At 44.3% G+C, this 286,199-nt stretch overlaps 2 protein-coding genes across 7 annotated transcripts; one reads left to right on the top strand and one right to left on the bottom strand.

Annotated features, from left to right (window-relative positions):
* Positions 1-90,979: 90,979 nt before the first annotated feature.
* LOC141086218 (cilia- and flagella-associated protein 337-like) lies at positions 90,980-173,459 on the top strand. 4 transcript variants are annotated; one of them, XM_073572051.1, is made up of 27 exons: positions 90,981-91,087; positions 91,182-91,283; positions 122,354-122,581; positions 123,208-123,296; positions 124,140-124,232; positions 136,084-136,129; positions 136,301-136,347; positions 136,721-136,838; positions 141,861-141,930; positions 143,791-144,031; positions 145,485-145,590; positions 145,730-145,881; positions 151,330-151,432; positions 151,859-151,965; positions 156,368-156,462; positions 156,560-156,611; positions 156,696-156,741; positions 159,642-159,695; positions 163,417-163,576; positions 163,753-163,842; positions 163,953-164,011; positions 168,705-168,846; positions 168,926-168,965; positions 169,068-169,156; positions 170,000-170,148; positions 171,400-171,482; positions 172,812-173,459. In XM_073572051.1, exons 3-27 carry the CDS (start codon positions 122,363-122,365, stop codon positions 172,972-172,974), a joined length of 2,613 nt encoding a protein of 870 aa, XP_073428152.1. In that variant the 5' UTR covers positions 90,981-91,087; positions 91,182-91,283; positions 122,354-122,362; the 3' UTR covers positions 172,975-173,459. The 4 variants fall into 4 exon arrangements, with proteins under 4 accessions (XP_073428154.1, XP_073428152.1, XP_073428156.1 ...); XM_073572055.1 differs by having other exon boundaries at positions 90,982-91,087; positions 122,354-122,450; XM_073572053.1 differs by lacking the exon at positions 171,400-171,482 and having other exon boundaries at positions 90,980-91,087.
* Positions 173,460-180,249: 6,790 nt separating this feature from the next.
* Positions 180,250-268,390, bottom strand: INTU (inturned planar cell polarity protein). 3 transcript variants are annotated; one of them, XM_073572049.1, is made up of 16 exons: positions 268,198-268,390; positions 227,725-228,284; positions 226,285-226,370; positions 225,071-225,274; positions 213,690-213,808; positions 212,175-212,264; positions 211,743-211,820; positions 211,318-211,507; positions 196,703-196,756; positions 192,884-192,946; positions 188,737-188,955; positions 186,317-186,811; positions 185,316-185,416; positions 182,943-183,132; positions 180,962-181,107; positions 180,250-180,665 (listed from the first exon to the last, which is right to left on the bottom strand). In XM_073572049.1, the coding sequence occupies exons 1-16, from the start codon at positions 268,284-268,286 to the stop codon at positions 180,554-180,556; spliced, it is 2,796 nt and encodes a 931-aa protein (XP_073428150.1). In that variant the 5' UTR covers positions 268,287-268,390; the 3' UTR covers positions 180,250-180,553. The 3 variants fall into 3 exon arrangements, with proteins under 3 accessions (XP_073428150.1, XP_073428149.1, XP_073428151.1); XM_073572048.1 differs by lacking the exon at positions 268,198-268,390 and adding an exon at positions 258,329-258,556; XM_073572050.1 differs by lacking the exons at positions 180,250-180,665; positions 268,198-268,390 and adding exons at positions 182,692-182,806; positions 258,329-258,558 and having other exon boundaries at positions 180,969-181,107.
* Positions 268,391-286,199: the final 17,809 nt, after the last annotated feature.

The following is a 286,199-nucleotide window of genomic DNA, read 5'->3' as shown; positions in this document are numbered from 1 at the left end:
CTGCTGCGGAATCAAATCTGCAAGGAATGAATAAGCAACGAGCATGAGATTTAAGAGGTCTCATTCATTTTGCTGCTACAGTAAAATATTGCTTTTTTTGTGGGTAAAAAAAAAACGTGATGTATGAACATGTGCTTAGTGCAGCCTTGCTAATACACTGAACAGGTCTGGTCCATACAATGGCTGCTGGCGGAGGAGAAAGTGACAGATCTGTCCATCAGCCTCCTCCAGTAGAAAAGCAGGTTTCCAGTGTGAGGAGTTTTATAATTGGAGGACACCGCTGGACAGGTCTGGTCACATGCTGCTCCGCCAGCATCCATTGTATGGACAGTAATAGGGTGTGTGCTGCGGATTTTGCTGCGGTTCTGGCTGCTGCGGACCCGCAGCAGTTTTTGCTGCGGTGTGCAGTACCATGATTCCCTATGGGAATCAAAAACCACAATGCAGACAGTGCAGAATTTTCCGCGCGGATTATCTGCGGTTTTCAATCCGCAGAAAGAATTGACATGTCAATTCTTTCTGCGGATTCCGCTGCGGTTTGCCATCTCCTCCATTGAGGAGATGAAAAACCGCAGAGCAATCCGCAGGTAAAACCGCAGGTCTTTTGACCTGCGGTTTCACCTGCGGATTTTACAAAATCTGTGCGGATGAATCCGCAACTAAATCCGCAGCGTGTGCACACAGCCATACTGGTCAGTCTGCAAGGAAAGCCGCACTAACGAGAGCATGGCCGACCCTTCTCAGGCTTGGCCATCACTACCCTGGGTACCCACATAGGTGAGTGTAGCCCAAGTCATGTAACATGAAGGAATGTGAAAAATAATGCAGACAATGTAATGACAGTTATTTTATCTGTTGTTCCTGGAGAGGTGATACTGGCAATTTCAGAGGTGTCTGTGGGCCCGATTATTGGTACTAAAAAAGGGCAAGTCCAACTATACGAAATTTATCCTGATGTTTGAAAGAATTGGTCTTTGTCAACCCCTTCACTACCCAACCTGTTTTCATTCTATTTTGCTGAGCCGTGAAAATAAAAAAATCACATTATTCCTGCAAAAATGTTGATTCAACCCCAAATTTTTCATTTCACAAGGGTAACGAGAGAAATTGTACCTTATAATTTGTTGTGCAATTTTTCCTGAGTACACCGATGCCCCATATGTGGGGGGGAAAAGTACTTTTGGTGCTCGGAAGGGAAGGAGCTCTATCTGAGTGTAAAATTGGCTGGAATAGATAGCCGATGCCATGTTGTGTTTGCAGAGGCCTTGATGTGCCTAAAACAGTGGAACTCCACATAAGTGACCCCATTTTGGAAATTACACCCCCAAACAAACTTATTTAGGCTAGGTTCAAATCTGTATTTGAGTTTGCAGCATATCCGCTTGCGCAAACGCATGCATATCAGGGCTGTGGAGTCGGTAAGCCAAACCTGCGACTCCGACTCCTCAATTTCCCTTACACCGACTCCTCAATTTCCCTTACACCGACTCCGACTCCCACATATATTGCTTATATTTAAGTGAAAAATGTAGTACAATGTGAACATCAGACATTTAATCATTTTTATGATACAATAATCAAGATATTTAGATAGCACATAAGTTGTATTCCAATAAATATATATTTAGAACACAAAAAACTGTAATAAACTGTAAATATGTAATACACTATGTAATATCGATTACATATATATATATCACTATGTAATAAGCTATGTAAGTGGCAAATACAGTTTTCAACAAAAACATTCTAAATAACATTTGTGCAGTCTATGAATTTGTTCTAAGAAATAGTATCGCCTGCATCAGATCCTCCTCCATAGATTGACCTCAAATCTGACCTAATAATTTTAAGGCCAGAGAACAACCTCTCTACAGTAACTTGGGTTGGAGGCAAAGCCGTAACCACATGGGCAACATCTCTAGCAATTTCCGGGTATAAAGGAATTGCCTCATGCACTGTCAGTTTTGATGAACGGTTGAGTTTTTCTATTTCTTTGAGAGCAAGTGAAACATTTTGCTGAAATATGGTCAATCTGCTTGCTATAGGAGACAGAGTGAAATCTTTTTCCTTGCGGCAACGCTTTGCCTGCTCCATGTCATCCAAATACTTGTCAAAGTCAAACGCCTCATCTGATGAGGATGAAGATATAGCAGCAGGACCCAAGTCCTCTTGTGCCTGGCAGTCCTCCTATAGGCCACTCATCCAAACTGCTAACTCAGTCAGAGCTTCTTTTCCATTAGTAAGCTGTTGATCATCAGGCAGTATACGATGACTTGGGTCCACATAATCAGCTGCCAGAAAAAAAATTTTATTTTCCAATAGCTGTGTCTCTCTCCATTTCATTGTTAATTATGCAAATTGTCTCTTCAGAGAGGAAGAGAACTAGAACTCTAGTGCCACCTATTGGAAGTAGCAATCCTAAAAGTCAGTGTCGATCCTTTAACAAGCCTTGTTACATGTCTCTTCCTGCTCTTCCTTCTCAGAGGAGCATTCGGCTTTAAGTCTCATCTCGACATGCTTAGCATGTCATTCTCCGCAAGGAGAAATTATACTTCTCCATTTCATTGAAGCAGAAATGCCATCTGCAATTAAACCTCCTCTTTTGGACAGGCAAAACAGCAAGTTCTTCCACTCCCTTACGAAAATGCAAGGAGTTAAATCCTCAGCTTGTAATTTTTTAGTCACTGTAAATGGGTGAGTAAGCAATTCCTTCAATTCAGCCACCTGTGTCCATTGACCTTCATTTAGGGTTACCTGAGGGTTCGTCATCTCTATAAGAAATGGTTTTAGTTCAAGCAATCGCTCAATCATTAAATAAGTGCTGCCCCACCGAGTAGCTTGATTGAAAATTGCCCCTTTCCCAGCACGTCTCTTCAAGATGGAATCAATTTCAGGGGTTCTGGCGGCAATAACCAATTTCCTCACTTTTCCAATCAGATTTCCAACATGTCCCTCTTGCAGACTATCTCTTATTGCCAGTTGCAGCATGTGCACAACACAGCGCATGTGATGAATATGAAAGTGTTTTGAAGCACCTTCAACAAGATCATCTTTTTTAAAGTATAATTTTGCTGTTCTTCTGTTGTAATATCTGTTTGTTCCTGTTACATGAACAGCACTGTGGCCTTTCATCTCCAACACACTGACTCCTAAACTTTCTTCTAGCTGTTGTTCATTACTCTCATCCATCAGTTTAATTGTACTTACCATGTTTGAAGCATTGTCCGTTACAATAGAGAGAACCTGTTCTTGTGGGAATGTAGCCTTAGATCAGGAATAGAACAGCCATTTATAGGATGTTTCATAACTTTCCCAAATTCCTATGAAAAAAATATTCAGCACATTCTGCATTGAACTACTGTACCCAATTTATTATATATTCTAGGAGTCGGAGTCAGTCCATTTTTTACCGACTCCACCAAAATGAGCTTCGACTCCACGACTCCGACTGCACAGCCCTGATGCCTATGCAGCGTTTTTTATCCGCATCATCTTACGCATGACAGCAAAAAACGCTGCGTCTGCATGCGTTTGCATTGTTTATGCGCATGCGTTCGATATTTCCAATGTTTTCCAGTAGATGGGATATATATATATATATATATATATATATATATATATATATATATATATATACACACTGCACTGAGGAAATCCTTGCCTTTGGCTGCTGTATCCAGCTGCAAGATGGATCTTGACATGGAGAGCTTCTATAATAATCTGGATTTACAATTGAATTTGGTTGTTGCCTTTGCTTGTCAAGAAGACAGAAGAGGACAAAGACTGAGAAGACGTCGTCGCTACTGACAACACCCCATCCTTGAACTCCGAGAGAGCCACAGAGCCTAGCACTCTTTGTACACCGAGCTGCGTGCAAACCCTCTGAAGTTTTTTGACTACATGAGGATGTCTGAACTGAGTTTCGATGACTTGCTGCAATGTGTCCGAGTATCCATCACCAGGCAGGACACAACTCTGCCGAGCAATTCCTGCTGAGGAACGTCTGTTAGTGACCCTGAGGTACGTAATTGTGAAAAACAAATGCATGTTTATATTATTATTGTTAGAAAACCCATGTATTAATTTTTTTTTTTTTTTTTTCCCATTTTTTGTTCGGCAGATTCCTGGCTACCGGAGAGAACTTGTCTCTCCATTTCCAGTTCCGGATTGGAGTGTCCACCCTTTCTGGGATTGTTGGAGACACCTACAGGGCTTTATGTGATGTTCTGCGTCAAGAATTCCTCCCCCAACCCACAACTGAATTCTGGCTGGAAAATGCTGAAAAATTCCAGATACAGGAAAGATATATATATTTGTACCGTGTTAGCCAGTAGATAGAAGAATATTTAGAATTGAGAGTCAACCACTGAGGACTCTCAATTCGAAAAATTCCAGGACATTCGTGATTTTCCTAAGTGTGTAGGGGCTGTGGATGGCAAACACATTCAGATTATGAAACCTGCTGGAAGTGGAACCGAGTATTTTAATTACAAAAAATACTTTTCGGGGCGTGGCCTGGATCGCTTGTGGGGAGGACGTGTGTCGCTGTTGCTCCTGCTGCCAGCCACGGAGGGAGCCCTATTTTGACCCTAACGGGGGCTTTGGTGTGCCCCCCAGAGAGAATTGGACCAGGAGAGAGCGGAGGAGGTTTCAGTGGAGGAAACCGCGGCTCTCGGGGAGGAGAGTGGCCGCGGGGAACAGATCCTGGCGCCGAAGGTGGACGGGCGCCATCTTGGTCGCGTCTTCCTGCTTCTTCCTGAGCAGCGTGGGCCAGAAGACTGCGGAGAGCCGTTGGAGGAGGTGGAGGGCCACAGCCTATGTTAGAGGAGAGACCGCTGACCGCTACAGAAAGAAAGGAGAAGGTCTGCTTACCGGAGGAGAGGGAGGTGAGCTGGACATAGAAGCCTGGCTGGTGATCAGAGGGTGACCGCAGTGCTGAGTGCTCCTGGTGGCTGGGTCGGGCGCTCCTTGCTGTGTATAGTGACTGGTGATTTGGAGGTGCTGCTCCCCCTTTCCGGAGACGCTGGGACCTGCCTGACCCCACACTACAGCAGTAAGAAACAATATATATAGGGCACCATATCAAGGCCTTATTTACTGATGCCAGCGCTCCACCCTTTAAGAAGCATGAGGTCTTTTTCATCCATGAACATGTATTAATAGACTTTCCCTAAATGCACGAGTGGTGACTTTAAATGCACGCTTCAATTTAACATTATGGTCAAATCTAATAAAGAGCGTGCAAAATCGCTGGATACTGGGGCACATCGAGGCAGGCAAGGCGAAATGGAGAAATTTTTGAAAAATAAATCCGGGTCGGCTAGGCCCACACCAAAAAAGCTACACACTAATGCTGAGGTAGAGGAATGGGTCGAGGACTCTGACTCAAGTGAAGATGTCTCAGGCAGTGACATTACCCACTCAGACTCTGGGAAGTTCTCTAGATCAGTATTTAAAAAACTTCTGACCCAAGCATTAAAACCTTTGGTTACAGAGATATCCGGTATGAGAGCTGATTTGTCACATATTGGTAACAGAGTGGAGTCCCTTGAAGCATCTCAGTCCTCTCTTATTAGCCACTCTAATGCCATGAGGGACCATTTGGAATACCACAGAGAACAGCTTAATAACTCTCTTCTGGCCTTGGAAGATCAAGAGGATAGAAGCCGCAGAAAAAATATAAGGATTAAGGGATTGTCTGAAAGTGTTTCTGCAGAAATATTGGAAAAATCCACGAAAGATATCTTTGCCCTTCTAATTCCACAAGAAAAATGCGACCAAATTGTGATTGAGAGGGTCCATAGATCGCTCAGACCCAGGCCTAAGTCCTCTGAACCCCCGATGGATGTGATCTGCGGCTTGTTGAGTTATGTGGACACCAATGTTATTCTGTCTGCTGCAAGGGATGCTAAAAACCTCGCTTACGAAGGATCTGCCATACAACTCTACCAGGACATTGCGCCGTCGACCCTTGCAAAGAGAAGAATCCTGAGACCCTTATTGGAAATACTACGCTCGCGTAAAATTCTCTATAAATGGCTGTTTCCGTTTGGAATATCGGTAAATGGAGACGGCAAGCAAGTAACAGTGAGAAGTCCTGTCGACTTAAGCAAAATATGGGACACTTTTGGCATTGCTTCTATTGATATCCCCTCTTGGCTACCTTTGGATATGGATCTTCGCACGTCTCCTCCTATCAACGCTTATACAGGAGGTCAGGGGGAGTGGGCCTCAGTGAAGAGACGCATCCCCCCTAAGCGAGGGAAATCTGAGGCAAGAAGAGAGATGCCCCCCTGAATATTGTATAACTGGGTCTAGTCGCATTTTCTTACATTTGGACTCAGTAGTTTCTTGGTTTCATTTTACAATGGCTTGGTTCACTTGTGTTTGCCTTGATTGACGCCTGCCTAGGTGTTGACACTTTCATTTGATTGCTATACAAGCTAATTTGTGCTACTCGTGTGTTGGAGATGGGATTCCCTGATCTGTCATGGGGGGTACGTTGGTCCCCCTGCTCCTGCCACTGGCAGGTAGATGGTTATTGTTATTTATCGGTTACTGTTATTTCACCTTGTATTTTGTATCTTTTGTGGTCTGTCGGCATGTGACACTTTATTAATTATTTTTTCTTTTGTTACATCTAACTTACTATGGGTGACACGGAAAAATTTGCCTCTATAATAGTGGCTTCGTATAATGTAAAGGGGTTACGCTCCCCGTGTAAGAGAAATCAGATACTGAACCTTTTGCATACAAAAAAGGCTAGTGTGATCTTTCTACAGGAGACACATTTTAAAGCGGGGAGAGTACCAGACATGTCCAGATCTCGTTACCCGACCTGGTATCATAGTACAGGGGGGTCGGCAGCTAGAGGAGTGAGTATTGCTATTAAAAAAGGTGTTCCTTTTGTCTTACATGACTGCCTTTCAGATTCTGAAGGAAGGTATATTATACTGAAGGGCCTTATTGCTAATACCAAAGTTACCTTATGTAACCTCCAGGCCCCAAACAAGGGTCAGGTTGGTTGGTTGTGCAGGACGATGGATACTTTAAAACTATTTACTGAAGGTTTACTGCTGATGGGGGGAGACTTTAATGTCCCACTCAATCCATCTTTGGATACTTCCACGGGTAAGTCTGCCCTTTCCCAAAAGGCACTGAGAAAATTACACCTTTCTTTCCAGAAGTTGCATTTGATAGACCCCTGGAGGACACTCTCTCCTTCGGACAGAGACTACACTTTTTATTCCCATCCGTGTGGTAGCTACCATAGAATTGATTATATATTGACACAGACAACCAACCTCTCATTAGTCAAAAACGCGACCATAGACGTCATCACACTATCGGACCATGCTCCTATTTTCCTCGATATGGGCATAAAAACCCTTCCGCGACCAGCCGGGTCTTGGTCGCTTAATGAGACATTATTAGATTCAGATTCCCATATTACGAGACTGACTGACACTCTGGACTTCTTCTTTCAGACAAATTTGCACTCTGGCCCACCTACTCCTGTGGTGTGGGAATCACATAAAGCGGTTATGAGAGGAGAGTTTATAGCTTTGAGTTCCTATCTCAAAAAAGAAAGGACAAAACAGGTTGTGTCTATTTTACATCAAATTAGTTCTTTGGAAAGATTACATAAGAGATCTCAAGTAACTAAGACACTAGCTGAACTAACGGATCTAAGAAATTCGCTAAAAAATCTTTTGAATATCCAATCGGCCAAAACCTACATGAGATGTAAACAGAGGTTCTATCTTCATGGCAATAAAAGTAGCAAGCTTATGTCTTCATTGCTTAAAAAGCAGCAAGAAAGGACGTTTGTTAGACAACTCAGGTCTCTGGATGGCTCCTCAATTTTCGAGACTGCTGATATTGCCGAGGAGTTTAGATCCTTTTATGATAACTTATATAATCTAAATGTACCAGATAGCATGCGAGACCCAATAATAGCTATAGAAAAAATTAGAGAATTCCTGACTCCACTAGTTTTACCTAAAATAACCCCGGAGGGCCAGGCTTTGTTGACCGCTCCAGTTACCCCTAAGGAAATTTTGGATACTCTTTCCACCATTCCAAATGGAAAGGCTCCGGGCCCAGATGGTCTCCCCATTATATATTACAAAAAGTTTATAAAATCACTCTTACCTCAATTGGTTACCTTGTTTAACTCCTATTTGAAAGGCCAGCTTCCCCCTAAGCAATCATTAGAGGCATATATTACGGTTCTCCCGAAGGAGGGTAAGGACCCAAACCTGTGCGCCAGCTATAGACCAATTTCATTACTTAATGTGGACATAAAACTGTGGGCTAAAATACTAGCGGGCAGAATAGGTAATTTTTTACCCAAATTAATTAATGCGGATCAGGCGGGCTTTGTGAGGGGGAGGGAAGGTAAAGATAACTCCACCAGGGTCATACAGTCCATAATGTTTGCTAAAACCCGACAGGTCCCCTTGGTACTCTTGTCAACTGATGCCGAGAAGGCCTTTGACAGAGTGTGCTGGAGATTTATGGAGCAAGTGTTGATTAAGTTTGGCTTTCCTCCTCAGTATATAGCAGCAGTCCTTTCTCTCTACTCCCAACCGACGGCCAGGGTCAGGATAAACGGCACCTTATCTAAAAGTTTGGAGATTCACAACGGGACTAGGCAGGGATGCCCTTTGTCCCCTTCTCTGTTCATTTTGGTTATAGAAACTTTGATACAATGTATCCGACAAGAACAACATATAGAGGGGTTGACGGCGCGGGGACGTTTAAAACGCTAGCTTTCGCAGATGATTTGCTTTTCCTCATATCTAATCCACCTCAGGCATTCCCGATCATCCTTCAAATTTTTCAACAATTTGGCTCCCTCTCCAATTTTAAAATTAATCTAGCTAAATCTGAAGCGTTAAATATCACTCTTCCGTATCCCCAACTTTCCACTCTTCGTACTCAGACTCCCTTCTCTTGGGCTAAGGATTCTATCAAATACTTAGGAATATTTATAACTAGGGATCCTACTAACTTATTTCAAAGTAATTTCGTTCCCTTATTGAAGAAAGTTACTAACCTGATGCATAAATATAACCTACCTACTTTATCTTGGTTGGGTTGCATAAATGTATTTAAGGCATATATTATGCCCATCATTTTGTATACCATAAATATGGTGCCGATTCAGATACCCCTGACCTTTTTTGGGTCATTAAAGTCACTGATAGGAAAATTCATCTGGAAATCTAAACCGGCTAGGTTGCCTTATAGGCTTCTTACTTACCCAGTCTCTTCTGGTGGATTGGGAGTTCCAGACCCCTTGGTATATTATAAAGCAATTCACCTTGGCAGATGGTTAAAGGTAGCGTCTTGCTCTGAAGGAGGGGAGGGAGCGTGTGTCGATCTGACTTTGTTGGGTCCGAGGGGCTTGCCTTATTTATGGACTAGGGCTAAACCACCGGCTACCCTTAGACTGGATGAGATAACATCTACTACATTACGTACCAGGAGATTGATGTTGGGGGAGTTACCGGAGAGCACTTTCCCTTCGACATTTACGCCGATTAGCTCGATACCGTTTTTATTGGATTCTGATTTTCAGGATCCTTATAATCTGTGGTTTACCCTCCCTAGAGATACATTGAATAGCTTTTACGGTAATAAAATATTACAGGGAGGATCTTGGCCATCAAATGCAACGAGTCAACCAACTAACTTTCTCCAGTGCCAGCATATTCGACGCACGCTCATGCAGTTTAGGAAGAAATTCCCGATCAAATCGAACTGGTCCTGGTTAGATATTATGATTAAACTCCCGCTTCCACGGCTAAAAATCTTGTCTCGTATTTACTCACATCTGATCTCCAGGGGTACATTTTAAGCCCTCATTTATTTACTCCTGGGAGATGGAACTTAATGTTGCGTTTACAGGGGAACAAGTATCTAGGATGCTATCTAGTGCACGGGGATTCTCCAGGTGTGTTCTTTTGCAAGAAAACTCTTATAAAATTTTGACCAGGTGGCATTGGACTCCCGCGAAGCTCTATCAGAGGGGTCTTGCTGATAATGATGCTTGTTGGAGATGCCTTAATCCTGGAGGGCATCATACACACATATTTTGGGATTGTCCCAAATTGAGACATTTTTGGGACGGTGTCGAGCTGGTTCTCAAGAATTTACAGCTAATTGAGACCAGTCTCGGGGCGACGGAGGTTCTTCTTTCATGCCCATCAAAGGATTTTTTACCAAAAAAACATGGCCTACTCCCCTTGATGTTAAGCGCTGCAAAACAACTGATAGCTGTTCATTGGAAAGATGTCGCTCCCCCCACATTGGAGGAGTGGCGTGACAAAATAAATCAGATTTCTCGTCTGGAGGAGCTGTCTAGCTGGGAGGTCTTTAGTCACAAATCTTATGTGTTGACTTGGGCCCCGTGGACTAGATATTTGAGGGACAACCCTCGAGGAGAGGGATCAGATACTATTTGAACCTCGCTTAGATTTGGTGGCCTTGATTTTTGGGGTGGCTGGTTCCAGGGTTACGTATAAAACTGTTCACCTGATCTAATTTTATATTTCATGCACTTATTGCTAGTGTCGATGCCGACGACTACTTTGTTTTAATGTTATTGTTTGTTATTATATATCCCTCCTTTCCCTTCCCCTCTTCTTTTTCCCTTCCACTTTCCCCTCCCCCTCTTGCTCTTTCCCCATTTATTATTTTTTACACCTTGGATGGACGCCTAAACAATCTTTAACCATACGCATTTGTAAAGTGTTGATCTGTCTTATGGTGTAATTGAAACTTGAAAATAAAGAATTAAAAAAAAAAAAATACTTTTCGACTGTTCTCCTGGTGATTGCAGATGCTGAATTGTCGATTTGTCGCTGTGGACGTTGGCTCATTTGGACAAGGAAATTACTCAGACTTGACATGGCTAACGTTTGTATCATAATAATTATCAAGCCTTTGGCTGTTTGGTGTCAAGTTTCCCCTACTGCACAGGGGGAATCTCAAGCCATGTCCTCTGCGGTCTCCCATTCCTCTGCGGTTGCAGATTCCTGCTCAGCAGAGGTGTCGGTCCAGACATCTTGCCCAGGCTAATGCTAGGCGTCTGATTGCTCCTTCAGGCTCTGCTGTAACACCATGCTTGAATCAGCAGCAAGCAGACGCTCCAGGGACTAAGTCCTGTATTTTGCCTACTGAGCATGCCCGTGGGACGACCTCTCATTGGAGGTCGGAGGTCACATGTGCAGGTCCCGCTCCTGCTCAGTTGGTCCACCACTGGGAATGTCCCGGAAGGACGCCACTATAAAAGTCGCATGGCCGCTCGGCCATGCGCTAGTATAGACTCTTATGCTAAAGGTGTGTATGATGATGGATGCATGTATCTGGTGACTGACTCATTTGAAACCCCTACCCTTGGTTGTGCCTGTTGTTAGGGTCTAGTGGCTAGACTTTAGGCCACAGTGCTCAAGGTCAGCACCTCGCGTAGCCTCATATTGTGCCATCCAGCGCAAGGCACATAAGTGCTGCATCAACGACGGCGGCGCCGAGTGCTGGAGAGTCTAGAGGGACTCCGACCCTGTGCCTTGGGGCAGAGTCCTGTGACTTTACACTCTGTGAGCTTAACAGTCTTCGGCGATTATATTCTGCGCTAGTGCGGCTCTGTGAGGCAACAGAGTCCGCCTCGTACACACCGGGTGACGTTAACCCGTGTGTGTTTGCTTATTACACCACGATATAGTATCTGCCATTACTTAGCTGCAGTATTCCATCTCTGCACGGTGGACCCCAGGCTGCGAACACACCTCATTTTATTTGGTGAGTTCCGCCAGCCTCACAGTATACTAGCGCCAGGATCTGGCTAGTAATGGCAGATGAGCAGCGACTCCACAGGTACATCCAGCAGCTGGAGGGCAGGTTGGCGACTCTCAAGCACTCAACCTCAGCTGTGGATCTTACCGCGTTCGCTGTTCAGGCAGCTACGGAGGCTGTCTCCCGTGTGCCAACTGCCATTCCTGCCCCGACTATCCCGCCTCCCACTGCCCGAGAAGTTCTCGGGCAATAGTGCCTCTTGTAGGGGTTTCATGAGCCACTGCACTATACAGCTCGAGCTGCTGGCTGCACGATTCCCCTCTGAGCGAGCTAAGGTGGGATTTGATATTTCCCTCTTGTCGGGCAGGGCTATGGACTGGGCCACACCGCTGTGGGAGCGTGGTGATCATGTGATACAGAGTGCCTCGCAGTTCTTGGGCACTCTGAAGCAGGTCTTCCTGGGACCGCGAGTCACCAATGACACCGCGCTCCGGCTGCTGGCATTGTCACAGAGCTCGTCCATGGTCAGCCACTTTGCCATCCAGTTCCGGAGGCTGGCCTCTGAGTTGGAGTGGCCAGATAAGGTCCTCATTCCGGCATTCTGGAGAGGTTTGGTTGACCATGTGAAGGACGCCCTGGCCACCAGGGAGATTCCCGCCACACTGGAGGAGCTTATCACCGTCTCCACTCGTATTGACCTTCACTTTGCTGAGCGAAGGTTGGAGCGGTCCCAGTGTAGGCAGAGGTTTAGGTTGGCACCCAGTTTTGCTAAACATCTGGAATCTCCGGATCGGGCGTCCAAGCGTCAGGGGGCTTCCCATGAGGGATCCAGGCCCCCATCCGCTCGAGCTCCTGTAACCTGTCATCCTTGCCAAACAGTGCCCACAGCGACTGGGAAAACGCTTGCACCTAGTGGCTGTAGGAGGCGGCGCACTAGAATCAGCGGCGTTTTCCTCCAAGCTGTCCTTTAAGGGGACACTTGAGTTTGATTCATCCACTCTGGCAGTGGAGGTTTGTGTGCATTCCGGAGCGGAGGGCAATTGTATGTCGTCTGCCTTCGCTCAACAGCATGCAATACCCCTGGTTATGATATCTAAACCAGTCACCGTCAGGGTGGTGAACGGCGCAACTCTACCCTCACAGATTACCCACCAGACCGCCCCCTTGTTACTCTTGGTATCTCCATCTCATCAGGAGACTATATCCCTCCTCGTCATGCCCGAGGGTATCTACCAGGTTCATCTAGGGGTCCCCTGGTTGCGGTATCACTCTCCCCATATAGAGTGGTCCTTAGGGAGGATTCTTGGGTGGAGTAAATCATGTGAGGGTAGATGTATGAGGGAGTGCATTCAGGTTGCCTCCACCGAGGTCCCTGCAGATCTCTCCTCGCTCCCCAAACACTATCGTCAGTATGCAGACGTGTTCTCCAAAAAGGCAGCGGAGACCCTTCCACCGCATCGCCCCTATGACTGTCCTATTGACCTCTTGCCAGGTGCTGAGCCTCCCCGGGGTCGAGTCTACCCCTTGTCTCTCCCGGAGACAGAGGCCATGTCTCAATACATCAGGGAGAATCTGGCAAGAGGATTCATTAGGAAGTCAGTATCACCAGCAGGGACGGGATTCTTCTTCATCCAGAAGAAGAATGGAGAACTGCGTCCCTGCATCGATTACAGGGTCTTAACGACATCACCGTTAAGAACAAATATCCTCTGCCCCTGATATCGGAACTGTTTGATAGATTACGGAGAGCGAGAGTTTTCACCAAATTAGATCTGCGGGGGGCCTATAACCTGATACGCATCCGTGAAGGGGACGAATGGAAGATTGCATTTAACACCAGGGATGGGCACTACGAATACCTGATGATGCCCTTCGGGCACTGTAATGCCCCGGCCGTCTTCCACGACTTTGTGAACGATATCTTCCGGGAAATGCTTACCACCTCGGTAGTAGTCTATCTGGATGATATACTCATCTACTCTCCAGATATTGACTCCCACCGGAGAGATGTTTGCAAAGTCTTCGACCTCCTGCGGGCAAACTCCCTCTATACAAAGTTAGAGAAGTGTGTGTTTGAGCAGGAGTCCTTGCCTTTCCTGGGCTATATCATCTCTGCCCAGGGATTGGCCATGGATCCTGCCAAACTACAGGCGGTGATGGATTGGCAGGAGCCCCATTCTCTTAAAGCGGTGCAGCACTTTATGGGGTTCATAAATTACTACCGACAATTTATCCACTACTTCTCGACTTTGCTAGTTCCCTTGGTGGCCCTCACCAAGAAGGGAGCGAATCTCAAGTTATGGTCAGAACCTGTCTCCAAGGCCTTCTCCATTAAGACACATTTCGCTAGCGCTCCCATTCTACATCGCCCCGATGTAGATAAACCATTCTGGAAGTGGATGCCTCTTCCGTCGGTGCTGGAGCGGTCCTGTTCCAGAAGGATACGCAAGGTCGGAAGCACCCATGCTTCTTTTCCTCCAAGACTTTTACACCGGCGGAGAGGAATTATTCCATCGGGGACAGGGAGTTGCTAGCGATGAAGTTCGCCTTTTCGGAGTGGAGACCCCTCCTGGAGGGAGCTCACCACCCTTTCCAGGTGTTCCTTGACCATAAGAATTTGGTATATTTGCAGACAGCCCAGCGGCTGAACTCCCGCCAGGCCAGATAGTGCCTGTTCTCCCGGTTCCACTTTACCCTGCATTTTCTCTCCAGGGAGAAGAACGTCCGAGCCGATGCTCTCTTCCGCTCCGTGGTGTCATCGGAGGAGGAGCCTCGGCTGATTGTCCCATCCGAGAGCCTGAAGACCGTGGCTCTGGTTGCTCTTGAGTTTGTACCTCCGGGCAAGACATTTGTCCCTGCCCGTCTGCGACCGTAGGTCCTCCCTTGGGCTCACTCGTCCATAGAATCGTAGAGTTGGAAGGGACCTCCTGGGCCATCTGGTCCAACCCCCTGCTCAAAGCAGGATTCGCTAAATCATCCCAGTCAGGTGTCTGTCCAGCCTCTGTTTGAAGACTTCCATTGAAGGAGAACTCACCACTTCTCGTGGCAGCTTGTTCCACTCATTGATCACTCTGTCAAAAAGTTTTTTCTAATATATAATCTGTGTCTCTCCCATTCAGTTTCATCCCATTGCTTCTAGTCTTTCCTTGTGCAAATGAGAATAAAGTTGATCCTTCTACAATGTGACAGCCCTTTAGATATTTGTAGAGAGCTATTAAGTCTCCTCTCAGTCTTCTCTTTTGCAAACTAAACATTCCCAAATCCTGCAACCTTTCCTCATAAGACAGGGTTTGCAGACCGGTCACCATTCTGGTCGCTCTTTTCTGAACTTGCGCCAGTTTGTTGATGTCTTTTTTAAAATGTGGTGCCCAAAACTGGACACAATATTCCAGATGAGGTCTGACCAAAGAGGAGTAGAGGGAAATAATGACTTCACGTGATCTAGACTGTATGCTTCTGTTAATACATCCTAGAATTGCATTTGCCTTTTTTGCTGCTGCATCACACTGTTGACTCATATTCAGTTTGTGATCTATTAGTATACCCAAGTCTTTTTCACATGTGCTGTCACTCAGCCCTATTCCTCCCATTCTGTATATGCTTTTTTCATTTTTATTGCCCAGATGTAGTACTTTGCATTTCTCCCTGTTAAAAACCATTCTGTTAGTTGCTGCCCACTTCTCCAGTTTATTTAAATCTTTTTGAATCCTCTCTCTTCTCTAGTATTAGCTATCCCTCCTAGCTTTGTGTCATCAGCAAATTTAATCAGTTTACCCTAAATTCCTTCATCTAAATCGTTGATAAAGATGTTGAACAATACAGGGCCCAGGGCAGAGCCCTGTGGTACCCCACTTGAGACATTCTTCCAACTGGATGTGCAGCCATTTACGACCACTCTTTGGGTCCGATCACTAAGCCAGTTATGAATCCACCTAGCAGTTGCCTTGTCCATTCCATACTTAGTCATTTTTTCAATAAGGATTGTATGAGAGACTTTGTCAAATGCTTTGCTGAAGTCAAGATATACTATATCTACAGCATTTCCTTGATCCACCCAATCAGTGATACCGTCATAGAAGGAAATTAAGTTAGTCTGACATGACTTATTAGTTACAAACCCATGCTGACTCTGTTTAATCACTTCATTCTTATCCAGGTATTGACATACATGTTGTTTAATAATTTGTTCAAAGATCTTTCCGGGTATAGAAGTCAGACTCACCGGCCTATAGTTACCTGGGTCCACCTTCTTCCCCTTTTTGAAGATAGGAACAACATTTGCTCTTCTCCAGTCTTCTGGGACTTCTGTTCTCCAAGAATTTTCAAAGATTATGGAGAGGGGTGGGTGGACATTTTGGGACAAAACGGACCTGAGCTGGCGAGGACGTACTGGTGGCCGCATATTGCCCGTGACGTCAGGAACTACATTCAGGCGTGTTTCCTGCACCCAGAATACGTTCCCTTGGCAATGGCCCGCTGGGCTACTTCACCCCCTGCCGGTGGTGGACAGGCCCTGGGAGATGGTCAGCATGGACTTTGTGGTGGGTCTGCCCAAGTCCAGGGGCAGCATGGTTATTGGGTTGTCACCGACCATTTCTCTAAAATGGTCCATCTGGTGCCTCTCGCGAGGTTACCTTCTGCACGGGGTCTGGCAGCGCTGTTTATTAAGCATATCTTTCGCCTTCATGGTATGCTGGATAAGGTAGTCAGTGACCGGGGCCCCCAGTTTGCGTCTCAGCTCTGGAGAGAACTCTGTAGTCTCCTCAGCATTGAGCTGAATCCTCAGCCTATCATCCCGAGACGAATGGGTTGGTAGAGAGGGCCAACCAGACCCTGGTTACATATCTACGACACTGGGCAAAGCAGGATGACTGGGCATCCCTCCTACCATGGGTGGAGTTTGCGTTGAACAACGCTGTGGCCGATTTCACCGGTCAGACCCCATTCCTCCTCAATTACGGCCAGCATCCTCGCGTCCCTGTTCCCATGCCCGTGTATTCCACTGATTCTAGGGTGTCAGACTGGGCGGTGGAGGCACGTGACGGTTGGGACTGCACTCAGGATGCCATCCGGGCCTCCAAGGAGAGAATGAGGGTTTTCCGCTGCTGCACACTAGCGCCCCGCTCCTAGCTTCTCTGGCGTCTTAGTGTGGCTCTCCGCCCGTAACATCAGGCTGCGGGTCGAGTCCACTAAGTTCGCACCTCGCTACATTGGTCCTTTCAAGGTCCTCGAACAGGTCAACCCTGTAGTCTACCGGCTGGCCCTTACCCCACAACTGGGTATCACTGATACCTTCCACGTTTCTCTCCTCAAGCCCGTTCACATGTCCCGGTTCTCCGGGACATCAAGCTTGTCCTCGGATGAGTTTGAGGTAACGTTATTGTGGACTGTAAGGTGGTACGTGGAAAAAACTATTATCTGGTGGATTGGAGGGGTCATGGCCCAGAGGATCGGACCTGGGAGCCAGTGGAGAACATCCATGCTCCACTACTCATTGTGGCCTTTGAGCGTAGGGAGGCCTGGGGGGGTAATGTTAGGTGTCGAGTTTCCCCTACTGCACAGGGGGCATCTCAAGCCATATCCTCTGCGGTCTCCCATTCCTCTGCAGCCACAGAGATTCCTGCTCAGCAGAGGTGTCAGTCCAGACGTCTTGCCCAGGCTAATGCTAGGCATCTGATTGCTCCGTCAGGCTCTGCTGTAACACCATGCTTAAATCAGCAGCAAGCAGACGCTCCAGGGACTAAGTCCTGAGGTTGGAGGTCACATGTGCAGGTCCCGCTCCTGCTCGGATTGGTCCACCACTGGGAAGGTCCCGGATGGACGCCACTATAAAAGAGTCGCATGGCCTCTTGGCCATGCGCTAGTATAGTTTCTTATGCTAAAGGTGTGTATGATGATGGATGCATGTATCTGGTGACTGACTCATTTGAAACCCCTACCCTTGGTTGTGCCTGTGGTTAGAGTCAGTGACTAGGCTTTAGGCCACAGTGCTCCAGGTCAGCACCTCACATAGCGTCATATTGTGCCATCCAGCGTAAGGCACATAAGTGTCGCATCTATGGTGGCGCCGAGTGCTGGTGCGTCTAGAGGGACTCCGACCCTGTGTCTTGGGGCAGAGTCCTGTGACTTTACACCATAGAATCGTAGAGTTGGAAGGGACCTCCTGGGCCATCTGGTCCAACCCCCTGCTCAGGATTCGCTAAATCATCCCAGTCAGATGTCTGTCCAGCCTCTGTTTGAAGACTTCCATTGAAGGAGAACTCACCACTTCTTGTGGCAGCTTGTTCCACTCATTGATCACTCTAACTGTCAAAAAGTTTTTTTCTAATATCTAATCTGTGTCTCCTCCCATTCAGTTTCATCCCATTGCTTCTAGTCTTTCCTTGTGCAAATGAGAATAAAGATGATCCTTCTACAATGTGACAGCCCTTTAGATATTTGTAGACAGCTATTAAGTCTCCTCTCAGTCTCCTCTTTTGCAAACAAAACAATCCCAAATCCTGCAACCTTTCCTCATAAGACAGGGTTTGCAGACCGGTCACCATTCTGGTTGCTCTTTTCTGAATTTGCTCCAGTTTGTTGATGTCTTTTTTAAAATGTGGTGCCCAAAACTGGACACAATATTCCAGATAAGGTCTGACCAAAGAGGAGTAGAGGGAAATAATGCCTTCACGTGATCTAGACTGTATGCTTCTGTTAATACATCCTAGAATTGCATTTGCCTTTTTTGCTGCTGCATCACACTGTTGACTCATATTCAGTCTGTGATCTATTAGTATACCCAAGTCTTTTTCACATGTGCTGTTACTTAGCCCTATTCCTCCCATTCTGTATATGCTTTTTTCATTTTTATTGCCCAGATATAGTACTTTGCATTTTTCCCTGTTAAAAACCATTCTGTTAGTTGCTGCCCACTTCTCCAGTTTATTTATATCTTTTTGAATCCTCTCTCTCTCTTCTCTAGTATTAGCTATCCCTCCTAGATTTGTGTCATCAGCAAATTTAATCAGTTTACCCTAAATTCCTTCATCTAAATCGTTGATAAAGATGTTGAACAATACAGGGCCCAGGACAGTGGTACCCCACTTGAGACATTCTTCCAACTGGATGTGCAGCCATTTACAACCACTCTTTGGGTCCGATCACTAAGCCAGTTATGAATCCACCTAACAATTGCCTTGTCCATTCCATACTTAGTCATTTTTTCAATAAGGATTGTATGAGATACTTTGTCAAATGCTTTGAAGTCAAGAAATACTATACAGCATTTCCTTGATCCACCCAATCAGTGATTCCGTCATAGAAGGAAATTAAGTTAGTCTGACATGACTTATTAGTTACAAACCCATGCTGACTCTGTTTAATCACTTCATTCTTATCTAGGTACTGACATACATGTTGTTTAATAATTTGTTCGAAGATCTTTCCTGGTATAGAAGTCAGACTCACCGGCCTATAGTTGCCTGGATCCACCTTCTTCCCCTTTTTGAAGATAGGAACAACATTTGCTCTTCTCCAGTCTTCTGGGACTCTCTGTTCTCCAAGAATTTTCAAAGATTATGGAGAGGGGTTCAAAAATTTCTTCTGCTATCTCCTTCAATTCTCTGGGATGTAATTCATCTGGACCTGGAGACTTGAATTCATTTAGGTTAGCTAAGTGTTTCCTCACTATCTTTCTGTTTATAGATATCCTGGATTCTTCTATTCCCTTAAAAGGACAGTGAAGAACAGTTGATGTTACATTTCCTTTCGGAGAGAAAACAGATGCAAAATAGGAATTTAAAAGTTTCGCCTTCTCAACATCCTGTCTTACCATTTCATCATTTTCATCCTGTAAAAATCCTATAGCATCTTTGACTTTTCTTTTACTTTTGACATATCCCCAAAATCCTTTATTATTGCTTTTGACATGCAAGCCTCAATTCATTGTCAGCTTTAGATAATCTGATTTGTGCCCTGCAGGTTCTGCAGACAGCATTATATTCTTCTTTAGATATGCCTCCCTCTTTCCATTTTATAAACATTGTTTTCTTCCTTTTTAGCATGTGCTTAAGTTCTGTGTTCATCCATCCTGGCTTCCTTAAATGCTTCCTATTCTTCCCTCTTTTCAGAATTGTTAACAATTGTGCTTTGAGAATTTCATTTTTCAAGATTTCCCATCCTTCCTGGACATTTTTGTCTTTAAGGATATCCAGCCATTGGATCCCTCCAATTCTCTTTCTGAATCCCTTAAAATCTGCCATTCTGAAATCTAACCTTGACGTCTGAGTAGAGTTGAGCGAAACGGGTCGAAAAAATTCAAAAGTCGCCGACTTTTGGCAAAGTCGGGTTTCATGAAACGAAACCCGACCCTAGGATGAGGTCGGCCACGAGGTCGGCGACTTACGCGCCAAAGTCGCGTTTCAAAAGTTTGTTTTGCGCTCTTTTTCAGCCAATCAGGATCCACGGACACTGTGGGCAACGTGATGACCTAGGCACGGGTCACCACCATCTTTCAGAAGGGCATGCAAGTGATTGGCTTGCTTTGGTGGGCGTCACAGGGGGTATAAAAGGGCGTGCACGCCGACCGCCATCTTACTTCTGCCGATCTTAGTATAGGGAGAGGTTGCTGCTGATTCTGTAGGGAGAGCGTTAGGCAGGGAAGAAGACAAAAAAACTGCTTCTGCTGCTAGCGATTTGGCCTGCACAACACACAAGTCACTGTGTGTGCAGTGCAAGGGGAGGCTATATTGTGGTGTATCAGTGGTGTTGGTTGTTGGGCTGCCTTTTAAGGCTTCCAGACACGCTGGCATTGCTGTTTACCCACTGCTCCGCAAACTGCTTTTTTAAAAGCAATCCAATCTCCCTTATCCTCTAGTCACTTTTGTCACAGCTGTGCCATCGAGCCTGTCACATAGCGCTCAGATATCAGTGGGCCTCACACAATCCACAAGTGTCCAGTGTCCAAAAGTGTGCGCAGAGATTCAAAATCTCCATTATCCTCTCGTCACTTTGGTCACAGGCAGCTGTGCCATCGAGCGTGTCACATAGCGCTCAGATATCAGTGGGCCTCACACAATCCACAAGTGTCCAGTGTCCAAAAGTGTGCACAGAGATTCAAAATCTCCATTATCCTCTAGTCACTTTGGTCACAGGCAGCTGTGCCATCGAGCGTGTCACATAGCGCTCAGATATCAGTGGGCCTCACACAATCCACAAGTGTCCAGTGTCCAAAAGTGTGCGCAGAGATTCAAAATCTCCATTATCCTCTCGTCACTTTGGTCACAGGCAGCTGTGCCATCGAGCGTGTCACATAGCGCTCAGATATCAGTGGGCCTCACACAATCCACAAGTGTCCAGTGTCCAAAAGTGTGCGCAGAGATTCAAAATCTCCATTATCCTCTCGTCACTTTGGTCACAGGCAGCTGTGCCATCGAGCGTGTCACATAGCGCTCAGATATCAGTGGGCCTCACACAATCCACAAGTGTCCAGTGTCCAAAAGTGTGCGCAGAGATTCAAAATCTCCATTATCCTCTCGTCACTTTGGTCACAGGCAGCTGTGCCATCGAGCCTGTCACATAGCGCTCAGATATCAGTGGGCCTCACACAATCCAAAAGTGTCCACTGTCCACAAGTGTGTGCAGAAATTCTAAATCTCCCCTGTCCTATAGACACCTTGTACCTTGTTTTACATTACTATATAGTTTGTTGGATTTTGTCTACATTTCTACCAAAAATGAGGAAGGCTGGTGGAAGAGGCCGTGGAATTGGGCGGGGGTTGGCAGCTGGTAATGATGGTGTTGGTGGTGGATCTGATGGTAGTGGCAAGAGCAAAATAGGACCGAATGCAGGAGGTGCTGACCCTGCGTCATCGTCTGGCTACATAAGGCCTCGAACGCTTAGTTTTCTAGGAGTTGGCAAACCGCTTTTAAAGGCAGAGCATCAGGAAAAAGTTTTGTCTTACATTGCTGACTCAGCCTCCAGCTCTATCGCCTCCTCTTCTTCAGTTGTAAAAAGTAAAAGCACTGAGTCGTCATTGGAGGCTCATGTTCATGAACCACACCTTTCCTTGTGTCCTTCACCCCAACCAAGATTGAAGGATGACGCAGGCCATACTACTGATTACTCCATGGATCTGTTTTCACATACCATGCCTGGATTATCAAGTGAAATGGTGAATTACCCAGGCCAAGATGAATCTGACATGGAGTGCACTGATGCACAGCCGCTGATGGATGATTCTGCTGGTACATTCACTCAGAGCACTACATTGTCCTCACAGTGTACAGAGCCAGATTTTGACCCTGATGAGACTCAGGTGCCCCTTCCCGCACACTATACCACCATACACGGTGACACAGAGAAAGGTGCACATGACATAGAAGAGGAGGTGATGGATGACCCAGTTGTTGACCCAGATTGGCATCCATTGGGGGAAGGGGGTGCTGCTTCCAATAGCTCAGATGAGGAGCATCCACAGCAGACATCGACATCGCAACAGCTGTTATCTGGCAGGCCCGGAGCACTCCAAAGACAGGTTCCAAACATCAAAAGAGTTGCTGGACAGCTTGTCCAGAGGGTCAAAAGATCACAGCGTGCTAGGCCGCAAAATGTCTGCCAAAGTAGGAAGAGTGCAGTGTGGCACTTTTTTGAACAAAATCCTCATGATCAGGCCAAGGTTATCTGTAAGAAGTGCGCAAAGACCTTTAGCCGAGGGAAAAATCTGAAAAATTTGAATACCAGTTGCATGCTTAGACATTTAACCAGCATGCACTTGCAAGCGTGGACACAACACCAAACCTCAAGTGCCACATGTGCAACTGATCACAACGAAGGTAGTCAGCAACGCTACATTGTTTCCCCCACTGTAAGCCCACCGGTTAGCACAGCAGCAAATGTTGAGGTGTCGTTGCAAGACCACAGCAGTCAGGGAATCCCACTGTTATATCAACGAAAGACTGATTCTAGGCCATCAGAAAGAACACCAACTCCATCACCATCATCAACCCTCTCTCAGTCCGCCCTGTCCACCGCTACTTCCACCATATGCAGCTCTCAAGTCCAGCTCACCCTCCCAGACACTATTAGTAGGTCAAGAAAGTACTCGGTCTCTCATCCGCGTACACTGGGTTTGAACGCCCACATTGCCAAACTAATCTCGTTTGAGATGATGCCCTTTCGGTTGGTGGAAAGCACAGCTTTCCGCGAACTCATGGCCTATGCAGTACCACGCTATGACCTACCCAGTCGCCACTTCTTCTCTCGCAAAGCCATCCCAGCCCTCCACCATCATGTGAAAGACCGCATTGTCCATGCACTCAAGCAGTCAGTGAGCGGAAAGGTGCACCTCACAACTGATGCATGGTCCAGTCGGCATGGCCAGGGCCGTTACGTGTCCATCACTGCGCACTGGGTTAATGTGGTGGATGCAGGGTCCACAGGGGACAGCGGTGGTGGGACAGTGCTGCCTAGCCCACGGTATAGGAAACAGTTGGCTGTAGGCGTTCGACCCTCCTCCTCCTCCTCCTCCAGAAGCGAAAGCTCGTCCACAGAGCGCAGTCGTACGAGCACTCCATCTGCAGCTGCCACTGTTGCACACGATGTGTCCCCCTATCGAGCAGCTAGTGGAAAGCGTCAGCAGGCTGTGTTGCAGATGATGTGTTTGGGCGACAGACACACCGCCGAGGTGCTGGTCGAGTACTTGAAGCGACAAACTGAGTCATGGCTGGGCAGTGTACATCTTGAGGCAGGCAAGGTAGTTAGTGATAACGGCCGTAATTTTGTGGCAGCCATAGCCCTTTCAAAACTCAGCCACATACCTTGCTTGGCTCACACCTTGAACCAGTGCTTCCTCAAAAATTATCCGGAGTTAACAGCCCTGCTCCAGAAGGTGCGAAGACTGTGCGCGCACATCCGCCGGTCGCCTGTACACTCCGTTCGTATGCAGAAGCTGCAGCGATTGCTCCACCTTCCCAACCACCGCCTCATTATCGACATTGCAACAAGGTGGAACTCCACCCTGCACATGGTGGAGCGGCTGTGCGAGCAGAGGCAGGCCATAATGCATTTGTGGGAGGATACACGGCCAGGCACTTTGAGAGCAGACATGGAGTTGACAGGCGTGCAGTGGTCGAAGCTGAAAGACCTTTGTAAAGTCCTTCAGTGTTTTGAGGAATGCACACGGCTGGTAAGCGCAGACGACGCCATCCTAAGCATGAGCATCCCACTTATGCGTCTGCTCATGCAAACTTTGACGCACCTTAAGGAGCAGGCGTCTGCAGCCAATGTTGATGAGGAGGAAGAGGAGGAGGGAATCCTTGATGACATTCAGCCATTGTCTGCTCAGGGACCTCTCCTGGACGAGGAGGAGGATGATGGGGATGATTACTTAGGGGAGGAGGATGCATCTCGTGGGGCAAGTGAAAATGTTGGCGTGGCAAGGTCTGGTACAGGGTTTGTGCGTGACTGGAGGGATGTGGATTTGCCAGAAAGTGCTCCTCCACCCAGCACTCGCAGTGCATCATTGACACCGGGAACATTGGCCCACATGTCAGATTATGCCTTGCGGATCCTAAAAAGGGACCCCCGCATTGCCAAAATGATGAACGATGACGACTACTGGTTGGCCAGCATCCTGGATCCACGCTATAAAGGCAAATTACAAAACATCATGCCACAGGAGAACCTTGACCTAATATTGGCTAATAAGCAAGCAACTCTGGTAAATCGGTTGCTTGAGGCATTCCCAGCACACAGCAGCGGTGATGGTTCTCACATGAGCCATACGGGCCGGGGGCAGCTTGGCAGAGGTGTTCGTGGTGCACACAGCAGAAGTGGGGTTGGAGACGGGTTTCATGACAATGTTGTGGACTGATTTTTCAAATACCGCTCACACAACTGGTAATACTGCATCGATGGAAAGTGACAGGAGACAGCAGTTGTCAACTATGGTTACAAACTACTTTTCCTCCCATATCGATGTTCTCCCACACAGGTCATTCCCCTTTGACTATTGGGCCACTAAACTGGACACCTGGCCTGAATTGGCCCAATATGCCTTACAGGAGCTCGCTTGCCCAGCTGCAAGTGTGCTATCGGAAAGAGTCTTCAGTGCAGCTGGATCAATCCTGACAGAAAAAAGGACCAGTCTGTCAACCCAAAATGTGGATGATCTAACCTTCATTAAAATGAACCACGCATGGGTTTCCAAGGATTTTGTCCCACCTTCCCCTGATGACACATAGGGTGACAGAAAAATGGCTTGCTTTGGTCCACCTATTCCTGGTACTTCACCTATTTTGCCTTTTGCATCAGCTGAATGTCCAACATCAACATATGCCACTTTCTAAAACTCCCTAACTGTGCTGCCTCCCCCCCATGGCCGGGGTCACCACCTACCGCACGACACCGTGCGAGTGCCGTTGCCCTGGACAGGTGGGTAGGCCGACTCTTGGGCGCGGGCACTGGCACAGGGTCCCTCATAGTGCAATCAAGTGTCTCTGACGGTGGTGGTGCACACCCGCCGTCAGACACACCGCTGTACTATGAGGGGCCCAGTGCCAGTACCGACGCCCACGAGTGGGCCCCCCTTGCTTGGGCAGGGCCCCAGCATTTGCAATCTTTACCTCTCCCTGCTCCTCCGCTGTGTCATCTGGGCCGTCAAATCCATACTGTGCCTGACACCGTCTGAGCCTGCCTCCTGAGACATATATTTTGAATGTGTACGCTATCCATACATGTTATCCGGGGATACGGTACCCTTTCTAACCTTTGTGCAATCACGTGCAATCCATACTGTGCCTGACACCGTCTGAGCCTGCCTCCTGAGACATATATTTTGAATGTGTACGCTATCCATACATGTTATCCAGGGATACGGTACCCTTTCTAACCTTTGTGCAATCACGTGCAATCCATACTGGGCCTGACACCGTCTGAGCCTGCCTCCTGAGACATATATTTTGAATGTGTACGCTATCCATACATGTTATCCAGGGATACGGTACCCTTTCTAACCTTTGTGCAATCACGTGCAATCCATACTGGGCCTAACACCGTCTGAGCCTGCCTCCTGAGACATATATTTTGAATGTGTACGCTATCCATACATGTTATCCGGGGATACGGTACCCTTTCTAACCTTTGTGCAATCACGTGCAATCCATACTGTGCCTGACACCGTCTGAGCCTGCCTCCTGAGACATATATTTTGAATGTGTACGCTATCCATACATGTTATCCAGGGATACGGTACCCTTTCTAACCTTTGTGCAATCACGTGCAATCCATACTGGGCCTGACACCGTCTGAGCCTGCCTCCTGAGACATATATTTTGAATGTGTACGCTCTCCATACATGTTATCCAGGGATACGGTACCCTTTCTAACCTTTGTGCAATCACGTGCAATCCATACTGGGCCTAACACTGTCTGAGCCTGCCTCCTGAGACATATATTTTGAATGTGTACGCTATCCATACATGTTATCCGGGGATACGGTACCCTTTCTAACCTTTGTGCAATCACGTGCAATCCATACTGTGCCTGACACCGTCTGAGCCTGCCTCCTGAGACATATATTTTGAATGTGTACGCTATCCATACATGTTATCCAGGGATACGGTACCCTTTCTAACCTTTGTGCAATCACGTGCAATCCATACTGGGCCTAACACCGTCTGAGCCTGCCTCCTGAGACATATATTTTGAATGTGTACGCTATCCATACATGTTATCCGGGGATACGGTACCCTTTCTAACCTTTGTGCAATCACGTGCAATCCATACTGGGCCTAACACCGTCTGAGCCTGCCTCCTGAGACATATATTTTGAATGTGTACGCTATCCATACATGTTATCCAGGGATACGGTACCCTTTCTAACCTTTGTGCAATCACGTGCAATCCATACTGGGCCTAACACCGTCTGAGCCTGCCTCCTGAGACATATATTTTGAATGTGTACGCTATCCATACATGTTATCCGGGGATACGGTACCCTTTCTAACCTTTGTGCAATCACGTGCAATCCATACTGTGCCTGACACCGTCTGAGCCTGCCTCCTGAGACATATATTTTGAATGTGTACGCTATCCATACATGTTATCCAGGGATACGGTACCCTTTCTAACCTTTGTGCAATCACGTGCAATCCATACTGGGAGTGAGAATGGCTGGCGAGCTGTTAAGCAAGCTACAGCACCTGTCCAGACAAGTACAGGGATTCCCTAGCGAGGAGACTTATTTGATTGTTTTCAATGTTGGGACAGCAATTTTTGGGGAGCACTATACTCTGGAGAATGATAGATGGGGCCCACCATACACTGGAACATTCCAAAGGTGGACATCAGACACTGGAGCAACATTTACAGGGCCCATTATACACTAGAGCATTAGAAATGGGGCCCATTATGTTTGGAGCATTATTTGGGCCCATAAGACAGTGGAGCTTCATCCATGGGGACCAACATATACTGTAGCATTATGTGGAGCTCATCATATACTGTTTCAAACATTATATGGGACCAATGATTCTGTATGGAGAAATAGATGGGCCTCGTCATGAGATGTAAAAAGTGAGGTATTTTTCATTGTACTATACCGCTATTTATCTGCCGTATCGGAGCATGATGAGTTGTGGTATGTGTTAAAGGGGCGCTCTTTCGCCCAGGGCACATGAAAACCTGCAGCCAGCCCTCCCCCCCCACAATTTTAGCCAAATAACCCCCATTTTTCAGTGCGTAACTTGTATTATGAAGTTAATTAAGGTTGACAAGCTTAAGTAAGAAGAATTGATGCTTTTGGCATTCAAATGGGCACTGTAGGTGTATTTCCTGTCCTCCTCTCACTGCCGACTTTTATTCCCCATTGACTTACATTGGGTTTCGTGTTTCGGGACGACCCCGACTTTTCCCTATAATCGGACGATCTTGCTCGACCCGACTTTTGGAAAAGTCGGGTTTCACGAAACGAAACGCGACCCTAAAAAACCAAAAGTCGCTCAACTCTACGTCTGAGTCTTCACTGGTCTTCCTCCTCTAGTTATCCAAAATTCTAAAATAGCATGGTCGCTACCTCCTAGGGTCCCAGCCACTTTTACCTCCTCAACCATTTCCTCCCTGTTTATAAGGATTAGATCCAAGGTAGCAGTTCCCCTTGTTTTCTCCCTTACCTTTTGGAAGATGAAGTTGTCAGCAAGAGAGGATAAGAATTTCCTTGACCTGTTAGTTTTGCCTGAGAGAGATTCCCAACAAATGTCTGGATAGTTGAAATCTCCCATGACAACTATGTCATATTTTTTGGAGAACTTGGCCATTTGATGCATAAAGAGTTCATCCATATCTTCAGCTTGCACAGGCGGCCTGTAGTAAATGCCTACAATGGTGTCCTTTCCATTGTTCTGTCCTTGTATTCTTACCCAAACAGTTTCCACAGAACTCCCAGTCTCTGAAGCTTCAATCTCTGTGCAGTTATACGTGTTTCTAACATACAATGCGACACCTCCTCCTCGTTTATCAAGTCTGTTTCTTGCAAATAAGTTGTATCCTTCTAGCCTTGTATTCCAATCATGTGTATTGTCCCACCAAGTTTCAGTGATTCCAGTGACATCATATTTCTTTTCCTGTGTTAGTAGTTCCAATTCTCCTTGTTTGTTGCCCATGCTTTGTGCATTAGTATAGAAACATTTTAGTTTGTGATTGGTTTCTCTTTCTCCAATATTTGTATTAATTAGATTCTTTTGTCTTTGTTCTTCCTTTCCACTTCTAATAGCAGAGTTCTCAATAGCATTTGTCAGGTGTATGGCTTTTTCTGGTCTTTTGCTTCCCTTCCCATGTTGTTCTAGTTTAAAGCTCTCCTTACAAGTGTAGCAAGGCGACTTCCAAATACATGTTTTCCAGTCTTCGTAAGGTGCACCCCATCTCTAGCAAGTAGTCCATCGTAAAGGTAATTCACTCCGTGATCCATAAATCCAAATCGTTGCTGACGGCACCATCGACGTAGCCAGTTGTTCACCTGCAGAATCTTATTCCACTTCCTTGTTCCATGGCCATCCACTGGGAGGATGAAAGAGAGAGCTTAACAGGCTTCGGTGATTATATTCGGCGGTAGTGCGGCTCTGTGAGGCAACAGAGTCCGCCTCGTACACATCGGGTGACGTTAACCCGTGTATTCCATCTCTGCACGGTGGACCCCAGGCTTCAAATGCACCTCATTATCATTTTATTATTTGGTGCATTCCGCCAGCCTAACAGTGGCTTGCTGGTATCTAAATGGCACATTTTGGTAACAGCCATAAATCTAAAAATTGAGACAATTGATGAGGTTGTGAAAGTGTGTTATGCACAATTTCATCCTGGCAAAAGAGTGACTCAACTTAGAACCTGAGGAACCTGTTACATTGCATGATTACTAAGATCACCCTCTGTGAACTACAGTGGAAGTTGCCCAGATGAGGGGTAAGTTTGCAACTTATTTTGCTTTTGATAATGGATATGTGGCATGATAAGACGGAATAGTTTAAGCCACTAAGTAAAATGTACCTGTAATGTTAATATATATCTGTAATGTTTGCAGAATTAAATAATAAAATGCCTGTTGTAAAACACCTATTACAAGTTCCCTCAACAATACACGTGTGTGTTTGCGGCTGCGCTTAAAGAGACAAAAATCACAGATATTGTGCAAATAAAATACAAATTTTATTTAGCAAAAAAATATTTGGGTTTAGGATCGGGGTCTATCTGAAGGTGAGATGGGGTGGACCTTGGGGGGTGTGGAGCTGTGAGGATTGGGTGGTAGTTGATGAGGAAGGGGTTACAGGGGAAGGGGCAACAAATTGAAGGATTGGATCATGGATGCAATCATGGGAATGGATAGACAAACTGGAAGGGACAGACAAAAGGGAATGTAGTGACACATTTGACAACAGATACACATTGATAGGTGAGGGTGGAGGTGGTGGGTCCAATTTTGGCAGGGTTTTTTGCCTTCGGGTCTTTGTCCTGGTGGGAATCTGTTTTTTTTTTGTCCTTTGTTTTCTTGGCCGAGAGGGAGTGGTGGCCTCTGTAGCAGTCTTCTGGCGTGGTGCTGGACTGGACAGCATGGTGGATGCTGCTGGCTGCAGGGATGATGAACTTGGGAGCGTGGTGGATGCTGCTGGCTGCAGGGATGAGAGGTCGGCACTGTGGTGGATCTGTGAACTGGTGGCGGAGGATAGTTCGGTGCTGTGGGAGTTGTAAGGTGTACAGTTGTGGCCAAAAGTATAACACCCCTGCAATTCTGTCAGATAATACTCAGTTTCTTCCTGAAAATGATTGCAATCACAAATTCTTTGGTATTATTATCTTCATTTAATTTGTCTTAAATGAAAAAACACAAAAGAGAATGAAGCAAAAAGCAAAACATTGATCATTTCACACAAAACTCCAAAAATGGGCCAGACAAAAGTATTGGCACCCTCAGCCTAATACTTGGTTGCACAACCTTTAGCCAAAATAACGGCGACCAACTGCTTCCGGTAACCATCAATGAGTTTCTTACAATGCTCTGCTGGAATTTTAGACCATTCTGGAGCAAACTGCTCCAGGTCCCTGATATTTGAAGGGTGCCTTCTCCAAACTGCCATTTTTAGATCTCTCCACAGGTGTTCTGTGGGATTCAGGTCTGGACTCATTGCTGGCCACCTTAGAAGTCTCCAGTGCTTTCTCTCAAACCATTTTCTAGTGCGTTTTGAAGTGTGTTTTCGGTCATAGTCCTGCTGGAAGACCCATGACCTCTGAGGGAGACCCAGCTTTCTCACACTGGGCCCTGCATTATGCTGCAAAATTTGTTAGTAGTCTTCAGACTTCATAATGCCATGCACACGGTCAAGCAGTCCAGTGCCAGAGGCAGCAAAGCAACCCCAAAACATCAGGGAACCTCCGCCATGTTTGACTGTGTTCTTTTCTTTGAATGCCTCTTTTTTTTTTCTCCTGTAAACTCTATGTTGATGCCTTTGCCCAAAACGCTCTACTTTTGTCTCATCTGACCAGAGAACATTCTTCCAAAACGTTTTAGGCTTTTTCAGGTAAGTATTGGCAAACTCCTGGCTGGCATTTTTATCTTAAATGAAGATAATAATAACAGAGAATTTGTGTTTGCAATAATTTTCAGGAAGAAACTGAGTATTATCTGACGGAATTGCAGGGGTGTTAATACTTTTGGCCACAACTGTATGTTTGGCTGCTGATAATATCCTGCGGCCTGTGAATTGTAGCTTTGGGGCTGCTGCTACAATGCACCAGGAGACAACTAGTCGAAAAGGAACAGGAAAAAAAATATTCAGAGAGACAGACATTTTCAAAGCTTCTATACTTACATAGACAGTGTTGTTGTCAGATCCACAGTCTTGAAGTAATGGCCTTGCAGTTTCCACACTTCCTTTTATATACAGCTTTGTTTTTTTGGGAGTGGATGAAACCATTTCCTGGACCTGCTCATTCTGAAGTACGCATGCGTGCGCATGTTATTCCGTACCAATGCGTTCCCATATACAGTAATGCGTTTTTTATATACTCCTCCACATGCGCATTACTGCGCATCTTTGACTGATTTTTGAAGCCTAAAAAAATGCAACATGTTGCGTTAGCCACACACCAAGAAACACCCATGCGTACGGAAAAGCATGCGATCACATGCAAACGCATGTCCCTGCGTACACCATGTTAAATACATGTATGCATGACGCATGCAGATAAAACGCAGCGCATACAGCCGCAAATGTGAAACCAGCCTTAGAGGTGTGGTGAGCACCAAGAACCACCAGGTGTGTCACAGAATTTTATACCATTGGTATTTTTTATACCAATTTAGTTTTGGCCTCAGATTTTACTTTTTTCACATGGTGTTATGAATAAAGCTGGCAACAAAATTTGTCAGAGAAATTCTGTTGAACATGGCAATGCACCATATGTGGATGTACAGTACCGCTTAGCCACATGGTGAGACTAGGGAGGGACGGAGTGCTATTTGACTCTTGGAGAACAAATTATCGTAGAATAATTTGTGGACTCCATATACAGAGCCCCTAGATGCTAGAAGAGCAGAGTGCTCCCTCAAGTGACCCCATTTTGGAAATTATACCCCTTTGAGAATTTATCTACAGGTGTTGGGATGATTTGACTTTCATGGGTGTTTTCCAGAAACAAGCAGCAGTGGATGTTGCTGAGTGAAAATTTCAAACCTGCAGTGGTCATGCCCAGTCCATTGTAGTGGCCATCCATTGTTCTGAGCTCGCGCTTCTGGAAACATGGACCCTGTAAATTAGGCGCGCTCTCATTGTTACAGAAATGCAAAATGTGCATGCTAGATGTGTTTTCAGCCTCCTTCACACATCCTGGTGTTTCCAGTACTGGTGAGATCCATGTCTGTGTGACCTGTGATAACCTTACTGACATCAACGCTCGCAGCAAGAGAACTTTCTCATAGGGGTTTCAATCCATTCACTATAATTAGGCAGTAGAGTTACTCTGAACGCCATCTGGCCTCTGTTCAGCATTTTCCTTTTCAGAAGTGCATAAAACTGTGGTGGACCGCACTTATACACGCCTAAAAAGACAGACATTGCTGGATTGGCATGACGATGTCCACAGTGCCTCCATCTGCCCCATTATATTGAATCTTCCATCGGGTGTTCCGTCTGAATCGCGTATTTCAGAGATTTACATGGAAACCCCGGTGTAAGCGCTCAGTGCAGGATTAATGTGCGCCAAGCCTTACTGCGATCTCTGGGAGGCAGAATGAACAAATCAACAGCAGGTGAAGAACAGGTTTTATTTTTTATGCCGTTCCTCGTGCGATATACTGTAAGTGATTAGTCGACTTTATTCTTTGGGTCTGTGCGATAACCAAATTTATATCTGGTTTTTATGTTTGATCTGCTGTCGCTCAGTAAAAGACGCTTTTTATTGCAAAATCAAGTTTTCGCATCACCATATTTTGATAGCTATAATTTTTCCAGATTTCTGCCTAGAGTCATGTGCAGGCTTGTTTTTTGCAGGACAAGATGTCGTTTTTAGTCAGTGTTTCTGGTAGTGTGGTGACAGTTTGCTCACATACCAGAGACACACAAGTAAGCGAATGAGTCTGTGCACATGTCAGTGTTTCCACGGACTGCGTGTCTATGGGAAAACATGCTAACGTCCATTTTTAACAGCAGCATGGGCTGCAAAATGTCTCGCACACGTTCACACGGATTATATCAGTATGACACATACCGGCTCCTGGGAAGTAGCTGTACAATTAGCGCTGTTCCCCTGCACCGGATGCTGAAGACCGCTCTCACCTTTATCCCCTGCTCTCGCTGCGATCAGTGCTAGCAGGGGAGAATGTTGAGTCGTATTCAACTGATAACAGTGAAAGCAGGTGGAAGCTGATGGGAGTATTCATCAGCTGCCGCCTGCGCTATAAATAAATAAAATGGCGTGGGGTTCCCTTGTATTTTTGATAACAAGCCAGGCAAAACTGACAGCTGCGGGTTGCAACCCTCAGCTGCCAGCTTTGGCAAACGCAAGCAGGGGACAATACATTAATGTGAGCTGTCTTCAGCACTTGCCCACAGGGAACAGTGTTAACAGTACTGCTGATTTCCAGGCGACGGTATGTGTGATATTGATGCGGCACATGGTTACCACATGTATTATTGAACACACGGACATCACCGGTACTGTTTTTTTCCAGTACCAGAAATATCAGGACGTGTGAAAGAGGCCTTATACCGTTCACCTTGTGAATAGATAAGGCAGCTTAATTCTTCGGGTCAGTACTATTACAGCGATACCACAATACATATCTATATAATATATATACTAGATGGTGGCCCAGTTCTAACGCATCGGGTATTCTAGAATCTCTCCCCCCACGCCGCAGATCTCCCGACAGAGGCGTGCGTCGTTCAAATGCGCTGATTGGTCACGCCCGGCCGGCCGCGACCAATCAGCGCCTTGGGATTTCCGTGACAGACAGAATTGAATGAATATATATATATATATTACTAGCTGAAGAGCCCGGCGCTGCCCGGGCATAGTAACTAACTACGGTTAGTTATAACAAATGATAATGATTATATATAATATAAAGCTGAGTGTAGAGCCCCGCCCACTCTGCATAGCCACATTCACTATAATATCCCACATCATCCCGTCAGCCAGACCTACCGGACTACTACCCCTAATATCCCACATCGTCCCGTCAGCCAGAGCCACCGGACTACTACCTCTAATATCCCACATCGTCCCGTCAGCCAAAGCCACCGGAAAACTAATATCCCACATCATCCCGTCACAGCCACCAGACTACTACCCCTAATATCCCACATCATTCCGTCAGAGTTACCGGACTACTACCCCTAATATCCCACATCAGCCAGAGCCACCGGACTACTACCCCTAATATCCCACATCATCCCGACAGCCAGAGCCACCGGACTAGTACCCCTAATATCCCACATCATCCCGTCAGCCTGGCGTCAGAACCAGAGCGCTGAGTGGATTTTCCCTGACTTCCATACCAATGATCCCTTTTATAGAAGCCTGGGGTGAAAATCAGAGCACTGAGGGATTTACCCTAACTTCCATACCGGAGATCCCTTTAGAAAGCCTGGGATCAGAACCAGAGCGCTGAGTGAATTTGCCCTGAGTTGCATACCAATGATCCCTTTAATAGAATCCTGGGGTCAGAATCAGCGCTGAGGGATTTGCCCTAACTTCCATACAGGAGATCCCTTTAAGAGAGCCTGGGGTCAGTACCAGAGCATTTGAAGGCAATTGCCCTGACTTCCATACCGGGGATCCCTTTAAGAGAGGACTGGGGTCAGTACCAAAGTGCAGATTGGATTTGCCCTCACTTCCATACCGGGGATCCCTTTAAGAAAGCCTGGGATCAGAACCAGGGCACTGAGGGACTTGCCCTAACTTCTGTACAGGACATCCCTTTAAGAGAGCCTGGGGTCAGTACCAGAGCATTTGAAGGCAATTGCCCTGACTTCCATACCGAGGATCCCTTTAAGAGAGGCATGGGGTCAGAACTAAAGCACTGCATGGATTTGCCCTGCCTTCCATACCGGAGATCTCTTTAAGAAAGGCCTGGGGTCAGTATCAAAACGCTGAGTGGATTTGCCCTAACTTGCATACCAATGATCCATGGGAGGGGGGATTCATTTCTGTCATGTGCTCCTGTCTGGGGGGCAGACAATTTCTGGGAGCTTATGTTCCCAGGGATGCTAGATTTCTCCCACCATGTCAGTGTCTGCAGTGTCTGCTGAGGTGTTGTCAAGTGGGAAATCTTGCTCATAGCAACCAATCACAGCTCAGCTTCTTTTAACCAGCTCTGGTGAAATGAGAGACTCTTAGTAATTGGTTGCAAGGAAAACTGTTGCTCATAGCAACCAATCACAGCTCAGCTTCTTTTGAACAGCTCTGGTGAAATGAAAGATGCTTCGTGATTGGTTGGTGATACAAATACATACATACATTCAGTTTTTTATAAATATATATATATATATATATATAATTTTGTTTTGCTTTTACACAATAAAACCTATTTTATAGAAAATAGAATTCTCTTTGCATCGCTGTATTCTGAGAGCTATAACTTTAATTTCTGTGCTGACGGAGCTGGATGGTGGCTTGTTTTTTTGCGGACAAGATGACGTTTTCAGCTATACTATTTTTATTTTCTTTCGACTTTTTAATGACATTTTATTGAAGTTTTTTGTTCGGCGGAATGATGAAAAATTGTTTTTTGCCACATTTTTTATTAATTTTTTAATGTGTTCACTGAATGGGTTAATTAGTGTGACAGTTTTATAGGTCGTGTCGTTATGAAATTTTTTCATTTTTTTGTGATTTTTTTTTTTTTTTTTTCAAATATTTCAACAAAAAAAAGTTTTAATTTTTTTTTTTTTTTTAACTAGTCCCTCTATGGGGCTTTAACTATTTTAGTCTGTGGTCGCTGGTATAATGTATTGCAATAGACCAACACACTGCAAACCATTATACCTATCAGTACTGTACTGACAGAAACTTTTTAGACCATGCTCCTGGCATGGACCTCTGGTTGCCATGGCAACGGTTTGGCCCTGGCAATGATGTCGGGAACCCCTATTTGATTATGATGTATGAGTATTTCGAAGGTCATGGATGGGCTAAAGGAGTGTACTGTTTTATGAGTGATCCATGGGATAAAGAAAAACCTGTTTTTAAATGAAAAGTACTGCAGGGGCACTATAAAAGGTATATAACTGAAATAACACAAAAGAACAGAGAGGACCTCCCATCTCTCGACCTCTGCACTCGGATGTTCTAAACTGCTGCTTTGTATGAAGAAATACAATCACTGGATACTGAAACATTTACCATTTTCACTATCAGGGACGGACTGGCCATCTGGCAATTCTGACAAATGCCAGAAGGGCCTGTCTGGTCGTGGGCCGCCTTGTCTGCTACATTGTTATCAGAATCTGCATCCTCAAGACGACAACTCTGTTAACTTGTGATGGAGCACAAAGTTGCTTGGTCCGTCACTTGCCCCAGCAGGCCACGGGCGTACGTTCTGGCTGCAACCTGCCAGAGGCGAGCACCAACTGATGATGTCCCTGCATCGCACCGCCAACATCCACTGCGAGAATGGATAGAAGAAGAGACAGATTCTGTGGAGGATGAAGTGTCTGGATTAGCTGAGTATAGGGATTTTTTTTATTTTTAGAGGGTTGTGGGGGACCATCACACTACAAAGCGCTGGTAGTTGGACCATCATAGTATATAAGGGGCTGTGGTGTGGATCATCATACTATATGGGGGGCTATTGGGGGTGCCATCATACTATATAGGGGCTGTGAGGTGTACCATCTTAACATATAATGAACTGTACCATCATACTATATGGGGGTTGTTGGGGGACCATCATACTATATAGGGTGATGTGATGTCGACCATGATACTATACAGGGGGCTTTCAAGGGACCGTCATACAGTATTGGGGCTATGGGGGATCTTCATAGTACGTGGGTGATCTATTGTACTGTGTGGGGTAGCTGTGGGGGGTACCAGCTTATTGTGTAGGGTGGTTTTGGTGGACATCATACTGTTTGGGGTGACTGTAGTGGAGATAATACTGTCTGGAGGTCTATAGGGTACATTAGATCTTCATACTGTATGGGGGCTTTTGGTGTACATCAGAATCTATGTAGGGACCTGTGGTAGACATCTGTGTGGGGGTCTATGGTGCCTCTCATACTGTATATTGGGGCTGTGGTGGATACTGTGATGTACAATGTCTGCAAGATATGTTTTCTGTTGCAATGTGCTAAAAATCCTCCATTTTGTAAGAAGCTGCCTGCCAGTGTCTCAGTTAGATTGCACACTGCAGCAGCTTCCCTTCCCCCCAGGTGTTATAAATCAACTTTCTGCCACACCATTTGGCTTCTCTCAGCCTCAGCTGAAAGAGAAAAAAGTGCGGGAAAAAAACTCTTTGTTTGAAATCAGGAGTTAGAAGTAAACCTTTAAGAGCCTGCCCTGCGAAAACCGTACCAAGTAGAGATATGAAAATCATATTTTTGTAACCTGAGCGGTCCCAGCTTCGATACCGCGTATCTTTTGAAGTTCTACCCTGTCCAGAACCTGAGATATGATTTGCGCCCAAATGGACGGTCATATCGCATAGATGTTTGATGTTTTCTTGATGGGCTCATTACGCTGGGAAACATGATACCACTGATGAGTCCATACCAGCTTCTCCCATAAAGTTATAGCTAATCTAAGTTTTGTAGCCAAAACATAACTTGGATGAGAGAGGTGGGACCAACCCAGAATGCATCTCTCCGTGATGTCACAAAGCAAAGCCTATAAGGCCTTCCCTTGGCAAAACCAGTTCAGAAGAGCTCCAATCCTTGTGCTGAGCAAAACCCAGATGAGTGGAGACGTGCAGCTCCGCCTCCACCCCCCTTAAAGCCACATGGGATGCCTAACAACAACTGACTAAATGTGAGTGTACCTTCTTCTTTCATCCACTTTGTTTTATACTTGTCTAATGTACATATTTTATGTCTCAATTTTATAGCAACTTTTATCTGTAATCACTGTCCTCTTTCGGAAAATAAATGATTTAATATTTAGCCTGTCTCCATGCTCTAAGAATCGAACTATACGCCTTTGATAGATAATTGCTACTAATTCAAGGGGTTTGCCACGGACCCTCTTAATTTAACACTGTGAATTAAGTAACCGTGACTGGTGGCAGCGCGTTGTGTACGGCTATTGCGGCTTCCTGGCAGTACAGAAGGGTCTTATATTGCTGAATAAGGGGCTGCGGCCACAGCATTGATAATTCCCTTACTGCAGAAGCCTAATTGCCGGTTCACAACAGGCAGCCCGTCCGGCGACTAATTATCCTAGGTGCAGTTCCCTGACTGACCTGAGGGTAAGGGGGGCGCCGGAGAGCTGCGAGTTCCAAAGTGGAACTGAGAAAGTGGGATATACATAAATCCCCGCAGTACTTGGAAGATTGATAGCAGTGGTGGGGCATCCAAATTAAACTCCCCCTGCGGCAAATTGTAGAGCGAGATTAGCTTGCTGGATATTTTTGGTCACATGGTGCCAGTGGTGGGATAACTAAGATAAGCCCCAACTGTGCCTCTGATAGCCGTGTGCCGGCATTGTGTCTCGTCCCTCCGTCTGCTGATACACCCGTGTCAGTGGTGGGACTGTGACATAGTGGTGACACAGGGTCCGCTGTCCGTTGCGTTTTGGTGGCAGCGGGACGCCCGTTAGTCGCCTCCATATTTGGACGAACGGCGGTGGGTCGTTTGTCACAGATACCATATTGTATGGGAGGCTGTGGTAACAATATTAATGTGTGGGGCGTCATAATTTGTTTAAAGTTTGTGGGGTAATCATACCACTTAGGGGCTTTAGTAGGGGCAAAATAACTGCTGCAATACATTTCCTTCTATGTTTCTTATAATGTTGGGAGGTATGCTCTTCGTTAACTGTGACGTTATAGGACTTTATCTGGCACTTGTTATTTGTATATACACCCCTGCTCAGGAGCATTATTACAATAAAAAGGCACTGAGGGTCATTATTATAAGGAAGCACAATGGGGGGATTGTTATCATTATGAGGAATCAATCCAAAATATGCCAATGTATCAAAAATTCACTATGCTCCTCTTAACAGCAATCGAAAACCAGATCTCAATGCTACCTTATAGCCAAGATCAAAAAAGAGCAATGATAACTTGATAATAAAATCACATTTATAGAATCAGAAATATTAAAATCTAATGAATCATGTTACAAAGAAGGAACAAGAAAAAGGAAGAACAACAGACTCCCGTTAATGTAAATAATGCTGCATGGCAAAGAACCGCATGGCTACAAACCATAGATATGACAAAAAGGTATAAATGACTTACAAACAGATACAGGCTACCCACCTACCAATAATGAATAATGGCCCCAATAGCCAAAAAAGGTTATATGTAAGGCATCAGACACAACTAAGATTCTAGCTGAGCGCAACCTGTATATCCTGGCATCCACGGTTAGATAACTATTATAATAACCCACATGTATGAGGGCTATTTTCTACCATTATTTGCAAAATAAATCTTGCCAAGTCAGACAAGGTGATTTTCTGGATTTGTTTTCTCATTTTGACTCTCATAGCTGTGGTCTACCTATGATGTCAATTACAGGCCTCTCTCATCTTTATAAGTGGGAAAACTTGCACAATTGGTGGCTGACTATATACTTTTTTTCCCCCACTGTGTTTGGCTATGTTTTGTTGGTATTTGTCTGTAATATTGCAAAATTATTACTTCAATACTATAATTTAATTTTATACTGCAGTATTATTGGTATTATTAGAAATATTGGTCTTGCAGTAAATCTTGATTTCCCCTAGGTATTAGTAACATATCTCCATGTGGTGCTCGGGGGTGGACAACATGGGCCTGTGTGATTTCAAATGCCAGGGCTGAATTTCAGTCCCAGTCCGTACACTATATACCCTCAAAAGAGCAATACTGTACAAAACTGATCTACGTACAAGCCTCAGCGTGTCAATCAAGTATCCTCCATGTACAAACAGCAAAAATGGCAGCACTCTGGACATGGGCTACTGAAAACACTTGCCTTGATTTTTTTTTTTATGTGTGACATTTTGGCTTGGATACTGTGAGCTTTTTGTCTAAGCATGGGGAAGGTTGAAGAGCTAAAACATCACACAGGTGAATGAAGCCACAGCTTTTTCAATATCTCACCTGTGGAGTGCTGCTATTTTTGCTATCCCATATACACTATGTAATGTTCCTCCTTTTTATTGAGCTCAAGGTCAGTCCCATACTAAACAGAGCCGTACAATATCCATTTACAAATATTGATAGTAGTTTGGGTCATACCAAACAAAAAATGAAGCAACTCTGGTATAGGTTGCCAATTTGTCACCAGTTTGTGAAATTTCTCTTTTCCTACATCTGCTTTGTCAACTGTAGATGCAAATACTGTGACGTGGTAGAGTTTCAAAGTAGCAAATAGAGCTGGGTTGCCAATTTTCTAAGCCCTATGGCTATCAAAAAAATAACTATAGGGAGAGGATTGTCAAGTGATGCTCCCTACAGAGTTATGTTCCTCATTATCTGCCTCTGGTTGTGACAAGTTCCGTGCATTGTCAGCATGAAAGGTTTGGGGTTTTTCATAGTCGAGCAGCATAGTAAGCCTACTATGCTCAATGCCAAGAGTCAGCTCCAGTAGCCCATGAGATGCCATGACTTCAATAGCTCAAATTTGGAAGCACTACCTGTTAGAATCTGTCTACTGTAATTTTCGGAGTGGGGATAACGGTTTGGGGTTATCTGATTTGCACCCATTATTTACTGTGATGGGTAAAGTTACTGCCACAAAGACATTTTAGACAGTTGCATGCTTCCACAGTAAGGGTATGTGCACACGTTGCGGATTTGTGTGCGGATCCGCTGCAGATCTGCAAGTGATGTACAGTACAATGTTAGGCAATGGAAAATAAAAACCGCTGTGCACATGCTGCAGAAAAGCAGCGGTTTATTTTCCACAGTGTGTCACTTCTTTGTGCGGATTCCGCAGCGATTTACACCCAGGCTTGGTCTGGCCTGGCGGGGTACCGGGCTCTCCCCTTGGCTGTGGGAAGGAGCCAGCCAGAGGAGAAGGGGGGGTGAAAAAAAAAGTGCGGTATTAAGGGGCGGGGGCCCTTTAAAAGCACAGGGGCGCACGAACGCAGCGTTCATTACCTGAACCGCTGTGGCGCGATTCCCGATTGATAGTGGCATGTGTGCGCCCGGCATATGACGTCAGTGTCATGCGACGGGCGCACACATCCACTGCTGGCCTCTGCTATGTTGGCAGCCATTTTGCAATGAGCGCACTGGACGACGCCGCCGGGAGCCCAGGCAGGTAAGAGTTAAAGATTTTTTTCTTCTCTCGCTCTCTCTCGGGAGGGGGGCCATGGAAGGATGCACATAATGGGGGGCCCTGGATGGATGCACATAACGGGGGGTGCCCTGGATGGATGCACATAACGGGGGGGGCCCTGGATGGATGCACATAACGGGGGGGGCCCTGGATGGATGCACGTAACGGGGGTGGCTGGATGGATGCACATAACGGGGGGGCCCTGGATGGATGCACATAACAGGGGGCCTGGATGGATGCACATAATGGGGGGCCTGGATGGATGCACATAACGGGGGGCTGGATGGATGCACATAACGGAGGGGCCTGGATGGAGGCAAATAATGGGGGGGCTGGATGGATGCACATAACGGGGGATGCCCATACAGGGGATGGGGGGGCTGGATGGATGCCCATACAGGGGATGGGGGGGCTGGATGGATGCCCATACGGGGGGTGCCTGGATGGATGCCCATACAGGGGATGGGGGGGCTGGATGGATGCACATACGGGGGGGCCTGGATGGATGCTCATACGGGGGGGCTGGATGGATGCCCATAACAGGGGGGATGCACAATCGGGATGGGGGGGCTGGATGGATGCCCATACAGGGGATGGGGGGGCTGGATGGATGCCCATACGGGGGGTGCCTGAATGGATGCCAATACAGTGGATGGGGGGTTGGATGGATGCCCATACGGGGGGTGCCTGAATGGATGCCAATACAGTGGATGGGGGGTTGGACGGATGCACATACTGGGGGGGGCCTGGATGGATGCCCATACAGGGGATGGGGGGGCTGGATGGATGCACATATAGGGGGGCCTGGATGGATACACATTTGGGGGGCAGGATGGATACATGTGGGGGGCCCCAGATGGATACATATGGGGGGCCAGGATAGATATATGGGGGGGCAGGATAAGAGACAAGGATGGATATATGAGGGGGCCAGGATAGATTTATGGGGGACAGGACAAGGGACCAGGATGCATATATATGGTGAGTCAGATGCATATAAGGAGCGGCTAGGATGGATATATGGGGGAGGGGCAGGATAAGGGACCAGGATGCATATATATGGGGGGGCCTGGGTGGATATATTGGGGTGGCCATGATGGATATATGGAGGGGGAGCAGGATGGATATATATGAGAGGGCAAGAATGCATATATGGGGGGAAGGGCAGGACAAGGGACCAGTATGCATATATATAGGGGGGCCTGGATGCATATAAATGGCAGGCCAGGATGCATTTATGGGGCAGCCAGGATGGATATATGGGGGGAGGTGGTGGCCAGGATGAATATATGGAGGGGCGCAGGATGGATATATATGAGTGGGCAAGAATGCATATATGGGGGTCCAGGATGGATATAAGGGGGGAAAGGCAGGACAAGGGACCATGATGCAGATATATGGGGGAAGGGCAGGACAAGGGACCAGTATGCATATATATAGGGAGGCCTGGATGCATTTATGGGGCAACCAGGATGGATATATGGGGGGAGGTGGTGACCAGGATGAATATAGGGAGGGGAGGCAGGATGGATATATATGAGTGGGCAAGAATGCATATATGGGGGTCCAGGATGGATATATGGGGGGAAAAGCAGGACAAGGGACCAGGATGCAGATATATGGGGAGGGGCCAGGGTGGATATATATGTGGGGGGGCAGGTTGCATATATGTGAGGCCAGGATGACTATATGGGGGGCAGGACAAGGGACCAGGAAGGATATATGCGGGTCCAGGAGAGATATATGGTAAGGCAGGACAAGGGACGTATGAGGCCCAGTATGAATACCTGGGGAAGCGGGATGGATATCTGGGGGCCATTCTGGACAAGGGACATAGGGGGGCCAGGCTGGGGCATATTATAAAATATAGGGGGTCAGGCTGGGCAAGATTATTAAATAAAGGGGGCCAGGATGAGGGACTTTATTACTGTTTGGGGGCCAGAATGAGGAACATGCTATATTAGTTTATGGTGGCAAGTGGAGAACATAATTTCTTTAGGGTCCAATTTGGGACATTATTACTACTGTAATATAATTTACATTTTAGGAAACGGTTTTCAATGGAGGGAACAAAAGGGCATCCTGTTACTGTGCAGGGCGGTACTACGTTGCTTTTCTTCTTCATCTGACATAGTGTAGAAGTCAGGGAAAAAGTAAGGAAAATGCTCTGGAATCAATCAGTTATTGATGACTGTGTGCTATTTTTTGCAGAGATGAGTCCTGGTTGGAAGAAGTGACGGCGGTCTGTGCTGGTTGAAGAAAAGCAAAGATGAAGGACTTCAACTACAGACGTCACTGGTGAGTCAGTGTATTACATGCACACACACTATACACTATATACTGTGTACAGAGCTCCTGTGTATAATGTTACTGGTGATCACTGTATTACCTGTACACTATACACTATACACAGAGCTCCTGTGTATAATGTTACTGGTGATCACTGTATTACCTGCACACTATATGCTATATACAGAGGTCCTGTGTATAATGTTGTATAATGTTGTATAATGTTGTCCTTGCCGTGGTGGGACAGCTTTATACTTTTTTGATCAAAATAGTGTTTACCAAGTACCCTATGTTATTTAATGCACTTGCTTTTTTACTTATTGATTTTCATTAGGGTATATACATACATTGTTTTTCCTTTGGTTTTGCTTGCTCTTATGGCCAGTGTGAACATGCTTTTACATCATGCATGTCATTCAAGTCTACTCCAGTTCAGTTTTTTTGTTTTTTCTTCAGCATTTTTGTATTCAGTACAAATAGGGTGTGGCCTCCTTTCTACTGAGCTGTGTAGTTCACTTATAGTCCCTCTGAAGCTGGGTGTCCGTTTGGGACCCAGAGACTCTGCCACTATTCACACTAGGTAGGTTTTAACCGTTAGTGTAGTTACTGTCTCAAATGGGTACACCTTGCCGTGGTGGGACAGCTTTATACTTTTTTGATCAAAATAGTGTTTACCAAGTACCCTATGTTATTTAATGCACTTGCTTTTTTACTTATTGATTTTCATTACGGTATATACATACATTGTTTTTCCTTTGGTTTTGCTTGCTCTTATGGCCAGTGTGAACATGCTTTTACATCATGCATGTCATTCAAGTCTACTCCAGTTCAGTTTTTTTGTTTTTTCTTCAGCATTTTTGTATTCAGTACAAATAGGGTGTGGCCTCCTTTCTACTGAGCTGTGTAGTTCACTTATAGTCCCTCTGAAGCTGGGTGTCCGTTTGGGACCCAGAGACTCTGCCACTATTCACACTAGGTAGGTTTTAACCGTTAGTGTAGTTACTGTCTCAAATGGGTACACCTTGCCGTGGTGGGACAGCTTTATACTTTTTTGATCAAAATAGTGTTTACCAAGTACCCTATGTTATTTAATGCACTTGCTTTTTTACTTATTGATTTTCATTAGGGTATATACATACATTGTTTTTCCTTTGGTTTTGCTTGCTCTTATGGCCAGTGTGAACATGCTTTTACATCATGCATGTCATTCAAGTCTACTCCAGTTCAGTTTTTTTGTTTTTTCTTCAGCATTTTTGTATTCAGTACAAATAGGGTGTGGCCTCCTTTCTACTGAGCTGTGTAGTTCACTTATAGTCCCTCTGAAGCTGGGTGTCCGTTTGGGACCCAGAGACTCTGCCACTATTCACACTAGGTAGGTTTTAACCGTTAGTGTAGTTACTGTCTCAAATGGGTACACCTTGCCGTGGTGGGACAGCTTTATACTTTTTTGATCAAAATAGTGTTTACCAAGTACCCTATGTTATTTAATGCACTTGCTTTTTTACTTATTGATTTTCATTAGGGTATATACATACATTGTTTTTCCTTTGGTTTTGCTTGCTCTTATGGCCAGTGTGAACATGCTTTTACATCATGCATGTCATTCAAGTCTACTCCAGTTCAGTTTTTTTGTTTTCTCTTCAGCATTTTTGTATTCAGTACAAATAGGGTGTGGCCTCCTTTCTACTGAGCTGTGTAGTTCACTTATAGTCCCTCTGAAGCTGGGTGTCCGTTTGGGACCCAGAGACTCTGCCACTATTCACACTAGGTAGGTTTTAACCGTTAGTGTAGTTACTGTCTCAAATGGGTACACCTTGCCGTGGTGGGACAGCTTTATACTTTTTTGATCAAAATAGTGTTTACCAAGTACCCTATGTTATTTAATGCACTTGCTTTTTTACTTATTGATTTTCATTAGGGTATATACATACATTGTTTTTCCTTTGGTTTTGCTTGCTCTTATGGCCAGTGTGAACATGCTTTTACATCATGCATGTCATTCAAGTCTACTCCAGTTCAGTTTTTTTGTTTTTTCTTCAGCATTTTTGTATTCAGTACAAATAGGGTGTGGCCTCCTTTCTACTGAGCTGTGTAGTTCACTTATAGTCCCTCTGAAGCTGGGTGTCCGTTTGGGACCCAGAGACTCTGCCACTATTCACACTAGGTAGGTTTTAACCGTTAGTGTAGTTACTGTCTCAAATGGGTACACCTTGCCGTGGTGGGACAGCTTTATACTTTTTTGATCAAAATAGTGTTTACCAAGTACCCTATGTTATTTAATGCACTTGCTTTTTTACTTATTGATTTTCATTAGGGTATATACATACATTGTTTTTCCTTTGGTTTTGCTTGCTCTTATGGCCAGTGTGAACATGCTTTTACATCATGCATGTCATTCAAGTCTACTCCAGTTCTTTTTTTTTTTTGTTTTTTCTTCAGCATTTTTGTATTCAGTACAAATAGGGTGTGGCCTCCTTTCTACTGAGCTGTGTAGTTCACTTATAGTCCCTCTGAAGCTGGGTGTCCGTTTGGGACCCAGAGACTCTGCCACTATTCACACTAGGTAGGTTTTAACCGTTAGTGTAGTTACTGTCTCAAATGGGTACACCTTGCCGTGGTGGGACAGCTTTATACTTTTTTGATCAAAATAGTGTTTACCAAGTACCCTATGTTATTTAATGCACTTGCTTTTTTACTTATTGATTTTCATTAGGGTATATACATACATTGTTTTTCCTTTGGTTTTGCTTGCTCTTATGGCCAGTGTGAACATGCTTTTACATCATGCATGTCATTCAAGTCTACTCCAGTTCAGTGTTTTTTTTTTGTTTTGTTTTTTTTCTACACTATATACTGTGTACAGAGCTCCTGTGTATAATGTTACTGGTAATCACTGTATTACCTGTACACTATACACTATACACAGAGCTCCTGTGTATAATGTTACTGGTGATCACTGTATTACCTGCACACTATATGCTATATACAGAGGTCCTGTGTATAATGTTACTGGTGATCACTGTATTACCTGCACACTATATGCTATATACAGAGGTCCTGTGTATAATGTTACTGGTGATCACTGTATTACCTGCACACTATATGCTATATACAGAGGTCCTGTGTATAATGTTACTGGTGATCACTGTATTACCTGCACACTATATGCTATATATAGAGTTCCTGTGTATACTGTCACCAGTGATTACTGCATTACCTGTACACTGACACTATATACAGAGTACAGAGCTCCTGTGTATAATGTCACTGGTGATCACTGTATTACCTGTACACTGACACTATATACAGAGCTCCTGTGTATAATGTTACTGGTGATCACTGTATAGCCTGTACACTGACATTATATACAGAGCTCCTGTGTATGTCACTGGTGATCACTGTATTACCTGTACACTGACACTTGATACAGAGGTACTGTGTATAATGTCACTGGTGGTAATAACAGTGTTGTTAGTATTGTGGTTTGTATTCATAATCAGTATTGTAGTATTCGGTCACTATGTGGTGGTAATTTGTGGTCTTGTCACGGTGTGGCAGTATTTCTCCTTGTATGTGGTATTATTTGGTCCCTATATTCTGGTAATATGTCATATTATTCGGTCACTATGTGGTGGTAATATGTGGTCGGGTGATGGTGGGGCGGTTTTTGTCCATTGTAGGTAGTATTATTCAGTCACTATGTGGTCTGGTCATGGTGTGGCGGTAATTCTTCCTGTATGTGGTGGTATAGTGGATTGTGATGTGTATGGCAGTCATTTGTTCTCTCTGATATTATTTAGGAGAAGATTCTTTATTTCAACTAGAGATTAAATACATTGTACACAGCAGCAGAGATGCACTTACAGGGGGTTTCCTGTGGAAAAATGTAATCATCTCTCCACAGGATAAGTGATAACGTATTGATTGGTGGGGGTCTGACTACTTGGACCCATTCAGCAAAATGTGGAACGTTTTATCCCCATTAGACTGGAGTAGCATGTCCGACTGACCACTAATCCATTCTTTCCCTCAGTGGCTGCACTTGTTTTTTTCTAGAAGCTCCAAAGAGAATGAATGGCGCTGTGGTCAGATATCCCACCTGCCACTCCATTTTAGAATGGCGATAAGTGTTCTTTCAACGATAAACGATAATTCCTCATTCTTATGATCAGTGCAGTTTCTAATGGTTGGACCTAAGCGATCACCTATCCTGTGGAGCCCGTGGATCGGTGATAACTTGTTCTAACCAAAGAACCCCATTAATGTAAACTACTGTAATTATACATCACATTTGTGGTGGCACACAATAGAGTAGATGTACAGGAGTATTTTACCACCGATGCTCCACTATAATGGGGATAACGACTGACAGATATTTGCATATAGCTGTAGGGTGGGCCCCTAGAGTCCATTCCCCTGGTGGGCCCCAGACACCCTAGTCTGACCCTGTTTACACCTATTCCATTCTAGGAATCTGCAGGTGTAAAAACGCAGGCAAAATCTGCTAGAAATCCGCAGTAAAAAAAAAAGGCATTTTGACCTGTGGATTCTGCAGATTCCGCGTGGAAAAATCCACACACGCAGGGGCTGGCTGGCACTTTTCAGCCTGGGGGGCAATCACAAGATAGTGGTCCTCCAGTTGCGATAGCTTACTACAGAGCTATGGGAGCAGAACCGAGCTTACTACAGAGATATGGGAGCAGAACAGAGCTTACTGCAAAGATATGGGAACAGAACCAAGCTTACTACAGAAGTACAGGAGCAGAACGGAGCTTGCTACAGAGATATGGGAACAGAACGGAGCTTACTATAGAGCTATGGGAGCAGAACTGAGCTTACTACAGAGATATAGATCAGAATGGAGAATACTCCAGAGATATGAGAGCAGAATGGAGCATACTACAGATATATGGGCGCAAGGCTGAGCTTACTACTGAGATATGAGAGCAGAACCAAGCTTACTACAGCGGTATGGGAGCAGAACCGAGCTTACTACAAAGATAAGGGAGCAGAACCGAGCTTTCTACAGAGATTTGCAGCAGAACCAAGCTTACTACAGAGATATGGGAGCAGAACCAAGCTTACCACAGAGATATGGGAGCAAAACCAAGCTTACCACAGAGATATGGGAGCAGAACCGAGCTTACTACAGAGATATGGGAGCAGAGCAGAGCTTACTGCAGAGATATGGGAGCAGAACCAAGCTTACCACAGAGATATTGGGAGCAGAACCGAGCTTACTACAGAGATATGGGAGCAGAAGCGAGCTTACTGCAGAGATATGGGAGCAGAACCGAGCGCTAAGAAAAATAATAATGGAACCTGAGTGCCCCTATCAAAACTAACAATGTCCCCATTTATAACAAATAATGTCCTCTGAGTGCCCACAAAGCTCTGAATATACAGAATACCACAAAACAAAAAACAATGGTCCCCAAAGCCCTTTATTATACATTGAGTAACCCAGATCTCCCTATATATAGTAGAATGGCTACATAGCCCCTATATAAAATAAGATGTTCAGATTGCCCCTAAATATAGTATGATGGTCCCCAATGACCCTATATACAGCATGACGGTCCCCTTGCTCCCTATATATAGTATGAAGGTCCCCACTGCTCCCTGTATATAGTATGAAATCCCCACTGCCCCCTATGTATAAACAGTTGAAACCAGAAGTTTATATCCACTATATAAAAATACAAATCTGCATGTTTTTCTCTATCTGACATGAAATCAGAATAAACCTTTCCCATTTTAGGTCATATGTGCCTTCTTATATAGTGTATGGAAACTTCTGGTTTCAACTGTATAGCATGATGGCCCCACTGCCCTGTATATATAGGATAAAGGTCCCCACTGCACCAAATAAATAGTTTGCTGGCCCCAGTTGCCCCCATATATATAGTATGATGACCCCAGTTCCCTCATATATAAAGTATGATGGTCCCACAGCCCCATACATATACAGTGGGGAAAAAAAGTATTTAGTCAGTCAGCAATAGTGCAAGTTCCACCACTTAAAAAGATGAGAGGCGTCTGTAATTTACATCATAGGTAGACCTCAATTATGGGAGACAAACTGAGAAAAAAAAATCCAGAAAATCACATTGTCTGTTTTTTTTTTCATTTTATTTGCATATTATGGTGGAAAATAAGTATTTGGTCAGAAACAAAATTTCATCTCAGTACTTTGTGATATATCCTTTGTTGGCAATGACAGAGGTCAAACGTTTTCTGTATGTCTTCACAAGGTTGCCACACACTGTTGTTGGTATGTTGGCCCATTCCTCCATGCAGATCTCCTCTAGAGCAGTGATGTTTTTGGCTTTTCGCTTGGCAACACGGACTTTCAACTCCCTCCAAAGGTTTTCTATAGGGTTGAGATCTGGAGACTGGCTAGGCCACTCCAGGACCTTGAAATGCTTCTTACGAAGCCACTCCTTCGTTGCCCTGGCGGTGTGCTTTGGATCATTGTCATGTTGAAAGACCCAGCCACGTTTCATCTTCAATGCCCTTGCTGATGGAAGGAGGTTTGCACTCAAAATCTCACGATACATGGCCCCATTCATTCTTTCATGTACCCGGATCAGTCGTCCTGGCCCCTTTGCAGAGAAACAGCCCCAAAGCATGATGTTTCCACCACCATGCTTTACAGTAGGTATGGTGTTTGATGGATGCAACTCAGTATTCTTTTTCCTCCAAACACGACAAGTTATGTTTCTACCAAACAGTTCCAGTTTGGTTTCATCAGACCATAGGACATTCTCCCAAAACTCCTCTGGATCATCCAAATGCTCTCTAGCAAACTTCAGACGGGCCCGGACATATACAGGCTTAAGCAGTGGGACACGTCTGGCACTGCAGGATCTGAGTCCATGGTGGCGTAGTGTGTTACTTATGGTAGGCCTTGTTACATTGGTCCCAGCTCTCTGCAGTTCATTCACTAGGTCCCCCCGCGTGGTTCTGGGATTTTTGCTCACCGTTCTTGTGATCATTCTGACCCCACGGGGTGGGATTTTGCGTGGAGCACCAGATCGAGGGAGATTATCAGTGGTCTTGTATGTCTTCCATTTTCTAATTATTGCTCCCACAGTTGATTTCTTCACTCCAAGCTGGTTGGCTATTGCAGATTCAGTCTTCCCAGCCTGGTGCAGGGCTACAATTTTGTTTCTGGTGTCCTTTGACAGCTCTTTGGTCTTCACCATAGTGGAGTTTGGAGTCAGACTGTTTGAGGGTGTGCACAGGTGTCTTTTTATACTGATAACAAGTTTAAACAGGTGCCATTACTACAGGTAATGAGTGGAGGAAAGAGGAGACTCTTAAAGAAGAAGTTACAGGTCTGTGAGAGCCAGAAATCTTGATTGCTTGTTTCTAACCAAATACTTATTTTCCACCATAATATGCAAATAAAATGAAAAAAAAACAGACAATGTGATTTTCTGGATTTTTTTTTTCTCAGTTTGTCTCCCATAGTTGAGGTCTACCTATGATGTAAATTACAGACACCTCTCATCTTTTTAAGTGGTGGAACTTGCACTATTGCTGACTGACTAAATACTTTTTTTCCCCACTGTATGTATGTATATATATATATATATATATATATATATATATTGTGAAGGCACCAGTTCTCCCCATATATATAGTAAGATATCCCCAGCTCACCCCATATATATGATGACCCCAGTTCCATATATATATATTTAGTAGAATGGCAACAGTTCCCCCATGTATATAATAAGGTGGCCCGAGTTCACTCATATATACAGTATGATGGCCCCTCAGCCCGTTCATATACAGTATACAGTATGATGGCCGCAGTTTCCCCCCATATATACAGTAGGATGGCCGCAGTTTCCCTCCCCTATATACAGTATAATGGCTGCAGTTTTCCCCCATATATATAGTAGGATGGCTGCAGTTCCCCCCCCATATACAGTTGTGGCCAAAAGTATTGACACCCCTGCAATTTTGTCAGATAATACTCAGTTTCTTCCTGAAAATGATTGCAAACACAAATTCTTTAAAAAAGAGGGTGGACAAAAGTATTGGCACTGTTTGAAAAATCATGTGATGCTTCCCTAATTTGTGTAATTAACAGCACCTGTAACTTACCTGTGGCATCTAACAGGTGTTGGCAATAACTAAATCACACTTGCAGCCAGTTGACATGGATTAAAGTTGACTCAACCTCTGTACTGTGTCCTTGTGTGTACCACATTGAGCATGGAGAAAAGAAAGAAGACCAAAGAACTGTCTGAGGACTTGAGAAACCAAATTGTGAGGAAGCATGAGCAATCTCAAGGCTACAAGTCCATCTCCAAAGACCTGAATGTTCCTGTGTCTACCATGCGCAGTGTCATCAAGAAGTTTAAAGCCCATGGCACTGTGGCTAACCTCCCTAGATGTGGACAGAAAAGAAAAATTGACAAGAGATTTCAACGCAAGATTGTGCGGATATTGGATAAAGAACCTCGACTAACATCCAAACAAATTCAAGCTGCCCTGCAGTCCGAGGGTACAATAGTGTCAACCCGTACTATCCGTCGGCATCTGAATGAAAAGGGACTGTATGGTAGGAGACCCAGGAAGACCCCACTTCTTACCCCGAGACATAAAAAAGCCAGGCTGGAGTTTGCCAAAACTTACCTGAAAAAACCTAAAACGTTTTGGAAGAATGTTCTCTGGTCAGATGAGACAAAAGTAGAGCTTTTTGGGCAAAGGCATCAACATAGAGTTTACAGAAGAAAAAAAGAGGCATTCAAAGAAAAAAACACGGTCCCTACAGTCAAACATGGCGGAGGTTCCCTGTTGTTTTGGGGTTGCTTTGCTGCCTCTGGCACTGGACTGCTTGACCGTGTGCATGGCATTATGAAGTCTGAAGACTACTAACAAATTTTGCAGCATAATGCAGGGCCCAGTGTGAGAAAGCTGGGTCTCCCTCAGAGGTCATGGGTCTTCCAACAGGACAATGACCCAAAACACACTTCAAAAAGCACTAGAAAATGGTTTGAGAGAAAGCACTGGAGACTTCTAAGGTGGCCAGCAATGAGTCCAGACCTGAATCCCATAGAACACCTGTGGAGAGATAGAAAAATGGCAGTTTGGAGAAGGCACCCTTCTAATATCAGGGACCTGGAGCAGTTTGCCAAAGAAGAATGGTCTAAAATTCCAGCAGAGCATTGTAAGAAACTCATTGATGGTTACTGGAAGCGGTTGGTCGCAGTTATTTTGGCTAAAGGTTGTGCAACCAAGTATTAGGCTGAGGGTGCCAATACTTTTGTCTGGCCCATTTTTGGCGTTTTGTTTGAAATGATCAATGTTTTGCTTTTTGCTTCTTTCTCTTTTGTGTTTTTTCATTTAAGACAAATTAAATGAAGATAAGAATTTGTGTTTGCAATCATTTTCAGGAAGAAACTGAGTATTATCTGACAAAATTGTAGGGGTGTCAATACTTTTGGCCACAACTGTATACAGTAGGATGGCTGCAGTTTCCCCCCCCATATATACAGTAGGATGGTGGCAGTTCCCCCCCCATATATTTGAATATAGAAAATCATGCCTAAATTTAATCACAAATGGACTTAAGTCCAAGGGAAGTGGGCAACTCGATATAAAGGCATACAACAGAGACAAAATTGAGTTCAGAAAATGCCCAATAAGTAAGAACTACATCATGAAATACACACAGAGTAATATCTTGTGCAAAAATATCAAAATTTTGATTAGACTATTAAAGCATTAAAATGTCAGTAATTACAAAATATGAGTCGGTACATTGGTGAAAGACAACATGGCCAGAACACCCGGTAAGATATAGTAATCAGGTGAATGGGGGCTAGCAAAAGGGGTTTACAGGAGAAATAGGTGACCCCAAGTCCTAAAATGGGCATATAATCAAAAACTATGTGTCAAAGTAAATACAAATAATGCCCTGACTGGGGTAATTGCCTTTATATGCCATTTGCACTGCTCAGTAACCAACCTTATAAATCCCACAGTATATTACGAAGCTCCCCAAAATTCAACCGTCAGTACATATCAAAAAAGAACTATTTCTTACCCATAGTGGTTAGTCCCGGGGTCCCGCCACCACCCCTACGCGTTTTGCACACAAGGGCTTCCTCGGGGGGCCGTATGGCTAATTAACAGGCTGAGGGGTCTTTTATAATGGACCTAATGTAAGTGCCGGTATGCATTCAGTGCGCGCGGCCATTTTGGACGCCGGCGCATGCGCAGTGGATCCTCCAGTCCCGTCGCGTCACTTCCGGCCATCCCGGAAGTCGGCGGACGTCAGAGCCCACATGGTAACCATGGGGACCCGACGTAACGCCGCCCCCGTTAGGATGCCTTTCATAACGCGACAGGCACGTCCACCACGCAGGCGCAAAGCAAGGCCCGCCATTAAATGGTATACATATCTAAAATGTCACAGTCATTCTCTCAGATGCCATTACAGATAGCCGTGAGCAATAATTGGCAGCAAAATACAATAGATTATATGCAGTTAGAGGGTAAAGGTTATATTAACCTAAAATTCCATAAAAATACCTGCACAATGCGGCAGAAAAGGACCACCACGCAGCCGCAAATCAGTACCTGCCATTCATTGCTCACAGCACTGAGCATGTACAAACTGCACAGCAATTCATAAAAATAAAATACAAACAACCATAAATAAAGTTAGCAACAACATACAGTAATTTATATGTAGTTAGACATCAAAAGTTCATTTATACATGCACATATATAAAGAAGATGCGCACGGAATTATAGCAGCAGCAGACAAAAGATCAATGACGTCAGAAACAATGATCTTCTTTTTCCAACGAGATGGATATCGAACTTCAGCACTTAGTAGCATAAGTATGATTGCAGACATCAAGGTAATGGATTCATATTTATCAAAAACTGATAAAATAAAAGAAAAAAACAATTAAAAACCCGAACCAATTAAAATAGAAAAACCAAGGATTTGTGAACTTGATTAGAGAAATGGTGAGAAAGTTAACTTTTCATTGAGGCCATGTGGAGTCATTGTATCGAGCAGAACGATCCATCGACATTCCAACTGCGCAAGTTTTTTCTTCATATCTCCACCCCTAATGCCACAATGGATTTTATCTATCCCCCGTACTTTTAGACCTGATGGATTTGAATCATGATGTAATTTAAAATGCTTCGGTATAGTTTTGAGAATAGAGAGGTCAGTAATATCTCTAGAAGCCAGGATGTCCCTGACATGCTCTCGGGTCCTGACGCGCAATTCTCGCGACGTCAGACCCACATAGGCCAAATTACAAGGGCATGTCGCAAAATATACAACATACCACGTATTACAAGAGATATAAGTTAAAATACGATATTCCCTCTTACCATCAGAGGATGAAAAGGACGTGGCCCGTATTATATTACTGCAAGCACGGCATGAGCCACAGGGATAGCATCCCAAACGCTGTCCCTGTGTACCGAAAATTTTGGAGACAGGTGCCACGTAGTGGCTTTTGACCAAGAGATCACGCAAATTTTTCCCCCTCCTTGCTGTCATCAACGGATGATCAGGTAAAATCTGACTCAGAACTGCATCAGTCTTAAGTACCGGCCAATGTTTTTGGAGGATCAGACGCATCTGAGACCATTGATTATTAAAGGTTGTAATGTATCGCAACGGCTGTTCCCCACTAATGTTACGTTTAGTACCACATAACAGCTGGCTAAGTGGAGTACCTCGGGCACGGCGATATCCCCTCTTTATGCACCTATTGCTATATCCACGCTCACGGAACCTGGAGCTTAAGTCCCGAGACTGACCCTCGAAGGCCCCATCCGAAGAGCAAACCCGTCTCATACGTAAAAACTGTCCTGTTGGTATAGCTCGTATGGTCGATGGGGTATGGGCAGATGTAGCATGCAGTAGAGAGTTAACTGCAGTTTCCTTACGGAAAATGTCAGTTTGAATTTTCCCTTCCCCATCGACCATAATCTTCACATCCAAAAAATCAATAACTCTTGCATCAATCTTATATGTCAGTTTAATATTGTATGGATTCTGATTAAGCTCTCGGATGAAGCCCCGAAAGTCAGCCTCGGTACCCTGCCAAATTAAAAAAACGTCATCAATAAATCGATACCAGCACTGCGCCTGGGATGCGGCCCGAGCGCCGCCGCCGAAAATCTCTCGCTCCCAATACCCCAAAAAGAGATTAGCGTACGACGGCGCACAGGCCGCACCCATCGCAGTGCCGCGTTGCTGTAAATAAAATCTATCTTTAAAAGTAAAAAAGTTATGTGTCAAAATGAAATCTAGAAGCTCCAGGATCAGTGAGCGGAGGGCAGGATCATAATTGCTCATGCCCAAGAAATACTCCACTGCCAGCAAACCATCTACATGGCGGATGCTCGTGTAGAGTGATTCAACATCGATAGTAGCCAGATGCATATCTGAGTCAATACATAATCCGTCTATTTTCCTCAGGACGTCCGTAGTGTCTCTGACATGGGAGGGCAGGGACTCAACCAGAGACTGCAAGTAATGATCTATAAACTTGCACACGGGGTCACACAGCCCTCCAATGCCAGAGACAATCGGACGTCCCGGGGGAACCAACGGATCCTTGTGCACTTTTGGCAGCAAATAGAAGGTAGGAACTGCCGGATCCTTCACCATCAAGCCATCGAACACCTTTTGTGGAATCGTGCCCAAAGTTAAGGCGCTATCCAAGATCTTAAATAGATCACCCCAATATTTCCCCATAGGGTTGCTATGTAACTGAAGGTATGCCTCTCGGTCCCTCAATTGTCGTAGAGCCTCCTTCTCATACATCCCCACCGGCCAAACCACCACGTTCCCCCCCCTTATCCGCTGGCTTAGTAACCACATCAACAAGGCTGCTCAATTCCCTAATGGCATCATTCTGTGCCCTAGTGAGATTGCAATTACTCTTACTCCTTGGGATGTTTTTGAAATCCTCCAAAACTAGTTTGTTAAAGATTTCAATTTGTGGATAAATGGAGAAGGAGGGGAACGTGGCTGACCTAGGCAAAATGGATGCAGGAAAGGTACCTGTACTGGAGGGAGTTGTTCCTCCAAAGCGACCAAGGCCTCCTGCTCCTGAGTGGTAGACAAATCCATGGGCCCCTCAGGTTTATAATGAAGTTTGCGCAGGACCACCTTCCTCAAAAACAGTTGCAAGTCCTTCATCGCTGAGAAGAAATCGAAAGAGTTAGTCGGAACAAAAGTCAAACCCATACTCAGAACCTCTGCCTGAGCATGGGTGAGAACATGATTAGACAAATTAATTACCTCCAGTGTATTTTTGGATTTCTTTTCTAGTGACTGAGGTGGAGTCAGTTTACGTTTATTATATATCTTGCCTTTTCTTGTATTGGTCTTAGCATATCCCAATCTTTCACCCAAATGAAATGGGAGAGAAGGACCTGCATTCACATCTTCATCCATAGATGACGCTGATGAAAATGAGTTGCGATAGTTTTTAGTGGGCATACGTACGGGTGGCTGTTTTTTCCTCCATCTATATACTCTGTCAGTTGAATAATCGGACATATCCCTCTGGTATTTTTTGGTTTTAGAAGCAACAATATCCTTTTCCCACTTAGTAAAATCCTCTTCCAATTCTTTATTCATTTTTAACAGGGCTTCATTTGTTAATTTTACCCGAAGGTCTGCCTGAACAAGGCCAATTTCCACTTCTAGTTGATTCAAAATCGTCTCATTATTTTTAATCAGTAGGCCCATATATCCCTTCGAGCAATTAGAGGACAGCTCCTCCCACTGTTTTCTGAAATTTTCATCGTCAACGGAAAAGGAGGGGAAAACCTGTACCCGCAATCCCCGGGGTATCAGGCCCTTGTCCACATACCGTTCCAGAAATGACTTATTCCACCAAAGCCTCGTTTTTTTGTTTAATAGATTTTTCAACTTAAAAATCAAGTCCTCAGTTTCTCTAAAATTAGCAGCCACACTCTGGTCTCCACCAAATACCTCATTCAATTTTGTCAACCACGCTTGTTCGCGGGTCTTATGATCCATATGATCAGGCAGATGAGCTGTGAATACACACAGAAAAACATAGAATTGAATATAGAAAATCATGCCTAAATTTAATCACAAATGGACTTAAGTCCAAGGGAAGTGGGCAACTCGATATAAAGGCATACAACAGAGATACAATTGAGTTCAGAAAATGCCCAATAAGTAAGAACTACATCATGAAATACACACAGAGTAATATCTTGTGCAAAAATATCAAAATTTTGATTAGACTATTAAAGCATTAAAATATCAGTAATTACAAAATATGAGTCGGTACATTGGTGAAAGACAACATGGCCAGAACACCCGGTAAGATATAGTAATCAGGTGAATGGGGGCTAGCAAAAGGGGTTTACAGGAGAAATAGGTGACCCCAAGTCCTAAAATGGGCATATAATCAAAAACTATGTGTCAAAGTAAATACAAATAATGCCCTGACTGGGGTAATTGCCTTTATATGCCATTTGCACTGCTCAGTAACCAACCTTTTAAATCCCACAGTATATTGCGAAGCTCCCCAAAATTCAACCGTCAGTACATATCAAAAAAGAACTATTTCTTACCCATAGTGGTTAGTCCCGGGGTCCTGCCACCGCCCCTACGCGTTTCGCACACAAGGGCTTCCTCGGGGGGCCGTATGGCTAATTAACAGGCTGAGGGGTCTTTTATATATACAGTAGGATGGCCGCAGTTTCTCCCCCATATAAACAGTAGGATGGCCGCAGTTTCTCCCCCATATATACAGTAGGATGGCCGCAGTTTCTCCCCATATATACAGTAGGATGGCCACAGTTTCCCCCCATATATATATATAGTAAGATGGCCACAGTCCCCCCCCGTATATACAGTAGGATGGCCGCAGTTTCCCCCCCATATATACAGGATGGCCGCAGTTTCCCCCCATATATACAGTAGTAGAATGGCAGCAGTTTCTCCCCATATATACAGTAGAAGGATGGCCGCAGTTTCTCCCCATATATGCAGTAGTAGAATGGCCGCAGTTTCTCCCCATATATACAGTAGTAGGATGGCCGCAGTTTCTCCCCATATATACAGTAGTAGGATGGCCGCAGTTTCTCCCCATATATACAGCAGTAGGATGGCCTCAGTTTCTCCCCACATACACAGCAGTAGGATGGCCGCAGTTTCTCCCCATATATACAGGACGGCCGCAGTTTCTCCCCATATACACAGTAGTAGGATGGCTGCAATTTCTTCCCATATATACAGTAGTAGGATGGCCGCAGTTTCCCCCCATATATACAGGATGGCCGCAGTTCCCCCCCACCCCCATATTTATAGTATGATGGCCGCTCATCCCATTCATTCATATAAAAATAATAAAGTTTATACTCACCTTCTTCCTGATTCCCGGCACCGCGGCCTCTGTGTCCTCTTCTGGCCTGTTGAGACTAGAGCGGCGTGAGACAATGACGTCATCGCGCCGCCTGCGTGCCCGTCTCTAAGCCGCAGACCGCAGCTGTGTGCAGGAGCTGGATGAGCTCTCCTGCTGAGCGCCGCCGCTGGCGCTGACATTATATCCTTACTGCACGAGTGCACGGCCGACGGCCGTGTCTGCTGCTGGCCGCATCACATCACAGAACAGCAGACACGGCTGCATGCAGTACACTGTGCAGGGCCATCAGGCGGCCGGCCCTGCACAGCTGCTGGGGGAGCGGCCCGGGGGGCATTTGCCTCCCTGCCATCCGGCCCAGCCCGCCCCTGCACACACACCCTATGGACAAGTCTCCAATCCAGCTGTTCCTTAAAGCAAATCTCTCACCAGTTTTCACATTGCAAACTGGATACATTATTAACCCCTTAATGACCCAGCCAAATTTCTCTTTCGTCTCATTGGGGGACACAGAAACTGTGGGTGTGTGCTGCTGTCACTAGGAGGTTGACACTATGCATGAAAAAAATGTTAATTCCGCCTCCGCAGTATACACCCCTCCGACCGGCTGTAGGACAATCAGTTTTGCTTAGTGTCAGCAGGAGGTGGACAGGGGTCTCTCGCAGACCCATGCCTACCTCAATGTGCGTCATTCCTGTTCAGGTAACTATGGAGGGATACAGAGTAGATTTGCTACATCTGTATTCCCACACAGGGATCATGAGTACGGCGTGTATTGCCACCCTGTATCTTCATGAATCTCACGGGCAGGACCCTATCCCCTAACATAGGACTCGTGTTCAGGTGGCAGCTCCTGGTCCTGACCTTCGTCTCCCATCACTCGCCCACGAGAGCCTGATGATCGAGAGAGACGCCCTGCAGAAAAGGTTTGGGACAGCAATCTTTTCATGCAGATAACCGACCCCTGTTACAGGGTGAACTGGAGGTAAAAGGCTGCAGCGTTGTATGATCTGGCTGAATATGACCGCTGTAATCAGCTCGAGCTTGCAGCCCAGGGCTCTATACTTATGTTAAGAGCTAACACTTACGTTCAAGCATGCGGTGCAGCTCTGTTTCAGCCTCCTCCCGTAGCAGCGTTATGGCCCTGGGCTCCAGCAGGAGCCCAGCACGGCCGACGCTAGATTCCGGCTCCCAGCAGGCTCCGCCCCCCTGCTTCCTCTTCCTATACCAGCGCCATCTTGGTGCTCCAGGAGGCCTGAGCAGGGCCCCGCCCACCACTTCCGGGCGGGGATTTCATAAGGCTTCTAGGCAGTGGCAGGGCTGTTCACCTCGCTCTCTCTCATCAGCCTTCGGGCGGCAGCGACACAGGTCGTGGGTATGTGAGTACTGCACTACAGGTTGCTCCCTCACTCTGCTTTCTACCCCCGATGATTGGCACCAGGTAAAACCTGTCAGTATGCCCAAGGGAGAGCAGTCCCTCTCCTCCTCCTCATCCGCTTCAGTGACCTTGGTCCAATATTTTGTATGTACCAAATGCAATGTCAGGCTTACTTCAGGTCAGTCCTCGCCACTCTGCTCAGATTGCAGCAGACCTACGGTGTCACCTACGCTCGAGAGCAGGTGCAGCCCCCCGTTTTGCCTATCAGAGCTCCCACATTACCCCTGGAGCAGGAACAGGCACTTATGCTCAGGGCCCGCAGAGGTCGCAAGCACCGAGAGATAGGAGGAAGGCATCATTTCGGGTCACCCTGTCATGGCATTCCCGCAGTTCCAACAGCAGAGTTACCAGGTCAGGGCCAGGCAGAGCCACTTCAGCCTGATGCCAGCAAGGAGTCCAACTCCCTTCCCAGTACCTCTCCCAGACTAGGAGGCCGCCTTCTCCTCTTCAGAGATGTCTGGCAGAATTCAGTAGAGCAGGGGTCCCCAACTGCCGGTCTGCGGCCCAGCACTGGGCTGCTGCAGTGTCCTTGCCGGTCCGCGGACACAAGGGGAGCCAGGGGCGGTGCAGCAGCTGATTCTCCTGGCCGCGGTCAGTGGCGTAGCATGGGGGGGCGGCGCGCAGCAATTCCTAGATTTCCCTCATGTGTAGCGGTGGCCAGGGAGCGATCCAAGCAGCTCTGCTGCCTGCAAGAGGGAATAGCAGGAGCGGAGCTGCAAGGTCCTGTCCAGCTTCCTGCCCGCCGCCTGCGCTTCCTGTCTCTGACTGACACAGAGAGGAGCGTGCCGTTGAATGACGTCATCATTCAGCGGCCGCTGCTGTGTCAGAGCGAGGAAGCGCGAGCAATGCTGTGGACAGGTGAGAGGAGAGAGGTGGTGTCTGTGTGTGTGTATATATAATGTGTGTATGTCTGTCTGTGTGTGTGTATGCATGTCTGTCTGTGTGTTTGTCTGTGTTTGTGTAGGTTAGCCTGGCCCTGGAGGAGATGGGGACATGAGGAGAAGACTGTGATGGGGAAAGAAAGCCATGATGCCTGGGGTGATGGGAGAAGGTCATGAGGGGGTAATGGGAGAAGGCCATGATGGGGGTGATGGAGAGAAGGCATTGATGGGATCATGGGAGTGATGGGGGAAGGCAGTGATGGGGTGATGGTGAAGGCAATGATGGAGTGATGGGGAGAAGGCAATGATGGGAGTGATGGGGTGATGGAGCAGACAATGATGGGAGTGATGGGGAGAAGGCAGTGATGGGGTGATGGAGCAGGCAATGATGGGTGCTCTTCGGATGCTTCCAGATTATCAACGATCAAAGGGGCAGCAAATTTTTCGACCGCCCCGGGCACCACAAACAGTTGCTACGCCACTGGCCGCGGTCCCTGTCGGCGGCGGTGGCTTCATTCAGCGCTGAGCGGTCACGTGCTACCGCTCATTTAAGGTCATGAATATTGACGCCACTCATCTCCCATAGGCGTGGCATCCATATTCATGGATCTTAATGAGCGGTAGCACGTGTCCGCTCCGCACAGGAAGAAGCTGAAGCGCCGCGAGATGCAGGGACGTGCAGCGACGGGAAGGAAGTTCAGCGACAGCAACGTGAGGGGTAAGTATGATGGGGGGGAGGATGGGGGAGCCGAGCGGAGCCATAAATACATGGGATTGAGAGTGGGAGTTTAGCCATAAATGAGGGATGGAGAGTGGGAGCGGAGCCATAAATACATGGGATGGAGAGTGGGAGCGGAGCCATAAATAAGGGAGTGGGAGAGGAGCCATATATACAAGGGAAGGAGAGTGGGAGCGGAGCCATATATACAAGGGAAGGAGAGTGGGAGCGGAGCCATATATACAAGGGATGGAGAGTGGGAGCGGAGCCATAAATACCTGGGAGGGAGAGTGGGAGCGGAGCCATAAATACCTGGGAGGGAGAGTGGGAGCGGAGCCATAAATACCTGGGAGGGAGAGTGGGAGCGGAGCCATAAATACCTGGGAGGGAGAGTGGGAGCGGAGCCATATATACAAGGGAGGGAGAGTGGGAGCGGAGCCATATATACAAGGGAGGGAGAGTGGGAGCGGAGCCATAAATACATGGGATGGAGAGTGGGAGCGGAGCCATGTATACAGGATGGGAGAGTGGAGGCATGTATACAGGATGGGAGAGTGGGAGCGGAGCCATGTATACAGGATGGCAGGGTGGGAACGGAGCCATGTATACAAGGATGGGAGCATGTGAGCAGAGCCATGTATACAAGGGTGGGACAGGGGAGCCATGCATAAAACAGGAGGAGCCACACAGAGCTGGACAGGACGGGGGGGAACCACACATACATTTTCTGATGATTAGAAAATAATCAGCATGTACAGTACTCCAGTACAATTTTTGTGCTCAATGCTCCATTTCCTTGTAGGTTCCAATCATCTTTAGCAGTGACGGTCATCAGTAGAAGTAGCTCAGTGCTCCCACTGAAACAGAGAAACAAGCCAGGTGCTCCCACTCATTCAAAACCGATGGTGAGTTGAGTCACATTATAAATGTTATAATTAAGTGATAAGTATGCACTGTTAAACTACAACCGCATCCATAGCCCCGCCCCCTTATGACCAAAGCCCCGTCCCTGCCACACCTCCATCCCCGCCCTGCCGGGCCATGGAAGAATGGTCTTGCTTGATACCGGTCCCTGGTGCTAAAAAGGTTGGGGACCACTGCAGTAGAGGATATCTGGGTAAAGGAGGTAGTATCTCAGGATGCAAGAAAGACTTCAACGCGCTTCCGCAAGATCGCTTCTTTCTATTGCAGCCACCAAAAGACGCTGCTATGGCTCTAGGTATTTTTGCAGCAATCGACTCTCTCCTCAACGCAGTAGTAATCGTCCCCATTCCCGAGCAGGAATGTTTCACCGGCTTTTACTCAAACCTGTTTGTGATACCGAAAAAGGATGTCTCAGTTCGTCCCATACTAGACCTCAAAAGGCTAAACAGATGGGTCCGCTTACGCCATTTCAGGATGGAATCAATTCGGTCGGTAATTATATCTATGGAGGATCAGGAATTCCTTTGTTCCATAGATATCCGGGACACCTACCTACACGTCCCCATTTTTCAGGGGCATCAGAGGTTTCTGCGTTTTGCTGTCCAAAAGCAGCATTTCCAGTTTGTGGTCCTGCCATTTTGGCTGGCAACAACCCCCAGAATTTTTACAAAGATTATGGCAGCGATGGTTGCTATATTAAGGGTCAGAGGCATAATATTGGTACCATATCTCGACGATATTCTGGTCAAGGCGCCCTCCTTCGCTCAGGACCAGGAAAACCTAGAGGTGGTTTTAAACACGCTGTCCCGGTTTGGTTGGATCATAAACAGGGAGAAATCCCACCTAATGCCAACACAACGCCTAGAATTCTTAGGGCTGATATTCGACACCTGCCGCTCGAGGGTCTTTCTCCCAGAAAGAAAGAGGATTACCCTCCAGCAGGGAATTCGCTCTCTGTTGAAATTCCGGCTTCTATCCTTTCGCGCTGCCATGAGTGTCCTGGGAAGGATGGTGGCAGCTTCAGAGGCAATACCCTTTGTCCTGTTCCGTTCCAGGATACTGCAGAGGGACATCCTCCTTCAGTGAGACAGGTCCATCTCTTCGCTGAATCGCCCCTTCCTCCCTTCCATTCAGACCAGGGAGTCCCTCAAGTGGTGGCTGACCTCCCCCTTGTTCATCTGGGTCGACCTTTTGCCCCTGTCCACTGGCAGGTAGTAACTACAGATGCCAGTCTCCTGGGCTGGGGTGCGGTATTTCGCCACCTGACGGTCCAGGGACGATGGTCGAGGCAAGAATCCTCACTATCAATCAACATTCTAGAACTGAGGGTGGTCTTTCTAGCACTTCTACATTGGGAAGGATACCTCAACAACCAGCCAGTCCGGATTCAAATGGACAATGCCACGGCGGTGGTATACATCAATCACCAAGGGGGAACCAGAAGTCCCCGGGCACTGGCCGAGGTATCCAGAATCTTCAACTGGGCAGAAACCGCAATTCCGGCAATTTTGGCAGTTTACATTCCCAGCACAGACAACACGGCCTCTGACTTCCTCAGTAAGGAGGGGCTCGCGGCAGGAGAATGGTCCTTACACCAGGACGTATTCCGTCAGATATGCCAGCTATGGGGGACTGCAGATGTGGACTTCTTGGCATCGCAACAGAACAGGAGGGTCCAACAGTTTGTCTCAAGATACCGCGATCCTCTAGCAATAGGGGTCGACGCGCTGGTCATTCCCCGGACACAGTTCAGACTCCCTTACCTGTTCTCTCCCCTTCCTCTCCTGCCCAGACTGCTAAAGAAGATCAAGGCTGAAGGGATGCCGGTCATATTGATCGCCCCGTACTGGCCTAGGAGGGCCAGGTTCACAGAAATTATCAATCTTCTCACAGGCACCCCCTGGAGACTCCCCGACAGACCAGATCTTCTGATTCAGGGGCCATTTTACCACCTGAATTCTCGGTTGCTCAATTTTACGGCATGGCCGTTGAAACCACAATACTGAGAGCAGCGGGTTTTTCAGACCGAGTCATTAATACAATGATTCAGGCTAGGAAGCCTTCCTCTTCCAGGGTCTATTATCGAGCCTGGAAGGCTTATTTTGGCTGGTGTGAGTCTAATCTCATCACATCTATGACCTGTTTCCTGCTATCAGTCCTAGCCTTTCTCCAGGCAGGGTTAGATGGCGGTTTGGCCCTAAGTTCCTTGAAAGGCCAGGTATCTGCTCTCTCTATTCATTTTCAAAGAAATTTGGCCTCCCGCTTACAGGTTAAGACCTTTCTGCAAGGAGTGGCACATGCGGCCCCTCCTTACAGATCCCCTGTGGCTCCACGGGATCTTAACTTGGTCTTGGAAGCCTTGACAGGTTCACCCTTCGAACCCCTCCAAGAAGCTCCCATGTCTTTGTTGTCCTGGAAGGTGGTATTTCTCGTAGCCATCACCTCTATTAGACTGGTTTCAGAATTGGCAGAATTGTCCTGTCGCCCTCCATTCCTAATTATGCACCAGGACAAGGTTGTTTTGCGGCCTCCTCCTAACTTTCTTCCCAAGGTGGTATCGGCCTTCCACCTGAACGAGGATATAATCCTTCCGTCATTTTGTCCCACTCCAACCCATCCTCTGGAGCGTTCTTTGAATAAGCTAGACCTGGTCAGGGCGATAAGGATCTATCTGGCCAGGACCGTTCCCTTCAGGAAGACGGACTCGCTCTTTGTTATCCCCAATGGGGTGAGAGGAGGCCTGCCGGCCTCTATGGCAACAATTGCCCGCTGGATCAGAATGGCAATTCTGGAAGCCTACCGGGTGAAGGACAGGGTGTCCCCTGCTGGGGTCAAGGCCCATTCAACCCGGGCGGTGGGCGCCTCCTGGGCGTTACACAACAGGGCATCAGCCATGCAGTTGTGCAAGGCTGCCACATGGTCGTCCGTGCATACCTTTTCAAGGTTCTATAAGGTCCATACCTATGCTTCAGTGGACGCCAGTTTAGGCAGGAGAATCTTGCAGGCGGCAGTGGTGAGTTCTCCGGCCTGAAGGAAGTTTCTGTCTTTTCCCACCCCAGGGACTGCTTTTGGACGTCCCACAGTTTCTGTGTCCCCCAATGAGACGAAAGAGAAAACAGAATTTTGGTTGCTTACCGTAAAATCTATTTCTCAGAGTCTTCATTGGGGGACACAGAGCCCTCCCATGATTTTATTACATGTAATGAATACATGATGACTTACATGATAATGTCTCCTCCTACTGCTTTTTCACTAACTGATTGTCCTACAGCCGGTCGGAGGGGCGTATACTGCGGAGGCGGAGTTAACATTTTTTCATGCATAGTGTCAACCTCCTAGTGACAGCAGCACACACCCATGGTTTCTGTGTCCCCCAATGAAGACTCTGAGAAACAGATTTTACGGTAAGCAATCAAAATCCTGTTTTTTTAATCTGGTATGTCACTTTACATGACAATAGATCTGGAATGGTTCAACACATTCCAGTAACTTTGAGATTGTATTTTTTTTCCTCATGACAAATTATACTTTACAATGGTGGTAAATTTAAGTTGATGTCTTGCGTCTAAGAAAATATCAGAAGTTTGATAACATTTCTTTTTAATTAGCAATTTTCAAACTTTGAAGTTTTTAATCTAGATAGTCATACCACATAAAATAGTTGATAAATAACATCTATTACATCAGCCCCATTCGCCACATGTCCTTTTATTCTATTAGGATGGTAGAAGGTTTAACCTCTTTGTGCCAGCTGACGTACTATCCCATCCATGTGCCCTTGCACAATTAGACCATGGATGGGATAGTATGTCATGGCGATCGGCCGTGCTCACGGGGGGATCGCGGCCAGGTATCAGCTGATTTTCACAGCTGACACCCGGCACTAAGTGCCAGGAGCGGTCACAGACCACTCCCGGTACTTTAACCCCCGGAAACACTGTGATCAAACAAGATCGCAGCGTTCCAGTGCCATCAGAGGAGCTGACAGCCCCTCTGCCTTTGGATCGAAGACCCTGCAGCGTGATGCCGGGTCCCGATCGCTGCTATTGTAACCCAATGTCCTCATGACGACATCCTAGCTACCAGAGCTGAGAAACTTCCTGTCATGTGCAGTGCATGTCAGGAAGTCTCTCAGGTCAGTGTGTACAGAGTGCAGTGCTGACAGCTTATATGGCATGCAGATGCTGCTTCATCTGCATGCCATATAAGCGATCAGTTTGCAAAAAATGAGTGTCCCATAGTGGGACTAAGTGTAAAAGTAAGAATAAGGCTAAGTGCACACGTTGCAGAAAATTTCTGCACAAAAACCTGAATCCCTTCCCAGAAACCGCACCTATTTTTCCTCGGCGGTTTTTGCGCGGTTTTGATGCGTTTTTGATGCGTTTTTTACCGCAGCGGTTTCTAAACGCATGGGAGAAGCCAAAACCGCGGAAAAATCCGCAAAATTAATGAGCATGCTGCGTTTTTTACCACAATGCGTTTTTTTCGCGGTAAAAAACGCATCAATGTGCACAAAAAGTGCAAAATGCATAGAAATGACTGTGCAGCTTATTTTTAGCGGTTTTATAGCGGTTTTATAGTGAAAACCGCGGTAAAAACCGCTAAAAAAACGCTGTGTGTGAACACAGCCTAAAGTAAAAAAAAAAAAATTAAATAATTGTAAAAATATTGTTTAAAAATAATTTTAAAAAATCTATTTATTCTATCAATAAATAAATATTTGAATGAAAAAAAATCTAAACAATAAAAGTACACATATTTGGTATCTCTGCGTCTGTAACGACCCGACCTATAAAACTGTCCCACTAGTTAACCCCTTTAGTGAACACCATAAAAATAAACAAGGCAAAAAAAAATGCTTTATCATCATACTGTCGAATAAAAAGTGGTAGAAAACATGCAATCAAAAAGACGGATATAAATAAACGTGGTACCGCTGAAAACATCATCTTGGCCCGCAAAAAATCAAGCCCCCATACAGCTCCATCACCAAAAATAAAAAAAGTGATAGCTCTCAGAATAAAGCGATGCAAAAATAATTTTTTATATAAAATAGTTTTTATTGTATAAAAGCACCAAAACATAAAAAAATAATAAATGACGTATCACTGTAATCACACTAACCCGAAGAATAAAACTGCTTTATCAATTTTACCACACATGGAACAGTATAAACGCCCCTCCCCCCAAAAAGATATTCATGAATTGCTGGCTTTTGTTCATTCTGCCTCCCAAAAATAGGAATAAAAAAAATGTCCTGTGCCCGAAAATGGTGCCAATAAGTACGTCAACTCGTCCTGCAAAAAACAAGACCTCACATGACTCTGTGGGCCAAAATATGGAAAAATTATAGCTTGCAAAATGTGGTGATGCAAAAACGATTTTTTGTAATAAAAAGCGTCTGCCATGCACCCAAACAAGTGGTTTACCCCCCACATATGGGGTATCAGAGTACTCAGGACAAACTGCACAATAACTTTTGGGGTCCAATTTCTCCTGTTACTCTTGGGAAAATAAAAAATTGGGGATGAAAAGATAATTTTTGTGGAAAAAATATGATTTTTTTATTACGGATCTACGTTATAAACTTCTGGGAAGCACTTGGGGGTTCAAAGTGCTCACCACACATCTAGATAAGTTCCTTAGGGGGTCTACTTTCAAAAATGGTGTCACTTGATGGAGGTTTCCACTGTTTAGGCACATCAGGGGCTCTCCAAACGCAACATGGCGTCCGATCTCAATTCCACCCATTTTTGCATTGAAAAGTCAAATGGCGCTCCTCCCCTTCCGAGCTCTGCCATACGCCCTGCACATATGGGGTATCGGCGTACTCAGGAGAAATTGCACAACAACTTTTGGGGTCCAATTTCTCTTGTTACCCTTGGTAAAATAAAATAAATAGATCTGAAGTAAATTTTTTGTAGAAAAAGTTAAATGTTCATTTAAAAAAAAAAAATATTTTGAAAATTCTTATGAAGCACCTGAAGGGTTAATAAACTTCTTGAATGTGGTTTTGAGCACCTTGAGGGGTGCAGTTTTTAGAATTGGTTTCACTTTTGGGTATTTTTCTATCATATAGACCCCTCAAAGTGACTTCAAATGTGATGTGGTCCCTAAAAAAGAATGGTGTTGTAAAAATGACAAATTCTAAGTTGGAAAATTGCGAAATTTTCAAAATTTTTGCCAAATTTCAATTTTTTTCACAAATAAACACAAGTCATATCAAAGAAATTTTACCACTAACATGAAGTACAATATGTCTCAAGAAAACAATGTCAGAATCACCGGGATCCATGGAAGCGTTCCAGAGTTATTACTTCATAAAGGGACAGTGGTCAGAATTGTAAAAGTTGTCCCGTTCATTAACATGCAAACCACCCTTGTGGGTAAAGGGGTTAAAAATTTACCAGACATATCATTTTTTTTTTAAGGAAATTTACAAAACTTAATTTTTTTAGGGATCTGTTTTGAAGTGATTGTAGGGGAACTGCAGACTTGCAGTTTTAGAACAGACAACCCCTTTATGTCAGCAAGTTCTTGCAGCCCAGGAAGAATTAAGTCACACACATTAATCTCTGCGCACCATGGACATATGGATTAGAAAGATGATCAAACGATGTGTTATATTACTGTTAAGATTTATATTATTATTGTTACTCCTACTTGTTTATTGAGATGTAACACACTACTGTTAAATTGTTTCCCTATCCTTTTCCCCTTTTCCTCTTGTATTATCATTTGTATTGTACCCTAATAAAGCAATAACTACCACTTTCTTCCCTGATGGCTACCCTCCCCTCCCCCCTTCTTCCTTTGTTCTTGTAATGTAAAATTTTTAATAAAGCTATTTTGAAAAAGGAAGATGATCAAAGTTCAAGTTGTATTTCCTTCTGTGTATACATTATTACATGTCTTTATATATTCTAATTTGTCTAAAAAATAAAATAAAGTTTACTTTAAAAAAAATGAATAAGGGCACTGCACAAAAATAAGACAAGGCAGGAAGAGAAGCACCATGGAATCTGCTCTACTTTCTCTGTCTTGTATATTGGCTGTCACACTCAGTGTCTGAATTATTCTGTATACGCAGTATTGAGCCGAAACTTTAGGCAAGAGTGAAAAAAAATACTGAAAAGTAAGACTGGTTTAAAAAAACAAATAGAAGTGTTAATTTATTTTTACCGACTAACAAAATGCAAATTTGGTGTGATCACCCTTTGTCTTCAACACAGCATCATTTCTTCTAGTTACACTTGCACAAAGTCAGAGATTTTGTGGGATTATAGTCAGGTGTATGAGTAATTATAACAAACAGGTGTTAATGATCATCATGTTCATATACTGTATATAGGTTGAAACAAAGTCATTAGCAGTAATAGCTGTGTTGAATAGTGATGAGCGAGCAATAAAATGCTCGGGTGCTCGTTACTCAAGTTGAGAAAATCATAATGCTTGGGTTAATGAACAGCAGGTGGTCCTCACTAAGCGTTTTTGGAAGACCAGCAGATGGCAGTGCTTTGCATGGTTGTACTACTACAATATAATTTATCCATCTGAGGTGGGCAAATTTTCTTTTTCGTATTAATACTGTAAAGTTTGAAACTTGCAGGGCCAGCAGTCTGCCCTCACAATTTATAGAGCGCCAGTAGGCAGCCCCCACTATTTTTAGACCAGCAAGCGTCTTGTGGACAGATGAGACCAAGATAGTGTTTTTTTTTTTTTTTTTTTTGGTAAAGCACATCATTCTACTGTTTACAGTAAATGGAATGAGGCATACACAACAAATAACACAATGGTTACACTCAAATATGGTGGAGGGTCAAAGATATTTTGGGGTTGTTTTGCTGAAGGTGGCCCTGGGTGCCTTGACTGTCTGCAAGGTATCATGAAATGTGAAGATTCCCAAAGGACTTTTTTCTCACAATGTTGTGCCTGAAAGCTGGGTTTTCATCCTAGGTCATTGGTCTTACATCAGGACATTGATACCAAACATACTTCAAGAAGAACCCACAAATAGATGAAAACAAAGCACTGGACAGTTCAGAAGTCGTAATTCCAGCTCCAGTAGCGTAAAGTCTCCCACCACTACCTCTTACATACAGATGCTACAGAGAAACTGTTAATGGACACATTCAATCAGTTAATGTTACCTGCTTGAAGAATTTCAGAGTACAGATCACTGTAAAAAAAAAATCAGTCAATCAGTGGATGGAAAAAAGCAGCAGCAAGGTTTAGGATTTGTGAGGCAATAATCCCTGACTAGATGCATGTCATGCGCTATACCTATTGCCACACCTTTTTATACTCAAATTGTAGTTAAGAGTGGTATTATTGTAGAATATAGAAAGGGATCTGAGCCAGCTCTGCTTAGACTTTTTCTTGCCAGCTTTGATGAATTTCAGAGTACAGATCACCTTAAAAAAATTAATCTGCCAGTGAGTGAAAAAGATAAGTAGCAAGGATTATATTTTTATAAGGCAATAATCCCTGACTAGATGGCCATAATACGCTATCCCTACTGCCACACCTCACAGTAGAGGAAGTGCAGATATAAGCAGTATTATTATAACAGAATACAATCTATTTGAAATAGCCCTGAAAAAAAGTGCTTAGTTTAACATGGCAGCATCAAAGACTGTCATTTTATCAACCCTGCTGGGGAATATAATGGAGCATTTTGCATCTACTCAGCCTGATATGGAGGAGACCAGGATCTTCTGTACTTACTGTCCAAACTGTCCTGCATGTGAAATCTTGTATGCAATGTGAGAACTCCCTATGTGATGACCACTTGACAGCCCACGACAAGGCACTGAATCATATACAGTGGGTACGGAAAGTATTCAGACCCCTTTAAATTGTTCACTCTTTGTTTCATTGCAGCCATTTGGCAAATTCAAAAAAGTTCATTTTTTTCCTCATTAATGTACACTCTGCACCCCATCTTGATGGAAAAAAAACAAGAAGAAATTTTTGCAAATTTATTAAAAAAGAAAAACCAAAATATTACATGGTCATAAGTATTCAGACCCTTTGCTCAGACACTTATATTTAAGTCACATGCTGTCCATTTCCTTGTGATCCTCCTTGAGATGGTTCTACTCCTTCATTGGAGTCCAGCTGTGTTTAATTAAACTGATAGGACTTGATTTGTAAAGGCACATGCTTGTCTATACAAGGCCTCACAGCTCACAGTGCATGTCAGACCAAATGAGAATCATGAGGTCAAAGGAACTGGCCACGGGGCTCAGAGACAGAATTATGGCAAGGCACAGATCTGGCCAATGTTACAAAAAAATTTCTGCAGTACTCAAGGTTCCTAAAAGCACAGTGGCCTCCATAATCCTTAAAAGGAAGAAGTTAGAGACCACCAGAAGTCTTCCTAGACCTGGCCGTCCAACAAACTGAGCAATTGTGAGAGAACAGCCTTGGTGAGAGAGGTAAAGAAGAACCCCAAGATCACTGTGGCTGAGCTCCACAGATGCAGTAGGGAGATGGGAGAAAGTTCCACAAAGTCAACTATCACTGCAGCCCTCCACCAGTTAGGTCTTTATGGCAGAGTGGCCTAACGGAACCCTCAGTATATGAAAGCCCACTGAAAAACACATGAAGGACTCCCAGACTATGACAAACAAGATTCTCTGTTCTGATGAGACGAAGATAGACCTTTTTGGTGATAATTCTAAGCGGTATGTGTGGAGAAAACCAGGCACTGCTCATCACCTGCCCAATACAATCCCAACATACAATCCCAACAGTGAAACATGGTGGTGGCAGCATCATGCTATGGGGGTGTTTTTCAACTGCAGGGACAGGTCGACTGGTTGCCATTCAAAGAAACATGAATGCGGCCAAGTACAGCGATATCCTGGATAAAAACCTCTTCCAGAGTGCTCTGGATCTGACTTGGCCGAAGGTTCACCTTCCAACAAGACAATGACCCTAAGCACACAGCTAAAATAACAAAGGAGTGGCTTCAGAACAACTCTATGACCAATTCTAGACTGGTCCAGCCAGAGCCCTGACCTAAACCCAATTGAGCATCTCTGGAGAGATCTTAAAATGGCTGTCCACCAACGTACACCATCCCACCTGACGGAACTGGAAAGGATCTGCAAGGAAGAATGGCAGAGGATACCCAAATCCAGGTGTGAAAAACTTGTTGTATCATTCCCAAGAAGAATCATGGCTGTACTAGCTCAAAAGGGTGCTTCTACTCAATACTGAGCACAGGGTCTGAATACTTATGACCATGTGATATTCCAGTTTTTCTTTTTTAATAAATTTGCAAAAATGTCTACATTTCTGGGTTTTTTCAATCAAGATGGGGTGCAGAGTGGTACATTAATGAGAAAAAAATGAACTTTTTTTGAATTTACCAAATGGCTACAATGAAACAAAGAGTGAAAAATTTAAAGGGGTCTGAATACTTTCCGAACCCACTGTATTACTAATAGAACCCATCGGCTCTTTTGGTTTCCAAAAATGTTCCCTCAACTAGAAGATGGAGCCTCAGCAAAGCATTTCTTCCTATTATTAAGGATTGGGTATCGTACACTGATTATTCCCACTAAGTGCATGGGCTGAAAGACTTTTATCCCTTGGGGATATACATATACTGTACATCAAAGAATATTCAAGGTAGGCCTCTAAGAATTGTTAATACGGGCATCATAAACACCCTTAAAAAATGTATCATCATCATATTGGTATGGTTGAGGAGAAGGATGACACAAAAAAGACGAAATCCAGAAGCATATACCCATGTTTGAGTGGTAAGGAATGCTTGGGAATAGACCAGAAAAAAAACAAACACTGGAGTTGAATTTATGTTCTGCTGCTGTCATCCGGTGGTGTAGAGAAGTCTGGCCCAATCCAGCCCTTTTTCATTTTGATAAGAGTCACCTTGTCAGCATTTTAGTTGACAGGCTTAGGTGCCTGCTATAATACCCCTGACGGCACTAAAAATCCGCCCTGACAAAATGCCAGCAGCAGGGCAGGCAAGGACCTCCAAGCAGTGGCGTAGCGGGGGGGGGGCGGTCCACCCCAGGCGGCACATGTGTGGGGGCGGCGCGGCAGCAGCAGCGATTCCTCTCTGTGGGAGAAGCGCGGAGGCAGTGAGGCACAGTGCAGTGCAGCGGCGGGCAGGGAGCAATCACAGCAGCTCCGCTGCCTGCAAGCGGGAATAGCAGGAGCGGAGCTGCAAGGACCCGTCCTGCTTCCTGCCCGGAGGCTGCGCTTCCTGTTTGACACAGAGACGCACCGCTGAATGACGTCATCATTCAGCGGCCACTGCTGTGTGAGCAAGGAAGCGCGGGCGATGCTGCGGACAGGTGAGAGGAGAGATGTGGTGTCTGTGTGTATGTATGTCTGTGTGTGTATATGTCTGTCTGTGTGTGTGTGTGTATGTCTGTCTGTATGTATGTCTGTGTGTATGTCTTTGTGTGTGTCTGTGTGTGTGTCTGTGTGTGTGTAGGTTAGCCTGGCTCTGGAGGAGATGGGGACATGAGAAGACCGTGATGGGGAGAGAAGGCCATAATGCCTGGGGTGATGGGAGAAGGCCATGAGGGGGTAATGGAAGAAGGCCATGATGAGGGTGATGCAGAGAAGGCAATGATGGGAGTGATGGAGTGATGGAGCAGGCAATGATGGGGGTGATGGAGCAGACAATGATGGGAGTGATGGGGTGATGGAGCAGGCAATGATGGGAGTGATGGGGAGAAGGCAGTGATGGGGTGATGGAGAAGACAATGATGGGGTGATGGAGCAAGCAATGATGGGAGTGATGGGGTGAAGGAGAAGGCAATGATGAGAGTGATGGAGCAGGCAATGATGGGGGTGATGGAGCAGACAATGATGGGAGTGATGGGGTGATGGAGCAGGCAATGATGGGAGTGATGGGGAGAAGGTAGTGATGGGGTGATGGAGAAGGCAATGATGGGAGTGATGGGGAGAAGACAATGATGGGGTGATGGAGCAGGCAATGATGGGAGTGATGGGGAGAAGGCAGTGATGGGGTGAAGGAGAAGGCAATGATGGGAGTGATGGAGCAGGCAATGATGGGAGTGATGGGGTGATGGAGCAGGCAATGATGGGAGTGATGGGGAGAAGGCAGTGATGGGGTGAAGGAGAAGGCAATGATGGGAGTGATGGGGAGAAGACAATGATGGGGTGATGGAGCAGGCAATGATGAGAGTGATGGGGAGAAGGCAGTGATGGGGTGAAAGAGAAGGCAATGATGGGGAGAAGGCAATGATGGGGGTGATGGAGAGGGCAATGATGGGGTGGTGGGGGAAAAATAAATGATGATGGGGTGGTGGGGGGAGAATGCAATGATGGTGGCGGTGGAAAGGGCAATAAATGGGGGTGGTGGAGGAGGAGGAAATGATGGAGGTGGTGGAATGGGCAATGATGGGAGTGGTGGGGAGAAAGCAAAGATGGAGGTGGTGAAGAGGGCAATGATGGGGTGGGGGAGAGGACAATAATGGGATGTGAGGGGAGGACAATGAGGAGTGTGGGGGATTGGGATGGGAGGAAGGGGGACTTATAATGGCCTTAGGAACAGGGGGAGGTGGAGGAAGACATTATTGTTTATTATGTCTAACACAGTCCCTTAGTATATAGCGTACTCACTATGTCTAACAAAGTCCCTTAGTATATAGTGTACTCACTATGTCTAACACAGTCCCTTAGTATATAGTGTACTCACTAATTCTGTATAACACCATCCTTAGTTACATAGTTTCCTCTTTTATTATGTATAACACCATCCCTTATTACATACCATCCTCTCTAGTTATATATGATGCCGTCCCTTATTATATAGCTTCCTCTGCTGTTATGTATAGTGCTGTCTCTTACATAGTGTATTCTTGTTAATTTTGTTATTTACAGTGCCCTCTTTTATTACATAGTCCCCTCTCTTTTTAGATATAAAATGACTGCTGATAGAGGAGCCGGTGACCAAACTACCAGTCCATCAGCTCCTCCATTAGAAAGGAAGCTTTCCCATGCTTCATCAGCCATCATTGCATTATACAGCTTAACAAGACAGGACGGTATGTAATAAAAAACAGGGCTCTATATAATCCAATATGTAAGGTCTGTCACATTATTAAAAATTCAAATGAAAAAATAAACCTTTAAACTCCAGCGGACAAAATCCAGGATGCAAAATTTAAAAAGTTTTTTCTTGCATTAGCAAAGATTTTTATTATTAAAGTCCATCATAAAATAAGTCCACACTTCTGGACAATAGATAAATGGATTAGGGGAAGGGGGGGGGTTAACCTCTCAGACTACGCGTTTCGGCGAATTAACGCCTTCTACATGGTCTGTCCAACTGAAGATTAAGCTACCAATATATAAGGAAGGAGGGGGAAGGGATGAAAAAAGGAATTAAAATCAAGAGTAAGTCCTCCCATACTTTAACCCTATGATGACAAAACCCCAATCAATAGTAATACATGGAAAAAGCATATGAAAAATCAGTTAACAAGTATACAAATATACATATGGGAAAAGATGTTCTAGCATTCTACATCATAATAATGTCACTAAATAGATATCTTGACACAAAAATACAACAAACAAAGGAGATATATATATATATATATATATATACATAAACATACATTCACCAGATGGATAGATCATCAATTTTAATTTTAAATTTATTATTTCTTGTCTATTTCTTTTTCGATTCCCTTTAATCCTTCTTTCTTATTTATAAAAAAAAATAAAATAAAAATAAAAAATTTAAAAAAACAAAACACAAAAAAAAAAATAAAGAACACGGAGACACATTTAATAACAAGATATGAGGTCCTGTCTAAGAATGGGTAAATATTTCAAAAGAATTTTCTTGATATTATAAAAATCTGTACTATATTGTGTTGAAAAAATTATTGTAGATTTTCTAGTATCAGAATCTTTTTTCTTTTCGCCAAAAAGGTCACTACATTTTACCTCATTAACAATTTTATCCGCTCTATCAAGACACCATCGGGAGTATCCTCTTTTCTTTAGTCTCTTACAAGTTTTAATTTTTCACTCTCAAAGGTAGCAGGGTCTGTACTATTCCTTTTAATCCTTATTAATTCACCAATGGGAAGATTTTTTATAACATGAGGTGGATGGCAAGAATCCGCCGCTAAAATGTTATTAGAAGTTGTAGGTTTTCTAAAAGGTGAAATCTCAACCTTCCCATCTATATTAGTCCTCAAAGTAACATCCAAAAAATTAATCGAATTTTTGTTAGAACAAAAGGTAAATTTCAAATTGAAGTCATTAATATTAATATAATATATAAAATTCTGTAATTCCAATTGTGTACCTCTCCAAATAAACAGCAAATCATCAATGAATCTACCCATCCATACCACATTCCTTTTTAAGGGATTACTATCATTATATAAAAAAAATTCTTCCCACCTCCCCATTACAATATTAGCAAGGGAGGGGGAGAATTTAGATCCCATTGAAACACCAGATCTTTGTAAAAAATACCGATCATTAAAGGAAAAATAGTTATGTGACAACAAAAAATCAACTGCTGCTACTAAAAAATCTTTAATGACAATATCATAGCTACTGAAATGATCCAAATAATAAACAAGAGATTTTAGGGCTATAGAATGTGGTATGGATGGATAGAGAGCAGTAACATCACATGAAAGCCAAATATAATCCTCCTGCCACTGAAACCCCTCTAGCATGGATATAATTGCCTTAGTATCACGAATAAAACTTGGAATTTTACAGGCAAGAGGTTGTAGATAGAAATCCACCCACTCACTCAACCTCTCCCCTAAAGATCCAATACCTGCTACTATAGGTCTTAAAGGTGGAGGAAATATATTTTTATGGATCTTGGGGAGGGAATGATAGACCGGGACAACAGGATCACAAACATAAATATATTCCATGAGATTTTTATCTATGGCACCTGTATAACATCCTTCCTCAAGTAATGATTTCAATGCAATATTAAATTCTTTAGTAGGATTCCTATTCAACTCCATAAACATCTCCTTGTCCTCCAATACCAGAAGGTTCAGTTTAGCATACAATCCCGCATTAAGGATCACCACTCCCGCATTAAGGATAATTATTATTTATTTTTTCATTTGAATTTTTCGTGGCTGACTCCTGCTCTGGTCTCCGTGCAGACTTTCTCCTGGATTGATATTGGATCTCACACACCGGGGTGTACGGGTAAGCTGGCTTTGAAAATCTAGAGTTTTTTTGTATTATTAAAAATTATTATTAAAAAAGCCATTAGGTCTTCATCCAGCATCATCAAGCTAATACATACATATATATATAGAGAACTGCAAGAAGATGAAAGTCTAGAAATAATAACAGCAGAGTTAGTAGCAGACTAAAAATTAGATCTTTGAGTGTAGTGTGGGCTCTTCGGATGCTTCCGGATTATCAACGACCAAAGGGGCGGCAAATTTTTCGACCACCCCGGGCGCCACAAACAGTTGCTATGCCACTGCCTCCAAGGCATAGAGAGACAGTTCATGCCATGTAAGGCACGGAGGAATCACAGAGGACACTGGTACAGTCGGCAAGGTACTCCTTCAGCATCTTCCCAAACTTTTCCCTCCTTGTCAGAGTGCCCCATGCATCAGGAGCTAGGTGATGGGAGGGTCTAAGAAAATTGTCCACGACCTTTGATAGAGTTCTCCTGCCTCTGATAAATCTGGTGTGCCGCCAGCGTTGTCAGATGGGATTTTTTTTGTAATTATTCCTCCACTAGGGCCTTTTGGTATTGCAACATTTTATTCGACCTCTCCGCCATGGGAAGGAGAAATGTAAAGTTCTTGTAGCATGGGTCTAAAAGGGTGACCAACCAGTAATTAATGTTGGTCAAAATGCATACAACAACCAAGACTTCCCTGTCCCCACCAAGAGAACGACTGTTCATGTTGTCGTCTTTTTCAGGCCACCCACGTTGAACAGACAGGATGAATGTGGTGTCGATAGTAACATCTGTAGCGCAGGCAACCAACTTCTGTTCCTCATTATCACCCAATCCGTTTTGATAAGATGAGATGGGGCTGAGCTGTGTTGCATCACCCAGTAGAATTACTTGCTCCACCTCAACTTGCTCCGCCTGCAAAGCCTCCTCTTGAATTGTGAGCAGCGAGCATTTCAGTAGACAGAGAAGCGGGATGGGTGATGCTAATTATGGCATCATCGCCACTCTCCATCTTGGCTGAGTCCTCAAAATTTTAGAGAACTACACAGATGTCAGACATCCATGGTGATATCGCACACCAGTCGGTGAGCTGGAAGTTATCAATGCTGCAGCAGCACCGTCAGGGCAGCGGCAGCTGTAGGTGACTTGTGGAAATGGGCACACATGTCGTACTTTCACAAGTAGCTCAGGTAGATCTGGGTAGGTTTTGAGAAACCACTGAACCACTAAGTTGAGCATGTGGGCCAGGCATTCTACATATGCAAAGTTGCCAAGCTTCAGAGCTCCCATCAGGCTATGATCATTGTAACACATGACCACGCCTGATTGTAGGTTCAGATCAGTCTGGTCTGTTACACCCTTCAACAACTCCGCGGTGGTGTGTGGTTTGTCGCCTAAGCAGATTAGCTTGAGCAGAGCTTGTTGCTGCTTGTCTGAGACAGTGCTGCAGTGCTTCCAGTTTGCGACTGATATTGATGTTTCTTAAAAGGAGGAGGTGCAGGAACTTCTAAAGAAGGTGGGGGCAACCCTGACTGAACCAGGGTCTGCAATCCCGGTGTCGGCAGCAGGTGTTCTGTCAAAGGGTCCGACTGGGTTCTGGCTTCCACAGTCCCATGTTTGAGACTCTTAAATGAGGCTCCATGGACTTTATTTGCATATCAGTGAAATGTAGCGTACCTGGCCACAAACACTTGTCAATGTGTCCATAGTTAAGTAGACCTTCTGGGTAACAGCGTTGGTCAGTGCACGGCTGATGTTATGGGACACTTGCTTGTGTTAGGCAGGACACCTGGAGAAATATATTATTATTATATTTACACTTGCATTCCAAGGAATGGGGTAGGGACAACTGAACGCTCCTCTGGGACAAGAATGTAGTTGCTGATGGTGGTTGCAAGTGTGCAATGCCTACATCAGGGACAGGGGATTGGCATTCACATAGAACAGGGGAAGAGACAATGGTGTCCCCCGCAGAGAAGATTTCTGGACCCTGGTGTTCAGCCTAAGTAGTCGGGTGCTTTGCTTGCATGTGTCAGAGCATGTTGATGGTGGTCAAGCTGATAATTCTGCTGCCCCTACTGACACTGGCATGACAGATGTTGCAAATAGCATTTTGGGGTTAACTGGACCGTCTTTAAAACAAAGCGCCAGACTTGGGAACACCTAACCCTTGACTTGGCAACTTCAACCATGTTGGTGCTCTGGGCAACAGTTGCCCATCTTGTGTCTGGCCACACCACTGCCTCTTCCTGTGCTGCAGATCCCTCCCCATGTGCGCTGCTGTCCTTGCTCTGCATGTCACCTTCCCAGGTTGGGTCAGTGACTTCATGATCCACCACCTCGTCTTCAACGTCCGTGCCATGGTCCTCCACCTGACTTGCTGATGTTACAACACCATTTTTTGGCAATTGTGTCTCATCATCATCCACCTCTTGCGACAGTGATTGCATTTTCCCTCAATTGCCTTCTTGTGAGCATGGCTGCTCAAATATTGGTCATCGCTACATGCAGTCTCCTCATGTTCTGCTTGAAACGGGAAGGGCAAGAGGCCAGAATCTGTAAATGGAAATGCGAACACCTCTTTGGAGTGTCCAAATGTGGCATCACTTGTCTCCACGCATTCAACATGGTTGGAGGAATGAGGATCAAGGTAAGGATTATGTGGTCCAGAATCATGGCTACTGAGACTACACTGTGTGAAAGACAGGGTGGTGCTGGCAAAGTTACTGGAAGCATTATCTGCTATCCATACAACAACCTTTTCACAATGGTCTGACTTCAAGAGTGGTGTTCTAACCCCCTTACAAAGTGGGACAGGAAGCTAGATCGACATGACGTGTGTATTTGTGGCATTTCCGCAGCAGGCACAGTTTCACCTTGCCCATGGCCTCGGCCTCTGCGCTGACATTCAACATCATGTCCAATTTCCCCTGTTGTGAACTATCTCGATTTGACTTCTGAGTCGGGGCTTCCTCTGGTGGTTACTGTGGGTAGTGGAGCTGGCCAAAGTCTGCCACCTGACGATGAGGATTGGAAATCAGGGATCACTGATTGGAGTATCATAGAATCATAGAATCGTAGAGTTGGAAGGGACCTCCTGGGCCATCTGGTCCAACCCCCTGCTCAAAGCAGGATTCGCTAAATCATCCCAGTCAGATGTCTGTCCAGCCTCTGTTTGAAGTCTTCCATTGAAGGAGAACTCACCACTTCTCGTGGCAGCATGTTCCACTCATTGATCACTCTAACTGTCAAAAAGTTTTTTCTAATATCTAATCTGTGTCTCCTCCCATTCAGTTTCATCCCGTTGCTTCTAGTCTTTCCTTGTTCAAATGAGAATAAAGTTGATCCTTCTACAATGTGACAGCCCTTTAGATATTTGTAGACAGCTATTAAGTCTCCTCTCAGTCTTCTCTTTTGCAAACTAAACAATCCCAAATCCTGCAACCTTTCCTCATAAGACAGGGTTTGCAGTCCGGTCACCATTCTGGTTGCTCTTTTCTGAACTTGCTCCAGTTTGTTGATGTCTTTTTTAAAATGTGGTGCCCAAAACTGGACACAATATTCCAGATGAGGTCTGACCAAAGAGGAATAGAGGGAAATAATGACTTCATGTGATCTAGACTGTATGCTTCTGTTAATACATCCTAGAATTGCATTTGCCTTTTTTGCTGCTGCATCACACTGTTGACTCATATTCAGTCTGTGATCTATTAGTATACCCAAGTCTTTTTCACATGTGCTGTTGCTTAGGCCTATGCCTCCCATTCTGTATATGCTTTTTTCATTTTTATTGCCCAGATGTAGTACTTTGCATTTTTCCCTGTTAAAAACCATTCTGTTAGTTGCTGCCCACTTCTCCAGTTTATTTAAATCTTTTTGTATCCTCTCTCTCTCTTCTCTAGTATTAGCTATCCCTCCTAGCTTTGTGTCATCAGCAAATTTAATCAGTTTACCCTAAATTCCTTCATCTAAATCGCTGATAAAGATGTTGAACAATACAGGGCCCAGGACAGAGCCCTGTGGTACCCCACTTGAGACATTCTTCCAACTGGATGTGCAGCCATTTATGACCACTCTTTGGGTCCGATCACTAAGCCAGTTATGAATCCACCTAACAGTTGCCTTGTCCATTCCATACTTAGTCATTTTTTCAATAAGGATTGTATGAGATACTTTGTCAAATGCTTTGCTGAAGTCAAGATATACTATATCTACAGCATTTCCTTGATCCACCCAATCAGTGATTCCGTCATAGAAGGAAATTAAGTATTTAAGTGAGCAGGCTTCCTCTTGTTCCCTGCTGGTGATTAGTTTTCTTCCTGTGCATTCTGAGGTCTGATGTCTCCTGCCTGATCCTGCATTTTTCAGTTAAGTTGTTCATTTGCTAATCCTTTGCATCTTATCTGGTTTTTCCTTTTTCTGCTTGTTGTGAGGGTTCAGCGTGCTCCCTGCTGGGGGCAGTGCTGGACCCCGCTCCATATGTTACAGCTTGTGTCAGTTTGTTCAGTCCCCTGTTATATTAGTCTATTTTGCTTTGCTGCCAGTTCATAACAGAATGCAGATATAGTGAGGGAGAGGTCGAGAGACCGCAGTGTTTTTTGTATATCAGACGTGTTGGATTTTTAGGGTTTTTGTGTGACTGCAGACAGTGTCTTTCCTATCCTACCTAGTCAGTTCAGGCTCCATCATCTGCTCAGTCTATTTTCTGCCTGCGTTTGTGTCTCATCTTGTCTCACCGACAATATATGTTTGGGGCTATCTATTCCTTTAGGTGTCTACTCCAGGGAAGTTTAGATTTCACCTTTCTTGCTTTAGGCTTAGTTAGCTCTCCAGCTGTGCCGAGGCGTCTAGGGCATCGTAGGTATGCCCCACGGCTACTGCTAGTTGTGTTGTTAGGATTAGGGGTCTGCAATCCGCTAAGTTACCAACCTTTTTGGTTTCCTGTTAGCCTAGCTTATTCCTGCCATCATCCGCTGTGACCAGTTCATAGCAGAATCACCAGCCATACTGTAGACTCTAGGGTACTCTAAGGAAGGAAAGAATTGTAAAAGAAAAAGAAAAAAAAAAGTGTCAGAATTTTTTTACATATTTTTTCCTCTTTTTCTCTGGGGCCGTAGGAGGGTTTTTTCTTTAATGGAAACTAAGAAATTGTGCGATCGTGTTGAGCAGCTCGCTGCTGAAGTGCGGGGAATTTCTGCCTATCTTGCGCAATCATCTGCTGTAGAACTAAAGATCCCTACTCCTGATGTGTTTTCTGGGGATCGGTCAAAATTTTTGAATTTTAAGAATAATTGTAAATTATTTCTTGCTTTGAAACCTAACTCATCGGGGAGCTCGGTGCAACAGGTTAAAATTGTCATCTCCCTGCTGCGCGGCGATCCCCAGGACAGGGCTTTCAATCTGACACTTGGAGATCCTATTCTGGCTAATGTGGATGCATTTTTTTCAAGCCCTGGGCTTGTTTTATGATGAACCTAATGATATTGATCAAGCTGAGAAAACCTTATTGGCTTTGAATCAGGGTCAGGATGCTGCAGAGTTATATTGTCAAAAATTCCGAAAGTGGGCAGTCCTTACTAAATGGAATGATGATGCCCTGGCAGCTCTCTTTCGGAAAGGTCTGGCAGAAACCGTAAAAGATGTTTTGGTGGGATTTAATGTCCCCTCTGGTCTTAACAACTCTATGTCATTAGCCATTCAAATTGATCAACGTTTACGTGAACTTAAAACTATGTGAGAGGCGGTGCTGCCTTTCGAACAAACTTCTGAACCCATGCAATGTGATAGGGTTTTGTCTAGGGCGCAACGTCAAGCGTTCATAAGGCGTAATAAGTTGTGCTTCTTTTGTGGGGACGCCTCTCATACTATTTCTGTCTGCCCTAGGTGAGAGCAGCTTTGAATCTGATAGATTTTGACTTTGCCAAATGTTGTGGTTTACCCATGGTGCCCCTGCGGACCCCTATTCCTTTGAGGGGTATTGATGCTACCCCTTTGGTGGAAAATAAAACCCAGTTTTGGACCCAGGTGATAATGCCGGTCGCCCCGGACCACCAAGAGAATTTAACATTTTTGGTGTTGCACAATTTACATGATATTATTGTACTGGGTTTTCCTTGGTTGCAAACCCATAATCCTGTTTTGGATTGGAAATCTGTGTCTGTGGTGAGTTGGGGTTGTCAATGTGTTCTTAGTGACACTCCTGTTTTCTCCACCTCTCCCCAGTCTCAAGATATTCCTGACTATTTGGCTGATCTTTCTGATGTCTTTGCCTCCTCATTGGAGTTATGACTGCGCAATTGAGTTAATGCCCAGTTGTATATTTCCCAAGGGTCGACTTTTCAACTTATCTGTACCTGAACATGATGCTATGCAATCTTATATCAAGGAATCATTGGAGAAGGGTTATATCAGACCATCCTCTTCGCCTTCGGGTGCTGGTTTTTTCTTTGTGGCCAAAAAATATGGCTCATTAAGGCCATGGGCCATGTATTGACTATCGTTCCCTTAACAAAATCACTGTTAAATATCAGTACCCGTTACCCCTGATTTCTGATTTATTTTCCAGAGTTAAAAGTGCTTGTTGGTTTACCATACTTGACCTCAGGGGGGCGTATAATCTTATTCGCATCAAGCATGGGGATGAATGGAAGACGGCGTTTAATACTCCGGAGGGACATTTTGAGTACCTGGTGATGCCTTTTGGGCTCACTAATGCCCCTTCCGTCTTCCAATCTTTTATGAACGATATTTTCCGGGGCCTTGTGGATAAGTTTTTGATCATGTATCTGGATGATATTTTGATTTTTTCCAGTGATTGGGATTCTCATGTGGAACATGTCCGGACTGTGCTCCGGATTTTGAGGGGAAATACTCTGTATGTTAAGGGATTGAAATGTCTTTTTGGTGTACAGAGGATTTTGTTTTTGGGATTCATTTTGTCCCCGTCTGCTATTGAAATGGACCCGGCCAAGGTACAGGCCATTTATGGTTGGGTTCAGCCCACTTCTCTGAAGGCTCTTCAGAAGTTTTTGGGTTTTGCTAATTTCTACCGTAAATTTATAAGTAATTTTTCTGGTATTGTTAAACCTCTGACAGATTCGTTCCCTTAACAAAATCACTGTTAAATATCAGTACCCGTTACCCCTGATTTCTGATTTATTTTCCAGAGTTAAAAGTGCTTGTTGGCTTACCATACTTGACCTCAGGGGGGCGTATAATCTTATTCGCATCAAGCACGGGGATGAATGGAAGACGGCGTTTAATACTCCGGAGGGACATTTTGAGTACCTGGTGATGCCTTTTGGGCTCACTAATGCCCCTTCCGTCTTCCAATCTTTTATGAACAATATTTTCTGGGGCCTTGTGGATAAGTTTTTGATCATGTATCTGGATGATATTTTGATTTTTTCCAGTGATTGGGATTCTCATGTGGAACATGTCCTGACTGTGTTCCGGATTTTGAGGGGAAATACTCTGTATGTTAAGGGATTGAAATGTCTTTTTGGTGTACAGAGGATTTTGTTTTTGGGATTCATTTTGTCCCCGTCTGCTATTGAAATGGACCCGGCCAAGGTACAGGCCATTTATAATTGGGTTCAGCCCACTTCTCTGAAGGCTCTTCAGAAGTTTTTGGGTTTTGCTAATTTCAACCGTAAATTTATAAGTAATTTTTCTGGTATTGTTAAACCTCTGACAGATTTGACCAAAAAGGGCGCTGATGTGGTAAATTGGTCACCAGAGGCAGTCTCGGCATTTCAGGAGCTTAAGCAGAGATTCACTTCTGCTCCAGTTCTATGGCAACCTGATGTTTCACTCTCATTTCAGGTGGCGATAGATGCTTCTGAAATTGGTGCAGAAGCCGTTTTGTCTCAAAGAGATCCGGTAACCTCTAAGATGGATCCCTGTGCCTTCTTTTCTCGAAAATTTTCTCCATCAGAATGTAACTATGACGTTGGTAATCGGGAACTATTGGCCATTAAGTGGGCATTTGAAGAGTGGAGATATTGGTTGGAGGGAGCTAGACATCAAGTTGTGGTCCTCACCGATCGCAAGAATTTGATTTATCTTGAATCAGCCAAGCGCTTGAATCCTAGACAGGCTAGGTGGGCCTTGTTTTTCACGCGTTTTCATTTTGTGGACTGCTTTCTTCTGGGCACTAAGAATGTTAAGGCGGACGCCGTTCCTAGGAGTTTCCTTGCAGATTCTCTTGACGTGACCGAACCTACGACCATTCTAAATGAGGGTGTAGTTCTTTCCGCCATCTCTCCTGATTTGAGACGTGCCATGGAGGAATTTCAGGAGGATAAACCTGAGCGATGCCCTATGGGAAAATCGTATGTCCCTGACCAGTGGAGGAAAAGAGTAATGTCTGAAATTCATTGCTCCGTGTTGGCTGGTCATCCAGGTATCTTTGGTACCAGAGATTTGGTGAGTCAGTCTTTTTGGTGGCCTGCCTTATCTCGTGATGTCAGGAATTTTGTGCAGTCCTGTGGGACTTGTTTTCGGTCTAAGCCCTGTTCTCGTACTAGTGGTTTGTTGATGCCTCTGCCGGTGCCCAGGAGGCCATGGACCCATATCTCAATGGATTTTATCTCTGATCTCCCTGTCTCTCAGAGAATGACTGTTATTTGGGTGATCTGTGATAGATTTTCTAAGATGGTCCATCTTGTACCACTCCCAAAGTTGCCATCTTCTTCTGAGTTGGTGCCCTTGTTTTTACAACAAGTGGTTCGTTTGCATGGAATTCCTGAGAACATTGTGTCGGACAGAGGGGTCCAGCTTGTTTCTAGATTTTGGAGGGCTTTTTGTTCCAAACTGGGAATTCAGTTGTCTTTCTCCTCTGCATTTCATCCTCAGACCAATGGGCAGACTGAGAGAACAAACCAGACGTTGGAGTCCTATTTGAGATGTTTCATATCTGCTGATCAGGATGATTGGGTCTCATTTTTGCCCTTGGCCAAATTTGCGCTAAACAATACGGCTAGCTCTGCCACTTTGATGTCTCCTTTCTTTTGTAACTTTGGGTTTCATCCTCGATTTTCTTCAGGGCAGGTAGAAGCTTCTGCCTGCCCAGGTGTGGATTCTGTGGTAGAGAGAATGCAGCAGATTTGGGACCAAGCAGTGGATAAGTTGTCCCACTCTCAGGAAAAGGCCCAACGGTTTTCCAACCGGCATAGGACCATTGGTCCCCGGTTTAAAGTGGGTGATATGGTTTGGTTGTCCTCAAAAAATATTCCCATGAAGGTTGCATCTCCAAAATTCAAGCCAAGGTTTATTGGACCTTATAAGATTTTGGAAATCCTTAACCCCATTTCTTTTTGTTTGGCTCTTCCAGTTACGTTTAAGATTCATAACGTCTTTCATAAATCTTTGCTGAAAGGGTTTGTGGAGCAAGACTTTCCCATGGCAGCGTCCCCTGACTCTATACTGGCAAAGGGTAATTTGGAGTATGAGGTAGAGAAGATATTGGATTCTTGTCTCACTAGACGGAGACTTCAGTACTTGGCCAAATGGAAGGGTTATGGCCAGGAGGATAATTCTTGGGTCTTTGCTTCTGACATCCATGCCAAGAGATTGATTCGTGCCTTTAACCGGGCCCATCCTGATCGGCCTGGTGGCGTGGATGAGAGTTCGGTGACCCCTCCTCAAGGGGGGGTACTGTTGTGAATTCTCTTGCTCGGAGTTCTGAGCCGAAGCTCCCTCTGGTGGTTGCTGAGAGTAGTGGAGCTGGCCAGGTGGATGGAAGTTCCCCACCTGAAGACGATAATTGGAAACCTGGGATTACTGGCTGGGAGCATATAATTGAACTGGCTGCTCTTGGAGGTTGCTGGTGATTTCTTCAGTGTGCATTTGGAGTTCTTTTGTCCCCTGCCTGATCTGCATGGTTCAGCTAAGTGATTCTTTTGCTAATCCTTTGCATCTAATCTGGTTGTGTCTTTTTTTTGCTTTCTGTTTTGCTGCTAGGGTTCAGCGTGCTCCCTACTGGGGGCAGCGCTGGGCCCTGCTTAATATGTTGCAGCTTGTTCAGTCCCTTATTATGTTAGTATCTTTTTGCTTTGATGCCAGTTTATACTAGAGTGCTGATCTAGCGGGGGTGAGATCGTGTGATCTCAGGTTTTTTGTATATCAGTAGTGTTGGACTTTTTCAGGGTTTTGTGCGTGATTGCAGACAGTATCTTTTCTATCTTGTCCTGTCTAGACAGCTTGGGCCCCACCCTCAGTCTGTTCTCTGCCTGTGTTTGTGTCTCATCTTGTCTCACCGACAATATATGTTTGGGGGCTGTCTATTCCTTTGGGAATCTTCTCCGGGGCAGTTTAGATTTCATCTTTCTGTCTTTAGGCTTAGTTAGTCCTTCAGCTGTGACAAGGCATCTAGGGCATCATAGGAACGCTCCATGGCTACTGCTAGTTGTGCAGATAGGATCAGGGGTCTGCAATCCGCTTAGTTACCAACCTCTCTGGTCTTCTGGTGGCTTAGCCTGTTCCTGCCATCCACCTCGGTGACCCAAGCATAACAGGTGGTACCATCTATAGTGCATGAAACTAGCTCATGTTCTGCCTCCTCTTCCTCATTGTCACCCAATCCACATTGGGATGAGATGAAGCTGGGCTGTGTGTAATCATCCTGTATGGTTCCTTGCTCCATCTCATCGTGCTCCGCCTGCAATGCATCCTCTTTTTTTGTGAGCATAGAGTGCTTCAGAACACAGAGAACGTTACTGCCGCTCACCATCTTGGTGGAGTCCTCAAAGTTTTGGAGGATGGTACATATGTCTGACATCCATGTCTACTCCTGTGGTCTTATGTGTGGAGTCTGAATTGAATACCGATAGCCTTGTTAATGCTGGTAGTCAACAACTGCCTTCTTCTGCTCACAAATCCTTCTCAACATCTGCAGTGTAGAGTTCCAACACATGGGGACATCACACACCAGTCAGTGAGCCAGAAGCTGCAAACGCTGCTGAAGAACGGCAAGGGCTGCAGAAGCTGCAGCTGACTTTCTAAAACGGGCACTCAGGTGGCGTATTTTGACAAGCAGATCCAGCAGCTCCGGGTAGGTTTTGATAAACCACTGAACCACAAGTTTAAGCACATGGTCCAGGCATGGTACATGTATGAGCTCTTTCAGAGCTGTCCACAACTCTTCAGCATTGTGCGGTTTGTCACCTAAGCATATTGGCTTCAGCAAAGTCTGTTTCCGCTTGGCTGAGGCAGTGCTGCAGTGCAGCTGGAGGCACTACCAGGAGAAAGGTCAGTACACCATGAAACGTGGAGGGGGCCGTAGGAGGGCAACAACCCAGCAGCAGGACCACTACCTCTGCCTTTTTGCAAGGAGGAACTGGAGGAGCACTGCCAGAGCCCTGCAAAATGACCTCCAGCAGGCCACAAATGTGCATGTGTCTGCACAAACGGTTACAGTAGAAACCGACTCCATGAGGATGGTACAGTATGAGAGCCCGACGTCCACAGATGGGGGTTGTGCTCACAGCCCAATACTGTGCAGGAAGCTTGGCATTTGCCACTGAACACTAGGATTGGCACTGTGCTCTTCACAGATGAAAGCAGGTTCACACTGAGCACATGTGACAGATGTGACAGAGTCTGGAGATGCCATGCAGAGCGATCTGCTGCCTGCAACATCCTTCAGCATGACCGGTTTGGCAGTGTGTCAGTAATGGTGTGGGGTGGCATTTCTTTGGAGGGCCGCACAGCCCTCCATGTGCTTGCCAGTGGTAGCCTGACTGCCATTAGGTACCGAGATGAGATCCTCAGACCCCTTGTGAAACCATATGCTGGTGCGGTTGGCCCTGAGTTCCTCCTAATGCAGGACAATACCAGACCTCATGTGGCTGGAGTGTGTCAGCAGTTCCTGCAAGATGAAGGCATTGAAGCTGTGGACTGGCCCGCTCGTTCCCCAGACCTGAATCCGATTGAGCACATCTGGGACATCATGTCTCGTTCCATCCACCAATGTCACGTTGCACCATAGACTGTCCAGGAGTTGGCGGATGCTTTAGTCCAGGTCTGGGAGGAGATCCCTCAGGAGACCATCCGCAACCTCATAAGGAGCTTGCCCAGGCATTGTAGGGAGGTCATACAGGCACGTGGAGGCCACACACAATACTGAGCCTCATTTTGACTTGTTTTAAGGACATTACATTCCACTGTAATTTTGTGGGTGACTCCAAATCCAGGCCTCCATTGATTAATAAATTTGATTTTCATTGATGATTTTTGTGTGATTTTGTTGTCAGCACATTCAACTTTGCACAGAACAAAGGATTCAATGAGAATATTTCACTCATTCAGATCTAAGATGAGTTTCATTTTTTGTATTGAAAAACTGAAATAAATTAACTTTTTGATGATATTCTATTTTAGTGAGAAACACTTGTATCTTGATTTGTAAAGTATCGAGTATTAGTGGGATGCGTAGAAATTCCCTCACTTACACACCTTGGCTGCTAACAATGAGGTAATGATCCCCCACACTGAATGCACTTGGAAAAACTTCTGTAGGTCCCCATGATGTCCTAGTTGTGCTCGAAGGGAGGCAAGTGCGGAGACACTACAGACCATGGTAGCACGTTTAGACCACACAGGCTGCTCACAGTAGCGGGAGGAACATGTTGAGAAGCTGCTCCTGAAACACTTTTGAAGAAATGGATGTTTATGAACCATTCTGTGAATTTTGGTCCAGTTGTTTAAAGATTGAAAACAGTTTGATAACTGATTAATAGCGCACTAGAAATTTCTTCAAGAACTTTTGTGAACCCTTTTTGGTTTGGAAGCTGTTGTAAATCCCTGATCACTCACTATCACTCGCTATTCTGATCATGTTTTAGTTTCCTCACACTTTGATAGACATCGAGCTGGACGTGCAAAGGAGCAATGATGTCTTATGCCTTCTGTTTAAAGAGACTGCCTTAAGACCTATCTGGCAATTAAAAGGTCAGCGATCTGTGCAGAGAGGTATTTGCATTCACCATTGTTCTACTTCTTCTTACCCAATGTCATAGAATGTTTCTAAATTTTGTCACCATAGTAACCTCTACATGGCTAACTACACCAGCTTTTCAGCGCAGACCTGCTGCTGGCACCATACTGCACACTTGTCCACGGCAGCTCTCTGCTATAACCTCCGATAGTAAGTACTGCTATTATATCAAGTCTCTTTCAAAAATAAGATTTTGTGACCATTGAGTATTTACATTTTTTATGCCTTATGATATGTACACTGAGATGTGTATATTATTACCAATTCTATTGATCATTGTAAATTGCACTAGTTCAGTTGTATTATTTAACAAAGGCAATAAGTTTAGGCTCAAACAAATGGACATCTTTTGTGGCATTTCATTTTCTAAAATATATTCATTTTGAGGTAAAAAAAAAATTTTGCAATTGGGTTCCTTCAAATATATTGAGCAATTTGGCTTCTACATCCTTTATGTGTTCCTGTACTTAGCTGGCTGTAGAATGTGTAAACTGTGAATCAGTCAGTTAACTCTGATTGCTCTTTTTCTGAACTCTTCAAAGCTGATTTATCTATCTATCTATCTATCTATCTATCTATCTATCTATCTATCTATCTATCTATCTAGGGTTTTGCTGTTTGATACAGGTGTGGTAAGCTGCAATAATTTATTTGGCCTTTGTTACACTGTTGCGCACACTCCAACTACCTACCTAGCCATCCCCCTTGCCATTAGTACCTACTGTTTTAATTCAAGTATCCCATCTGGGTAGGCATTGCTGAGTACCATGCATTTTTATTCATTTTTTGACGCTATGATTTCTTTTATGAAACATTATGTCCCTCTTGTGGACACCAACTTCTTAATTTTGTGTATGTGGATTAAAAAGACAAAAAAAAATTGGTCTTGGGTGGTGTTTGAATGTGCTGTCTATCTTCTATCTGAGTATCCTAATGGTTTGTAGCAGCCAGGTGCACTGCCTGCAGTAGATGGAATGGGGGTCAATGGAACACTGCACGTGTTGCAATGGGCCTTTGGCCTTTGTCCAGCCATGCAGCAGCAGCTTTCTTTAGTCTGCTGGAGAAGCTGCAGCAGGTACTGTAGCTACTCAGCAGCAAGAGAGGTAAGTGAAGACAGCTGTTTGTTTACTAGTTAATTGGTCTTCCTCCTCTTGTTGTTGAGGTGCATGGGACCAAAAAACAAAGAAAACCTTAAAAATTCCAATTTTTATTAAATATATTCCTTAAAAACAAACTAGCAAATATCAAATTTGATAAAGGTAACTAAACTCTAATGAAACACCCTGTGGTGACCTTTGTCCTCTTGCTTTGCCTGACAGCGGAGTTTGGCACCCTAGTTAACATGAGATGACGCCCCTGCTCCATGATGACTGTCACTTAAGCCCCTGTTACACATAGCGATATCGTTAGCAATATCGCTGTAAAGTCATCGATTTTGTGATGTAGCAGCGATATTGCTAGCAATATCGCTATGTCTAATACTTACCTCCCAACGGCTCCCCCGCTGCTCATCGCTGGTCGTGCGAGATTGTCCTGGATCATTTCTCGTCGGGCGCTCCCTGCTGGGCTTCCTGTGGCGCCGACGAGCGATGCGTGGACGCAGGCAGGAGGACGTAAGGATCGCCTCGTCTGACAGGTAAGTAACGACCCCCGACCCCTGCTATGTCGCTGGTGAGGTCTGCCTGTGTGGCAGCTCACTAGCGACCACTTAGCGATGCACCAGCGATCCATATCGTTGTCGGGATCGCTGGTGCATCGCTAAGTGTAACGGTACCCTTACATCCCTGGATATCCTTAACTAACAAAATTAAAAGGAGAGTCTCATTCATACCTAAGATAACCTAATAGCTAGGCAGGAAAAGAGCAAGAGGAAATTAAAGTTAAATAGCAAACTGTGTCTAAATCATTTGGCACCTGATACTGTGCCTTAATCCAGGATCATTACACCCTAATAGAAGAGTTAATAAATAGAAAAAAGAATGCCTTAGGCTGAGTTCACACGTGGCTTTTTTTCGCGTTTCCGCGGCGGTTTTAACCGCGCGATTTTGCCGTGAAAACGGGAAAAATAAGCATCCCATGCATTCCTATGGGATTCCGCAATGCTGTGCTAATGCTGCGGTTTTTACCGTGGCGGAATCGCTTCGCGGTAAAAACCGCAGCATGCTCATTAATTTGCGGAATTGCGGCGATCCCGCACCCATAGGAATGCATTGTTCCGCTTACTTCCCGCATGTGGCTGTGCACACCATGCGGAAAGTAAGCAGAACATTTGCGGATGGTACCCACGGTCCGGAGGAGAGGAGACTGTCCTCCGGGCTTTGGGTACCATATCCCTGTAAAAAATAGAATTTAAAATAAAAAATATTGTTATTCTTACCTTCCGGCGTCCCGCGCAGCCTTCCCGCTTCTCTCCACGCTCTCGTTCCCAGTAATCCTTTGCGAAAATGCCCGCGATGGCGTCCGTTCTCGCGGGATCGCGAAGTCTCGCGGTCATTCGCGCGACGTCATCGCGAATGACCGCGAGACATCGCGATCCCGCGAGAACGGACGTCATCGCGGGCATTTTCGCAAAGGATTACTGGGAACGGATGCGTGGGATGCCGGAAGGTGAGAATAACACTATTTTTAATTTTTTTTTACATTCTATCTTTTACTACTGAAGCCGCATAGGCAGCCTCAGTAGTAAAAAGTTGGTCACACTCGTCAAACACTATGTTTGACAAGTGTGACCAACCTGTCAATCAGTTCTCCAAGCGATGCTACAGATCGCTTGGAAAACGCTAGCATTTTGCAAGCTAATTACGCTTGCAAAATGCTAGTTTTCCGCGGGAAAATCGCGGGAATTTAAAATGCGATTTTCCCGCGGAATGGAATTCCGGAATTCTCGCGGTAATTTCCGCGAGAGTTCCGGTACGTGTGCACTTAGCCTTACAGCTAAGTATAAATGCCTGGTTTATTTGCTGTAACTAGTGATGGGCGAGCACTAAAATGCTCGGGTGCTCATTGCTCAGGTTGAGCAAATTGGAATGCTCGGGTGCTCGACCCGAGCAACGAGCCCAATGTAAGTCTATGGAAAACCGAGCATTTTTGCCGCGATCCCCCAGGGGTCCTTTTAGGGTCTAAAAACATCTGAGATCGATGGGAACCGTGAACAATGTTATCTGAGTATTACGCCACTTTTACAGGCGCACACTAAAACATACAAAATCGAAACCAAAATGAATTTTCCTGGGAAATATGTTAAGGAACATCCTTTCAAGGGTAATGATTTGTATGTAAGGGTGGTTTCACATTAGCGTTTAAGCCGCAGCGTCGGCCTGCGCACGGCCACCACTAAGCCCCGCCCCCTGCCGCGCCTCCGCCGGTAGCGCTGCATGCGTCCTGCGTCCCCTATCTTTAGCACTGGGGATGCAGGCCGTGCGCAGGTATGCGTTTGGCGGCGCATGTGTCCTTTTGAACGCAACCTGTTGCAATTTGGTGTGCTTGGCACACCGTCAAAAGGACGCATACGCTGCCAAACGCATACCTGCGCATGGCCTGCGTCCCCAGTGCTAAAGATAGGGGACGCATGCAGCGTCATGCGCCCGTAGGCGGAGCTACCGGAGGAGGCGTGGCAGGGGCGGGGCTTAGCGGCAGCCGTGCGCAGGCTGACGCTGCGGCCTTAAACGCTGATGTGTGATGTCCCCACGCGTTGGAACTCTACACTGCATATGCTGGAAAGGATTTGTAAGCCGAAGAGGGCAGTTGTTGACTACCAGCATCAACAAGACCGTCGGTATTCAGTTCAGACTCCACACATAAGACCTCAGGAGTGGACATGAATGTCAGACATTCAAGTTGAGAGCATGTCGCGGAAGACGTCGTTGACAAAATCCTGGAAGACAGTTGGTGCATTACAAAGGCCAAAGGGCATAACCAGATATTCATAATGGCCATCCCTGGTATTAAAAGCTGTCTTCCATTCGTCTCCTTCGCGAATGCGGATCAGGTTTTATGCCCCCGCAGATCCAACTTTGTAAAGATCTGGGCCCCTCGCAACCTTACAAACAACTCAGAGATCAACGGTAGAGGGTATTTGTTTTTAACCGTGATAGCATTGAGACCTCTGTAGTCAATGCAGGGACGTAACTCTCCATTCTTCTTCTGTACGAAGAAGAACCCTGCACCAGCCGGTGACACCGATTTTCTGATAAAACCCCTAGCCAGGTTCTCCCGGATATATTGAGACATAGTCTCTGTCTCCGGGAGTGATAATGGGTACACACAGCCTCTAGGAGGTTCTGTGCCTGGCAGGAGATCAATCGGGCAATCATAGGGACGGTATGGCGGGAGCGTCTCCGCAGACTTCTTAGAGAAGACGTCCGCGTACTGGTGGTAGGGCTTGGGGAGCACGGAGAGATCCGCAGGCATTTCAGTGGAAGTCACCTGAACACTGCCCCTCAGGCACCTTCCCTCACAGTCCTTGCTCCAACCCAGTATATTCCCCGAAGCCCAATCAATATGAGGGGAATGGCAACGGAGTCAGGGAACCCCGAGAAGCACTTGGTCGATGCCATCTGGTAAAATGAGCAGGGACAGAGTCTCACGATGAGAGGGTGAGATAGAGAGCCCGAATGGAGCTGTCTGATGGGTCACTTGAGAGGGTAGCGGGGCACTGTTAACCACCCTGATGGTCAGAGGCTGTGGTAATAGTACCAGGGGGATAGCGTGTTTCTGGGCGTAGGTAGAGGACATAAAGTTCCCCTCGGCCCCGGAATCCACGGTAACATCTGCCTCCCAGGTGGAAGACCCACTGTCTAAGATGCCCCGGAATACCGGTTTGGGTGAGAAGGGTTTCATATTGGACTGCCCACCACCTACGGTCACTGGTCGTGGACGTTTTTTCACCCGCAGAGGACACATGCTAGCCGGGTGACCAAACTGTCGGCACTGATAGCAACGTGTAGAGCTTTGAGCTGGTGCGAGACACCTCCATAGGTTCAGAGAGTGAAAGCTCCAGTGTGGGGTATGTTAGCGGCTCGGTGAATGTGGGAGCCAAATTAACCCTACGTCTGGATTGTGCACGTTCCAGCCCGCACTCCATAAACCGGAGGTCAATACGGGTGGCGACGGCAATCAACTCCTCCAGACCCGTGGGAACCTCTCTAGTAGCTAGAGCGTCTTTGACGTGCTCAGCTAACCCTCTCCAAAACACCGGGACTAATGCTTTGTCCGGCCACTCTAATTCGGAAGCCAAAGTCCGGAACCGGACGGCATAATGGCTGACCGAGAGTGACCCCTCTGTTAGGGATAGTAATTGGAGAGGTATTGTGCGTGATCCGTGGTCCCAAAAAGACCTGCTTCAGGGCCACGAGGAACTGAGCAGCACCCTGAACCACGGGATCATCACGCTCCCACAATGGCGTAGCCCACTGTAATGCCCGGCCAGATAAGAGTGACACGATAAACCCCACCTTAACCCGCTCTGTAGGAAACCATGCAGCCAGTAACTCGAGCTGAATAGAGCACTGGCTCACGAATCCCCTACAGGTGGCGCTGTCACCCGAAAACTTGTCGGAAAGCGGGAGGCGAGAAAGTGTCGGCGTGGGCAAAAGAGTGGGCACACGTGAGACAGCCTCAGCGACTGTCTGAGCAGCTAGCGCGGCATTTGCAGCTGAGTTGGTGCTCTCAATAGCCGCCAACCTGCTCTCCCGCAGCCGAATATAGCGCTGCAACTGCTGCACGTCTGCCATTACCAGCCAGACCCTGGCGCTAGTGTAATGTTAGGGTCGGCGGAACACACCAGATATAAATAATAGGAGGTGCGTTCGCCGCCCAGGGTCCACCGTGCAGTAGATGATAAGACCGCTGCTGGACAATGGCAGATACGCTAGAAGATGAAGGATAGCGCTCGGGTTAACGTCACCCGAGAGCCTAAGACCGGCTCTGTTCAGACACAGAGACGTCTCCAGGTAAATAGGATAAAGACGCTGGCCCTGTTAACCTCACAGGGTAACCAGCGGGTGGCGTCGCAGTCGCGAACACCAAAGGCTGCTGCTACTGCAGCGCGGCCGTAACTGTAGCTGCTAAGCGCCGGTGCCGGAGAGCCGGACACCGACGGACGCTAGTGTAGGTGCGGTAAGCATAGTGGCGTGTAGCTTGCCACAACCTGGCGCTGACTAAATCAACACTCTGTCACCATTCGTACTATCAGAGGGAAGGGGTTTCTTAATAAGTCAGTCACCAGTCCATGCATCCATCACCATACACACATAGCATTCTTAGTCTACACTAGCGCATGGCTGAGCCGCCATGCAGGCTTTTTATAGCCATGCGCTTCCGGGACCTTCCAGTACTTTGGGAAGAACCAATCAGATCTGACACAGGACCTGAGCATGTGACCCCTGCTGTCCACTGAGAGGTCAACTTGCGGGCATGCCCACTAGTATGGCACGAGGACTTAGCCTCTGGAGCGGTTCCCTGCAGAGCAGGTTGCGCTACCATTGCTGCACCAGAGGTGGCAGCAACATCCAGACTGTCAGAGCGAGTCTGAGCAGCAAGCCTGGCTCGCTGTGATTGCTGAGCAGCACCTTGAGTGGTTGGAGGAGAATGGGAGACTGCTGTATGTCTGGCTCTGGATTCCTGCTGTGCAGTGTCAGGAATCCGATGCTTAACAGTTACTATATCATCCACCACCTCATCTTCCACACCCTGTTCCTCCTCCTGACTTTCTGGCAATTGTGTCTCATCTTCGTCCACCTCTTGTGACACGTTCCTACCATCGCCTTTGTGTGACTGTGGCTGCTCAAACATTTGGGCATCGTTACATGCCATCTCATCTTGCCCTGCTTCAAGTGGACCAGGCGAGGGGCCCAAATCTATAAATTGAAAAAGTGAACAGCTCTTTGGAGTATCCAAGTGTGGGATCAATTGTCTCTGGGCACTTGGCATGGTGGGAAGAAGGAGGGTCAGGGGAGGACTATGTGGTCCAGACTCACGGCTACTCAGACTTGACAGGGTGGTGGTGGTAAAGTGACTGGAAGCATTATCCGCTATCCAATCAACAATCTTTTGATACTGCTCTGGGTTCAATAGTAGTGTTCTGTAGTCCCCTAGTAATTTGGACAGGAAGGCCGGGCGAGAACATGTGGGTGTTTGTTGTGGCACAATTTCAACATGCCCACGGATTCGGCCTCTGCATGCACCATCACGTCCACTTCCCCGTCCCTTGTCATGCGCCTTGCCCTTTTTAAATGGACTACAATATTTTCCACATTCACTACAAATGGCTGAATTGGGAGCGAACTTACAGTATATGTGAATCATGTGCGGGAAAACCACAGTTTAAAATATCTGGACTGTAGGTAAAAAAGTTTTTTTTCAGGTGTCAATAACTAGGGTAAAACACAGTTTTTACCGCAAAATAGTGTATAGAACTAGGGTCACAGACAGTAAAAACAGTTGAATGGAGGCCTAAAATGCCACAATTTGTAGCCCACAGATAGATGAGAAGTCAGACAGAGATACCACACTGTTCAATATGTGGCGTGTATTTTTTGTTTGTACCACAAAATAGTGTATAGAACTAGTGTCACAGACAGCAAAAACAGTTGAATGTCGGCCTCAAATGGCACAATTTTTAGCCCATAGACAGATGAGGTATCTTACGGAGATACCATACTGTTTAATATGTGGCCTGTATTTTTTTGGGTTTTTTAACGCAAAATAGTGTGTATAGAACTAGGGTAACAGACATCCAAAACAGTTGAATGGATGTCTTAAATGCCACAATTTGTAGCCCACAGGTAGATGAGGAGTCAGACAGAGATACCACACTGGTCAATATGAGCCCTGTATTTTTTGTTTTTACCGCAAAATATTGTATAGAACTAGGGTCACAGACAGCAAAAACAGTTGAATGGATGCCTCAAATGCCACAATTTGTAGCCCACAAATAGATGAGGAGTTTGATGGAGATACCGCTGTGACGTCTAGGGAATGACATGCTGCAAAAGTGGACCCTCTGGGTTGCGGCACTCAAGCTCCTAGGATCGAGCGGACCAGGTGGTGCCGACCCCTATACAGGGATTGTTAGGGGCAGACCCGAGGGAGTCAAATACCGTGACAGCTGGTACCAAGAGGGGCACCTCAAGAGGGAATGAGAGAGCCAGACCGGGGCTGGAGAGACGAGGCCACCAAGACGGGTGACCTGGGCGGAGGCAAGGACTCAGGAAACGGAATGGGACTGAGGTCAGCACCAGGGCAGGTAGTCAGGATGTAGCAGGTAGTCAGGATGGAATAGGTAGTCAGGAGCAGGTAGTCAGGACGGAGCAGGTAGTCAGGACAGAGCAGGTAGTCAGGAGCAGGTAGTTAGGAGCAGGTAGTCAGGAAGGGCCAGAGTAGCGTACAATATGCACATGGTAATCAGGCGCCTCCATGATGGCCATGATGGAGGAGCCGCCTGATATACCCTTTGCTGGTGCCTGATTGAAGCGCTCACTCCTCTGGAAGGTGCAGAGAGGGTTAAGAGGAGAGAGGAGCACGTGCCCGCAACCTAAGGCGCAGGCACGGGGCTGGAGCAGGACGGAAACAAGAGGGAGAGGAGACACCAAGCTGGATCCCCCAGGTGGCGGGATAACAGGCTGGGAGAGCAGCGCGGCACATAGAGCAGTGAGCGGGGGGCAGAGGAGAGCACCTGGGAGCGGCAGCAGCGGCGAGCGCCAGCATGATAGCGAGTGCCGGCACCGGCATGACAGTACCCCCTCCTTTACATCTCCTCCTCCTGAGATTGGCCAAGTATTTGTCCAGAATGCGAGGAGCAGTAATGTTCTCTCGAGGCTCCCAAGACCTCTCCTCAGGACCGAACCCTTTCCAATTGATAAGAAAGAAGGTCTTTCCCCTAACCCTCTTCATGGCCAGAATATCTCTTACTTCAAAAACATCATCGGCCCCTATTGATTGAGGAGCAACAGGAGGTGCGGGGCAATACCGATTGAGGATACCAGTTTCAGGAGCGAGACATGGAAGACGTTAGTGACCCGGATTGAATTAGGCAGCCTCAATTTATAGGCTACGTTGTTTATGCGTCCAAGAATCTCAAAGGGACCGATGTACCTGGGACCCAGCTTGTAGGAAGGGATTTTCAAGAGAATATGTTTGGTCAAAAGCCAGACTTTGTCTCCAGGATGGTATGGTGGGAGATCCCTCCGCCTCTTGTCTGCATGTCTTTTCATTCAGACTGCGGTATACGTCAGAGGGTGAAGACATGGGAAGAGGTACACCCGGGTTCTGACCAGAGACCACAAAGTACGGGGACTTGGTGGTAGATTCACTAGAATGATTGTTATGGGCGAACTCTGCCCAAGGAAGAAGAGCTACCCAATTATCTTGATGGGCGTTAGAAAAGTTGCATAGGTAAGAGGTCAAGACTTGGTTAATTCGCTCCACTTGCCCGTTGGTCTGCGGATAATAGGCGGAGGAAAAATCCAGAGATATGCCCAAGAGTTTACAGAGCGCTCTCCAGAATCAGGAGGTAAACTGTACCCCTCGATCAGACACGATCCGCTGAGGAAACCCATGTAATCTGAAAATCTGATGAATGAAGATCTTGGCCAATTCAGGGGCCGTGGGCAAACCAGGCAACGGAACGAAAAGGGCCATTTTGGAAAAACGATCTACCACCACCAAGATAATTGTGCATCTGGAGGAGCGGGGCAAGTCAGTAACAACATCCATATGTTGCCAAGGAGCCTCGGGAACAGGCAAAGGATGCAGGAGGCCGGAAAGGCAACCTTCTTGGTACCTTGTTTCTTGCGCAGGTCGAGCAGGAGGCTACAAAATCCAACACATCTTGATGGAGGGAAGGCCACTAGTAATTATGGGAGAGAAGAGCGAGAGTCTTCTTGGTACCAACATGTCCTGCAATCTTGGAGTGACCCTTGCGTAGCACTTCTCCTCTTCTGTCTTGCGGGATGAGGGTCTTGCCAGGTGGGATGGGAAGAAGATTCATGGGAGCTACCTTGATGAATCTGGCAGGATCGATATGCGACGGACCCTCTTCCGCCTCTGGTGACTGCAGGGACCAGGAAAGCACATCTGCCTTGGCATTTTTGTCACCGGGTCAAAAATGGGGCCTGAAGTCGAAACGAGAGAAAAACAATGACCACCTGGCTTGTCTGGAATTGAGTCTCTGAGCTGACAGAATGTAGGCTAGGTTCTTGTGGTCAGTGAATATTATAAAGGGATGGACAGCCCCTTCCAGAAGATAACGCCACTCCTCCAGAGCCACCTTTATGGCCAGCAATTCTTGATCCCCAATTGTGTAATTGTATTGAGTATCGCCCCGGCCCCCGCGGAGGAGGCATCTCCTCTAGGACAAAGGGCCTGCTGACCTCTGCCCGATACAAAACAGGGGCTGTGGCAAAGGCCCGCTTCAGAGCGAAAAAGGTGTCTTCAGCTTCCGAAGGCCAGATGTTAGGTCTCGCTCCCTTCCGGGTAAGTGCAGTGAGAGGCTTGGCTAACGAGGAGAAGTAAGGGACGAATTGCCTATAATAATTCGCAAAGCCCAAGAATTGTTGGATGGCTTTTACTCCGACTGGACGCGGCCATTTGAGGACGGCGGACAATTTCTCTGGATCCATCCTCAACCCAGAGTCCATGATAATATACCCCAAGAAGGGTAAGGAGGTCTAGTCAAACAGGCATTTCTCTATTTTGGCGTAGAGTCGATTCTCCCATAGGCGTTGCAGGACCAGTCGAACACTCTTCCTGTGGGAAGACAGATCGGGTGAAAAGATGAGGATATCATCTAGCTATACCATGACACACGATTACAGAAGATCTCTGAAGACTTCATTAACAAATTCTTGGAAGACTGCCGGAGAGTTACAAAGTCCAAAGGGCATGACCAAATATTCATAATGGCCATCCCGCGTGTTAAAGGCGGTCTTCCACTCGTCTCTGGCACGTATTCGGACCAAATTATAGGCCCCCTGTAGATCTAGCTTGGTAAAGATCAGGGCCCCTCGCAGGCGGTCGAAAACCTCGGGGATAAGCAGAAAAGGATACCTATTCTTGACCATGATATAGTTCAATCCTCGGTAGTCGATGCAAGATCGAACGGATCCATCCTTCTTCCGAACAAAGAAAAACCCAGGACCCCGCTGGGGAAGATGATTTCCAGATGAAGTCCTCGGCTAAGTTCTCCCGGATGTACTCGGTCATGGCCGAGATTTCTGCCGGGGACAGCAGATAGGTTGTCCCCCTGGGAGGGGTGGCTCCAGGAACTTGCTCGATTGGGCAGTCGTAGGTCCGATGCAGAGGAAGGATCTCTGCCTCCTTCTTATCGAAGACATCCGCAAAAGAATGATAGGCCAATGGAAGCCCTGGAAGGTCAACGGGTACTTGGTGAAGACTAGAACGGCTAACAGGCAGCAGGCAGCGTTCGTTGCAACAGTGACCCCCGCGAAGGACCTCCCCAGACACCAATCCAGGACTGGCTCATGTGACCTGAGCCAGGGCAGGCCAAGGAGCAGGGCGTGAGACAAATTGGGCAAAACATAAAAGGCTATTTTTTCCCGGTGCAGGGCTCCAATTTGCATCTCCAGCTCGAGTGTAACCGTGGTGATGCGCACAGGTAACGGTTTGGCATCCACAGAAGTAATCACACGCGGCTCTTCAAGGGTGACAACTGAAATCCAGAACTTGTCCACTTCTTCAAGCCAAATGAAGTTGCCAGCCGCACCCGAGTCCACATACGCCTCCACAGTTCTACGCCTCTGACCTAGGACAATTAGAGCTGAAATAGTAAGGGGTAGAGAGGAAACAGAGTCACCTAGGGAGGCCTCTCTTACCTGGCCTAGGCGGAGGAGTTTCCCGGTCTCTCCGGACAGGAACGTAGAAAGTGGTTAGCTCCATCGCAATAGAGACACAAACCTTGCGCTAGTCTCTCCCTGCGCCGCAGCTCAGAAAACTTTACGTGGTCCACCTGCATGGGCTCCAGAGCATAACTACTGGAAGGCTTGGTCGGACGAGGACTGGGGACCCGGTTAAACCTAGAGGACCCTCTTTCCTTAACCGACTCGCGAGAGCGTTCCTGGAACCGTAAATCAACACGCGTGGCCAGGGATATAAGGTCCTCTAAAGTGGTGGGGGTGTCCTGACCGGAGAGCTCATCCTTTATCTTACCCGAAAGCCCCCTCCGAAAGGCCCGTACCAATGACTCATTATTCCACCCCAGCTCCGAGCACAGTGTTCGAAAGCGGATAACGTATTGTCCCACCGTAAGAGTTCCCTGTCGGAGATTGAAAAGGGACTCAGTGGTGGAAGCCAAGCACCCTGGCTCATGAAAGACCAGACGGATGGTGTCCAAGAAGTTTTGTATACTAGATACAACCGGGTCATCCTGCTCCCACAGGGGGTTCACCCAAGCTATAGCCTACCCCTTGAGATGGGACACGATAAATGCCACTTTGGCTCGATCAGATGGATAGTGCTTTGGCAAAAGCTCGAAGTGTAGGCGGCATGAGTTGAGAAACCCCAGACACAATTTGGGATCCCCACTATACCTAGGAGGCTTTCCCAAACACGGCAGCGGGTGAGGTGCAGGATCACGGAGCGGAGCAGAGGCCACAGCAGAGGACTGGAGTTAAAGTAAACTGTTATTTACGGAAGCCATGTAGCTCAGGATATGGGACTGAGTATCACGCTGCTGCGTGAGCTCCTGCTGGAGCCCTACCAGCTGGGGAGCGTTCCCCGGATCGGAGGACTGCAGGGCGCACAACCAAGTGTCCATAGACTTCATGAAAGACATGATCCGGGTTTGGTTCTCCCGCAAAAAGAGCAATTCTTTTTGGGTTGCAGCCGAGGCACCAGCGAGGTCCATGGCCTGATTACGCTGTGATGTCTAGGGAATGACGTGCTGCAAGTGTGGACCCTCTGGGTCGTGGCACTGAAGCTCACAGGATCGAGTGGACCAGGTGGTGCCCACCCCTATACAGGGATCGTTAGGGGCAGACCCAAAGGAGTCAAATACCGTGACAGCTGGTACCAAGACAGGCGGCTAAAGAGGGAATGATAGAGCCCGACTGGGGCAGGGGAGACGAGGCCACCAAGACGGGTGTATAGAACTAGGCTTACAGACAGCAAAAACAGTTGAATGGAGGTCTCAAATGGCACAATTTGTAGCCCACAGATAGATGAGGCGTCTTACAGAGATACCACACTGTTCAATATGTGGCTTGTATTTTTTGTTTTTACTGCAAAATAGTGTATAGAACTAGGGTAACAAACAGCAAAAACAGTTGAATGGAGGTCTCAAATGCCACAATTTGCAGCCCACAGATAGATGAGGAGTCTGATGAAGATACCACACTGTTCAATATGTGGCCTGTATTTTTTGCTTTTTACCGCAAAATAGTGTATAGAACTAGGGTCACAGACAGCAAAAAACAGTTGAATGGAGGTCTCAAATGGCACAATTTGCAGCCCACAGATAGATGAGGAGTCTGATGAAGATACCACACTGTTCAATATGTGGCCTGTATTTTTTGCTTTTTACCGCAAAATAGTGTATAGAACTAGGGTCACAGACAGCAAAAAACAGTTGAATGGAGGTCTCAAATGGCACAATTTGAAGCCCACAAACAGATGAAGTATCTTACGGAGATACCACACTGTTCAATATGTGGCCTGTATTTTTTGCTTTTTAATGCAAAATAGTGTATTGAACTAGGGTAACAGACAGCCAAAACAATTGAATGGAGGTCTCAAATGCCACAATTTGTAGCCCACAGATAGATGAGGAGTCAGACGGAAATACCACACTTGTCAATATGTGGCCTGTATTTTTTTATTTTACCGCAAAATAGAGTTTAGAACTAGGGTCACAGACAGCAAAAACAGTTGAATGGAGACCTGAAATGGCAGTACCACAAAAATGGCAGGCTGAGATGGGAAAACCCGTTTAAAATAGCTGGATTTTCACCCTGTACTGTGAAAAGGATTTGGCTGTATTCTGCAGTGTCAACAAGCAAATGGAGAATAAATAGAGGGCTCTGGATTGCTTTGGAATAAAGTAATCAGAATTAAGATGCAAAAAAAATATTCCTGTCCACTGATACCGTGGGCTATGTATATACATTCAATACCTGTAATAGGCAGCAGCAGCAGACAGTAATAGAAAGGACACTCTTGATGTATACAGTGAATTATGCCACATACAATGCCTGCCTGCTACTGATATCTATATACCCACATACACTCCCTGCCTACCTAGCACTTGCAATCTATATACCCCGTAATTAGTCCTCAGAAGGACTGTTGATTAAGCTGGATTTGTGGATTCTATTATGGTATACCCACACTAACTTATAATCCCCCAAAGCTGTCCCTATCTTGGCAGCAACACTTCCTACACTATCTGACTCCAGAGGTGACTGTGACGAGCAGGGTGGCTTCAGGACTCATATAGACCTGATGATGCTGTGCGGCCAGCCAATAACTGTAATACCACAACAAAGATGGCTGCGGCATTACAGTGCGTGGCAGAAAATCCCTGCATGTTGATTGGCACTCTAAAGAGAGCCAAACATGCAGGGCGAGGACCCGATTTCCCGCCGAGCAAACCCGGAAATGCTCAGCACTCGCTGAATACCGTGAGTACAGCGACACTCGGGCAAGAACCAGGCATTACCGAGTATGGTTGCTCGTCACTAGCTGTAACAGTTAAACCTCATCACTGTATGCAGAACAACACAAGGAAAGCCAGGCTCCTATTACCATGCATCGTTTTTAAATGGAAGGCTTTTTTGGCGTTTCACTATCAGTAATTGAAAATATAAGAAAATCAAACATAAACAACCCCCAAACAGAAAATTTGAAAGGGGTGATGCAAAAAAACTCGTGGTCTATACTATTCCCACCTTGCACCTACCAAACATTCACACCTCTTTTTATTGCAAGGAAATGAGTGCACTGTGACCCTGTTTGCCCATGATACCTTGCACACAGTTTCATTCAAATAATCTGGAGTTTCACAAAATTGTGTATATACTAAAGTGCCAGTGTTTTGTGCTAAAAGATATCATTTATTGTGATAACTTTAATGAGGATTTTTAATATTTTGTATATTCCCAACTCAAAAGCATGTAGTACCATAAAACCACTGTTGATTTGGTCAAGGGCATGGTTTTCGGTCTTATGCGCCTCAACAACAGGAGGAGGGAGAAAGACCAATTAATCAACAAATGAGTAGCTGACTTCACTTACCTCTCCTGCTGCTGAGTACCTACCTGTTGCAGCTTCTCCAGCAGACTAAAGATGGCTGCTGCTGCATGGCTGTACCAAGGCCAAGGGCCCATTGTGACACATGCAGTGTTTCATTGACCCATTCCACCTACTGTAGGCAGTGCACCTGGCTGCCACCCACCATTAGGGTATGTTCACACAGTGCGGATTCTCCCGCGGATCCCCAGCGGATTTGCGGCTGCGGGTCCACTGCAGATCCGCAAGTCATGTACATTACAATGTTAGGCAATGGAAATTAAAAACTGCTGTTCACATGGTGCAGAAAAATCCACGTGGATTACAATTCTTTGGGCGGATCTGCAGCGTTTCTGCACCCATTAACTTGAATTGATCCGCAGCAAAACCGCAGGTCTCAAAAAGATCTGCGGCATTGCTGCGGATAAAACGGTGCAGATAGGGAGGGGGTGGAGTGTGGGCGGTGACTGTGTGCGTGTATGTGTGTGGGCGATGACTGGGTGTGTATGTGTGTGTGGGCTATGTGTGTGTGCGGGGGTCTGCGGGGCTCATTGGGCTGTCGGGCGGTGTGTGCGGGGGTTACCGGGGCTGTGTGGGGCTCATCGGGCTTTCAGGGGTCTGCGCAGGGCTCATTGAGCTGTCCGGGGATCTGTGCGGGGGTCATCGGGCTGTCCGGGGGTCTGTGCGGGGTCATCGGGCTGTCGGGGGGTCTTGCGGGGGCCTGCGAGGCTGTCCGTGGGTCATCGGTCTGTCCGGCGCGTGCAGAGGGGCTGCGGGAGGGGGGGGTCTGCTGTGCTGTATGTGTGTGTGTATGCAGGCATCGTCCGATGGGACTACAATTCCCATCGGGCTATGCCTGCTACCCTGACAGTGAGTGACACATTAACCAATGATGGGACAGTAGTAGTCCCATCATCCGGTTAATGTGTTGAATGTAAAAAAAAAAGAAAGAGAAAAGAACATACAACATATAGCATACAGATCATACAATATATAACATACAGACCATATAGCATATAACATACAGAACATACATATAAGGTACAGAACATACAACATATAACATACATATAACATACAGAGCATACATACAATATATAACATACATATAACGTACAGAACATACATAGAACATACAGAATATACATATAAGATACAGAACATACAACATATAACATACATATAGCATACAGAGCATACATATAACATACAGAACATACAACATATAACATACAAATAACATACAGAACATACATATAAGATACAGAACATACATCATATAACATACATATAACATACAGAACATACATATAACATCCAGAACATATAACATACAGAACATACATATAACATCCAGAAGATACAACATTAAACATACAGAACATACATATAACATCCAGAACATACAACATATAACATACAGAACATACATATAACATACAACACATAACATAGAGTACGTACTCACCACACACACGCCTAATTTCCCGAAGCCATCGATCTCCTGTAATAAAGATAAAATAATAAACCAACCTATACACACCTCTCCGCCTTAGTCCATTTAATATCGAGGGTCCCATGATGATCTCCTGTGGAGAGCTGCCACATCAACTGATGCGACCGCTCTCCAGGGGCTCCAGCACTGAAATGACAGGAGGAGGTAATCCTCTGTTATGTATCCCTCCGCCGGGAAAGAGGTCCCATAACCCTAACCCTAGCCCTAACCCTAGTGAGACTCTGAACTCAGGTAACCTCAGTGATGGACTGTAGGAGGCATTGTCTCCTGTCAGTTCATCACTGGGAGGCCCCATAGAGCAGTGACATAGGGGAGACCGTCGTGGGACTCTCGTTATTAATTGGACTGCGTCGGACAGAGAGTATACGGTTGGTTTATTATTTTTCATTTTTTTCTAGGAGACGAGGGCGTTGCTTGGATCTGGGAGTTAAATAAAATGATGAAAACCGTGTTGTGTTTTATTTCATTAAAAAACTTTATTCTTATGTGTCTGGTCTCTTTTAACCCTTTATTAATATAAGATTAATAATGGATCGCTGTCTTATTGACGCCTCTCCATTATTAACCGAGCTTAATGTCACCTTCCAATAGCAAGGTGAAATTAACCCCTTATATTACCCCATATTCCACCACTATACGGGATTGGGAAGAGAGGGGCTAAGTGTCAGAATTGGCGCATCTAATAGATGCGCCATTTCTAGGGCGGCTGCGGGCTGGTATTTGTAGCCGGGGGGGCAATACCCATGGCCCCTTCCTAGGCTATGAATATGAGCCCGCAGCTGTCTGCGTGGCCTTTCTGGTTATAAAATATCGGGGGACCCCACGTCATTTATTTTTGGGGTCCCCCTATTTTAATAGCCAGTAAAGGCTATGCAGACAGCTGCGGGCTGATATTCATAGCCTGGGAAAGGGCCATGGGTATTACCCCCTTCCCAGGCTACAAATATTGGCCCCCGTTCGTCGGCTTTCCCACTCTGGCGCAGAAAATTGTGTGGGAGCCCATGCCCTTTTTTCTATATATATGGCTATATAGCTATAGATAGATCTATGTATATGTCTATAGATATATCTATGGAAATATCTATAGATATATCTATGGAAATATCTATAGATATATCTATGGATATACGGTGGCTCAGTGGTTAGCGCTGCAGCCTTGCAGCGCTGGGGTCCTGGGTTCGGATCCCACCAAGGACAACATCTGCAAGGAGTTTGTATGTTCTCCCCGTGTTTGCGTGGGTTTCCTCCGGGCACTCTGGTTTCCTCCCACATTCCAAAGACATACTGATAGGGAATTTAGATTGTGAGCCCCATCGGGGACAGTGATGATGATGTGTGCAAACTGTAAAGCGCTGCGGAATATGTTAGCGCTATATAAAGATTATTAAAATAAAGATTATTATAGATAGATATGGGATAGATAGATCCATATATCTATCTACAGTATATTTATATATCTATCCAATATTTATATATCTCTATCTCTATCCCATATTTATCTATATTTCCCATATTTATCTATCTATCTATCTATCTATCTATACATCTATATATCTGTCTATCTGTCTATCTGTGTGTGTAATGGAGTGTGGGTTGGACAAATGTAAATGAGGAGATTGGACAGAAATGACATCACAAATCTTTTTTTTTTGTTAAATAACATATCTTTATTTAGCTTACAAAAACGCATACAAATCTGCAGGCAAAACCGCAATGAAAAACCACATCAAATCCGCATCAAAACCGCGGCAAAAATGTATCAAAAACGCACCTGCTTTTTCTGCCAAAAGCTGCGGTTTTTGTGTGGAAAAATCCGTGGGAGAATCCGAATTGTGTGAACATACCCTAAGGCTATGTGCCCACATAGCGTTTAAAACCTTATACCTGAAACCGGACTCCTTCCCAGAAAACGCGCATTTTTTTCTGCGCATTTTCGCAAACTTTTTTCGCGGTTATTATTGCGTTTTTCCCGCGTTTTTCGCGTGCGGAATTCAAGCACTTTCCAAGCGATTTGAAGCATTGCTTGGAATGTGATTGACAGGTTTGTCACACTCGTCAAACATAGTGTTTGACAAGTGTGACCAACTTTTTACTATTGAGGCCGCCTATGCAGCCTCAATAGTAAAAGATAGAATGTTAAAAATACTAAAAAAATAAAAAATCGTAATATTCTCACCTTCTGACGTCCCTCGCAGCCTTCCCGGGCCTCAGCGATGCTCCCGTTCCCTGTAATGCCTTGCGAGACCATTGATGATATGAGGTCTCGCGTTACTGTAACGGTCTTACGAGGAATAGGGACCGCTACAATATCGCGGGACCGTGACATCATCAAAGGACTCGCAAGATATTACTGGGAACGTGAGCATCGCTGAGGCCCGGATAGGCTGCGCGGGGCACCAGAAGGTGAATATAACACCATTTTTTATTTTTAATTCTTTTTTTTACAGGGATATGGTACCCAGGGCCTGGAGGACAGTTTCCTCTCCTCCAGGCTGTGGGTACCATCCGCACATGAGCCACTCACTTTGCGCACGGTGGGCATATCCACATGCGGGAAGTAAGCGGATCTCATGCATTCCTATGGGTGTGGAATTGCGGTAATTCTTTGCAGAATCGCGGTGATTCCGCAAAAAGAATGAGCATGCTGCGTTTTTTTTCGAGATGCGATTCTGCCGCGGAAAAAAAACGCATCATTAGCACAGCATGTGCGAAATGCCATAGGAATGCATGGGGCGCATTCAGTATGAGTTTTTTAAGCATTTTTGCAGCATTTTTGCACTGAAAAAAAACGCTTAAAAAACGCAACGTGGGCACACAGCCTTAGGGTGTGTGCAGACGCTGTGGAATCCGCTGCGGATTAATCGGATTAATCCGCACGGATTTTGCAAAAAACGCAGATAAACCGCAGGTCAAAAGACCTGCGGATTATCTGTGGTTTAGCCTGCGGTTTGGTCCTGCGGATTCACCATCTCCACAATGGTGGAGATAGGAGCCCGCTGCGGATTCCGCAGAAAGAATTGACATGTCACTTCTTTCTGCGGATTCAAAACCGCAGCAAATCCGCGCGGATTTTTCCGCAGCGTCTACACAGCGTTTTTCTTTTACCATTCATTTGAATGGTACTGTACACCGCAGCTAAAACTGCTGTGGGTCCGCAGCGGCCAAAACCGCTGCGGAAACGCAGCAGAATCCGCAGCGTGTGCACATACCCTTAGGGTATGTGCACACGCTGTGGATTTAATTGCGGATCCGCAGCGTTCTTTTCCGCGCAGAATTGCATCAAATCCGCATTGTAGTGCACAACCAATGTTAATCTATGGGAACCGCAGACTTGATGTGCACATGCTGCGGAAAAATCCGCACAGAAACGCAGCGTTTTATTTTCTGCAGCATGTCACTCCTTTTCTGTGGATCTGCAGCTTTTCTGTCATAGACGCCAGTACAGTTCAAAGCAATGATGGAGGAGAGAGCGTCAGCTGACGCTCCCTCTCCCATCATTCCCCGCTCTGCCTCTGACACGGCGGGTGCGCGATGTCATCGTGCACTCACTGTGTGCCAGGCTGAACAGGCAGGGAGCAGCGCAGGCACGAGGAGAGGTGAGGATTGAGGGTTTTTTTTAATGTAACAGTGAGTACTGGACTGTGGGGCCATGCTCGGGGGGGAGTGCTATATACCATGTGGGGCTTTGCTATATACCATGTGGGGCTGTGCTATATACCATGTGGTACTGTGCTATATACCATGTGGTCTGTGCTATATACCTTGTGGGGCTGTGCTATATACCATGTGGGGCTGTAGTATATACCATGGGGGGCTGTTCTGTATACCATGTGGGGCTGTGCTATACACCATGTGGGGCTGTGCTGTATACCATGTGGGGCTGTGCTATATACCATGTGGGGCTGTGCTGTATACCATGTGGGGCTGTGCTATATACCGTGTGGGGCTGTGCTATATACCATGTGGGGCTGTGGTATATACCATGGGGGGCCGTGCTGTATACCATATGGGGCTGTGCTGTATACCATGTGGGGCTATACTGTATACCATGTGGGGCTGTTATATAATATGAGGGGGCTACATTATATTCTATGGGGAGTTGCGCTGTATTATATTCTGTTATGATTGAGTCACCGTAGGAGGCAAAAATAGAAATGCTACCTAAGTCCAGAAAACCAGAGAAGTTGGCAGCTATCGGATTGCAGACCCCTGAACCTATCAACACAACTAGCAGTAGCCGTGGGGGGCTCCTACGATGCCCTAGGCCCCTCGATCACAGCCGGAGGACTACATAGCCTAAAGACAGAAAGGGAAATCTAAACTGCCCCAGAGCAGACCCCAAAGCAAAAGGCAGCCCCCCACATATAATGACGGTGAAGCAAGAAGAAAGAACAAAACACAGACAGAAAGATAGACTGAGCAAAGATGGGGCCCACGCTAGCTTAAATAGGAAAGGACAGGAAGGCTGCTGTCTGCAATCCGTGAAAAAACCTATGAAAATAAGAGCCAACAAACTGACAGTAAAAAAGGCCCTGAAGGCGCTAGTCTTCAAAAAAGGCTATGTCAGTACTCAGGAATATTCTGAAGACAGAGCAACAGGCAAAAGGAGATTCAGCTCACCCCAGCAGGGAATGGCAGAATCAAGAAAAGCAAGGAAAACAAAACACTAATGCAAAAAGGCAAAGCAGAAATCTTAGCTTTAGATGAGCAGGAATCAGACTGGTTTCCTAGAAGTCCACAGAGAAATCACTCGCAGGCCAGAAGGGCATCGGCAGCCTTATATCCAGTCATTAACTCCACTCAGCCAGTCATCATCATCAGCCCCAGGTGTCTGACAATCAGGCTCACTACCTTTCACCAGAAGTGGGAGTTCCTCGGGCCTCAGTAGTGAAGGGGAAAATGAACTCACAACAGTACCTCCCCCTTGAGGAGGGGTCACCGAACCCTCAACCACGCCACCAGGGCGATCAGGGTGAGCCCGATGAAAGGCACGCACCAATCTTTTGGCATGAATATCAGAGGCAGAGACCCAGGAATTATCCTCCTGACCATAACCCTTCCACTTAACCAAATACTGGAGTCTCCGTCTAGCCAGACGGGAATCCAGTACTTTCTCTACCTCATATTCCATGTTACCTTCAACCAATACAGGGTCTGGAGGTGCAACCCCCGGAACAACAGGTTCAACAAACCTCTTCAACAAAGATTTATGGAACACATTATGGATTTTAAATGTGACAGGAAGAGCCAAACGAAAAGAGACCGGATTAATAATCTCCAAAATCTTGTAAGGTCCAATAAATCTAGGCTTAAACTTAGGAGAAGCCACCTTCATAGCAATATTTTTTGATGATAACCACACCATATCACCAACCTTAAACTGGGGACCAATGGTTCTATGTCGGTTGGAAAACCGCTGGGCCTTTTCCTGGGAGAGAGATAACTTATCCACCACTTGGTCCCAGATCTGGTGCATTCTCTCCACCACAGTGTCAACACCTGGGCAGGCAGAGGGCTCCACCTGCCCTGAAGAAAATCGAGGATGAAACCCAAAGTTACAAAAAAAAGGTGACGTCAAAGTGGCAGAACTAGCTTTATTATTTAAAGCAAATTCGGCCAAGGGCAAAAATGAAACCCAATCATCCTGATCAGCAGAAATAAAACATCTCAAATATGATTCCAAGGTCTGGTTTGTTCTCTCTGTCTGCCCATTGGTCTGAGGGTGAAAAGCAGAGGAGAAGGACAACTGAATTCCCAGCTTGGAACAGAAAGTTCTCCAAAATCTAGACACAAACTGGACTCCTCTGTCAGATACAATGTACTCAGGAATCCCGTGCAAGCAAACTACCTGTTGTAAAAACAGGGGCACCAATTCAGAGGAAGACGGCAACTTAGGGAGTGGTACAAGATGAACCATCTTAGAGAAACTATCACAAATCACCCAAATGACAGTCATCCTTTGAGAGACAGGCATATCAGAGATGAAATCCATTGAAATATGGGTCCATGGCCTCTTGGGGACAGGCAAAGGCATCAACAACCCACTAGAGCGAGAACACGATTTAGACCGGGAGCACGTCCCACAGGACTGCACAAAATTCCTGACATCACGAGACAAGGAGGGCCACCAAAAAGACCGACTCACCAGATCTCTAGTACCAAAAATACCTGGATGACCAGCCAAAGCAGAGCAATGAACTTCAGACATCACTCTCTTCTTCCACTGGTCAGGAACATACAACTTTCCACTGGGACAACGCTCAGGTTTGTCCTCCTGGAACTCTTCCAGAGCACGTCTCAAATCGGGCGAGATGGCAGAAAGAACTACCCCTTCGCCTAAGATGGTAGCAGGCTTGGTCACCACAGGAGAATCAGCAAAGAAGCTCCTAGAGAGGGCGTCAGCCTTGACATTCTTAGTTCCAGGAAGAAAAGAAACCACAAAATCAAAACGTGTAAAAAACAAGGCCAACCTAGCCTGTCTAGGGTTCAAGCGCTTAGCCGACTCTAGGTAAATCAAATTCTTGTGGTCAGTGAGGACCACGACTTGATGCTTAGCTCCCTCCAACCAATGTCTCCACTCCTCAAATGCCCATTTCATGGCTAACAGTTCCCAATTCCCCACATCATAGTTACGTTCAGATGGAGAGAACTTTCGGGAAAAGAAAGCACAGGGATTCATTTTAGATGTTACAGGATCCTTTTGGGACAAAACAGCTCCTGCACCAATCTCAGAAGCATCCACCTCTACCTGGAACGGAAGTGAGACATCAGGTTGCCGCAAAACCGGGGCGGAGGTGAATCTTCGCTTCAGCTCCTGAAAGGAAGAAACAGCCTCCGGAGACCAATTTAACACATCAGCACCCTTCTTAGTCAAATCAGTCAATGGCTTGGCAATACTAGAAAATTTTGCTATAAATTTCCGATAAAAATTAGCAAAACCCAAAAACTTCTGGAGGGCCTTCAAAGAAGTGGGCTGAACCCAATCGTAAATGGCCTGTATCTTGGCCGTGTCCATTTCAATAGTTGACGGGGACAAAATAAATCCCAAAAAAGAAATCCTCTGTACTCCAAAAAGGCATTTAGATCCTTTGACATACAGGGAATTCTCCCTCAAGATCCGGAACACAGTCCAAATATGTTCCACATGAGAATCCCAATCCTTGGAGAAGATCAAAATATCATCCAGATAGATAATCAAAAATTTATCGACAAAATCTCGGAAAATATCGTTCATGAAGCACTGGAAGACAGAAGGGGCATTAGTGAGCCCAAAAGGCATCACCAGGTACTCAAAATGTCCCTCCGGAGTATTAAACGCCGTCTTCCATTCATCCCCATGCTTAATGCGAATAAGATTATACGCCCCCCTGAGGTCAAGCTTGGTAAACCAGCAAGCACCTATAACTCTGGAGAATAGATCAGAAATCAGGGGTAACGGATACTGATATTTAACAGTAATTTTGTTGAGAGCACGATAATCAATGCAAGGTCTTAATGATCCATCCTTTTTGGCTACAAAAAAAAAAAACGGCACCTAAGGGTGACGAGGATGGTCTAATATGACCCTTCTCCAACGCCTCCTTAATATAGGATCGCATAGCCGCGTGCTCGGGTACAGATAAATTGAAGAGCCGACCCTTGGGAAATTTACACCCCGGGCTCAGTTCAATTGCACAGTCATAACTCCTATGAGGAGGCAGAGACGCAGACTCATTCTCACTAAATACATCATAAAAGTTCGCCAAATAAACCTGCAATTTTCTTGATGGTCTGGGGCGACCCGCATTACCACCTGGGTCCAAAACTGAGGCCAGAAGGGCGTCGGCAGCCTTATATCCAGTCATTAACTCCACTCAGCCAGTCATCATCATCAGCCCCAGGTGTCTGACAATCAGGCTCACTACCTTTCTTCACCAGAAGAGGGAGTTCCTCGGGCCTCAGTAGTGAAGGGGAAAATGAACTCACAACAATATTCTATTTGGGGCTACATTATATTCTATGGGGGGCTGTATTATATTTATTATATTCTATGGGGGTGATTTCATCATACTCTATGAGTGGGCTACATTATGCTATATGAGGAGGCTACATTGTATTCTATGGGGGGCTAGATTATATTGTATGTGGGCTTCATTATACTTTATGAGGGGGCTACATTATATTCTAAGGGGGTTGCATTATACTGTATGAGGAGGGCTACATTGTATTCTGTGGAGGGGCTACTTTATACTATATAAGGGGACTGCATTATATTCTATGGGGGGCTACATTATATTCTGTGGGGTGGCTGCATTATGCTCTAAGGGGTGGCTGCATTACACTATAAGAGAGGGGCTGCATTATATTCTATGGGGCGGCTGCATTATACTATATGTGGGCTATTGTCACGATCCATTTTTGGATCCGTGGCAGTCTGGATTCTTATGGAAACCTTTTTCCTTTTGCCCCCGGTGACCACTGGGGTTACTACAACTGTAGTTGCTTTGGTGCTGGTTTTGCCCCCAGTGGCTGCTGGTGTTATTACAGTTTAATTAGCCACCAGGTGGAGACCAACCCCCTCCTTCCTATAAAAGGAGGTCAGGTGCTTAGCTCCTTGTTGGTAATATTGCTCATTTGGAAATCAACCGTGGTGAAGACTGGACCTACCTGGTGCAGAGGTGGTTCAGCTTATCTAGAGCAGTGGTGTTACTGCTGGAAGCTGAGTTCAGGATCCTTACTCTGTTGCTTGGAGCATTTGCAGCAGAGCAAAGATGTCTTGGGTTTTAGTTGCTTTAACCCCATGGTGTCTGTTTTATTTTTCCCTTCCCCATGACAGCACCATACATGAGAGATGGTATCCACCCCAGGAAACAGGAAAACTGTAGCAGAGATAAAAGAAGGGGGCGGCACCTCTCTCTCCAGTTTGGTTTCCTGTTTCCTGCAGGTGGATGCCTGTAGCAGCGTACCTTCAGAGGGATCCTCCTCTGACGATGGCCGGTCTGGAGACCGAGGTCCACGGGGAGGAAGGAAGCAGCTGGGCGATGTAGTGCGCGCATGGCATTCAGGGAGCTGCAGCGCGCGTGCCATCCCTGTTGGACTCCCCGGCGGCCGCTCCTGTCAGGAGGCTGGGCCGGGGAGGTGTGTCCACCACGATGCTGGCGCCGACTGAGTAGAGGCAACTTCCGGGCGCGCCGGAAGTGACGTCACATGCCAGGGGAGACGGTGTGCTGGACACTTCCCGGAGGGAGCGGTTCCAGAAGCACACACCGCTCCTCCATATAAATAAGATGAGGCGCAGGGTGCCATCGGTCCTTGCAGGCTGTGTATGACTGCTCCTGCCAGAGCAATCGCTAAAGCAGCAGAACCAGGACCAGCAGTAGAGAGGCGGCAAACTTCTCCAGATGGCAGACCCAGAAGCCAAGATGCTGCCATTGTTAGTACCTCCAAAGGAATAGCACTGCGATTTGAGGACATGGGCGCCTTAAAAGATCCCCTCGACAAGAAAGCTGATGCATTTAAACCGGGGATAGCCGCCACTTGCACAGCACGTGCTATGGTCAAGTGGTTGGAGGAATTAAGTGAGCAAATTAAAAATAAATGCCCAAGAGAGAGACTGCTGGAAGCAATACCTTTCCTACAGAAGGCAGTGGGATTCCTGGCTGACACCGCAGTAGTTTCCGTCCCAGGTGCCGCCCGTGCATGCGCCCTTTCAAATTCAGGTCGCAGAGCACTTTGGTTAAAAAATTGGAGAGCAGATTTTCAATCAAAAGTCAAACTCTGTGCCATCCCTTGTGAGGGTCAATACCTATTTGGTAAAGCATTGGACGAAATTTTGGAGAAGGCGTCAGATAGGAAAAAACGATTCCCACCCCCCTTCCCTAGGCGCCGTTGGACTGACGCTCACTCATCCTTTCGTGGATCAGGGAATAGAGGGAGCCAAGGCCGCCCGTACGATAGGGCCATATGGGGCAGACCCTGGAGGGAAAGGAAGGAAAAAGGATTCCTTTTCAGTAAAGCCACCCCGAAATCTGATACCAAACAATGACACCAGAATACTGGTGGGGGGAAGGCTCAGGGGGTTTGTTCATCAGTGGGTAGCATTACCCGCCTCAAAGTGGGTAACCAATCTGTTATCCGAAGGTCTGCGACTAAACTTTCTGAGCCTCCCGCCGCAGCGAATAAAAATGACCCGGGTGGCCAAAAAAAATCAGGCCAATAGGTTGGGGGGCACACATAGGGAAACGAATCCTACAGAACCAATGGGAGCCCTCAATGAGCGCAGCATCCTCAAATCTAAAAGAATTGGGAGCGGTAAGGCGAGCCCTTCTTCAAGCAAAAGAAGAATTTCAAGGAAAGCATGTCGCAATATTATCCGACAACAACATGGCTATAGCCTACATAAACCGGCAAGGGGGTATAAGGTCAACAACCCTGATGGCAGAGGCCAGGGAACTATTCACATGGGCAGAAAACAACCTCTTGTCGGATACACCTTTGAGGGGGGCAGACAATCATCTAGCCGATTTTTTTTAAGCTGTCATGTGTTGCACCAGGGAGAATGGTCCCTAAATCAAAAAATATTTGGGGAAATCTGTGCCGCCTGGGGCACGCCGTAGGTAGACCTGTTTGCTACAAGAGAAAATCAGAAAGTAAACGGGTTCTACTCTCTAAATCCTATAACAAACACAAAGAGGAAGATAGGCCATAGAAGGGGGATCACCACAAGCCAGGAAATAGCGTTTAGAAGCAAATTTTATTGGACATGAATAAAACAACACAAACATTTAAAAACATTTAAAAGTCATTCATGTGACATAACTATAGCAACCCTAGGCTCATAATACAGCCTGCAACCTATAGCAATACTCCAAAAGAGATTGTGCAAGTGTCAACCAAATTATCATAAAAACAGCATACCAGCATAGTCTTTACATATAGGCCTGGGTTGGATCCTGCTTATTGTATTCAACCGTGGTGCCCCCGCCTCCGGTTTCTACTCTCTAAATCCGAGAGAACGTCCAGAAGTGGTGGATGTGCTACTACACCGGTGGGGGTTTCATTTAGCCTATGCGTTTCCCCAGATCCCATTGATTCCATTAGTCTTAAAAAAGATTTGGGAAGACAAAACTCGAATAATCCTTGTCGCGCCCTTCTGGCCAAAAAAGGCATGGTTCACCTGGCTCAGATGCATGTCTATCTCGGACCCACATGGGTCGCCCCCGTCCAAGGGCTGTGGGATGAAACAGGAATGAAACACCATGCAGATAAAAGGTGCCTGGACTCTCTTCCTTATCTCCCTGGCGACAAGGTGTGGCTTTTCTCCAAATATATTCGCCTTAAGATACCATCATGTAATCTAGGTGTTAGGCGTCAGGTTTCTGCGCCTGCTCTGCAGGAATCCAGAGTCTCACATTCTGCGGTCTCCTGCTGTCTTTCTACTGCAGAGGAGATTACTTTGCAGCAGACCGCTCCAGAGACTAAGTCCCTCTGTGCTCCTATTGGGCATGCTCACGAGACGATCTCCCATTGGAGATCGGGAGTCATGTGTTCAGGTCCTGTTCCAGATCTCATTGGTCCATCTCGGAGATCTGGAAGGTCCCGCACGGCTATAAAAAGTGCGCATGACCGTTCCGCCATGCGCTAGTATAGACTATACTGCTATGTGTGAATGGTGACGGATGTATGATTCTGGTGACTGACTTATTATGAAACCCCTTCCCTCTGATATTACGCATTTGGTAAGGGAATTAGTTCAGTAGTCTGCGCTAGTCTGTGGCAAGCCTTAGGCCACTGTGCACACTGCACCTCTGCGCTAGCGTCCGACATAGCGCCTGCTTTGTAGCTGTGTCGTCCAGCGGCAGTGTCCTGCGCCGCGCTGCAGTTGCATCCCTTTCTTGGCCTTCACAGTTGCGACGCCGCACACACGGTAGGTCTAGACGGACGCAGCCCCTCTGTCTTAGTTCCTGCTCCTGTGACCTTATACAGTGTGTGCATTTACCTGAGTCCTGTGACTCTAACAGGCTCAGCCTTTTGTATGTTTTTGTTGCGGCGCCTCTGTGTGTGAAGTTGAACCCGTGCCCATTATATATCGCCATATTGCTCGTCTGCCATTACTCAGCAGCGGTTGTAGCACCTACTGCATGGTGGACCCCGAGCGGCGAACGCACTTTATTATTATTTGTATTTAGTGCGTTCCGCCGTTCCGAACACTAGGTCCCCGATGCATTGGTCCTTTTGAGGTCCTCAGGCATATTAATGACGTGGCGTACAAATTGAAGTTACCCGCTTTGCTCCGCATTCCCAATTCCTTCCATGTGTCCCTCCTCAAACCCGTGGTGCTCAACCGGTTTCATCCTTCTCCGGGTCACACACCCCAGCCTTTTGACATGGGGGATGAATTTGAGGTGAATGATATCCTGGCCATGAAGAAGGTAAGAGGGAAAACGCTCTTCCTAATTGATTGGAAGGCCTTTGGGCCTGAAGAAAGGTCTTGGGAACCCTGGGAGAATATCCAAGCACCCCAGATTTTGCATAAGTTTCTTTTCAGCCTTAGAAAGAAGGGGTGTAAAGAGGGGGGTACTGTCATGCCGCTCTCACTGCACTCCCCTGGGGTCGGGACTCAGCGCCCAGTGTCGTCACTTCCAGTATTGCGGTCGGTCCAGGGGTCCTGTCGGGTGCGCACGCGCACCTGTCATGCTTGACTCTATGGCTGCTCCTGGGCTTTGTCGAGCGAGCATGCACTCACCCTCCAAGTCCTAACGGCGGTCGCGCCATCTCTGACGTCTCTATGGTCCTGGAGGACCTGACCCAGAAGTCACAGCACTGATGCCCTATATCAGGCTGCCTCTTCCTGTAGGCGGTGCCTGATTATCGTTGTGCTTCCTTGCCAGACCTGCTTGGTCTTTGCTTGGCTGCTCTCTGTACTCAGGTCCCTTGCCCTGTGCTCTGACGTGCTTCCCAGCACTTGTTCTGCTTTACCTTGTGCCCGGGCGTGCTTCCCTGCACCCGATTTGCTTTGCCTTGTACTCAGGCATGCTTCCCTGCACACGCTCTGCTTTGCCTTGTACCCAGGCGTGATTCCCTGCACGCACTCTGCTTGCCTCGTACATGGGCGTGCTTCTCGGCGTACACTATACACACTCCTGTACCCAGCGTGCCCCATGTACATGCCCTGCACTGTCCTGTACCCTGCGTGCCCTGGTGTACATGCTCTGCACCATCCTATACCCTGTGTGCTTCCATGTCCACGCTTTACACACTTCTGTATCCTGTGTGTTCCTGTCTTCTCCTTGCTAACACGGTCTTTTCCATCTTCTGTGAGCCGGCCACCTGGTTTCAGCAATCGTGGTACTTTACCCCCCCTGGGTCTGCCCCTGACAATCCCTGTATAGGGGTCGTCCTCACTAGGTCAGCTCGCCAGGGGTGGGTTGGTATCGCGACCCAGAGGGTCCACTCCAGGAGTCGTCACACTGCTGATAACATGATACTGTATGGTGATCCATTAGGGATTGTCCTGTCCCCATCTTTCTTTCTCAGACGGTGGAAAGAGGCCGGGAAACAAGTGTTAAATATTGTCGATCACACTCATTTAGCAGCCTGAACTCAGCGCATGTAAATACAATCGAAATGCTTCTGTGTGATGTGCAATATGTTAGCATTTGGGGCCCCATTTTAAACTTTGCCTAGGGGCCCACTTTACCTAAATCCGGCCCTGTGCGTACAGGGACAGAGCAGAGCACGTACAGGGACAGAGCAGAGCACGCACTGGAAGCGGACACGGATAGAGCAGAGCATGCACTGGAAGCGTACAGAGATCTGGGAGAGCACCTACACAGGAAAGTGCAGGAAATAATCAGGCGCTGAGGAACGGCTGATGCCGTTCGATATACTTGACACCGGGCACCCAGTGAGATCACTTCCGGGTCAGGACTCTGGCAGAAGCCTAGTGCACCCGGCAAGCACGCGACAGAGGACTAAGAATGCACATGCGCAGACAGCGAGGAACTTGGGGAGGCTGCAAGGCCGGGAGCACAGTGACAGTACCAGGTGCCCCGGTCCCAGCAGACCATCGGGAGACACCGGAGCGCGGGGACCGCGGGCGGACATGGTGGTAACAGGCTTTGTCATACCATCAGCTATCATCTTGTCAGACTCGCAATAAACAAACTCGAGTACTCCACATTCCACTAAGTCACGTAAGTGGTGGTGTTTTACATCAATGTGCTTAGTCCTTGCACTTATCTTCTCACATGCATCTAGCATGAAATTTCTTGGGACTGCATCTTTGTAAAGAAGAGTCTACACCTGTGAATTCCAATCTGTTTTTAATGGGTACCACAGAATCAGCATTAGGATCAGAAATGAATGTCTTTTATGCTGAACTCATCTGCGTGATTACTTTAGTTGGAATAAGGAACATTACTTGATATTGTTGACTAAGTTGTGCATTGTGTTTATATGAATTTTATCTCATGTATTATTACAGGTGTCAAAGATGGAAGAACAAATGCCACTTCAGCGTCATGTCCAGCAACCAGATAATCATAGAGTGTCCTTCCTCCTTCCGGCCATAGTCACAGACGGTAATCCCCATAGGGAACCATTTATCCAGATCTCTCCAATGCCAGATAATACACTTCTAGCTGTAGGACAAGATGGTGTAGTCTCAGTCTGGACGCCAGATCTGAAGTTGAAGAAAAGTCGCTGCATTCTGGTAATGTTACTGAGTCACGAATGATGACCTCTGCCTTAATTACTACTTGGATGAATTAGTTTTCAAAGATAATCTACCTCTCTATGGGTAATATTGAGGATATGTGATGACTTTCAACACTTAAAGGGGACTTTTTATGCCCAAAAATGCTATTATCCTGCAGATATAAGGTTAATCTGCATGTTAATAGCATTATGAAAGGGCAAGCACCATTCCCAGGAGAAAATGAACTTTATTTCTCCCAGGAGCCGCCGGCTTTTAGTCATGCAGGCGTGTCCGGAATAATTAGTCACTGCCCCAGCACTGACTGACAGCCATCTCCATGGTGCATCAGTACAGACTCAGCTGTCAGTCAGTGACAGGGTTTGGAGGCTCCATTGTAGATGCTGGTTACGTGGGGACCATATCCTGAAGCCTATGTTTAGTTTTACTTTACTAAAGTGACTGTGACATTACTAAATTCAACAGAACATCAGCCATTCTAGCCGCTTTTATTTTGTATTCTTGAATTTTACATATATTTAGAATTGACTGCCTTCTCAGATATCCTCTATCAGAATATCCTCACATTCATTGTTTGCATGGTACCTCTATGTAAGTTTAGAGACTTAACATATGTTTTACAGGAGGAACAGAAACAACCGAATAGGAAAATTAAATGGATTTCTGATTCCACATTGATGCCTCAGCATAACAAATTAATTATTGGCACTTGGTAAGCATGTTGTCATGTTACAAGTTTATCATTGATATATGTTGGTCTCACTGAATTCTTAAGCCCCAGGAGAACCATTTAAAGAGAACCTGTCAGCACGATTTTGTAGTGTAAAGCTGTAATGGTGCTGTAATACAGATTCAATTAATACCTTTGGTGAAGATATCCGCTTTGTGGTTCTTCTTTAATCAGCATTTGAAGTTTTCTGCTAATTTGATTTTGGTGCATTGGGGCCGGATTGTCCATTGGGTCTTCTCATACCTGTCTGTGATACCCTGCCCCTCCACCTGCTCCGGTCTGTGAATGAACTGTCACTGCTGAGATTTCAGAGGGGGCAGGTCATCCAAAAATTGGTGACAGGCGGAGGGGCTGGGGAATCAGTTAGGTAGAAGACCAAGTGTACAGTCCGGCCCCTGTGCACCGAAATCAAATTAACATTAAATGTTTAAATCAGTGGTTCTCAAACTCCAGTCCTTGCGGACCCCAACAGGTCATGTTTTCAGGATTTCCTTAGTATTTCTCAGGTGATGGAAGTATCATCAAGGCATCAGGAATTCTCTCACATGTGTAACACTATGGAAATCCTGAAAACATGACCTGTTGGGGTCCACGAGGACTGGAGTTTGGGAACCACTGGTTTAAATGTTAATTAAAAAGGAGCAACATAGTGGATTTCTTCACCAATGATATCATTGTACTCAGTATTACAGTGCCATTTCAGACATGTCTTTACTTTACATTACAAAATTGTGCTGACAGGTTCTCTTTAAGTGCCCACAAGTGACCATCTGAAATGTTAGGAGGTTTGGTATCCAAACTACTACTGTGCCTTTCTATTTGCAGTGACCGAGAAATTCGCCTTTATGAGCTTTCCAATTTTGAACCATACTGTCAAATTGTTGGTTTTGAGTCAATGCCTCTGCACCTGGGTTACAGGTAATCTCTGCTTGTTTCTTGGCTGTTATCTTTATATTGGCATACTCCTTACGTGACACAGTATCATTTCTGATGCTAAAAGTAAAAACTTTACCTTTGGTTATTGCTATTCTAATTAGCTATTATGTTCTCAATCTTGATAGAGAAGTACGAAAGAAAGCTTTATTTCTGTATTCTGCTTTTATCTAAAACTGTCAAAATGAAAAGAATCACTTAAGCCTTGATTCATCAAACATTTTCATTAGAATTCTGGCATACCAAACCCGTATTTTTTCGGACCATAAGACGCACCCCAAATTCAGAAGAGGAAAATAGGAAAAAAATGTTTTAATGTGAAAATGGGGGTCTTTACTATAGTCCGAATTTAGCTAACCATGGGGGCGGCGGTAGCTGTTTTGGGTTTACATGAGACCAGAGCAGGGTCGCAGCTGCAGGAAGCCAGCAGTGGCAGTAGTGCGGTGATGCTTTGGGACCTGGGTTGGGAGAAGGGGGTGTCCCAGCGGTGGGAGGCATGACCCATTGACCTTCTGGTGGTGGGTTTCAGGAACATGTCGGCAGTACAGGGCAGGAGCAGAGTCTCCGCTGCGCACATTGATCTACTCTCGGTGGGCTTCATGAGCATGGTGCTGGAAGCGGCGCATGTGCAGATGAAGATCTTGGCTCATTATTGAAGTACGTAAAAAGAAAAAATGGGAGATTTGTGTAAATATGGCTAAACAACCAAATATATCTATATATTGCACCTGTCTGTGTATGGTATCCTCCTGAGCACTAATGTTGGGGACGGAGGCTCCATAGTAGATGCCGGTTACATGGAACCATATCCTGAAGCCTTTGTTTAGTTTTACTTTACTACCGAGTCTAAGTGACTGTGACATTAATAATTCAACAGAACATCAGCCATTCTGCGCATGCGCTACCATTTTCTTGAAGCCCACTGCCTATAGAATGAGATTTCTGAAGTTTCATTTACATGCTCCTTATTTTTTACTTACAGATTTCACCCACCAATTTTTTTTTTCAAATCTGCAGCATGTCACTTCTCTCAGGTTTTTTTGCAGAATTTTTCATCCATTCAAATAAATAGGAAAAAAATGCAGGAAGTAAAAATGTTTCAAAATTGCATTATTTATACAGTGTTTTGTCCTGCCAGCACTCTGGTTTGTGCTGTTGAAAAATCAGCTGCAAATACTCAACATGTGCACATAGCCTTTAAGGAGTTGTCCAGGTGTAGGTACGTGTGCCGACTGAGGGGTGGTCCATTTTCCGTCGCAGACAGACTTAAGGCAGAGACTGATGAGTGTTCAACAGCTCCTTCTTTATTGGCCGTCCTCTCAATGACCACAGCAATACAGCAGCAGCATGACAGCTTGGACACACAGACCCTGGTACCTTTCACCTTCGTCTCTGTCTTTTCCAGTGACGTCCCTCGCGGCCCCTTCATCGTGGCTGCTTAGGCCCAGCACCACAGTGCCGCACCTGTTCGAGTCCGTCTGTCTGGTACCCCTGGGCTGTCTCTGTCCTGCGGTTAATCTCTTATTTTACTATCTGTGTTTTTAAGGGTTAACTATATTGCATTTAAATCTTGAGGTGTAACTATATTCACAAGGGGTTATTTAAGGGTGGGGGTTCATAACTAAGGGTTTATAAGGGGCATCTGGTTGGGGCTCAACTCCTTTTGGAAGTGCATTGAGCAGCAGGGTAGTTTGCTGGTAAAAGGGAAAAAAGATCTCTTTAAATCTTCTGCCTGAGCGAGTGTGAACGAGCTGAGTGTGAGCATAAGTGCAAACGGTGGTAAGTGTGTGACTTATGATTCAGTGACTTTGGATTCAGGGAGTTTCCAAGGGAGGAATTACTGTTATATTTTATTAATACTATTTATTTATTTTTACTTATCTTTTCTGTCTGATCCAATCCCCATTAGTCTGTGCTCCACTATTGCCAAGGTCATCAAGTGTACGTCTTGCCGCATGTATGAAATCCTTGAACAGCCAGCCGAGGGTGTATACTGCTGTGTGAGATGTGAGCATGTTGTGCATTTGGAAGCCCAGATACTGGATCTAAATGTTCAGCTGGCAACACTGAGATCCATAGACAATATGGAAAGGAGTCTTCTGCTCACTGAGCAGACTCTCAATGGGATAGATGAGGGGGGATGCTAGGTTGGAGCTGCAAGACAGTGAAGCAGCTAGCTGGGTGACAGTTAGAAGGCGGGGTAGAGGGAAGAGTGCCAGGGAGGCAAGCCCTGATCTGGCACACCCCAATAACTTTGCTAAGTTGGCAGATGAGGGGAGTGTCAGTGCAGGGGTAGCACTGCTGCAGCAATGCATGTCCTCTGAAAGCCGGAGGAGTGTCTGCTCCAGTAAGGCGGGAAATAGGAGAGCAGGGCAGGCCAGACAGGTGCTGGTAGTGGGGGCTCAATTATTAGGGGAACAGATAGGGCAATCTGTCACAAAGACAGGGATCGTCGAACGGTGTGCTGCCTACCTGGCGCTCGAGTCCGACACATCGCTGATCGAATTGACAGATTACTAAGAGGGGCTGGTGAGGATCCAGCGGTCATGGTGCACATTGGCATAAATGACAAAGTTAGAGGTAGGTGGAAGGTCCTTAAAGATGATTTCAGGAAATTAGGCTGCAAGCTTAAAGCAAGGACCTCCAAGGTGGTATTTTCGGAAATACTTCCTGTACCACGTGCCACACCAGAGAGGCAACGGGAGATTAGGGAGGTTAATAAGTGGCTCAGGAATTGGTGTAGGAAGGAGGGGTTTGGGTTCCTGGGGAACTGGGCCGACTTCTCAGTTGGCTACAGGTTCTACGCTAGGGACGGGCTGCACCTCAATGGGGAGGGTGCAGCTGTGCTGGGGGAGAAAATGGCTAGAAGGTTGGAGGAGTGTTTAAATTAGGGACTGGGGGGGAGGGTATTCCTTTTATAGGAGGGGAAGACAGTGCAGATAGAGACCTGGGCACAAATAATGAAATAATTAAATCATGTAACGTTCACTATAATTAATTAATTAATTGTGGGTGGGGGTGGCATGGGGGGTGGAGTTAGAACAGTTAATAATTTAAGAAAGAATAGAGGTACAGAGAGATATATAAAGTGCATGTATACTAATGCCAGAAGCCTCGCCAACAAAATGGAGAAATTAGAATTAATATTGTTGGAACATAATTATGACATGGTGGGGATATTGTATCTGAGACATGGCTGGACGAGAGCCATGACTGAGCGGTTAATTAACAGGGCTTTAGTCTGTTCAGAAATAACTGTACAAATAAGCGAGGGGGAGGCGTGTGTTTATATGTAAAAAGTCTCCAAAAATAATGGAAGCAACAGAGAATATCCTCGTAAGGCAAAGAGATGAAGCTGCGACTCAAGGAGAAGTCATTATTAAATTATTATTATTCAACTACCCTGAAATACATTGGGGAACTGAATCCTGCAGTTCCAGCAAAGTTTTTGACAACTATGAGAGACAATTACCTTTCACAACTGATTCAGGACCCAACAAGAGGGGGGGCACTGCTAGACCTAATATTAACCAACAGGCCAGACCGCATATCAAATATAATGGTTGGGGGGCACTTGGGTAATAGTGATCACAAAATAATAAGTTTTCATGTATCCTTTAATAAGATGTGTAGAAGAGGGGTTACAAGGACACTAAACTTCAGGAAGGCAAATTTCTAACGGATGAGAGATGATCTTGGTGCAATGAACTGGGACGATATCCTGAGACATAAAAATACACCAAGAAAATGGGAGACGTTTATTAGCATTCTGAATAGGACCTGTGCACAATATATACCGTATGGTAATTAACATGCGAGAAATAGGAGGAAACCACTATGGCTAAATAGAGCTGCAAGGGGCGCAATAAGAGATAAAAATAAAGCATTTAGAGAATTAAAGCAAGTAGGTAGTGATGAGACATTAAATAAATATAGAAAATTAAATAAATTCTGTAAAAAGTAAATCAAAACAGCAAAGATTGAGACAGAGAGACTCATTGCCAGAGAAAGTAAAAATAATCCCAAAATATTCTTTAACTACATAAATAGTAAGAAACTAAAAAATGATGGTGTTGGTCCCCTTAAAAATAGTCTGGGTGAAATGGTGGATGAGGATGAGGAAAAAGCCAATATGCTAAATGACTTTTTTTCAACAGTATTTACACAAGAAAATCCCATGATGGATAACATGATCAGTGATAAAAATTCTCCATTAAATGTCACCTGCTTAACCCAGCAGGAAGTACGGCGGCGTCTAAAAATCACTAAAATTGATCCCTGGGCCCGGATGGGATACACCCCCGAGTACTGCAGGAATTAAGCACAGTCATAGATAGACCATTATTTTTAAACTTTAAAGATACCATAATAACAGGGTCTGTACAACAGGACTGGCGTATAGCAAATGTGGTGCCATTATTCAAAAAGGGGACAAAACTGAACTTGGAAATTATAGGCCAGTAAGTTTAACCTCAACTGTGGGTAAAATCCTGGAGGGTTTTCTAAGAGATACTATACTGGAGTATCTGAAGAAGAATAACCTCATGACCCAATATCAACATGGTTTTACAAGGGACCATTCCTGTCAGACTAATCTGATAAGCTTTTATGAAGAGGTAAGTTCTGGACTGGACCAAGGGAATGCAGTGGACGTGGTGTACATGGACTTTTCAAAAGCTTTTGATACGGTGCCACACAAAAGGTTGATACATAAAATGCGAACAATGGGGATAGGGGAAAATATGTGTAGGTGGGTTAAGAGCTGGATCAGGGATAGGAAACAAAGGGTGGTTATTAATGGAGCACACTCGGACTGGGTCACGGTTAGCAGTGGGGTACCACAGGGGTCAGTTTTGGGCCCGCTTCTTTTTAACATATTCATTAATGACCTTGTAGGGGGCATAGAGAGTAGAATTTCAATATTTGCAGATGACACTAAACTCTACAGGGTAATCAATACAGAGGAGGACAATTTTATATTACAGGAGGATTTATGTAAACTAGAGGCTTGGGCTGATAAATGGCAAATGAGCTTTAATGGGGATAAATGTAAGGTCATGCACTTGGGTAGAACGAACAAGATATATAATTATGTGCCTAATTGTAAAACACTGGGCAAAACTGTCACTGAAAAAGACCTGGGTGTATGGGTGGACAACAAACTCACATTTAGTAGCCAGTGTCAGGCAGCTGCTGCAAAGGCAAATAAAATAATGAGAAGCATTAAAAGAGGCATAGATGCTCATGAGGAGAACATAATTTTACCTCTATATAAGTCACTAGTGCGACCACACTTAGAATACTGTGTACAGTTCTGGTCTCCGGTGTATAAGAAAGACATAGCTGAACTGGAGCGGGTGCAGAGAAGAGCGACCAAGGTTATTAGGGAACTGGGGGGTCTGCAATACCAAGACAGGTTATCACACTTGGGGTTATTTAGTTTGGAAAATCAAAGGCTTAGAGGTGATCTTATTACAATGTATAAATATGAGGGGACAGTACAAAGACCTTCCTAATGATCTTTTTACTCTTAGGCCTGTGACGACGACAAGGGGGCATCCTCTACGTCTGGAGGAAAGAAGGTTTAAAGGGAAGGTGCCATACAAAAATTTTTTTTCAGCAATTGAAAAAATGTGAAGAATTAATGTTTACATTTTCTTAAAAAATATTATCATTTGTTTTTAATTTTGTAAAATATGAAAAATAATTTTAAAAAGTTTGGCATTTCCACTTGTTAACACTAGGGGGAGCAGCTACTGAAATTTGGCACAAAAACCTAGTGTACAACTAGCTCACATTACTGCCCTGCAGTAATTGTGGGCGGAATCTGCTGACATAGGTGTGATGTCACTCCTCTCCTCCCCTTCTGGGTGTTTGCTAAGGGAAAAGAAAGGATGACATTTAGGAAGTTAGGAACACAGTGATCAGCCATTTTGATGGGGCCTGCGTAGTTACTGACAATCTTTGCATGCAAAGTCTGGATCAGAACAGACCGCCAATCAGCAGAAATGTTTCCTGGATTTCTATGGAGCAGACAAGCAGATGGTCCATCCATGTGTATAAAACACAGCGCTCTATGTACAATCCCTGCCACCGAACAGGGTGCCCCCCATAGACCAGCATACTGCTCTCCTGAAATACTCTGCGCTGCTGTCACTCTGCTCCTTCCACCATACATCAGGCCCTTGTTGCCTCGCTTTCACACATCGCCAGGACAGGATCTGAGGTGAGGAATGAGGTCTTCGGTCACCGAGGATGGCAGGCAGCAAGGATTGTGGGAGCAGGGTGACAGCAGCACAGAGTATTTCAGGAAAGCAGTGTGCTAGTCTATGGGGGGCACAGAGGGAGATATATGGGGGAGGAGCAGGGTGACAGCAGCACAGAGTATTTCAGGAGAGCAGTGTGCTGGTCTATGGGGGGGTCACAGAGGGAGATATATGGGGGAGGAGCAGGGTGACAGCAGCACAGAGTATTTCAGGAGAGCAGTGTACTGGTCTATGGGGGGTACAGAGGGAGATATACAGTTGTGGTCAAAAGTATTGACACCCCTGCAATTCTGTCAGATAATACTCAGTTTCTTCCTGAAAATGATTGCAAACACAAATTCTTTGGTATTATTATCTTCATTTAATTTGTCTTAAATGAAAAAACACAAAAGAGAATGAAGCAAAAAACAAAACATTGATCATTTCACACAAAACTCCAAAAATGGGCCAGACAAAAGTATTGGCACCCTCAGCCTAATACTTGGTTGCACAACCTTTAGCCAAAATAACTGCGACCAACCGCTTCCGGTAACCATCAATGAGTTTCTTACAATGCTCTGCTGGAATTTTAGACCATTCTTCTTTGGCAAACTGCTCCAGGTCCCTGATATTTGAAGGGTGCCTTCTCCAATCTGCCATTTTTAGATCTCTCCACAGGTGTTCTATGGGATTCAGGTCTGGACTCATTGCTGGCCACCTTAGAAGTCTCCAGTGCTTTCTCTCAAACCATTTTCTAGTGCTTTTTGAAGTGTGTTTTGGGTCATTGTCCTGCTGGAAGACCCATGACCTCTGAGGGAGACCCAGCTTTCTCACACTGGGCCCTACATTATGCTGCAAAATTTGTTGGTAGTCTTCAGACTTCATAATGCCATGCACACGGTCAAGCAGTCCAGTGCCAGAGGCAGCAAAGCAACTGCAAAACATCAGGGAACCTCTGCCATGTTTGACTGTAGGGACCGTGTTCTTTTCTTTGAATGCCTCTTTTTTTCTCCTGTAAACTCTATGTTGATGCCTTTGCCCAAAAAGCTCTACTTTTGTCTCATCTGACCAGAGAACATTCTTCCAAAACATTTTAGGTTTTTTCAGGTAAGTTTTGGCAACCTCCAGCCTGGCTTTTTTATGTCTCGGGGTAAGAAGTGGGGTCTTCCTGGGTCTCCTACCATACAGTCCCTTTTCATTCAGACGCCGACGGATAGTACGGGTTGACACTGTTGTACCCTCGGACTGCAGGGCAGCTTGAACTTGTTTGGATGTTAGTCGAGGTTCTTTATCCAACATCCGCACAATTTTGCGCTGAAATCTCTTGTCAATTTTTCTTTCCCGTCCACATCTAGGGAGGTTAGCCACAGTGCCATGGGCTTTAAACTTCTTGATGACACTGCGCACGGTAGACACAGGAACATTCAGGTCTTTGGAGATGGACTTGTAGCCTTGAGATTGCTCTTGCTTCCTCACAATTTGGTTTCTCAAGTCCTCAGACAGTTCTTTGGTCTTCTTTCTTTTCTCCATGCTCAATGTGGTACACACAAGGACACAGGACAGAGGTTGAGTCAACTTTAATCCATGTCAACTGGCTGCAAGTGTGATTTAGTTATTGCCAACACCTGTTAGGTGCCACAGGTAAGTTACAGGTGCTGTTAATTACAAAAATTAGAGAAGCATCACAAGATATTTCGACCAGTGCCAATACTTTTGTCCACCCTCTTTTTATGTTTGGTGTGGAATTATATCCAATTTGGCTTTAGGACAATTCTTTTTGTGTTTTTTCATTTAAGACAAATTAAATGAAGATAATAATACCAAAGAATTTGTGTTTGCAATCATTTTCAGGAAGAAACTGAGTATTATCTGACAGAATTGCAGGGGTGTCAATACTTTTGGCCACAACTGTATGGTGGTGGAGCAGGGAGACAGCAGCACAGAGTATTTCAGGAGAGCAGTGTGCTGGTCTATGGGGGGCACAGAGGGAGATATATGGTGGAGGAGCAGGGTGACAGCAGTACAGAGTATTTCAGGAGAGCAGTATCACACGGGATAGGATTAGATACACGGCTCAGCAGTCAGTATCACACAGGATAGGATTAGATACACGGTTCAGCAGTCAGTATCACACTGGAGAGGATTATATACACGGCTCAGCAGTCAGTATCACACAGGATAGGATTAGATACACGGCTCAGCAGTCAGTATCACACTGGAGAGGATTAGATGTCCAGCAGATGGCCAAGAGTTTTGCAAGAGCAGGGGCAGCAGCTGGTCCGGTGTTTTGGAAAGAGCAGCTCAGTCTCCAGGAGCTCGTCCTGTATCCTCTCCTGCAGCTGGTATGTGCAGAGTGAACATCCAAGCCCTGTTATGGTGGAACAGTACAGCATCAATGATAACAGGGCTTGCAATAGAGTGTAAATGGTAGTGATGTGTCGGTCGCGAACGATCCGACACAAAGAGCCGGCTACCCGCGGTGAATGATGGGAGCCGGCACCCTAGTGAGAGCCACTAAAATCCTTGAATGGCTCTCACTGGGCCTAAAATCCCGGTGTTCGGCAGATGTAACTCCACCCACCGGAACAAAACGCCGCCCACTGAGCAATCTAATTGGTTTCTAGCGAGTGGGCGGGTTTATGCGGCAGGTGGGCGGAGTTTAGGACGCCATAACACATATACAATAGGGATCCATTTAGGATCCAAAAGGAGTCGGAAAAGAGCCGGCTCTTTTTGGTGAGCGGAGCCGTGAGAGCTGGATCACAAAAAAGAGCCGGACTGCCCATCACTAGTAAATGGAGCTAAAAGGAAAGCACTGGTCTCTAATAAGATGGCGCCTGGCCACACCTACAGCAGTGAATTGAGCTGCCCACAGAGGCATGCCCAGTTCACTGCTGATGCAGCTGCAATGAAAGAGATAGGGTCGGAGCCGACTGTTATGTCTCATGCCCAGGGACTGCCGTAAATGAGCATGGAAAGTGTCGTTCAGCAGCCAGAAAGGTAAGATGGCAGCCCCCAGTGGCTGAATTAATACAGTAAAAAAAAAACATACATACCACTGAGTCAAGCTTAGGGGACAATATCTTTTTATACTATTTTCATTTTTACATTAAATTATGAAAAAACACGGCAGCTTCCCTTTAAGCATACTCACGGACGCGGATTCTTTATGGGTCGCCCTCCCAGGGCTGTGGGGTACTCGGTACCGGGCCGGTATCAGCGGGATGTGTCACAGCAGCGGTGACCCGGTCTGTGGCCCTGGGCGCCCAAGTAAAAGGGGAATTGCAATGGTGGAATGTGATGGATTAAATGAATAGTTCATGACGCCACCTCTGGTGTTCGGCAAGTGAGATGTTAAGCCGACGCTGCATGCAGATCCTCTGGGACTGGTGGTGTGTTGCAGCCAAGATGGTGAAACTCAGGTGGAGCTGTAGTCCCAGGGCAGTGTAGATGTAGGGGTAGAGGAGAGATGCAGGCAATGCAGAAGCTGGTACCGAGATGTAGCGGTACCCGGTGTGTTGGCGCAGGAATGAATGGAGGACACCAGGGCTTGTAGTTCCAAAGCTTTACTCACAGTCTGTAGTACACACAGGTGCCTGCCTCCATGCTGTGTCCTCCGGGTCTGGGACTCAGTCAACCTCCAGGCAAGATAGGATTCTCCCTTCCAACACTCCGCCAACATGTGCCTCTCTGAATGTCTCCTCTATAGCGCCTTTAAGTGTAAAGTACTCCTGGTACTGAGTTACACTGGAGTTCGTCCTGACAAATGTTCTTATGAACTTTCCTTGTATGGCAGACAGCTGTAGCCTGCTTTCGGGGACTCCTTGCTCCTAAGTCCCGGCACACTATCAATGTTGCTGTTGTGCACCCAAGTCTGAGATGGGAGTAGTGCATTTACAGCCCACTACTCCACCGGTGTCTGCTGCAGGATCATTAACATCCATACAACCTCGGGGACCGGGCTCCGGCCTCGCGCTTAGAACTTCTTGGCAGGGTTCTCTCCTAACCCACATCCTCTGTTCCCTTTTACTCCTACGTTCCGTACTAGTCTTTCCTTCTTATGGAAGATCAGGTTTCTGTTCAATGTCTTTCTCCTTCTTTCCTTTCCCGTGCCAGCAGACCCAGGTCACTGAGATCTGCTGCAGCACCTCCTTCCTCAATTCCTCTCCCAGGGATCTTCTCTCCTCACTCTCCACTGACTGACTGCCTGACTGAACTGAAATCCTAAGCCTTCCCGCTCTTTTATGTATTCTAACTCCACCCGCCTCCCAGCACGTTTCGTGTTCCAAGCAGGGAGCCACCATAGGTGCTCTGCTACACTCCAAGCAGGGAGCCGCAATGTGGCTTTGCTACAATACTTTGTGATGATGGGTGCAGGTGTTGGAGCGTGGTCAGGAGCCTCCAACTTACCTGGAAGGTGGGACACCACACCTCAGGAGGAGGTGCAGTACCTCTGTGGCAACTGAGCCCTCAGGGGCGCCACACTTACTGTAAGACCTGTGAGACTATGGAACTCTCTGCCACATGATGTTATAAAGAGGGATTCCCTACTACAATTTAAGAAGGGACTGGATGCCTTCCTTGGAAAGTATAATATTACAGGGTATATACACTAGTTTCCTTAATATTGCGTTGATCCAGGGAGCTAGTCTGATTGCCGTATGTGGAGTCAGGAAGCTATTTTTTTCCCCAATGTGAAGCTTACTGTTGCCACATGGGTTTTTTTTTGCCTTCCTCTGGATCAACATGTTAGGGCAAGTTAGGATGGGATATGGGTTGAACTAGATGGACTTAAAGTCCCCCTTCAACCTTAATAACTATGTTACTATGTTAGTGTCAGCTCTCTTTATAATTGTTAATTTCTCAACCTGAAATATACTGTTGGACCTTCAAACAGGAAAATTACCCCAAACAAATCTTAAAGTCGGCAAAGGTATGGTTTCAGAAGAATTCCTGGAAGATTCATGAGTGGAACGTCAGTCACCTGACATGAGCCCCATAGACCATCATTGGTGGGATTTGAAGAAGGTGGTTGCTGGTCACAAACACAAGAATATTAGTGAACTGTAAACCATTGCCCATTAGAAATGGGCAACAATTCCTCGGGAACACTACCAGAGGCTAATGTCTGAGTCGACTATGCATCACATTTGTATTAGCCACCAACACACCAACAGCCAAAGGTGCTCTACTAAGTACTAACAAACCCTTTAAATGAAGGGGATGAATTATTCTGAGACTGCAGATGTCAATAAAGTGGCAATTTGTGTTGAATTTGGATAAACCTCTTGTTATATTCATTATGTTGAGACATTTAAATTGTTCTTATGTGATTGGTTTATTGCAAACAGACGAAAATGTGTACATTTTACTCATAAACTTTATTTGATTGCATTTATACAAGAAATCAACTTTGCAATATACTTAGATTTGCCATTCTGCTAATGTACCCACTGTGAGTTCCTATCATTGTAATGGTTAGATCTAGGCATTATATTATTATAACCGGCTGCCATTTTTATCTGTCGTAACATGCACAATGAGGAACCATTCAACTTACAGCCATTTTTTAAAAATTTTCTTATTTTTAGTCTCCGTGATGCAGACGAGTGTATCATTTACTTTGGTGATGAGCAAGTAAGTCACTATTCTAAGTGCTTTACACATTAACAAGGGCTGCTGAATAAAAGTGGTCATTATATTTTATTTCCTTTAAAATGAATATTTGATAGGTGGTAAGGTAATTTGCAGTGCAGTCTACATACTAGTTTTCAGTATGTATTAATGTGAAAAACTATTGTGTTATAGGGCTGCATCAACATTATTATAGTGTCATGCATGGCAGAAACTCTCAGGTAAGTAGTGTGGGGCTATTTCAAGATATTATTTGTTTCTGATGACTTTCATTTGGAGTTGTCCAGGAATTTGATAATGATGGTCATCAATATCAGACTGGTGGGGGTCCAACACCCTGTACCCTTATCAGTCCACTGTTAGCAAGGCCCGCATTGGTCAGAAGTAAGCAGTTGCGGAGCTAGAACATTGCAGATCCATACACTAATTAGTGGCCCTTCTCAAGTACATGCGTTCAGCTAGCAGCTTTTTAGGAGGGTAGTGCCTAAGGATAGGCTATCAATATTAAAGTTCTGGACAACCCCTTTAAATCATGTAACGCTCACTATAAGTATTAATTAACTTCGTATCATTTATTTTTGTAAAATAAAAAAGGAATTGGACAAAATATCAGGTTGTGGATGAAATTCCCAGTATTACAATAGATCACATTACAGAGCTGAAGAACGTGAAATATATACGCTGGAAGGTACATAACGATTGGGTTACACAGGTAAGATCATTTATCTGTATTAACCAGTTTCTTTTATTTATTTATTTACTTATTTTACTCATGTCATGACTCTGGTTCCACCTCCATCCATATCAGGTCAGGGTTCATTTTAGTTCACCTCTCTTTGTTTCTGTGGCAGCTATTTAATGTTGGCAGATCCTGGATTTGGTGTCGGTGATGCTTTCATATACTCGGTTTGTGGTTGCTGACCCAGGTTACTCGACCGTAAACGTTCTGCCTCTGTGCTTGCATGCTTTGCTGTGTATGACCCAGTTTGTCCCCTGACTTTTGCCGCTGTATCCTGCTTTGTACTGCCCACTCCCTTCTGGTTATCTGACCCCTTGACTTGTCTCCGTTTACTCTTTGTCTTATCGCTAGGTACTACACTCTTGTCTAGCTTTTGATCCTCTGCAGCCCTGCACTCTGTGCACTCAGTTGCCTTTCCCTGCACTAAAGTGCAGTGACTCTGCCCCCTGGTCATGTGACTGCTTAGTGCCAGGTCCTGTGCTCATTGCTTAGTCTCAGGTCCTTGCGCACAGCGTGCCTTGTTCCTGCACTCCCTGCACTCGTTCACGTGCCCCCTGATAGCACCCCCTAGGCAGCACCAGTGACACCATTGGTGTCCTCACAACTCATTTATATAGCACCATTAATTCCACAGTGCTTTACAGACATTATTAGCTCTGTCCCTGATGGGGCTCACAATTTAAATTCCCTATTAGTATGTTTTTTGGTTTTTTTTTGGAACGTGGGAAGAAACCGGAGTACACGGAGGAAACCCATGCAAACACAGGGAGAACATACAAACTCCTTGCAGATGTTGTCCTTGGTGGCATTTGAACCCAGGACTCCAGTGCTACAAGGCTACAGTGGTAACCACTGAGCCTTTTACTAGAAAGCCCAGGGGCGGACCTACCACCCATGCATGTTCATTGGGGCCCAGGGGGGAGAGGGGGGCCCCTGCCCCTCCACACCACATGGCTAATTATTCAATGCAAATTAGCCATGTGGAGTGCAAGCAAGGAGGAGAGGAGAGCAGCCCTGCAGGAGGGGAGGGGGTCTGACTTCTCCTGAGGCTGAGTGCTGTGGGGGAGGAGAGGAGGAGGAGACAGACTGTCACTCACACTGCATGCCCTGTGGTGCCAGCCAGAAGGTGGCTACAGTTCAGCCACAGGTCAGTGTGTGACGTCACATGGTCTGTGTGAGATGATTCACTACTGTGTGTGCCCCTGCCCATAGCAGCAGCAGCTCAGGAGGAATGTGCGGACACTGACTGGACTGGACACTGGAGAGTGGAGTGGACAGTGTGGATCCTGTTGGTCTGGACTCTGGCCTGCCCAGCATGCTCCAGGTAAGAGTACCAGAGCTGAGCAGGACTGAGGGACTGGGACCGAGGAGGCAGGCATGATTTTGGGGGGCTCCGTCCTGGGGGGAGAACTGAAGCATGATGGCCTGGCTGCTCATGAATGGGGGGGCCCTGGCCTAGGGAGAAGCATGGCCTAGCTGCTCATGAATGGGGGGGACCCTGGGAAGAAGCATGGTTGCTCATGAATGGGGGGGGCCCTGGGGGAGATGCTTGGCTGCTCATGAATGGGGGGGCCCCTGGCCTGGGGAGAAGCATGGCCTGGCTGCTCATGAATGGGGGGCCCCTGGGGAGAAGCATGGCTGCTCATGAATGGGGGGGCCCTGGGGGAGATGCTTGGCTGCTCATGAATGGGGCGGCTCATGGGGGGAGCCAAAACATGAATCGGGCGGCCCACATAGGGGGAGAAGCAGCATAAACTGGGGGGGCACATGGGGAGAAGCAGCATAAACTGGGGGGGCCACATAGGGCAAGAAGCACTATGCCAAAAGTAGACCGCATTTGGGGGAGAGCATTATGAAACAAAGGGAGACTGGGATGCCTATATATATTATCTGGAAGCTGTTTTGGGCTGTATATATTACCTGAAGGCTATGCTGGACTGTATCTATTACCTTAAAGCGATGCTGAGATGTATATATTACTTGGAGTGGAGGCTATGCTGGGCTGTATATATCACCCGGAGGCTGTGGTGGGCTGTATATATTACCTGAAGGCTATGCTGGACTGTATCTATTACCTTAAAGCTATGCTGAACTGTATATATTAACTTGAGGCTGTGCTGGGCTGTATTATATATTACCTGGAGCCTGTGCTGGGTGCTGTATAGATTACCTGAAGGCTGTTGATGTACTGTATATATTAACTGGAGTCTGTGCTGGGCTGTATATATTAACTGGAGTCTGTGCTGGGCTGTATATATCACCTGGAGACTGTGGTAGGCTGTATATATTACCTGAAGGCTGTGGTGGGCTGTATATATTACCTGAAGGCTGTGCTGGGCTGTATATATCACCTGGAGACTGTGGTAGGCTGTATATATTACCTGAAGGCTGTGGTGGGCTGTATATATTACCTGAAGGCTGTGCTGGGCTGTATATATTAACTGAAGGCTGTGCTGGGCTGTATATATTAATTGGAGGCTGTTATCCAGCCCTGCATAGCCTCAATATTAGATATACAGTACATTTACTGTGGGAAAATCCACAGCAAAAATTGACATGGTGTTGATTTTCCCGCTCTAAAAAACGCAGCATATCCGCTGTATATTTTAGTGGCACCATGTAACGCGGATCTAGCACAACTGCACTTGCCGCGGCTGGCCGCAAGCCCGATAGAGAATGAATGGGGCTTGCCGGATCTGTGCCACAAGTCGCCCGTTAGGCGGCAGAGGTGCAGAAGTCTGCCGGATCTGCTGCTAGTGTCGAAAAACGCCAGTGTGAAAGCATCCTTAAGGGCAAAAAGAAAAACCATATCAAGTCAGATGCAGTTTTCGCCTGATCTCATTGGATACAAAAAACTTGCCTATGTGAAGGCACCCTAACTTAAATATTACAATCTTTATGTTTACATAACTTTGTTGCCCTATGAAGGGCGGGGAGGGGGGGCCCGAAAAATTTCTTGCACAGGGGCCCACTACAGTCTGTGTCCACCCCTGAGAAAGCCCCCATACGAAGGGGTGTCCATACTTTGGAAAATATCCTGTTTGTGATACCAGTCCCCTACTAAGGTCCAATCAAACCCATGGCTGGAAGTATTAGCGATGAGCTGCGGTCTCCTGAGACAATGACATTCTTATATTATCATATAGCGTGTAAAATGAATAGAGGAGTCAGGGTGAGTTGCACAAACTGCCTTTTCAATTGCCTTGGTTTCTACTCATCCACCTCACTTCCAAAGTGATAGCTTTTCTTGGTGAAAAAATGGTATTTGAGGAATTATCACTGTCTGTACTAGCTGCTGAGAGGCAAAAATAGGACATTCGTTACCAACTGCAGTCTAAGCCTATGGGTGTTCCTAATTTAACCAACTTGTGCAATATTAGAATTACTTTTTGGGGTTGGGATTCTCTCTAAAGAGACACCAAAATCACCCATGATCAGACTGGCCCACAAAGAGATTCAGCCATTCAGCACAATGTCAGACATGCTTTCCCTTACCTATTCCTTTATGGCCTCATTCAGACATCCGTTTTTCGCGTATGTGTTCTTGCCGTGATTTTCAGTCTATGGGGCTGTTAACATGTCTATGTTATTTTTCACTGACCATGTGACTGTGCAAATATGAGGGAGACGTCCCTTTTAACTGTCATCACAGATGAAAAATACTAATACAAGACTACGGGTTCGTGAAAATCACAGACAACACAGGGATGGCACCAGTGTGCAGTCTGCGTGCAGTCCGTGGTTGACATTGTAATGAATAAGAGAAAGTTTATAATTTATTTAGCAATTCGTGAAACTCACTGATGAAACACTGTTGGTAAAAACTGATACATGGACCAAACTCTGATGCAACGCAGATCTAAAATACTGAAGACGATTGTTGGGTCGCCCTCCCAGGGCTGTGGGGTACTCGGTACCGGGCCCGATGAGCTTCAATGGGAGATGTCACGGCAGCTGGGACCCGGCCTGTGGCCTGGGCGCCCATTGTAAAAGGGGTGGTTGCAGTGTGCTTATGGTGATGAAAGTTTATAAGTGATTCGTGACGCCACCTGTGGTGTTCGACAATGGAGATGTAAGCCGACGCTGCAGACAGATCCTCTGGGACAGATGGTGTAGTGCAGCAATGATGTTATAGCCCTCCACAGGCAGGGCTGTAGTCCCAGGACAGAGTAGGTGAAGTGACACGTACATGGGGACCGGGCCCTGGCCTTGCGCTTAGAACTTCTAGGAAGGGTTCTCTTCTAACCCACGTCCTCTGTTCTCTTTTACTCCTCACGTTCTGTACTAATCCTTCTTTCTATGGAAAATCAGGCTTTCAGTCTATGTTGCTCTCTCTCTTCCTTTCCTGTGCCAGCAGACCCAGGTCACTGGGACCTGCTGCAGCACTTCCATCCATCTATCCTGCGCTCTCGGGGATCTTCTTCTCCCTCTCCTCAACTCAACTCACTAACTAAAAAAACTCTAAACTCTTCCCGCTCTTTGTAATGTAAACTCAGCTCCACCCACCTCCCAGCACGTTTCGTGTTCCAAGCAGGGAGCCACCAATGGGTACTTTGCTATACTCCAAGCAGGGAGTCGCCGAAGGTTCTTTGCTACACTATTTTGTGGTGTGCGGTGTAGGTGTTGGAGTGTGGTCAGGTGTCTCCACCTTACCTGGATGGTGGGGTACCACACCTCAGGAGGAGGTGCAGTACCTCTGTGGCGACAGAGCCTCAGGGGCGCCACACGATCATACTGGGTTTTTTGGGTACGTGAATAATCAGAGATGTCTGAATGAGGCTACATGTTGATTAATATTACTGATGAACTTAAAGGTAGACTAGCACAAGTTTTGAAGGGATGATAGATCCACAGAATAATCTGGTGGGCTATTGGTTCTGAGCTCAATAATAGGTATAGTTACACCGTTTTCAAGCACAGGATAAAATTTACAAATCACGTGTTAATAGAATTAACCCTACTATGCATACTGCTACGTTTCTTGTTTATCCGCAGATCAGATATGTTCAGTCAATTGAATCAATCATTTCAAGTTCCAACGATGATTACTCAGCGCTTATAATAGGTAGGTGGATGTTCTACAAGGGATCACGTTAAGCAGGGCTGCCCAACCTACTGTCCTCGATGCCTCTTATGTGTAGGCCTCATTTGTCTGGTCACAGACATGCTCATAGTATGTGGTGGCTGCTCATGTGCTTTTTCCATGTCAGGGAGTAGAGGTGTGTCAGGTAGTACTGTAAGGATGGCCAACTATTACAGGTGCACTGTGTGGCCATGTCTGGAACCATGTCTTCATCTAGGTATAGAGTAGATGAGTAAAGAAGTGGCCGTACATGAGTTCTGCCATAATCATTGTAATTTATGGGAGAAGGGAAAAGCTCAACTGTCAGCAAATCACATAAACTATTATGGAGAAAGGTGAATCTACGGTATCATCCATTCTGGATTGTGAACAAGAGAGAACAGGACCTCCACCACTGACACTAAATATGACTTGTGAGGTAGTGCTGTCATTTAAGTAGGGGATCACTCGCTTGGCAGCCACAAGATCACATCCAGCACAGGTTTTCCATAAACTCAGAACGGTCCATGCGGTTTATTAAACATCATAAACCATGACCAGCAATATATAAACGGCATAGCGTCCATGACAAAGCTTCACTCTGTTAGCAATGTCCAATACGCAGGTTTTTCAGCCTCACAGTTATATCTCACCCCGTCAGGGTTCTCTCATGGCTGCTTCTCCATACTGCAGACATTCATTACCTCCAGGCACTTGCAGCCATTAACACAGCGTCCACACGTGCTGTCAGGCAGGAAGCCCCATCTCAGCGGGACCTTCCACACTGGACCAACCAGGTCCTAGCATTCACCCCCCTGTGACCTACCCTGGCCACATTATATGGTCCATAGCCACGCCCACCGGGTCACATGACTCTGACCTCATCACAGGTCCTTCAAGCCTTTACACACTCTTTACAATAGTGCTTTAAACATACCCACTGGGTGGGTTTGTAGGTAACCAGGTCCGCCCATCTCTAGTTACCTGGAGACTTCTCCCTTACACATTGAAACAACAACTCAGCAGTATCACTGCTGATCAACACATAAGTCTCCATCCCAAAGCCACCCACTTTGAGATACATAACGGCCATTCAGTATTCTGCCATTCATTCTTTCTCCTGGGACATCCACACAGCGCCCCCTAGCGGACTCAGTGGTTACTACACCACAGACTATATACTTCTAATATATAGTCACCACGTAATATGTTCCTTGCTATGCTTCCATAGTCTCTTTCTGTCATAGTTACTCCATTTTCTCCTTCTCCAAAATGACCACCAAAAAATCATTGAGATCGTTATGGACAGTGAGCCATGCCTCACACCCCATTCCGTTGATGTGAGATCGACCACTGCCAATGATTACAGTGCTATGTCCATCCCACGACAGGGGAAGCCATGGAAGGCATGGTTCAGATTTTACATAGGGCTCCCCAAAACTCTGCAGTGGCCAGTTTTGAGAATAAAAAAATCAGGTAGACATAGGGACAAACTAGAGTCACCGCAGAATAAGGAGCATATTTTATATGGTGACTATACATGTCGATGGTAGGGCATGGTTCAAAGTCCAGAAATCTATCTATCTGTCTATCTACCATATCTATCTATCTATCTATCTGTCTATTATCGATCTATCTGTATGTTGGCCTGCCTGTCTATGTGTCAGTGTTTCAGGCATAAATAAAAAAGCTAAATGTATACTCTGAATTCATTAATTGGAAATATGTAGCTGATACCATTTGTCACAACTAGTTTTTATGCTTTGGTGTTATAGTGTATAGTTACAGCAATTGTTTTTAAATTTTTTTGTTATTTATTTTATGGTTGGAATATTGTACTACTTGTTGTGGGTTTTGGGACAGGTTGCGTAGAAGGGACCAAAAATTTACAGAAGCGCCTTAAAGACCTTATGGAATCTGGAAGCATGAAAAGCAAGAGGTCTATGTTGTCCGGAAATGTTCCACCCAAGAGAAATATAAGTGATGAATCCCTGTTTAGGGTCAAAAGAGGTGTCAAAACCTTTGATTTCTCAAAAGAAGCCAACATCCTGGTAACTGGAGGACTAGACAGGGTTGTTCGTATATGGAATCCATATGTACCTAGGTAGGTCCCTGCGACTCTGAGCTGTGGTCACATTCACCTGATGTATAGATTTCATCATGTCCTTTATATGTCTGTAATGCATAGGAAAACCGAACAGCTTTATATTACTGTGTGTTCAATATTGTTGTTTCATTAGCTTACACCAGGTGTATGTGAAATACATCCTTCTGCACTAAATGGGGAAGTGTAGATCTATTCCTATTGCACATTACTTTTTATTATTTATTTGGGGGTTTGTGGAGCTATAGTTAAGGGGTATTCCTCCTATTCTATGTAATGATGCCATGTTGCAAGGAAATGATAGAAGGAAGACCGGCAGCACTGCCATTGAGTATTTTGTGCTAGAGGAAAGAATCCATGGTCTTGACTAAGGAGAGTAGTAACCTCAGCACCAAAGAAAATCAATGAACACTGTAGGTCTTTCAGCAAGTGTAATTTATTTGGATCTAGCAAGGATTCAAAACAGATACAGTATGTTCCGACCTAAAGGACATCTGTGTCTAGCAGGAGCCGAGTATAGGGAAATGCAGTGATGTGCAGGCCATGAGCTTTTCATCTAACTTTTTTGGTGCAGGAAGAAAGGGAGGCAGTGCTACAACTAGTGGCGTAACTTGAAGCTCTTGGGTCCTAATGCAAGAGCTCCAACGGGGCCCCCAATTATTGCAAGTCTTTAATAACAATGGTCTTTCATATGGGCCAAAGGGATCTTTTGGGCCCCCCAGGCTCCAGGGCACGGGTGCAATTGCAATCTCTGCACCTATTATAGTTACGCCCTTGGCCCCCCAAGTACTGCAGTGTCTTCATCACCACGATCTTGGGAGCTCCAGGGATTGGATCCCAACTGACCACTAAGTGATGGCATGTCCAATGATTGACATTATTTTACAAGTTAGGAATACAACTTTAAATAACATCCCTAGATCCTTTTCTAAGATCAAATATTTCTAAGGGCAAATATCATCACACGTGAAGACATTACATTAGATGGCACCATTGTATAATTTACCGATAGGATATAAGTGTTAGGTCTGCTAACTGGTAAAGAGCTAAATGAGCCAAGCTGACTTGTACATGCTGGGTGGGGTCATCTTTTTTTCAGGGTAAATCACTTTTTTTTTTGTTTCAAATTTTGTCAAAAAAGAAAAATATGTCTATGGTCAAATGTGGTAACATTCAGTCCTGCTATCGTGCTTTACAACAATAAATAATTTATAATTAGGAAAACAAGTAAATGAAGAAACTGGACAAAAAGAGAGAAGAAAAAAATGAGGATGGTGTTGGGAAAGGGGTTAAACTTATGCTTATATGAGAAATCGTGTGTCAGACATCAATGCCCTGACTTTAGGGTAATCCCTGAACTTTCTGCATGGAGTCCAGGTTTTGCACATCTCTCTCCACTTTTTTCATTTTGATCTTACTGATGTTTCCTTTGTGCCCCTCCGATGTGTTACAGTTGGCCCACTGGGTCACTGCGTGGACACTCCTCACCTATTACCTACCTGAAGATTGCAGATGAGAACACGAAAATTTACTCAGTGTCTATGGATTGCAGTGTGATGGTAATTTTTCTCCTATTACATTGTACCCTTTATGTTGTCGATAGAACTTGGAGTTTTTTCACGTTAATGTTTTGTTTATATATTGACAGTAAAATAAAATCTTTATGAATAACGTGCCATCCTGACTTTACATTCACAGGTATGGGACATAGAAAATCACACTTGTCTGATCAATGTAATACCCAAAGCAAGTCAGATCAGAGGAGATATCGCTGCATGTTACTTTTCACATCATCTCCGAGCCCTTTACATAGCAACAGATTACCTTTCAGTACTGCAGCTGCAAGAAGCGTATGTATCCCCCCATTATATCATTCTGCAATATACACTGATGATAGGACAGTCACTTATCTTTTTGTTTCTTTTTTTCTCCAAAAGGACCAGTTATCCTGGGAAATGTTAGGCTCGTAAAAACCTCACACATGATCCACAGTGTACCGTGTATGTCTTGTTCTATGCCAAATACAACCGTGTAAAAAATAAAGCAGGTTTATTCGTCTATTTCACAAATATTAGAAAATGGCAAAAACCCCACAATGAAATGGTAAATCTGAAATAGCAAGGGTATCTGTAGATAAATATATGAAGTGTAAAAGAACCTTAGCTAGACACAGCAATCTTTGAGGGGTGGTTCTTAAAGGAGTGGAATCTGGAGGGTAATAAGGGGGATCCTGGATTGCCAAATTTTTCATCAGGAATTTCAATACTGTAGCCCAGCGTCCAGAAATAAAAATTACAAAAACATAAAGGCGTAAAGGTAAAAAGCAAGAACAAAGAAAAGGAAAAATCTTTGTTATGATCTAGTCAGAAAGGTGTATAGCCTCTTACAGAAGCAGTGTTTCACCACGCAGAGTACTGGGGGACTGTATGGGGCTTCTTGACCTGATGACATGATGTGTATACATACTATATATAGTCCTAATGCTTCCTGATACTTAAGCCTGTTTCACACTTCAGTTTTTTTGTGTCAGTCAAAATCCGCCAAAATGGCAGAAAGCGGATCCGTTGCTAAACTGATGTGAACGGATGCCACCGGACCGTTTTTTTGACGGATCCGATGAATGAAGAATTTTAAAGGAACCGTAGCCCGGGGAGGAGAGAGAGAGAGAATATGGCAGATCCGCAAAAAAACGGATCCAACGGATGGCCATCCATCAAGATCCGCCGGTAATGCATCTCAATGGGGAAAAAACGGCGGATTTTGACTGATGGTCAAAAACGGAAGTGTGAAACAGGCCTTAGAGGTTCTTAACTAGTTAGTACAGAATGCCTGTTGGTGTTTTTTTTTGAGAGGAGCATCTGGAAGGCATTATAATCATCTTCAATTGTGGAAGAAACAATTGTTTGCTTAGTTCAGTCTTTTGCTACTTCATTTTGTGGCAAATTTTATGTCCTTAGGTACAGTACCTCTCAAAAGTTTGTACACAATAGTTTGTACAATGGGTTTCCTCGTACATATTGGAATGTAGACAATGTAGATTCAGATTGAAGGCAAAGTAACCCATATGGAAACAAGGAGTAAAGAATCACGTGCTAAACAAACCAGAATATGTGTTAAATCTTAGATTTCTCCAAGCTACAGATTTTACTCTGATAACAGCTTTACATACTGTGGCATTTCAGCTCACTCATCGGTACATGGAGGTAGAAAACAGGAACACTGTCTCTTCAAATCTTCTGTTGGTTTATTAGACAGATGGCATAAACCAACATGAAGGGAAAAATAAACACAGCCCTTTGGGCAAAACAGGATAACAAAAAAAGAAAATGCTGCAACACAGTCCAAACATTTGCAGGGAGCGGCCCGCTCTGGAGCAACACAGAGTTGAGTCTATCCTCCTCAGGACACAAACCACTGGAGATCCTCTCTCCAGGCTTTCCAATAGTCTTGAAGGAATTCCCAGAGGTGCTGAATAGTGATGAGCACAAGTGCTTGTTACTAGAGTTTGCCTAGGGTGTCTAACAGCCATAAAACATGCTGCCGCTTGGACACAAACATGTCACTCGAGCTCTCACGATACTTAGTGCACATCCGAGCACCCTAGCCAAACTCAAATAATGAGCACTTGCACTCATCACTAGTGCTGAGGACTTGTTGACTGCTTTGCCTTCACTCTGCTGTCCAGTTCATCGAAAATATATTAATTGAGTTGAGGTTTGATGATTGTGGTTCCATTTCATCTGTCACAGAACTCCTTCTTGGTCACATAAACCTTATATAGCCTGTAGGTGTGTTTTAAGTCATTGTCCTATTGCAACACATAAGATGGTCCCTCAAAGATGCAATGGCATGTCATTTCAAAATGCTGTGTAATGTCGGGTAGCTGCGTCTTGACATTGGAATAAAATCACCAAACATAATCACCAGCAAAATACCACCCCAACGATTACACTACCCCTCCCTGCTTCACATGTAGAAAACACCCTCTCAACTTTTATAGATCTCAAAAACACCTGGCAGTTGGTACCACAAATCTCAAATTTTGACTCCTCTGATCAAAAGACAGTTTTCCACAGTTGCAATGTCCAGTCCTTGTGTTGCTTGGCCCAAACAACACTCTACTTGTTTGCAGTTCTCAGTAGTGGCATTTGGACAGTTAGTTTTAGCTATTTGATGTATGTACATTATTTTTGAGGGCTCGTATCTAAGGTGTTGTCATCTTGCATTTTCTGAGGCTCATAATGATGGTGAACTAATCATTGGCAGCAGGGGTAATGTGGTTGCATGAACATGTACACCCTTAAATTAATACTTTGTTGAAGTACCCCCTTGATTTTATGACAGTATTCAGTCTTTTTGGGTAGGGGTCTATCAGCATGGCACATCTAGAATTTTCTGTCTTTTCCCATTATTCCTTGCAGTAGCTATCCAAATCTGTCAGATTGTGGGGGTATCATCTGTGTACAGCCCTCTTCAGATTCTCAATTGGATTCAGGTCAGGGGTCTGGCTGAGCCATTTAAAAACATTTATCTTCTTCTAGCAAGTCCATTTTTTTGTTGATTTTGAAGTATGCTTAAGGTCATTGTCAATTGTAAAGGTGAAATTCTTATTCATTTTCAGCTTTTTAGCAGAGGCTTGAAGGTTTTGTTGAAAAATTGACTGATATTTGGAACTGTTTATAATTCCCACCACCTTGACTGAACCCCATAGTTTCAGCTGCCAAAATACAGCCCCAAAGCATGATGCTGCCTCCACCATGCTTCACTTTGGCATGGTGTTCCTTTGGTGATTTGCAAAGTTAGCTTTGCGCCAACCAAGCCCTATGGAATTATGACCATAAACTTCAACCTTCGTCTCGTCAGACCATGACACATTTTCCTACATGCTTTTTGCTGGCTTAATGTAGATTTTGGCAAAACATCTCGATTGGATGGTTTTCTTTGTAAAAAAATGATTTCATCTTGCCATCCTACCTCATAGGTCAGACATGTGAAGAATATGGGAGACTGTTATCACATGTTGTACTTACAAGTACTTGCTAGAAAATCCTGCAGATTGTTTACTGTTACTGGAGGACTCTTGGCAGCCTCCCAGACAAATTTTCATCTATTTTTGGAAGGATATACAGTTCTAGGTAATGTCACTTGTGATGACACAGCATTTAATCTTAGTTATTCAGACATCTATTTTCAGTAAGCTAGGAGGCATAGACTATTATCTTTATGTTGACTTTTGAATGTATGTGTTTTTCTTTTGGTTGGTCAAGAAACAGACTATTTTTCGTATGAGCTTTTAACGTTGACTCTTGAGTTGATCTTTGTTGAAACTTATTGTGTGCTATCTCTGTGGGACAGAGACATAGGGTAATTTAACAATAGATGTTTGCTAATATGTTTACGAACTATGCAGATTGATTAAATACTCAAACAATGAGTCGGAGATCCCTACAACAATACGACCTGGTAAGGATCCCTGGCACGTCACTGCATGGTCGCTAGTAAGCTGTCAAACAAGCATATCTAATCAACGACGCAGCAACAATAAGGCGATCCGTATAACGACCTCGGCGGTCGTTGGGACCTTGTCACACAGCAGCTATTCTGACGACTCAGACCTCGATAGGCATGCTTCAGCGTTGCCTTTTCCATGCTCTTCTGCTCCAATGGGTGGCCATTACTGCGCAGTTTGCTTCAGTATCCCTGTCTGAGTCGCTAGTGCGCTATTTATTCGTGGATCCACAGTCACTGACACGGGGACACACGATTATTATAACTGTACATGTTAAATGTTATGATTGCAAATAATTGATAGCTGACCTATAAAAGGAAATGCTACAAAGATCCTAATTTGAGACCACCAATCTGAGCGGAGGGGGCATTGAAAAGACAAAGCAAAATCACACCTGCGTCCCTGAGTTCTGAGGCGCCAACGAGGTTGCTCGTCGTTGTTATGGCATCAAACACAGCGATGCATGCTGGGGAGCGGGACACCAATGATCAAAAAATGGCCTAGGACATTCGAGCACGATCAGCGATATCCAGCGTGGGGTGTGCGGTCGCCGCTATGTGTCACATGTAGCGAGAACGCTGGCAAGGTCGCTGTTGCGTCACAAAACCTGTGACGTTTCAGCGATCCCGTTATGTGTGAAGTACCCTTTAAACTTACTCACCCCACCTTCCCTCAGAACTGTGTATGAAGACCTGAGCCACAGAAGTGGGTATAGAAAGGGTTTTTCTATCCCTCTGAAAGGATAAGAGACTCTTTACAAAACCACAACCAGGAACAGGACATCAGCCTGGGCATCATGACTCTATCACAGATTTGACATTCTACAGAATGCCACTACTGCGCTATCACTATGCGGTTTGCTTCAGCGTCCCTGTCTGAGTCGCTAGTGCGCTATTTATTTGTGGATCCACAGTCACTGACACGGGGACACATGATTATTATAACTGTACATGTTAAATGTTATGATTGCATATAATTGATAGCTGACCTATAAAAGGAAATGCTACAAAGATCCTAATTTGAGACCACCAATCGGAGCTGAGGGGGCATTGGAAAGACAAAGCAAAATCACACCTGCGTCCCTGAGTTCTGAGGCGCCAACGAGGTCGCACGTCGTTGTCATGGCGTCAAACACAGAAATGCATGCTGGCCAGCGGGACACCAATGAACAAAAAATGGCCTAGGACATTCGAGCACGATCAGCGATATCCAGCTCAGGGGGGGCGCGGTCGCCGCTATGTGTCACATGTAGCGAGAACGCTGGCAAGGTCGCTGTTGCATTACAAAACCTGTGACGTTTCAGCGATCTCGCTCTGTGTGAAGTACTCTTTAAACTTACCCCACCTTCCCTCAGAACTGTGTATGAAGACCTGAGCCACAGAAATGGATATAAAAATGGATTTTCTATCCCTCTGAAAGGATCAGAGACTCTTTACAAAACCACAGCCAGGAACAGGACAGCGGCCCGGGCATCATGTCTATCATAGATTTGACATTCTACAGGATGCCAGCTTATGGGACCACGGCCCCAGCTGAAAGAATTCAGCTCTGCTCCATTGACCATCACTGAACCCATGAATACATTTGGGGAAGCCAGGATTTGGACCCGCCGGTCACCTGAGCCCCATGACTACGTTTTAAGAAGCCATTATTGAGACCCACCAGTCACCTGGCTCCATGAAGACATTTGGAGAAGTCAAATTGTGACCATCCGGTCAATGTACTGTCATATGTAAACGATACGCAGTGTCACACTCTTTAAAGTAATTTCTTTTGCTGTATCTTACAGTGCCATTCTCCATGGACCGCCATCTGTCTCCCATAGTGAGCCGGTCACCAGCTGTCTGTATAACCAGCTGTTTCAGCAGATAATTAGTTGCTCTGAAGGATCAGTAAGTACGCCTACTGAGATATTTCTAGGGTTTGGACACATTTTCCATTATATTTATTGTAATCCTTTATTTTATGTTTAAATTTTATGGTATTAACATACAAGCTTATGATGGATATAAGGGGCCAATTTAAAAGAGTTCCTAAGTTACCCTTTTTCATAAAAAAGTGGTGGTATTGCAGGGACATTAAACGCAAGGCTCTCGTGCAGATTACCAGTAATGATACACTTCTAACGAAAGAGATTGTACAAAGTGGACCTTTTAAAATGAAGATATTGCAAATATGTGTGCCACTTAATCACTATGGATATTTTTTTCTATTTTGAAATATGATTTTACTTTTCTTAAAAAAATATTAAAAGGTACTAGAATTTAAATGAATCATATCCCAGAAACAGAGAAGCTATTTGTGTGCCTTTGATGTAGGTAATGAGGACATGGGATCTCTTGACTGGGCAGCTTTTGGGTGAAGTACAAGCTGCTCATGGTCACTCTGCCATCACATGCATAGCTCTGAACACTGTTGGAAATAGGTATGTAACCTTTTTTAAGAATCCTTAATTTAAAAGGATTTTTTACTCATTCCTTGATTTTCTTAACAATTTAGTTGCCTATACGTACATAAATCAAATTGCCTACATACAGATCAGTTACATAATATTGTGTTGATAACCCCATTGTATAACTAAAATAGCCAAAAATCCTGAAGGCATGAACCCCATAATATCTCTGAAGCTGCCCTTGATCCTAAATCCTGAATTTAGCAGCAGACGGAATAGTAACGCCACTTTATTTTGTTCATACATCAACAGCGCAAGCCAAGATAAGAAACCCATTGTAAAGTAAAAATAACATATACACTCACCTCCTGCACCATAGCCTTTCCAGCGATGTCAGTGATGGATTTCCTGGCGATCCCGTGATATTTTTTGCTACCTGAACCCTGCAGCCAATCGGCACTATTGGGATGCTGCGCAGTCGCTTTCCTTGGACGAACCTCATGCAAGCAGATGTAGTCAGTCCAATTTCGGACACTAATAGGCTGCAGGATTTTCATGGCATAAAATTGTTATGGGAGATGCTGCTCTGACTGCTAGAATCGCATCCGTGCAGGAGGTGACTATATGTTATTTTACAAAGGGGAGTACAGTCATGGCCAAAAGTTTAGAGAATGACACAAATATTATATTTTCACATGATCTGCTGGCCTCTGGTTTTTATGTGTGTTTGTCAGATGTTTTTATCACATACAGAAATATAATTGCAATCATATTATGAGTAACAAAAGGTTATATTGACAGTTAGAATGAGTTAATGCAGCAAGTCAATATTTGCAGTGTTGACCCTTCTTCTTCAGGACCTCAGCAATTCTCCCTGGCATGCTCTCAATCAACTTCTGGATCAAATCCTGACTGATAGCAGTCCATTCTTGCAAAATCAATGCTTTTATTTTGTCTGAATTTGAAGGTTTTTGTTTGTCCACCCGTCTCTTGATGATTGACCACAAGTTCTCAATGGGATTAAGATCTGGGGAGTTTCCAGGCCATGGTCCCAAAATCTCTTTGTTTTGTTCCCTGAGCCATTTAGTTATCACCTTTGCTTTATGGCAAGGTGCTCCATCATGTTGAAAAAGGCATTGTTGATCGCCAAACTGCTCTTGGACGGTTGGGAGAAGTTGCTCTTGGAGGACATTCTGGTACCATTCTTTATTCATGGCTGTGTTTTTAGGCAAGACTGAGAGAGAGCCCATTCCCTTGGCTGAGAAGCAACCCCACACATGAATGGTTTCAGGATGCTTGACAGTTGGTATGAGACAAGACTGGTGGTAGCGCTCACCTGGTCTTCTCCGAATAAGCCGTTTTCCAGATGTCCCAAACAATCGAAAAGGGGATTCATCAGAGAAAATGACTTTACCCCAGTCCTCAGCAGTCCACTCCCTGTACCTCTTGCAGAATATCAGTCTGTCCATGATGTTTTTTCTGGAGAGAAGTGGCTTCTTTGCTGCCCTCCTTGAGACCAGGCCTTGCTCCAAGAGTCTCCGCCTCACAGTGCATGCAGATGCACTCACACCTGCCTGCTGCCATTCCTGAGCAAGCTCTGCACTGCTGGTAGCCCATTCCCGCAGCTGAAACACTTTTAAGAGACGGTCCTGGTGCTTGCTGGTCTTTCTTGGGCGCCCTGGAGCCTTTTTGGCAACAAGGGAACCTCTCTCCTTGAAGTTCTTGATGATGCGATAGATTGTTGACTGAGGTGCAATCTTTCTAGCTGCGATACTCTTCCCTGTTAGGCCATTTATGTGCAGTGCAATGATGACTGCACGTGTTTCTTTAGAGATAACCATGGTTAACAGAAGAGAAACAATGATGCCAAGCACCAGCCTCCTTTTAAAGTGTCCAGTGGTGTCATTCTTACTTAATCATGACAGATTGATCTCCAGCCCTGTCCTCATCAACACCCACACCTGTGTTAATGGAGCAATCACTGAAACGATGTTAGCTGGTCCTTTTAAGGCAGGGCTGCAATGATGTTGAAATGTGTTTTGGGGGATAAAGTTAATTTTCTAGGCAAATATTGACTTTGCAAGTAATTGCTGTTAAGCTGATCACTCTTTATAACATTCTGGAGTATATGCAAATTGCCATTAGAAAAAATGAAGCAGTAGACTTTGTAAAAATTAATATTTGTGTCATTCTCTAAACTTTTGGCCATGACTGTACTTTATTTAAAAAGGGGTTGTCCATGTAGTGTCTGCAAGTTGTGAGATTTAGCCTCCTGGAATCAGACCTTTTCTCTAGCACATCTCACAGGTGCTCAGTCAGATTGAGATCTGGGAAATGTAGAAGCCAAGTGACTGTTCCTGGTCATGTTCTTTATGATTCTTAAAATTTTTTTTTCAGTGTGATAGATCTCATTGTCCACTGCCTCTAGGAAACACTACTGCCATGAGTGGTATTGCAACCTTTTTATTAGAGGAATACAAGTCAAAGTATCATCCTCATGAATGACCCAAGGTTTCTCTGCCCAGAAAATCACACTGCCTCCACCGACTTTCCTTCTTCCCATAGTGTATCCTATATAGACTCTCCCTTTGGCAGGACAGACACATACACCACCTTGATCTATGGCACTTCTATGGTTAGGTGTGTATATCTCTCCAGTGTACATACTCTCCATGGGTAAATTCTCCTTTCTTCTAAATCGACGTATCATCTATAGAGTGAAAGAGTCAGTGTGACCGCTCAGACATGAAATATTAATCGTGACCGGTTTCTTTTTGTGCAATCATAAGATGGGCTAAATTCATGTTTTGACTATCTAGCCAGCTTCAGAGTAATATTCTATACATTAAAGTGTTAATTATTATACAGTGATTTCCCAGTGTGTTTGGATGCACACAGTTTATGTCTTTGTGATACATAATCGTTGGCAATCCTCTAGGTGCTTGCTTGGCAACATCCCCTTTGTCCGTTGGCATGTTATGTAACCTGCAACCTGTAATTACGGTATATACATGCTCGCTTACTGGGTTAATTAGAGGCTATCCTCCGCAGACCAGCTAACCGTCACTCCTAAGCTTTTAATCCCTCACTGAGCTAACTAGGAGTCTGTATCATCAGTGGATCTTCAGTTAAAGTTTTCCCCAGAGATGAAGAAACAAAGAAATATAATGCTACTATATTACAGCAATTAGCTTTTAAAATGAGAATTAGTTCTGCCCATGGGAACGGTGTGTGTCGGTAATACCAGTGTGGTAAAGATGCGGCTCACTAGGCAAGTAGGACCAAATAGTCATTATCTTCGCACTGATGGCCGATCATGTTTTTACTATGGAGGTGATATGAGAAGAGATCAAATTGGCCACAAGTGGGCTTATGGGCTTATATTCCCACAAAGCAAAGCCTGCCACCTAAAATACATTAATCAGTGACAAATGAATTCACGTCCCATGACACTCATTGAGCCACATAGGATTTAACCACTTTACCCAAGATCTAATTGACCCCTGGCATCCGACACCATTTTCCAATGTCCCAGACCTGTGGATTTTCGTAATAATTTCCTTGCTGTCTCATTATTCTGATTACATGTCATGCTAATTTGTATTCTTAATTTACAACAAATTGTCGGGGAAATCAATAATTATGATATGACAATCATTAGAAGTCATCTGCTCAGTGGAAATTACCTGTTTCAACATTAGAGGACAGTATTTGATGAATTTGTGTCACCAGGACAGGTCTCCTGCCACGTACCTTATCTGGTCATATGGATATCAAATATTAAGACCCCTACTCGGGACTCATTATAGTACCAAAGACTGATTCATCCTGGAAATTCATGTATCATGGCGATGACCTTTAATAAAGTCATAGGCAACTTCAGATTATGGTAACCTCATTCAATGATGAAGCATAGATAGCCCGTGATGGCTGAAAAGGATGATATCTCCTATTTTATTGTATGAATAATCCTGGCAGAAGAGATTCTCCTAATATGTATTATGTGATCGCTGTTTGTGCAATTTACTTATTTAGGTGAACCAATATTCAAAGGGTAACCGTCGTTTTAATTTTTATGTCAACAATCAACAGTACACATGAAAATAAGAAATTTTGTAAAATATCTTATCAAAGAAATCTGCTTCTTCCTCGTACTGTACTCATCCATCACTTTCAATTCATGGATAAAATCTGTATATTTTCCCATTACTGCGATAGGAGATGATAGTTGGTGCTCACAAGATTCTATGGAGGAGGGAGGAGCCAGAGATTCTGCTGCAAGTTCTCCTGAAACCTCAATTACACTTTATGGCAATATAATAATGTGCTGTCTCTGACTACCATCTCTACAGATGTACAGGACACATGTTTTATGTAATTATTGTTCAGTATTTACTACGTCTTGTACATCTGTTCACGGCTATGTGTTTTACAGATTGGTATCGGGTGGTAAAGATGGAAGTCTAAAGCTGTGGGACTACAGCTCAAATTCTCTCACCCCTATAAGGACCCTTATGCAGGGCAGTGCAGGTTGGTTGCTGGAGAATTCACTTCCACCCTGATGTTGTTGTAGGTATCTAACAACACACGTGCCAATGATTGCTTTGTTTTTATTACTCCCTGCCAGGCTCAAGAGATGGAATCAGTGACGTCAACTATACAGAACATGTCACTGATCAGTACGTATTGTTTGCATAGGTATGAAGTCTCTGTCCAGTGTACTGCAGAAATGAACTAACTGTCACATTTTATTATGTTTAAAGGTATATAGTGTCCGTCTCTAATAGTGGGCAGATCAGAATGTTTCCGGTAAGTTAGAAGAAACTTTGAAATGTACAAATTACTCATTCTAAGAATATGGACCAGATATGTTATTTGCATCATTGTAGAACTGATGTAGTTTACTTTAAAGGGAACCTGACACTGATACATGGTGCCCGATCCACAGACAGCAAGTTTGACACTGGCTGCAGGATTTCAATATACAGTATACAACTCTAAAACCGTATACACGCTTGCTGGACGAGACCTATCACTACAGAGCAGCTGGAGGGAAGACATCGCCGGGGAGTCACCTGTCTGACTTGTCTCCCATGCAGTTTGTTCCCCGGCAGCCATTAAAGTATGTTTTTTGGGGAAACGCCACAGGGTTTCAGAGATTAACATATACGGCTAAAGTCATACAGCCAGTATTTGATACATGCTGCATGTTGATTGGGCAATATGTATCAGCTGTCAGGATCCCTTTAAGTTGACTTTAAAGGCAAGGTAACCTTCGTTCACAACCTTCAGGTGCTCCAGCAGCTGGGAACACAAGTAACATTAAAGTGGCCCTCAAAGTTTCCCATGAGGTTTCAAGGCCTCACAGCTGGGACTTTGGTTACTTAAGGTTACCTGAGTTCACAGTCACTGGGTCTAACAGGGCTTGTAATGGGGGAGTCTGATAGACGCCTCTCCATTACTAACCTCTGGGCTTGATGCCAGCTGAGATTACAAAGCTGACATCAACCCCAATACTATTACTCCACTTGTCACTGCACCAGGGCAAGTCGGAAAAGCTGGGCAAAGTGCCCATTTCCTGGGGCAGTTGAAAGCTGCTATTTTTATGCTGGGATGGGGCAATATCCATGGCCCCTTACCAGTCTGAGAATACCAGCGCGTAGATTTCTGCTATAGCTTTATTTTTGATAACCAGCCAAGATAACCCCGACAGCTGAGGGCTGCAGCCCTATATTCTTGATAACCAGCACAGGTAAAGCTGACAGCTGCGTCAGCTTTACCTGTGCTGGTTACCAAGAATAGAGGGGACCACATGCCATTTTTTCATTTTATTTATTGCACAGTATCAGCTGGTGAATACTCTCATTATCGTACACCTGCTCTCGCTACTATCAGCAAGGCCATGCATACGATGAAGAGAGTAGTACTCTCATCAGTCGACAACTGTGACCGGTGGTAACTTTTTTACCGCTGGTCACAGCTGCTGGCTCACATGCTGACATCTGTGTGACAGTGTGGGAACCGCAGCAATCTGATGGTAGGTAAAAATCTTACCGCTGATCAGAGCCATTGTTTTCCGTGCTGTCATACAGATGACAGCACGGGAAACGCTGCATGTTCGGGCCCCCTCATTGAATGGGGTCCAGGTTCGATTTCTGGTACCCGATCCTAACTTTTTTTTAATGTTCGGTCCAACCCATCGATCCAAATTTCCACGGGTTTAAGGGCCTGTCACACTAAGCGATATCACTAGCAATATCGCTATAATGTCACTGGTTTTTGTGACGTTATAGCGATATTGCTAGCGATATTGCTATGTCTGATAATTACCTCTGACCGCTCCCCCGCTGGTTATCGCTGATCGCGCGAGAATGTCCTGGACGACGAGCGACGCGTGGAGGCGGGCGGGAGGACGTCAGGATCGCCTCCTCTGACAGGTAAGTAACGACCCCCGACCGCTGCGATGTCGCTGGTGAGATCTGCCTGTGTGGCAGCTCACTAGCGACCACTTAGCGATGTACCAGCGATCCTGACCGCGTAGTATCGCTGGTCGGGATCGCTGGTACATCGCTAAGTGTGACAGTACCTTAACCCATCACTAGTGATAACTTATTGAACGTTTGGGTCCAACCATTGGAAACCGCACCCATCAGAAGAATTGGGAAATTGTATCCCTGACAGGACAATTTTATCCTTATTTTAATATGGAGAGGCAGGCGGGATGTCTGGCTGCAGATAAAAGCAAAAAAAGGGATAAAAGCTCCACATTCTGCCGATTGGTGCTGGTCAGACCATCACCAATCAATAAGTTATCACTTATCCTGTGGAGAGTATCCATTTCCAAGTATTTAATCACTAATGCACATAAAAAAATCTTCTAATTAATATCAGAGAGAACAATTGACAATACACAGCACAATCAATTATTCCAAGACCAATAATGCCACATACAAGGGAGAAATACTGCCACACGGTGACCAGAACAGATATTATCAGCATATAGCATATAGTGGCCCTGTGTCATGCTGCATCCATAGGGAAAAAAACCCCAACATATTCTTCTTATGTGCCTGCACTCCAAGCACCACAACCTCTCCCTTCAGATCCAGTCCGGTCCAGGTAGGAAGAATCTGATAGAAGAAGAAGAATCTATCTGGTAGGTTGGAGGCCATGTTAACTACTGTATTGCGGTGCAGATATTCAGTTGAAACCAGGGAAGAATGGCCAGGTTACTTCATTTAACCATTTTCAGCTTTCCAAGCCGGAATTGGTTGAAAAAACTCAAAAAGACAAGTAGTATTGACCTTGCTATGCATATGTTCATATTTATTTTTAGCAATTGTTTAAGCACTTTTTCAGGCAGGTTTCGGAGTAGACCCACCTGAAAAAGATGTTGTGTGCACGTACCCTAATAAACTGTGATCATCTAAAGTTGATAAACCCTTCAATTTATGATAGAACTTCCAGATTCATGCTCTGCTTTATCGCTTCATCTGAAATGTTTCCAGTACAGAGAATCTTCAGACCTTTTATGTTCTTGTTTGTTCCTGATGACATTCCCAGCCAGTTCTGTACATTGCACTGCTTTATGCTTTGTACCGTTTGGATCAGTGTTGCGACTTTTGAACAACATTTATGTGGTAGAGACTCTGCTTTGAATCCTATCTGCTTGCTGTATTTTATACCTCTATTTTTTATACCAAAATCAGGATGCTCTGATACCGGAACATGCGCTGCCACAAGTGACCTGGAGCAATAATATGGTAAGTTGCAAGTTTTCTTTACAACCATGAGAGTTAGTGCCAGGCCATCCTTGGCTATAATTCTCCGCAGCGGATCCAAGAGAAATGTGCAACACAATCTGCACTGATGTTGATTTACTATGACTTTGTCCTATGCATTGCAAAAGGGTGAAACCCATAAATAAATCCTATTGTATTGTAAATTTCAAGATTTTTTTTTTGCTAGCAACATTTGGAAAATGCGATGTGAAGATCCACAATGGAAATCCATCATAATAAGTCACACTAAGACGGTGTAGTCTTGTTAAATGTGTCTTGTAGAAACAGGTGAAAATTATGTTACAGGAAATTCAGACGCTTTCATTTCATTGTGGAACCTATTTTTTATGGAATCCAAATTTTAGTCTACCAGATAATTACAGACAGGCACATATAAGGCTCTGCTCTACGCAGGAGAGTATGTGCAGATCTTTGTAAAGTACAAACACCCACATAGTGTGGCACATATAAACACACCTACACAATCACACACTGTGGCACACCTATACAATCACACACTGTGGCACGCCTATGCAATCACACACTGTGGCACGCCTATGCAATCACACACTGTGGCACGCCTATACAATCACACACTGTGGCACGCCTATGCAATCACACACTGTGGCACGCCTATGCAATCACACACTGTGGCACATATATACAATCACACACTGTGGCACACCTATGCAATCACACACTGTGGCACACCTCTACAATCACACACTGTGGCACGCCTATGCAATCACACACTGTGGCACACGTATGCAATCACACACTGTGGCACACGTATGCAAACACACACTGTGGCACGCGTATGCAATCACACACTGTGGCACGCGTATGCAATCACACACTGTGGCACGCCTATGCAATCACACACTGTGGCACACCTATGCAATCACACACTGTGGCACGCCTATGCAATCACACACTGTGGCACGCCTATGCAATCACACACTGTGGCACACGTATGCAATCACACACTGTGGCACGCCTATACAATCACACACTGTGGCACGCCTATGCAATCACACACTGTGGCACACCTATGCAATCACACACTGTGGCACACCTATGCAATCACACACTGTGGCACACCTATGCAATCACACACTGTGGCACACATACATACACATATACAATCACACACTGTGGCACATATACAATCACACACTGTGGCACATATACAATCACACACTGTGGCACACCTATGCAATCACACACTGTGGCACATATACAATCACACACTGTGGCACATATACAATCACACACTGTGGCACACCTATACAATCACACACTGTGGCACGCCTATGCAATCACACACTGTGGCACACCTATGCAATCACACACTGTGGCACACGTATGCAATCACACACTGTGGCACACGTATGCAATCACACACTGTGGCACACCTATGCAATCACACACTGTGGCACACCTATGCAATCACACACTGTGGCACACATACATACACATATACAATCACACACTGTGGCACATATACAATCACACACTGTGGCACATATACAATCACACACTGTGGCACACCTATGCAATCACACACTGTGGCACATATACAATCACACACTGTGGCACATATACAATCACACACTGTGGCACATATATACAATCACACACTGTGGCACACCTATGCAATCACACACTGTGGCACACATATACAATCACACACTGTGGCACATATACAATCACACACTGTGGCACATATATACAATCACACACTGTGGCACACATATACAATCACACACTGTGGCACACCTATGCAATCACACACTGTGGCACACCTATACAATCACACACTGTGGCACATATACAATCACACACTGTGGCACACATAAACAATCACACACTGTGGCACATATACAATCACACACTGTGGCACATATATACAATCACACACTGTGGCACATATTTACAATCACACACTGTGGCACATATACAATCACACACTGTGGCACACCTATACAACCACACACTGTGGCACACCTATACAATCACACACTGTGGCACGCCTATACAATCACACACTGTGGCATGCCTATACAATCACACACTGTAGCACACATATACAATCACACACTGTGGCACACATACATACACATATACAATCACACACTGTGACACACCTATACAATCACACACTGTGGCACATATACAATCACACACTGTGGCACATATACAATCACACACTGTGGCACATATATACAATCACACACTGTGGCACATATACAATCACACACTGTGGCACACATATACAATCACACACTGTGGCACATATACAATCACACACTGTGGCACATATATACAATCACACACTGTGGCACACATATACAATCACACACTGTGGCACACCTATGCAATCACACACTGTGGCACACCTATACAATCACACACTGTGGCACATATACAATCACACACTGTGGCACACATAAACAATCACACACTGTGGCACATATACAATCACACACTGTGGCACATATATACAATCACACACTGTGGCACATATTTACAATCACACACTGTGGCACATATACAATCACACACTGTGGCACACCTATACAACCACACACTGTGGCACACCTATACAATCACACACTGTGGCACGCCTATACAATCACACACTGTGGCATGCCTATACAATCACACACTGTGGCACACATATACAATCACACACTGTGGCACACATACATACACATATACAATCACACACTGTGACACACCTATACAATCACACACTGTGGCACATATACAATCACACACTGTGGCACATATACAATCACACACTGTGGCACATATATACAATCACACACTGTGGCACATATACAATCACACACTGTGGCACACCTATGCAATCACACACTGTGGCACACCTATACAATCACACACTGTGGCACATATACAATCACACACTGTGGCACATATATACAATCACACACTGTGGCACATATATACAATCACACACTGTGGCACATATATACAATCACACACTGTGGCACATATACAATCACACACTGTGGCACATATATACAATCACACACTGTGGCACATATACAATCACACACTGTGGCACATATATACAATCACACACTGTGGCACATATACAATCACACACTGTGGCACACCTATACAACCACACACTGTGGCACACCTATACAATCACACACTGTGGCACGCACGCTTTCCTTGCTGGATTTCTCACAGAGTGCGCGACACAGCAGGATGGATCCTATCCTAGTGGAGACACTGGAACTCCCTCTTTGCCTTTCTCTCCAACTCAACATCTTTGTTCACCAACTGATGAACATCTGCCATGTTTCACCGGCAAATTGGTATTATGTCACGCCATGTGAGTGGGCACCTGGAAAGGACACAACCCCATAAATCCAAGCTAAAATGAAAGAATCCGGAACTCTGAAGATGTGTAAAAAGATTATAACCCTTTCTTTATAGGTACTGTATTAGTAATGGGTAACAGCCTGAAGATGGCGCCTACCATGTGGGGCAGTCACCTGTGTCTGATATCCGTTATGATGATTTGCTGGATTCCTTTTGTTTTTCCTAATATTCTACCATCTACGGCATATCTAATTAGCCCAGCTTTAAGATCTACTCGTAGATCACAATCATTTTGGCACCACCATATTACAAAATAACTATATATTCATACTTCTCTTACGTAAAGATAAATGAACAGAAAGAAAACCGTGTCTGTCTCGCTTCATCCGCTAATACGGTCGCTCTCTCCAATTGGGATGGTGACGTCTTTGTGTGGAGCCTTGAAGCTGGGGAGCCCCTCTGTCACCTTAACCTTTCTTTTGGAGAAGAAGTGGACATTGAAATAGGTATCTGCATGCGTTGGGCCTTTTTACCTACTTTATTTTTTTTAAAAAAACAAGAAAATGTCTAGCAAGGACATATAAATACCTTCCATATAAGCTTTTAATCCGTTTAGAAAATATTTGTTCACATAAATTTATTTACTTTTGTTTTTTGTTTGCTTTGTTTTTTGTTTTTTCAGGTTATTTAGCCATAAACAAAGCAGTTTTTATTTGCTCGAGGTTTGATCGAAAAAAAGATTCTGCAGTTTTAATAACAAGTGGACCTAGAGGCAAGTTGTGGTTGTGCTACATTGCCAAGTTTGTTCATGGGTATCGGACTCAAAAATTTGAAGCTAAATAATAATTACTTCCAATATCTATATTTCATCCTAATTTTTAGGTTCTATTACTTTCTGGAATATTGTTGGTGGAGGCAAAGCATTTGCAAAGTTTGAAGGTGTGAGTATTCTACCTGGGTTGGTTTACACTGTCATCACTTGTTATACATTTCCACCTTAAATATGAGTATGATGAGAAATAAAACAAGTTACTGCTTATTATTACATAAAGTTTATAGGCCCCAAAAAATGTAAAAATAAATGAAATATTCAAACTATTAAATTCACATGCCTAATATGCCATTACTTATATAAAAAATGTGAGCTTAAATATGCGCAGGCTAAAGCCTTGTTCACACTGCCTTTACGCAGCGCATCGTGTGTGATGAGATCTAGCTGCATTCCAAAAGACTGGATTTGGAGGCAAAGCACAGTGTCCATTTGAAGTCCACCTGTGTCACTGCAGTCTATGGCTCCATCTGGGCTTTTGTCCGAGTGCCCAAAAAAAACAACTTCCCGGACGTTCTGCATAAATGGAATGTGAACACGGACTAAAGAAGCCCAGGCGTTACCAATGACTACAGTATTGTTCAAATGTTTTAGACAAATGTGAAAAAAATGCTGCCCAGTAAGAATGCTTTCAAAATACAAGTATTAGTTAAAGTGAATCTGTCAGCAGTTTTGGCCGCTATTACGCTATAAGATGCGGCCACTGCCTTTCAGGGCTTATCTACAGCATTCTATAATAATTATTATACTCACCCAGGGGGGAAAACGGTCCGGTGCGGTCCAATGGATGTCACAGGACTTGGTCCGGCGCCTCCCATCTTCTTGTGATGCCGCCGTCCTGTTGCTTCATCGCTCCCCGACATCGCACTCCTGTGCAGGCGTACTTATCTGCCTTGTTGAGGGCAGAGTAAAGTACTGCAGAACGCAGGCACTGGGAAAGGTCAGAGGGACCCAGCGCCTGCGCACTGCAGTACTCTACTCTCCCCTTAACAGAATGCTGTAGATAAGCCCTGAAAGGCAGTGGCCGTATCTTATAGCGGGCAAACCTGGTGACAGGTTCGCTTTAATCAATTAACAAAATGCTAAGTGAATGACCACTCTGCCTTTAAAACACCATCATAGTAGAAATTTTTCCTGGTACAGTTGCTCATAGTTTTTAAAGGAACTTGGTAGCGAGGTTGTTCCAAACATCTTGCAGAACTAACCACACATCTTCTGTGGATGTAGACATAAGCAATACCTTCTGTATCATCATGTAATAACAAACTGACTGAATGATGTTGAGATCAATGTCCATGGGAGCTAAATAATCATTTTCAGGGTTACTTGTTTTTCTTTACACTGAAGATAGTGCTTAGTGACATTGGCTGGATGTTTGGAGTCTTGTCCTGCTGCAGAGTAAATTTGGAGCCAGACACCTCCCTGATGTATTGCATGATGGATAAGGACACCAAAAAATGGGCAGCATTGAGGTTTAGCTGGCAGCAAGTCGGACCCAGCTACACCCATTAAATATAAAGAGAAGTTTGTCCAGAAGTGGTCTGCATGGAAGAGTTTCAGCCAATACTTTTGACATGAAAACAAGAGCAAGCATCTCAACTATGCACAAAATCATAGGAACTGAGTTGCAGAAAAATGGCAGCAGGTACTTTAGGCAAATGTGAAATATTTGGCAGTAGGAAAAGACACATTATTCTCTGAAGGCCTGGACAGCAGTACAATGAGTGTCTTCAGGCAACAGTGAAGCATGGTGGAAGTTCCTTGAAACTTTGTGACTGCACTTCAGCAACTAGCTTTGGGAATTTTGTCAGAAATAATTGTGTCCTCAAAGCTGAGAAATACAGACAGATACATATTGATCATGAAGACATCTGATTGGCTCCAAATTTATTCTGCAGCAGGACAACGAAGGCAAACATATAGCTAATGTCATTAAGAAATATCTTAAGAGTAAAGAAGAACAAGGAGTCCTGGGAGTGATGATATGGCCCCCATGCAATCCTGATCTAAGCATCATTGAGTCTGTGTGCGATACTTGAAGAGGCAAATGGATTTGGGCATCCACAAATCATAGTTCTCCAAAATGTTGGAACAACCTACCTGCTGAGTTCCTTCAAAAGCTGAAGGCAAGGGTGAATTGATTCTGTTAGGAAGGTATATTATGGTCCCACCAAATATTTGTTTTATTTACAGTGGGGCAAAAAAGTATTTAGTCAGTCAGCAATAGTGCAAGTTCCACCACTTAAAAAGACGAGAGGCATCTGTAATTTACATCATAGGTAGACCTCAACTATGGGAGACAAACTGAGAAAAAAAAATCCAGAAAATCACATTGTCTGTTTTTTTTTTTCATTTTATTTGCATATTATGGTGGAAAATAAGTATTTGGTCAGAAACAAAATTTCATCTCAATACTTTGTGATATATCCTTTGTTGGCAATGACAGAGGTCAAACGTTTTCTGTAAGTCTTCACAAGGTTGCCACACACTGTTGTTGGTATGTTGGCCCATTCCTCCATGCAGATCTCCTCTAGAGCAGTGATGTTTTTGGCTTTTTGCTTGGCAACACGGACTTTCAACTCCCTCCAAAGGTTTTCTATAGGGTTGAGATCTGGAGACTGGCTAGGCCACTCCAGGACCTTGAAATGCTTCTTACGAAGCCACTCCTTCGTTGCCCTGGCAGTTTGCTTTGGATCATTGTCATGTTGAAAGACCCAGCCACGTTTCATATTCAATGCCCTTGCTGATGGAAGGAGGTTTGCACTCAAAATCTCACGATACATGGCCCCATTCATTCTTTCATGTACCCGGATCAGTCGTCCTGGCCCCTTTGCAGAGAAACAGCCCCAAAGCATGATGTTTCCACCACCATGCTTTACAGTAGGTATGGTGTTTGATGGATGCAACTCAGTATTCTTTTTCCTCCAAACACGACAAGTTGTGTTTCTACCAAACAGTTCCAGTTCGGTTTCATAAGACCATAGGACATTCTCCCAAAACTCCTCTGGATCATCCAAATGCTCTCTAGCAAACTTCAGACGGGCCCGGACATGTACAGGCTTAAGCAGTGGGACACGTCTGGCACTGCAGGATCTGAGTCCATGGTGGCGTAGTGTGTTACTTATGGTAGGCCTTGTTACATTGGTCCCAGCTCTCTGCAGTTCATTCACTAGGTCCCCCCGCGTGGTTCTGGGATTTTTGCTCACCGTACTTGTGATCATTCTGACCCCACGGGGTGGGATTTTGCGTGGAGCACCAGATCGAGGGAGATTATCAGTGGTCTTGTATGTCTTCCATTTTCTAATTATTGCTCCCACAGTTGATTTCTTCACTCCAAGCTGGTTGGCTATTGCAGATTCAGTCTTCCCAGCCTGGTGCAGGGCTACAATTTTGTTTCTGGTGTCCTTTGACAGCTCTTTGGTCTTCACCATAGTGGAGTTTGGAGTCAGACTGTTTGAGGGTGTGCACAGGTGTCTTTTTATACTGATAACAAGTTTAAACAGGTGCCATTACTACAGGTAATGAGTGGAGGAAAAAGGAGACACTTAAAGAAGAAGTTACAGGTCTGTGAGAGCCAGAAATCTTGATTGCTTGTTTCTGACCAAATACTTATTTTCCACCATAATATGCAAATAAAATGAAAAAAAAAACAGACAATGTGATTTTCTGGATTTTTTTTTCTGTTTGTCTCCCATAGTTGAGGTCTACCTATGATGTAAATTACAGACGCCTCTCATCTTTTTAAGTGGTGGAACTTGCACTATTGCTGACTAAATACTTTTTTGCCCCACTGTATTTCATTTATGTAGATTTCTCTTTTGTTCGTTGATTTTGCTTTCAACACTTGTATTTTTTAAAGGGTTCTTGCTTTGCAGATTTTTTCCACAGTGCTGTATAATTGGTAACATCATTTTCTAACCTGCACTGTAAAAATGAAACTCCGAGTGTCCGCCTGAGATAATAAATTGAATTTGAGGAATGCCTGGGTGCAATCAGTAGAGCATAGTCCATGACACGTTTCTGCAATTTGCAGGGAATAATAGTGATTTCAAAATAATAAAAAATGTAAAATAAAAATGTAAAACTGATTTGTAGACTAATTCATTTTGTGATGACAGATTCCCTTTAATTCTAACTCACGTCAACAAGGGAACAGCTTGTTATAGAATAACATGCAGGTAATGGCTCCATATGGCAATCATTTATTGCATTTGTAGAGGGAAGTAATTCTTGGATTATTCTTTGGATTGCTCGCACTGACAGTTGCACCATTAATGGGGTTGTCCAGGTTTTTCACAAAAGTCTGCCATCATTCTGTATGACTCCTCACATCACTCAGCATGCAATACGAGGATTCTCTGGTGCTGCCGGTAAGACCGAGTGCTCATGTGACCACAAGTATGCGATGTGCATACTTCTGGCCACATTCCTACTAGACGTGTGTCCTTGATCAATACAAGTGAATTTAATGAGGCCATGCACATCTAGTCTGAATGCGGCCTGAAGCATGCATATCGCATACTTGCAGTCATATGACTGCTCAGTCTTCCTACACCAGAGAATCCGCACAGCTCGCGGTGAGCGCGATGTGAGGATTAACAAGTCTGAAGTCCCATAGAGTGACCATAGACTTTCATGATATACCAGTACAACCACTTTAAGATGTGTTCAGTCTAATTTACTGATGCTGTATTAGCTATGCAGGTAGGACTTACAACATAATACATTATATATACAATGGCCTCAGTCTTTCAGCTCTACCATTTCTAAATAACTACAATGAGCTGTTGATTTCGCCATTGCAGTCACAATACAAGTGTATGGTAAATGCTATGGCTGTGAGTGAAGATGGCTCCCTACTATGTGCGGCTGACCAGCTCTCCTACGTCTACGTCTGGGAGATATCGCAGTATGCACTGGGCACACCAGAGGAGCAGCCGCCCGTCCGTAAGTGGCCTTATTGTAACTAATGAATGACATATATTATCAGATTTCTACTGTAATATGGTGTCATTTGTCCCAACAGTTCTGCACTGCTGGAGAGCGCATATGAGCGATATTACAAGGTAGAGACCTGTTTCTCCTGCCTGTGGTCCAATGTATGGTATGAAAGGTCTACATATTAATATCAATTCGAAAGCTTAACTGTATTTCTATGATGTGTTCAGAGTGATCCCGGTGGAGAAGCACAAAGTGATTGTCACGTCATCCCAGGACTGCACGGTGAAGCTATGGACTGTACAGGGGGAATTACTAGGTATTTGATGACTGCATACATATTCCTAACAAAACTGTAAATTGGCCATACGTACAGGGACGACACACCATTGGTGCAATCTGTGCAGCCGCACAGGGGCCCGAGAGGTAAGGGGGCCGCTTCTACCTCCAAATCAGGTGGAATTGCGTGTTGTGATGAGCTGTTGGACTGCTAAGGGCCCATATATCGTCCTTGCACGGGGCCCTCTTCTGTCTGTGTCCACTATTGCATACATTTGTTATCAGAAGTTAGGGACATAGCCAGACTTTGGTAACAATTTATTACAGAGATATTTCCATTTTCCTGCTTTCTTGTGGGGGGCATTAATGCAAGTGACAACAGAGGGTGAGGTCATGGTGGTCGTCCTTCATCAATTACTTTCTTAGAAACAGGTTGTAAACTTTTTCTTAGTCGTCATGTTCAAAAGACAATTTTATCATTGCTTTTTGTGAATTCAAAAAATGACAGAAAATTGCCTTGAAAATATTAGGGCAGAATTACCAAAAATGACTTTTTCTTAGACAGTGCAGACTAAGACTAATAGTTCATGCTCTAAGTTTACCCCATCTATTAGTTGGCTTAGTTCGCTCCAGATTTGTGCATCCTCCATATTGCTGTGTGGTGTCACACATTGGACTTTGGCCCTTTTTAGCGAGGAAACGCATGCTTATCAAGTCATAAAAAGTGTCTAAAACAAATAATACATTTCATGAAAAACAGGTTGTGGAGCAAATTACTCCAGAGTTGTGGCAATATGTTTCCTGATAAACATCCCACTGTTTTTGGAGCTTTTTATTATATGGAAGTTTATTTCATAAACCAGATAATGGCGTGTATTTCTAGGAACATTTGGTCAAAATAAACCCTGGGGTCTCAACAAGACTGAATCAAAGAAGGAAGAATCGAGGGTGAATGAACAACCATCAGGAGAAGCGTGCGGATACAGCCAGGCTGCGGATGAAGAAAGGAAAGGGGCGGACAACATCCCAGAGGTCAGTGCATCTCCCCACAGCAGATACGTGGAAGATGTCAGGTCCGACTGGAGTGAGACCGTCTTTCCATGAGTAGCTCTTTTCTCTGTGGGGTCCATATGGCAACATTTGAACCCCTTAAAATGCATATCAGATACATAGTGTGTTTATTCTTTTATAAATGGTCATGTAGTCTTGATTTTATGCTCTTGATTATGGACCCGAAAAAGTGACATCTTACTTGAGCACATATTAGATATTAAAAACACATGTGACATACACAAATGTGAACAAGTCGGTAGGACAGTGTTTACACCACCCACTGACTGAAACACAACAAGAAAGCACAGAATGACAAATTTGCAAAGATACTCTGCAGTGAAAAATATGACAATAATCAGCAAGTGCTGGATAACAAATACAGGGTATTTAGTCGATACGTTTTTTGCAAAAAATGTATACCAAGCTGCTCCACCTCATCATGGTAACCCTTAACGGAGCAAAAAACGTATCGACTAAATACCTTGTATTTGTTATCCAGCACTTGCTGATTATTGACATATTTTTCACTGCAGAGTATTTTTGCAAATTTGTCATTCTGTGCTTTCTTGTTGTGTTACATATTAGATATTAGTAACATTTTTACTAGGGAATGAGGCAATAAAAAAAATCTTATTTTTTTTTGTTACCACTCACAGCACAATTTAAAGTATACCATGAAAATATCTATTTTATGGTAAGAAGGGCTAGTTATTATTTTACTTTTTATCAAAAATGTTTTTGAACTTTTTTTCATCTCCCATTTTACCTTTCTGAGGAACCTGAACTAATAATATCCCAGCGTGATACCACTATATTACAATGCCGTGGTGCATGGTTTTTGCTTACACCACGTTTCCCGCTATGTTTTCTTTTTCATATCATGCCCCAAATAGAGAGGTTTTTATGGGACCATCACAATGCTTGTCCTAAGGCTTGTGTGCCAAACCAGTATTACAGATGGCACATGGAAGGTGCGGTGGGAGCTGTGGCAAGATTGGGCATTAAGGCCAATTTGATTGGCTAATGACCGATATAGAAAATATATGTGTATTGTCACATGACAGTGGCACTCTATGTTCAGGATTTACATGGATGCTCTGTTAACCAGTAATCCCGGAGACCATCGATTGTTTTTAAGGGGTCATTCCTCATTTACAAGATAAGAACGGGATATGTAGCATACAGGAAAGTGGGTGACAGAAGAAGCAGTCATAGGTGTTTGTATTCTAGGTGGAGGCTTATTCCATCCCAATTTATGATACAGATATAGCAGAGGAGCTAAAAGAGAGAATTTCTATCAACTCCAAAAACAGGTAAATGTGACAAATATAACTGGTCACTGGCTTAAGCAATCTTCAAACACATACAGTAATGACCGAAAATGTTGGTACCCTTGAAATTGTTCCAGAAACTGAATGATTTTTCTCTGCTGTCCACGTCCCGGGAGATTAGCTACAGTGCCATCAAAAACACTGGAGATGGATTTGTAAACTTGAGATTGTTGATATTTTTCTGCAATTTTGGTTCTCAAGTCCTTAGAAAGCCATCTTCTCCTGTTTCTGTTTTTCATGCTTAGTGTAGCACACACAGACACACACAATGCAACGATTGTGTCAAATTCTCACCTTTTTATCTGGTTTCATGTGTGATTTTCATTTTGCCCACACCTGTTACTTGCCACAGGTGAGTTGGAACGAACGTCACATGCTTGAAACAAAGTTGTTTATCCACAATTTTGGAAAGTGCCAACAATCTTGTCCTGCCCATTTTTTAATGTTTGTATGAAATTATGTCAAATTTGCCTTTTTTCTTCTGTTCCAATATACCCAAAGGAAATAAACATACGTTGAACAAAACGTGTAATTGCAATAATTTTCAGAGAGGAATACTTAATTTTCTGGAACAATTTCAAGGGTGCCAGCACTTCTGGCCATGACTTTGTCAATGTAGTCTGTGAGTTCAGATTACCACACTCAGACGTGGACTAGCTGATGGGAGAACAGATGAATCCCCCGGTAGGCCTATGTGCAGTAGTGTGGCCCACCCATCCACAATATGAGCAGTAGTTGGCCAGTACACTTGATTCTCTATGTACAGACAATGGCAGCGTCTCATTAGTCATTTACCAAACAACCTAGTTTACTATTCTGTAGAAGCAGAGGGTAATGTAATATTTGCATTCTGTGATTGATAACTGGCTTTGGGCACAGCATAGCATTATGACTTGCAGACTCCTTGAGGTGGTCTATGGACCCTAGGTTGATTTCCAGGCATATGGGCAATATCTGTGTACACATTAAAGGGGTTTGGCCACTCTATCTTTATTTTATAAGATGTGTCAAGGACATGATTTTGTGTCACTTTCTATTATATAGGTATGACAGGTTCTCCTCCTGCTCTTGTTAGTGCCGCTTTCCCCACAGATTGCACAGGTCTCCAGTCCATACAATGGCTGCTGGTGGAGGAGCATGTGCCCAGATCTGTCCTCAGTCTTCTCCAGTAGAACAGCAGCTCTCCTCTGTGAGGGTTTAAAGTATAAGACAACACTAGCTATATATGTTAATGAGCTGTACCATAGCCACATTTTTTCTTTCCTGGGAAAGTTTTCTATTTTTTGTTAATCAAATTTTTTTTTTCAACAGAATAAAGATGTTAAATCCAAAGCACATGGAGCTCCAGCAAGCTACTGGGAGACTGAATGCCTATAAATCTCTGCAAATATGCGATTTAATGTCAGTATCAGCTACCATCCGAAAACCAAACCCAGCAGCAGAACTTAATGACCCATACGACCTTGCTTTCTAACCCCATCAGGTTCAGACAAGCATCAGAAAGTCCACACTTGAAGCCACCTTACTGCTTATACACCAAGTATCCATGTCTGCAAAAGTTAAAATTGTTTAGCTCCGATCTTTGGGCTTTAGGGTACATTGAATCACGTCAATAGTGGAAACTGGATTGATAGCTCTGGTCCAGTCTTTTGGTCACCAGTTATCCCGTGTCTTTGGCCTCTTAAAATCTTCATCAAGTGGATACAGAGCTCTGGAGATACGGGATATTACTCCACGCAGCCAATATGACCTAATGCAGATATAACAAGATGTATTCGGGACGTTGGTCTGGTCTACATCCCCTACATATCATAACCATACATCTATTTTATAGCTGCTATTGTCCATAAGTCACTGTATCTACTGAGTACATACAAGATGCTTTGGTAGGTAAATATTTTATATATTAGATGGAGAAAAACAGGAACAATGATATAGTAAAATAAAATAATCTGATATTAGTGATTTTGCATATGAAGTATTTTCTTTACACTTTATATCATAAGTAGTATTGGTTGAAGATTTTGGACAAGCAACTTGTACAGTTGTGGCCAAAAGTATTGACACCCCTGCAATTCTGTCAGATAATGCTCAGTTTCTTCCTGAAAATGACTGCAAACACAAATTCTTTGGTACTATTATCTTCATTTAATTTGTCTTAAATGAAAAAACACAAAAGAGAATGAAGCAAAAGCAAAACATTGATCATTTCACACAAAACTCCAAAAATGGGCCAGACAAAAGTATTGGCATCCTCAGCCTAATACTTGGTTGCACAACCTTTAGCCAAAATAACTGCGACCAACCTCTTCTGGTAACCATCAATGAGTTTCTTACAATGCTCTGCTGGAATTTTAGACCATTCTTCTTTGGCAAACTGCTCCAGGTCCCTGATATTTGAAGGGTGCCTTCTCCAAACTGCCATTTTTAGATCTCTCCACAGGTGTTCTATGGGATTCAGGCCTGGACTCATTGCTGGCCACCTTAGAAGTCTCCAGTGCTTTCTCTCAAACCATTTTCTAGTGCTTTTTGAAGTGTGTTTTGGGTCATTGACCTGCTGGAAGATCCATGACCTCTGAGGGAGACCCAGCTTTCTCACACTGGGCCCTACATTATGCTGCAAAATTTGTTGGTAGTCTTCTGACTTCATAATGCCATGCACACGGTCAAGCAGTCCAGTGCCAGAGGCAGCAAAGCAACCCCAAAACATCAGGGAACCTCCACCATGTTTGACTGTAGGGACCGTGTTCTTTTTTTTGAATGCCTCTTTTTTCTCCTGTAAACTCTATGTTGATGCCTTTGCCCAAAAAGCTCTACTTTTGTCTCATCTGACCAGAGAACACTCTTCCTAAACGTTTTAGGCTTTTTCAGGTAAGTTTTGGCAAACTCCAGCCTGGCTTTTTTATGTCTCGGGGTAAGAAGTGGGGTCTTCCTGGGTCTCCTACCATACAGTCCCTTTTCATTCAGACGCCGACAGATAGTACGGGTTGACAATGTTGTACCCTCGGACTGCAGGGCAGCTTGAACTTGTTTGGATGTTAGTCGAGGTTCTTTATCCAACATCCGCACAATCTTGCGTTGAAATCTCTTGTCAATTTTTCTTTTCCGTCCACATCTAGGGAGGTTAGCCACAGTGCCATGGGCTTTAAACTTCTTGATGACACTGCGCACGGTAGACACAGGAACATTCAGGTCTTTGGAGATGGACTTGTAGCCTTGAGATTGCTCATGCTTCCTCACAAGTTGGTTTCTCAAGTCCTCAGACAGTTCTTTGGTCTTCTTTCTTTTCTCCATGCTCAATGTGGTACACACAAGGACACAGGACAGAGATTGAGTCAACTTTAATCCATGTCAATGGGCTGCAAGTGTGATTTAGTTATTGCCAACACCTGTTAGGTGCCACAGGTAAGTTACAGGTGCTGTTAATTACACAAATTAGAGAAGCATCACATGATTTTTCGAACAGTGCCAATACTTTTGTCCACCCTCTTTTTTATGTTTGGTGTGGAATTATATCAAATTTGGCTTTAAGACAATTCTTTTTATGTTTTTTCATTTAAGACAAATTAAATGAAGATAATAATACCAAAGAATTTGTGTTTGCAATCATTTTCAGGAAGAAACTGAGTATTATCTGACAGAATTGCAGGGGTGTCAATACTTTTGGCCACAACTGTATGTAGAATGAGGGAAATAAAGCTGAAGACACCATGTCTCCAAAACATGATGAGACAGTCAATATTCCATAAAAAATGGTTTTCAAAGCCAAAATACTGCTCTGCTTTCGGAAGAGGTTATTGATTGGGAAAGATTATTAGTGCCGACTTCCCCCACCATGCCATTAATAACATTGAAGGTTTCACATTTTCTTTTTATACATTGCCCAAGTTTTCAAGTGTAAATTAGAAGTTCAGGCAACTTAATTTATCTTGGCGCCATCCAAAACTATTCTGATATTTGGTAGCTATTGTGCAGCATTTTAAAAGGAGAAAAGTAGCAAATGTTCTAATATACCGTATTTTTCGGATTATAACACGCACCTCAAATTTTGCAGAGAAAAATAAGAATTTTTTTTTTTAATAAAATGGTGGTGCCTTTTATAATCCATATGTCTTATTGCTTATGGTGGCTGAGGTGAAGCGGGGTCCCAGGGTGTCTGCTGGAGGAGGCAGGAGAGGGGTGATGCTGCATGTCGCAGGCTGAGATGCAGCAGTGTTCCGATGTGCGGCGCTGCGGGTGTCCGGAGCTGCTGCCCGATGCGTCTGCGTGTGTCTCCGATGCTGTGGGTGGCCGGCGGTGCTGCCAAGTGCTGCTGCGGGTGTCTCCGATGCTGCCGGGGTTCTACCGACATTTTGTGAAAGGCCAGTGCCCCGGCAGTTCCATGCTTTCCTGGATGGTGGACTCCGGGAAAATGGCCATCGGAGGCAGTGCTAACTGGTAACTGCAGTAATATCCACTCAATTTATTTCAGATATTGCTGCTGTGGATCTTCCGCAGAATGTCTGCTGTGGATATTAAGCAGCAAATATGTTGCGACTATCCGAGCCATTGCTTCCTACTACTCATATGTACTTTGCTATACTGGCATCCAAAACAGGTCTTAGAAAACAGCACCTAGTGCAGGTTCTAACACCGTATAAAAGGCTCACCCGGGTGTAATGCCACCAAAAGCAATGCCCACAGGAAACAGCATCCTCACTTAAGTACTCTTTAAATTCTTTTATAATACATTTTTCCAAAACTTATCCTTTTAAGAAATACTATCTTTTCCTTCTTTTATAAAGAAACTTCATTTTTGCTTCCATAAAGTTACAAATCCTTATACTTTCCGTTTTATTAAGCCACCTTTAATATTCCTATGTTTAAGAATTATTATTCTTTCAATCTAATTATTTGGTTTTGGATGTATAGGGTTAAATATTGTAATTGCCTTTGAATCTCAATTACATTGTGCCTGCTGTTGCTCTTTCAATAATCCAAAAAAATAATAATAGTTAATAGCCAGCAGTTTCCACTAGGTGGCACTAAAGTAGTGGTTCTGAATTAACAAACATTTATGTCCTGGCCAGCTCTTTTCATTTTATACCCGTTTTGCATTTGGATTGCTCGCTTTTGGATTTTCAAGATTAAGATGACAATTTTTTTTTAAGAAACTTTTTTTTTGTCTTATGGTATTCATTTCTGGGTTTTGTGCCACATTCTTTTCTTTTGCGCAAAATTAAACATGCTTTTCTTGTATTTTGTGCGTTTTTAGAGTATAGTTGCCCACTACAGTTCAGTTTTATTCCTCTTGGCCAATGGAGGAAAATTGCACAAAACATGGCAACTTTTAGAAATATTTCAAGCGATGAATTAGGCTAAAACATTTGGACAAGGAAAATCAAGTCCATAAAGTGTACAAACATAAAAAAGAAGAGAACCTGATATAACCCAACTAAGTCAATAAGTAGCTTAAAAAAAAGGTATAAATTAAGTGAGCAAAAAATAAAAAATCATTATAGGATCTCATTTATACATTTCACATATGCAAAAAAAATTCAGATTTTCATCAGCGCTGTGAGAGCTGCCTAGCCATGAGAACCAGAGCAAATGAATGTGATTTCACTGTGCCCTTTTCTCTTCATTCGTGGGTTCCGTTGGGGCTGGTGTCCGAACCAGGCAGCAAAACGGGATTCAGACGTATGCGCCGACGGAGCCATAGACTGTAATAATGCCCGCAGCATGAATGTGCATTTTGTCGTGCATCATTTTCTCTGCCAGCATCGTTATAGTCTGTGCACTCAAGCCATTATACTTTTGGGCTGTGAAGAAAATATAATTTTTACCAATTTTCACACATGAAATGGATAAAAATGGCACCAAAATTTGTCCCACAATTTCGACTGAATGTGGCAATACACAATATGTGGCTGTACAGTACTGATTAGCCATACGGAGAGACTCGAGAGGAGCGGAGCGCAGATTTTTCTAGACTCCATATACAGAGCCCCTAAGTGCTAGAAGAGCAGAATCCCCCCTCAAGTGACCCCATTTTGGAAAAAATACCCCTTTGAGAATTTATCTACAGGTGGAGTGATGATCTTGATTCCATGGGTATTTTCCAGAAACAAGCAGCAGTGGATGTTAGAGTGCCGTTGTAGTGACCAGTACGTTATGCCCAGCTCATGCTTCTGGAGACATGTACCGGTAAATTCGGCAGGCTCTCATTGCTTCAGAAACGCCAAATGTGGACGTTGTATGTGGTTTAGGTACACTGTGGGGCTCAGAAGGGAGGGGGACATTTGGATTTGGAAGCTCAGAGTTTGATTAATTTTTTTGGAGGGTGAGGAGCCATTTTGCTTTTCCAGAGCCTTTGTGCTACAGTAAAGTGGAAGCCCCCTATATTTCCATCAACAGGTGACGGACCAGATTGAGGACTTTTTTTTCGCGTGGATTGAGTTGAAGATTTTGTAAGGAACATTTTACATGACATTTAGGTTTACATTTATCCGGCGCTCTACGCTGAGCACTTACTTTGGGGTTTCCATCTAAATCTCTGAGATGAAACCCCCGAGGGATCCGTTCACTATAATGAGGCAGCTGAGTTACTCTGGACTCCATCTGGCCTCTGTTCCGTGGTGTCCTTTTCAGAAGTGCACAAAACTGTGGCAGACGGCCCTTTTATACATGCCTAAAGAGATAGACACAGCCGGATCACAGGTCCTATGGCATCCACAGTGACTCCATCTGCCTCATTATAGGGAATCTTCTCCCGAGGTTCGGTGTGAATCATCTATTTCAGAGATTTACATGGCAACCCCGGTGTAAGTGCAGAGCAGGATAAATGGGCACAGAGCCTTACTGTGATCGTTGGGAGGCAGAGTGAACAAAACAGCAGGTGAAGGATTGGTTTATTTTTTGTGCCGTTCCTCGTGTGGTATAAGTGATTAGACAACTTTAGTCTTTGGGTCGGTCCGATTACAGCGATATCAGATTTATAGCAGGTATTTATGTTTGGCAGCTGTCACACACTATAAGACGCTTTATATTGCAAAAAATAAGTTTTTGCATCACCAAATTTTGAGAGTTATACTTTTTCTATATTTTGGCTCACAGAGTCATGTGAGGGATTGTATTTTGCGGGACGAGCTGATGTTTTTATTGGTACCATTTTCAGGCACATGACATTTTTTGATTGCTTTCTATTCTGAGTTTTATGAGGCAGAATAAATAAAAACCATCAGTTCAAGAATTTTTTTTGAGGGGGTGGGGGGTTTATGCCGATGCGTGGGAGGTAAAATTGATAAGGCAGTTTTATTCTTCGAGTCAGTAGGATTACAGCGATAAAACCTATTTTTATGTTTTGGCGCTTTTACACAATAAAAACCATTTTATAGAGAAAATAATTATTATTGCATCGCTTTATTCTGAGAGCTATAACTTTATTTTTCCACTGATGGAGCTGTATGGCAGATTGCGGGACAAGATGATGTTTTATTCCGTTTTATTTACATCCGTCTTTTTGATTGCATTTTATTCCACTTTTTGTTTGGCGGTATGATGAGTAAGCATTTTTTTTCTGCCTTTATTTTTTATGGTGTTCACTAAAGAGGAACAGTTTCATAGGTCGGGTCGTGCGATACCAAATACGTGTACTTTTATTGTTTATTTTTTTTCATACAAAATATTTGTTCATAGGTACAATATCTTTCGATTATTTTTCAAAAAATATTTTTACAATTTTCCTTAAAAATTTTTTTTTGTACTTTTTTACTTTGTCCCACTACGGGACATTCATTTTTTGCCTGCTGATCGCTTGTATAGCATGAAGATGCAGCAGCAACCCTATGCTATACAAACTGTCAGAGAAAGTTGCTGATCATGCGCATGATCAGCAACTTTCCTAGCTCTGGTGACCAGGATATCATCATGACAACATCAGGTCACCATGGCAACGATTGTGCCCAGCGGGGTCTCCGATCCAAGGGCAGAGGAACTGTCATGCCTCTACCAGTTCCCGAAATGCTGCGATCGAGTGTGATTGCAGTATTTAAGGGGTTAAAGTGACGGGAGCGGTGAAGACCACTTCTGGCACTTTGTGCCGGGTGTCAGCATCAGCATCAGGATCTGATTTGCATCTCTAACTCAAATTTTACTTGGTCTTCCAGACCTTATCTTGACCTCCACTGGATCCTGTTAACTGCCATTTTTTAATTACATTTTGAACAGATGAAAGGGAAACTTGAAAAAGCTTAGCTATTTTTTAGATTTCTCCTGCTTTGTGGATCTCCACAATTTTCATTTGTTAGCCAGTTGCTTAGAAGAACCCAAGGCTGCTGTTTTTTTGCACAAGGTGAAAGGAGGCTGGGTTTTTTTAAACCGAGGAAATTTGCATCACTTGGCTAATTAAGGTCTAAAACCTTGGTCAACGTTATCTGAGCACACAAATCTCCAAGGGTGCCCAAACTTTTGTATTCCCTTTTTGTAAATGTATCTTAAACTTTAGGCCTTTTAGGGATCGTTTCATCTTCAACTTACTTACCTGTTCACAATAACAGTAATTTTCACCAGGGGTCCCCAAATATTTACACAATATATTGCAGTCATCACTGTAACTTGATGACTGCAATATAGTAAGGGGACATACATTTTGACGGGAGGAGGAGTGCTTCTTTAATGTGGAAACAATAAAAAGCTGTAATCGTGATAAAAATCACACATGTTGGTGTTCCCCTGCATTACAGTAATTCAGCAAATAATATTGCCTAGGTATAATAAGTGCAAACATTTTTATTGTTTGATGACGTAAATTTCAAGTAGAAAATAAGAAGTAATAGACGATACGTTTAGTCAGTAACAAATTCTCAATATTAAACGTAAAAAAACCCTTCATTACTAAAAATATTTTAAATATTTTCTTTAAAACAAGTAAAATGTCAGCATACACGTCGTCTATAAAAATGTAAAACAGCTGAAAAGACCCGTACAAATCTGTCACAAGTGCAAGGGTTAAGGCTAAGGGGTGGAGAATATCAAGTCCTCGCGATGAACGGAGATCTTGCTCGTGTCCGGCACTAAAGTGGCATCCCAAAGGACAGCTTGAAGGCCAGCTCCACAGCAACCTCCGTCACAGAGTCGTGAAAGCAGACGTAGAACTCCTGAGGCTGAGGCTGCAGAAAGAGTCTCCTGGAAGAAGCGGTCAGAGAGGAGGACGGACATAAGTGATGTGCCATGACTCATTGTTCTGTCCTGCACCACTAACACAGCACTTTATTACAAATACATACTTTCCCCTCTTCCCAGCTTACATAGCAACCGACTGCTTTACAGTAATCGGAACGACACTTCGCTAACCTCCGACACCTCATCCCACCCAACCCGTGTGTGCGATTTATTGTTCAACAGAAAGGTTTGAAGAAAAATTCCAATTATTAAAGAATTTTTACATCAGTGGCCAAAATATAAAGGGCAATGTTTCTTACCCGATTACCCAGTAAGACATTTTGGGAGGCGATTTCTTCTGGTCGGTCCAGTTCTCAGGAGAACATTCAAATAGGACACCGTGTTCTTTGACGGGCCCGAGCCCCAAGAAGTCCCGGCACACGTCGGCCTTGGAGACGCTTTTTCCCTGGAGGTTTCAGTAAAAGCAAAAGTGTAAGGAGTTTTACAAATGAAAAATGAAATCTGAGTGGATGTGAAGGGGTTGTTCAGGGGATAAGAATGGTGTTCCCATAAGATTAATATGAACAGACTAACAGCTTTATTTTTAAAAGGTGCCCCAGTTAACCCCTTCGGTTCCATGATTGGCAGCTCCATTTCCAGACTTGTGCTCAATGCAGAATATCATCAGGGCTGCGTGTGAAGGGGGCTGGCTGACTGGCTTATATCAATAGCTAAACCAGTGGCCCTCTGTCTAGACATCCCCCGGGCTAGAGAAAATGGCTGGCTTAGCTAATGAGTAGCCAGCCTGTTTCATACACAGTACCGATGACGTGACAGCACAGAAAACACCTTCATACATAAAGCAACAGAGGTGGAGCAGAAGACATACTTTAAAAAGCCAGCTTTGGACCATGGCTGCTTCTGCCTGCCCCACTCCCCATTACTGACAGGTCATTCCCCATGTGGAGAGATCTGTAAATCAAAAAGGATAGGTATGGGGAGGGAAAAGTAACAGACTGGCCGAGACGTATGGCTCCCAGCCGGCTTTTCATAGTATGTTTTCTATGAAACGCTGCACAATATCAGAGTAATACACACACAAATGCAATAACGCCACCAGGCTCCAACTCATCCTGCCGATGGTGGTCGCAAAATTATTAATGGTTAAAATGACACAGTGCTTGTAAAAACACTAGAATTTACTTATTAAAGCGAATACATCACCTGGTATTTGCTACTTCATCTGAGAGCAGCATGATGTAGGGGCAGAGACCCTGATTCCAGCAACGTATCACTTAGATTACTGGGTGCAGTAGTTGTGATACAAGTAGTTTTCTTTTCTGTAGATATAGCAGAGCTCAGAAAGCTAACCCTGCCCACACCACAGCTTTCTCTGTACACTGTATGTTGACAGCAAGCTGGTAATCATCGCTGGGTGTGTGGTTGGACCAGGAGGCACGTGGGCAGCTAGTCTGGCAATGATTAAAACAATATCTCATCCTGATAAAACACTTATTGTAAGAAAACAACAGCACACAGCCTAATAAATGACACATCACCGAAATAAGTCTTAGCCCCTACCTCCTGCTGTTCTCATATTACATAGCAAAAACCTGCTGACTGATTCCCTTTAAAAATAGTCTATCCTCAAGAATGTAGGATTTTTTTTAAATTTTGTTTTGTTTGGGCTTAGGATACCAGCCACTTCTACAGTCTCCGCAATGACTGGACTTCTAGGTAGGCAGAGCAGCGCTTACTAGCTTTTTGCTATAGAGCTTACAAGCGCTGCTGTGAAGCTGGTTGGATCTAGTGATGAAAATATGCGCTGGTCTGAACTGTCAATCAACCAGAAACAGACCGCCTCTTTGTAAGCAGGCAGGGAGCGGTGGGCTTAAAACGATTATATAAGAGAACACCCGTTCCACCCCCCCATTTCTGGTAATGTACACAGTATATAACAAAGTATACATTGTATAGAGCAGCAATTGGTACAAAGTTTATACACAAAACATACGAGAAAAGAAGTGTGCAAAGTACCAGCAATACATACAGTATATTCAATGGCCCGAGAACATGACGAGTGAGAAAACCCCTTCATGAGTGATTCTTTTTGCAAGTGTGTAACCATTTAGAGGAAATTCATACAGCGTTCCCAAAATTAAAACCTCCGGTAAAAAAAAAAATTGTACATTAGAATAACCTTTTTAATTAACCAAGGAACACTGGTATCACTAAATGCTAGTCATAAGTGATAAATAGCTGGGGCACATGTAACTTCATCGTATGTGAATGGCACTATACCTCTTCCAGGAGAGCTTGCTGAAACACGGAGCGTATAGACAGGCAGCAGCGGTGGAAGCTCTTGATCAGTAGTGGGTGAATGGTGCCGCTCAGGTCCTCGACCTCTCTGTGTGTTGGAGAGATGAACACCCCTTGCACAGTTTCCAGGAATAGGTAATGAAAAAGGGTATTCTCCGACCCAGATGTTAATCTGGATTTTTAAAAATTAGAAAAAAAAATAAAAACCACACAATATCAATGCACAACATGAGCAGAATTGGCTAATCGCTAAATTCTAGCAGAATATTACCATTTTAATGAGAGCTTGCCACCATGTTTCCTCCCCCCCATGTATAAAGTGAGAGGATCAGAGGATCCTTGTCATGAACTCATTTTCTGCTCCACCAGTTGAGAGTTCCCCTTCCATTCTCCCTCTGGTGGTGACAGGAGGTAGTGCGGTTGGTTTGAGTGGTAGTGATCTGCCACCTGATGAGGAAGATGACGATTGGATCTCTGGAGTATCAGACTGGATATAAGACAGCCGACGCCCTATCCGGGTGCTGGTGATTCAGTCTGCTTCTCAGGTCCTGGACTTCAGCTCTCTTCCAGTCTTCTCAAGTCAAGTTTGTTTTTTGCTAATGTTCACACTTGTGCTTGTTGGTCAATTCAGTTTTTTGTGTAATCAGCCTGCCCCTGCTGGGGCTATGCTGAAATTCCACTCCTATTAATCAGTATTTGCCAATCTGCTTTTTGTCCCTTATTAGATTGGCCTCTTTTTTGCTCTGTCTCAGAATATTTCAGAGTGCTGATATAGGTTTTGAAGTCTAGAGACTTCAGGGTTAATTTTGTTATCAGAAGTGTTGGACAATATTTTTGTAGGTTTTTTTGGCAGATTGCAGACAGTGTCTTTCCTTTTCTGTCCTTTTTAGTTAGAAGGGCCCCATCGTTTGCTCAGCCTATTTTCCTGCCTTTGTTTGTATTTTCATCTTGTTTCACCGTCAATACATGTGGGGGGCTGTCTTTCCTTTGGGGTCTGCTCTGGGGCAGTTAGTTTTCCTCTTTTCCTGCTTTAGGCTTATGTAGTTCTCCGGTTGTGACGAGGCGTCTAGGACCAACGTAGGAACACTCCACGACTGCTGCTAGCTGTGCGGTTAAGATCAGGGATCTGCAATCTGCATAGTTACCAACTTCTCTGGTTTTCTGAGACTTAGCTTGTTGTCTTTTTTTTCTCCTCGGTTTCCCATTCATAACAGATCCTCCTGCTGTGACGTGCGGACGCAGTTTTGGCATCTGTGAGTCACTCTTGCTTTTATAGGCCTTTATCAGGCTGCAGAAATCTCTCCTTTATTTTTGGAGTGGAGCTCACTGGTCATTCATGGGGACTGGTGGAGTCACAGCGCTGGTACCCCCCACCAACAACCTAACAGCCGCCATCTTATTATCTGTAATTTCATTTTATTTAACATTAGAAAGCTATTTCTATATTTCTATACGCCCAAAATGTCTAAATCTGAACGTCAACTGGGTTCATTTAACATGGAGATGCCCAAGGCTTCCTTATTATTGGAGTATGGCTTGGCTTTCTCTAAGAAATTGAATTTACAAGAAAATGTTCAGCTACCACCCAGGGATTCTAATTTTTCTATAAAATCAATTTATATAGAAGTAGGTAAAAGCAAAAAACACTTTGTTTTCTACAAGTGTCTATCTTCACTTCAGTTGTGTAGAGCCAAGATGTACCAAGCCATGGGCGCTTCTACTTGATGAAGTCTCCTTGGCTTGGTACATCTCTGCTCTACCGTCAGCACGTTGGAACTGTCCATGGAATTGTCCACGACAACCACGGCCGCAGCAAGCCACCATTGAGGAACCATACTAGCGAGTCACTTCTTCCAGAGTTGGGCCTGCTTTCCCATCTCTGCAAGGTGACCTTCATTTGTTTCAACACACTCCTAATATTTGTCTTTAAATAGTATTCTTAGATAGCGCTCCCGCATTTTCCCTTCCTCTTAGGGCACATCCTATCATATCAGTTGTGTATTTTGGTCTATACATCAAAGCTGAAAGAAAATCACAGGAGAACACATGACAATTTTTATACCAAGGTATTAGTATTATTTGAAAGCTTTCCTCTGGCAAACCACCCAAAAATGTGGACACTCCAAGAAGAAGCAAGTTTTAATATTATGAAAAAAATGGATGAAGAATAATGATTTGTCAGGCTTTGTTGTTAGCAGGGAGGTATACTTTTTGTAATAGGGAGTAATGGGCCTTAGATGAGGGTTTGGGGCAAGGTAAAATCAGATTTTTTGGTTTTATATTATACCCTATCCAGTATATAGATCAATTGTTTAGGCTGGAGTACCCCATTAAAGGCGTTAACTTGTCACTTACTTCACAGTGTTATACAGATCTTCTGCCTCTCGCTCTGAAAGGTTCCTTCTCAAGCTTCCCAAATTAAAAGGATTGGGAAGGGTGTATTTTTTCTTGCTGATCTGAAGACAAAACACAACATAAAAGTCACCGTAATAACTAAATGGATTTAGTCACACTTCTTCACATTCACTTCCACTAACGGTACATTGACACCTGTCGACACCGGGCATTAAACAACCGCTGATCAGGAGGTGGTCGATTAATAGCCTGCTTAGACAGAAAAGAGAAAAAACATTGACGGGGATAGGTAGTAGTAAATTGTGGAGAGATTGGGAGCCTAAGATTAGGCTACAATCACACTAACTACTAAGTTGGTCAGTATTTTCCATCAGTGTTTGTAAGCCAAAACCAGGTGAACAACAATCAGAGGAAAAGTACAATAGAAACACGTCACCACTTCTGCATTTTTCTCCCACTCCTGTTTTTGGCTTAGAATACTGACCATATACTGTACGCGTGAATATGGCCTTACATGCATATACAGATTATGGCTGTCCCTTAAAAGGGGTTTTAATGTTTCTCCAGAAGCACACCACTCTTGTCTCATGGCTTTCTGGTTGCTCGAGGTGGTGCATTCTTGATGGTTGATAGTTCGGACCAACAGCAAATTCACGCTGCTCATCCGAACTAAGCACTCTCTCATGCTACTATCGGAGGCAGCTTTGCCTCTACAGCGTATGAGTAAATACGGAGGACTGAAGCTGGCTGGATCCATGATAGTATAGAGCATGCAAGCAGGGTCCTTGCTTACGTAACCCAACACTCAGACTGCAAGGCGGTCGGTAACCATGGCACTATAAAATTAAACATCCCTGCATTCTTAAGGATGGAGAGGATTTTTTTACTAAGAAGTTAATTGCAATATTGCTTGTTTTCACCCATTTAAGAACCAGAGACAACCCTCTTAAATGAACATGGTGGTAAGGTGAACTTTTCAATCTGGGACAATGAATAAATACCTTAAGGACACTGCCACTGCCTCCACTTCCGTCTGAGCCTTCAGATTCTCGCCTTCCAACTTTTCGGGTCAAGTCTGGAGTGGAATGGAATCCAACACTCGCACTTTCCCCTAAACCTTCACTTCCATTATCAGATCCTCCACTACTCCGTGTAGGACTTGGTCTACGAGTTTTTAGAGAAGTCTGGGAATCAGGAATTAGACTCTTCTTACTCAAGGTCTGACTGGCTTTCTTGGGAGTTTGAAGTTTATTTATTATAACGGAATTAACAACACTGTGGAACTTGTCCCGTGCAGAAGGAAGGAACCAGTCGGCACATGATAAGCAAGGGTTTGGGGACGCATTCAGCCTTTCTTCTATACTTGTGTCCAGCAATTCCAATTGAAGAAGACATGCCTTCAGCTGATCTACATATATGTAGTCAGGCCCGGGATTTCCAACTGCTTTGGCTGTGCAGCCGCCAGCCTCTAGTATCGTGCACAGCATGAAGTGTTTCTGCCAAAGGGAGTCGGAAGAGAAAGCGGAACATTTTATAAAAGATGAAAAAATCATTTACTCATGAACTTTTTTCACAGCATATTAAAATAATATCAGATTAAATGGCTGTTCAACCTCCCATCTCCAGAAACGTAGTACCCATAATCTGTAATAAAATATACAGTGGCATGTAAAAGTTTGGGGACCCCTGGTCAAAATTAGTTATTGTTAACAGTTAAACAAGTTGAAGATGAAATGATCTGTAAAAGGCCTGACATTAAAGATGACACATTTCCTTTGTATTTTAGGAAAAAAAAAAAATATTGTCATTTTTTACATTTTAAACATTACAAAAAGGAAAATGGGTGGATGCAAAAATTTGGAAACCCTTGGAGACGTGTGCTCAGATAACTTTGACCAAGGTTTCAGACCTTAATTAGTCTGTTAGGTTTATGGCTTGTTCAACATCGTTAAGAATGGCCAGGGGATGAAAATTTCTCAGCTTTATTAAAACCTAGCTTCCTTTAAACTTGTGACAAAAAACATAAGCCATGAATTCTTCCAAGCAGCTGCCTAGCACTCAAACTAAAAAAGTTGAGGCCCACAAAACAAGAAAAGGCTATAAGAAGATAGCAAAGCATTTTCAAGTTGCCCAGTTCGAAATGTAATTAATAAATGGTAGTTAACAGGAATAGTGGAGGTCAAGACAAAGTCTGGAAGACCAAGAAAAATATCAGTGAGAGCTGCTTGTAGAATTTCTAGAGGCAAATCAGGACTCCAGTTTGACCACAAAAGATCTTCAGAAAGGAGTTGTGGTACATTGTTGTACTGTTCAGAAACACCTGCACAAATACAGATTCATGGAAGAGTCAGAGTCATCAGAAGAAAATGCCTCCTGTGTCCTCACCATAAAATTCAGCATCAGAAGTATGCAAAAGAACATCTAAATAAGCCTGATGCATTTTGTAAACAAGTCCTGTGGACCGATGAGGTTAAAATAGAACTCTTTGGCCACAATGATCAAAGGCATGAGTGGAGAAAAAAGGGCACAATATTTCAAAAAAAAGAACATGTCGCCAACCATTAAGCATGGGAGTGGATCAATCATGCTTTGAGGTTCTGTTGCAGCCAATGACACGGGGAACACTTCACGAGTAGAGGGAAAAATGGATTCAATGAAATTTCAACAAATACTTGATGCAAACATAACACTATTTGTAAAGAAGGTGAAGTTGAAAAGATGATGGCTTCTACAGATGTATAATGATTTTAAACACATGTCAAAATCCACAATAGACTACCTCAAAAGGCGCAAGCTGAAGGTTTTACAATGGCCCTAACAGTTCCCTGATCTGAACTTCATTGAAAGTATGTAGCTAGACCTCAAACTGGCAGTGCATGCAAGACAACCCAGGGATCTCACAGAACTGGAAGAATTTCCCAAAGAATGGAAGAAATTACCTCAAACAAAGAATTGAAAAACTGTTGTCTGGCTATAAAAAGCATTTTCAAGCTGTGATACTTTCAAACGGGGGCGCTACTAGGCATTAAAATAACTTTTGCATTGGCCCACATTCCTTTATGTCATTTTAAAACTTAAAAGATGAAAATATTTTTATTTTTTTGCCTAAAATACAAAGGAAATGTGTCAACTTTAACGTTAGGCCTTTTAGAGATCATTTCATCTTCAACTTGCTTAACTCTTCACAATAACAGTAATTTTGACTAGGGGTGCCCAAACCTTTACATGCCACACTGTGTGTTGAAAGGCACCCAGGTCATCCTAATAAATTTTAAGCATCTTTAGCTACATACTCCCTTCTCCAATTTAATGTAAACTGCAAGGTATCAAAACCAATCGTAATAAAATGAATATTACTTTCACACAAAATTATTCACAAAAGATAGATAAAATCCTACAGCTAGGTCGGAGAAAGGCTTACCAGGCCTACGATGAGAAGAAAGTACCGTGCCTGAGGCTGACTGTATTCATCTCTGCTTAGTGAGCCATGCGTCTTTATATGATGCCAGGGGTACACCTCCCGCCATACTACAAGCTGTCCGATCCGCTCTGATGCCAACGATAACAAGTAATAATGCTGGCAATAGAGGGCAACATCAATCAGAGCTTCCTTGGGCAAGTGATTGGCCACCAAATAACCCTGAAAAAAGTTAAAAACAACTTATCTAAGGAAATTTAAAAAAGGAAAATCTTGCTAGTACAATAATACAATCTCTTCTTCACATGTAGTACATGGTCTGTGTACAATCCCCCCCACTGGTCCATAGGTTAATCAGCTTGATTTTGTTAAGAGCTCTGGCAGCTCACAGTAGCCCCTAACGGTCCCATGTCTAGTTATCAGATAAAGACTGATCAGACTCACTGTCCCAGGACTTGTAGCGAATATATTCTCAACCTTAACCCCGGAGCATTTCTCGGTTTTGCGTTTTTGTTTTTCGCTCCCCTCCTTCCCAGAGTCATAACTTTTTTATCTTTCTGTCACTATGGCCATGTGAAGGCTTATTTTTTTGCGGGACGAGTTGTACTTTTGAACGACACCATTGGTTTTTACCATGTCGTGTACTAGAAAACAGGAAAAAAAATTCCAAGTGCAGTGAAATTGCAAAAAAAAAAGGGCAAAAATCACAGAGATATGTCACACAAAATACTTAATAAGTAACATTTCCCACATGTCTACTTTACATCAGCACAATTTTGGAACCAAATTTTGTTTTTTGTTAGGAAGTTATAAGGGTTAAAAGTTGACCAGCGATTTCTCATTTTTACAACACCATAATTTTTAGGGACCACATCACATTTGAAGTCAGTTTGAGGGGTCTATATGATCGAAAATACCCCTCAAGGTGCTCAAAACAACATTCAAGAAGTTTATTAACCCTTCAGGTGCTTCACAGGAATTTTTGGAATGTTTAAATAAAAAAAAAAATGAACATTTAACTTTTTTTTTTACAAAAAAATAACTTCAGGTCCAATTTTTTTTTATTTTCCCAAGGGTAACAGGAGAAATTGGACCCCAAAAGTTGTTGTCCGATTTGTCCTGAGTACACTGATACACTATATATGCAGGTAAACCACTGTTTGGGCGCATGGCAGAGCTCGGAAGGGAAGTAGCGCCATTTGACTTTTTCAACGCAAAATTGGCTGGAATGGAGATCGGACGCCATGTCGCCTTTGGAAAGCCCCTGATGTGCCTAAACAGTAGTGACCTCATTTTGGAAACTAGACCCCCCAAGGAACTTATCTAGATGTGTGGTGAAAACTTTGAACCCCCAAGTGCTTCACAGAAGTTTATAACGTAGAGCCATAAAAATAAAATATTTTTTTCCACAAAAATGATATTTTTGCCCCCAATTTTTTATTTTCCCAAGGGTAACAGAAGAATTTGGACCCAAAGAGTTATTGTGCAATTTGTCCTGAGTATGCTGATACCCCATATGTGGGGGTAAACCACTGTTTTGGTGCATGGCAGAGATGGGAAGGAGCACCGTTTGACTTTTTAGACGCAGAATTGGCTGGAATTGAGATCAGACGCCATGTCGCGTTTGAAGAGCCCCTGATGTGCCTGAACAGTGGAAACCCCACAATTCTAACTCCAATCCTAACCCCAACAACACCCCAAACCCTAATCCCAACCCTAACTATAACCCTAACCACAAACCTAACCCTAACACACCCCTAACCCTAGTCCCAACCCTAACCCTAGCCCTTGCGCTAACGGGAAAATGGAGATAAATACATTTTTTTATTTTATTATTTTTCCCTAACTAAGGGGGCGTCAAAGGGGGGTATGATTTACTATTTATAGCAAGTTTTTATGTTTGGCAGCTGTCACACGCTAAGGCTGTGTGCCCACGATGCGTTTTGTTAAGCGTTTCCGCAGCGTTTGAGCCGGCTCAGACGCTGCAGAAATGCTTAAAAGATGCATCAAATTAATTAGCATGCATTTTTGGCTTTTTGTGCCAATGCATGCGTTTTTAACCGCTCAGGAATCGCTTAGCGGCTAAAAACGCAGCATGCTCATTAATTCCCGCATTGCTGAGCGTTTTTAGCCTTCCCCAATGATCCCAGAAATCGCGTGTCAAAAAACGCGTAAAAAATCGCGCAAAAAATGTGTGGAAAAAGACGCGCGTTTTCTGGGAAGGGGATCCTTTTCCTGAGCGTTTAAAAACGCTAGCGTGGGCACATAGCCTAAAAGACGCTTTTTATTGCAAAAAATAGTTTTGCACACATTTTGAGAGCTATAATTTTTCCATATTTTGACCCACGGGACGAGTTGATATTTTTATTGGTACCATTTTTGGGCACATGACATTTTTTTATTCCGATTTTTGGGAGGCAGAATGAACAAAAATCAGCAATTCATGAATTTCTTTAGGGGGGGGGGCTGGGAAGCAGTTAAACATCTTCCAACATCTCTTCTTCTGTTTAGCTCATGTCAGTTTGCATAGCTCTGCAAATTTTACCGAGCGTGGTAAAATTGATAAAGCGGTTTTATTCTTCGGGTCAGTACGATTACAGCGATACCTCATTTATATCATTTTTTTATGTTTTGGCGCTTTTATACAATAAAAGCAATTTTATATACAAAATTATTATTTTTGCATCGCTTTATTCTGCGAGCTATAACTTTTTTATTCTTTCGCTGATGACGCTGTGTGGTAGCTCGTTTTTTGCGGGACAAGATGACATTTTCAGCGGTACCATGTTTCTTTATATCCGTCTTTTTTGATCGCGTGTTATTCCACTTTTTGTTTGGCAGTATGATGATAAAGCATGGTTTTTTTTGCATTTTTAAGGGGTTCAATAAAGGGGTTAACTAGTAGTATAGTTTTATAGGGCGGGTCGTTACAGACGCGGCGATACTAAATATGTGTACTTTTATTGTTTTTTTTAATTTTCATAAAGAAATGAATTTATTGGGGAATATTTTTTTTTTCTTTATTTAGGAATTTTTTTTTAAATTATTTTTACACATTCATTTTTTTTTTTTTTACTTTGTCCCAGGGTGGGTCATCACTATATAGTGTCAGCTCGCTCAGGGTGGAGCTCAGGAGGTGACCGTCCCTGATTCCCTATTGTCAGGGCCTTCCTCTCCCCTATTCCATTGGTGTTGTGTTGTTGTGCCGTTTGGTGACCGACCAACATTTGGGTCGTGTCACACTGGTCAGTCACTCCGTGACAATCTCACGATACATGGCCCCATTTATTCTTTCATGTACACGGATCAGTCGTCCTGGTCTCTTTGCAGAGAAGCAGCCCCAAAGCATGATGTTGCACCCCCAAGCTTCACAGTAGGTATTGGTGTTCTTTGGATGCAACTCAGAATTCTGTCTCCTCCAAACACGATGAGTTTTGTTTCTACCAATCAGTTCTACTTTGGTTTCATCAGTCCATATAACATTCTCCCAATACTCTTCTGGATAATCTAAATGCTCTCTAGCAAACTTCAGACGGGCCCAGACATGTACTGGCTTAAGAAGGGGGACACGTCTGGCACTGCAGGATCTGAGTCCCTGGCGGCGTAGTGTGTTACTGATGGTAGCCTTTGTTATGGTCGTCCCAGCTCTATGCAGGTCATTCACTAGGTCCCCCCGTGTGGTTCTGGGATTTTTGCTCATAGTTCTTGTGATCATTTTGACCCCACGGGGTGAGATCTTGCGTGGGGCCCCAGATTGAGGGAGATTATCAGTGGTCTTGTACGTCTTCCATTTTCTTATTATTGCTCCCACAGTTGATTTCATTGGAGAGACTAGGGGTGACAGGTCTCTATACGGAATTTCTTTTTAAGTTAGTCAAATGTTGGAAAAAGACCATTTAAATATATAATGTATCATGCATTATTAGGGATTTATGAACAATGTAAAATCAAATTGTTCATAGTTTAGATAGCAAACTTTTATTTTTCAAAATCACAAGATGGGTCCCCCTTCCCAGCCCATCAGACAGACATGAAGATTGATGCAGACAAGCGATAATAAACCATAAGATTAATGGCAGTGGTCAAAAAACGATAAAAGATGTAATCATCATGTAGTGGTGCAGACCCATCCCCCTTGTAGCCAATATACCTTGTAAAACAGGGAAGTTCCTAGAATCATGTAGAAGCGTCTCATCTCATAGTAATCTTCAGACTGCAATGGTAGAAAACATTCACAGCTGGTTATACATGGAAGAAAGATGTGATTCAATAAATGGTCTACATGAACAACACAATAAGTGATTGTACAAGCAGAAGTGGATTACTACACATGCTGGTAAATCATTTTACCATATGGTTTATTCCCCCATTGTCCTCAACAATTAAAATAAAAAGCTACTGTAATAAACAACCACCATATTTTTCGGACTAAAGGATATACCGCACTATAAGCTGCAACACAGATTAAGACAGCAGAAAATCAAAAGAAATATTTTTCCCTTAACCCCCGGGTCATTTTCCGTTTTTTGTTCCTCTTCTTCACAGAGGCATAAGTTTTTTATTTTTCAGTCATTATGGCCGTGTGAGGGCTTGTTTTTTGCGGGACGAGTTGTACTTTTGAACAAGACCATTGACTTTACCATGTTGTGTACTGGAAAACAGGAAATAAAATCCAAGCACGGTGAAATTGGAAAAAAGGGCAATTCCACAGTTTTGTTTTTTTCTTTTAACCATGGTCACTAAATGCTAAAACATTAGCACACACAGCTCTGCTCCATGCACATTTACATATACACACAGCTCTGCTCGATGTACATTTACATATACACACACACACAGCTCTGCTCCATGCACATTTACATACACACACACAGCTCTGCTCCATGCACATTTACATATACACACAGCTCTGCTCGATGTACATTTACATATACACACACACACAGCTCTGCTCCATGCACATTTACATATACACACACAGCTCTGCTCCATGCACATTTACATATATATATACACACACACACACACACACACACACCTCTGCTCGATGTACATTTACATATACACACACACACACACAGCTCTGCTCCATGCACATTTACATACACACACACAGCTCTGCTCCATGCATATTTACGTATACACACACAGCTCTGCTCCATGCACATTTAGATTATATATATATATATATATACACACACATACACACACACACACACACACAGCTCTGCTCCATGCACATTTACATATATACACACACAGCTCTGCTCCATGCACATTCACATATGCACACACAGCTCTGCTCGATGTACATTTACATATACACACACACACACAGCTCTGCTCGATGTACATTTACATATACACACACACACAGCTCTGCTCCATGCACATTTACATATACACACACAGCTCTGCTCCATGCACATTTACATATATATATACACACACACACACACACACACACACACACACAGCTCTGCTCGATGTACATTTACATATACACACACACACAGCTCTGCTCCATGCACATTTACATACACACACACAGCTCTGCTCCATGCATATTTACATATACACACACAGCTCTGCTCCATGCACATTTAGATATATACACACACACACACACACACACACACAGCTCTGCTCCATGCACATTTACATATATACACACACAGCTCTGCTCCATGCACATTCACATATGCACACACAGCTCTGCTCCATGCACATTCACATATGCACACACAGCTCTGCTCCATGCACATTTACATATACACACAGCTCTGCTCAATGTACATTCACATATGCACACACAGCTCTGCTCCATGCACATTTACATATGCACAGCTCTGCTCAATGTACATTTACATATGCACACACAGCTCTGCTCCATGCACATTTACATATGCACACACAGCTCTGCTCCATGCACATTTACATATGCACACACAGCTCTGCTCCATGCACATTTACATATGCACACACAGCTCTGCTCCATGCACATTTACATATGCACACACAGCTCTGCTCCATGCACATTTACATATACACACACAGCTCTGCTCCATGCACATTTACATATACACACACAGCTCTGCTCCATGCACATTTACATATACACACACAGCTCTGCTCCATGCACATTTACATATACACACACAGCTCTGCTCCATGCACATTTACATATACACACACAGCTCTGCTCCATGCACATTTACATATACACACACAGCTCTGCTCCATGCACATTTACATATACACACACAGCTCTGCTCCATGCACATTTACATATACACACACAGCTCTGCTCCATGCACATTTACATATACACACACAGCTCTGCTCCATGCACATTTACATATACACACACAGCTCTGCTCCATGCACATTTACATATACACACACAGCTCTGCTCCATGCACATTTACATATACACACACAGCTCTGCTCCATGCACATTTACATATACACACACAGCTCTGCTCCATGCACATTTACATATACACACACAGCTCTGCTCCATGCACATTTACATATGCACACACAGCTCTGCTCCATGCACATTAACATATGCACACACAGCTCTGCCCCATGCACATTCACATATGCACACACAGCTCTGCTCCATGCACATTTACATTAGCACACACAGCTCTGCTCCATGCACATTCACATATGCACACACAGCTCTGCTCCATGCACATTCACATATGCACACACAGCTCTGCTCCATGCACATTCACATATGCACACACAGCTCTGCTCCATGCACATTCACATATGCACACACAGCTCTGCTCCATGCACATTCACATATGCACACACAGCTCTGCTCCATGCACATTCACATATGCACACACAGCTCTGCTCCATGCACATTCACATATGCACACACAGCTCTGCCCCATGCACATTCACATATGCACACACAGCTCTGCTCCATGCACATTCACATATGCACACACAGCTCTGCTCCATGCACATTTACATATGCACACACAGCTCTGCTCCATGCACATTTACATTAGCACACACAGCTCTGCTCCATGCACATTCACATATGCACACACAGCTCTGCTCCATGCACATTCACATATGCACACACAGCTCTGCTCCATGCACATTCACATATGCACACACAGCTCTGCTCCATGCACATTCACATATGCACACACAGCTCTGCTCCATGCACATTCACATACACTATAAGAGAGCAGGAGGTAAATATACTGGATGGCAGATATGTGTCACTGAGGTGGTTGGCCTTGGTAATGTAAAATTTGTACCAGTAACACTAGGTTACTGAGAGGGTTAATTTTTTGTAATTATTTATTAAACATATAAATTACATACAATCAAACTAGAACAACAACAACAACAACAACAACAACAAATTGTATAGGTACAAAAAAATATGGAGGTACAAAATAGAAAGATGCAAGGTTAATTTAAAAAGAATTTAAAAATGAGAGGAATAATATTTCACACTCTTTATGAGGGGGGATGTAAAATCAATTAGCGATAATAAGAAATGGAGGAAGAGGGCTGAAGAGAGGGCGTGAAGAAGATTTTTGTGGTTGGAACTTTTAAATAGTTCCTCCCACAACAGCTCCAGGACCTCTTCAATAAGGTCCTGGAGCTGATCGGGTGGAAGGTCCTTCAGCTGCACGGGACGTGCAACCTCCATGCAGGAGCGGTAGCGTCTTCTCCTGACCTGCACCAATCAGGTAGATCAGAGTGGGACTGGAGGAGAGAGAGCAGCTCTGTCAGCGTTCTCCTTCATCAAAGAAAACTACCTCCAGACTGTAAAACTTCACTTTGTAGCAAGAGTTTTTCTTGCTAAAAAGTGCATTTATAGTCCGAAAAATACTTTACTTCATTGTGATCCATACTTAACCTTGGTACATCATGTCAGTGTATAGTATCAATCCCATTATAGCTTCATAAGACCACAATTTAAAGCACTTACTAGTTCTGCAAAATCAAGCGCCTCCAAATCACTCAGTACTGTATCAATCTCCGTCTGAAAGAGTAAAATGAAACAAAGTAAACTTTAATGTGGCGATACAATAAATACATTACAGACTGTTATATTGGCTTCTGAGACAATTGGATAGGGCAGGCTGATGTCACAGATGGAAAAACTGCAGGCATTGCCTTGTTCAACTTCACACATCCCCCAGGAGCATCAAATGTTCCCAAAAGTCATGTCTGACCAACGAGAGCTGGGTCTCTCCTCCTGACTGGCCATATAATACCAACATGGGGTAATGTTTTAGCATATGGACCATAAAAACAAGAAAAGTGAAGAAATGTTCTTATTTTCTGCAGATACTTCTGGCGCCATGTTAGACACAAAACACATGGTTAATACAGAAACCTACCAGGCAAAACATGAGACAAGTTCGAGAAAAGACCTGTCCTGATGCAACCACGGGTAGAGATCTTACTTTTCTTTATCACTTAGACATAAAGGCGACATGTTTTATAGATGTCCCATCAGTTCTAGAATACATTTACCCTCTAAGTTTCATAGTTTTTACAAAAGTGGAATATTTTTCAGTAAGATGTGTCTCCCAGCACAATTACACTTCAGCTTGGAAACTGAAATAGCAAGCTGTCCACGTCGCTTGGGTCAGAAGAATGAAGGATTAGTTGCTCGGGTGTCTCCTAGAAACATTATCCTCTGACCTGAAGGGGATGTCAAGGCCTCTGTATTCACAGCATTAGGACCTAGTCTCTTGGAAAGTTATTACTTTCCATTTCAGTCTCCGACACTAAACCCCCGCATAATAAACTTTGACTTAAACGTACATGAAAGTATCTATGGAGATGATAAAAACAGCTCAGCGACTCGGTGTAGTCATGGTCCGTATTGTTACATACCTCTCACTACATGGAGCGAGACAATCACAGCTATTTGCACAAGCCGGGGCCTTTCTGCTGAGCTGTACGACATACACGAGTGCACTCTTCATACACTTACACGTGTACATTACCTTTATTATCTGACAACTCTGGGAACGTCCACCTAGCGAGATGCCGCGGTAACTAGGATATGTGAAGCGCATATGCTGCAGAGCCAAATACTTTAAAAGGGGGTATCCACTTGAAATAAAAATATCTTTAGGGCTGAGTAAAATACAACTTCCTAGTATAATAGAATCCAGATGAGGCCCAGGTCCCAGCAAATCCACGTTTGTATTGGATTTGACACAGAAGACAGCTTACAGTGCTAATACTCAGTAATGTGAGTGTAAAGGGGGTAGACACACTGGCTAATTTCAATAGCTGAGCTAGTTCCATTTTCCGTCTATAGATCCGTTGTAACACATAAGGGGGCTGGCTTAGCTACTGAAAAGAGGCAATCATCCCTGGACTCAACTCACTCCTATGTTAAAGTATAAATGTACAGACAAATATAATGATCTCTGTAATACATCTAAAATCAGCATTCTTCCCCACTGATGAGACTCATCACCTAGAACTTGTCATCCACTTTGAAATCCAGCTCAAATCAGTCTTGCTCAGGATTAGACAAACCGCAGGCATCATGTCATAGAGCCCATTATACTCTATGAAGAGGGGGATGTGGAGAAGCAAAGATCAGGGAGAGGAAATAGGCAGAGGAAGACAAACATACTGGAGAGACAAACATCCTCTAACCACCGGTCAGAACTTTATTCAGAACAAGACAGCTCAGCACTGCTGTATGATTTCTTCCATGCTGCTGCTTGTATCTGTTGTGCTAAAGAGGAATGAAGAGCAGGAATCCCCCTCCGTGTACTGTGCAGTGTATAGGAGAGGTCACAGAGTCTGCAGAGGGGAAAACTGGCAAAAATGCAGGATACAAGTCATGTAATGATCAGTTATACTATTCCTCATTTACACACAGTACAGTTTATTCTGAAAAGTTACTTGAAAGTACTATCTATTCCAAACAAAATTGAAGCTGCTGGGACCGTGCTGGTGTTTGGAGATTGGTGCACCTTCCTTATGTGGATGCCTTGTCTGGCCATATAGTATATACCATGGTGGCTTCCATCCTGGTCCAGAGAGGTGGTCTCATGAAGGAGTCACTATCCAGCTTGTTCATTATGTATTATTAGGGCATATAGAGATGGATTGTGGTTTTCTCGGGTTGCTTTGGAGTTAAACCTGTCCAGGTTGATTTCCGCTGTATTACAGTGCCTTGCGAAAGTATTCGGCTCCCTGGAACTTTTCACGCTTTTCCCTCATACAGTCATATGTAAAAGTTTGGGCACCCCTATTAATGTTAACCTTTTTTCTTTATAACAATTTTGTTTTTTGCAACAGCTATTTCAGTTTCATATATCTAATAACTGATGGACTCAGTTATATTTCTGGATTCAAATGAGGTTTATTGTACTAACAGAAAATGTGCAATCTGCATTTAAACAAAATTTGACCGGTGCAAAAGTATGGGCACCCTTATCATTTTCTTGATTTGAACACTCCTAACTACTTTTTACTGACTTCCTGAAGCACTAAATTGGTTTTGTAACCTCATTGAGCTTTGAACTTCATAGCCAGGTGTATCAAATCATGAGAAAAGGTATTTAAAGTGGCCACTTGCAAGTAGTTCTCCTATTTGATTCTCCTATGAAGAGTGGCATCATGGGCTCCTCAAAACAACTCTCAAATGATCTGAAAACAAAGATTATTCAACATAGCTTTTCAGGGGAAGGATACAAAAAGTTGTCTCAGAGCTTTAACCTGTCAGTTTCCACTGTGAGGAACATAGTAAGGAAATGGAAGAACACAGGTACAGTTCTTGTTAAGCCCAGAAGTGGCAGGCCAAGAAAAATATCAGAAAGGCAGAGAAGAAGAATGGTGAGAACAGTCAAGGACAATCCACAGACCACCTCCAAAGACCTACAGCATCATCTTGCTGCAGATGGTGTCACTGTGAATCGGTCAACAATACAGCGCATGCATAACGCCTTTTTGTATGACCAAACAACTCAATCTTTGTTTCATCAGTCCACAGGACCTTCTTCCAAAATGTAACTGGCTTGTCCTAATGTGCTTTTGCATACCTCAGGCGACTCTGTTTGTGGCGTGCTTGCACAACCGGCTTCTTTCGCATCACTCTCCCATACAGCTTCTCCTTGTGCAAAGTGCGCTGTATTGTTGACCGATGCACAGTGACACCATCTGCAGCAAGATGATGCTGCAGGTCTTTGGAGGTGGTCTGTGGATTGTCCTTGACTGTTCTCACCATTCTTCTTCTCTGCCTTTCTGATATTTTTCTTGGCCTGCCACTTCTGGGCTTAACAAGAACTGTACCTGTGTTCTTCCATTTCCTTACTATGTTCCTCACAGTGGAAACTGACAGGTTAAAGCTCTGAGACAACTTTTTGTATCCTTCCCCTGAAAAGCTATGTTGAATAATCTTTGTTTTCAGATCATTTGAGAGTTGTTTTGAGGAGCCTATGATGCCACTCTTCATAGGAGAATCAAATAGGAGAACTACTTGCAAGTGGCCACTTTAAATACCTTTTCTCATGATTTGATACACCTGGCTATGAAGTTCAAAGCTCAATGAGGTTACAAAACCAATTTAGTGCTTCAGGAAGTCAGTAAAAAGTAGTTAGGAGTGTTCAAATCAAGAAAATGATAAGGGTGCCCATACTTTTGCACCGGTCAAATTTTGTTTAAATGCAGATTGCACATTTTCTGTTAGTACAATAAACCTCATTTGAATCCAGAAATATAACTGAGTCCATCAGTTATTAGATATATGAAACTGAAATACATGTTGCAAAAACCAAAATTGTTATAAAGAAAAAAGGTTAACATTAATAGGGGTGCCCAAACTTTTACATATGACAGTATCTTGCTTCAAACATAAAGATACCAAATGTAAGTTTTTGGTGAAGAATCAACAACGCCCCACTTTTCAGTTTTTGCATTATCACAAAAATTTAAAATAACCAATAAATTTCGTTCAACTTCACAATTGTGTTCCACTTGTTGTTGATTCTTCACCAAAAATTTACATTTGGTAGCTTTATGTTTGAAGCATGATATGTGGGAAAAGGTTGAAAAGTTCCAGAGAGCCGAATACTTTCGCAAGGCACTGTATGTAATCTACTTTGGCTGATGTCCCATAGCACATCACTGAAGTTACAAACCAGGTGGTTTGGATAAACAATATGCCAACACTTCCCATAATGGACAGAAACCCATTTATTATGCTGCTACCAACCCTTCAGTGACTTTTGAAAATCATCTGTAATTCCATGCAGTACCTACAAACATACATCCACCTCCTCCATCTGGAAACTTGCAGAGGCTCCAGTGTTACAAGTAGGATCGCATGTATAATGTACATTTATCATATTTTTCAAACTATAAGATGCACCCCAAATTTTCAGAAGGAAAATAGGGAAAAAATTAATGTCTCAAATCGGGGTCTGTCTTACAGTCTGAATTCAGATTACCCAGGGGGTGGGAGAATCGGAAGCGCTAGTGGAGCGGGGTCAAAGGTGGTGTTCGGTGGACCAGCGATGAACTGACTCCCAACCCAGGCGGTGCGGCAGGTTCGATGCTTGGTGGTGAGGGGGCTCTGCCTTTTTTTATTTTTAATGAAAACCCGGAGCCTCCACACATCCATTGCTGCAATTAGGTGGCCTCCGGGAAAATGGCTGCCGGAGGCAGTGCACGAGCAGAATGAGATCACAGGAGACGAGATCTCTGGACCAAGATCTCAATCTGCGCATGCGCCGCTTCTGGCGGCTATTTTCCCGTAGGCTCTGGGCTTTCACAAAATGTCGGCGGAGCCCCTGCACCACCGAACCTGCCGCACCAGCCTGGGAGTCAGATCATCGTCCTGCAGTGTCGGACTACCGAATTCCCCCTCTTCCCAGCCCAGGGCCTGCAGAATCACCCAACTGCTACTGCCATCAAACTCTCAGTAAGTACATTTGGACTATAAGACGTACCCCCCCATTTCCACGAAAAAAAATTTTGGGAAAAAAGTGCGTCTTATAGTCCAAAAAATATGGTAATTCTTTTATTTCATGCTATAAATTAATTTAAAAAGAAAAAAAAAATTCTGTGGCAAACTGGCGCCGGCCGCCTATATGCAATAGTATCTATTGGATTGATGATAGATGCTACTGCGCAGGTGCTGCCATCTTGCTAGAGAAAAAAAAAATTGCCTCCTCAAAGATAGCACCGATGGCACCATATTAGCGGAGACAACTTTTTCCTCTAGCGAGTTGGCGCCGCCGACACCTGCGCAGTAGCATCTATCAGATCGCCATTTTGCCACAAATATTTTTTTTAATGAATTTATTTATAGCATCAAATAAAAAAGTAAATGCACATTATATATGTGATAATGCTGTGGTGCCGGCACCTGCCTGCTGAAGGTGATTTTTTTTTTTTTCATTTTAAATGTATAATATTCATTATGTAAAATAAGGGGCAGGTCAATGAGGGATCAGTGACCTGTCTAAAGCCATACAGGTGAATAGCTAAGAAGAAGACTCTCCCCCCCCCCCCCCCCCCCACAGACTGCCCCAGAGCTCAAGAATATCATTAACACAACACTAAAAATTAAGATTAAACAACAACCACGAGACGGATGTCACCACCACCCCAGGTATCATTTTAATCAGTATACAAAAAAATGAGGATACCAAACGCTTTTCGAACACAAGTGTGTTCTTAGACTTGAATGGGGGTGTCTGAACGGGTGAGCCCGTAACGCTAAATGGGCTATTTACTTTTATGTTGTCCCTTTGTGCCAAAAAAAGTCGATTTGTTAACCTGGATGGTTTATGGACATTTAACAAAACGCATATTTGTTCTGAACCAGACAACCGTTTCTTGTGTGTGCACCAGCGTCTACCAGAGAGCTGATCCTTTACAGCATATAGCAGCACTTCAGAGTGCGGCTGTAACATTTTCTTAGTTATATTGAATAGTTGTGACTGCTTGCACCTGTTCACACTTGCCTTTTTCTGTTTGGAGGTGCAGGTAAGTTTTTTTGATATTTTTAGATCAGTGTCCATCAAGGAAATTCAAATGTAGTCTTTATGAAGGGGTTTAACCAAACAAAACTAATGTGTAATTATACCGGTATACGAGGGTTATAGTTATTATTACTTCACTAAGAGAACCTCAGTGTCTTAGCTCTCATAAAGAAATGGAAGGCTTAGCACAAAGCAACACCTTGGGTGCCAAAATATTTTTTCCGTGCTCACCGTGAGAAGATTGGGGCCTATTTTCTGCAAGGTGATGAACTTCTGAACAATGCACATTTATCTTTCAATGCAAACTGTGTCACTGGTTGCACTGCCAGCTAAAATGAAAGCGGATTATTATTATTTGCCTCCAAGAGCCCAAACCACCATGGTTACTTACCAGTAGCCGTTTTTTCCGGAACCCATGACAGCACCACCTGAGAGAGGGATCCGCCCCGCCAGGACAGGAACCTACTGAAATATAAGGGGCGGCACCTCTCCCCCACTTCAGTTGGTTACAGAGCATTGAGAGGACTTCCCGGTTAGTTACATGTTTATCCAACACCACATCACACAAATACACCCTGTTAACGTGCACACCCATACGGTGAAAAATGGGGGGGGGGGGGGGGGGAGAGGTGATATACGGGTGCTGTCATGGGTTCCAGAAAAACCGGCTACCAGTAAGCAACCATGGTGGTTTTCCTTTCTCCCATGACAGCACCACCTGAGTGATTTTGGAGACTTCGAACACCTTAGGGAGGGACCACCACTTGCAGCACCCTTCTACCAAAGGTTAAGTCAGCAGAGGATAGATTTAATCTATAGTGTTTAAAAAAGGTTGAGGGTGAGGCCCAGGTAGCGGTCTTACAAATCTGTTCAATTGATACCTCTGCTTTCTCAGCCCAGGAGGTCGCCACGGCTCTGGTGGAATGAGCCTTGATGCCTTCAGGAATCGGAACACAACTAGCTGTGTAGGCTACACTAATGGCCTCCCTAATCCATCTGGCAATAGTCCCTTTCGATACTCTGTAACCCTTCCTGGCACCCTGGAAGGCTACAAATAGGGACTGGGACCTCCTCCACTGGCTAGTTACTGATATATACTCTAAGAGGGCTCTTTTAACGTCTAGATTATGGAATTTCTCCTTTCCTGGGTTTTTTGGATTGTCACAGAAGGAGGGGAGGACAATGTCCTGGCTTCGGTGAAAATCTGATACAACTTTCGATAGATAAGCAGGGTCTGTTTTTAGGACAACCCTGTCCTGGTACACCTGGGTATAAGGTGGGTTAACTGAGAGGGCCTGCAAGTCACTCACTCTACGTGCCGATGTAAGGGCCACTAAAATAATGGTTATTAAGGCAAGATATTTTACTGGTAGTTGTTGCACTGGTTCAAATGGCTCTTTCGTGAGAGCTTCTAACACAAGGTTTAAATCCCAGGGAGCTATTTTTGGCAAAGGGATTGGTCTAGACCTCTGGCAGGATTTAATGAATCTGGCCACCCATCTGTTGGCTGCTATGTTGCAGTTATACAGAGCGCCTAGTGTTGAAACTTGTACTTTGAGTGTATTTACCGCTAGGCCTAGCTGTAGTCCTGCCTGTAAGAACTCTAAGATGGCCTTAATCTGGGGTTCTTGGTCTAACGGTCTTCCTAGGAACTGCAGAAACTTATTCCATGTCCTACCGTATATATTAGTTCTTACTGGCTTTCTACTTTTCATCAGTGTAGCCACCACTATTTTTTAAAAGTGACCTCTCAAATTCCACGCCGTCAGATGGAACCCCTTGACTTGCGTGTGGAATACCGGACCCTGAGCTAGCAGGTCTGGAATCTCTGGCAGCACCCATGGATCTGAGAGGGACATCATATGTAGTAGTGAGAACCAGGGCCTTTTTGGCCAAAACAGGGCTATTAAGATCACTCTGGCCTGATCTTCTCTTATTTTCTTCATCACTGCTGGGATTAGAGCTACTGGAGGAAAGGCATAACCCAGTTCGAAATTCCACGGAATTTGTAATGCGTCCACTGCCCATGGGTCTTCTTTTGGGTTCAATGAACGGAATCTTTTTACCTGCCTGTTGCTTTTGTTGGCAAAGAGGTCTATTATTGGCTCTCCCCAGAGTTGTACTATTTTCTGGAACACTAAGTGATTTAGGGCCCATTCTCCCTGCCTCAATGTGTTGCGGCTTAGGAAATCGGCCTGTATGTTCTCCACCCCTCTGATGTGTAAGGCTGTTAGAGAGTGTTGGTGTCGTTCTGCTCTGCAAAAGATTTAGCTGGTTTCGCTCATTAGGGAGTGTGACCTTGTCCCTCCCTGGTGGTTGATATAAGCCACTGTCACTTTGTTGTCCGACATGATGCGGGCATTGCGGCCTTCTAGACTGGGGATGAATATCCTTAGGGCTTTGTTTACTGCCCTTAATTCTCTTAGGTTGGAGGATACGTTTTGTTCTTGGTGTCCCCAGTGCCCCTGGGCTGCCCGTCCCTTCAGGTGTGCTCCCCACCCCGAGGAACTTGCGTCCGTCAGAATCACATCGGATACTGGCCTGTGCCAAAATGTCCCTGCTACTAAGTTTGTTCTGTCTAGCCACCATCTGAGAGTTTTTGACTTTTAAGGAAAGTTCCAGCCTTCCTTCTAAACGCCCTTTTAGCAATTTCTGCGCTGATAGGATCTCTGCTTGCAGTTGAAGGGTATGAAATTGTGCCCATCTGACCGCTGGGATACAGGCTGTCAGTGTGCCTAGTAAGGCATCGCCCCTCTCAGGGTCGTGTGACGTTGGTCTATTGCTGCCAGGGTCATATTCCTCACCTTTTCCACCTTGGCCTCTGGTAAAAGACACTTTTGCTGTTCCGAGTACAAGATGAATCCTAAAAACATTTGCCTTTGTAGAGGTTGAAGCCTTGACTTTTTGACATTCACCATCCAGCCCAGTCTCTGTAGGGTATTTGTTACTTTTTCCACCTTTTCTGTGCAGTGATGTTCCGAGTTGCCCATAATTAGAAAATCGTCTAAGTAGATTCGGAGGAAGGCTGTCATCTCTGCTACTACCTTCGTGAACACCCTCGGGGCTATAGATATGCCGAATGGAAGGGCTCTGAACTGAAAATGTCTGAGGTTGCCCTGGATGTAGAGAGCTACCCTTAAGTATTTTTGGTACTCGGGATGGATCAGGATGTGGTAGTAGGCATCCTTTAAGTCGACTACGGCCATAAAACAATTGTGGTGTAACAGTTTTATGGCCGAAGTCACTGACTCCATTTTGAAGGTCTGGTTTTCTATTCATTGGTTGAGGCCTCTGAGATTTATAATCGTCCTGAATGAATGAATGATACGGGTTTTTTTTTTTTATTAGGAAGAGGGGTGAATAGAAACCCCTTCTTTCCTGCTCGCTTGGAACCTCGATCAAAACGTGTTTGTCCAGCAGACTTAGGATCTCTGCCTCTAGGGCCAACTGCTCTTCTAACCCTTTCCTGACTGGGGTCACCACAAATGATGCTCTCGGCCGTTGAAAAAAAAGGAAATTTTAGGCCTTTTTTATGATGTTTAAAATCCAAGTGTTGGAAGATATATTTTCCCAGGCCTGATAAGAGAGCATCAGTCTCCCCCCTACAGGGATACCGGCGTCATTGTGGGGACTTCTTTGCGGATGAAGCGGCTCTCCCAAACATGAATCCAGACTCTTTCTGTCTTTGGTCCTCCCATCTTTTCCGATCCCCCGGAGGACGGCCCCTATTGAATTTTCCCCTCCGAAAGGGCGGTCTTCTTTGATCTCCCGTGAATCTGGGGAAGCCCTTTTTCCTGTCCCCTGCTTTTTCCAGGATGTCGTCTAACTTTTTGCCAAAGAGAAATTGTCCATCACATGGAAGAGAGCATAGTTTAGCTTTTGATTGCAGGTCTCCAGGACAGCCTTTAAGCCATAATGCACTCCTTGCGGCGTTTGATAACCCTGCTGCACTCGCTGTCAATCTCATGGAATCGTCAGAGGTGTCGGCCATATAGGCAGCTGCTCCATGTAGAAGATACATATCTCCCAAAATTTTTTCCCTTGACACCTTGGATGCGAGCTTTTCTTCTAGCTGCTGTAACCAGATCATTAAAGAGCGGGCTGTGCAGGTGCCGGCTAGTGCTGGTTTCAGTCCCCCTGCCGCTGCTTCCCATGCATGTCTTAGGTAGGAGTCTGCTTTCTTATCTAGCGGATCTCTTAGTACTCCTGAGTCTTCTAGGGGCAGGGCCGACCTTTTGGATGATCTGGATACTGCTGCATCAATTTTTGGGACCTTGTCCCATATTTCTGTGTCTTTAGGCTCAAAGGGATATCTTCTTTTTGAGGAGGAGGGAAGGCTACCTGATCTTTCAGGCTTCTTCCACTCTTTTTCAATGAGCGCCTGAATTTTCTCATTAACCGGAAAGGTGCGCTTTTTCCTTTCCTGTAACCCCCCAAACATTACGTCTTCTAGGGACTTAGCTGCTTTTTCCTCCTGTAGGCCCATGGTTGTCCTAATGGCCTTAAGGAGAGCGTCTGTATCCTCTACCGGAAAACACGGCGGGCCCCCTGTATCACTATCCGAGGAGGAGGAGGACCTGTGTTCGACCTGATATTCAGACGAGGAAGAGTCTGACGAAGAAATTGGGGAGTCTCTCCTACTTTTTTTCTTTTTCTTTAATAATATTTTAAGTGAGCCTTCTACCTCGGACCTTATAACTGATCTGAGGTTAGTTGCCAGGCTCGGCACCTTCTCCGCCATAGTCCACTGGATACAGCTAGCGCAAAGGTCCTTTTGCCAATCTTTTGCTAGGGGGCTCTGGCATATAGCACACTCTCTATTGTTCCTTTTGCTCCCTGCTTTTTTGCCTTTTCCCTAAGGAAAAAATAACACACAAGAAGGACCCTATTAATATTGGTCTAACATTCTCGAAGTTCACTCACCACCCACAAAGTCGGTACCGGACTCGGAGGCTGTGAGGAATCCCTCGATCTGTGGCTCGGGCGGCTGCTGCTCTTGCCGCTTGAACGGCTTCCAAGTTTACGTGCAGAGGTCTGCGACGGGGGCAGAGACGGTGGAGACTGAACGCTCCTGCTGTGACCCCATTGAAACACCTGGCCGTCCTGCTCCTTGGCCTCCTTTTGTAGGTGTATGCCCGGTGAGTGGTCGGTACCCCTCCCCCATGCGACCGCCGGCCGCTCATCTTCTTCCTGCGGCCGGCGCCGCACCAGGTGCCATGTTGCCGTTGCGTCTGTGACGTCAGCCGGCGCACTTCCCAGGGTGCATCGCGCCACTGACGTCCGACGCCGGAAGCCGCCCGACTTCCCCTGTCGTCCCAGGAAGAAGGATCGGGCGCACGCAGGGGGAGGGAGGCACGGAGGAGAGCCCCGCTGCTGAGACCACCATACCGCACCCGCACGAACCCGGGGCCTGCAGGAGGAACCCCGGGGACTGCGCTTCCAGGCCACTGACGGCTGGCGCTGCAGGTAAGCCTGACCTGCTCTTCCTGCGCCGGGACGGCCCTGGGTCCATCTTCATCTATGACAGGCACGGCCGTTGTCACACTGGGATCCCGTTCCAGGACAGGAACCCAACTGAAGCGGGGGAGAGGTGCCGCCCCTTATATTTCAGTAGGTTCCTGTCCTGGCAGATCCCTCTCTCAGGTGGTGCTGTCATGGGAGAAGGGAAAATTATACGGACTCCTTCCAGTACCCATCCAGAACGAGCACCCCTCAGCTTTAATTAAGATCTTAAACTTCCAAGAGACTAAAAGCAATCTGTGTCTGGGGCTAAACAAGTGATTATAGCTTAAAGTAAACCTGTAAGGCTGGTTTCACACTTGCGTTTTTTTGCACTGCTTTTTAGCGGGAAAAAGACGCATGCGTTTTTTTCCCCTATCTTTTACATGGGTGCGCATAGATGCGCATACACATGCGTTTCTACGCGTTAGTATGCGCATGCGTTTTTTTGTAGTGTGCGCTCGGGCGCACAAAATGCATCCTGTTGCATTTTTTGTGCATCCAACTTGCCCCCCCAAAAAACCGCATGCGCACGCAATGCGTTTTTTTTACTGCAAAACACCCATAATAGTCTATGGGTGCACATACGTGCGTATTGTAATGCGCACGTATGCGCAAAAAAAGCATGCTTTTTTAAAAAAAACGTACCAAAACCCGCAAAAAACGCACACAAACGCATGATGCGTTTTTTTCATGCGTTTGTGTGCGCAAAAAACACGCAGCAAAAAAACGCAAGTGTGAAAGTAGCCTAAGCGAGATTGTGCTCAGTAAACTACAGACACTGTCAGGTTGGTGCTGTTATACTGATTACTAGCTATGAACCCGTTCTACGCCCGGGTGGCGGGCATTTTTATTGGTATATGGTCTCCCATCCTGGTATGTGCTGCCCCCCCTATCCTGGTGTGCATGGCACCCCTCATCCCTATCCTGGTATGCATGGCCCCTTCACTCCCCATTCCTAGTATGCATGGTCCCCTCACCCCCCTTATCCTGGCATGCATGGTCCTCTCACCCCCTTATCCTGGTATGCAAGTTCCCCTCACCCCCCTATCCTGGTATGCATGGTCCTCTCACCTCCCCTATTCTGGTATGCATTGTCCTCTCGCCCCCCTATCCTGGTATGCATGGTCCTCCCCTTTCGTGGTATGCGTGATCCCCTCACTGCCCTATCATGGTATGCGTGGTCCTCTCACCCCCCTTTCCTGGTATGCGTGGTCCCCTCACCCCCCTTTTGTGGTATGCGTGGTTCCCTCACCACCCTTTCATGGTATGCATGGTCCCCTCACCCCCCTTTTGTGGTGTGCGTGGTCCCCTCACTCTCCTTTCGTGGTATGCGTGGTCCCCTCACCCCCCTTTCCTGGTATACATGGTCCCCTCAACCCCCTTTCCTGGTATGCATGGTCCCCCTCACCCCTATTAAACTACACACATACAAAAAAAAAAAAAAAAAAAAAAAAAACAACAAACATTTATACTCACCCTTCTTCCCTGTGCTCCAGCGCTGCCTGTCACATTCTGCTGGAGGAGGAGTCTGGCACCGGAGTACGCGCATGCCCATAGCGCTGTCCAGCGGCATATTGCTGAAGACACACTGCAAATGTGTCTTCAGTAAAATGGCGCCGGATCGCACTATGCGCATGTGCGATTCCGACCGCACTCCTGCCCCGGTCTCCGGCCAAAGAGAAGCGCCGCAGCAACGCTCCTCCCACTCAGGTAAGTATGTAAGTATGGCGCTGGACATAGCGGTATGCAGTGTGTATGCGTACCGACATCTCCGACGCCATACACACTCCTCACCGCTGGCTGCCTCATTCTGTCTGGAGCCAGACTGCGCAGGTGCGTTGCGCTTGCGCAGTCTATAAAGGCTTCGGACAGAGTGACGCTTAGCCGGTTATATTATAGACAATGATACCTTGGGTGATGAAATCCGTCTTGTGGTTTAATCTGTATTTGCAGTTTTCAGTTAATGAGATTCTCGTGCTTCGGGGCGGTTTTATGTGGTGCTCTGCTTACATCTGCATCTGTATGGGCTTATGGCAGGTCACTGATCCTTCAGTGATCTGCCCCCTATTTTACATAATGCATAGAATATTGTTCGTAAAAAAGAAAAAAAAAAAAAAGATTGCATTCATCATGCTGGCGCTGTAGCATTATACAATGGATAATATGAATATATGCATTTACTATTATTAAGTCATGTAGTATTGTGGGGAGAAGAAAAAAAATAAATTTTACTCCATCAAGATGGTGTCGGTAGCATCAGAAAGCGACAGATGCTACTATGCATTTTGCTAGAGGAAAATAAAAATTTGGCTCCATCAAAATGACACCGGTGATTGCACATCACCATCTATCGGCGATGGATGCTAGTGCACAGGCGCTGCCAACGCCATTTTGATGGACTAAAAAATGTTTTCCCTCTAGCAAAATGGTGGTGGCGCCCCAGAAAACAAGAATCTCATTAACTCAAAACTACAAATAAAGTTTAAACTACAACCACAAGACGGATTTCATCATCCCAGGTATCATTGTAATCAGTAGAAAAGCACCAACCTGTACGTTACTCAGCACAATCCTGCTGACAGGTGCCTTTTAACTGTACACAACATACATGAAGCGGCTCTGTTCTTAGTAGAATTCCTGGAGAAACACATCGAGCTGCCAGATGGCAAGCAAAGGGGCCAAGCATATTTCATTACATGCAAACATACAGCCAGTGGAGTCTGGCAGCAGAGTGCAGCAGGCTGGGTTCTATTTACTGCCTGAAGACCCATGTACTTATCACACCTACCTGCCCGGACTGAGAGGCTCTACTCACCAGGAGCGTGCGTGCACTTAATTACATCTGTAGGATGAATAAATGTTCTTACTTTTTACACCTACCTTCCTTTGCAACCCTTTCCAGAGGCACCCATTGTTTTGTGCTTTGTCCCCCCTTTTCTTTCAATAGTCATAACTTTTTTTCCAACTTTGCTGTAAACCGGATTACAATGTACTTTGCTGGTGCGACCACCTCTTTAAACTCTTTAAATCATCCTTACTATGAAATATTTTCAAATAAAAATGAAAGAAGACATACCTTGATATCTTCAGGTAAGGACAGCCATCGCACTCCCGGAAGGTTGTCCGTTAAGTGGGAGCTGCCGACATCGTAGGACTCTGGTCCATGACTTGGGTTTGCATGTAACAGGGACAGCCTCACTGTTCGCTGGAAAAACAGGCTAAAGAAATGATCAAGACGAGGCACATTTTCCGCTTGACCGAAGGCCCTGTAACACAAAAGTGGAGCCCAAATCAAAGAAACGTACACAATACTCTCCATGAAAGGGAAACGTCACGATGAAAAATCCATTTGGATGTACATCATATAGAATGCACAAAAACACTGTGGGAGGGACCCCCCGAGAACGGCTTGGCGACTACACTCAACCTCAGCATACTTAGCATGACAATGTGCTCCTGCTCCTCACATCACATACCCCATAAGGAATTGGTTGCACCTACCTATCCAAGGACTTGTACAAGAACTTCAAGGTTCTAACTACATTGGCCATCATGGTCTTCAGATGCAAAAGAGATATTCTAACAAAACAAAAAAGTTTAGAAATGAAAATTTAGTCTTAAAGCACATTTTAGAGCAGTTTTACACAGTGATCGTCCCTTAAGACATCAGGTTTATGACGCCCCATCTGAGAGCAGCAGAGACTAGGGGCAGAGGTTCCTCTTCGGCATAAATGCATCAGGATGTGCTCACACTATGCAGTTAACATGAGGTTAAATATGACTACAACCATTCTAAGCGAAACCAAGATTCACGCACAACGTGTGAACATAGCAACATAATGTATACTTTACCATCGAAATGCCAGAGTTTTCAGTGGAAAAAAAACACTATCTATAAATCATAGTTCGAAGTATTACAAGAGGTCTCCTCACCTCTCGGCTGGAAGAGAAATCAGGAATAAATGTTCAGACTCCTGCCAGTAGGACACGTGGACCAATTTCTTATTCAAAACGAGAGAGGTGCTAAAAAAAATAAAAAATAAATAAAAACGTAAATGAAAAGAAACGTGCCCAGATGTTCCTACCCATTTATATAAAATAGTTCCTCAGAACAACCACCTGAAGCGGCAGACCGTAACGGACCATAACTGGCCGTAAATCTAATAGTTGGTTGTCAAGCCTCAAAACGTCACCCAAAATAAAAAAAAAACAAAAAAAAAACAAATAGGCAGATACAGCAAATCCTTACATAAAAGTCAGAAAGCCGGAATATTTTTCTACGTACAAACAGAAGCATTTTCACAGTCTACAGATAGAAAATAAAATAAAATAATGGCGTCACCATCACTTGATGTCCAGGGATGCGATGCAGTACAGTACTGCACCAGAGGGAGGTGCTACTGATCAGTGTTATACAACAGCGTCCATACTGACTGGATTGATGACATTAGTTGCTGACAATATTGTCCCGCATGGCCAGTACAAATCATTAATTGGATTTCAATTTTTATTTCGGCAAAAGCGTTGATTCCGGGTTCATTCCAATAACAATACTTGGGAGTCATGAAGGGGTTTTCTTATATCGGGCAATTAATCTATTATAGGGATTCTTTGCCTTCCAATGGACCATCAGAGTACAATTGGGGGGGGGGGGGGGGAACTACTCGATGGACCGGGGTCTTTTTTTCAATAATATCAACCAACTATCCCACACACCACAAAAGATGGAGTACAGCCAGCCCCAACTGTAGGTTTGTAGCTTCTCCATATTATTTTCCTAGGTCGCAAGAAAACATGCAAGTAGTAAAAAAACACACTAAAAAAAAAGGCTAGGCTCAGTGCAATTACTAACAAGCACAGAGCGTGGCCGTGCGGCGTCCCGCTGAGCAGCCTCTTACCAGCAACTATGGAAAATCTTCGGAACCCATAGACATGTGAGTTACTGATCATATACCTCCTAAATCTGGACACGGTGCCCTGCACATCAGCTTCATTGTACTTTATTATAGCTCAGTCACAGGCCAATATGAAGCAGGAGTTTGCTCCTGGAAATCCTGACTTTGTGAATGAGGCCTGACTGTACAGTCACTTTTCTGGTTTTGGCACAGTCAGGAAAGGTCAGCCACAGTGGTAGCCACAGTGAACATCACCATCCCAGCCGCAGTGGAGGCCACAGTGAGGATCACCGTCCCAGCCATAGTGGTGGCCACAGTGAGGATCACCATCCCAGCCGCAGTGGTGGCCACAGTGAGGATCACCATCCCAGCCGCAGTGGTGGCCAAAGCGAGGATCACCATCCCAGCCATAGTGGTGGCCACAGTGAGGATCACCATCCCAGCCATAGTGGTGGCCACAGAGAGGATCACCATCCCAGCCATAATGGTGGCCACAGTGAGGATCACCATCTATCCCAGACATCAGAAAATAGATTCAGCCAATTTCAATTACCTAACAATAGAGGCTCCAGTTACATTTTGCAGCATATCACTAAGTGTTAGAAATAATCCTCGAATACTTTTCAGCTTCTGCGAGGCTTCTGACACTGGATACTGGTAGACAATTTCCTGCTGTTAAATGAAGAGCAGTTAGCACATTTTCAGCCATGCCACAAGACTACAATACACAAGAACACCCAAGTAATTTCCATACTTATAGCACAAGAAAGTATCCCCAGGCAAAGACTCCCGGCCCATGCAGCCATGGCAAAAAGTTTGGAGACTGACAAGTTCAGGGGAGCTGAAATATTAGGCCCTTGGCCAGGAAACCCCCCAGATCCCAATCCCTTCTGGCTCAGATGCTGGTATCCAGCGTGCCAAGGCAAATTATGGAAGTCTTGAAAAATTGGTTACAACACTGTGAATATTGAGTCTTCGCACAAACTTTATGTATAAAAACTTATGAAATACTTACATTTGTACTTCAGCATAGCATAAAAACACCTGAGTAAACACCTAAAAATCACTGAAGCCCCCCAAAAATAAATAAAAATTTATGTGAGTCTCAAAACTTTTGGCAATGACTGTATTGTGTAAAGCTGGTACTAGACTGAAGATTTCTGTTGCCACATCCTTGGGGTCAGTGAATATCTATGGAGATATCCAAGCTGTCCTCCTCCCATGAGACCTACTCGCAGGAGCAGAGATGGAACAGTTTGTATAAAATATAAAGGGGACGGAAAGATGGCTATTTGTCTAGGTCTATGGCTAACCCAGGCGTCTGAACGAGAAGGTAGCCCTTAAACATTTATTTTGCTTCATTAAGGAAAGTGTTGAAAATACATTTCATTGTGTCGAATTTGTTTCATTGCACACACACTTGTACCAGAGCTAACAAAGACGCACGGAAACCTATGGAAGGAGTCAGAACAAACTTTTATCACACAACATTGTGAAAGTTCTGGTTCTTTTCTGATGTACACCAAAAGGACTCCTCCAGGCAGACTACTTGACCAGGACATACGCACGTGGTCAAAATTGTTGGTACCCCTTGTTTAATGACAAAAAACCCACAATGGTGGCAGAAATAACTTGAATCTGACAAAAATAATAATAGATAAATCTATGAAAATGAACAAATGAAATTCATACATTGCTTTTCAACCATGCTGCCACAGAATTCTTTAAAAAAATAAAACCTGTGAAATAGGCCTGGACAGAAATGATGGTACCCCTGAAAATAATGTGATAAAAGGGACATGTTAAATCAAGGTGTGTCCACTAATTAGCATCAAAAGTGTCTACAATCTTGGAATCAGTGAGTGGGCCTGGATAGAGGGCTACAGATACTCACTGTGCTGTTTGGTGACATGGTGTGCATCACACTCAACATGGACCAGAGGAAGAGAAGGAAAGAGTTGTCTCAGGAGATTAGAAAGAAAATTATAGGCAAACATGTTAAAAGTAAAAGTTATAAGACCATCTCCAAGCAGCTTGATGTTCCAGTGACTACAGTTGCACACATTATTCAGAAATTTCAGCTCCATGGGACTGTAGCCAACCTCTCTGGATGTGTCCACAGGAGGAAAATTGATGACAAATCAGAGATGGATAATACGAATGGTAACAAAAGAGGCCAGAAAAACTTCTAAACAGATTAAAAGTGAATTTCAAGCTCAAGGAACATCAGTGTCAGATCGCACCATCCGTTGTTGTATGAGCCAAAGTGGACTTCATGGGAGACAACCAAGGGGGACACCATTGTTGAAAAAAAAAAAAATCATAAAAAAAGCCAGACTGGAATTTGCCAAACTACATGTTGACAAGCCACAAAGCTTCTGGGGAAATGTCCTATGGATAGAAGAGACAAAAATGGAACTTTTTGGCAAGACACATCAGCTCTATGTTCACAGACAGAAAAATGAAGAATATCAAGAAAAGAACACTGTCCCTACTGTGAAACATGGAGGAGGCTCTGTTATGTTCTGGGGCTGCTTTGCTGCACCTGACACAGGGTGTCTAGAATCTGTGCAGGTTACAATAAAATCTCAAGGCTATCAAGGAATTCTAGAGAGAAATGTGCTGCCCAGTGTCAGAAAGCTTGGTCTCAGTTGTAGGTCATCGGTGTTGCAACAGGATAATGACCCAAAACACACAGCTAAAAACACCCAAAAATGGCTAAGAAGAAAACATTGGACTATTCTGAAGTGGCCTTCTATGAGCCCTGACCTAAATCCTACTGACCATCTTTGGAAAGAGCTGAAAAATGCTGTCTAGAAAAGGCAACCTTCAAACACGAGACAACTGGAGCAGTTTGCTCTTGAGGAGAGAGGCAAAATACCTGTCGAGAGGTGCAGAAGTCTCATTGACAGTTACAGGAATCGTTTGATTGCAGTGATTGCCTCAAAACGTTGTGCAACAAAATATTGAGTTAAGGGTACCATCATTTCTATCCAGGCCTATTTCATGAGTTTTATTTTTAAAAAATTCTGTGGAAGCATGGTCGAAAAGTAATGTCTGACTTTCATTTGTTCATTTTCATAGATTTTTGATTTATTATTACTTTTGTCAGATTCAAGTTATTTCTGTCACTATTGTGGGTTTTTCTGCCATTAAACGAGGGGCACCAACAATTTTGACCCCGTGTGTACATAATGGTTGACTTCCAGCTTCGTGCTCCGTTTTATGCCTTGGCATCTTATATTTATAGATACCTATAGACAAACGTTTTATTTCAGACATTATGCATGTCTGATTTTACAAAAATAAACCTTCCATTTGCAGACCGCATATGACTATTTCTTCACATGTCTCCAAGGCTCTTGATGTGGCTTGGACCAAAATAGGAAAGATTCAAACCAGATTTACCCACTTCAAAGGCATTGCCTCCACCACTGGATAATCCCCATAGTCCGCTCTGTGTGCTCAGCATATTCCCCGACTCTACCAAACTACTGAAGTGAAAAACTAAAACAACAATCCAATGAGTGGCACATGTTCTTCTTCCCGGAGCGGAGTTTCCATTCCCCACAATATGGGATTGGTAGCAGTAAGGATTTCATTGCCGTCAGGGCTGATCGCGTGTGTGGCTGTACATCCCTTCATGTGGGGAACAAGAACAATAACCATAGTGTTACAAAAATGAAAACGCCAGTGTCATTTTTCACAGCACCGGAGGCCCCAAGTTGTAGAGGGGCATCCACAGACTGCGAGCTAGTAGAAAGCACAATGGTGGATGGTACTTGTACGTCAAAGCCATAAACATGTGTGAACATCGCCTTACCTGGCCTAGTGGTGTTAGACAGATAAGACAGTATGTGGGACAGTTAGTCCCTTATGGTAGCATTTTCCTACTGGCCCCAAGCACGTGACATGGGGAGAAATTCCTTCCGACCATAGAATTGAGCAGATTTACTGCCCAGAGAGCAGGGAGCCGTATTATTATTAACCAGCTGTCCAAAAGACAGGAATCCATTATTAGCAACCAAATTAGTCAGTAATATTAGCATTTAAAGGGGTGGTCTCATTCTCTGCTTGAAGAGTATACCAGTTCCCTTCCTCTTAGCTTCTAGGCTGAAAGGGTCCGATGTACTTCTGATGATTGACAGTACAGACCAGTAGCATGGTTGCACTGCTGGCCTGAACTGTGCTCTCTACAACACAGCAAGCCGAGGAACCATCAGAGAAGCACAGGAGCCTGAGGCTGGCCAGATCCGGCAGACATCAGAGCAGCGCTTACAAGCTCTATAGAAAAGTGCATTGCAATTCTTGTCTTGGAAACCAGTTACCTCTGATAAACTGCAAAGATGGCCAGTCACCTTGGCAATGAACAATAATCTAATAACTAAAACTCCGTCCGTTCTTGAGGACAAAGAGAATTTTTAACGTTTAAAGTTAGTTGTATTTGCAAGCACTGTTCAATTTTACTTATCTAAGGCGAGATAACCCCTTTAAAACATTTATACATAGATAACCTGTAATAAGATCCAACATTGAATAACAAGCTTCAGAAGATCATACTCGGCCCTCAGTAAGATCAGACAGATTTTACGGGATTAGGTTTCGATATTCTGTACGATTGGGAAGGTTAAAATGATAAAATTAGCTATACTCGCCCAGCAATGCTTCCATGCCACTGCCCTCGGGCTCTGACAGACAGCAGCGGTCACGTCACGGCTGGGCTCAGCAGTCACGTGTGGTCTACATGTAGCAGTAGAGCGCGGCACTCCTGACAGCAGGTGCACAAGTAGGACCCCAATCCGTAGTATAATGTCTATGAAGAACTTGGCACACAATTGATGTGGAGACCTTCTTCAGATATACGGATTGCCTTAGAAGAATATATATGATTCCATGCTGAAACTATGCAGGTTACGGTGCATCTGGAACGTGGGAGTACCACTAAAGGTATGGCAGCCATAGACATGCTGACTTCTACAGATGCCATCCCTTTAGTGGTCCTCCCACTTTCCAGATGCACCGTAACCTGCATAGTTTCAGCATGGAATTCTATATTCTTCTATGGCGATCCGTATATCTGAAGAAGGTCTAAACTGAGACCGAAACATCATATGTGTTCACTGTGCATTGCAAATACATGTCCACTAAGCCCAGTGATTGGCTGCAATGGTCACTTGCACTGTAGCAGTCATGCAACCGCTGCAGCCTGTCAACAAAATATCTATTTTTCCAAAATTACTTCAGCCATTCTCAATAAGAAAAAAAAAAATTGCAAGAAATCTTAACGTTAAAAAATATTTTAAAATGGCAAAAATAGATGGTGCTAGCTTCATAGTTGTTAAAAATGTCTGAAAAAAAAAAACCCTGAATATAAGACCGGCGTAAAGATTCTCTCTCCTACAAAAGGAGACGGTCAAAGTGGATTCTTCTGATCTAATTTAATTAGGCCTCTGAATTTCAGTTCAGCGAAACAGTTTGTTACATCGGACCCTCAAGCTTTATATAAAACAAAAAGAAAATAAAAAAGGAAGGAAGCACAAAAGATACATTATGTCAATGAAAATGCCAGAAACCGGTCTCTAGGCAACAAAAAGAGCGAGAATAAGATGTAACAGGGAGTTAGCAGCACGCCAAAATCTACAAGCACCTTAAAAAGGTACTCCCACCTCCAAGATCCTATCCCAATATGTGATAGGTGTAATAATAATAAGAATATTAGAAAATACCTCCAATTAGAAATGTAGTATAGTTCTTCTGATTCGTTATGTCGCTTACCCTGCAGGGCATTGCAGTAGCTTAGGTATCTATGGTTACGACCACTGATACAGTGACCGTTAGAGAGTAGTGGCCATAACCATAGATACCTAAGCTACTGAAATGTCCTCCACATAGTAAATCAGAAGAACCATACTACCTTTTCATTTGGTGTTATTTGCTATTATTATTACTACTACTACTACACATATTGGGATACGATCTTGGAAATAGGAATACCCCACTAAGTTAAAATGTACTGGAGCTGGCCATCCTTAGGTTACATTACAGTCTACCAGACAGATGACAGCGACTGTGCAGAAGATTTACTGATCAAAATGCTGCAGAATTTTGGCTGAACTTGAGATCCAAACTTTGCATATCTGCTGAGCATCACATTTGTTAGAAGGAGTCGGTCAGCAGCTATGACCATATAAACCTAAAAACCCAGCATGACCCTTAGGAACATGAGAAAACCTAGCTTTAGGGCTGCCGATTCTGGCACTATCGTTGAGAATCAACCGCTTAGTCTTTCTGTTTATTAGATCACACATGCCTACTGGGAGGTCCATAGGCAGGGACGAGATCAGACCTTCATCACTATAGACCTCCCATACCCATCACACGAATATCGGCCAAACCCACTGATGATTGGTTCGGACAACTCTAATGTTTGGGAGCCCTGGACAAGGATTGTTGGGGGAGTTAAAAGATCTAGAATTTCTGATATCAGACGGACGATCCTATTGTTTACCCTGAGATAAGATGCAGCTAGACAGGTCTGGCAGAGACTATCCCATAGAGAACACAGGAGCGCTCAGCCAAGCGAGCTAACGGCTGAATGATCGGCTGACATCAGTCTAACGGTACTGTCACACTCAGCGATGCACCAGCGATCCCGACCAGCGATATGATGCGGTCAGGATCGCTGGTGCATCGCTAAGTGGTCGCTAGTGAGCTGCCATACAGGCAGATCTCACCAGCGACATAGCAGCGGTCGGGGGTCGTTACTTACCTGTCAGACAAGGCAATCCTGACATCCTCCCACCCTCGTCCACGCATTGCTAGTCGGCGCCACAGGAAGCTGACGACGAGAAACGGTCCAGGCCGTTCTCGCGCGATCAGTGATAATCAGCGGGGGAGCCGGTCAGAGGTAAGTATCAGACATAGCGATATCGCTATAACGTCACAAAACCAGTGACGTTACAGCGATATTGCTAGCGATATCGCTTAGTGTGACAGGCCCTTAATGTTCTTGGACGGTTAAAGTACTAAATGCTTCCCTTGCTTTTACTGGATTGATGGCAATCATTGTGCCTGTTGCTGACATCCTGGGCATGTGCACTTAGTGCATGGACAGTAAGCTCCCACCAGCGAGCGACGGACTCACTAAATGACTGTATGACCCACTGTATCTGGAACCATTCAGCCACTGCATAAAACTGGTTTGTGACAATTGCATCAGTAGAGCTGGCCAGAGACATTACATTCAATTGGCTAATGTTAAAGAACAACTTGTCATACGGCACGCTTGGCCCTGGTAAAATAAAAAAAGACTTATACTCCTCTCCCGTGCCGGTGCCGTTCCAGCAGTGTTGGCACTCACTCTCCCCGTCGCTCCCGTGTGGTTGTAGCGACACGTGATCCTGGAGCCCAATCAGCGTTGCTGTCAATGTCTAAGCCGTCTGTTGAATTGAACATGAAGTTAGAGATCAGCTACAGACCTGGCTTCCTCTTCATGTTAAATTCGACAAAAGGCGGAGACAGTGACGCCAGCGCTGACTGGGCTTCGAAGTCATGTGTCACAGCAACAGCATGGGAAAGACGGGGAAAGCGAGTGACGACACCGCGGGAACAGCGCCGGCATGGGAGGAGAGTATAGGCTTTTTTTATTTTATCGGGGCCAAACATTTATATAATGAAGGGGTTGTCCTAGTAATGGACAGCCTCTTTAAGGTTAAAGGGAACCTGTCAGCAGTTTTGGCCGCTATAAGATGCGGCCACTGCCTTTCATGGCTTATCTACAGCATTCTATAATGCTGTAGATCAGGGGTCTCAAACACGCGGCCCGCGGGCCACATGCGGCCCCTGAGGCAGGCATCTGCGGCCCGCGGTGCACCACATGTCTCACTCCCTGAGGCAGGGGGAAGGCACGCATTCAGGAGCAGCGATGGCATTGGCTGTTCTATGTGCAGTTGTGCACACACTGCACAGGACCTGTGATGAGGTCACAGGAGGGGGAGGAGTCAGGTGTCACATGATCAGGGGCCTCAGTGGGTGCAGGACGGACGCTGCCGTCTGTGTGTTTGTTGTCATGGTACTGAATGAAGGCAAGTTTATGCGTGGGGTCTGGAGGGGTTTACAGGGTGTACGGAGCGGAGCCCTGTGTGTGTACGAGGTGTACGGAGCGGAGCCCTGTGTGTGTACGAGGTGTACGGAGCGGAGCCCTGTGTGTGTACGAGGTGTACGGAGCGGAGCCCTGTGTGTGTACGAGGTGTACGGAGCGGAGCCCTGTGTGTGTACGAGGTGTACGGAGCGGAGCCCTGTGTGTGTACGAGGTGTACGGAGCGGAGCCCTGTGTGTGTACGAGGTGTACGGAGCGGAGCCCTGTGTGTGTACGAGGTGTACGGAGCGGAGCCCTGTGTGTGTACGAGGTGTACGGAGCGGAGCCCTGTGTGTGTACGAGGTGTACGGAGCGGAGCCCTGTGTGTGTACGAGGTGTACGGAGCGGAGCCCTGTGTGTGTACGAGGTGTACGGAGCGGAGCCCTGTGTGTGTACGAGGTGTACGGAGCGGAGCCCTGTGTGTGTACGAGGTGTACGGAGCGGAGCCCTGTGTGTGTACGAGGTGTACGGAGCGGAGCCCTGTGTGTGTACGAGGTGTACGGAGCGGAGCCCTGTGTGTGTACGAGGTGTACGGAGCGGAGCCCTGTGTGTGTACGAGGTGTACGGAGCGGAGCCCTGTGTGTGTACGAGGTGTACGGAGCGGAGCCCTGTGTGTGTACGAGGTGTACGGAGCGGAGCCCTGTGTGTGTACGAGGTGTACGGAGCGGAGCCCTGTGTGTGTACGAGGTGTACGGAGCGGAGCCCTGTGTGTGTACGAGGTGTACGGAGCGGAGCCCTGTGTGTGTACGAGGTGTACGGAGCGGAGCCCTGTGTGTGTACGAGGTGTACGGAGCGGAGCCCTGTGTGTGTACGAGGTGTACGGAGCGGAGCCCTGTGTGTGTACGAGGTGTACGGAGCGGAGCCCTGTGTGTGTACGAGGTGTACGGAGCGGAGCCCTGTGTGTGTACGAGGTGTACGGAGCGGAGCCCTGTGTGTGTACGAGGTGTACGGAGCGGAGCCCTGTGTGTGTACGAGGTGTACGGAGCGGAGCCCTGTGTGTGTACGAGGTGTACGGAGCGGAGCCCTGTGTGTGTACGAGGTGTACGGAGCGGAGCCCTGTGTGTGTACGAGGTGTACGGAGCGGAGCCCTGTGTGTGTACGAGGTGTACGGAGCGGAGCCCTATGTGTACGAGGTGTACGGAGCGGAGCGGCGTGTACGAGGTGTATGGAGCGGAGCAGCGTGTACGAGGTGTACGGAGCGGAGCCGCGCGTGTATTAAGTTTGAAAGGAATGCGGCCCCCCAGCTCAAATTTTATGTGTGGCCCATTTACTCTGCCGAGTTTGAGACCCCTGCTGTAGATAATCCCTCGATAAGACCTGCAAGTGAAGAAAAATAACTTTTATTATACTCACCAGGGGGGTGGTCTGGTGCGGTCCGATCTGATGGGTGTCGCAGGTCCTGGTCCGGCACCTCCCATCTTTTTGCCCTCAACAGGGCAGAGAAGTACGCCTGTGCAGGAGCGCGATGCAGGGGAGTGCTGAAGCAAGCAGAAAGGCGGCATCGCAAGAAGATGGGAGGTGCCGAACCCGGACCTGCGACACCCATCGGACCGCACTGGACCGCCCCCCCTTCCCCCCGGGTGAGTATAATAAAACTTATTTTTCTTATCTTGCAGGTTGGATCGGTGACTTATCTACAGCATTATAGAATGCTGTAGATAAGCCCTGAAAGGCAGCAGCCGCATCTTATAGCGGCCAAAACTGCTGACAGGTTCCCTTTAAACATCTGTTAAAGGAATGATCACCTCAGTAAGTGATCACTTATTTACCGGTTGTTAAATAGTTCACCGTAATAGTTCTTTTTATTTAGTGTTACTTTCACCAAGGGGGTATGGCTTATGATCAAAAGTGCAGAGCATTCTAAACACGCCCCCAGGGAATCTGTGAGACACACCCACTTGTTAAACACTGTAAAGCTTTGAGCTAAATTAAAAGGCACATATCTTTTGAACTGCAAGTTGGATTTGAAGGAAAATAAAAAAAAAAGAAACATTTAGAGAAATGGGACTACACTAATAGCAAATACTGGCAAGTTTTGACCTGATGCTAGGTCCTAGGTTTCTTTTTAGAGGGAATGTAAATTTTCCATATACATCACAACATCACTAACAGGTGAGGAAGCCATTAGCCCAAAAAGCCAGGAGAGTATATGAGTGAGTACGTATGTATGCATGTAACATAAGTAATGGGTCATCCAGTAAAAGAGTAGATATGCCATATAAGATCAGGTAGGTGGAGGTCAACCTTTGGGATCCAGCAGAATTGACTAGTGGCAGACAACTCACAGATCAGACATCAGGGCATATTCCAACAATGTAATGGGTGGAGAAAACCCTGGCAGCAGATTTATGTTTCCTACCACACAGACTACAGAGACAGACCAGTATCCAAACAGCGTTTCATAAGTTCACATTTTTTTCTGCCACCATTCTCTTACTTTGAGCAGAAGGTATAGGAACGCTCATCCTGAGTTGCTGTGTTTAAGACACTTTCGTGCTCTCAGTGAGACATAGGCTCACACTAATATCTTGCATTAAAAAAATACCTTTATTAGAATCCATTAAAACAAACTCATTGTAAAAAACTTATTCCAAAAGCACCATCACCAGATCAAACAAACACACACCACAGGGAGGTGTGCCTGACCCTGTACTGGCCTGAGTCTCCCTATCTATCAGCGGAGGTTGGCACCCTAAAACCTGTTCAATGGCACCCCCGCTCAACGAAGGCTTACCCTGCTGGCCCTTCAACGCCCTATCTTGGCAGAAGTGAAGAAATATTTGGTAGGTGGGATAGAAGAAAAAGGTGTTATTTTTATTTCAATGTCTAGATGTCCTTGGATTTGTAATTCAGCTGATCTAGAAATATTCCTTTTTCTTCTATACATATCCAATACAAGCTTTCCTGACGATATTCTGTCTCATTAAGTCCGGGGTCAGACTTGCGAGAAACTCGCACCTCAATACCCGGCACTGTCGCCGGCACTCGGGACTGGAATGTGCGGCTGCATGTATTTCTATGCAGCTGTACGCTCCGGTCCGAGTGCCGGCGGCAGTGCCAGGTATTGAGGTGCGAGTTTCTCGCAAGTCTGACCCGGGCCTAACTCTGATTATATGGATCAAGCTTGAGTGAACACCCCTGGACCAGTTATTGGTGTTCCTGCCAGAAAAGAATGAGACCGCAACACTGTTGCTAGTCAGATCAGGCTCAATGGCCACATATTAGCCGATATTCAGGGACAATCCCCTCTCTGGTATGATGCCATAAGACCATGAGGCAGCCCAGATCTTTTATAGTATATAGTCTCAGACGCTCACAGGTGTTCGAAATTATTACCTGGTCAGAGTGCATATCATCGCGTTCCACTGACCAGAAAAGGAACCCAGATGGTGCGCCGAAGTAGAGTACCCTACTGGGAACTTATGTCTGAAACCATCGTTCCCCGTGATAATATCATGCAGAAACTCAGAGAGCTCGGTCATCATGAAGCGTCCGAGCAAAGTGACGCATGCCCAGAAGTGCGCTCCACCGCATTTCACATGACGTAACCTATCCCCCTCGGCAGTGCATAGACCGGAACTATATCCGTCCCCTCTTGATGAGGCGCGGAAGAAGATGGTTGTGCGTTCCACCACGACACAGCTGGAACGCATCCGAGACATAGCCACTTAGCAATTGGTTATTTTGGAATTAAAGGGAATCTGTCAATAGCTTAAGGGAAGTCAAATCAGCCTGTATCTGAGACTTTCAATTTCAATCCTATAAATAATAAAACACTTTAGTATAAAGTCACTTACCTCTTCTTTTGAATTCTCAGAGTCGAGTCGGAGTGACAAGTACATTGCTATATGAGGCATCTCTTCCAAGACTTTCTGGTGGTTGGTATGTTCGTCGCCCCAGATCAACTTTGTCATGTTGCCCATAGGTGGCTGAGGCACAGGATTTATAGTCGGAGATGGAATTTGAGCATTGAACTCCGTTGTTTCAAATGTCAGTTTCACCTTTTTGGAAAGTAGCAGTAGATAATAATACATGTATAAAAATAAATCTATACTTTATAGTGGACAGGTCCTTTATAGTAGACATCATCCAACTGCCCAGAAAATGTGACTCCGAGGTCTAATAGGACTCTACGGAACTCCTTTTGAACGGTTGAACACAAACACGGCCATACCCTCAACATATCTGACTAGAGAAAAACTGATGTTACCCACTGCATTTTTTAACAACACACTGCATTAACAGACTTTTTAGGCTACTTATATTGTAAAAACAGTGCAAAGATCATATCTGGCTAGCTAGTGTTTATACACAAGTGGTGCAAACATGATCTCTGTTAGGAAGTATCAAGAGCTTTTTTTCTTTGCAAAATGAATGTGACAACTTTTTTACAAGCATCCAAAAATTATTCTTTTATTAAGGGAGCAAAAACAGGTGTGCCGTTTTTAAAAAAAGTGTAATAAATAATGGCTTCTCAACTAGGAGTGAAAAAATATCCCTTTTTTCTTATCTACAATAGGTTTGCTATTCTCAAAATTACTAAACAATTAGAAAGACTTTTATAAAGTGGCCCAAAAATTATCCATTTTTTGGCCTTTGCAACAGGTTTGCTATTCTCAAAATGATTACTAGGACAACCCCTTCTTGATCAAAATGTTTGACTCCCATAAAATAATAAAGATGAAGCTGACGTCACACTCTCTCTTCATGTTCGATTTGACCAAAGGCGGAGACAGTGACACCAGCGCTGATTGGGCGCCAGCGTCACAACACCGCACGAGAGCCCAGGGGAGAACGACTGCCGACATCATGGGAACACCGCCGGCATAGGAGGGGAGTATAAACTTTATTATTTTATCGGGGCCAAGCGGGGGGGGGTATGAGAAAAAGTTGTCCATGTAGAGGGCAACTTCTTTAAGCAATTACACAGGTTTTCATCAAGATTTTTTTTCTATTTAAGGAGGAGAACCATGCTTGTGGTTTTCAAAGTGAAGAAGCAAGAATACTTTACCTGCATGGGCCCCGGGATACAAGACAACACCCGTTCTATATTTTCTGTGTTGACTTCTACATCATTCACCGCAATAAGAGCATCCCCTATTAAAATAAGAATAATAACAATGTAGAAGCAAAAATCCAGGAGATGGGTATACACTAGGGAACTAGTTCACACAATGGTGCAGGTCACAAGTGCTGTCCCAACACTGCCAATGTTGAAGGCCCTCACAAGTGGTGATGAGGCCTCCATACTAGATATCCGAACATGTCTTTATAGAAGAGATTTCAGGGCATGGCAAGGTCTTACAGTCACTACATGGGTAATCTCTAATCCACCAGATTCATACTGGGATTTCTGGCTCACAGGATTCCCAGTAAATGAGGTTGCCTCAAGGAACACCCAAAAATACATAGGTTTTAGGGACTTGAACTTGGCTTTCAATCTAGTAGACCTGGACTATCCATATATTACCTGGTAGTTGTTATTCAGAGAACAGTATGTAATGCTACAATGAGACCACACTGACAGCTGACTACTGGGGGTTTCTGAATGGGTATGCATCAACTAGCTGATGGCCAGGCTGGCATGAATCTGAAAAGGGATTGTCATGGTAAGACAACTGCATCAAAAGAATTTATATTGTGGGAGTGCAGGAAGAAGGGAGCAGCAGTGTAATGAACGGCTGAGGAGCAGGACACCACAGAACAAAAGGAATAGTCTGTCTGCTCAAATGTAAATATGGATGTATGGACAGAACTTTGTACGCTCACATATTCATGTGCATATACAGTGTGTTTCGGTAGTTCTATAAAGAATATCTTTGGATTACAATATTTATCCATTTTCTCATCAGCTCACAATCATGCAGTCTACTGGTGTAACAACAATTTTAGAGCGCATAATGCCATGGTAGCATGCAAAGAACTAGGATAAAAATATATACAGAAATGGCCTAAAAACTGAACGGCTATACTTCAGAACTTAGGGCACTCAAACACATTAAAGGGAGAGTCAGCTCACAATGACTGTTCACACCAAGTACAGGCGCTCGGTGCTTCATGGTGGGGCCAATCATTTATATACACCTTCCCACCGGGTTTTTCCTCTAACGCCAGAGATGTCAAAGAAGAGAGGGAGGCGGGCTGGATATAGAGGGAAAACAGGCAGGTGTGAAGGTGCACTTAAATGACTGGCCCTGCCGAGAAGCACCGAGCAGTAGGACTTTGTTTGAACAATCATCCTGTGCTGGCAGAGTCCTTTTAAACAAAAGTCAGCCAAACCCACTGTTTTCAGTGAGATTGACCCAATATATGTTTCTAGGGGCTTCCTGACTCGCTTCTAAAGAGAAGACTGGTCTTCCCATACAGGATACAGCAGATGAACAAACGATCTACCGTTATCTAACATGTATGGCCAAGTTTACGCTAGAGTAGATATGATATGCTCTCTTACCTATAAGGATTTGGCCACAGCGAATAGATGGACTGTCTGGAATAAAACCATGAACAACCAGCTTCTCAGGGATAATCAACCGATGTGGTGGATCAGGGGCACCTTGCTTTTCAAGTCTCTTGCTGTTCTTTGAAGACTGATGAACAATCCCGATCAGTCTCTGGAGCAGGCAGAGCTTCTCATATGGTGCACTGTGAAGGATCCGGTTTGGATTGACATATAGACAAATATCCTTATATTGTTGATGGATAAGCATTCCAGTTTTGATGCTGGGCTGGTGTTTGAGGATAGAAGTAGGCCCTGTTGGTCCATTTAGTCTAGAAGGCCTCTTCTTGCTATTGTGCTTGTTCCTCAAAATTTTTGCAAGTTTTTTAAAACGTGGTTCATTTCTATTTTTCTTGGCATTTTCTGAAATAACTTCGGCTACATTTTCACAAAATCTGACATGGTTTACTCCTGGATTTAGAGGTAAAATGGCTTCTTCCTCTCCTTCACTCAACTCAAGATAGAATAGTTCTCCATTATGCTCCACTCGCTCCAACCATTCCGGCTCCACGTCACTACAAATAGAGTCAAGAATATTTTTTTACCATTTTAAAGCAGGACTGCGAATCAGTTTTAAATTTAAACCTTGTGACTAATGGGAAGGGTAGTGTCTTGGGCTAGAGGAATGCTTTGACTACAAGGGTACTACTTGGTGAGATAACATGACCACTGCATCAAGACACGCCTTCTGTGATTATTGGTCAAGCAGGAGGCCTTGATCTGTCTACCGGGTAAGTAAGAGAGCCTGCAGAGCCTACTTGGGAAACATCACATTTTTCCTGTCACTAAGAAGCAGAAACTTATTCTGACATAAAATATAACATTCCCTGTTGCTAGGTTGTTTATTTTGAGTTGTTGTGCACTGTTCCTACAATATGTCCCTACTGGACCATAACATCTAAAACTGTCTCTTAGATTTAGCAAGGCCTGAACTACACTAAATGTTTTCTTCCATTCAATTATATCTACTTATCAGCAATGAACGCCATGCATGCCGCATTTCCATCACAATAGTGCACAGTAAAGCCTTAGGCTATGTGCACACAATGCGTTTTTTCCAAGCGGAAATGGGCCAAAAACGCTATGGAATCCTTACGCCACTTAATTCAATGAGAATCCTGAAGTGTTGTCCACATGATCAGCAAATTTCCTTTGAGTATTTCCAGTGCATTTTTTTCTGCAGCAGGTCAATTCTTTAGCGTATTTCACCCATTAACGTCAACTGAGTCAATCAAATCTGCAGCAAAAATGCAGGTAGAAAAATGTTTGAGGATTTGCTGAGTTTTTGTTTGTGTTTTTTCGGGCTATCTATGATGTTTCCCACATTGTCATCTGTGTGACAGGGTGGGAAACACCGGCGCGGCGGCACTGATCGGTAGTAACGTTACCGCCAGTAAGATGTCAATGTGACCTCGCAGATATACTGTGACCAGCAGCAGTGACCTGCGGTAAAAAGCTTACGTCTGCTGTCACTGATAACAGTGATGGCAGGAGCTGCTGATGGGAGAAGTAGTCTCTCGTCAGCCAGTGTCTGTGCTCACACTTAAAAAAAAAATGAAGTAAAAAAAAATGTAAAATAATTACATACATATTCAAATAAAAATAAGAAACACATTATACTCACCTATCATCAAATTCCCGATGCCTTTGTTGCCTATAGAAATGTAAAACAAAAAAAAATAACATATACTCACCTTGGTGCCCAATTCCCGATGCCCATGTCTCTTATAAAAAAAAATAAAAAAAATAATAAACCACCATATAATCACCTGTCCGCCATAGTCCACGTAATCCCTTGTGTCCCACAGCGATCTCGAGTGTAGAACAGTCACAGTTAGAGCAGTCGGGAGATGTGACTGCTCTAACCGGCTATACAATGACAGGAGGTAACCACTCCCACAGTCTATCACTGAACTGCCGTGAGAGAGTTCACTGGAGTTCATCAGCTGATGACCTCCCGTGCTCTCACGGCACTGCTGCGTGAGAACTTTCTCCAGCGGTGGTGCCATAATGATGTGACTGCTCACAAAGTCATTAGAATCGTTGTGGGACATTATGACTTCTCTTCTATGCGGACAGGTGAGGAATGTTGTGGTTTATTATTTTATTTTTGTTGCAACAAATATTGGCTTCCGTGGCTTAGGCGTCGATAAGTATAGTTTAATTTAGATTCAATAAAGTAGTCAAATACAGAACTTTATTTTGGGTGTGTGTTTTTTTTTTATAATATCACTATGGTGTTAGTGATGGGGCATCTTATAGACGCCTCTCCATTACTAACCTCGGAGCTTGATGTCAACTGACAATCCAAAAGGTGACATCAACCCACTTGCCACCGCTACAGGGCAAGTGGGAAGAGTGAGGCTAAGTGCCAGATTTGGCGCATCTTATAAGGCAGACAGCTGCCTAGGATGGGGCTTTCCCTCAACTGGTTATTAAAATCACGCAGGAGTCCACTCAATTTTTTTTTTTTTTTTTTTTTAAAGTAATAGTTGCTGATTGGTTGCAGCCTATGCAGGTTCATTCTGTTAATTCTCCTACATAGACTGGTACTTTGGGGAGGTGCTGTGGGTCTTTATGTGGTGCTCTGCTTACATATTTATCTGTATGGGCTTATGACAGGTCTTCAGTGACCTGCCCCCTATTTTACATAATGCATATCATATGCTGGAGAAGAAACCCCACAATAACGGCTGTGGCACATGCACAGTAGCATCTATCGGCAGACAATAGATGCTACTGCACGTGCTGCCATTTTGCTGAAAAAAAAGTGGCTGCAGCAAAATGGCACCGGCGCTTGTACAGCAGCATCTCTCAAATGCAATAGATGCTACTGAGCATGCCCCTTTTTGATGAAGTTATTATTTTTTTAATCCTACAATATTATATGCATAAAGCGATACATGCTACTGCTCTGGCGCCATTTTGCTGAATGTAATTTTTTTTTTTCAAACCCCAAAATATATGCATTATGTAAAATAGGGGGCAGGTCACTGAAGGATGAGTGACTTGTCATAAGCCCATACAGATGAATATGTAAGCAGAACCCCACATAAAGAACCCCTCCATAGGCCACTCAAGAGCACGAGAATATCATTAGCTAAAAACTGTAAATACAGATTAAACAACAACCACAAGACGGATTTCATCAACCCCGGTATCATTTTATTCAGTATAACGGCGCCAACCTGACACTGTTTGTACGTTACTCAGCACAATCTTGCTGAAAGGTTCCCTTTAAAGGGAGTCCCAGCAGTTATTACAGTCCTATTTAGTTAAGTTGCAAATAACTTTTTTTTAGTAAACTGTGCTAAATTAGCTATGTAGGATAGTACTCACTTCCTATACTGGTCAATGACACTTGAGTGCTTATAACCCAGTCAGTGGTTTACTAATAGTCTTTCCTTTTACCACTTTTGCTAGTTGCTAACCACTGCATACTGGAAACAAGGTTGGAAATTGTCTAACCCAGTCAAAGTCGGTCATCATAATTGTAACCTCTTCACCCTCCTGACCAGGCCAAATTTTACAATTCTGACTAGTGTCACTTTATGTGGTAATAACTCTGGAATGCTTCAACGTTTCCCAGTGATTCTGAAATTACAGTGGGGAAAAAAAAGTATTTAGTCAGTCAGCAATAGTGCATGTTCCACCACTTAAAAAGATGAGAGGCGTCTGTAATTTACATCATAGGTAGACCTCAACTATGGGAGACAAACTGAGAAAAAAAAATCCAGAAAATCACATTGTCTGTTTTTTTTTCATTTTATTTGCATATTATGGTGGAAAATATGTATTTGGTCAGAAACAAGCAATCAAGATTTCTGGCTCTCACAGACCTGTAACTTCTTCTTTAAGAGTCTCCTCTTTCCTCCACTCATTACCTGTAGTAATAGCACCTGTTTAAACTTGTTATCAGTATAAAAAGACACCTGTGCACACCCTCAAACAGTCTGACTCCAAACTCCACTATGGTGAAGACCAAAGAGCTGTCAAAGGACACCAGAAACAAAATTGTAGCCCTGCACCAGGCTGGGAAGACTGAATCTGCAATAGCCAACCAGCTTGGAGTGAAGAAATCAACTGTGGGAGCAATAATTAGAAAATGGAAGACATACAAGACCACTGATAATCTCCCTCGATCTGGTGCTCCACGCAAAATCCCACCCCGTGGGGTCAGAATGATCACAAGAACGGTGAGCAAAAATCCCAGAACCACGCGGGGGACCTAGTGAATGAACTGCAGAGAGCTGGGACCAATGTAACAAGGCCTACCATAAGTAACACACTACGCCACCATGGACTCAGATCCTGCAGTGCCAGACGTGTCCCACTGCTTAAGCCTGTACATGTCCGGGCCCGTCTGAAGTTTGCTAGAGAACATTTGGATGATCCAGAGGAGTTTTGGGAGAATGTCCTATGGTCTGATGAAACCAAACTGGAACTGTTTGGTAGAAACACAACTTGTCGTGTTTGGAGGAAAAAGAATACTGAGTTGCATCCATCAAACACCATACCTACTGTAAAGCATGGTGGTGGAAACATCATGCTTTGGGGCTGTTTCTCTGCAAAGGGGCCAGGACGACTGATCCGGGTACATGAAAGAATGAATGGGGCCATGTATCGTGAGATTTTGAGTAAAAACCTCCTTCCATCAGCAAGGGCATTGAAGATGAAACGTGGCTGGGTCTTTCAACATGACAATGATCCAAAGCACACCGCCAGGGCAACGAAGGAGTGGCTTTGTAAGAAGCATTTCAAGGTCCTGGAGTGGCCTAGCCAGTCTCCAGATCTCAACCCTATAGAAAACCTTTGGAGGGAGTTGAAAGTCCGTGTTGCCAAGCGAAAAGCCAAAAACATCACTGCTCTAGAGGAGATCTGCATGAAGGAATGGGCCAACATACCAACAACAGTGTGTGGCAACCTTGTGAAGACTTACAGAAAACGTTTGACCTCTGTCATTGCCAACAAAGGATATATCACAAAGTATTGAGATGAAATTTTGTTTCTGACCAAATACTTATTTTCCACCATAATATGCAAATAAAATGAAAAAAAAAAACCAGACAATGTGATTTTCTGGATTTTTTTTTCTCAGTTTGTCTCCCATAGTTGAGGTCTACCTATGATGTAAATTACAGACGCCTCTCATCTTTTTAAGTGGTGGAACTTGCACTATTGCTGACTGACTAAATACTTTTTTTCCCCACTGTACCTTATTGCAACACATTGTACTTTATGTTAGTGATAAATTTAGGCCTATATATTTTGTATTTGTGAAAGTATAAGAATTGTGGCAAAAATTTTGAAAATTTTGCAATTTTCAAAATTTAAATTTATGCACCCTAAACCATAAAGTTATATCACACAAAATAATTAATAAATAACATTTCCCACATCTACTTTACACAAGAATCATTTTTTCAAGATTTTTTGGTTTTCATTAGGAAGTTAAAAGGGTTCAAATTTGATCAGCAATTTCTTTTTGGAGCGGAAAATTAGCTGCAATAGATAACAGACCCCATGTTTGGAAACTAAACCTTTTGAGGAATGCATCTAGGGATGTGGTGAGCACTTCTAACCCTCCCCTCGGGTGATTCATAGAATTGTATCACATTGGGCCGAGTCAATTTCAAAATTACCTTTCTTTCCTCTAAAATGTTGAAATAACTCCAAAAGCTTTTCATTTTTAAAAAGGAGGTAAAAGAAGAAAATGAACTGTACAATTTTTTTGTGCAATTTCTCCTGAGTACGCCAATACCCCATATGTGGTCGAAAACTACTTTTGAGGCAGTGCAAAGCTCAGAAGGAAAAAAGTGCCATATTGAAGTTCAGACTTTGCTGAATGTTTTGAGAAGGGCTGTGGAGTCGGAGCCCAATTTGGTGCAGTCGGAGTCATGGAAATTGAGGAGTTGGAGTCGGGGGTTTGGCTTACCGACTCCACAGCCCTGGTTTTGAGGGTGTTATATCACATTGTCCCTGAGGTGGCACTACAGCAGAAATCCCCCATAGGTGACCTCATTTTACAAACTCCACCCCCAATGAATTAATCTAGGGGTGCAGTGAGCATATTGAAGTTATATGTGCCTGACAGAATTTTATACCATTGGGCGGTGAAGAAAGAATAATTTCATTTTTACCACCAAAACGTTGTTTTCAATTTTTATAAGGGTTAACAAAAGATGGACATCTTAGTTTATGTAATTTTTCCTGAGTGTGCTAATACGCTACTTTTCAGGCACAGTGGAAAGCTAAGAAGGGAAGGAGCGCCATATTGTAGTGAAAGTTTGGCTGTTTTGGTTTGTGTGTGCCAGGCAGGGCTGTGGAGTCAGACACTATTTTGGTAGAGTCAGTATAAAATTGAATCTGAGAAAATGTATAGCATTAGAAAATGCTTAAGAAGCTTCATGAAGTCAGCTGTATTTGAGCATTTCCAAATTTCACTGAGTCAAAGTTGGAGGTTTGGCTTACCAACTCCACAGCCCTGGTGCCAGGAGTCACTAGGAGAGCATCTGAGGTGCCAGAACATCAGAACCCCCCATAGGGCTATGTGCACACGTACTTTTGAGAGCTACGTATTTGTCCCTGCGGATTTGCAAAAAAACGCAGGTCAAAAGTCCTGCGGTTTCACACCTCATAATGGATAAGGTGTGAAACCGCAGCGGATTCCGCACAAAGAATTGACATGCTGCGGATTGTAACCCGCAGCAAATCCGCGCGGAAAAAAAACCGCACCGTGTGCACAGCGTTTTTTGTTATACCATTGAAAACAATGGTACTGTACAACGCAGCAGAACCTGCGGACCCGCAGGGCCAGAAACGCTGCGGATCCGCAGCAGAATCCGCGCCGTGTGCACATGGCCTAAATGACCCCATTTTACAACTACACCTCTAAATGAATTCATCTAGGGGTGCAGGGATCATACTGACACCATGGGTGTGTCACAGAATTTTATACCCTAGGGCAGTGAAGAAAAATAACTACACTTTTACCACCAAAATTTTGTTTTAACCACAAATTTTGCATTTTCACAAGAGGAAATGGGTAAAAATAGTACCACAACGAGTTACAAAAGGGCTATTTGAATCTTTGAGAACAAGTTATCGTAGAATAGTTTGCAGACTCCATACACAGAGCCTCTAAGTGCCTGAAGAGTAAAATCCCCACTCAAGTGACCCCATTGTGGGAATTATATAGCTCTGGGAATTTATTTAAAGGGGTAGTTATGATTTCTTACTCCATGGGTGTTTTCCAGAAACAGAAGAAGTAGTGGATGTTGCTGAGTGAAAATTACAAATCAGTCATTGTAGTGCCCAGCTCATGCTTCTGGAGGCATGGGCCCCATAAATTAAGAAGCTCTGATTGCTACAGAAACGGCAAACATGTGGATGCCAAGTATGGTTTAGTCACACTGTGGGGCTCAGCGATTTCCCAGAGTCTTTGTGCAACCGGTAACGCGGAGGCCCCCTATATCTCCATGGACTGACCCAAGTGGGGACTTGCTTTTTTTATGCATCAAGTTGAAGCTTTTATCGGTAACATTTTACATAATATTTGGGATCACATTTATCTTGAGCTCTACGCTGAGCAGTGAGCACTTGCTTCGAGATTTTCATCAAAATCTCCAAATGATGCGATTCAGATGAAACCCCAGAGAGATCCATTCACTATGATGATGAGGCACAGTTAGCATGCGAGACTCGTCCGAGTATCTTGCATATCTGACCCCGGGCTAATACCCGGCACTCGGGAGCGGAGCGTGCGGCCGCAGGTCAATACATGCAGCTGAACGCTCCGGCCTTACTCCAAGCTCCGTCTGGCCCCTGTTCAGCGGTTTTCTTTTTTCAGGAGTGCACAAAACTGTGGTTGATGGCACTTTTAGGCACGCCTAAATGACGGACAGAGCCAGACATAGGCCAGATGACATCCATAGTGCAGCCATCTTCTTCATTATAGGGAATGTTCCGCTGGGGGTTCCGTCTGCATCACGGATTTCAGAGATGTACACGGAAATCCCGATGCAAATGCTCAGTGTAAGCGCAAGGATAAATGTGCACCGAGGCTAACTGCGATCTTTGTGACGCAGAATGAAAAAAAAAAAAAAATTCAGCTGGTGGTTGAAGAATTAGGTTTAAGTTATTTTATATGCCGTTCCTCGTGTGGTATTAGTGATTACACGACTTTACTCTTCTGGTCGGTGCGATTAAAATTGATACCAGATTATTTTTTTACGTTTGGCTGCAGTCACACTAAAATACGCTTTTTATTGCAAAAACTTGCATCCCCATATTTTGATTGCTATAAAGTAACAGTCATGAGAGGACTTGTTTTTTGCAGGACAAGTTGATGTTTTTATTGGCACCATTTTCTGTCACAAAACAGTTTTTGATTGCTCTCTATGCTGATTTTGTGGGAGGCAGAATTAACAAAATTCAGCATTCAGGAAAGTTTTTTTTTTTATGACGTTCCCCGTATGGTGAAATTGATAAGGCAGCTTTATTTTTCGGGTCAGTACAATTACAGCATCATCACATTTATATACTTTTTCATTTTTTGACTCTTAGGGTACCGTTACACTTAGCGATGCACCAGCGATCCCGACAACGATATGACCCAGTCAGGATCGCTGGTGCATCGCTAAGTGGTCGCTAGTGATCTCACCAAAGACATAGCAGCGGTCGGCAGTCGCTACTTACCTGTCAGACGAGGCGATGAAGACGTCCTCCCACCCGTGTCCACGCGCCGCTCGTTGCCACTGCAGGAATTGGCCGACGAGAAACGGCCCAGGACGTTCTCGCGCGATCAACTATAACCAGCGGGGGAGCCGGTCGGAGGTACAGTTGTGGCCAAAAGTATTCACACCCCTGCAATTCTGTCAGATAATAGTTTCTTCCTGAAAATGATTGCAATCACAAATTCTTTGGTATTATCTTCATTTAGTTTGTCTTAAATGAAAAAACACAAGAGAGAATGAAGCAAAAAGCAAAACATTGATCATTTCACACAAAACTCCAAAAATGGGCCAGACAAAAGTATTTGCACCCTCAGCCTAATATTTGGTTGCACAACCTTTAGCCAAAATAACTGCGACCAACCGCTTCCGGTAACCATCAATGAGGTTCTTACAATGCTCTGCTGGAATTTTAGACCATTCTTCTTTGGCAAACTGCTCCAGGTCCCTGATATTTGAAGGGTGCCTTCTCCAAACTGCCATTTTTAGATCTCTCCACAGGTGTTCTATGGGATTCCGGTCTGGACTCATTGCTGGCCACCTTAGAAGTCTCCAGTGCTTTCTCTCAAACCATTTTCTAGTGCTTTTTGAAGTGTGTTTTGGGTCATTGTCCTGCTGGAAGACCCATGACCTCTGAGGGAGACCCAGTTTTCTCACACTGGGCCCTACATTATGCTGCAAAATTTGTTGGTAGTCTTCAGACTTCATAATGCCATGCACACGGTCAAGCAGTCCAGTGCCAGAGGCAGCAAAGCAACCCCAAAACATCAGGGAACCTCCGCCATGTTTGACTGTAGGGACCGTGTTCTTTTGTTTGAATGCCTCTTTTTTTCTCCTGTAAACTCTATGTTGATGCCTTTGCCCAAAAAGCTCTACTTTTGTCTCATCTGACCAGAGAACATTCTTCCAAAACGTTTTAGGCTTTTTCAGGTAAGTTTTGGCAAACTCCAGCCAGGTTTATGTCTTGGGGTAAGAAGTGGGGTCTTCCTGGGTCTCCTACCATACAGTCCCTTTTCATTCAGACGCCGACGGATAGTACGGGTTGACACTGTTGTACCCTCGGACTGCAGGGCAGCTTGAACTTGTTTGGATGTTAGTCGAGGTTCTTTATCCAACATCCGCACAATCTTGCATGGAAATCTCGTCAATTTTTCTTTTCCGTCCACATCTAGGGAGGCTAGCCACAGTGCCATGGGCTTTAAACTTCTTGATGACACTGTGCACGGTAGACACAGGAACATTCAGGTCTTTGGAGATGGACTTGTAGCCTTGAGATTGATCATGCTTCCTCACAATTTGGTTTTTCAAGTCCTCAGACAGTTCTTTGGTCTTCTTTCTTTTCTCCATGCTCAATGTGGTACACACAAGGACACAGGACAAAGGTTGAGTCAACTTTAATCCATGTCAACTGGCTGCAAGTGTGATTTAGTAATTGCCAACACCTGTTAGGTGCCACAGGTAGGTTACAGGTGCTGTTAATTACACAAATTAGAGACGCATCACATGATTTTTCAAACAGTGCCAATACTTTTGTCCACCCTCTTTTTTATGTTTGGTGTGGAATTATATCCAATTTGGCTTTAGGACAATTCTTTTTGTGTTTTTTCATTTAAGACAAATTAAATGAAGATAATAATACCAAAGAATTTGTGTTTGCAATCATTTTCAGGAAGAAACTGAGTATTATCTGACAGAATTGCAGGGGTGTCAATAATTTTGGCCACAACTGTAAGTAGCACACATAGAAATATCGCTAGCAATATCGCTGCTGCGTCACAAAACAGTGACGTAATAGCGATATTGCTAGCGATATCATTTAGTGTAACGGGCCCTTTATTTACACAAAAATTATTTGATAGAAATAAGAATTGTTTTTGCATATTCAGAGAGCTACAACTTTTTTATTTCTCCCGTGATGGAGCTGTATGGTGGCTTGTTTTTGTGGGGCAAGATGATGTTTTAAACTATACAAATTTTTTTTCCATTTGACTTTTTGATGGATTTTATTGCACTTTTTATATGACAGTATGATGAAAAAAAACATTTTTTTGCCACGTTTAATTAATTTTTTTACAGTGTGACAGTTTTATAGGTCGGGTCATTCCAGATGCAGCAATACCAAAAGTGAACTTTATTTTTACAAAAATATGAATTTATAGCTGTAATATGTTTTTCATTTTAAATATTTTTACAATTTTTTTTTGCTTACTTTTTTACTTAGTCCCTCTATGGAAAGTTAACATTTTTTCACTCCGATCGCTGTTATAAAGCATTGCAGTGCAATCCATTCTACCTGTAACTGCTGCACTGACAAAAGCCTCTTAGACCATGTTTTGAGCATGGTCTAACAGGTTTGCTGTAGCCTGGAGACCTGGATGTCATCATGTCAACTTCTGGTTGCCATGGCAACGATCAGGCCCTTGCGATGATGTCACAGGGGCGCCGATCGAAAGGAAGAGGGAGCCCCATCCTACTGGATGCCTTCTAAATGATGGGATTGATATTGATTGCAGCAATATAGGGGCTTAAAATGCCAGCAGCGACCCTGGCTCTGACGGCTGGATCTAGCTCCTGTGCCCACACGATCGCCATGACGTACATACGTCAAAGGTTGGGAACCTCTTCCCTTCTATGATGTATGGGTACGCCAAAGGTCGTGAAGGGGTAAAGGAACTGACTGTTCACTCCGTGTTCAATTGTGGTTATATTTTTCGCTCATCACTGGATCATTGTTAAAAGGGATTGTCCGGTCTAAACAGACAAGTGACTGCAGACTTATGAATGCTCCCAGCCCGCATACTGCACGCTGTGAGGATTTGCCGATGTCCATGCTGGGTACAGTGGTCACGTGACCGCAAGTATGCAATATGCATACTCCTGGCTAGTGATGGGCAAACCCCCTGATGTTCGGGATAGGCGGGTTCGCCCGAGTTTTTTGTAAAGTTCGAGTTCAGGGCTGGAGATGACGCGAACTTGCCAGAAAATCTATGTGGTATTGTCAAGAGGAAGATGAGAGACACCAGACCCAACAATGCAGACAAGCTGAAGGCTGCTATCAAAGCAACCTGGGCTTCCATAACACCTCAGCACTGCCACGGGCTGATTGCCTCCATACCACGCCGCATTGATACAGTAATCGAATTTTAAAATAATTTTCCAAGCTGGTGTCATAAAGTATTCTAACTTACTGAGATAATGACTTTTGGGCTTTTGTAAGCCATAATCATGAACAGAAATAAAGACGTGAAATAGATCACTCTGTGTAATGACTCTATATGAGTTTCACTTTTTGTATTGAAGAACTGAAATAAATTAACTTTTTGATGATATTCTAATGTTGTGAGAAGCATTTGTATGTAGTGACGCACACATCAGGCGCCGGACTCCAATACTCCCTCAGGGTCTCTGCGTCACTCCGTAGTGTCTCTTACTGCTTATACATGAACCCTCTGAATTGAAGTGCTATATACGGTAAATACATTTATTAGCTCATTATTATGGTTGATAGATGTTCCCATATATAAGTGCCTGGACACATGGACCTTTCCTAATAAGCAATAAACATCTGAGATGCCACCACGTCACGGAGGGACAATTTCCCACCACCAATCCAGCGCAGGGAAGTTGAAGTGCTAATTGTCCAGACCTTACATGAAGTAAATGAGCCATTTTACAACAAAGCACATTAGCAGTTGGATGCAATTGTCCGCACGTTTGACTTCTGCATATCCTCGGGAACACTCACTTCATGGACAGTGGAGGCCTTCTGATCAGTTCCTTTTTTCCTTAAATAATCCATGGGAATGAGAACCAGATGCCTCTCCTGAGACAGGAAAAGCTATATAAGAATTTTAGTATTCAGCCGCAGCTAAAGCAGCATTTACAGGGCACAGCCTCATTCATTTGTGGCTTTCAGATAGGAGACTGAATAAACAAGCATATCCACAAGGGCCGGGCTCTTCTTTACAAATGTACAACATGAATGACATCTGCAGCCTTCTCCTTCACAATCCTGGGACAGGACCTTATTTTGTGTGTCTTGGGGCACAAAGACTAACTATATTCAGGGTTTTGTTCTGCTAAGCTTCTCAGCTTAGAGCTTTTCTCAGAACCAAACCTTGAAAAACGCTTCGATTCCCCTCAAACCCCCCCCCCCGCCCCAACACAAAAAAATATTAATAATGATTGTTTAAACACACAAGGTCAAAATTTCATTAGTTTCCTCCTTTTACTCCCAGGTTACTTGACAGATATGGAAAGCTTTGTGCATACTTTTTTTTTTTTAACTATATAGTAATTTTGCAAAAGGATTACGGTACAGTAATGTTGGGCTGGTTCACTGTGTATCACAGTACATAGGCTGCAGAATGAACTGCTTTTGATGGCAGCATTTGTAACCCTTAACTGAAGTTGAGGGGTACCTACAATAAAGGCTGCAGAATGAACTGCTTTTGATGGCAGCATTTGTAACCCTTAACTGAAGTTGAGGGGTACCTACAATAAAAATTACACATCCATTCTTTGTAGGTGGGAAAACTTGCAAAGTCAGCAGTGTATACAATACTTATTTTCCTCACTGTAAGTATTAGCAACCCAGCCATTAAAAGAAGCTTACTGATACAGTCACTGTTTGTTAGTTATTTCTGTATAATATACTATGACACATAGAGATTACAGAATGCAAATAGTTAAAGGGGTTGTCAGGCCTAATATGACAAGTCTATAGTCTCTCTCTGTGACTGCAGACTTGTGAATCCTCCCAGTGCACACACTGTGCGTTGTGCGTATGCTCAGATACCAGCACTGTGTGACCGCAAGTGGGCGCTATGCATACTCCCAGCCAGAAGCCCACTAGACTTTCTGGCCTGGAGCAATACACTTGCATTGAGTGCCCTAGAAACAGTCTAGTCGGATTTTGGCTGGGAGTATGGATAGTGCATACCTATGGTCATACAACCTCCATTCCCGAAGAATCCTCACTGCGCACACTGTGCGCAGAGGGAGGATTCACTAGACAATGCAGACTTGTCATTTTAGACTGGACAACCCCTTTAATCACTTTGCAACATGCGCCGCGGTGATCAGGTGCGTGTGTCAGCTGTATGTGACAGCTCAAACCAACATCAATGCCCACGATCGGTGCTAGCACTGATCATGGGCATTTAACCCCTCTGACACCACTTTCAGTAGTGACAGCGGCATAGAGAAGCATCGCGCAGGAAGGGGGCTCCCTGCGAACTTCCATCAGAACAACGCGATGCGATCGTGTCGTTCTGATGGTCATGGAGACCCCCCCTGCACCAAGATCGCCAGAGGGTCCTCCTGGGTCCTGCAGGGAGGTGGTTTGTGAGTGCCTGCTGAGAGCCTGCTGTAATAAAGTTAAAAAAAAATTATAAAGTGTAAAAATTTTTTTTTTAAAATTCCTAAAGAAAAAAATATACATTTCCAATAAATACATTTATGTCAATAAAAAAATGAAAGTACATATATTTGGCATCGCCGTGTCCGTAACGGCCCGCTCTATAAAACTGTCCAACTAGTTAACCCCTTCAGTGAACACCGTAAAAAAAAAAAAAAGCAATTCCTGAATTGCTGATTTTTGTTCATTCTGTCTCTCAAAAATCGAAATAGAAATTTGATCAAAAAATGTCTGTGCCTGAAAATACTACCAATAGAAACGTCAGCTCGTCCCGCAAAAAACAAGACCTCATATGACTGTGTTGGCAGAAATATGGAAAAATTATAGCTCTCAAAATATGGTGATGCAAAAACTAGTATAAGCATCTTATAGTGTGTGACAGCAGCCAAACATAAAAACCCAATATAAATCAGGTATTGTTGTAATCGCACCGACCCAAAGAATAAAGTCGCCTAATCACTTATACCACACGAGGAACGACACAAAAAATGAATGCTGTTGATTTTTTTCATTCTGTCTCCCAAAGATCGCAGAAAGGCTCAGTGCACATTTATCCTGTGCTCTATGCTGAGCGCTCATATCAGGGTGTCTGTGTAAATCTCTGAAATACTCGAAGAAGCTCTGGCGGAAGATTCCCTATAATGAGGCGGATGGAGGCACTGTGGATGCCATAGGACCTGTGTTCCGGTGGTGTCCGTCTTTTTAGGATTGCATATATGTGCCATCGGCCACAGTTTTGTACACTTCTGAAAAAATGGACACTGCGGAATTTAGGCCAGACGGAGTCCAAAGTAACTCTGCTGCCTCATTCTAGTGAATGGATCCATCGGGGGTTTCATCTGAGTCACGTCACTCGGAGATTTATATGGAAACCCCAAAGTAAGTGCTCAGCGAAGAGTGACGGATAATCGTGAACCTAAATGTTATGTAAAGTGTTCCCAATAAAAGTTTCCAATCAATCCACAAAAAAAAAAATCAAGTCCCCACTCATCTGTTAACAGAAATATAAGGGGCTTCCACGTTACTGGTAGCACAAAGGCTCTGGAAAAGTGAAATGGCTGCTCACCTGCCAAAAGAAGTTCAGCAAATTCTCCGCTCCCAAATCCCTCCTTCCCTTCTGATCCCCAGTGTGCCTAAACAACATATAAAGCCCACATATTTGGCATTTCTGTAATGATGAGAGCCTACCTAATTTACAGGTGGGCATAATGTACTGGTCACTACAATGGCAGTTTGCAATTTTCACTCAGCATCATCCACTACTGCCTGTTTCTGGAAAACACTCATGGTGTCATAATTCTCACATCTGTAGATAAATTCCCAAAGGGTTATAATTTCCAAAATGGGATAACTTGGAGATATTCTGCTTTTCTAGCACTTAGGGGCTCTTTATATGGAATCCACAAACTAGTCTAGGAAAATCTGCGCTCCAGGAGGCAAATATCGCTCCATCCTTCCTGAGTCACTCCATATGGCAAAGTAGTACTGTACAGCCACATATAGGGTATTTCTACATTCATCAGAAATTGTGGGACAAATTCTCGTGCCATTTTTACCCAATTCTGTGTAAAACTTGGGGCTAACACACAATCTTGGCGGTAAAAATGTAAATTATTTTTCCTTCATTGCCCAATGGTATAAAAATTTGTGTAATCAAAAAAATGTCCAGAGGACCAGGGAAGAACTATCAAAAGTGCAATCGTATAATCCCTTTAAAATTATGAAACTTTAATAAATTGAGGTAATAAACACCCCCCTAGTGCAATAACACAATTAACAAACTCTATACAATAATAGCCTACGATAGCCCTACACTAGCCTGCTATCCCTGACAGTGGAGGTTGGCACCCTGAAAGATACGATTTGGCGCCCCCACTCCGCGGCGGCTGTCCCAGACTCGCCCTAAATGACCCTTATAAACTACAATACAATAAAAATACAATCCACAGCAGGGTTTTACGCCGTTAGGAAATCAATCCCCAAATACCTTAGGCTAAGTTCATGCTAGTGATGAACTTTATGGACCAGTCACGTCCACATATTTTTGGTGTAACTTGCTCTCTGCACCTGCTGAATAGGTGAAAGAGCTGCCCACCATTTACACTACATGCACCAGTCTACTTAGTAAATTGTATCAGACAAGCACATTTCCAGGAGGCGCATACACCGCAGCCTCCAGACGCTTAGGCCTCTTTCACACAACAGTTTTTTGGCGTCAGTCACAATCCGTCGGCTCGACGGACTGTTTAAATATGCAGCTGAAAGCGGTCATCTGACTCAAGACAGCCAGTGCGGTAGCGAAAATAGGCGCATGCGCATTGCAGCAAGAGCGAGCTCCACCTCCTGAGCCATCACAGGGTGCGCCCGCAACGCCCGATGACGACCGGCGTCCAGCCGTCACCAAGGCCACCTTCACCGCTGTAGTAAGGTGTTACCGACTTGATTTATTTTTTGGGCCAGGTGCAATAGTTTATACATTTGTACAAAAAAAAAAAAAAAAAAAAAAAAAAAGAGAGGGATTATTTTGTTATTTAGGAATTTTCAGGATTTATTTCCTGCCCTGAAGTATTAATGTAATTTTGACTTACTTACCCCTCAGTAGGCTATCCAACTGGATGTTATAATTATTATCTACAGTTGTGGCCAAAAGTATTGACACCCCTGCAATTCTGTCAGATAATACTCAGTTTCTTCCTGAAAATGATTGCAAACACAAATTCTTTGGTATTATTATCTTCATTTAATTTGTCTTAAATGAAAAAACACAAAAGAGAATGAAGCAAAAAGCAAAACATTGATCATTTCACACAAAACTCCAAAAATGGGCCAGACAAAAGTATTGGCACCCTCAGCCTAATGCTTGGTTGCACAACCTTTAGCCAAAATAACTGCGACCAACCGCTTCCGGTAACCAATGAGTTTCTTACAATGCTCTGCTGGAATTTTAGACCATTCTTCTTTGGCAAACTGCTCCAGGTCCCTGATATTTGAAGGGTGCCTTCTCCAAACTGCCAATTTTAGATCTCTCCACAGGTGTTCTATGGGATTCAGGTCTGGACTCATTGCTGGCCACCTTAGAAGTCTCCAGTGCTTTCTCTCAAACCATTTTCTAGTGCTTTTTGAAGTGTGTTTTGGGTCATTGTCCTGCTGGAAGACCCATGACCTCTGAGGGAGACCCAGCTTTCTCACACTGGGCCCTACATTATGCTGCAAAATTTGTTGGTAGTCTTCAGACTTCATATGCCATGCACACGGTCAAGCAGTCCAGTGCCAGAGGCAGCAAAGCAACCCCAAAACATCAGGGAACCTCCGCCATGTTTGACTGTAGGGACCGTGTTCTTTTCTTTGAATGCCTCTTTTTTTCTCCTGTAAACTCTATGTTGATGCCTTTGCCCAAAAAGCTCTACTTTTGTCTCATCTGACCAGAGAACATTCTTCCAAAACGTTTTAGGCTTTTTCAGGTAAGTTTTGGCAAACTCCAGCCTGACTTTTTTGTGTCTCGGGGTAAGAAGTGGGGTCTTCCTGGGTCTCCTACCATACAGTCCCTTTTCATTCAGACGCCGACGGATAGTACGGGTTGACACTGTTGTATCCTCGGGCTGCAGGGCAGCTTGAACTTGTTTGGATGTTAGTCGAGGTTCTTTATCCAACATCCGCACAATCTTGCGTTGAAATCTCTTGTCAATTTTTCTTTTCCGTCCAAATGTAGGGAGGTTAGCCACAGTGCCATGGGCTTTAAACTTCTTGATGACACTGCGCACGTAGACACAGGAACATTCAGGTCTTTGGAGATGGACTTGTAGCCTTGAGATTGCTCATGCTTCCTCACAATTTGGTTTCTCAAGTCCTCAGACAGTTCTTTGGTCTTCTTTCTTTTCTCCATGCTCAATGTGGTACACACAAGGACACAGGACAGAGGTTGAGTCAACTTTAATCCATGTCAACTGGCTGCAAGTGTGATTTAGTTATTGCCAACACCTGTTAGGTGCCAAAGGTAAGTTACAGGTGCTGTTAATTACACAAATTAGAGAAGCATCACATGATTTTTCAAACAGTGTCATTACTTTTGTCCACCCTCTTTTTTATGTATGGTGTGGAATTATATCCAATTTGGCTTTAGGACAATTCTTTTTGTGTTTTTTCATTTAAGACAAATTAAATGAAGATAATAATAATAATACCAAAGAATTTGTGTTTGCAATCATTTTCAGGAAGAAACTGAGTATTATCTGACAGAATTGCAGGGGTGTCAATAGTTTTGGCCACAACTGTAGGTGTTGGTCTGTTTTTTTCTATTGGTTCTGGGTTATTTATTCACATGATGCCTCATCTATTAATATATTAAATTGGTCTTGTTTTCTCATATGTGTCCTTTTGCTAATAAAAGCTTAACCTCATTCAAATAGCTTTGGACTCCACTTTTTCTCCTGTTTTCATTCTAAGCTAAGGAGTCATCTCTATTGCAGATATTATTGAGGCATATTGATGTATTTACAGGTTATGGATTGACAATGTCTTTTTGGAGTATCTTTTTCATGAGAAAGACAGAATAGATAGATAGAATAGATACATTACCTGCAGTAACCTCTTCCCTTGGATTTTCCCATGGTTCAGAGTTCACTCCAGGTCAGGCTGTGAGGGGGCGGAGCTGCAGTGACGTCAGTGCTAGTCACTGAACCTCCGCTCCCAGCATCTCATTCCTCTGTGGTTTACAGCCGGGGTGGTCACATTTGCACTGCTCCAGGTTGTAAACTATTTAACCCCCAGATATGGATTACACCGTGGGACTTGACTGTTCGCCGGACAAGTTATGGGTATATGTCGGTTTTTAATTTTTTATTTCTTTCAGGAGATCGAGGGCTTCGATTGGAATAGGAGAACAGTAAAGATGGAAAACCTGTGTTTATTTATTTAATTAAAAGACTTTATTCTTATTGTGTGTGTTTATTTAACCCTTGAATAACTCTAGGATTAGCAATGGATAGGTGTCTTATTGACACCTCTCAGTTACTAACCCGGGCTTAATGTCACCTTACAATAGCAAGGTGACATTAACCCCTTACTACCCCACTTGCCACTGCTACAGGGCAAGTGGGAAGAGCCGGGCAAAGCGCCAGAATTGGCACATTTAATAGATGAACCTTTTCTGGGCAGCTGTGGGCTGCTATTTTTAGGCTGGGGGGCCCAAGATCAATGGCCCCTTACCAGCCTGAGAATACCAGCCCTCAGCTGTGAGCTTTAGTCAGGCTGGTTGACATAAATGGGGGGGGGGGGAGAGCGGGGACTCCACATGCGGGAATTTCAGTGACGTCACCTCTGATGTCAACGGCCCATGTAGCAATCAAATACATGGGAAGGTTCAACAGTGTGGCAATGGGACTTGGAAATGATGCTGAAATGCCCCGATGACTTGGGGCAAAGGATTTTTTATACAAGTAGGCACATTTTATATATGAATTTGTAACACATCTGAACAAAATTAAAAAAAATAAATAAATAAAAGACAAAAAGGACAATGGGGTCAGTTTTATATCTAAAATTCTGATGTCAGGTTGCCTTTAAACCGGAAAAAACATACAATCATATTTTCACATTCACAATCCAGGTTTTATTTGTAGTAGAACAGCAGATTTACCAACATTTTTACGATATTAGGAACAACTGTACACACAATGTCAAAATGCAAACTGCATGACTTGAAGAGATAGAGGTCCTACCCAGCAGCTCCTGCCCCACGTACAGGGGTCCTACCCAGCAGCTCCTGCCCCACGTACAGGGGTCCTACCCAGCAGCTCCTGCACCACGCACAGGGGTCCTACCCAGCAGCTCCTGCACCACGCACAGGGGTCCTACCCAGCAGCTCCTGCACCACGCACAGGGGTCCTACCCAGCAGCTCCTGCACCACGCACAGGGGTCCTACCCAGCAGCTCCTGCACCACGCACAGGGGTCCTACCCAGCAGCTCCTGCACCACGCACAGGGGTCCTACCCAGCAGCTCCTGCACCACGCACAGGGGTCCTACCCAGCAGCTCCTGCACCACGCACAGGGGTCCTACCCAGCAGCTCCTGCACCACGCACAGGGGTCCTACCCAGCAGCTCCTGCACCACGCACAGGGGTCCTACCCAGCAGCTCCTGCACCACGCACAGGGGTCCTACCCAGCAGCTCCTGCACCACGCACAGGGGTCCTACCCAGCAGCTCCTGCACTACGCACAGGGGTCCTACCCAGCAGCTCCTGCTCTACGCACAGGGGTCCTACCCAGCAGCTCCTGCACTACGCACAGGGGTCCTACCCAGCAGCTCCTGCACCACGCACAGGAGTCCTACCCAGCAGCTCCTGCACCACGCACAGGGGTCCTACCCAGCAGCTCCTGCACCACGCACAGGGGTCCTACCCAGCAGCTCCTGCACCACGCACAGGGGTCCTACCCAGCAGCTCCTGCTCTACGCACAGGGGTCCTACCCAGCAGCTCCTGCACTACGCACAGGGGTCCTACCCAGCAGCTCCTGCACTATATACAGAGGTCATTTACAGCAGCTATGGATATACAAAGCTCTCTAAGCACAATGAAAGAATCTCCTAGTACTAGGAACATGAGTCATCAATGACTCCTCACAAAGGACACAGTTTAGCAGGGATTACATTTACAAAGGACTAAAAATAAAATAAAAAAAAGACCATATGAAAATGCTGGGAGGATTTCTGGATTTCAGCATGCTCAATTCTGTGGGAGATGAAATGCTGTGGTGGGGGTCCAAAAACCACATTCTTCATTTAATGGTAACCTGTCAAGTGAAAAAACGCTATTAACTTGCAGATATGGGTTAATCTGCAGGTTAATAGCTTTATTAAACAGAGAGCCCTGCTGGCGTGAGGAAATTAAGTTTATTCCTCCCGGTAGGGTTTGGGTTTCAGTCACGGGTCAGTCTGTGTATACAGAGTGGCATCTGTAACCAAACCCCCGACACTGACTGATAGCAGCTCAGCATTAGGGCTGGCTGTCAGTCACGGCAGGGGGCATGGCTACAGCCACCACTCCCTATACACAAAGTGGTGACTGAACTTGCACGAGCGCCACCCCCGTGACTGAAACCCGAATGTTACTAGTTGGAATAAAGTTCATTTCCTCTCGACAGTGGGGCTCTAAGTGTGGGAGCTGAACAGGGTGAGAACGCCATTAACATGCAGGTTAGCCCCAAATCTGCAGGTTATTACCATTTTTTTTCCACAAGATAGGTTCCCTTTTGAGTTTGCAAGGTCAGCCAACTATCCATGTGCAGGGACAGCTACCTCCATCCATATGAGCGGTACCGATCCTGTACAGCGAGTGTTACATGTCTTACAAACTATAAGGGACACTTGGTGACAACTTTTTTGTATCTGCTGTGATGTCTGCAATTTAAAGTTGTCAACTAATAGGATACAGAGCAGAGAAGACCACACGATAGGATTAACTTCCAAATGTCTGAGGCTTTGTCAAAATTAGCTCTACTTTTAAAGCCATCTAAATGTAGAGGGGCAGAAGGAGCAGAGATTAGGGCCCGCACATGAATAGACATATCTACATTCCATAACTACACGTACAGGGGATGCATCATTACTTTATTGTTTGGATCTTTCTTCTTGATCCATAGATGAAAATCACCTTGAAATGACACGAACATGTCTCTAAGGTAACCATGACCACTTTTTTGTTCTTTTTCTAAGAAAATGACAGTAAAACAATGCCAATGACAGGTGAAAGCTTTACTCTACAGCTACAGAAGTTTCTAAAAAATACCCAGAGATTATATGCCATTTCCTGAGCAGATATGGCGCACCATTACCTAGATGAGTGGCTCCTCAACTCTGGTCCTCAAAGCCCCAACAGGTCACGATCCTATAGAGACAACCTGGGGCAATTTCTGAGACATTGCTAATAATTCCATAAGGAACTAAGGAAATCCCCAAAATATGACCTCGTAGGGGGCCACCTCCGAGCTTCCATGGTAGATGGCTTATTGCAATACACCAATGATAAGACCTATATTGTGGTGTTTTAGGCTACATTCCCATGACCAGTATTTGGTGAGTTTTTGACGTGGCAAAATTTTTGCCCAATGTCAGCACACATTATGTAAGTAAGGTTACTGTTTGCTTGTGTGTGGGTCCTCACCGGCTTCTCACTTGACTGACCGGCATCTCCCAACACACCCTACATCTGTGAATGTAGCCAATAAGGGAGAAGTCAGCAGGGACATGCCATGTTCTCACCTTTTAGCCTTTACTTGTGTGACACATCTTACCATGGTACGGCTTTCTCCTCAGACAGCACATGGACCCACAGTTTCATTTAAGAATAGATCCGTGTCTCCGGTCCGTGAGACTCAGAACACGTCCTATTCTCATCCGTTTTGGGGATCAGACAAGGATATTAAGTCGTAGGAATCTGTCTAAAACTAGAGAAATAGAAGATATACTGGGTAGTTTAGTTTCACATCCAAGTTTCATCTGTTTCTAACGGATCAATTGCTAAGAGTCAATGGATAAAATAAAGTCCAAACAGTCTGCCCACTTCAGTGAAAACAGAAACAAGGAAATGGATGCAACTAGAATGCTACCTGCAAAATAAAAAAAACAAATCGGTCCATTTCGCTCAGATGGTAACACTCAGACATATGAAGGTTTCCTTAAGCTACCAAGAAAACAATTTTTATTGAAGAAACAAGGAAATGCTTAAACAAAATAGATCTGTTAAAGGGAACCTTTAATTAGGATTCTAAATGTATGTGTTTAAAAACTAAATGTAGTGACTGGAAGTTATCCTGAATGGCTGTCAAATAATACAACAGTGTTGGGATAGTGCGCACACAGCAGTGTAAGTGTGAATTCACATTGCGTTCTGGCCCAGCCGGGGCTTACGTCTGAACCCCCCCGCAAAACGGGATTCAAAAATGATGCACGGCAGGGTGCATGCTCGCTCTGTTGACACCTGTAAAGACTAGGGTTCTGTCGGCGCATATGTCCGAATCCAGTTTTGCAAGGGGTTCAAGTGTAAGCCCTGACCAGGCCACTGAACAGGTGCCACAACGCAACGTGAAAGCACCCCAACATCCCGGCACATGAGCGGGGAGGTGGAGTAGAACAGGGTTGGCTTATCTCCGACTCACTGCTCTTTCAGCACATGGGGGTCTACATCAGATTGTCCGCCTCCAGTAGGAGTACAAGCCTGAAAATCATACACGTCAGAGCGCACGTTCGCTCTATCGGCACCATTATAGTCTATGGCCTCGTTGGCGCATACATCCAAATCCCAACTTGCAGATGGTTTGGACGTAAGCCGCAGCCCGACGCCGTGGGACCATAAAACCCACGTAGCGGCATTGACAGTGGTCCAGGACTAGTCCGGTGACAGCAGGCAGGAACAGCGGGGACAATTAACCTTCGTTTTTAAACATGTACATTTGCTATTTAGGGCTAATGGTATGAGGAGGCTGATAAAGCGCAAATAATACCTTCCAGACGTAAATCCTGATGACAGGTTCCCTGTAAAATGGACACTTGCAAACATTTTAGGCAGGTGTGGAAAAAAATGCTGCAAAGTAAGAATGGTTTACCACCAGGCAGGAGGTTGTTCCAAATAGTGTACTACAGTAAATATATATATATATATATATATATATATATATATATATATATATATATATATATACACACACACACACAATGCACGTTTGTAGTTTCAGATTTTTCAGTATAAATCTGAAACAAAGAAACGTCCATGCCAAATATACAACAGACTGACAGAAATGTGACGTGAAAAGAGGCCAAATAGAGGGAATTCTCTATGGATCACTTTCGATAAGCAGCTCTCAATGAAATTAATGGACCAGATGAACAGTCACTTATGTTCCTGGCCAGGCGGTACGATGTGGTGCTCAGCATGGGTCATAAGAGAGATCTGTGCCGTCTAAGAGCGGTATACAGGAGGACAGCCTTATACCCTGCACATGCTGGAAATCCATGTCCCTCTCCAGATTTCATGTAATGGCCTGCCAGCATTTTCTGAGTGAAGCAGACAGAAGTGAGCATTAATCATTTACATCTATGCAAGCAGTGAACAGTGGCGAGGACGCGGGTTACGTTACAGCGGCCGCACAGAGCAAGCAGTAATCGAATCTAGAATAGCATAAACTTGCCATCACGTGTACAAACCAACACAGGTATACAATCACCAGGGATTCAACCACAGTGTCATCTAGAAGCCAATGCGAACTTGGGCCAGACATAACATACAGCTGTGGCAAAAAATAAGAGACCACTGCACAGTTTTATAAAAATCAGCTTCTCTTCATGTCTGACAGCCATTCCATTCCAGTGTCAGTTGAATTCCAACCAGAGTACTCCTCATTCTACTTAATGTGCTTCTGATTAGGTGATCACCTGAACCAAATCTTATTTAACGAAGTATAAAAAACCTGCTGTGATGTTCACAATCCTCCTGCAACAGGACAAGCTGGATGGCAAAACAAGTGCTAGTAATATCCCAAAAGTAATAGGAATGAAAAAATAACTTTTAACCATGGCAAAGGAGTTGAAAAGAATAGTCTTGAGCGAGGAAAAGAAGGGCTCAATTCTGGCTTTACTAGCAGAGAGATACAGTGAGCGTCATGTTGCCTAAGACGGTAGTCCATTACAACAAGGTCAAGCAGCAGAGATTGGGGACAACAAAGTTACAGACCGGCAGAAGTCGAAAACGACTCTCCACTGACCGTGATGACCGTCATCTTATTCAAATGTCACTCAGCAACCGCAGGATGACATCAAGTGACCAACAAAAGGAATGTCAAATGGCAGCTGGGGTGAAGTGCACGGCAAGAATAGTTTGTAACAGGCTCCTAGAGGCAGGGCTCAAGCTATATAAAGCTAGAAAAAAGCCTTTTATCAATAAGAAGCAAAGGAGAGCCAGGCTGAAGTTTGCCAAAGACCATAAGGATTGGACCATAGAGGACTGGCGTAAGGTGATCCTCTCTGATGAGTCTAATTTTCAGCTTTGCCCAACACCTGGTCATCTAAGGCTATGTGCACACGTTGCGGATTCTGCTGCGGACCGCAGCGTTTTTGGCTCTGCGGAACCTCAGCAGATTTAGCTGCGATGTACAGTACCATTGTTTTCAATGGCAAAATGAAAAACGCTGTGCACATGCTGTGGATTTTTCCGCGCGGATTTTCTGCGGGTTCAAATCTGCAGCATGTCAATTCTTTGTGCGGAATCCACAGCGGTTTCACACCTTCTCCATTGTAGAGGTGTGAAACCGCGGAAAAATCCGCAGCACCTTTCACTACGTGTGCACATAGCCTAGTGGTTAGATGGAGACCTGGAGAGGCATACAAGCCACATTGTCTTGCACCCACTGTGACACTTGGTGGAGGATCAGTGATGATCTGGGGATGCTTCAGCAAGGCTGGAATTGGGCAGGTTAATCTTTGTGAAGGACGTATGAATCAAGCCGCATACAAAGTTATCCTGGAAAAACAGTTGATTCCTTCTGCTCAAGCAATGTTCCCCAACTCTGAGGACTGATTTTTCCAGCAAGACAATGTGTCATGCCACACAGCTAGGCCAATCTATGTGTGGATGAAGGACCACCACATCAAATCCCTGTCCTGGCCAGCCCAATCTCCAGACCTGAACCCCATTGAAAATCTCTGGAATGTAATCAAGAGGAAGATGGATAGTCACAAGCCATCAAACAAAGAAGAACTGCTTAAATTTTTGTACCAGGAGGTGGCATAAAGTCACCCAAAAGCAGTGAGAAAAACTGGTGGCAATCATGCCAAGACGCATGAAAGCTGTGATTAAAAATCATGGTTATTCCACAAAATACTGATTTCTGAACTCTTCCTGAGTTAAAACATTAATATTGTTGTTTCTAAATGAATATGAACTTGTTTTCTTAGCATTATTTGAGATCTGCAAGCACTGCATTTTTTGTTATTTTGACAATTTCTCATTTTCTGAAAATTAAATGTATTGCTTGGAAGTTCGGTGACATGTTGTCAGTAGTTTATAGAATAAAAGAGCAATTTACATTTTACTCAAAAATATACCTATAAAGAGAAAAATCAGACAAACTGGAAATTTTTCAGTGGTCTCTTAATTTTTGCCAGAGCTGTATTTATAACCTTAAGATAGGTCAGCAATATAAGACCGGCGAGGGCGCATGGTATCAGACTTGGTACTGAACATCAGCTGCTTTGAAAAGAAACCTGCAGCACTAGGCAGCTGCTGCTACACACTGACTGAAGCAACTGCAGCTCCTTTCAGTGCACCCGATTCATCATGACTGGCACTGTTCACACCAGCCGCTCTTGATTCATGAAGCGACATGTGCCTCTTTGTGAATCAGTAGAGTCTGAGCAGTGGTGTGCGCCTCGCCACAAATCTCACCTCATTCCCTGCTGGAGTAAGATTTGTGGAATAGTGGACGCTGCCGGTCTTCATGAATGTGATGAGCAGTGGTCACCCCCCACTTCCCAAGCTGCACCCACTTTACCATAGCTGGGCCAAAATGGTGTGTGAATACCAAAAGTCACAACATTTTATCGCGGCCTCAAGTTGTATCAAAATTATACATTTTAAAGCTTTTTGCGCCAGAATACTGATGTAAAAGCTGGGAAGAATTAAGCCCAAAACCTTTACATCAGTCACCAGAGAAAACAACAGCTGATCACTGATGGTGTTGGACCCCCGCGATACTCCCTCCCAATAATAACCAATCCTACAGGTCAATATTGTGTACTTAACCAAAGAAATAGGAGTACAAACAACCTAATATATAATCAAATGATATTGGCAAAAAAACATTATAAAACCGAAAGAAACCACATATCCAAAAATTAATGACACTATTAGAAAGTTAGAATCAAAATATTCAATTATATTATTAAGGACATTAAAGTGCAGTGCATATATGAAGTAGTTATTAGTCAATAAAGTGCAAAAGGTGAATAAATCCCATAATCTAGATAAACATAAAGAAAAAGTTTAAAGTACTCACCGGGATTCATCATATACGTGCCGTCACTGCCACCCCACACTCCAACGCACACTTCACACGTGGCTTCCTTCACTCCCTGGTCTACTCCCCCCGTTTTTTACCATGTGTTGTCTTGTATTGTGATTTTAATGTGTCCTATGGTGTCCTTAATAATAACATTGAATATATTGATTCTAACTTTCTAATAGTGTCATTAATTTTTGGATATGTGGCTTCTTTAGGTTTTAGATCCACATTGTGTCCCTGCTGTCTGAGAAGGACCACAGGCGATCAGCAAAAAGCTGCTGGCATTTCCCGGGAACGGTGGTTTCTCCATACTTACAATCTTACATATTGTTTGGATGCGTCTCGGCCATTGAGTGCAATGAGTATGCAAAGAACAGATGCTTTACAAATGATGGATGTCACAAATGGACAATTTTTCATCTGCTCATGTGAACTTAGCCTTACACCTCAGTCTGACATCCAAGAGTCACGGCCATGTTCTGTCGGCAGATACAACACCTACTCATTACAATCTATAGCTCTTCACGTCTGTTTCTTTGCGCAACGTGTGTCCTCTAAAAAGTATGGAGACAGGTCTGATTTTGAGATTGGCCACACAAGTCGGTGGCATCAGTGTACAGTCCATGTGCTGTCCGTGTGTTGTAGTTCACACGCTGTGGATTCTGCTGCGTTGTACGCTACCTTTATATTCAATGGAAAATAAAACACGCAGTGCACATGCTGCAGATTCGCTGTGGTTTCAAATCCGCAGCATGTCATTTCTTTGTGCGGAATCCGCAGCAGTTTTACACCTACTTCACTGTCCTGGTGTCAAACCGCAGGGGAAAACCGCAGGCTGATCCGCAGATAAACCGCAAGGCTTTTGCCAAATCCGCAGCACAATCTGCAACGTGTGTACTTAGGCTGTGTGCACACGTAGCGATTTAAGAGTTTTTGCCGCGATTTTCGGCGCGAAAACGCTTAAAAATCGTGTACAGAACATCCCCCATGCATTCCTATGGCATTCCGCACATGCTGTGCTAATGCTGCGCTTTTTTCCGCGGCGGAATCGCATCGCGGAAAAAATCGCAGCATGCTCATTCTTTTGTGCGGAATTGCAAAGAATTGCCGCGATTCCGCACCCATAGGAATGCATGAGAATCGCTTACTTCCCGCATGTGGCTATGCCCACCATGCGGGAAGTTAAGCGTCTCATGTGCGGTTGGTACCCACGGTGTGGAGGAGAGGAGACTGTCCCCTCCAGGCCCTGGGTACCATACCCCTGTAAAAAAAGAATAAAAAATAAAAAATCAGGGTATATTTACCTTCCGGCGTCCCGCGCTGCATTCCCGGCCTCAGCGTTCCCAGTAATGCCTTGCGAGACCTGTGATGACGTGGTCTCGTGAGATCGCTATAGCAACGCGAGACTACGTCATCACAGGTCTCGCAAGGCATTACTGGGAACGCTGAGGCCGGGATGGCAGCGCAGGACGCCGGAAGGTAAATATACCCTGATTTTTTTTTTTTTTTTTAGCATTTTAACATTCTATCTTTTACTATTGATGCCGCATAGGTGGCCTCAATAGTAAAAACCTGGTCACACTTGTCAAACACTATGTTTGACGAGTGTGACCAACCTGTCAATCACTTTCCAAGCGATGCTTCAAATCGCTTGGAAAGTGCTTGAATATCGCACGCGAAAATCGCGGCAAAATCGCGGTAAAATCGCGGTGAAATCGCGCAATTTCTGGGAAGGAGTCCGGTTTTTAGTGAGCGTTTTAAAACGCTACGTGTGCACATAGCCTTAAAGGCGAAGTCTTGAGGTTTACTTTTTGATACTTGAGAATCACTAAGACAACACAGTACACCTTCGCGCTATAGCTATTCAGATAACCTCTTATCTGAAGCTATTCCTTCATCACTTCTCGCCAACCATTAAGCACGGGGGTGGTGGATCAATCCTACTTTGGGGTTGTGTTGCAGCCAATGGCAGAGGAAACATGTCACAGGTAGAGGGAAGAACGGATTCAGTGAAATTTGAACAAATTCTTGATGCAAACATAACCCCATGTGTAAAAAGCTGCTTGAAAACAGGATGGCTCCTACATATGGATAATGATCTGAAACACATGTCAACATCCACAATAGACGACCCACAATAGGCGCAGTTGACAGCCAGCTCTCCGCTGTCTAATTGGGGGAAGCCGGCTGTCAATCAGCATGACACCAGTAATCCCGCCCTGCTCTGTGGACAGGGAGTAGCTGAATCTCTAGCAGGAGCAATCAAAGACCGGCGCCAGGAACAACAGACAGGTATTTGCCTCTATAAGCAACTACATGCTTTTTTCTAAAGTCATGGATATCCCCTAAAGGGTTCACAATTACATTAATTTTCACCAGGGGTGCCCTAACTTTTACATGCCACTATAGCCTTGCAGCGTTGAGGTCCTGGATTCAAATCCCACCAAGGACATCTGCAAGGAGCTTGCATGACTTTCTTCTGGATACTCCGGTTTCCTATGGCCTCTTTCACACTTCAGTTTTTTGTATCAGTCAAAATCCGCCAAAAGGACGGATGGCGGATCCATTTTAGTACTGATGACAACGGATGCCACCTGTCCGTTTTTTTGACGGATCCGACAAAAAACCTGGCGGATTGTGACTGATTGTAAAAAACTGAAGTGTGAAAGAGGCCTATCACATTCCAAAGATATACTGATAGGGAAATTAGATTGTGAGCGCCATTGGGGACAGTGATGATAACGTGTGCAAACTGAAAGCCAAAGCGCCATACAACAAAAGTGCAGGACAGCCGCCAGCCAATTCGCAGGACAGCCGCCAGCCAAAGCGCCATACAACAAAAGTGCCGGACAGGGACCAGCCAAAGCGCAGGGGCAGCCGCCAGCCAAAGCGCAGGGGCAGCCGCCAGCCAAAGCGCCATACAACAAAAGTGCCGGACAGGGACCAGCCAAAGCGCAGGGGCAGCCGCCAGCCAAAGCGCAGGGGCAGCCGCCAGCCAAAGCGCCATACAACAAAAGTGCAGGACAGCCGCCAGCCAATTCGCAGGACAGCCGCCAGCCAAAGCGCCATACAACAAAAGTGCCGGACAGGGACCAGCCAAAGCGCAGGGGCAGCCGCCAGCCAAAGCGCCATACAACAAAAGTGCCGGACAGGGACCAGCCAAAGCGCAGGACAGCCGCCAGCCAAAGCGCAGGGGCAGCCGCCAGCCAAAGCACCAGACAGCCATAGTGGGTCCCAGCCCCAGTAATACCTGAGCGGTACATAACACAACAGACTGGTCCTGTACTTCTCCTAGGAATACTAATAACCAGGTATGACAAGTCGTGATCATGGGGGCAGTCACGACATGACAACATTACCTGGAGCAGCTGCTGCAGTCAGTATAAGATGATGAGCGACTGTCCCATCCTCCACCCTCATCGTCCTCACGGAGGTTGTTGTCCCGCAGCACTTCCATACTCCGAACCAGCGCAGAGTATCTCGGTGCAGCCTCACCTCAGCACATCACACCGCCGCCGAGGTGCTGAGCGTTAATAGCAACGGCTCAAGGTAAGTTGACAGATCCGCCCCTTCCAGGATAACAAAGTTTGTGATTGGTTCTGCCGTACACGTGATATGTTTCTTCGCACTGCATTATGGTAATTGTAGTTAGAGCAATGCAATTTTACGTACACTTGGTTAGATCGGTAAAATACATCTCCCAGAGCTCATTTCGGCCGCGTGCATTGTCAGTCTGTGGCTAAACAGGTGAGCTTGTGATGCTTCCCGGGGAAGGGTGCGCGGTCCTCAGAGTGTGCGCCTCGTACTTATTGTGGCAGTGCGGACAGATGGTAACACGGAAAATAGGGATTATTGGTCTACAGACACACGTGTTGTTGTGTAAGCCTGTGCTGTAGGAATATTTAGTGTATTCTTACATAGCTCCAGATAATGTGCCTTATAATGGATTACAAATTAGTGGAAATAAAGAACTGTACGCAATTTGTGTTTATGATAAGTTGCAGTTTGTATTGGAACCAGTGTCTGTGCTTCCACCTTTTTTCGTTGATGGAGGTCGGTGACCAAAAATGTCACTTCTGGCATCTGTCCGTGAATGGCCCCTTTGGGCGCCCAGGAGTAGAGAAGTCCCTGCACATGTGGCGCTCCTCAATTGTATGGAAAGGCTCAGACTTGCGGAGCGTCCCAAGTACAAGGCTGGTTGTTATGGGCGCTTTCATTAGGCCCCTGCTTGACGGGACGGAGCCTCCTTCCTTGTAACGGGCTTAGAGGCCACAATTCCATTTACTGCAGCACCAAAGGGGTTAACGTGCTGGACTCTAGGTATCTAACCGCTGAGTTGGCGACCTGCTCCCTGGCACCTTCCATCAGAGATACAGAACGGATGTCACCAACCTCTGTCCGTTAGTTGTAGTCTTCCAGATTAGCAATAGGTGTAAGTGTTAGGGAAAGTCTGAGATGTCAGAAATCTCTTGCACAAACATTTGTTGTTTTTTTTACCTCAGTATCTTGTGCTTTGCTGGTTTTTGCAGAATGGATCGTGTCACTTCTTTCAGCGGTTTTCACCCATTGAAAGTAAAACATCGGCGCAGATATCAGATTTAGTCAGGATTTGTCCCAAAACCTGACTAAATAGAATAAGATTTTTTTTTTTTTTGCACTAAACTTCATCAGCATGTCCAAGAGACAAATATAGGGTGACAAAAAGCACAAAAAAACAAGCAAATTCTCCTTTTTTCCTGCTGATTCTTTCCTGCCAAGAGAGCAGGTTTTGCTGCAGAAAAAAATGCTGAGAAACACCTAGTGTGACCATAGCCTTACTGTTACCACAGCGCTGACCACCCACCTCCTTTCCAGTAATCAGAGGGGCTGATACATGAAGCCATTTACACCAAGTATTCTGCCATAAAATTTTTGCACAACCTGTAGTTTTGCAGATGTTTGAGACTTTGGCATCTTTACGCCAGTCCTGGACGGCTTGGCATTATAGATGGACGGACCCCTGGAAATTCAGGTTTGGCCGAACAGTTAAAAAAAAGTTTGGGTACCCCATTCACTTGAATGGGGGGCCCGAACATCCAGTATTTGCCACGCTTTCATGTGCATAACAGTGCAGCAAACACTGCTTCTGATCAGCGGTAAAATCATTACTGCCAGTCAGACAGCCACGGTTCTCATGCTGACAGCGTGAGCCCACAGCTGTAATCGGAGGTATAAAGTTTACCTGCTGTCACTGGGGTGGGCTGATGGGAGGACTGCTCAAGAATAGAGGGGAATCAATGCTGATTTTATTTTTTAATTATTTATTTAGCGCACAGGCACCAAGGTCACTCTAGTTCTGGAGCCCAGCTGGGAATGCAGCCTCCATGACCGGCGGTAACCTCAATGACGTCACCGCTGCTCGCAGCAGCTCATTCCTCAGTTCTCATCCTGGACGGTTGCATCTTAGCACTGTCCAGGTTGAAAACTGTTTACCCCCAGACATGGATTACGGCGTGGGACAGAACAACGGACAGATTTATTTTTGTTTTATTACAGGAGATGATTACTTCAATAGAATGGGTGATGACGTGAGTATGGTTTAATTTAGAATCACTAAAGGAGTCTGTGTCATTCCTTCAGTTAAAGGAAGGACTTTATTCTGGCTGTGTCTTTATTTACAATATAACTATAGGATTAGTAATGGATAGGTGTCTTATAGAAGCCCCTCCATTACTAATCCGTGGGCTTGATGTCACGGGCAATACAAAGGTGACATCAACCCCACAAATATAAACCCCACTTGCCACCGCTTTTAGAACAAGTGGCAAAAGCCGGGCAAAGCGCAGAATTGGCACATCTAATAGATGCGCCTTTTCTGGGCGGTTGCGAGCTGCTGTTTTTAGTCTGAGTAGGCCATTATCAATGACCCCTTACTAGCCTTAGAATACCAGCCCCTAGCTGTCTGCTTTAGCAAGGCTGGTTGTCAAAAATGGGGGGGAACAACACGTAGTTTTTTATTTATTTAAAAAATGCGTGAGGACCCCACTATTCTTGATAACTAACACTGACAGCTGATGGTTGCAGCATTTTGCCTGGCTGGTTATCAAAAATACAGGTGAACCCATGCTTTTTTTTTCTTATTTTTTAGCACGCAGGCGCTGGCTGATGAATACTCCCTTCAGCCGATCATGTTCTCGTGTTATTAGCGGCAGCAGGTATAGGCTGATGGGATCTGTAGACCCATCAGCCAACACCAGTGACCGGAGGTAAAGTTTATAGCTCCAATCACAGCTGTGGGCTCATTCTGTCATTTGAGAGCGTGGGAACCGTGGCTCTCAGAGCAGCAGTAATTATTTTACCGCTAATCAGAAGCAGTGTTTGTTGGGCTGTCATGCACATGCCAGGGCGACAAGCACCCATTGTTCGGTGGGCCGAACAGTAACAAGGACTTCCTGGTGAAGTTTGTGTTCAGTGTCCGTGCCAAAACAGTAGGTGTTTGGTACGAACGCCAAACTTTACTGTTCGTGTTTGCACATCTCATCTCGGCATACATTTTGAAAAGTGGCTGGAGTCTTGCTGGGACGGCGGTGTAGTTGCAGTGCTGACAAGTCCATCATAATTTACACCACAAAAGAGACATAAATTCCAAAAGAAATGTCCACTGGTCCCTGCCTTGAGTACATTTCTAGCTGTGGCGCATGGCAGCTAAAAGATGCCTCTAAATGAATTTGGCTCATTTTACTCCATCATCCATAGTGGCGTGCAAAACATCAGCCTTGATGAATTGGGGCCTTAGCGTTGTCCTCATCGAATATGAATCTTTACAATGTTGTCCATCGATTTCTTCACGGTAACCACTGCAGTGACCCCGTTCTCGCCCCACAATAATCACAGTTTCCTTCCTCTCTTTACAGTATTCAGCATTCTTGAAGATTGATGTTTGAGGTGAATCTGTAAGTGCATTTGGTTTCTGGATTATTTTTTTTTACAGCCAGAAGTGCTCTTTCTTAAAATAAAAAGACGAAAAACCCTGTTCAGCAGTTCCAGCTTGTGATTATTGCACCCCCAATTGACTTGTTTCAGATGGTAGTAGAGAAGGGAACCAGTCAGCCGAGTCTTGCTGCCCAGATATGTACATTTGCAGCCAGGTATGTTTCTTTTTGAAACGCTCTGGGATTTCGAGAGACCATTCCATCCACTGGAGTGGTGCGGGGAGAAGCACAACAACATGTATGTCAATACCTGGATAAGAATGAAGTGATTAAACAGAGTCAGCATGGGTTTCTAACTAATAAGTCATGTCAGACTAACTTAATTTCCTTCTATGACGGTATCACTGATTGGGTGGATCAAGGAAATGCTGTAGATATAGTATATCTTGACTTCAGCAAAGCATTTGACAAAGTCTCTCATACAATCCTTATTGAAAAAATGACTAAGTATGGAATGGACAAGGCAACTGTTAGGTGGATTCATAACTGGCTTAGTGATCGGACCCAAAGAGTGGTCGTAAATGGCTGCACATCCAGTTGGAAGAATGTCTCAAGTGGGGTACCACAGGGCTCTGTCCTGGGCCCTGTATTGTTCAACATCTTTATCAACGATTTAGATGAAGGAATTGAGGGTAAACTGATTAAATTTGCTGATGACACAAAGCTAGGAGGGATAGCTAATACTAGAGAAGAGAGAGAGAGGATTCAAAAAGATTTAAATAAACTGGAGAAGTGGGCAGCAACTAACAGAATGGTTTTTAACAGGGAGAAATGCAAAGTACTACATCTGGGCAATAAAAATGAAAAAAGCATATATAGAATGGGAGGAATAGGGCTAAGTGACAGCACATGTGAAAAAGACTTGGGTATACTAATAGATCACAGACTGAATATGAGTCAACAGTGTGATGCAGCAGCAAAAAAGGCAAATGCAATTCTAGGATGTATTAACAGAAGCATACAGTCTAGATCACGTGAAGTCATTATTTCCCTCTACTCCTCTTTGGTCAGACCTCATCTGGAATATTGTGTCCAGTTTTGGGCACCACATTTTAAAAAAGACATCAACAAACTGGAGCAAGTTCAGAAAAGAGCGACCAGAATGGTGACCGGTCTGCAAACCCTGTCTTATGAGGAAAGGTTGCAGGATTTGGGAATGTTTAGTTTGCAAAAGAGAAGACTGAGAGGAGACTTAATAGCTGTCTACAAATATCTAAAGGGCTGTCACATTGTAGAAGGATCAACTTTATTCTCATTTGCACAAGGAAAGACTAGAAGCAATGGGATGAAACTGAATGGGAAGAGACACAGATTAGATATTAGAAAAAACTTTTTGACAGTTAGAGTGATCAATGAGTGGAACAAGCTGCCACGAGAAGTGGTGAGTTCTCCTTCAATGGAAGTCTTCAAACAGAGGCTGGACAGACATCTGACTGGGATGATTTAGCGAATCCTGCTTTGAGCAGGGGGTTGGACCAGATGGCCCAGGAGGTCCCTTCCAACTCTACGATTCTATGATTCTATGATTCTGAGCCAGCTGTGGCCTCAGTCTTGTCTCTCACTATGATCCTCAGCCGCCTTTTAAAGCTTTGTTTTCTCTGAAACGCAGGAACGTTTCAGAGAAGTTCATACCTGGATTCCATTGTGCTGCCAGGCTCTGATTCTTGCCATCTCTGGTTTGGGCAGCATGAATTGACTTGCAAATTCCCTTTACGAAAATAGAAAGTAAGCCAGTAATCACTGACCACTTAGCTCAGAGAGTAATTCTACAAAATACTTATCACCTCTTTTCAGGAGAATTGTGAAAATTCTGATTGCTGGTCCCAAGATCACTAGAATGGGGGTCCTCATTCCTTTCCCTGAAAAGTTGCACATGGAACCTGCAGCTTCGTTCATTGTGTATGGATGGAGGAGGCCGAGGACATGGCAGCAGGATGCTCTGCTGCACAGATGGAGGAGTAACAAGTAGAAGGAGATTTTTATCCCACTGCAGAGGGCTCTGGTGACACCATATCTCAAATAGTTGTGGAGACCTCACCCACAATAAGGCAGGATAAAATAAAGATCAGCAGTGATGCCACAAGACTGCTGGAGACAGTAACTGGATACCATTGTCCTGTGCACCTGTCCAGCCCACCATCAATGCAGGACAAGTACAAAATCAGCGGCAGAGCTCCAAAAGCAGGAGACTAACAACTTATTTTTTTAATTTTGCAGCATTTCTGCCTTTGCTCATTCATCACTAGTCACAGCAGTACATTTCCGCATTCACCAGTAGTCACAGCAGTGCCTTTCCTCATTCACCAGTAGTCACAGCAGTGCCTTTCCTCATTCACCGGTAGTCACAGCAGTGCCTTTCCTCATTCACCGGTAGTCACAGCAATGCCGTTCCTCATTCAACGGTAGTCACAGCAGTGCCGTTCCTCATTCACCGGTAGTCACAGCAGTGCCGTTCCTCATTCACCGGTAGTCACAGCAGTGCCTTTCCTCATTCACCGGTAGTCACAGCAGTGCCTTTCCTCATTCACCAGTAGTCACAGCAGTGCCTTTCCTCATTCACCAGTAGTCACAGCAGTGCCTTTTCTCATTCACCAGTAGTCACAGCAGTGCCTTTTCTCATTCAACGGTAGTCACAGCAGTGCCTTTTCTCATTCAACGGTAATCACAGCAGTGCCTTGCCTCCTTCAACGGTAGTCACAGCAGCGCCTTGCCTCCTTCAACGGTAGTCACAGCAGCGCCTTGCCTCCTTCAACGGTATTCACAGCAGCGCCTTGCCTCCTTCAACGGTATTCACAGCAGCGCCTTGCCTCCTTCCACGGTATTCACAGCAGCGCCTTGCCTCCTTCCACGGTAGTCACAGCAGCGCCTTGCCTCCTTCAACGGTAGTCACAGCAGCGCCTTGCCTCCTTCAACGGTAGTCACAGCAGCGCCTTGCCTCCTTCAACGGTAGTCACAGCAGCGCCTTGCCTCCTTCAACGGTAGTCACAGCAGCGCCTTGCCTCCTTCAACGGTAGTCACAGCAGCGCCTTGCCTCCTTCAACGGTAGTCACAGCAGCGCCTTGCCTCCTTCAACGGTAGTCACAGCAGCGCCTTGCCTCCTTCAACGGTAGTCACAGCAGCGCCTTGCCTCCTTCAACGGTAGTCACAGCAGCGCCTTGCCTCCTTCAACGGTAGTCACAGCAGCGCCTTGCCTCCTTCCACGGTAGTCACAGCAGCGCCTTGCCTCCTTCCACGGTAGTCACAGCAGCGCCTTGCCTCCTTCCACGGTAGTCACAGCAGCGCCTTGCCTCCTTCCACGGTAGTCACAGCAGCGCCTTGCCTCCTTCCACGGTAGTCACAGCAGCGCCTTGCCTCCTTCCACGGTAGTCACAGCAGCGCCTTGCCTCCTTCCACGGTAGTCACAGCAGCGCCTTGCCTCCTTCCACGGTAGTCACAGCAGCGCCTTGCCTCCTTCCACGGTAGTCACAGCAGCGCCTTGCCTCCTTCCACGGTAGTCACAGCAGCGCCTTGCCTCCTTCCACGGTACCAATAATCTGTAAGGCTGTGTGCCCACGATGCGATTTTTAAGCGTTTTTGGCGCGATTTTCGGCGCGAAAACGTTTAAAAATCTTGTACAGAACGCACCCCATGCATTCCTATGGCATTCCGCACATGCTGTGCTAATGCTGCGCTTTTTTCCGCCGCGGAATCGCATCGCGGAAAAAATCGCTGCATGCTCATTCTTTTGTGCGGAATCGCAAAGAATTGCCGCGATTCTGCACCCATAGGAATGCATGAGAATCGCTTACTTCCTGCATGTGGCTATGCTCACCATGCGGGAAGTTAAGCGTCTCATGTGCGGTTAGTACCCACAGTGTGGAGGAGTGGAGACTGTCCTCCAGGCCCTGGGTACCATACCCCTGTAAAAAAAAGAAAAAATCGGGGTATATTTACCTTCCGACGTCCTGCGCTGCCTTCCCGGGCCACAGCGTTCCCAGTAATGCCTTTCGGCAAGGTCCTGTGATGACGTAGTCTCGCGTGACTCTAGCGGCCTCGTCATCACAGGTCTCGCAAGGCATCGCTGGGAACGGGAGCGTCGCTGAGACTGCGCGGGACGTCGGAAGGTAAATAGACCCCGATTATTTTTTACATTCTTTCTTTTACTATTGAGGCCGCATAGGTAGCCTCAATAGTAAAAACCTGGTCACACTTGTCAAACACTATGTTTGACGAGTGTGACCAACCTGTCAATCACTTTCCAAGCGATGCTTCAAATCGCTTGGAAAGTGGTTGAATATCGCACGCGAAACTCGCGAACATAATCGCAGTAAAATCGCAGTAAAATCGCGGAAAAAAGCGCACGATTTCTGGGAAGGAGTCCGGTTTTCAGTGTCCGGATTTAAACGCAACGTGGGCACATAGCCTAATACCTGAATTTTAGTAGTGAGTCAAGAGTCAACCATTAATCCATCATGTGGCAGAGAGTTTTACTGTCACTGCTCTCACAGTAAAGAATCTGAGTCTGTGATTATGATTAAACCTTCTTTTCTCTAGACATAGAGGATGCCCTCTTGTCTCTGTCACAAGTATAAAAAGATCTCTGCACCATTGCCGCATATATTTGTACATTGTAACAAGATCATACTCATGGTGCTATTTTTTTTTTTCCAAATATAAAACCAAGCAACATAACAGTTCTATGGATGTTTCTGCCAGAAAAAAACTCGCTAAATTTGTCTGTTGAAGAAAAAAAAGATTTATACTCAAAAACCTCATAAAAACATGTATTTGTGAAAATATTTTCTTCGCGTGGATTTTTCAGTAAGAAAAATTTGCATCATGAACTCTGTGAACATATCATTGGTTGCCATATGGTATAGTGTTGTAGAAAAAAAATCTATTACATGCTATAGGAAAAAACAGGAACATTTTAGGACATGCTGCACTTTTCAAATCTATGTATGTCATTAATTTGCGCAAAATATTCAGTATTTTCCGCTCCAAAATCTTCGTCACTGTGCTGCATTTTATCTGTAGACTTTGTTCACAAATTTTATCATTTTTCATATTAGTAAAATGAAGTTGCTAATTCATTGTACATTTTGGTAAGGTCATAATGGAAGTTGTCAGAAAAGCCAAGCCGAGTTCCAGATCACATTCAGCCTTGATCATTTGACATGTGCACCACTTATATCTGACATTGAAAATACAGTGTAGCACTGAAAGGTGACATTGTTTCCCGTGAGGAAATACAGCTCTGGCAAAAATGAAGAGACTTCCACATCAAATCCCTGTCATGGGCAGCCCATTCTCACGACATGAACCCCATTGAAAACTTCTGGAATGTAATTAAGAGGATGATGGATAGTCACAACCATCAAACAATGAAGAACTGCTTAAATTTTTGAACTAGAAGCAGTGTGAAAGACTGGTGGCAAGCATGCCAAGACGCATGAAAGCTGTTTTTAAAAATCATGGTTATTCTACAAAATATTTATTTCTGAACTCTTCCTGAGTTAAAACATTAGTATTGTTGTTTCTAAATGATTATGAACTTGGTTTCTTTGCATTATTTGAAGTCTGAAAGCACTGTTCTTCTTTTTTTTTAATTTTGACCATTTCTCCTTTTCAGTAAAAACAAAACAATATTTATTGCTTGGAAATTCGGAGACATGTTGTCAGAAGTTTGTAGACTAAATGAGCATTTTACTCAAAAATATACCTATAAAGGGAAAAATCAGACAAACTGATCATTTGGAAGTACTCTCTTAATTTTTGCCAGAGCTGTATATTGGTGGGATCTAATAATATATTGACTGCCAAACACTTCCAGTTAATTGGACATGTTGCATAAGGGGTGCTTAGGAAGTTTGGCTGGTTGTCAACTCTCTATTTCCAATTGACACTAATAATGGTCATGGACACAAAACAGGTTGAAATTCACAGGAGATGGTCAGCTAGTCCCAAAATACATTATACTGTTATACTCTTGTTTTATATTGGTGACCAAAAAAAATTATGTCCATGGCTAGCTTAATATGATCTATCATGCTTCAATTTACTTATATCTATGGCCTAATTAGCTTCTTGAATGATGATAACCTATCTATCGTGCATTTATCCAAAAAATATTAATAATAAAAAAAACAACAAACCATTTTGCTCAGGTGTGGTGGGATGTTGTGTCTACATCTCTCATACCCCAGATTTATCTCCTCCTTACTTGCAGGCACTTTTCATAGTTCTAAAAAAAAAGAATTGTAATTTCTCTAACTTACCTGTGAAACAAGATGCTTTGGACAGAGTCCAGGTCATCTAGACTCTTCGTGACAGCCCGTGGAATTATATGATCGCCAACTTTAAACATAGTCCTCTTAGAACTTGGCTCATAGCATAGAGAAGATTTTTTTAGTCCATGCCCATTCTGTAGGTTTCTAATCTATGGATACAGCGCTTACATGGTGATCTCACATAACAGTCATTTCTACAGCTATAGAAGCCTTGGAGTTAAATGCGTCTGTATTGCAGCCCCCTTTGTGCCCCATCCTTCAACCCAACTCCAGCAGAGGACTGAGTGGCCACAGTCAAGCCGAGGTCCCTTGTCCCCTCCTCTTTTAGGGACCCTATGTGTTGCGCTATCAGCACATGCAGTGCAGTAGACTGCCATCCTCTCTCCTGTCTCTCAGCAGCTCATAGTTGTGATTTTACCAAAGCCTTAGCCCTCCCACTCCTCATTCATTTCACAGACGTCAGGGAAATGAAAAAATGCCAGCGAGAGCTCAGAGACTTGTCCAGCAGTGCCTTGTCAGGTGTAGCTGGCTTACCCCATGCTCAGATGTGAGATTTTGAGTGCTAGCTTTCTGAAGGATTTTTTCCCCATGTTCATTTCAGTATTTAAGTCTTGGAAAGTTGGGTGGCAACTAAACTGATCACAGTTATAACAAGTTACCTAGCTATGGAGGAATACCGGTCTGTGGGGCGTGTTATAATGCTGTCAACTTACCATTTAGAAAAAGGGGATAGTTGGGTAGCAGTTTGAGTGTGAGATGCAGTGGAGGGAACGAGTAGTTGCAATTAAGCGGTATTCCTTTGGACAAGTGGAATATGTTGTTTGCAGCACAGAATTAAACCATTCGCTTGCTTCTCCATTGCCTGCACTTTCATCTTTTCTTGAGTCTGAAGTAGCCTAAGCGTTATCAGTGGTTGTGAGCACCATTAGACAATTCCTTTTGGCATTTTACCCAGATAAGACCCTATTTGCGCTTTGTGTCTTTCCAGTCTTCTTTTATTTTGTTTAATTTTTCTAAGCCATTCACAGTTGATTCTAGGGTTAATATGGATTTTAGAGCCCGTAATGAGATGCGGCTCTGAAGTTTTTAAGGATGACTCCATTACCATGGTTGACACCAATGTCAAGGGCATACATGAAACTGTGAAGCTGTGATGAGACATATGCCATGAAAGTTTTATACATTTTTATTTTCCTGTAACCTCATTTTAAGAAAATTACAAAGATGTGACAAGTTCCATCTTGGTCTGCATAGTGCAGCTGAGTGAGAAGCCTTTTGCTTTTGGAGGAATTATTGAAAGAGAAATTGATGGACAAGGTATGTTCCCTAAAAGCATGCTGCCCAGATCAACAAGGTTTCCCCCTTATGTCCAGCTGTTGAGATTTGTATTAAATTAGTTCTTGAGGATTTTAAACAAATCTCTTCCCAATGGAAATATAGTTATCTCAACTTTGAACAAAGACTTGCTTTAAAAGAACAACAAACATTTGCTCGTGTTGTTTATAAGGCACAGGGCAAGGGGGGAAATATTGTGATTTTTTTTTCCAGTTTCTAAATATGAGAAGTAGACTTTCAGACAATTGAAAGATAAAAGTACATAAGAGAAATACAATTTTTCTTCTCTCGCCTCTTTTACGGCTCAGCTGCACTCTATACTAAGTGAGGCGTGTCAATCAGGCATCATTACCAAACAAGTTTTTGAGGATCTTATGACCAAATATCCTAGGATCCCAACCTTTTACCTCCTCCCCAAGGTCCACAAAGATCCATCGATCCTCCTGGCCGTCCTATCGTAACGGGTATTGATGGACCATGTGAGCCCATTTGTAAGTTCATAGACCATTATTTAAAACCTTTGGTGGAGACATTGCCATGTTTTGTTGAAGATACTACCGATGTGCTAAGGTGGGCCGACTGTATCTTTGTGGAGCCAGACATGTTGTTGGTTACTGTTAACATAGAATCATTATATACTTGTATAAGCTATGGAGATGGTCTTAATGCTATTTTAATGAGCTCCTTGGCCAGTTCCTTTGACCTCATGATTCTCATTTGGTCTGACATGTACTGTGTGCTCTTATATAGACCGGTGTCTGCCTTTACAAATCAAGTCCTATCAGTTTAATTAAACACAGCTGGACTCCAATGAAGGAGTAGAACTATCTCAAAGAGGATCACAAGGAAATGAACAGCATGTGATTTAAATATGAGTGTCTGAGCTAAGGGCCTGAATACGTATGACCATGTCATATTTCAGTTTTTCTTTTTTAATAAACTTGCAAAAATGTCTACATTTCTGTTTTTTGTTTTTTTTTTCTCAGTCAAGATGGGGTGCAGAGTGTACATTAATGAGAAAAAAATGAACTTTTTTGAATTTACCAATTGGCTGCAATGAAACAAAGAGTTAAAAATTTAAAGGGGTCTAAATACTTTCCGTATCCACTGTAACTCAGCATTGAGACCAGAATTGATCCTGGTCAAGTATCCAGTGCCTTTGGCTGTGAAACAACCCCATATCATCAGGTTTCCTCCACCGAACTTGACATATCCTTCAATTTCTCAATCCGTTAGCTACTTTTTCCCTTGTTTCTTTCAGACCCAGTTGCACCTATCAGAGCCTAGTCTATCGACTTTCGTGTCATCGCTCCAAATCACCTGTTTCAAATCTTTAAATGTCCACTCTTCGTACTTATTTGCAAACTCAAACTGATGCTTCTTATGACAATATTGAAGTTGAGGCTTCTTCACCTTTTTTTGGGCCTTGATTCCAGACTTGTGTAGTGTGTGTCGCACGGTGCTCGCATCGATGTCTGTGATCTCACTATTATGAAGCATACGAGCCGCCTCCACTGCCTTGTTTAATGCACCAGAACTGATAGACCTTGGGATGAGTCGACTTGTTGACTCCGATATTTTGCCTGAATGTCCACCTTTTGGCTTCTGAATGGATGGATGGACTTAATTTTGTATTCTTCCAAATGTCAAGGCACTCACATGATGCAGGTTGGCAATTTTCTTCTTCTGGATGATGCTGTTTCTCTTTACTTGGGAAATCATCTTCATGTAATAATACACTGAGCTATTGGAGAATGTGAGAACAGGTCGTTTTTTGTAGTATTCAGGAAGAAAAATATTTTTCCACCACCAAGAGCAAAACAGTAACAATGCAGTGACATGACAAGAATCTGCATAACTAATCATATGTATGAGATAGACAAGATGATTGTCTATAAAATGATGGTAGTCTCACGATCAAAGCAGTAGTGGATGGTAAGATATGGAGTGTTAAAGTCAAAAGTTCAAAACATTGTTAGGCTTATGTATAGTAATCTTCTCAGTCTGGTCCGATGAGCGTGGTTTCGTGCCTATGCATCCCTCCCCCGGCTTCTGCTCGCCGCCCTCCTGACATGGACAATGATCCACATCGCCATGTGACATATCGCGCCCGCTCAGAAATATTGAATTTTGTGCCTGTGCAGTATGCTTTGCCCAACTGCGGTCAAAGCTGAAAAACAGAAGTGCACATGCACTGGCAAACGTACTTCCGGTACATGAGCCGAAGTACATGTGTCAGCACGTGACACTTCTGTTTTTCAGGTTTGCCCGCAGTTGGGCAACAACCCATGGGAGTGATGTAGAAACCCGAAAACATGCCTATCGGACCGGACTGAGAAGATTACCATACAGCACGGGAGTTATATAAGGTTTAGGGAATGCATAGCAGACGCTGAATAATGTGATATTTTTAGCTGCTATGCCACAAAACTGGTTACAGATTCCCTTTAACAGTTCATTTGTATATTTAGAAAAATGTGGATTTCTTGGGAATAAGACATTGGATCGTAAATATCAAGGTATCATTTTATTTAGCCTTCTATATATATATATATAACCTGTCTGCCCACCCATATAGACAGCTTTGGAGAGTTGATCCTACTGACAGATTCTCTTTAAAGTTTACAAATTTCCAGCGGTTTTTTTTTTCGGAAAAAAAACTGACTATAACTTATATTTTTTCATTGAAAACCCTCCTTATCCTGGGCCTAAGGAAGATGTGGCCTTAATGCGATGAGCCTGCTGTCAATCAGTGATGTTTAGTGATGGGCGAACCTCTTGATGTTCGGGTCCTGCGGGTTTGGCCAAACAGCCCCATTCAGTTTGGCCCGAACATCCAGTATTTGCCACGCTGTCACAGGGCAAGTGGGAAGAGCTGGGTAAAGTGCCAGAATTGTTGTATGTAATAGACTGAATCAACTGACTGACCAATCACAGAATGATCATGCAGCAGTTGCTGAAATATCAGCACCTCCCGCACGATAACAGTAGGTGCTCGGTACTGCTAGTGGCCAAGCTCCAGCTGTGACAGCCAGGGACTGTGGCAGCACTGCCTGTGGCTGTTTGATCCCCCCAAATGCTGTGATCAACAGTGATCACAACATTTAGGAGTCAGGAACAGGGAGGTAGCTTCCTCTCCATTCAGATCAAGCCTGATCATTGCCGCGATCATGGCCTGAATGTTGCCATGGTGACCCAAGGTTGTCATGACAACCCATGGGTCACCAAGCTGTGGAAAGCATCTTAGAACGTGCTCAGAGCATGGTCTAGGATGCTTCTGTACAGGTATAATGCTGTCACAGTGGTCTCAGAGTCTGCAAACCGTTGCACTGCATCTGGCTGCAGAGGGTCTCAGCAGTTTGCTTTGCAGGTTTCTGCCTGGTCCTTCTGACACTAGGACCCAGTGGCCACCTCCCCCGGCTCTAATGATCACACCTGGATCTGGGTGTTTATAACTCCCAACTTGCTGTTGGGAGTTGTGGGTGATATTTTCTATTTGCACTTCCCTGTTGAGGCTTAGAGCTACAGCAGTAGGCTAGCATCTTCTTTGGAGTTTGATTACGTTGGTGTTTTTCTCTGAGTCTACTCAAGCTAAATGTACCCTTGTTTTGTGCATCCTAGCTGTCTTTAGCGGTAGTGGGGACTGACTAGCAACATCCTGTCCTTCCCGGTGCAGGGTTTATCGCCGGGTTCAAACAGGAGTTAGGTATCCTGCTTGGCGATAGGTGCGGAACTTAGTGTTTGGTTCCCTTCTCCTTATCCCTTTGTGTTGCACTTAGTCTGTCCTACATTGTGTGTGACATGCATTGCAATGCATTATACCTGAGATCAAAAGAAAAAAATGAAGTTCCCATAGAGGGACTAAGTAAAAAAAAAAAGTAAAAAATTGCAAAAATATGTTTTAAAAAAATTGCTAAAAATATTAAAAAGATTATATATATATATATATATATATATATATATATATATATATATATACACTGTATATATATATATGTATATATATATATATATATATATATATATATATATATATATATACACTGTATATATATATATATATATATATATATATATATATATATATATATACACTGTATATATATATACAGTGTGTGTGTATATATATATATATATATATATATATATATATATATATATATATATATATATATATATATTATACCAATAAATACACATTTTTATGTAAAAAAAAAAATAAAACAAAAAAAGCCCACATATTTGGTATCACCACGTCTGGAAAGGCACGATCTATAAAACTGTCACACTAGTTAACCCCTTCAGTTAACGCCATAAAACAGAAAAATATTAAAAACATGTCAAACTATGGTTTTTCATCATATTGATTGAAATAACTAGAATAAAATGCCATCAAAAAGATGAATGTAAATAAAAATAGTAAAAATGTCATCTTGTCCAGCAAAAAACAAGCCACCACAAAGCCCAATCAGCAAAAAAATCTAAATGTTATAACTCACAGAATACAGTGATGAAAAAATAATTTTATCAATAAAATAGTTTTTATTGTGTAAAAGCACCAAAACATAAATGCCATAAATGTCTTATTGCTGTAATCTTACTGACACAAAAAATAAAGCTGCCTTATCAATTTTAGCACACGCAAAATGGCATAAAAAACTCCCCCCCCCCCCCCCAAAAAAAAACAATTCCTGAATTGCTAGGTTTTGTTCATTCTCCCTCTCAAAAATTGGAATAGAAAGCAATAAAAAAGTCATGTGCCACAAAATAGTACTGATAAAAACAAGCCCTCACATAACTCTGACAGCAAAATATGGAAAAAGTGTGAATGTTTTTTGCAAAAGCATCTTTTAGTGTGTGACAGCAGCATAAGAAAAAAAAATATATAAATCTGGTATCGTTGTAATCGCACTGACCCGAAGAATAAAGTCTTCTAATCACTTATATAGCACAAGGAAAGGCTTAAAAAATAAATAAAACCAATCCTTCACCTACTACAGATTTTTAATTCTGCATCCCAAAGATTGCAGAAAGGCTTGGCGCACATTTATCCTGCGTCTACACTGAGCGCTTACACCGGGATTTCTGTGTAAATCTCTGAAATACATGATTCAAATGGAAGCCCAGGTAGATGATTCCCTGGGATACAGAGGCAGATGAAGACACTGTGGACACCTTCTGCATTGTGAACAGATAGATTTCATCTTTTTGTGTAAAAGTGCGGTCAGCCATGGGTTTTTCATCTCTGAAAAGAAAAACACCACTGAACAGAAGCCAGATGGAGCTTGGAGAAACTCTGCTGCCTCATTGCTGACGTGGGTTCCATCTGAATCACGTCATTCGGAGATTTAGATGGAGACCCCATTGTAAATGCTCAGCATAGAGTGCAGGATAAATGTGATCCATAATGTTATGTTAAATGTTCCCAACAAAAGCTTTAACTCAAATCAAAAGTCCTCACTCAGGTCCGTCATCTGTTAATGGAAATATAGGGGGCTTCCACGTGACTGGTAGTACAAAGGCTCTGGAAAAGAGATATGGCTCCTCACCCACCAAAAGAAATCCAGTGAATTCTGCACTCCCAAATCCAAATGCCCCCCTCCCTTCTGAACCCAACAGTTTGCCTAAACCACGTCCACAGGTTTGGCATTTCTATAGCTATCAGACACCACCTAATTTACATGTGCGTGTTTCCAGAAGCACGAGCTGGGCATAGTGTACTGGGCACTACAAAGTAATGGGCACTGCAATGTACGGGCACTACAATAGCAAATTTGCAATTTTCACTCAGCAACATCTACTGCTGCTTGTTTCTGGAAAACACCCATGGAGTCAAATCATCACTACACCTGTAGAAAAATATTCAGAATTGAGAGTCCTCAGTGGTTGATACCTTTTAATGGCTAACTGAAAAGATGGTAACACATTGCAAGCTTTCGAGACTACTCAGGTCTCTTCTTCAGGCTAGACTAATACAAAATCTGAAGAGTCACATATTTATGCACAATACAGCCTAGAAAAAATGCAATGGATAAGACAAGTGACGTGAAGCAGAAAAAAACAGAAAAAATGTAAAACTTGTCCATTTATAATGACCACGGACAAGATAAAGATCACCAACTCACATCAGGACTACAAGATCCCAGGTACTTTCAGCTGCATTACATCTAATGTGGTGTACTTAATTATTTGTACTAAATGTCCAACTGGGGGTCTGTATGTGGTGGAGACAGGGCAAAAGCTTAGAACAAGGATGAATGCTCATCGTCACACAATAAGAGAAAAAAGAATGGATCTACCTGTGGCAAAACATTTTTGTATCCCTGATCACAGCAACATGGATATGAAATTACTGGTATTGAAAGGTAACTTCACAAAGCCTCCTTGACTTGTAAGCTTGTTCTTTTCAAAGCCTCATATGATCCTGGGTGAAATCTTAAGTATTCCCAGAGGAATGCAACCCCTAACCTTTACAAATGAAATGTGCTTAGACTATGTGACATTTTTGATTGAAGGTTTTGTTTACTAATTCATTTAGTTAAAAAGCCCCACAAAGCACACAAACACCCCATGAAAATAACATTCAGCATTAGGGTAATTAGCACAGAATATAACATCAGAAACCCCCAGTTTGCAGGTTCTCCAGTTCTCCTTCCTTGGAGCACTTTGGGTAGGTACTTATCACTGCATGCTGGGAATCCACACCAAACCTTCTATTAATGGAGAACAAATGAGTAGGCGGTCTAGCATGGACATTGCCTCTTCATTCTAACGAAGATAAAAGTTCCCCATGCTGATTGGTGTGGATCAAAGAGTTCAGACCCCACTGATCAATAAGTTCTCTCACCTATCCTCTGGCTAGGCAATAAATTGTTTTTGCTGGACCACCTCTTTACATTTTCACAGTGCCCCTGATTTGAACTTAGCACGGCGGCTTTGCAGCGCTGACGTCCTGAGTTCAAATCTCACGAAGGACAACATCTGCAAGGAGTTGGTATGTTCTACCCATGTTTGCGTGGGTTTCCATTGAATAATCTGGTTTCCTCCTACAGTCCAAAGGCAAACTTTGAATTTAGATTGTGAGCCCCAATGGGGCAGTGATGATGATGTCTGTAAAGCGCTGCGGAATATGAGCAAAGCGTAATAAATACATAATCTATAGGTTGCACTGCAAAACTCATACGGCTACTTAGCCTCTTCACCTCAGGTGTATAGATGACCTCCAATGGGGATGTACTCTTGTAGTGTACATTTAAATTCTTACAGTAGTTAAAGCATTGTTCACAAAAACATGTCAACTCCCACTGCTGAAAATATGAGACTGCTAGAAATAGTGGAGCACTATACTCATTAATTATGCTTACTTATATAGCTCCACCATATTCCACAGCAGGTTACAGATATTTTAATCGCTGTCTCCATTGGAGCTCACAATCTAAATTCTTTGGGGAGTGGGAGGAAGGTGGAGTACCCAGACAAAACCCACACAAACACAGAGAGAACATACAAACTCCTTATAAATGCTGTCTCTGGTGGGATTTGAACTAAGGACCCCAGATCTGCAAAGCAACTGTGCTAACCATTGAGTCACATCCTTCTCTAGGTGAGAAGGATGTGGCTATTTTCTGCCATCATTTGTAATTCTGAACCTCTGTAAGCAAAAAATGACTGTTCAAATCAAGTACAAGCGCTCGGTACACGCTTGGTGTGGCCAAATGGTTCAGTGCACTTACCCACATATTTATTTTCATCCTTTTCCTTGATTGACATCCCTGGCTTTATAGGAGTTAGAGAAGGATGGGAACAGCTAGAATACAGATAGGTTGAGAGCCTCTGCTTAGTGTGAACTGTTATTTCATATTGACAGATTCCCTTTTAGACACAAATATTATATACTAAGTGTGTGCCCGATGCTATCACATCGGGAGGGCAGTAACATCATGATGGGGGCAGCTTTGTGGCGCTGGGGGGTGGCGGCCCATCCACTTCCATGCAGTCCCAACTGACAGGAAAGACGGTGTTTTGCGGCCTGTGCTGGAGATGGTGTGCGGCGCCACCAGAGGGTGGCCGCACCCAATCTTTAGCACAGGCCTCAAGCCGTGGTCTTTCCTGCCGGCTGTGACTGCACGGAGGTGGGTGGGCAGGCAGCAGCGGGATCCGGCGCGTGTAGTCAGTCGGTGGGTCCTGGCGGGGGTCCGGCGGAGGCATCCTTCTCATTACTCCCCCCTAATTACACCCTCTCATTACATCCCCTCATTATATCCCCTTCATTACACCCCTCTCATTATATCTCCTTGTTACACACCTTTCACAGCCTCGTGATCGCAGCGGTGGCCTGGGCCCAAGCGGCAGCAGGGATCCCAGTGGCGGTTGGGATCGCAGTGGTGACCTAGATCCGAGCGGCAGCGGCGGCGGGGATTGCAGCAGCGTTCGGGATCACAGCGGCGTCCTGGTCCAAGTGGCGGTTGGGATCGCAGCAACGTTCAGGATCGCAGCTGCGTCCAGGATCCAAGCGGCATCACTCGGGTGTTCCAAAATGGCAGTCGGCGTACTTCCGGTGCGGTGCAGTGGATTGTGGGATTTGGGGGCATCCAGACGGAAGTGAATGACAGACAATTTAAGGCAATTATATATATATATAGATACATACAGTTGAAACCAGAAGTTTACATACATTATATAAGAATACACATATGTGTTGTGAGTTCATTTTCCCCTTCACCATTGAGGTCTGATGAACTCCCTCTTCTGGTGAAGGAAGGTAGTGAGGCTGATTACCAAGCACCTGGGTATGATGATGATGACTGGGTGATGGGAATTGCTGACTGGATAAAAGGCAGACGACGCCCTTCTGCCTTGCTGGTGATCTCTCTGAGGGATTCTAGGAGACCAGTCTGATTCCTGCTCCTCAAAAGCTAAGTTTTCTGCACTGCTTTTTGCATTTGTGTTTTGTTTTGCCTTGTTTTTCTGAATTTCTGCCATTCCCTGCTGGGGTGAGTTGAATTCTTTTTGCTCTGTCTTCAGAAAATACCTGAGTGCTGATATAGTCTTTTTGAAGCCTAGCGTCTTCAGGGCCTTTTTCCCTATCAGCCTGTTGGCCCTTGTTTTGATAGGGTTTTTGGCGGATTGCAGACAGCAGCTTTCCTCTCCTGTCCTAATTAATTAGCTTGGGCCCCATCATTTGCTCAGGCTATCTTTCTATCTGTGTGAGTGTTTTTTCATCTTGCTTCGCCGTCATTATATGTTGGGGGCTGCCTATTGCTTTGGGGTCTGCTCTGGGGCAGTTTAGATTTCCCTTTCTGTCTTTAGGCTATGTAGTTCTCCGGCTGTGATCGAGGGGTCTAGGGCACCGTAGGAACCCCCCACGGCTACCGCTAGTTGTTGTTGATAGGCTCAGGGGTCTGCAATCCGATAGCTGCCAACTTCTCTGGTTTTCTGGACTTACCTAGTATTTCTGTTTTTGCCTCCTACGGTGACTCATTCATAACACGTATGCATGTTGTTTTCAACATCTGACATGAAATCAGAATAAACCTTTCCCGTTTTAGGTCAATTAGGATTACCATAATTATTAATATTTGCCAAATGCCAGCATAATAAGTGAGAGAATGTTTTAAGGCATTTTTATTACTTACTGCAAAGTCAAAAGTTTACATACACTAAGTTTACAGAACCTGTCTCCTTCCTGAGCGGTATGATGGCTGGACATTCCCATCTTGTTTGTACTTGCGTATAATTGTTTGTACAGATGAACGAGGCACCTTCAGGTATCTTGAAATTGTACTCAAGGATGAGGCAGACTTGTGCAAGTCCACAATTCTCTTCCTGATATCTTGGCTGATTTCTTGAGACTTTCCTATGATGCTACACAAAGAAGCAATGTGTTTCAGGTGTGCATTAAAATACATCCATAGGTGTGTCTCTAAGTAACTCAGATGTTGCAAAAAAAAACCCAGAAGCTTCCAAACACATGACTTCATCATATGGTCAGTCCAGAATTGTCTAAAGGCATAGTAATCTTAGTGTATGTAAACTTTTGACTTCGTAGTAAGTAATACAAATGCCTTAAACATTCTCTATCTCATTATTCTGGCATTTGGCAAATATTAATAATTGTGGTAATCCTAATTGACGTAAAGCAGGAAAGGTTTATTCTGATTTCATGTCAGATATTGAGAAAAACATGCATATGTGTCTTTTTATATAGGTTTTGTAAACTTCTGGTTTCAACTGTAACATGCTGGAGCAAACTACCAGGCTCATATCACTGAAGCTAATAACCTTAGTGAAACATATCTCCCCTCCAGCACATTACCAGTGTCCCTCTTACAATTTACAGTCATGGCCAAAATTGTTGGCACCCTTGAAATTGTTCCAGAAAATGAAGTATTTCTCCCAGAAAATTATTGTAATTACATGTTTAGTTACACACATTTATTTCTTCTGTGTGTATTGGAACAACAGAAATAAACTGAGAAAAAAGAGCAAATTGGACATAATTTCACAACAACGTTGTTCAAGCAAGGTGTGGGCATTATGAAAATCACACCTAAAACAAGATAAAAAGGGGAGAAGTTGACCAAATCTTTGCATTGTGTGCAACACTAAGCTTGGAGAACAGAAAGAGTAGTGTCTGAGGACTAAAGAACCAAAATTGTTGAAAAATATCGACAATCTCAATATTAAAAGTCCATCTCCAATGACCATGATGTTCCTTTGTCCACAGTGTGCAATATAATCAAGAAGTTTACAACCCATGGCACTGTAGCTAATCTTCCTAGACATGGACAGCAGAGAAAAAATGATGAAATGTTGCAATCCAGGATAGACTGATAGTGGATAAGCAGCCCCATTCAAGGTCCAAAAAAATTCAAGCTGTCCTGCAGGCTCAGGGTGCATCAGTGTCAGTGCAAACTATCTGTCGGCATTTAAATGAAATTAAAGGCTATGGCATGAAACCCAGGAGGACCCCACTGCTGACATAGACCTAAAAAAGCTAGACTGCAGTTTGCCAAAATATATGTGAATAAGCCAAAATTCTTATGGGAAAGCATCTTGTGGACAGATGAGGCCAAGATAGAACTTTTTGATAAAGCACATCATTCTATTGCTTGCTTAATGAGGCCTACAAAGAAAAGAACAAAGTACCTACATTCAAATATTGTGGAGGTTCAAAGATGTTTTGTGAATGTTTTTGCTACCTATGGCACTGGTTGCCTTGACTGTGTGGAAATCTGAAGATTACCAAAGGATTTGGGGTCACAATGTAGTACCCAGTGTCAGAAAACTGGGTTTGTGTCCTAGCTCATGCATCTTCCAGCAAGACAGTGACCCCAAAAATACTTCAAGAAGCACCCAGAAATGGATGGAATCAAAGTGCTGGAGAGTTCTGAAGTGGCCAGCAATGAGTATGGATTTAAATCCCATTGAACTCCAGTGGAATTGCAGTTGGGAGAAGGCACCCCTCAAATATGAGAGACCTGAAACTATTTGCAACAGAAGAGTGGTCCAAAATTCCAGCTGAGAGGTGTAAGAAGATTGTTTATCATTAAAGGAAGTGATTGATTGCAGTTATTTATTCCAAACGGTGTGAAACTATTAAGTTGAGGGGTGCCAACAATTTTATCTGGCCCATTTTAGGGCTTTTGTGTGAAATTCTATCCAATTTGCCTTTTTTCTTTTTTTGTGTGTTCCAATTCACACAAAGTGAATAAACATGTGTTTATCAAAATATGTGTAATTGCAATAATTTTCTGGGAGAAATACTTTGTTTTCAGGAACAATGTCAAGGTGCCAACACCTTCGGCCATGACTGTGTATGTATACCTTAAAGGTAAAAGTTATAAGACCACCTCCAAGCAGCTTGATGTTCCTGTGACTACAGTACAGTTGCACATATTATTCAGAAATTTAAGATCCATGAGACTGTAGCCAACCTCCCTGGACGTGGACACAGGAGGAAAATTGATGACAAATCAAAGAGATGGATAATAAGATTGATAACAAAAGAGCCCAGAAAAACTTCTAAACAGATTAAAGGTGAACTTCAAACTAAAGAAACATCAGTGTTAGATTGCACCATCCGTTGTTGTATGAGCCAAAGTGGACTTCATGGGAGACGACTAAGGAGGACACCATTGTTGAAAAAAATCATAAAAAAGCCAGATTAGAATTGCCAATTTGCCAAACTAAATGTTGACAAGCCGCAAAGCTTCTGGGAGAAGAGACAAATAGAACTTTTTGGCAAGGCACATCAGCTCTATGTTAACAGATGGAAAAATGAAGTATATCAAGAAAAGAACACTGTCCCAACTGTGAAACATGGAGGAGGCTCTGTTACTTTCTGGGGCTGCTTTGCTGCATCTGGCACAGGGTACAATGTGCAGATTCTGTGCAGGGTACAATGAAATCTCAAGGAATTCTAGAGAGAAATGTCCTACCCAGTGTCAGAAAGCTTGGTCTCAGTTGCAGGTCATGGGTCTTGCAACAGGATAATGACCCATAGCTAAAATCACCCAAGAATGGCAAAGAGGAAAACATTGTACTATTCTGAAGTGGCCTTCTATGAGCCCTGACCTAAATCCTATTGAGCATCTTTGGAAAGAGCTGCAACATGCCATCTGGAAAAGGCAACCTTTAAACACAAGACAACTGAAGCAGTTTGCTCTTGAGGAGTGGGCTAAAATAACTGTCGAGAGATGCAGAAGTCTCATTGACAATTACAGGAATCCACATATACAATAAGCAGTAATTTTGTGCTGCAAATCTTACCCGGAGGGGAGGCGGGATAATGAGGGCTGTACGGAATGTAATCTGCCAGGAGGGTGTACCTAAAAATGAAAGTGAGATGTTACTAACAGACCTGTTGAGAGCGCAAAAGTGGTAGGTGAAATGAGGTGTAATAGCTGTTAGTACTTTAACCACACCCTCCAGCTGGTGTGAGTTTTGAGCAGGAGAGGAATACAGCTGGCAAAGCGTCCCAAGAAGAGGATGAACAAAGATCATACACCGGTATTGATACTCTTGAGCACTGGTAGGTCTGTGAATAGTCCCACTTAGGAATGTCTATAAGCAGTCAAAATAGGGCACAGAGAACTATAGTCGGAGGGGGATAGGAGAGCCTTTAGTTGTTTAGCTGCACTGGTGAGGTTGAAAAGAGGGGGTTACCTCATCTTTCGTTGGGTAGGGTTACCGTAACAATGTCAGGGCTGTAGGAGGATGATGTTGCCTAATACTCCTGCGACGTGTGTGAGGCAGGCAGAAGAGTGGAGCGCTGTCCCGGCTGGTGACAAGCGCTCCCTTCAACTCTACCAGGCAGGCGTAGGAGTCCTTGTTGCTGCGCTCAGTTCCTGATTGCGGATGGAGCGGCCGATGCTGGCAGGACCTGTGTGACGTCGAAGGTCACGTGTGCCCCACGTGACTGCTGCTAGTACGAAGCATTGTGAGGACCAAGCTATCCTATGCATTTCGGAAATCAGCGGTTTCCTTCACCAGGTAGCATCTTTGGAAAGAGCTGAAACATGCCGTCTGGAAAAGGCAACCTTTAAACACGAGACAACTGGAGCAGTTTGCTCTTGAGGAGTGGGCCAAAATACCTGTCGAGAGGTGCAGAAGTCTCATTGACAGTTACAGGAATCATTTGATTGCAGTGATTGCCTCAAAAGGTTGTGCAACAAAATAATAAGTTAAGGTTACCATCATTTCTGTCCAGACTTATTTCATGAGTTTTCTTTTTTTTCAATTCTGTGGAAGCATGGTTGAAAAGCAATGTCTGACTTTCATTTGTTCATTTTCATATATTTTTTATTTATTACTTTTGTCAGAATCAATCAATTAAATGAGGGGTACCAACAATTTTGACCAGGTGTGTGTGTATATAAATATATATATAAATATGTATAAATATTTTGAGGCAGTGACTGGAATCATATGCGAGGGTTGCTATGTGTCCCCCATGATGTGCTCAGAAGCATATTAAATCCTCTGGAGTGCCTTGTGGTCACAGCAGGTTGCCTGTGAGTCACAAGGCAGAATAAAAGTAAGTGTGATCTTGGTCAAGTTATTTGGCCAAGGAATTGTTCAGGAAAACCCAGTATGGGCTTTTATTTTTTAAAAGGACTGCAGGAAGGTAGTGGGGCCAGTTCGTTTTCTCCAGCTCAGATCTTGTAAGTGGCCATGGTCACAGAGTTGAGTGAAGGAAAAAAAAACCCAGCAGGAAGAGCTTGGGTATGTCAGTTTTGAGCTTGCTGGCACAGAGAGCAGTTGGTCTGTAGCGCACTCCCTGTGTGAGGTAACACAGGGCCAAAAGGAGCCAAAAGGTCTGGCACCCCCAGTGAACACTGTGGTGCCATCGCTGATGACAACCGGCCCTGGACTGTATTTGATTTTCCCAGCTGCGATCCGTTGGATACAGCGTGCTGTGCATTGTGTGAGTTTTCTTTTTGTGGACATTAAACATGTTTTGTTTTGAACTTGCTTGAATCACTGCCTCATCACTGCATAGCGTGGACACCGCTGCACTACTATATATATATATATATATATATATATATACATACAGGTATAGCTCACAAAATTAGAATATCATCAAAAAGATAATTTATTTCAGTACTTCAATACAAAAAGTCAAACTCATATACAGTATTTCTCTTTAATGTACACTCTGCACCCCATCTTGACTGAAAAAAACCCAGAAATGTAGAAATTTTTGCAAATATATTAAAAAAGAAAACCTGAAATATCACATGGTCATAAGTATTCAGACCCTTTGCTCAGTATTTAGTAGAAGCAACCTGTTGAGCTAGTACAGCCATGAGTCTTCTTGGGAATGATGCCACAAGTTTTTCACACCTGGATTTGGGTATCCTCTGCCATTCTTCATTGCATATCCTCTCCAGGTCCGACAGGTTGGATGGTGAACGTTGATTGACAGTCATTTTCAGGTCTCTCCAGAGATGCTCATTTGGGTTAGGTCAGGGCACTGGCTGGGCCAGTCAAGAATGGTCACAGAGTTGTTCTGAAGCTACTCCTTTGTTATTTTAGCTGTGTGCTTAGGGTCATTGTCTTGTTGGAAGGTGAACCTTCTGCCAAGTCTGAGGTCCAGAGCACTCTGGAAGAGGTTTTCATCCAGGATATCTCTGTACTTAGCCACATTCATGTTTCCTTCAATGGCAACCAGTTGTCCTGTCCCTGCAGCTAAAAAACACCCCCCTGGCATGATGCTGCCACCACCATGTTTCACTGTTGGGATTGTATTGGGCAGGTGATGAGCAGTGCCTGGTTTTCTCCACATATACCGCTTAGAATTATCACTAAAAAGGTCTATCTTCATCTCATCAGACTAGAGAATCTTATTCCTCATAGTCTGGAAGTCCTTATATTTTTTTTTTTAGCAAACTCTATGCAGGCTTTCATAAGTCTTGCACTGAGGAGAGGCTTCCGTCTGGCCACTCTGCCATAAATGCCTGACAGGTGGAGGGCTGCAGTGATAGTTGACTTTGTGGAACTTTTTCCCATCTCCCTACTGCATCTGTGGAGCTCAGCCACAGTGATCTTGGGGTTCTTCTTTACCTCTCTCACCAAGGCTCTTCTCCCATGATTGCTCAGTTTGGCTGGATGGCCAGGTCTAGGAAAACTTGTGGTGGTCCCAAATTTCTTTCATTTAAGGATTATGGAGGCTACTGTGCTCTTGGGAACCTTGAGTACTACAGAAATTCTTTTGTAACCTTGGCCAGGTCTGTGCCTTGCCACAATTCTGTCTCTGAGCTCCTTGGCTAGTTCCTTTGTCTTCATGATTCTCATTTTGTCTGACATGCACTGTGAGCTGTGAGGTCTTATATAGACAGATGTGTGCCTTTCCAAATCAAGTCCTATCAGTTTAATTAAACACAACTGGACTCCAATGAAGGAGTAGAACCATCTCAAGGAGTATCACAAGGAAATGGACAGCATGTGACTTAAATATGAGTGTCTGACCGAAGGATCTGAATACTTATGACTAGAGTTGAACGAAACGGGTCGAAAAATTTCAAAAGTCGCCGACTTTTGTCAAAGTCGGGTTTCATGAAACGAAGCCCGACCCTAGGATGAGGTCGGCCACGAGGTCGGCGACTTACGCGCCAAAGTCGCGTTTCAAAAGTTTGTTTTGCGCTCTTTTTCAGCCAATCAGGATCCACGGACACTGTGGGCAACGTGATGACATAGGCAGGGGTCACCACCATCTTTCAGAAGGGCATGCAAGTGATTGGCTTGCTTTGGTGGGCGTCACAGGGGGTATAAAAGGGCGTGCACGCCGACCGCCATCTTACTTCTGCCGATCTCAGTATAGGGAGAGGTTGCTGCTGATTCTGTAGGGAGAGCGTTAGGCAGGGAAGAAGACAAAAAAACTGCTTCTGCTGCTAGCGATTTGGCCTGCACAACACACCAGTCACTGTGTGTGCAGTGCAAGGGGAGGCTATATAGTGGTGTATCAGTGGTGTTGGTTGTTGGGCTGCCTTCTAAGGCTTCCTGACATTCCTGCATTGCTGTTTACCCACTGCTCCGCAAACTGCTTTTTAAAAGCAATCCCAATTTTTTTTTTTTGTCCTGCTGAGAAGAAAAAAAAACTGCTTCTGCTGCTAGCAATTTGGCCTGCACAACACACCAGTCACTGTGTG

The sequence above is a fragment of the Dendrobates tinctorius genome, unplaced genomic scaffold (assembly GCF_039654945.1).
Source record: "Dendrobates tinctorius isolate UK_male_01 unplaced genomic scaffold, ASM3965494v1 ptg000030l, whole genome shotgun sequence".
Lineage (NCBI taxonomy): Eukaryota > Metazoa > Chordata > Amphibia > Anura > Dendrobatidae > Dendrobates > Dendrobates tinctorius.
Note: the sequence above shows the minus strand (reverse complement) of the source record. Positions and strands in the feature narration are given on the sequence as shown.

Coding starts and splice junctions, on each gene's coding strand:
- LOC141086218 (XM_073572051.1), top strand. CDS start 122,363: ATGGAAGAACAAATGCCACTTCAGCGTCATGTCCAGCAACCAGATAAT. Junction 141,931..143,790: donor TTACTCAGCGCTTATAATAG/GTAGGTGGATGT, acceptor GTTTTGGGACAG/GTTGCGTAGAAGGGACCAAA. Junction 151,433..151,858: donor TTAGTTGCTCTGAAGGATCA/GTAAGTACGCCT, acceptor CCTTTGATGTAG/GTAATGAGGACATGGGATCT.
- INTU (XM_073572048.1), bottom strand. CDS start 258,426: ATGGAAGTGCTGCGGGACAACAACCTCCGTGAGGACGATGAGGGTGGA. Junction 186,812..188,736: donor TTCTTCTCATCGTAGGCCTG/GTAAGCCTTTCT, acceptor TCCCTTTGGCAG/AAACACTTCATGCTGTGCAC. Junction 185,417..186,316: donor GCAGTGGCAGTGTCCTTAAG/GTATTTATTCAT, acceptor TTTTGTCTTCAG/ATCAGCAAGAAAAAATACAC.